General features: G+C 37.2%; 3 protein-coding genes across 5 annotated transcripts; 1 reads left to right on the top strand and 2 right to left on the bottom strand.

Annotated features, from left to right (window-relative positions):
• Nucleotides 1–52,412: 52,412 nt before the first annotated feature.
• Wwc2 (WW and C2 domain containing 2) lies at nucleotides 52,413–265,915 on the top strand. 3 transcript variants are annotated; one of them, XM_046419052.2, is made up of 23 exons: nucleotides 52,413–52,894; nucleotides 143,694–143,803; nucleotides 163,197–163,400; nucleotides 164,203–164,279; nucleotides 179,735–179,814; nucleotides 184,553–184,682; nucleotides 188,052–188,198; nucleotides 189,233–189,306; nucleotides 192,728–192,970; nucleotides 198,995–199,084; nucleotides 200,120–200,739; nucleotides 204,172–204,301; nucleotides 205,273–205,353; nucleotides 205,453–205,539; nucleotides 208,694–208,886; nucleotides 210,490–210,654; nucleotides 224,999–225,117; nucleotides 229,433–229,631; nucleotides 230,893–231,057; nucleotides 232,186–232,278; nucleotides 235,579–235,821; nucleotides 258,324–258,451; nucleotides 260,868–265,915. In XM_046419052.2, exons 1-23 carry the CDS (start codon nucleotides 52,764–52,766, stop codon nucleotides 260,932–260,934), a joined length of 3,576 nt encoding a protein of 1,191 aa, XP_046275008.1. In that variant the 5' UTR covers nucleotides 52,413–52,763; the 3' UTR covers nucleotides 260,935–265,915. The 3 variants fall into 3 exon arrangements, with proteins under 3 accessions (XP_046275008.1, XP_058427174.1, XP_058427175.1); XM_058571191.1 differs by lacking the exon at nucleotides 143,694–143,803 and having other exon boundaries at nucleotides 52,754–52,894; XM_058571192.1 differs by lacking the exons at nucleotides 52,413–52,894; nucleotides 143,694–143,803 and adding an exon at nucleotides 163,511–163,539 and having other exon boundaries at nucleotides 163,285–163,400.
• Nucleotides 263,420–265,342, bottom strand: LOC124075560 (claudin-22). The gene has a single exon (XM_046419053.2). It carries the CDS (start codon nucleotides 265,340–265,342, stop codon nucleotides 264,677–264,679), a length of 666 nt encoding a protein of 221 aa, XP_046275009.1. The 3' UTR covers nucleotides 263,420–264,676.
• An 861-nt stretch (nucleotides 265,916–266,776) lies between the features above and the next one.
• Cldn24 (claudin 24) lies at nucleotides 266,777–267,625 on the bottom strand. Its single transcript, XM_046419054.2, has one exon. It carries the CDS (start codon nucleotides 267,458–267,460, stop codon nucleotides 266,798–266,800), a length of 663 nt encoding a protein of 220 aa, XP_046275010.1. The 5' UTR covers nucleotides 267,461–267,625; the 3' UTR covers nucleotides 266,777–266,797.
• Between the last annotated feature and the right edge of the window lie 20,733 nt (nucleotides 267,626–288,358).

The following is a 288,358-nucleotide window of genomic DNA, read 5'->3' as shown; positions in this document are numbered from 1 at the left end:
TATACTTTACATACTGCATATGCAGGGTCCTTCCTCCTGAGGACTAACCTCTTCTTTTTTTAAAATATTTTTTAGTCATAGTTGGACACAATGCCTTTATTTTATTTATTTTTATGTGATGCTGAGGATTGAACCCAGCACCTTAGACGTGTTAGACGAGTGCTGTACCCCAGCCACTCCTACCCCTGCCCCTGGACTAACCTCTGTTTTTTTTTTAATTTGTTTTAATTAGTTACACATGACAGTACAATGATCTTGACATATCTGTTTTAACCAATGAGTTCTGGATCCAAGATTTGACTTGGGTTTTGAAATTGGGCGAGAAGTTGCAACTTTCCACTGGGGATGATTGACTTTGGCCTTCTGATAATTTATTTATTTCTCTCTCTCTCTCTCTCTCTCTCTCTCTCTCTCTCTCTCTCTCTCTCTCTCTTACACCAGGGAGAGAACCCAGGGGCACTTAGCCATTAAGCCACATCCCCAGCCCTTTTTACTTTTTTATTTTGAGACAGGGTCTCACCCAGTTGCTGAGGCTGGCTTTGAACTTGTAATTCTCCGGCCTCGGCTTCCAGAACAACTGGGATTACAAATGTGCCACCGCGCCCAGTCATTCTTGGTCTTTTCTTAAAGTTTAAAACTGCCCTAAGATTTTCAGGATGCCCTGTAAGTAACACCCTTGCTGGTACCCATTGATCTTGCCTCCTGAAACACCATGCTCTATTATCTACCTCCTCAGATCTTCCCTGGATGTCATTCCAAACTTGCTGTCATTACAACAATTATGCCATCTACTTCTAACAACAAAGTGCTGCCATATGGCTCCTGCTGTTTTGTGATTCTACTACCCTTATTTCTCCCAGAGAGACCAGTTTCATCATCATCTCCTCTCAGCCCTGACCAACAGAAGACAGACCACAAAGTTTCTCAATGACACTGGCACCCGTGAGGTTATTACAGGTGTGTGTAACTGTGCCCGGTTAACCCTAAAAAATAGTAAACTAAAGGGCATTCTTATCTCCTTCATAAATCAAGTGTCCTCCCAAGGGACCTAGTCAACTGACATGCATATAGGAGATCTAGTCCAGTATGTCTGCCTTTTTTGATTCTTTTCTCCAAGATTGACTTTTGAAGTTCTGCTATCTTCATTTTATGTAGGTCAATACTTCTTCCAACTTTTAAAGTTATCCAAGCAGTGTATTAAACCTGCCTCCTGGGACCCTTGCTGGGGAGCCAAATCCTGAATGTAGCAAAATGTCCCCTTAATAACAAACTCTTTCTTACCCATCTTCACATTCCAACACTTTGATCCAGCACATCATGATTTGTTCCCAGGCATACCCACCAGTTGCTGCCAGCTCATGTTAGCCAGGTTCTGAGCTCCTTGGTATAGACTCCTCTCCTCCCTTAGCAGAATGTGCCTCTGTTGTGGTGACACTTGACCCTGATTATAGATTTTGTGACCAGGACCAGAGGTGCAGACAGATCCTGAGAAGAGCAAGCATCATGAAAGGTACTTACTCCATACTCTTCAAGAAATGGGATCCATTATTTCCTGACAAAGTGGTGTGGGTCACTTCCGCAGCCCAAAAGAATCCAGGGGAATATAGGAGTTAAAGTTTTCAAGTGCTTGTAGATGTTAGATATTCCCAACCTCAGCCTTAAAGTCCCACTCCTTCCCTATCACAGTCCCACATGTATCATACCAACAAATTAACTCTTCTCGGTTCCTTTCTTTCATGTCATAAAAATGCATTTGCTAAGGGCATTGAGCTGATGTTGGAACATAAAGAGATATGACTAGCATCTTCTTTATATAAGGCTTCAATGTATATTAGGAAGTAGAAATGTATATTAAAACATATAAATACTGGGCTAGGAGTGTAGCTCATTGGTAGAGTGCTTGCTTAGCAGGTTCACAGGCCTGGGTCTGATCTTCAGAACCAATAAATAAACAAATAGATACATAAATACAGAGGAATATTTAAGCCAGTACTTTGAAGTCACCGCCCCTGCTTCTGAAGTAGACAACAGAAACTTCCATGATTCATAATGCAGACCTTCCTTCATAAGGAGCATGACGTGAAATGAGGAGTTAGAGTATATTCTCCACTCTGTGTCATTCCAGAACTGTCGCTGCTCCCTTGCACAATCCTCCCTTCACATTTCTAAGCCACAGACTTTGCTGGTTATTCTTACGTTTCTGTCCTATTCTTACAACTCAGATCTGTTGCATTCAGCTCACTTACAATGGAACCACATTGGCTGCCTTAAGTAAGATCCCTGCTGCTCAGATCTGCCACCCTGGGGTTGTCCCAGATTAAATCTTGACCCCCCAGCTGCCAATTCAACAACTGAGCTGCATGGATCTATGAACTCAGGAACAGGCCAACATTGTGGAAAACCTAGCCACTAGTGAATCTGTTCTGTTTTTGCTCAGGACCCCTTGGTGTATGTTTGGCAAATAAGCCAGGAACTAGAGATCCTAGCTTATTTCAGGCACTCTAAATAGTAAGGATCTGGGAAGGCAAACGCCAGCTCCAGAAAGACAATGGTCACCACAGCCAATGAAACAAAGATGTGTGTTCCTGACAATGGATGAAGAAATCACCATTGAGTTAGATGTCTTGCTTGTAGCTGCCAAGACATCCTTCTTGGTGCTCCTGAGATCTCACTCTCCTAGCTTTCTACCCAGCACTGTACCTACGGATTTACTGTCTCTCTCTTTCATTACACTGTACATGCCTCGCAAAGAAAGCCATGTTTATGCACCCCGCCCCATGTTTACTTAACCCCCCTTGAGGCCTGGATGGGAAATGCCTTCCTTATGTGGAAAGGCAGGAAGCATTCCTGATGAGAAGTGTCCATGGCTCCAACATATGTGAATCCAGGATAAGCCAAGGAAACAGGCCAAACCACAAGAAGCTGAGAACTGGAATAATTTCTGCCAGAGCAGACAGACAGAGGAAGCAGCCAGGACAGTCAAGCACCAAGAGAACTGGGCAGGGGCCAGAAGCAGGGGCTTCAGAAAACCCTGGTCAGTGATTCACAGATCATAAAGCCCACTGGGACCTTAGGGGCCTATTCTATCATTGAGACTCTGAAAGATGAAGGAGGAAGCCTAAGTTCCCTGCCACCTTGAGGTTTGAACACATAGGATTTATTTATTTTTATTTTTTTAAAAAACTGGAATACTTGTAGAAAAAAAGATTCAGGAAATTTGAAACTAAAGAACTGGATACAAACAGGGTTGAAGGTAGACCTTGGTCATAAGATATAAAGCAAGAATTCAATTATTAGATGAAATAAAACTTCAACACAGCAAGGTCTTACCAAACACATTACCAGGCAAATGAAGACAAGAAGATACTAAATGGGTGGGTGAATTAATAAAAAGACTTATATAGACCACCAGGTTAGGATTCTTTGAATTCCCTTCTTCCAGGAATCAGATGTACTCCAGATTCTACAAAAATAACAGAGTTTCAAAGGACTATATGGCCCCCTCTGTATTTTACGGTTAAGGGATACATCAGAACATGGTGGAGCTTAGAGTTAAAGGAAACAGTATAGATGCCAACATGCATAGAAAATACCTGAAGGCTGGGTTGTCCCAGCTTTACCTTATGCTAAAAACATTGGTAGCTTGGTCTAACACTCACCCAACTGCCAACCAACACCAACTCATCAGCCAACTGCCAACCAACTGCCAACCAACACCAACTCATCAGCCATGTGAGTGCGTCATCTTGGAAGTGAATTTTCCAGGCCTAGTCAAGGAACCACAGCTCTTGTCAAGTAGAACAGAGATCAACTATTCCTCCAGGTTCTGCCTAAACTGCCAAAAAATAAAAATAAATCAATTTGTTGATTGCAGCCACAACATTCTAGGATGGTTTGATACACAGCAATAGATACCCCAGATCATCCTTCATTATTTCTCTGTTCCCTCCTCTGTGTCCCTGTTGCTGCTCACTTATTTCAGGCCCTCCTCATGTCTAACTGCAACAGATTAACTGGTTTTCTGCCTTTGCTTTGCTTCTTCCTCCTTCCCACGTCCACCTTCCCAAAGCTACATCCCTAATCTATTCTTCAGGGTGATTTTTCTAAAAGATAATTCTACTCAAAATCCTTCAGTGGCTTTCCTTTTCCTTCAGAATTAAACCCAATCTTCTTAATTGGCCGGGTAAGTCTTACATAATCTGGGTCCTGCTTATTTGTTCAGTTTTCAAAACTTCTCTCTCCCCCACCAATCTACGGTTACATGACCTTCTTGAGTGCCCCCAATGGGCCACATGTTTTCAGGTTTCTGTGCCATCTGAAGATGCTCCCTCAACTTTGAATGCCATCGTTCCTGCCTTGTCAGGTTAAAGTCTATGGATTATAAAACCCAGCTCCAGTCACCACTTCTTTTTAGAAATTTTTCTTTCTCTCTCTCCCCACCTCCATCTTTCTCCTTCTTCTCCTTCTCACTGCTACCCTATAAATGGTGACTTCTGAGTTCCCTGAGAGTCCTCTGCATGCTTCTTTATAGCTTCATGACACTATTATATTTGTATACTTATTTTCCTTCCTCCACTCTATGATAGGTTTTCTTGTGGTAGGAATGGTGCCATGTTTTATGTCTGAATCCCCAAAGCACAGCACAATGACCAAACAGCTCAAGTAGATAGAGCTTAGAATATTTTGCTGAGTAAATGAATACAAGCCATTGTAGAGGACACTTTAATTTAGTGTCCATGTTGTCTATGTTCTCTGATTCTGGAAACATTACTCCCAATGCCTGTTGGAAAACCACTTTTGTACCAGACTATTTATGATGTTTGCGTGGAACTGATCCCATGGTACTGAAGCCTATCACCACATCTCAACTCCCTGGCCCCATGACTGCTTCAGGGGTGAAGATTTAAACCAAGTAAAGCCAAGAAAACATGAAGACACTTGCTGAGTTTTATGGGAAAGAGGGTCTTGCACTCTTTTTTCTTTCTTTCTTTCTTCTTTGTTAATGTGCTAGAGTCTTTGCCCTCTTTATTGACTTTGGTGCTCCAAATATGTGAAGCTTGCAGTGGCCTTCCTTTTTAGTATCTTGCAACCAAAATGGGAAAGCCCAGAACTTCTGGGAATTGGGGCCAGGAGAGGCCACCATAAACACTTGAGAAAGTTGCCAAACTAGAGGAAGCACTATGAAGAGGAGAAAACTGTTGACATTATTTCTTCTCAGTCAGGCCAATAGGAAGCCATATCCAATTGGACATCTTGCATGTGTGAAGCAATAGCTTCTCATTTTTGGTTTAAGTGAGTCACAATATTCTGTCATGGTTCCCAAATTTATTACTGATGATATGGCTAAAATCTATCATAGTTAATAATAACTGGTTAGAGGTGTATATGGTTTCTCCACTTGGTACTACGTTGGAAGCAGGAACTAAAACTAGGTAAGTTATTAAACAAGTCCTGGCCATTTGGGTCAACTCTTAGATAAACTATTATTTGGCTTCCTGGGTTATTACTGGAGATAACAACCTGATCTTCTTTAAGTCTGACTTATAATAGGAAACCTGCTAGTTGCTACAGTGTGATCAGAGTTCTATTTTACATGTGGTCTGACAACTGTCTGTATGATCAGTCTCTCAATTGATTGACTCTCCTTTCCCAGTCTACATCAAGAAATAGACTTTTCAAACCGGGCATAGTGGAGCATGCCTGTAATCCCAGCAGTTTGGGAGGCTGAGGCAGGAAGATTTCGAGGTCAAAGCCAGCTTCAGCAATATATTGAGGCCCTAAGCTCTAAATAAAACATAAAAAAAAAGATAGGTCCAAAGTACATGTACGAAGATACAAATTGGTGTGAACATACTTTATATATAATCAGAGATATGAAAAACTGTGCTGTATATGTGCAATAAGAATTGTAATGCACTCCACTGTCATTAATTTTTTAAAAAAAAAAATCAATTAAAAAAAATTTTTTAAAAGAGCTAGGAATGGGAGATCTAACATGGCGGTGAGCGCAGAGAGATCAAGTCTCTGACCTCTTCAGCTGCACAGGCATAGGGAGTTGTAAACCGTCTAGATGCTGTTTGCTCAGGATCACTAGGAAATGCTGAGCTGACGTGGATCTGGGGCGAACAGTCTGGGCCTCTCAGAACACACATGGAGCCCGGATCGGCTGAATCCAAGCCACAGACATACCACTGTGACTCAGCATTAAACGATCCCGCTGAAACAACTGGTCGGCCCTTCTGAACCTGCGGAGGTTAATACCAACCGAGCCTTCATAGGCCGTGGCCACAGGATTGAGACGGGGCTTAGGAGAGCCAGTCAGGACCCACCCATTGCATTGGTCACCCGGCAAAGGGAACGAACTGTCACCATTTGCATGGGATACCACCATGTCAGAGAACTGACGTCACCAGAATGCGGCGGAGGAGATAACTTCATTGAAACCGGCGGTGACAGGTGTGTAACCACCTAGCCTTCCCTCTCCACACAGCGGGGAAACCTCAAGGGCCCCTCCCAGCTCTCCCATAAGGGCCCCTCCCAGCTCTCTCGAGAGCGCGATAGTCAGACCGAGGGAATCAGGAGTGGCGCAGGACCTGCGGCACAGAACCCCGGGCTACTGCTCCCACCAGTGCTGACAACTGAGGTCTCTTGCACCAGCTACCGGGGGCGTGGCTACCGGAGGGCAAGCAAAGTTCGCTGAGGGTTCTCAGCCCCAAGCTCCACAAACTTAGGGTCTGAGGGAATGGCAAATGGGGAGAGTGTGCCCAGTCGTTCAAGAAAATAGGGCTCCTGGGAGCAGCAGACCTGGCATGTAGCCAGTATTGTGGTGAGCGTCACCGGTGAGCAGGGCCTGGCTTGAGGAAAAGTGGGGAAGTGACTAGACACAAGAGAAGGCCCTAGGCACTCAGGATTGGAGACCCACCCAGTCTGGGAAGAGGAGCTGCTGCACAGTGATTGGTTCCCGCGTATTGAGAGGAGAAGCTTGGCCCGGTGGGCACAGCTACACCTACTGGAAGAGAAGTTAATCAAACTCTAAGACTGCATTTATTAAATTTTTATTTTATTTTATTTTATTTGTTTTTTTCATTTTCTTTTTTTATTTTTTAATTTTTTTTAATATTTTTTATTATTTTTTTAATTTTTATTTTAATATTTTTATTATTTTTTTAATTTTTTTTCTTTTTTTATTTTCTATGTTTTTCTTTTGTCTTTTCATTTCTTTTCAATTTCCTTATTCCCCCTTCATTGAATTCTACCTGCTTACTCTCATTCTCTTTAGTGACTTCTTCCCTTCCCTTCTAATACCTTTCCTCCCAAGCATCAAATAAATTTATAGGAGTAAACAGTAACTCAGCAGTCAAACAGAACAAGAAGTAACATGAGCAGCATGAAAAAGCAAGGAAGAAAAGGAGTACAAACATTGCAGGACAGCCTAAATATTCAGGAGGACCTAGAGGCATCAGAAAAATGGCCAAATAAAGAACTCAAGGAATACCTTAGACAGATGGAATGAATCTTAAAGAGGATATGAGATAGCAAATTCAAACAGTGAAAGAACACATTGAAAATGAATTACATAAACAGATAAAAGAAGCAAATAAGCATCTTTATCAGGAGATAGAGATTATAAAAAAAATCAAACAATAGTTCTAGAAATGAAGGAAACTATAAACCAAATTAAAAACTCAAATGAGAGTAAAAACTCAAACAGCGTGGAGCAAGTAGAAGCCAGAATGTCAGATAATGAAGACAAAATATATCATCTTGAAAAGAGTCTAGCCAACTCAGAAAGGCTGGTAAAAAATCACGAGAAAAACATCCAAGAGATATAGGATAACATAAAAAAACAAACTTAAGAGTCATCGGGATAGAGGAAGGTATAGAGGTTGAAACCAAGGGAATGAGCAACCTGCTGAATGAAATAATTATAGAAAACTTTCCAGAAATAAAAAAGGAAACGGATATACAAATTGTTGATGCATACAGGACACCGAGCATACAAAATCACAGTAGACCAACGCCAAGACACATTGTTATGAAGATATCCAATATACAGAACAAAGGGAAAATATTAAAAGCTACAAGAGAAAGGAGGCAGATTACATTCAGGGGTAAACCAATAAGGTTAACAACAGATTTTTCATCACAGATGCTGAAAGCGAGAAGATCCTGGAACAACATATTTCAAACACTGAAAGACAATGGATGCCAACCAAGAATTTTGTATCCAGCAAAATTAAGCTTCAGGTATGACAACGAAATAAAAATCTTTCATGATAAACAAAAGTTAAAAGAATTTGCAGCCATAAAACCAGCACTGCAAAGCATCTTGAGCAAAACACTACACGAGGAAGAAATGAAAAACAATAACCAAAACCAACAGTGGGAAGTACCTCAGTAAAGACAGAGGGCGGGGGGAAAGCTAATCATGGGGAAACAAACCAAATTAAAAAAAAAAAAGATAAATAATCAAACATGGCTAGAAGTACAAACCATATATCAATAGTAACTCTAAACATTAATGGCTTAAACTCTCCAATAAAGTGACATAGGCTGGTAACATGGATTAAAAAAAACAAATCCAACAATATGCTGCCTCCAGGAGACACATCTGATTGGAAAAGACATACACAGGCTGATGGTGAAAGGTTGGGAAAAAATATACCATGCACACGGTCCTCATAAGCAAGCAGGGGTGGCCATCCTCATATCGAATAAAATCGACTTCAAGACTAAGTTAATCAAAAGGAATAAGGAAGGACATTATATACTGTTAAAAGGAATCATTCACCAACAAGACATAACAATTATCAATATTTATGTACCAAATAAGGGTGCTGCGACGTTCATAAAACAAACTCTCCTCAAGTTCAAGAATCAAATAGACCACAACACAATAATTATGGGTGACTTCAACACACCTCTCTCACCATTGGACAGATCCTCCAAACAAAAGTTGAATAAAGAAACTATAGAACTCAATATCACAATCAATAACCTAGACTTAACTGACATATATAGAATATATCAACCATCATCAAGTGGATATACTTTTTTCTCAGTAGCACATGGATACTTCTCAAAAATAGACCATATATTATGCCATAGGGCAACCCTCAGTAAATATAAAGGGGTGGAGATAATACCATGCATTTTATCTGATCATAATGGAATGAAACTGGAAATCAATGATAAAAGAAGGAAGGAAAAATCCTACATCACATGGAAAATGAACAAGATGTTACTGAATGATCAATGGGTTACAGAAGACATAAAGGAGGAAATCAAAAAATTCTTAGAGATAAATGAAAATACAGACACAACATATCAGAATCTATGGGACACAATGAAAACAGTTTTAAGAGGGAAATTCATCGCCTGGAGGTCATTCCTCAAAAAAAGAAAAAACCAACAAATAAATGAGCTCACACTTCATCTCAAAGCCCTAGAAATGGAAGAGCAAAACAACAGCAAATGTAGCAGAAGGCAAGAAATAATTAAAATCAGAGTGGAAATCAACGAAATTGAAACAAAAGAAACTATTGAAAAAATTGACAAAACTAAAAGTTGGTTCTTCGAAAAAATAAATAAGATCAACAGACCCTTAGCCATGCTAACGAAGAGAAGAAGAGAGAGAACTCAAATTACTAACATACGGGATGAAAAAGGCAGTATCACAACAGATGCTACAGAAATACAGAAGACAATTAGAAATTATTTTGAAAACCTATATTCCAATAAAATAGAAGATAGTGAAGACATCGATAAATTTCTTAAGTCATATGATTTGCCCAGACTGAGTCAGGATACACACAATTTGAACAGACCAATATCAATGGATGAAATAGAAGAAGCAATCAAAAGACTGCCAACCAAGAAAAGCCCAGGACCGGATGGGTATACAGTGGAGTTTTACAAAATCTTTAAAGAAGAATTAATACCAATACTTTTCAAGTTATTTCAGGAAATAGAAAAAAAGGGAGCTCTTCCAAATTCATTATATGAGGCCAACATCACCCTGATTCCAAAACTAGACAAAGACACCTCAAAGAAAGAAAACTACAGACTAATATCTCTAATGAACCTAGATGCAAAAATCCTCAATAAAATTCTGGTGAATCGGATACAAAAACACATCAAAAAAATTGTGCACCATGATCAAGTAGGATTCATCCCTGGGATGCAAGGATGTTTCAATATACGGAAATCAATAAATGTTATTCACACATCAATAGACTCAAAGATAAGAACCATATGATCATCTCGATAGACGCAGAAAAAGCATTCGACAAAGTACAGCATCCCTTTATGTTCAAAACATTAGAAAAACTAGGGATAACAGGAACTTACCTCAACATTGTAAAAGCTATCTATGCTAAACCTCAGGCTAGCATCATTCTGAGTGGAGAAAAATTGAAGGCATTCCCTCTAAAATCTGGAACAAGACAGGGATGCCCTCTATCACCACTTCTATTCAATATAGTTCTCGAAACACTGGCCAGAGCAATTAGACAGACGAAAGAAATTAAAGGCATAAAAATAGGAAAAGAAGAACTTAAATTATCACTATTTGCAGTAGACATGATTCTATACCTAGAAGACCCAAAAGGGTCTACAAAGAAACTACTAGAACTAATAAATGAATTCAGCAAAGTGGCAGGATATAAAATCAACACACATAAATCAAAGGCATTTCTGTATATCAGCGACAAAACTTCTGAAACGGAAATGAGGAAAAACACCCCATTCACAATATCCTCAAAAAAAATAAAATACTTGGGAATCAACCTAACAAAAGAGGTGAAAGATTTATACAATGAAAACTACAGAACCCTAAAGAGAGAAATAGAAGAAGATCTTAGAAGATGGAAAAATATACCCTGTTCATGGATAGGCAGAACTAACATCATCAAAATGGTGATATTACAAAAGTTCTCTATAGGTTTAATGCAATGCCAATCAAAATCCCAATGGCATTTCTTGTAGAAATAGATAAAGCAATCATGAAATTCATATGGAAAAATAAAAGACCCAGAATAGCAAAAGCAACTCTAAGCAGGAAGTCTGAATCAGGCGGCATAGCGATACCAGATTTCAAACTATACTGCAAAGCAATAGTAACAAAAACAGCATGGTACTGGTACCAAAACAGGTGGGTGGACCAGTGGTACAGAATAGAGGACACAGAGACTAATCCACAAAGTTACAACTATCTTATATTTGATAAAGGGGCTAAAAGCATGCAATGGAGGAAGGATAGCATCTTCAACAAATGGTGCTGGGAAAACTGGAAATCTATATGCAACAAAATGAAACTGAGTCCCCTTCTCTCACCATGCACAAAAGTTAACTCAAAATGGATCAAGGAGCTTGATATCAAATCAGAGACTCTGCGTCTGATAGAAGAAAAAGTTGGCTCCGATCTACATATTGTGGGGTCGGGCTCCAAATTCCTTAATAGGACATCCATAGCACAAGAGTTAAGAACAAGAATCAACAAATGGGACTTACTTAAATTAAAAAGTTTTTTCTCAACAAGAGAAACATAAGAGAGGTAAATAGGGAGCCTACATTATGGGAACTAATTTTTACTCCTCACACTTCAGATAGAGCCCTAATATCCAGAGTATACAAAGAACTCAAAAAATTAAACAATAAGATAACAAATAACCCAATCAACAAATGGGCCAAGGACCTGAACAAACACTTCTCAGAGGAGAACATACAATCAATCAACAAGTACATGAAAAAATGCTCACCATCTCTAGCAGTCAGAGAAATGCAAATCAAAACCACCCTAAGATACCATCTCACTCCAGTAAGATTGGCAGCCATTCTGAAGTCAAACAACAACAAATGCTGGCGAGGATGTGGGGAAAAGGGTACACTTGTACATTGCTGGTGGGACTGCAAATTGGTGCAGCCAATTTGGAAAGCAGTATGGAGATTCCTGGGAAAGCTGGGAATGGAACCACCATTTGACCCAGCTATTCCCCTTCTTGGACTATTCCCTGAAGACCTTAAAAGAGCATACTACAGGGATACTGCTACATCGATGTTCATAGCAGCACAATTCACAATAGCTAGACTGTGGAACCAACCCAGATGCCCTTCAATAGATGAATGGATAAAAAAAATGTGGCATTTATACACAATGGAGTATTACTCTGCACTAAAAAATGACAAAATCATGGCATTTGCAGGGAAATGGATGGCATTAGAGCAGATTATGCTAAGTGAAGCTAGCCAATCCCTAAAAAACCAATGCCAAATATCATCTTTGATATAAGGAGAGCAACTAAGAACAGAATAGGGAGGAAGAACATGAGAAGAAGTTCACCATTAAACAGGGTCGAGAGGGGGGAGGGAAAGAGAGAGAGAAGGGAAATTGCATGGTAAAGGAAGGAGACCCTCATTGTTATACAAAATTACATATAAGAGGAAGTGAGGGGAAAGGGGGAAAAAAACAAGAGAGAGAAATGAATTACAGTAGATGGGGTAGAGAGAGAAGATGGGAGGGGAGGGAAGGGAGGGGAGGGGAGGGGGGATAGTAGAGGATAGGAAGGGCAGCAGAATACAACAGACACTAGTATGGCAGTATGTAAAAAAGTGGATGTGGAACCAATGTGAATCTGCAATATGTATACGGGGTAAAAATGGGAGTTCATAATCTGCTTGAATCAAATGTATGAAATATGATATGTCAAGAGCTTTGTAATGTTTTGAACAACTAATAATAAAAAAATAAAATACAGAAAAAATTTTTTAAAAAAATTAGAAAGCTTGGCAGATGTGGTGGGGCATACCTGTGATCCCACCCACTTGGTAAGACTGAGGCTGAGGCTGGAGGAACAGGAGTTTGAGCCTAGACTGGCAAGACCCAGGTCTAGAAAATGAATAAACTAATAGAAATAGAAGCTTATCAGCAAGAAAGATTCTTGATCACCATTTTGACAGTGTTACAGCTACATTTTCACAGTATATGTTCATAAACTTTAATTACTAGAATTAAAAGAGAGCTGCACATATGGTAAGACTATCTTAAAATGTAAAGTGACAGATGTCTATAAATATTAAAGTTGTGTAATTATCAGTATAGTTCATTAATTATCTGTCATTGGGCCTTAAAAATAGGAATGATATTTATTCACAAACATTCAGCCATTTAATGAATAGGAACTTGTATGAGGAAAATAAGATATAACAAACAGAGGCCTTTTGAGAGTATTATTTTATTTTTTAATAATCACACGATCAGAAGTATTGTGCTTTAATTATTTTTTAAATATTTATTTTTTAATTGCAGGTGAACACAATATCTTTATTGCATTTTTATGTGGTGCTGAGGTTTGAACCCAGTGCCTCACGTGTGCTAGGCAAGCACTCTACCACTGAGCCACAATCCCAGCCCCTTGTGTGTTTTAATACACTCTTTTTTTAAAATTTTTTTTTAGTTGTTGATTGACCTTTATTTATTTACTTATATGTGGTACTGGGAATCGAACCCAGTGCCTCACACATGCTAGGCAAGCGCTCTACCAACTTAGCCACACCCCCAGCCCCTTAATGCACTTTCATAGTGGTGAATATTGTAAACCAGAGCTTAATTTGTATTTAAGCATGCTTAATTTTCTTCTTTCTATAAATCAGTGCTACTAGAGTCAAATTGCCATTTTGATTCATTATGTTTTTCTTTTTTTTTTTTTTTTTGCCTTCTATTGTGATAATTTCTCTCTTTCTTATTTCTTGGGAGTTTCACCGCTTGTCTAGTTCCCAATTACTTGAACATTTTATTTATTTAATGTCCAACCATCTAAAATGTGATATCATCAATAGTCCTCTTTTTCCCTCTGATTTAATTTTTCAATTGACATTTGTTTTCTGTTCTTTCTTCAGGGTCTCATGCATTTTCTACAGCATCACTTCCTCTATTATTTCAATTATTTTCTTTTTCATTTAACATCCAGATAATTCAAAAACAAAATACAAAACCAGGTCCAGGGAATTATATTACAAACACCTGCCTGCCCATCGCTCTGCTTTTCTTGACATTTTGCCAAATGTGCTTCAGATTTTTACTTTCTTAGGAAATTGTTTTTTAAAAAAAATAGGTTAAGGAAGTTCTTTTCCTGTTTTGGTGAAAACAAAATGCTATCATGAAGTGACACTGAATGTTAGCAAGTGCTATTGCTGTCTTTTCCAGATTGTTCTCGTCTTTTCTCTTTTAATATGTTAATTTAACAAACAATGTGAACAGTTTTAAATTTTAAACTGTATTTGCACTCCAAAATAAATGCAATTTGTTCATAGTGTATTCTTTGATTCATATAATGCTGAGACTACAATTGCTAAAATTTATTTAGGATTTTTGTAACTATATGCATAAATGAGATTGATAGATAGATACATACATACCTACATACTTTATTTTTTTTTGGGGGGGGGGGTATTGGGGATTAAACCCAGGGATGCTCTACCATTGAGCTACCCATCCCCCAGCCCTTCATCCCCCAGCCCTTTCTATTTCTTAGTGACAAGGTCTCACTCAATTGCCCAGGCTGCCCCCAAACTTGCAATCCTCCTGCCTCAGCCTCCCAAATTGCAGGGATTATAGATGTGTGCCAATGCACCTAGCATTATGATTTTTAATTTTCATACTGTTCTAGTCAAGATGGTATTAGTTCATGAAATGGGAAACATTCCTTCTCTTTCTATTTAAAAGAGTTTTTAGATTATCCAGAAAAAAATCATTTGTTATACACTTAAACCTTGTAGAATTAAATTTTTTCATGAATTGATTTTTAACTACAGGTAAAATCCTTCTATAATTATTGATATACAGGTTTTCTGCTTCCTATCAAGCCCCTTTCGATAAGTTGTAATCATTTTAGTGAACTGTCCATTTTATCTTTTTTCTATTTATTATCATTAAGTTGTGAGTAGGATTCTTTTATGGTTTTCAAAACCTTTACTCCCTCTTTGGCAAGGACATATTTTAGTCCTAGAATTTATCTCATTTTAATGCTTTATCACATTCATTTTCCTGTTCCATCTTGCTTGCTAGCCTTACCATTTTATTGGTTTGTGCAGTGATTCATCTCTGGTCTATATTTTTTTTCTTTGTTTTCTGTTACTCCAACTTATGTTTCCTACTAATTCTTTATATCTACTATTTTGTGATTTACTGTGTTGATTTTTTATTTCATTAGTTTTCAATCTTTTCTTTTGGGGGAGGGTACTAGGGACGGAACCTAGGGGCACTTTACCACTGAGCTACATTTCCAGGTATTTTTACTTTTTTATTTTTTTATTTTTTGATTATTATTTTTTTTTTTAGTTTTCAGTGGACACACATCTTTATTTTTTTTTATTTTTATGTGGTGCTGAGGATCGAACCCAGCTCCTCACGCATGCCAGGTGAGCGCGCTACGGCTTGAGCCACCTCCCCAGCCCCTACTTTTTTATTTTGAGACAGGGTATTGCTAACTTGCCCACCCGGCCTCCAACTTTTGATCCTCTTGCCTCAGCCTCCAGAGTTTCTGGGATTACAGGTGTATGCCACCATGACCAGAAGTTTTCAATAATATATAAGTATCTCTGATTGTAAATTTCCCACTTACTCACTTTAAATGATCTCCACACATTTTTTTTTTTACTTTCTTTATTTTTATTTATTTATTTATTTTTTATTGGTTGTTCAAAATCTCCACACATTTTACAAGTATTGTATTCATGATAGTTCAGTTACACACTTGCTTTCTAAATGAAAACACATATTGGGGTTGTGATTTAAAAAAAAAAAAAAAGCTGTGATCTGCCTTCAGGATGAATTATTAAATCATTCAGAGTAGAGATGACGATAGTTCTTGACAGGTTATTGGGAGGATTAAATTGTTGTTGTTAGTTTCTAGAAGTATCTTTTAACTTTCAGAAATAAAAAACATCTGTTATTAATTTCATATCAATTACTGCAGTAAGAGAATATAACCAATACAATAAAAATGTTTTGATCCCTACCTAATTTTAATGTCAATTTTTACAGAAATAGAAAAAATACTTAAATATATATGGAACCACTAAAGACCCCAAATAATCTCTTTGCTCCCTGTTGCAATGTCCTGAGGTGCTTTCCTCCACCACAACTTTCTGCCATGATGTTCTGCCTTACTTGGAGCCCAGAGCTATGGAGTGGTCTGTATATGGACTGAGAACTCTGAAATCATGCTCAGTAGGAAGAGTAACATCCTTCAAGCAGGGCAGCAACACAGACTCTCCTTCAGGTGGTTCCAGGTGCTTATGTGGGTCTTGCTTGCTATGTCGCTCAGGGTGGCCTTGAACCCTTGGACTCAAGAGATCCTCCCACCTCAGGCTCTGGAGTAGTTGGGATTACTGGCACACACACAGTAGCTCCAGGTTAAAATTTACATACATTGAAATGCACCAATGTGAGCTGTACAATTTTGACAGAGGAATGCACCAATCCTCATGAAGGTAGGGACAATAAACTCCAAAAAAAAAAAAAAAAAGGACCCTAAATAGTCAAAGAAATCTTAAGTTAAAAAACAAAGATAGAGGCATCATATAACTTGACTTCAAATATATTATAAAGTAATTATAATCAAAACAGCAAAGTGCCAATGGAACAAGATTAGAAGCCCAGAAATAAACCCAGAGATTTGTTTTTTGTCTTTGTTTTTCATTCTTGTTGTAAAGGGGAGCTTTATAACTGAGCTACATCTCAGCCATTATTATTATTATTATTATTATTATTATTATTATTATTATTATTTCGAGACAGGGTGTCACTAAGTTGCTTTAGGGCCTTGCTAAATTGCTGAGGCTAGCCTCAAACCCACAATCCTTCTGCTTCAGCTTCCCAAATTGCTAGGATTACAGGTGCTTACCACCATGCCCGGTTCCAATCCAGGCATTTTTTTTTTTTTAAAGAGAGAGAGAGAGCGAGAGAGATAATTTTTTTTTTAATATTTATTTTTTAGTTTTCGGCGGACACAACATCTTTGTTTGTATGTGGTACTGAGGATCAAACCCGGGCCGCACACATGCCAGGCAAGTGCACTACCGCTTGAGCCACATCCCCAGCCCTCCAGGCATTTTTTGATCTATGTATTTTTGGCAAGGGTGGCAAGAATACATAATGAGAGAGAAGACAATCTCTTCATTAAATAGTGCTGGGAAAACTGGTTATCCACATGCAAAGAAGTGAAACTGGACCCTTATCTGTTGCCATATATAAAAATCAACTCGAAAAGGATTAAGGATTTAAATGTAAGACCTGAAACTTTAAAATTACTAGAAGAAAATATAAGAAGAAAACATAAGGTCCACAACACTAGTATGGATAAGGATTTTTTTTTTTTTTTAGCTATGACTCCAAACTGGGGATGTGGCTCAGTGGTAAAGCCCCCCTGGATTCAATCCCCAGTACCAAAAAATAAAAGGTAGAACTACTAACATGTTGGATTTATCCCCACTGTCTTAATTTTGTGCTACTTTCCATGCTTTTCTTTGCTGCTTATTCTCCTTTCCCATCTCATAGTAAATTAACCCTTTCCATCATCCCTCCCTTTTATTTTCAACTCACTTTAAAGTTGTTTTTTCACTTTTATTCTGTTAGAAATTACCCTTAAATTTTCAAGACAGACATTTGATACAAAACCAAAATTTCATTAATATTCTTACCTTCTTCCCAGACATCACCAGGATTTAAGAAGGTGTTTTTAAATTCTCATAACTTCTATAACTTTGTTATTCTTTCCAGTGTTTAGTTACAACATTGTTTTTAAACCCTCAAATCAGTCATTATTATTGTTTTTTGTTATTATTTGTCATAGTGTTTTGTAGTTTTAGCCAAACATTTATACATTTCCTTCCTTTCGATTTATTCTTGTAACTTGATCTTTCCTCCTGAGAGCAATTTTCTTCTCCCTAAAGAGTAAAATTAAATAGTTATTTCCGTAAGAGTCTGTTAAGGTAAACACATTCTCCAGGTATTTCCAAGCCAAGAAATTAACATAAATCAGTGTTCTTGGGCTGGGACCATGGTTTTTTCCTCATGTTTTTCACTGAGCCTAATGCCTTTCAAGGGTTTCAGATTTATGTGGGGCATCTCACTTCCTACCTCCTGTCAACCATAGGCCCCAAATCCTAACTCTTGGACCTGCATGAAATTTAAAACCCATTTCCCTGTACTCTGAGGGATACTTGGGGCTCCCGCTTCAGACCATGTGCACATAACTTCAGCTTTCAGTTCTAGAGAGTTCTCTGGGTAATGCTTTCTTGAACAGTCAGGTCTACATTTGAGAAAATATTTGATCTATTTTTACCAGCATTTGTACAAATGCTTTCAAGGAGGGTTTGCAATATATTAGGTCCACAGTGCTTCCAAGGCACGAGGTTTAGATCTACAAGTTCCCCTCGAAAATTTTACTTTCTGGATTAGATCATTTTTAGATCAAGGATCCCTCTGTGACATAACCATATATAATTTTTCTCTCTCCCGAAAGTCTTCAGTAAATACAAAAATACATTATGTTAAATAGAATCTTTTTTTTTAAAGAGAGAGAGAGGGAGAGAGTGAGAATTTTTTTTTTTAATATTTATTTTTAGTTTTTGGTGGACACAACATCTTTGTTTGTATGTGATGCTGAGGATCGAACCCGGGCCGCACACATGCCAGGCAAGCGCGCTACAGCTTGAGCCACATCCCCAGCCCATAATCTTTTAAATAACTATTAACACCAACTTTTACAGTGAGCCAGTATATGTCTAATTCTCTCAAAACTGGTCAAGCAGTTACTTTTTCATGGATGAGTTTCTATTGTATCTTTCCTTTTTTTTTTTTTTTATACACACAATTTCAGGACAAGTCTCTTCCTGCTAATGTGAACATTTAAAATATTTACTGATTCATAATAGATGTTTCTGCACTAGGCCATCGGTAGTTTACAAGTATAGGTTCTGGCAAGTTCCTTTCCCAAGAACCTTATAAACCAGGTATCCTCATGTGGAATTCTACTACAAACTCCTGAACACGTTAAGTGATAAATTGCTTTTCAAAAGATCTTAAGCAATAAGTTATATACAGCGGCAATCTCCAAAGGACTTAATTTTCTGTCAAACGTATACCCCGCCACCTTGCATACACACTCACACACACAAGTTGTTGTTGTTTGTAGTTTTTAATCAAAGTATCTATAAAAGTATACTGTTGGGCCCAATTCTCCCTTTATAGCCAAGGAGCAAAAGGGATTCAGAGAGAAAGTAAAAACCAAACAGACCCAGAAACGCTCCCCTGTTGATGTGCCCCTGCAGTGATCAAAATAAAGAGAAGAATTAAGTCAACAAACCCAGCATTCTCGAAATGTGGGGTAGCTCACAGAAAAGTTGCCTTACAAAACATAGGGGATCTCCCTTCTTTTTTCCCACACTAGATAAAGCAGCCATGTGCAGAGCAGCTCCTCTGTGCTTTTATTATTGCTCTGAACAATGTGATAGATTTAAACATAGAACTTGAAGAGCACAGAGGCAAAGGTTTGTAATCCCAGCTGCTCAGGAGGCTGAGACAGGAGGATCTCCAGACAACCTCAGCAATCACAAGGTGCTAAGCAACTCATTGAGGCCCTGTCTCTAAAATAGGGCTGGCCATGTGGTCAGTGGTTCAGTGCCCCTAAGTTCAATCCCCAGCACCCCCAAAAAAAATTTTAAAAATAAAACATAGAGTTTATCAATTACAAAGCAAACAGGTGTAACCATGACCCATGGTTCAAGAAATAGCATGGGACAGTTGTCACAGGGCAGCTCTCAGACAAGTGTCTTTTGGCACACCTCTTTCCTCTTTCCCCAAGAGGCCACTGATCTCCTGACTTTTGAGCAATCATTTCTTTGTTCTTTAGAATCATTTTGCCTATTTGTGAACCTTACATGGAGTTTTAAGTAAAATCACAATGTTTATATTCTTTTCAGACTTGTTTCCCCCTGGGCATTGATTCACCCTCATTGTTGTGTGTCACTATGATTCATTTATTAGCCCACTTATCCTATTATTGCTCTACCATATTTTATCACAATGTCCTCCTGCAAATCCTCTGTATTTACCATTGTGCTCTCCAGTCCCTGCACCCTATCGGGGAGCATCTGGCTCTTTAAACACTTCAGACATACTTTATGTTACTTTTGTCTTTGGCACTCAAGAGAATCTGAAGTTGTTTATTCTTTACTTGATATTCTAGGAATGCAAAGAGTTGCTTGGTTACTAATGAATAATATTTAAAAAGTCATTTTTCACCTGCGATCACAGCACTCTTCTCAGATAAGGTGCCAAGAAAGCAGTCTGCAAATTCTTGTGGGTGGTAATACTGATGGTGCCTGACCAGTCACCAGAAGCACTTCAGAGAAGAGTTTTGAGTTAGTTAGTTATATTTAAAGCATGTCTTTCTTTTCTGCATTGCACTAAATAATTAAGTTTAAAGAAATTCACTTGACCTTTTTTTATTGTGCTGAAATATGCAAAACAGAAAACTTATCATTTTAACAACTTTTAGGTATACAATTCAGTGCATTAAGTACATTCACACTTTTCTGCAACCATCACCACTATCCATTTCCAGAACCTTTTCATCATCCCTAACAGAAACTACACCATTAAACACTAACTGCCCATTTTCTCCTCCCCCAGATCCTGGAAACCAAGGCTCTGTTTCCTCCTGTCTCTGTGGATTTGACAATTCTAGGTGCCTCATCTACCTGGAATCATACAGTATTTGTCCTATTGAGTTGGGCTTTGTTTTGTTACTTGATGCTCTTTAACTATTAAGGAATTATGAATGAAGTGCCTCCAAGAGGCCTAAATAAAAAGCAAGCCCCCGTCCTCTCCAGAGACCAGTCTTGTTTGCAGTCTCCACCTCCTGGGTCAAGGTTGTGCACTGTTGTTGCTAGAGAGTGACCAATTCCAAAGTCACCAGGGAGACTGGAGAGAGAAATCCTAGCGTGTGTAGGTGGAAGACTCTGGGGTTTACAGCAAGCAAATGTCCCCAGTGGCTTTGCCATTTTGCTCTCCCATTAACAAGACATGAGCATTCCAATCTCTTCAAATCCTTGCCAACACTTATTATTATCTGTATTTTTTACAGCCACCATCCCAATGGGTATGAGGTGTACCTCACTGTGATTTTGATTCTCAATTTCTTAATGATTAGTTATGTCGAGCTTCATTTCATATGCTTACTGGCCATTTGTATGTCTTCTTTGGAGAAATGTCTAATCAAGACCTTTGCTCATTTTTAATTGGTTTGTTTGGCTTTTGTTGTTGTATTGTAGGAGTTCTTTGTATATTAGGAATATGGATATCTTATCAGATACATGAGTTGCAAATATTTATCTCATTCCCTAGGTCATTCTTTCACTTTGCCAATTGTGTCCTTTGAGGCACAAATGATTTATTGATTTATTTTTATTTTTTGGCCAGACTGGAGATTGAACCAAGAGCTCATACATCTTAGGCAAGTGCTCTATCACTGAACTACATCCCCAGCCTGGAAGTTTTAAATTTTGATTTCATCCCACTTATTTTTTTTCAATTGTCTGTGCTTTGAGTATCATATCCAAAAAAAATCATTGGCAAATCCAATGTCATGGAGACATCTCCTAGTTTTCTTCTAAGAGTTTTATACCCTGTCTTTGAGTTCAATTTTGTACATGGTGTGTGAATCTCCCATTTTACCAACACTATCTCTCTCTCTCTCTCCTTTCTTTCTTTCTTTCTTTTTCTTTTTCTGTTTTTTTTTTGTAAAGGGACACAATATCTTTATTTTATTTATTTATTTTTATATGGTTCTGAGGATTGAACCCAGTGCCTCATGCGTACAAGACAAGTTCAAATTCTCTACCACTGAGCTACAACCCCAGCCCCCAATACTATTTCTTGAGACAGTCTTTTCCCCATTAAATCTTGGCACCCTGTCAAAAATCATTTCACCATATATGTGAGGATTTATTTCTGGTCTCTCTATTCTAATCCATTGGTCTAGATATATGCCTTTATACTAATACTAGCCTATTTTGATTACTTCAGTCTTGTAGTAAATTGTTTTGTTTTGTTTTTGCAGCGGGGGTGGTTACTAGGGACTGAACTCAGGGACATTAGACCATTGAGCCCCATCCTTAGCCCTATTTTGTATTTTACTTAGAGACAGGGTCTCCCTGAGTTGCTTAGCGCCTCCCTTTTGCTGAGACTGGCTATGAACTCACAATCCTCCTGTTTCAGTCCCCTGAGCCTCTGGGATTACAGGCATGAGCCATTGTGCCCTGTTTAAATCAGGACTTTTCTAAGGGGAGGCAGGTACTGGGTGTTGAATCTTGGGACACTATACCACTGAACTATATCCCCATCCCTTTTTATTTTTATTTTGAGATAACGTTTCACTTAGTTGCCCAGACTGGCCTCCAACTTGTGATCCTCCTGCCTCAGCCTCCTAAGTAACTGGGGTTACAGGCATGTTCCACCACACATGTGTGCAATGTACAAGTAAATATCACTGCAACACAAGAAACCAAAAATGCCAATATAAAAGAAAAGGACTTATGGGTTGAGGACAGGAGCATTAGGAATCACATGAGGACACTGCAGTTGAGATCTACAACTTTGTTCTTCTTCACAATCGTTTTGGCTACTTGAGGTTTCTGGAGATTCCAAATGAAATTTCAGATATGACCTTTTGTTCAAACTTATGCTTATATTTTACCAGATTGCACGTAATGAAAGTTCATTTTCTTCCAGAACCATATTATCCAGTCTACTGTAGTTGGCCATTCGGTTCTTTTCCATTGGGTGTAAGAACAATGCTTCTGTAAACATTCTTACAGATATTTCTTTACCCTGCTGTGCACAGTTTCTCTAGGATGAATCCCTGGGATTGGAATTAGTATATTTATCTTGAACTTTATAATCTAATGCCCAACTATCTTCCAAATTGTTTACACCTAATTTTTTTTCATGTGGTGCTGGGGATGGGACCCAGAGCCTCTCACCTACTAGATAGGTGCTCTACCACTGAGCTAACTCAACCCAGCTTAATATCTATTTATGCTCCCACTAACTACATGTAAGAGATTCCATTGGTGCACATTTTCACCATGAATTAACCAAATTTTTATCATAGAAGAAACTTAAATAACTATCAGTGGACAATTAATTAAACAAATCATGACATAGATTTACAGGGGAATATTTTATAACCATTAAAAATTACAAGGATGACCTGGGCCTGGTGGCACACATCTATAATCCCAGCAACTCAGGAAGCTGAGGCAGAAGATTCACAAGTTCTAAGCCAGTCTGGGTATCTTAGCTCAAGAGATCCTGTCTCAAGATAAAAATAAATACGATGAGGGACAGGAGGTTTAATTCAGTGGTAGAGTGCCCCTGGGTTCAATCCCCAGTACATCAGGAGGAAGAGGAAGAGGGGTAGAAGGAGGAGAAGGGACAAGGACAGCTAACCTCTATTGAACTAGGTACCAGGCACTGCTCTAAGTGTTTTTTATAGATCATCTAGTTTGGTCATTACAATTACCTGGAGGCAAATTTTATTCTATCCATGTTTCAGGTGAAAAACAGAGACTCACAGATGTTAACTTGCTTGCTTAATTTCACATAGCTGATAAACAGAGGCAGGAGGATCACAAGTTCCAAGCTAACCTCAGCAATTTAGCAAGGCCCTGTCTCAAAATAAAGAATAAAAAGTGCTAGGGATGTAGCTCAGTGGTAAAGCACCCCTGGGTTCAATCCCCAGTACTCCTCCCCCAAATGTTAAAGAACTTTGCAAAATTCTAACATAGGCCAGAAGATGAAAATGAAAACAGTGGCAAAGAAACCATATTTGCATAGTCAAAAACTGAAGATGGGTTGTGACTTCACATTGAAAGTAAACCTTGAGCCAGGCATGGTGGCACACATCTGTCATCTCAGCTACTCTAGAGGCTGAGTCAAGAAGATTGCAAGTTCAAGACCAGCATGGGCCACTTAGTGAGACTCTGTCCTAAAATAAAATAAAAAGGTCCAGGATGTAGTTCAACCGTAGAGCACCCTGCATTCAATCTCCTGTACTAAGGGCGGGGGGGGGGGGGGGGGGGGAGAAAGGAGGGAGAGAGGGAAGGAAGGAAGGAAATTAAAAGGGTTGGGCATGTAGTGTGCTTGTCCAGAATGAGTGAGGCTCTGGATCTGATCCCTAGCAACACACACACACACACGAAAAAAAAAAAAAAAAAACTTTGAGTAACATCAAGATAAGGATAAGTTTTCACTGAGAAACAATGGTATGAAATTAAAGGACATGAAGATAATGAGAAAGTCTCAAAAGCTATCAAAGATGAAAGACAGGCTTATGTACAAAAGTTCAATAATTGGCAGCAAGAATAGATAGATGCCAGGGTAAAATAAGATAATATCTTTAAGTAGCTGAAGAAAAATAACTGTCAAGTTACAATGTTATGCCCAGCTTAACTTTCACTCAACTATGACAGCAAATTAAGTACACTTTCAAAAATGTGCTAAAAGAAATATTGAAAGGTGCACCTCAGCAGAAAAGACACTGGTGTTAGTGGAAAAGCATGAGTTACAAGACTCATAGTGAAGAGTGGAAAAATATGTCAATAAATGCCATTGATCATTAACTATGAGCAATTAATATTTTTGAGCTAAAAAAAACAGTAAAATGTGGTGTGCCTGGAGACATAAACACTCAGACCGTTTCTCCCACCCAGGACACCCATTGCCCGGTTGCTCGCGTCTAAAACACTCAGGGGTCACTTCAGGAGAACTGGGCTAACTGGGCCACACGAAATAACCACACAAGAGACAGAAATACTTTTTTCTTTGGGAGTGCTGTGATGACTCCTCTGACCTTAAGGGTTCGAAGAAGAGACAAAGAGCATGTGCTTACCCCTTTTATTGAGGAGAAGCCATTCAAATGAGGCAAGGGGTCAGGTTTCAGGGGGCTGAGGCCAGCTTATGATATCTGCTTCAGCAGGTTGACTGACAATCTAGGTAGGCCACACCCAAGGGTAGTGTAAGAGAATGTGCAAGGAATCTATTAGAGAAAATAAGTGTGAGGGGGAAAAAATGAGTATAAGCCAGGAGAGAGCCTTCAGACTGTGATGCAGGGTTAGCCTCTGTGAAAAACAAAGTGGGGGGGTGGGTGGGAGGAGTTGGATAGAACAGTGAGGATTGCAGGTGCAATTCTAAGAAAATTTCTGGGGGCCGATGAGATATTCTCAAGCCAGAGTTGCCCATCAGAAGCATTTTGTGTTTGCCAGAAATAGAGCAGCCTCAGTGTCCCTGCCCTACACGGTCATTAGCTGGAAGCAACAAGTGGAAGTGAGATAAATTTAAAGCACAGCAATCAAGGCCATCAGTAATTATTCTCCCTGTCACTGGCGATCTGAGAAAAGGATTCTTGAGCCTATCAACTCTCATACTGAACAGACCTACTTCTTCCCATGGCTTTAGGGAGCAGCTGCTCTTTGGTCCCCAGGAGCATTTATTCTTAAGAGGAAACTTAGAAGAAGGTCAGGTCCCTATCATTGCTCTTGGTTTCTCTGCTGCCACTTTCACTGTCTCCACAACTTCCTGGAGGCTTACCCAGTGATAAGGACCAATGCTTCATTCCTAGGGGATCAGAGCCCTTGATAATCATACTCTTCTCAGGATGGGCCTATTGCATGTGTCCACTCACAGTTCCAACAGGGCAAAAGGATTATCAGGATGTCCCTAAATGGACCATGAAGATTCCACACATATCCCACCAGTGCAAGAGCTTAGAAGGGGGCCCTTTGCATGATGCCATTGATGTGCCTAAGCTTAACCATAAACCACTTGTAACGGTCCCAGTTTCTCATGATCCCCTGTAGGGCATCAATATAATTTAGCAGTCGCCAGGCAATGCTGCTGACTTTGGAGACACTGTACCCCATTCTCCACTCCTAGCTTTTGAATGTCTGCCTCTCCACAGAGTCTTCCCTAGAACTTTTTTTTTTTTTTCAATTCACTATTAGTGAAAATTTTAGTAATTAAGTCTCTACCTAGTGCAGGGGGATTATTTGTGCCCCTCCTATCAACCAAGAGAGCCTCCCCATGGCTCACCTAAAGCACTCTCAAAACTCCAATTACCATCTGTTTTCTCAGATTATTCCTAGTATCATTTGTGTTAGTCCAGATTCCTAATCAAAACACGATTAGGGTTGACGAGCTCCATGGCACATGCCTGTAATTCCAGTGACTTGGGAAGCTGAGGCAGGAGGATTCCAAGTATGAGGCCAGCCTGGGTGACTTTGTGAGGTCCTGTCTCAAAACAAATAAGTGCTGGGGATGTGGCTTAGTGGTAGAGTGCTTGCCTAAAATACACAAGGTCCTGGGGTCAATCTCTAGTACCACCAAAAAATAAATAAATAAAATAAAAATTAAAAACAAAAAAGGCAGGGGATGTAGCTCAGTGATAAAGCACTCTTGGGTCCCAAGCCCAGTACTGAAAAAATATATATATTAAAAAGACAGGATTAGACATGCAAGAGTTCACTAGGGGAAATGCATGTCAGGGAAAATAAGGAGGCTGCCAATGGAGCCAGAAGGAGCCATCATAATACAATGCAGCTCTGTGCAGAAGAGAATTAAGGGAAGTTAGATGAAAGAGTCTTAAATTATGGGGAAACCTTGAACCAAAGACACCCATCAGAAAAGCCCCACATCTTTCAGAAACAGGCATCCCTCGGAATCCTTTCTGTGCTCAGCCTGGATAGGAGCAGCCTGAGGTCTGCACAGGTCTAGCATGCTCAGAGACCTGGGTTCCCATCTCCAACACAATTTCCACAGGAATGTGTAGTGAATATAGGAGCACAGCAGCAGGGGCCACGAGTCATTAGTGAGTGCTCCCTGGAGTCCAAAGATCTGAAAGGCACATTTTCATGGCTGCCAGACAGATACGGAATTCTCAGGCACATACTCTTTTTTTAAAAAAAATGAATTGCATGTATTAAAAAATAATACTAGCTTGAAAATATTTCTAGGAAACAAGGAATGTAAAATTACATTAACGAAATTAAAAACCAAGAACTTCTAAAAATGAAAAACTGTAACTGAAATTAATTACCCAAATACAGTTTAACAGCAAGCTAGAAAGAGCTGAAGAGAAAATTAGTGAGCTGGATATTGGTCAGAAGAAATTATCTATAATGTAGCACAGAGGTCGAAAATACAGAAATGAGGTTAAAAGACCTTTACAATGGAATAAGAAGGTCTACTATACATTAAGTCCAGCCTGGGCAACATAATGAGATCCTATCTCAAAAAACAGAAACAAAAAAGAGGGACAGGATGTATCTCAGTGGTAAAGCACAGTCTAGCATGCTCAAGACTCTGGATTCCATCTCCTGTATAAGCATATAAATTAATAAATAAACAAATAAATGAAAATTATCCCATATGGAGGGCCAGAGGAGAGGAAGGAATGAAGAACCCAGTTAGCTATAAATGTGTGGATAAATCTAGCAAATACTGATTGTACAAACCAATAATGATAATGTACTTGGGGTGCTGAGAGCCATAGCCAAGTAGGAATGACATGGCATTTTTGGTTGAAAGGTGACGCCAGCAAGCCATTGAGATGATAATGATTATGTTAAGATATGCATTCAATTGGAGATTAGACCCCTGCTGTCCACCTAGGCCTGCTACTTTGGAGCTCTCACAGGACTCCCGGAGAGTTCCCATTGGTTGGGGAAGTGCGGTAGGAGGGATTTCCGGAGGAGGGATTTCCTGTTGGAGGAGGGATTTCCTGTTGGAGGAGGGATTTCCTGTTGGTGTAGTGTGTCCCGAGAGAAGGCCGCGTGCATGGCATTCACGGGAGTTTTGGAAATAAAGTTTGTTCCTGCTTGAGTGGCCCGTGATTTTGTGCCCAGCCAGACTGCGGCATTGGGGTTAAAAAAATGAATAACAGAAGCCAAGCACAGGGACACACACCTGTAATCCCAGCTGTTCAGTAGTCCGAGACAAGAAGATTACAAGTTCAAGGCCAGTACCAGCAATTTAGTGAGACTCTGCCTCAAAATAAAATTTTAAAAAGGGCTCAGGATGTAGCTGTGGTCGGGCACTTGCCTATCATAGCAAGGCCCCAGGTTTGATCCCTTATATAATAAGTAAACAAACAAACAAACACTAGAAACGTAATTGATATAATCTCCACAGAGGGAAATTTGACATCATCTACCAAATTACAAATGTACATACCCTTTAATTAAACAATCCCACCAAGAATTCTAGGAATTTCTTTGACGGTTACTATGCCCTATTATATTAATCTTTACAGTTGTTTTGCTGCAAAGAAGGATATTTCAGATATATTCACATTTAGTGGAGCTAACAGAATTCTGGCCAGGGGCAGTTGCACAGGCCTGTAATCATACCAACTCAGGAGGCTAAGACAGGAGGATCTCAACTTCAAGGCCAGCCAGGGCAATTTAGCAAGACCCTGTCTCAAAATAAAAGGGGCTGGGAATATAGCTCAGTTGGCAGAGCACTCCTGTGTTCAATTCCTAGTACTACAATAAATAAATAACAGAATCTGAAGTTGTGAAATTTTTCCAAATTCTTTGAATTTTCCTCCGTTCTATGTATGTTTTTCTTCACTGGATTTATAACTACTTCTGCTTCTAAGTGTTTTACAAGTGAATCATAATTTAAATGCATTGAGAAGAATGTGTTATTTAGAGATTCTTTGATAAATCATTCTATGAAGTAACAAATCTCTTTCTATTATAAACAAAATGAGCTCTGATTTATCTCTTTTTCAATTGCAGAAAATTGTCATGTTGAAGTAGATTGCTTTTCAAAAGCTTTTAAGCTTACTTGTTTGAACTCAGAATGAATTTTCCCTAAAAAGTTTTATTACTAATGATTAGATTCACAAATAATCTTAAGAACATAGCGCACCATGAGTTGAAATGATCTCTATTTATGGAAAAAAAGTAAATAGTAAAAAGTCACATTTATTATTTTAGAAAATTGAAAATGAATAAGAAAAAAGAAAACTTTTTTTCAAGGTTAGGGCCTCAGAAAAAAAGTGGATAAAAGCCATGTAGGCAACACAATTAGATAAGAAGACAAAAAGGGGCTGTTGTAGAACTCTGGACCTTACAAAGCCTTTAGAAGTTGGGAGGGGGATCATAAAATTTGTGATTTTTCCTTTTGTCCTTGGAAAAATATTTAAAAGCATAACACTTTTGCTTTAAAGTCAGGATTAGCGTCATTGCTGGTACAAAAATGGAATTCTAGAAAGAAGAGAAACAGGGAGCTAAGCAAGAACTGAGAAAAGAAAGGTGGCCAGAGAGTTTTTTTAAAAGATTATGAGTCGGGCACCGTGGCGCATGCCTGTAATCCCAGCAGCTCCGGAGCCTGAGACAGGAGGATCACAAGTTCAAAGTCAGCCTCAGCAATGGTAAGGCTCTAAGCAACTCAGTGAGACCCTGTCTCTAAATAAAATACAAAATAGGACTGGAGATGTGGCTCAGTGGTTGAGTACCCCTGAGTTTAATCCCTGGTACCAAAAATAACAACAACAACAACAACAAAGAATATGAATTCCCAGAAAGCAATTGCGTGAGATTAAATAAACTAAGTTTGAAAAAGTCAAAACACAAGGAAAAACAAAGACAGGTGCATTCCTGGAGTAATTACCACAACACTTGTCCTTCAGGTAAGCTCAGTAAATGTTAATTGAATAGAGCAAACTGAACTGAACTCCATGTAGGAGGAGCCCCAGAGTAGTTTGGGGGTAGATGTTAGTTCCCCACAATGACCACCAGGTGGCAGCATTATCTCATGACCCCTTAGTTGTCCCAAGTAAAACCTGACCGGACTGGAGAAACCAGTCTACAAATAAAAGAGATTTGGGGGTATGGATGTTCTTTAATCAAGATGTTCATAATTTAGCAAGAATTGGTATGGCTTTTCTCAAATCAAGTGAAGTACAGCTGAAGTAATATTAATGGAATTTTAACTCCCCACATATTTTAAAGTCATTTATTCTTCAAAAATTACCCAAACTGTATTTCTACATCTCAGCCATTAATATAAAGTTAAAAAAAAATACACTGAGCTGTAGTTCAGTGGTAAGTGCGTGCCTAGCACGTGTGAGGCACTGGGTTAGATCCTTAGTACCACAAAATAATAAATAAATAAAATAAAGGTATTATGTCCATCTACAACTAAAAAAATTTTTAAGTACATCAAATGGTGACATAACAATAGTTTTGATGGCCAATATTCAGAAAGAACTATTGCTACAAGATGTTACCTTTTTTAATGGTAGCTGTGAATTGACCTATTTCCCCAAAATACAATTATTCCAAACTTTATTATTTCAGGCTTATTCATACATGAATATTCCTCTGGGTATTACTAAAATAAAAATCAAGTAAGACAGATTAAAAACTATATTTAGTTGTCCCCAAAGAAACCCTTTCTTAAAAAATCTCATCTCAGGCCTTGTTAAAGAATGATACCAACACAGCTTGAAAGTTTAGTGCAAGTAATTGGAACATAAAACAAAATATTTTTAGGATCCATGGACAAAGATCTGGGTAAGCTCTTAAGAAGAAAGGAAACTTAAATGAGAAGTATGTATGTATTTTTGTTTTTTGTGGTGCAGGTGCTCAAACCCAGGGCCTCACACATGCAAGATAAGTGCTCTACCACTAAGCTACATGCTTAACCTTGTTTGCTTTTTCCCTCTCACTTATCTCAGAACTGATTGCTGCAACACTTGTCCTGGGTGATCAGAGTCTCTCCTTGACTTCTCCTTTCCCTGTGTGCACACTGCAGATTCCAGACCTCCTCTTCTGCACTCTGAGCTGAGCCTAGTACTACATCCAACATCACAGTTTACTTTCTCTCCTGCAGGTGAAAATCTCCAAAACTATACGCCCCAAACAGATCTCCCTGTCTCTACCAACTTTCACCTCTGTTTACTGAACATCTGTAATGGTGAACCTGCAGATCTTGGGTTCCCCAAGGATAAGATTAAAGTGAGATTCCATTTCATTTTCATATGGGTAAGGATTTCACTTCAGAAAGTTAGCAACTTACGTACGGATCACTAACCTCACTGAAAATGCATTTGATTGCAGTGGACTGGGGTCTTGACATTTTCCAAGGAGTGGCACTGGGTATGGACCATTGAAAACAGTGAGTACAGGACCAGGGCATCTTGAAGTTTTAGATATACACTTAAGGTAGCCAGGTGGGGTGGTGTACACCTGTAATCCCAGCAGCTCAGAAGGCTAAGGCCGGAGCATCATGAATTCAAAACCAGCCTCAGCAACTTAGCAGGGCCTTAAGTAACTCAGTGAGACCTTGTCTCTAAATAAAATACAAGAAGGGCTGGGGGTGTGTCTCAGTGGTTAAGGGCCCTGGATTCAATCCTTGGTACCAAATAAATAAATAAATAATAAACCTAAAGTGAGTAAGGGATACATGCACTGAAATGATTATCCTCAGCTCTGTAAACTTACCTGGATAAGATGTGATGAGGTTCCATGGAGTTAAAAATAGCACAGGCGACCCACACCTGTAATACCAGCGACTTCAAAGGCTGAGGCAGGGCCAGCCTTAGCAATTTAATGATACACTGTCTCAAAATTTGAATACAATAAAATAAAGATAAGAAGCATTGGAAATGTAGCTTGTACTAGAGCACACATAAATTCAATCTCCACTACCTAGAAAAAAAAATAACATTTATGAAAACCATTAGAATTCTCCTTTGTTTTATTTGCCATATGGGATCTACTTTGAAGGGAAGTTTTATAATCTACACAAGACAAGGGCATGTTTGCAGAATATAAATGATTACTATCTGTGGGGTCAACAACCCACACTGATTCTCAAATAGTCTTATATGGCAGTAGTATAAAGTGACTGGATGATTTTGTAGATGCCAGAAATTTTTTTAAATATCCTCTAAACCTGAAAAGGAAAGATCATGGAACATTGTGAAGGCCAACAGAAGTAATTTGTTAAATTAGGCATCGAAGCACCACGAAGATATTTTGAGAGGAAAATAATATCTTTTGTGTTTTAAGGGGGGAAATTCTTGGAGGATAAAATCTGAAATCAAAGATAAGGAAAATAGAAATTATAAAATAACTGGGCAAGAAATGATGAGTTCTGGCATGGCATGGAGGTGTACTACGGTAATCCCAGCTACCTGGGAGGCTGAGGTAGGAAGATTGCAAGTTCAAAGCCAGCCTCAGCAACTTATCAATGCCCTAAGCAACTTATGGGATCTACTTTGAAGGGAAGTTTTATAATCTACACAAGATAAGGGCAACATGTTTGAAGAATATAAATGATTACTATCTTCGAGGTCAACAACTGATGGAACTAGAAAATGAATTATAGGTCTTGGGGACGAAGGACAATAAGGAGGAAAATCTATGATGATTGAATGATTTCACAGCTTGGGTCACTAAGAAGATAATAAAAAGTCAAACCAGGAGGGAAAAGTATGGATGAAAAGACAGTGAGTTTGATTAACAGGGCACAGTGTTAGGTTTTCATCACTGTAACAAAAATACCTTACAAGAACAAGTCAAAGGAGGAAAAGTTTATTTTAGCTCAAGGTTTCAGCTGGCCCATGGTGGGCCAACTCCACCTTCCTGTGCCCAAGATGAGACAGAACATTGTGACAGGAAAGCTGCTGCATTCACAGAAGCCAAGAAGCAGAGAGAGGGAAGGAGGAAGGGGTCACAGGGAAGATGTAACCTTCCAGGGCATGACCCTAGTGACCCACCTCCTCCAGCCACCACCACCTGCCTACAGTCACCACCCATTCCATTCAAACTAGAATGGAATAACTAGGTTACAGCTCTCAGGATCCAATCATTTCACTTCTGAACATTCCTGCATTAACCCACAAGTTGTTTGCTTGTTTGTTTCATTTTTTTCTTTCATTGTCTGTTTGGCACTGGGGATTGAACCCAGGGGTGCTTTATCATGATACTGTATCCCCCGGCCTTTTCATTTTTCATTTTGAGATACGGTCTTGCTTAATTGCTGAGGCCGGCCTTGGATTTGTAATCCTCCGCCTCAGCCTCCCAAGGGCTGGGGTTCTAGGCACGAGCTGCCACACCAGGAGCTTTTGGAGAGCACCTCATATCCAGACCATAATGGGGGGCTATCGTAGTAAGATACTGTGAGGATATCAACAGGCATGTGGAAAGTCAGTGTAAACCTCAGGTGAAGTAAAACCAGACCTAATAATCCCAGATTTGGAATTATTTGGCACAGGGTGGCAGCTGGAACCAGGAAAGTGAATAATGAGGAACGTAGGGAAAAAAAAAAAAAAGAGGAGAGTGCTGGGAAAGAACCTGGGGAACATTTACATCCCAAGGCAAAGAAAGTGGCAAAAAAGATCAGAGACCATATGAGGAGTACCTAGAGCCAGGAGCATCAGAAGGGTCAAGGTCAGGGAATGCAAGTACAAAGCTTTCGGTTAGGCAGTGTATTAATTTGGAAGGACTGTCATAACAAAGTGCCAAACGTTAGCATCACAGAATGGGAAGTTTAAAAAGCAGAAATGTACTTTCTCATAATTCTGGAGACTAGAAGAAGCCCAAGATGGAGGTGTCAACCTAGTTGGCTTCTTCTGCGGGCCTATCTTCTTGGCTTACAGATAGATGGCTACCTTCTCCCTATATCTTCACATGGTCTTCCTTCTACATGGTCAGTATCCTAATCTCTTTTTTTTTTAACATTTATTTTTTAGTTGTAATTGGACACAATACCTTTATTTTGTTTATTTATTTTTATGTGGTGCTAAGGATCGAACTCAGGGCCTCATACATGCTAGGCAAGTGCTCTACTGCTGAGCCACAACCCCAGCCCCCTTAATCTTTTTTTATAAGGACACCAATATATTGTATTAGAGCCTAACCACATGACTTCCTTTGATTTTTTTTCTTTCTTTCTATCTTTCTTTCTTTTTCTTTTTTTTTTTTTTTTTTTTTTTAGTGCTGGGGATTGAACCCAGGGCCTTGTACACACTAGGCAAGTACCCTATCACTGAGCCACATCCCTAGCCCTGACCTCATTTGATCTTAATGAACTCTTTAAAGACCCTAAATTCAGTCACATTCTGATGTCCTGGTAGTTGAGACTTCAACATGTGAATTTGCTGGGGACACAGTTTTACCCACAATAGGCAATAAGAAATTCTCATGGATGACTTAGGGATATGCATTCTAGTGGCAACAGTTAGCCTTTCCTGAGCACATATTATATATGGGGCCAGGCATACAGTATGGAAGTACTTCACATGCTTTGACTCATTTAAAACTCAAACAACCTTAGGGTTTAAGTATTGTTATAATCAACACCTCTTTTTCCAGAGGACACAGAAACACTGAGAAAAGTCAGTGTCTTGTCCAAAATGACCCAGCTAGTTAATGATAGAATCGGTAAATTCAGATTCTATACCAAGAATTTCAGCCAGTGTTGGGCTGGGGTTGTGGCTCAGTGGTAGAGCGCTGGCCTAGCACATTCGAGGCACTGGGGTTGATCTTCAGCACCACATAAAAATTAATAAATAAAATAAAGGTATTGTGTCCAACTACACCTGAAAAAAACTTAAAAACAAAAAGAATTTAAGCCAGTTTTTTTTTTCAGTCCACTATCAACAGAAGAAGTGGAAAGTTGCTGAATACTAAGGAGAACCGAAGCATACTCCTATCAGCTGCTGATTGAAGGTTTTCTCAGGGGTGTAAGGTGAATTCTGGCAGGTTAGTATGGTGCTTAAGAATAAAGGAAAAGAAACAATAACTAACAGATGGTTAAAATGCCTCATGTTGAAAAATGCAAAGAAAGCAATCCTATTAAGACTTCAAATACACACATTTATTTAAGTTGTGATTCTTACCTTTGGGGTTGTAGTCCCAAAAGGTACTATTAAATGCAGTGAGAAAATATTCAGCATTGCACTTGTACACTTGAATCTTCTTTCTTCTTTTCTTTTTTATTTTTATTTTGTGAACTCTTTTGACTGCAGGTCAGACTTTAACATAGAAGTTTAAGGAGTAAGAAACACTTATACACACATACAGAGATACATGCATGCGTGTGCATGAATGCACACACATGTATTCACATACACACACCTGCATTCACATATGTATACACAGAAAATTAAGAAGTGAGAGGAAAAGAAATAAAAACTTTGTCACTAAACTTGGAGTTCAAAGAGAACTGTCATGAGTAAGCTATGTCATTAATATAGACCAAACACTTTTGAGTCTTTCCACAATGTCACAATTTATTAAATAACAATAAATTCACAGGCTACACCACCAAATATGCAGGCCACCTGATAGTCATGAGCCAGGCAAACACAAGTTCTTTTATTCCAATATTAATTTCTCATATCTAGAACACTCAAATCACACGTCATACTTCACACAATGATATATGAATAGGTCACAGACTAAGAAAGACTTGAAGCAGATGCAGGGTTGCAGGATGCTGAGCCAAGAGCACAAGCAGAGAGAGAGAGACAGATGCCATCAAAGAGTCGTTGTAAGTGGTCAGATAAGGATTTTAACAAACCAGTTCCACAGAATGGTCAAAGCAGAGAGTCCAGAGTTTCAGAGTGTCAGCTCCAGGTATAAGCTTGGAGTTGGCTGGGCATGGTCATCAGGGGCAGGAGAAACCACACTCTGTTGAAACTCCACAAGGACAGGAAAACAAAAGTTCTTCACTGTGGTAATTTTCCTGAGCAAGGCTCAGTATGAGTGACCAGGCAATGGGTACAGGGTGCTGCCATGTTCTGTCTCAGGGAGCGCCTCTTTTCATGAGTCTCCAGTGAGGAGTTTGCATCTGGTGTTCCTGACATGATTCAGGATGTCCATGTGTCCAGGTACTCCTTGATTTAGTTTGATAAGTTGGCATATATGAGTTATTCATCAATTTGTGCCTTATGGTGGTTCCAGGCAGATGGTGGTTGTTTACTTGTATAAGCAAGGTGGGGAGTCATTCTGCCTTGGCAAATGTACTTAAAATGAAGTAGCTGATGTCAAACTACTGCTTTACAAAATGGAGTAACTCAGGTTTTAGCACAGCCTGAAAACTACTGTTCTATATAATATGAATAACTCAGCAAGGCAGAACCTGCTGTCCACAAGAACCCACCAGCGAGGTTTCACTAGAGAAGCTTGATAGCTTGTCACTTTTGTCTAGGAGAGAGGAACACCCAAGACAATGACACAAAAGCTGAGAAATGGTTCTAGAAAGATCTCAGATAAGCTTCACTTCTCAAATTCCTCCTCAAAGGAGCTTCCTGGAGCAAGAAGCCACATGAGCCTATTGAAAGTGTCTGAGGCTGAGGAGGGCTATTCTGCAAAGACAGAGGTGAGCAGCGCCCAGCACTTGGGCCTTTACCCTTGACTACCTTTGGCACCCTGACCTTCACAGTACTTTGAGATGGGTATCCCTGCTGCCTTCCTTCTCTCTGCTTCTTTGAAGCCTTCATCTCTTTGGCCCATCCCATTGGGAACATCTGATTGGCTGAATCCAGTTCAGTACCACATTGGATTTGCTGAGCCAATTCACATACCATCTGTATTCTCTTTGTTTTCTCTAGAAGGAGGCCTTCCTTGCCTTCCATGAAGGCTCTTTTTTTTTTTTAATTTTTTATTGTTGGCTGTTCAAAACAGCCATGAAGGCTCTTGTAAGAGACTATACTCAGGGGCTGGGGATGTGGCTCAGTGGTTAAGCACCCCTGAGTGCAATCCCCAGTTTCAAAAAATAAATGTTGCCTCTCTTATGGTGGTCAGGAAGCAGGTGTGGGGTGGTGGTGAGGAAGGGGCCAGGGATGGAATATACCCTTCAAGGGCACACTCCAGTGGCCTACTTCCTCCCACTAGTCCCAACGCCCTAAAATTTCCACCACCTCCCTGTTAAGCTATGAATCCATCGATGAGGTCAGAGCCCTGTGACCCAATCATCTCCCAAACTCATGCCCTGAACACTACTGTATTGGAGACCAAACCTTCAACGCATAAACTTTTGGAGGACATTCCAGATCCAAACCATAACACCACGGTGGCAAAGGCATTCACACCTTCAGAGCCTATGAATGGAGCCCAAAGCTGGACTTGGTCAACAGTGAGAGGCTGGCTTTTCCCTTTGCAGGAAGAGCCTTCCCACTTGCCCCTTGGACTTCTCCAAGAATGCTTTCTGCAAAAAGGAAAAGGTCTGGCTATATCGCTACAATCTCTTGTCAACACTTTTTTTCTTTTTTGCATTGAATAACTAGAGCAAAACACAGAAGAGCACTTTGTAGCTGTTTCACTCAAAAAACAAAGACCAGCCAGATTGTTTGGAAGCTCACAGTGATTGGATGACTGAGTTTTAAACTGTGTTTGTAAACACTCTTGCGTTGTGTCTTATATATGCAAGCTCATAAAATCATTTTGGTATGGATGACCTTTCTACAGTTCAGTGTAAATCAGTTCTAGTGCTGGGACACATTTATCTGCCTTCACTGAGTTAACCAGAAATCCACAGAGAAGTTTAGCTAATATGTGGCTGTAGTTTATTTATTTAAGTCAAGATTATCTCAATATGAGATTTCTCTGGGCACTGAACCCAAATTAGTTTTATGGTACTCAGTCTGTCAGACCTATTTTTAAATGGATGCTTTATAGATTATTATTCTATTATCTATGACGTAGACTTTGATGGGTCAATATACAAGAATGAAAAAGAATAAGGTTCTGCAAGTTACAACCACAATAGCAGAAGCATAGGTGGTTTTTTGTTTGTTTGTTTGTTTGTTTGTTTTTTAATGCCTGTTATAATCTAAGAGCCAAAATAGGAGAATTTTTTGGCCTTTATGGAAGGTCAGAGTCCATCTGTTTCATCTGTTATTTGTCTGTCTGAATAGTTGGACTTTATATTGTGCACAAATGTGTTGTTCTGCTTATTTAAATAGACATTTATTTGCACCTCATTTTTATATCTGAAATGATTCACTGAATTTGGCCTAAAATGATATTTGTTGAGCTTTTAACTCATGACTGACAAGTTCACTGAATATATTGCACAGTATCTTGCATGAACAAGCCACTCAAGAATATTGGATTTTTGATTGATGTTGTCAGTCCATGCAAACTGGGAAAGCATGCAAAATTATTTAGAATCAGTACTATTTAAAGGTTTTTGTCTGAATTAAGGTGTAGCTTAGTGGTAGAGCGTTTGCTTAGCATGCATGAGGCCCCAGCTCCAATCACCAGCATAGAAAAAAAAATGTATTTTTTAAAAAATTCTAATTACTCATGTTTATACCAAAAATGTTATTGCATTAAGTTTGATTGTAGAATACAATAAAGGTTATTGTTACATTCTAAATTTAAAATATTTCAAAATAGCCCATATGATATTTATTTCTTGGCATTAATAGATTACCAGCCAATTTTGCCCAAAATGAATTAAACTGAATTTCAATCAAGTTGGAATCTAGATCTGGAAGAAATTGCAAGATAACGAATGGTACGACTTTTTCACTGGTAGAAGACCAATCTGCCCGCTGTAAATAAAAATGATTGTCTTCTTTAGGCATCAAAAGATATTTCTATAAAGAGAAATTTCACAATATAATTTTATTCTTGTTCCAGTACTTGATTTTGTGGAAAAGAAGTTGTCTTAGTTCTCCCTATGTTATTTTTCTTTTAGTGAACTCTACTTTCGAACAATTTTAGATCTATACACACATTTATAGTATGAAACACTCTCATAATCCTTCCCCCAATCTCCCATAATGTTAAAATCTTACAAAACCATGGCACATTTGTCCAAATAAAAAATTAACATTGGTACATTACTAGTCACTCAGTTTCAGACTTTACACAGACTTCAACAATGTCCTTCTCTGTTCCGGAGAGCATGTAGTCACCGTATCTCCCTAGTCTACTCTGGCCTGTGACAATTCCTCAGTCCTTTCTTGTCTTTTATACCTTGATTCGTAGAAGTTTCCTCATTCTGGGGTTAGCTGATGTCAACTTTTGTGTTACTGTGACCTAAACACCTGACAAGAACAACTTAGAAGCAGATGTAGTGGCATACACCTGTTATCCTAGGAACTCAGGAGGCTGAGACAGGAGGATTACAAGTTTAAGGCCAGCTTCAGCAAGTTAGCAAGGCCCTAAGCAACTTAGCGAGACCCTGTCTCAAAATAAAAAATAAAAAAGGGTTAGGGATGTAGCTCCGTGGTAAAATTACACCTGGGCTAAATCCCCAGTATTGAAAAACAAACAAAACAAAAACCAAAACCTAGAGGAGGAAAAGTTTATTTGGGGCTTGTGATTTCAGTCCACAGTGGCCAATTCCATTGCTCTGGTAAAAGGACAAAAGGTGAGACAGCTCAAGTCCAAGTCCAGAAGCAGAGAGAGAGAGGGAGAGAGAGAGAGAGAAAGAGAGAGAGAGAGAGAGAGAGAGAGAGAGAGAGAGAGAGAGAGAGAGAGAAGTTTGAAGGGATCACAAGGAAGATGCACCCTTCCAGCCATGCCCCACCTCCCTACAGTATAGTTACCACCCAGTTCATTCAAACTAGGATGGGCTGAGTAGGTTACAGCTTTCATAACCCAGTCATTTTGCCTCTGAGTATTCCTGCATGAACAGGAACTTTTGGGGAACACCTCATATCTAAACCATAACAGCTGATATTTTCTCCTGATTTAGATTGGTGTTAGGGTTGGGGAGAAGCATACAACAGGATGTAATACACACATCACATCCTATTGGGGGTTCACAGATCCACGTAACTTATCTAGAAAGGTTAACCTGGATCACTTCATTAAGGAGGTGTTTTCTTACTCTAGTTTTCAAAACTGGTGTAATCCGAGCTACTCAGGGAGCTGAGGCCAGAGGATCACAAGTTCAAGGATAGCCTGGGCAACTTAGACTGTGTCTCAAAATAAAAAAAAAAATATATAGAGAACTGATGATGTATCTCAGTGACAGAGCCCCACTGGGTTCAATCCTCAGTACCACAAAAATGAGTCATAAAAATATAAAACCCTAATGGAACTGAAGACTATCATGCTAAATTAAATAAGCCAAACCCCCAAACCAAAGGCAAATGTTGTCTCTGATATACAGATGCTGACTCACAATAGGCAGGGGTTGGGGTGAGGGTTGGGGGAGTGGGAGGGAGTGGAGGTTCACTGGATTTGACCTGGGGAATTGAGGGGAAGGGAGGGGAATAGGAATGGGAAAGACAGTAGAATGAATCAGTCATAACTTTCCTATGTTCATATATGAATACACAACTAGTGTCATTCCACATCATGTACAACCATAAAAATGGGAAATTATATTCCATATATGTATGATATGTCAAAATACATTCTACTGTCATGTATAACTAAAAAGAACAATTTAAAAAATTTTAAAAATATATAACTCTAACCGGGCACCATGGCATACACCTGTAATCCCAGCAACTCGGGCTGAGGAAGGAAGATCTTGAGTTCAAAGCCAGCCTCAGCAGATTGGCAAGGCACTTGGCAACTCAATGAGACCCTGTCTCTAAATAAAATATTAAAAAAGGGCGGGGGATGTGGCTTAGTAGTTAAGTACCCCTGTTACCCCCCACACACACACACACCATATATATATATATATGGCTTATAGGAGGATCAGTTTATGCAAGTAGTGCCTGGCTCAGAGTAAATGTTCAGTAATTGACTTTTTAAATTGTTGTTCTTTTTAGTTATACATGACAGTAGAGTGTATGTTCTGGTAGATTATACATACATAGAGTATAACTTATTCTATTTAGGATCCCATTCTTGTGGTTGTAGATGATGTAAAGTAATTAACTTTTTTTTAAAAAAGTCTATACCAGAAGATTTATTTGACCAAAATATCAATAGCCAACAGGGAACTGATGACAAAATTTTAAGAGTGTTTGTAAATATGATTCCAAAATCAATGTACTACATGAAGAAAAGTCATTTCTGAATGGAAAATCTTCATCCGTTTAATATTTACTCTCTGTGAATCAATGCATTCCTTTGTGGCAAACCCTCAAACCACAACTTCTCCAAATTACACACCATTCCTTTAAGAGCATTATAGAATCTACTTTCAATTCCCTTTATCATTATTATTGTTTTCTACTGGATGTATTTCCTTTTGCTGAGAAGCTTGAATTTTTTATCTTTTACTTAAAGTCTGAGCCTTCCTTCAGGTCTAAAATTTTTATTTTATTATGTAGCATTCCATCATTTTAATATTCCCAGTGAGAAAGCAGCACAGGAGTTTTGGTATGCAACCTTGGCATTTTAGGAATATTTTAAATTTTTGCAGTGACAGTTTCTTTAAAACTGCAAAAAATCTGAAATATTTAGCCTTGACAAAGATACAAAAGATATGTTCTAAATCCATCATTCATACATGTCTTATTTGGACATTATAACTCCTCTGTATGCAGCCTGCACTAATTCCTTTAAACTTCATGGCTATTGGTCCATAATTAAATAAGATCTTTTAACAGTAGGCAGTCAAAATAGTATAGAACTAGAGAGAATATTGAAAGTCAATCAGGGCGATATTTATAAAACTCAATCAAAGAAATAACCTAGAATCTAAGAGAATCCCAGAGTTGTTGATAAACATGCAGATAGTTCCACTCCCTTCCCCTGGAGATTCTGATCTAATAAACCTGAGCCTGTGACTCAAAATTTTTAGCTAGAGTTCCAGGTGATACTTATCATCATGTAAATTTGGAAAAACTGATATAATCCCAAGATCCTGATTTAATATCAGGAAACTGAAGCCCAAATGGAGGATGATCCACCCATTCATTAAATATTCTCACTTATAGGACTCCATAGAAGTACCATGGGAATACATCAGAAGGTCTAGGAGGATTCGTTGCTATGCATTGCTGGTGGAATTACACACTGGTACAACTTTTCAGGCAGTGGGGCAACACATGTCACAGTACTAAGTGTACCATATCCTTTGATCAATGAATTCCAGATAAAAACAGTATTTCTCAAATTGTTACTCAGGCCATTTGCATCTGAAGCACCTGAAGTTGCTGCAAGGACATAGATCTCAATGTCCCATTTCAGAACAACTGAATCAGAATCTCAGGGAGTGGGACCTGGCAACTGCATTTTTACAAAGCTCACCATGAAACCCTAAGTTCACTGAGGTTTAAGAAATGCCATCCTAAGCTGGGCATGGTGGCACATGCCTGGCAGCTAGGGAGACTGAGACAGGAGGATAGAAAGTTCAAAGCCAGCCTCAGCAAAAGTGAGGCACTAAGCAACTCAGTGAGACCCTGTCTCTAAATAAAATACAAAATAGGGCAGGGGATGTGGCTCAGTGGTCGAGTGCTCCTGAGTTCAATTTCTGGTACACTCTCTCCCCCCATCAAAAAAAAAAGAAAAAAGAAAAAAGAAATGTCTTCCTAGGGTTGGTGCTGTACCTCAATGGCCCTGGTGTGATCATCAGCACTGCTGATAAAAGAAAAAAAATCCTAACAAGAAATGCTGCCCTCAGGTTGGAGGCATAACACAGTGGTAGAACACCTGCCTAACAGACTTGAGGTCCTAGGTTCCATCCTCAGCAACACCAGCATGCATGCACACACACACACACACACACACAGAGCAAAACAGTTATCAGGAAGTGGGGGAAGAGGGAGATGAAAAGTTAGTATTTATTGAATACAGAGTTCAGGTGGGGAAGATAAAAACTTCTGGGGATAGATGGTGATAATTCATTGTTCACAAAAAAGTGTCTCAATACCACAAAACTGTATACTCAAAAATAGTTTTAAAGGTAGGTTTTATGTTTTGCATATCTACCACAATGAAAAAATTCATGGTGATGGATTATAGCACACTGAACCAAAAATATAAGTCTCTGAGGCTTGCTATGGATTGAATTGTACCCCTACCCTGAAATCCATATGCCTTAACCACCTTCTGCCCCCAAAGAAGGTTAAATGAAATCATAAGGTGGGGGGGGGGGTGTCTAGCCTAATAGGATTAGTGTTCTTACCAGAAGAGATACCAGAGAACTCTTTTAATCTGCCATGTAAAAGACATAGTGAGAACGCTGCTGTCTACAAATCAGAAAGAAGCCCCATCAGGAACTGAATCTGCTGGCACCTTTATCTTGGATTTATCAGTCTGCAGAACTGTGAGAAAATAGATTTCTGTTGTTTAAGCCACCCAATCTGTGGCATTTTGTTAAGGCGGCCTGAGCTAAAGAAAGCCAATAATAATAATAATAATAATAATGAGGAGGAGGAGGAGGAGGAAGAGGAGGAGGAGAAGGCATATAAAAAGTTTTAAATAGATAAAAAAATCTGGCACATGAATGTATGGAAAAACTCCCTATCTTGGAGCCATCAATGTAATTATCAATTTAAGCATGGGTCTTAATTGGATGTCAAACCCAGTGAGTGAAAGATTTCATAAGGAAAAGGACACTCACACAGTCTCAAGGTATCATCCTGTAGATAGTTGCTAATTACAAAGGAGAAAATGGTATCAGATAAAGTTGTCAGGTACCACCTTGAGTGATCAAATTTAGCATCACCAATTGTGAGACAAAACTGACTAATTCAGCACCTTGGCTACTGTGAATAGTGTTGCAATAAACATGGGAGTGCAGATGTCTCCCTGACATACTGGTTTTGTTTCCTTTGGATACACCAGTAGTGGGACAGCTGGATTATATAGTAGTTCTATTTTTAATTTTTTGAGGAAACTCCATATTTTTGCTCATCGTGTCTGTACCAATTCACATTCTGACCAACAGTGTGTAAGAAGTCCCTTCTCTCCACATCCATGTCAGTGCTTATTATATTTTGTCTTTTTTTTTTTTTGTACTGGGGTTGAACCCAGGGGTGCCTTACAACCGAGCTATATCCCCAACCCTTTTTATTTATTTTTTATTTGAGACAGGGTCTCACTAAATTGCTGAAGCTGGACTCGAACTTAAGATCCTTTAGCCTCCTCAGCCTCTGAGTTGCTTGGATCACAGGTGTGCGCCACCATGTCCAGCATGTTTTGTCTTGTTGATAATTGTCATTCTTACTGGAATGAGGTGAAACGTCATTATCTCATTGGGATTTTGATTTGCATTTATCTAATGATTAGTGATGTTGAACAATTTTTTCAAATACTTGGTTGATGGCCTGATTTCTCCTTCCCTTCCTTCCCTCCTTCCTTCCTTCTTTCTCCTCGTCCTCCACCTCCTCCCCTCCCCCCCTTCCCCTCCTTCTTCTTCTTTTAAGATGAGGGTCTCTCTGTGTTACCTTAGCTGGTCTCAAACTCCTAGACTCAAGCGATCTTCCTAGCCAGGTGCAGTGACATTTACCTGTAATCTCAGTGACTTGGGAGGCTGAGACAAGAGGCAGCCTTGACAATTTAACAAGACAATGTTTCAAATTAAAAATTAAAAGGGAATGTGGTTTAGTGGTAGAGTTCCACTCCCCTGTCCCCCACCTCCATAGCTGGGTCTGTGGGAGCACACCTCTGTACTCTGCTACTGAGTATCTTCTTTTGAGAAATAGCTATTAAGGTCTTTTACCAATTTTTAAATTGTTTTTTTTTTTCACCTATTGAGTTGAGTTCCTCATATATTCTGAATATTAACCACTTGTCAAATGTTTAGTTTGAAAATATCCTCTCCCATTCTGAAGGTTGTTTCTTCACTCTGTGGATTGTTTTCTCATTTATCTGTTTTGGTTTTGTTGCTTGTGACTTCGGGGTCTTAGACAAAAATTCATTGCCTGTATCAAGTCCTGAAGTGCTCATCTTATATTTTCTCCTAGTAGCGTCACAGTTTCAGGTTTTGTATTAAGCCTTTAATCCATTCTGAGTCCCCCCACCCGTGGTGAGTGAAAGGGGTTAAGTTTCACTTTTCTGTACCATTTATTGAAAAAAATGTTCTTTCCCCAATCTAAGAAATGCTAAGAAATTTTATTGAAGATTTGTTGGCTACAAATATATGGATTTATTTCTGGGCTCTGTATTGTGTTCCAATTCATCTACGAGGCTGTTTTTATACCTGTACCATTCTGTTTTGGTTGTTACAGCTTTGCAGTATATTTTAAAGTCTGGTAGTGTGATGCTGTTAGCTTTTTGTTGTTGTTTTGTTGTTGTAGTTGTTGCTGCTCAAAATTTTCTTGGCTATTTGGGTTTTTTTCCAATTGGCATAAACTTTAGGGTGGGTTTTTTTTTTTTCCTATTTCTGCTAAGAGTGTCATTGCTATTTTAATAAAGATTGTGTTGAATCTTTGGATCATTTTTGGATAGTATGGAAGTTTCAGCAATAGGAATTCTTCTAATTGACAAACATGGGATGTCTTTCCAGACAAAAATTTTAACCAATATTTGATCATAAAGATATAATGTAAAACAAGACTGTGAGATATTTAGCCAAACTTATGGCCTAGACTTTATGTCATTGCCATGAAAAATTTTAAAAAATAATAGAAAGGCAGAATATTTAAGATAAGACATGACCACCAAGTGCACTGTAATATTCTAGGCTGAATCTTATTTTAAATAAATAAACAAACAACAAATAGCTTTATAGGACATTTTGAGGCAATTGAAGAAATTTGATTATAGGCTATGTATTATATAATATTATATATTTTAATTTCTTGGGTTGGATAATAATACTGCAGTTATATGGAAGAATGTCCTAATTTTTAGTATTTAGGAGTCAAAGTGCCATGATATCTGCTATTTACTTTTTTTTTTTTAACTGAGGACTGAACCCAGAGGCGTTTAATCACTGAGCCATAACCCCAGCCCTTTTTTTGTATTTTATTTAGACACAGGGTCGTGCTGAGTTGTATAGGGCCTCACTAAATTGCTGAGGCTGGCTTTGAATTTACAATCCTCCTGCCTCAGCCTCTGGAGCAGCTAAGATTACAGTCATGCACCACCATACCCGCATGCTATTTACTTTTAAGTGGTTGATAAGAAAAAAATATCTATGGGGCTAGGGATAGAGCTCAGTTGGTAGAGTGCTTGCCTCACATTCACAAGGCCCTGGGTTCAATCTCCAGGCCCCCCCCCCCAAAAAAAAAGAAAGAAAAAAAATCATATCCATAGACAGAAAATAAAAGCAATGTTCTTGCCAAATGCAGTGGTGCATGCCTTTAGTCCCAATTAGTCAGCATGTTGAGGCAGGAAGATCCCTTGAGTCCAGGAGTTGAGGCCAACTTATGAAACATAATGAGACCCTTATTTTCCCCAAAAAAGGTTTTAGAAAGGTTTGGAATGTACATCAGTGGTAGAGAATTTGTTTAAGCATGCTCAAAGCCCTGGATTCTATACCCAGTCCAAAAAACAAAAAAACAAACAAACAAAAAAGAGCAGTGTAGATCAATGTTAATATCTCCTGGTGAATCTGCAATGTAAGTACTTGTTTTGCTATTCTACAAACGTTTCTGTAGTTTTCACATCATTCTTTGCCTGGCCTAGTTTTAGTCTTACTCTCTTGAATGTTTCTCAATAAATAAATGATTCAGATTTTTTATTTTTAACATATCAGAACAATACTATCACACTAACAAAATTATAAACCTTTAAAATCATAAAAATGGCACAATGTATAGAAATACCCAAGTACTGAATCAGTATTACAATCTAGCAGAGATCTTGCTCTGATCTACCCTTTAGTCTCCAGAATGTTACTCATAATAAAAACTCAACAGGGCTGGGGTTGTGGCTCAGTGGCAGAGTGCTCACCTAGCACGTGTGAGGTGCTGGGTTTGATCCTCAGCAGCACATAAAAATAAATAAATAAAATAAAGCTATTGTGTCTAACTATACCTAAAAAAAAAAAAGACTCAATAAATATTGAATTAATGAATGAGGAATTTGTTCATATTTTGGGATATGATGGTTTGGGCAATTCCTAGAACAGATGATTTAGATGTTTTTGTAGGAATAGGTGACATGAGTTGAAGGGAAAGACTTAGAGAAACTAGTATGCACAGTGCAGCTCAGGGGAGCCTGATCCCCCACTTAGTCTGACTCATCATCCCTGTACTACCTTAGGATGCCAGGGGAACAGTATTTAGGATGTTTTTAAATGGAGCTTGTCAATAAATAGATAAATAATTCGCTGTGTAGAATTATTGTTGTGTAGAATTTGCTATGTTTTTAAAAGTACAGAATAACAACTTGAAGGATATAGCTTTGTTTTTTTCAGAATTATTATATGCAAATAAGATCCGTTTAATTATAAAGGGATCTTATTTGCATATATGTCCCCAAATTTGTAAATAATTAAACAAGGGAAATCTTGGAACTTTTGAAAGAATAACTTGTAGTGCAGCATCTGTACTTATATACTACACATGCTAATTATAAACACATTTTTCATTTGTTTATTAAAGCATCCCAGGTGCTGGGATAGGTGTTGGGTAGTGATCACACATCTGGATAATACTATAGACCTTGTACAGTGGCACACACCTGTAAATTCCAGCAACTTGAGAGGCTAAAGCAGGACCAGTCTCAGCAACTTAGAGAGGGAGGCCTTAAGCAACTTAGTGAGACCTTATCGCAAAACAAAAAATAATAAGGACTGGGGATGTAGCTCAGTGTTTAAGTGCCCCTGGGTTCAATCCCCAGTAACAAAACAAAACACGAAAAACAACAACAACAAAATAAATCTGCTTATTATTGAATTGGAAAGATTTTTTTTTTTTTTTTGCTTAATGTGTTAGTATAATCATTAACTGGAGGGAAAGTGTTTATGGTAATATAGGATTTTGGTTTAGGCTAGCACTGGGGATTTTTAAAGATCACATGCCTATTTTCTTAAGGGCTGTTTGGACAACAAAATTTAGAAATTGTGGATTAGGATAATCTATCCACAACAATTATAGATAGTACTTATTTTAATCAGTTTGGTTGCAGAAGAACTCATTTCCCCTTGCCCCCAAAAGTCACTAACTTGTTTGCTTCAGGAAAAAAAGGAATGTTCTTTTTATTTAGAATTTCTGGCTTATATAATCTCCAATCTCCTTGAGAAAACAAGGGATATTAAAATATTGAAAACCAGTTCATCTTGTCCTACACAGAGTTGATTCACTAGCAGAACAATAAGGGCTATAACAATAATTCATTCAAAGATGGTTTCCACGCTAGCAAATAATTCTTACACACATCACTGAAAACAGAGACCATAAAGAAATAAACAAAATCATATCACATTACTGAAGAGTTATGGGCCAAAAATAGGATTATAGATGAGTTACTTAATTCTCTTCTACTTGCATTAACATTACCTTCCTAAGATTCAGTTCTGAAGCCTCAGTCCTCTACCAACTTCCGATGATGACATCCAACATGTATTTGCAGTCCTGACCTGTTGTTTGAGTTTTAGTCCTGACCTTTAACTTTCTGCTGGGTATCTCTAATTTCTAAAACTAAACCCTATATCAGATCCCCCTTTGGACTTCCTCATTTTTTTCCAGTACTTTGAATCTGTTTCCACAGTCTAAAATCTTGGACTCATCCCAGATTCCTGCTTCTAGTCTATTCACTGCTCCCTTCTTAATCTAATCAGTCACAAATTCTTGCCAGATCATTCCTTTTCATCCTCATTGCTTTATTTCTAATCCCAGCCCTTATCTATCTCATACCTATACTATCACTACAACCTCCTTAACTAGATGGCTCCAGCCAGTCTTGTGTTCCTTCATGCCAGAATCATCTTTGAACTTTGTATGTCCTTTTCTTTCCATAAGCATGCCCTGCCTGGCCTGTTAATTTGGGATTATGTCTGTGTTCGCCTCTACCCCATCCCTTTTCCTTACTGATCATTTACTTCATGTAAACTTCTTTGATGGGACCTCCCTGATAGTTCCCATCCTCTATAAAAATTCCCTCCTTTACTGTGCTATTCCTTTGACACAAAGTAAGTGTATAGGAGACTGTCATCTTTACATTTTATGGTTGGCCTGACCTCCAGAATCGGATTGTAACTCTATACTAAAGTTAACTGGCAGTGAGCAGTGTCTATTTGCACCTTGCTTTTTTCACTTAATATATCCTGGACATCTTTCCTTATTTAATATATTTAATGCTTTTTAAATGCTTGCTGAGCATGGGTAATTTATACTTCATTTAATCAGCACTTTACTAATGGCCACTGGTGGTTTTTCCAGTTTTGATCTTATTAAACACACTGCAATGAACATCCTTTGAAGACACTGAGGAATTTTCATATCCAGAGGTAAAATCATTACATTGCTGGAGTAAAGGAATGTATATTTTAAATTTGGGTACAACTAGATGATCTTTTGAAATATTTTTCACTTTCTAATCCTAATTTTTATATTGCTAATTTTCTGGCCACCTAGGATTAGGATATTGACTGTAGAAGCTTTGTTTATAACATCTTATCACCACAGACTATTACCACTGGAGAGGCAGGAGAAAAGGAAAATTTGAGGGTAAAGGTAGGAGAAAAGGAAAATTTGAGGGTCAGAGAATAGATTTGTCATTGACCAGAACTTGATAATCTGACATCCTAAACAGTAGATGTGTCATACTTCTTTGCCAAGGATCATGGGGAGCCCAAATAAAATCTAAATGGGGATAATTTTTACATTTATTTATTTTTACAGATATGAATACTGATGAAATTTCATTATCCTAACCATTAGGAATTCTCTAAGGGGATGCTCCTGCATAGATTAGGTGAAATCAGAACAGCAGAGTTCAAAGGAGATCAAAACAAGAATGGCTGTAGAGCAGCAGCTCTCCTTTCTGCCTTTAACTGCTTTTGTATGATCAAATGTTTCCTGCGCCTATCAGTGGGAGAGAAGTGAGCTTGTCTCTTCCTTGCTTTAGAGTTTTGTCCACTTAGCATTTCTTTTTGAAGTCTGAAGATTTATGGAACAATAAATGCCATTTAATGTTGTGGGCTTTTTGGATTCTTCATTTGTTATAGAAATTAGGTAATAATATTTAGCTGAGAGTTTACCAAATTTGAAACTATGCTGGAAACTACTGTGCAGTAGTTCATCCCAGTGAAATGAGTTAAGTTATGGCAACTGCAAAGTGTATTACTCTAATGTGGTGGTGTTGTTTTTAAACGTAGGACGTTAATATTTTAGCATAATAAATGTCTTTAAACTGTTGGGGGGGGGGGAGAAAAGCCAGGAAGCAAGTTTTAAATAACAATGGCTTGGTTTGGTTGAGGATTAATGGTGTTAGTATACCACACAGCAAATTTTGGCCATGCAAGTGGACCCATTTAAAGCAATCCAAAACAAAACACATCCCCTCAGTATCGTGAGAGATTAATTTTAGACAAGCCCTGTTTGTTTTTTGTTTTTTCAGCATTCAAAAGTCCAACCTTAAGACTAACCACCAGGCTGTCTCATTCCACTGACTAGGACCTTGAGAGATCATTTCTTGATTAATGGAGCGGGGCAGAATACAGGTTATGAGGTGGGTGGGCGGGCGGTTCTCTTTACTAAGCGCAAAGCCTAGCTTCCAAAGGCCTTGGTGTAAAGGAAGATCTAAAAAGAAAAAGCGCCAAAGAGAGCGAATTCCTCTTCTATGCTAACCTTCACTACCTCTGGCTCACAGTCTGGTTGCTCCCTCCCAGGTCCTCCAAGCTTTTCAGAGTTTCTGGCGGTTTAAATTTCTGCTCCCCGCCTAGACTGCTCCAGGTACAGAAGAGATGGCCTTTTCCCCTTCAAGGAGAGAAGTCAAGCCCAGCGCCCTCTCCAAGTCTGAGCCTCCGCCCTTAGCCAGCACCCTCCTCCTGCACCTTCCAGTATCAATTCTCCTGTGCGGTATCAATTCGCTTCAACACTCGCGGGCCTGTGAATCCGGGAACAGAGGCAAACCCTATAATAGCCCCTGCCCAGCCCTGAGTCCTGCACAGGTGGGAAGTCATTATATATTAGCAGACAAAATTAAGCGAATGCACACCAAGAGGTGAATGATTGCGTTCCAGGGCCTGCTTTCCTCAAGGCTCCGTGTTTTAAAAGAATTTGCTTAGAAACCCGGAAGAATATGAATGGAGAACCGTGGTATAGACCAGGCAGGAAAGGAATTTTTGGGCTGGGGACACAGTGCTCGGAGTCCAGGCCCAGCAGTCCTGCTGCTCCCGGCGTGGTCCTATCCGGAGTCCGACGTCGGGCCCTTCCTCAGTGCAGATCAGCACGTAGTAGCTGCTGAATAAATAAATGCCTGCGAGAGAGGATCCGTGTCCCATCCCGGATGGATCTATGGCCAGGGAATATCTGGCCTCTGCCCCGCCGCCTTGGGCTCCCTCCAGCGCGGTCGCCCACTCCTTCTTGGCTTTGTCGCAGCTTGGGGTGGGGAACTTCCCGAGGCCGGTGGCTGGACGGAAGGGACTGGGTATTGGACGCGGCCAAGTCCTACTGCCCTAAATCCTGCAGGGGAGGCCAGGAGCAGAGGCCCTCCTGTGGCCCAGGGACCCCACGGGTGGGCTGCCTTGACGCGGCGGAGGGTGGCGGGTGACTCTGCACCCCAGGCCCACGGGCGGCGTCGTCAGCCGGAGTTGGCCCGGCCGCCTCTCAGGGTCAGGCCGGAGTTTCTACGCGGGCCATTGGGGCGGGTGTGTCGCGGCGCTTTCGGACCGCGGACCCGCCTTCGCTTTCCGCCGCGAGGCCCGCGGTCTCCGCTGAGGTCACCGAGGGCCAGGCGCCCTGCAGAGGCCCGGGGGGGGGGGGCGGCGAGGCCGCCCCGGACAAGCTACGGACACCCTTCCAGGGATTTCGGGGCTTTTCACACTTTTCCACTGCCACTCGGTCCCCTGGGTTCCGAAGGGCTGGGGCGGCGGCGTGAGGGAGCCTTTGTGTCCTCGTTGTTTGTTGGGACTTCTTCCGAGGACAGTTTTCCCCACCCCTTTCCTCTAGAAAGTCTTGTGGCTTCCCTAGAAGACGGAAAGTGGTTGAGAAGTTTGAGGAGACTTCTCTTTGGCGATCTTTCCCGTCTCGAAACTCCAAAAAACCAAGGGTTTGGCCATAGGGCGACATTTGGGGTCCCAGGGAAGGTGCGAACAGAGAATTCCTTTCGCTCTCTTCCCTCCCACCTGGTCCCTGGGCTCCCCTCCCCCGCCTCGGGCTCGAGTCGGGCGTCCCGGCTGGCGCAGCCGCACGCGGGAGCGGCAGGGTTAAGCCCAGGAATGTGGCGGCGAGGAATGTGCATGCAGATGAACCCGGCGCGGGGAGGGGCGGGGGGCGGGCGCATGCTAATAGCATGCAAATGAGGAGGCCCGCCGCCGCCGGGGCCGCTGCTCGGCGGAGCTTCCCGGATCCGAGCCCAGACGGCGTCGGCTTGGGCAGCCTGGGCGCCGCGACCCTCGGCGGCCACAGGGGGACTGGGAGGAGGAGGAGGAAGAGGCGGAGGCAGCAGCGGCGGCGGCGAGGAGGAGGAGGAGGGTTCGCTTGCCTGCTCCGACGCAGACATGGTGGACTGATCCCCAGCGGGGCCGAGAGCAGGGTTTCCTGAGGCGTCCCCCGCGCGTGGCCCCGCCGAGCAGCGCGCTCCGCAGCCCCTCGCCGGCGCCCGCGTCGGGTGCGGCGGCCAGGCCGGGCAGTAGTGTTCCCGCTGCGTTCCGCGCCGGGTCCCTATGGAGGCGCCGCTCGCCGGCGAGGCCGCTGACCATGCCTAGGAGAGCCGGGAGCGGGCAGCTGCCGCTACCCCGGGGCTGGGAGGAGGCCAGGGACTACGACGGCAAGGTCTTCTACATTGACCACAACACCAGGAGGACCAGCTGGATCGACCCCCGGGACAGGTGGGCGACCGGGCCGCGGGTGGGCGCGGGGACCCGCCTCGGAAGTGCGGCGGCGGCTGTTGTCTGGGAGACCTGGCCGGGCGGCGGCGCTGGGGGCGTGGGGCGTCGCCGGGCCCCGGTCCCCCGCGGGGTCCCGGGAAGGCGCGGAACCGTCCGCTTAGGCGGGGCTGCGTCAGCCGGCGAGTCTCCCCGCAGGGAACTGTAGAGCTGCCCCTTCCTGGGCCTCTTTACCCACAGCCTGCCCGACGCCCCTCTAGGACCTTTAGACAATTCCAAGGGATGGGCGGGATTGGTGCTCGGGGCTGGTACTCTTAGTCCACTTAACGGACCAAGAGGGGACACCTGAAAGCTGTTCCGAACTCGCTTCCACTTAAAGTTGGACAAATTAAGGCCGGAGGGCACCGTGGGCTTGGGCGAGACTGGAATGGGCTGGGGTTTCCAGGAGGCCATAAAGCATGGTGAGGAACCAGCCATTCAGGCCACCTGTGGCATCTCTCTGGCTGAACTTGGCTCCCAAGACTCATCTGCAGAATTTTTCCCTATGCGACCCCGTCAGTCCGGAGAGCCTGAGCATGGAAGAGGAAGAGGGATCTGGTTCCTGGCTGGGCCCTGGTAGTGGGTGTAACTGGCCTTGCCGCTCAGATGTTAGATAGAAACTCTTGTTTTGGAGTTTTACTTTGTAGTGTTTGCCCTCACCTGAAAACTTAGCCTGGCAGATTCTGTTTTGAAGAAGTGGTGAAAAGAACATTAGAATTGAACCTTGGGTATTGGGAACTCGACTTCAGCTTAGCCTGATTTTGTTTAGTTCTCGGTACACATGTTTTATTCGTGTTGGTAGATGAACAGCATAATCATTATCTAAGAAGTTTATTAATCCAAAGTTTAGCTGAGTGTTCACAAATGTTGTTCTATTCCTTCTTTCTTATTATCCTTAATAGGAAAATTTCTCAATTAGATTTATTATGACAATAAAAGTAGACATTTCTAATTGTAAATTTGTAAATTGTCCATTAAGGAGGTATTCCTAATTATAAATTTAAGTAATAGACTAGGAATAACTCCTTCATTTGGAGTTCTGTTATTTCTGAAAATTCTTCCCAGCTTCGTACAGAATGTGGATTTAGGGGTTTATAACCTTTTTGAGGTGCTAGCCCTATTAAGCAGTCCCCTTTTTCTTAATTTGAAGCTGAAAGTTTTCTTCTCTTCATTCTCACTTTTGTCATAAGACCATTGGTTTTGAAAGCAATTAAAAAGCAATTATAAGAAAGTCATAAATAACATTAAAAATTTATGGAACAATCCTTGTTAAATTATCCATGAAGGTATCAGTTTAAGTTTCCCTACTGAAATGAGAAAAGGCACCTGTGCCCAGGTCCCATCTTGTCACAGCTTGCCTGCCTTTTGCTGGTCTGATGAAAGTTGTGATAAGTATCACACCTTCACAGTCTCTCCAGATATATTAGTTGTTGTCATAAACTTCACACTTAAAGCCAGTTATTTGACTAATGTCATTGCACTTTGAAGCTACTTAACAGATAGTAAATGTCAGTGTTGATGGTGTGTACCCAACAGTGGCTTTTAAGGCACCTGTATAAATATTTGACTTTTACAGTTATGTGGTAATTCTTTTGGATACTTGGGAGTTTCAGATTATTGAAATTGCAGGAAATTTTTGAAATATTAAGGCATTTTGTGTTCTCTTCTGCTTCAGTTTATATGCTTTATTATATCATCTCATTTGTTTACAAAGAGGCTTACAAGAATGTCATGCCTGGGTAAAGCAAATAGAAAGTAAAGTGAAATTATATGACTTGGCTTATCCATATCACTACTTCTTCCACAAGTAAAGCATGCCCTTTATTTTAACTCTTAAGGATTAGCAATTATTATGAGCTCTGTTTTCAGGAAACTGGGTGACCAATTCATTTAATAGGGATAAATAGCTTTGACTAGGATGGTATGCTATTTTGGTTTTCCTTGAAGTTGTTGGAGTTGTAAATTTGAATAAATTTAACTATTTCTGGATCTCAGTGTGAGAGTTTAAAAAAATTCTGTGAGATCAGTCACCATGACATACTTAATATGAATTTGATTATTTTCTTTTAGGACACTTGTAAGTCATCTTAAATAGTATAAGAGTAGGTTGGAGAGAATATTTGGAGTAACTATTAACTCTTGTCAATTTTGTTACACTCTGGGCAAACATAGGGAAAGAGAGATGTTACACAGGCCAATTGGAGTGTATGGATTCTTCTGCAGGATCAAATTACGAATTCTGAAAGAAGAATGACTTGATATACTATGTGTCTGCAATACTTTTGAACTTTTAAAGCTATTTAATTAAAATGGCTGCAATGATTTACTCAGTGATTTTAAAAATGTATTTTTTTAGTTTTAGGTGGACACAATATCTTAATTTTACATTTATATGGTGCTGAGAATCCAACCCAGTGTCTTATGCATGATAGGGGAGCACTCTACCCCTGAGCCACAATCCCAGCCCCATACCCAGTCATTTTTCTTTTATTTTGTTAAGAAAAACAATTTTGTGTTTTTGATGGTTTATCAGAATTTGGCTGGTGTTCCTGGTTTTATAGGTGATTTGTACTGATTTAGTGGAAGGAGTCTGGGGATTTTTAGAAGAACATAACTTCTTTTAACAAATAATGATGCTAGAATATTGAAGTATTATTTAAAAATGCTTTTAAGCCTTTTGGAGGTAGGTGACATAATGCAGACTTTGCTGGGATGTGATCAGGGCTTTTATTGCTCTACCACTTATTAACTGGGTAAGTTTAGATGAGTTTTTGAATTCTTCTAAACTTTTATTTTTCAGCTCTAAAATGAGGATAATACTACTCCCGTATAGGGATGTTTAAAAGGGACCCAGCCAATTAGTAGTAGCTGTGTTGACATTTTAAATTTAGGAATGAACTGGTAGTTCAGGTAGCCCTTGAAAATAGTAGATACAGGTGTGCATATTTACTTAGTGTTTCTTGTGAGTGAGCTACTGTGCTAAGCTCTTTAACTGTGATCTCATTTTATTCTTTAGTCTTATAAGGTAGATGTTGTTCTTATCTTTTAGTTACAGAGGAAGAAGTGGAGTCAGAGAGAAGGTGCTGATGCTGTTAAGTATGGAGCCAGGATCTGAAGCCAGTCAGACCAGCTCGAGAGCCTGCATCCTTAACTCTTTCTGCCTGATATGTGGGCATGCTTGGGGGTTCTTGGGTGGAGTTCAAGGACATAGAACCTCTTTGCCCAGTGATGATTTTAAAAGCCAGTCGAGTCCAAGGGAGATCTTGTCTCTGATTCCTTGGCTCCCTAGTAGGTCCCACTCCCTAAGAGTGTTATTTTGCAGGCTTATTCTCTTAGTCACTTCATACTTTGCTTACAATTACACCCTTTGACCACACCAGTTGGTATTTATGGTGGGCCATAGATCATGGCCAAATGGGCTGGTGCTTTTAAAAATACTACGTTCAAATAGGGGAAAAAAGCAGAGTGGATTCATTGCCTCTTCAAGGAGTAGGGGGCTAAGGTAGGCAGGTCTCAGACAGCAGGAGTGGTTTTAGGAACTCTCAGTAGCATTTTTTTTTTTTTCCATTTCTATGCTTGGATTGAATGTTACCTAGAGATATAATAAGTCTATATGGTTAAACTTAAAAGATTTACCACCACACAAAGTGACTTTATGTTAAAATCTGATAGTCTCCAATCTGTGACTTAGGTCTAGGGTCAGATGTTGAGCACCTGTATTTTCTCATTGGGGGGGAAAATCTTGGCTGGTGAGGATGATAAAAGTAAGGCAGAAGGAGGAGTGCCTGCTAAGTGTGTCATTGATGTGAGTTAACTTTTGGCTCTCTATACCTACTTTGTATGTGGCACGTGATTACGATCTGAGGAACTATATTGTCTTTATTTCAAAGTCAAAGTAAGTTATTTTGTTCAACCTACTGCTAATGTGTAAACTCCTCAAGAGTCCTAATTGCTTATTATTGTTTCTGTATTCTTTGTATGTGCTAGATGTTAAACGATTGTTGGTTAGGTCAGTTAATAGAGCGTTTGTTAAATTAATTAAAGAGTGTTGAATTACTTTCTTATTTCCAGTTTATTATTGGGCTTTCAAAAAAGGACCCAAATCTACCAGTGGTCAGAGACAATCAGTTTTCCATTTGGTTTAAAAATAATGAGAGAATAGAGCTGTTGCATTTTGAACAATTTGTATACGAATTATTTATGAGAGCAAAGGAAACAAAATCAGCTCTGATAGCTTCACAACTGCCATGGTCATACATTGCAGGAAACCATTCTTTTCTAGCAGGCTCAGAATCTGGGTACCAGGTGGTTACTTTGAATTGTTGAGTGATTATGGTTTTTGAAGTATAGAAGGGTTGTTAAAAGACTTTTTAAAAGCACTCTAGGAAGTGCTAATTTAAACTAAACTATGTCTTCCAAAAATTCCCCAAGAAATATTTCTTGTCTTCAACACAGTTTGCTACCATGCTTGCTGAAGTGAACAGTAGTTGCTTAATATATTTGAATGACTTAAGATTTCTTCAGTAAATTTAATAGTCCATAGTTTGCAGTTTAATTTTGTTGTAAGGCTCAAGACAATAATCGGTTTTTCAAGAAAGACTATTATTTATAAATGTGTTATTTGTTTTGAGCTGCAAATTACTAAGTTGTCAGCTATAGTCAGTCATTGTGACATGTGGCGTGCAAACAAACCGGTATTTAAATTTAATGAGAGGAAGCCTTGGTGCACTAGGCAAAGTGTGGAAGCTGCCTGAAGGCTCTGCACTGCCTTATAAATGGCATTTCTTACTTGTTTTGAGTAAATTTCTGTAGGAAAATGAGGCTATCTCTATGGAGAGACAAGACCACCTTCATTTTGCTGATGTGGGAGTTGTTGGAAGTAGTAGGACACAGTGTTAGCCCTTGTACAGTGTAAATTCCTTGAGATAGGGCCTGAGTATGCTGGTCTTATGAACTTGATTGGAGTTAATTGAACTGACCTCTTAGAATTTTGGGCTATAGCTTTATTTATTTCTGAAATTCCTGTTATTGGGAAAATTACTACAGAAGTATGTGAGTCAGAAAAGAGATTTTTAAAGACACAATGTATTTGTAAGTTTTGAGCTAAAAATGATTTATAAGATACAGCTTCAGGATGTTTTCAGTGTCTTCAGTGTTTTTTTCTCAAGTATTTTTTGAGATAAAAAAAAAACACATAAGATTCCCAATTTTAACCATTTAACTGTACAATTCAATGGTTTTAGTATATTCACAATGTTTGTGCAACTATAAATTCTTCATAATTCCTGAATAGTTTCATCATCCCCTCCAAATAAGCCCCATACCTAATAAGAACTCACTTCCCATTTTCTCCCACCCCCTGAAGCCTTTATAATCACTAATCTGTGTCTGGATTTGCCTGTTCTGGGTGTTTCATATAAATGGAATAGCACAATATGTGTCCCTTTGTGTGTGTGATGTTTATCTACTTAGTATAATATTTTTCAGGATTCCTTCCTGCTTGTAGAGTTTGTCAGTATTTCATTCCTTTTAATGACTTAATAATATTCCATTGTGCTTATCTATTCATTAGCTGGTGGGCATTTGGTGATGTCCCCCTAGCCCCACTTTTGGGCTGTTGTGTGTAATCCTACTGTGAACATTTCTATACAGATTTTGTATAATACATATCCCTAAAAGTGAATTGCTGGGCCATTTTGACCTTTTGTCTTTTAACTACCAAACTATTTTTCATAGTGGCTGCACCATTTTATATTCTTACCAGCAAGCAGTGTTGAGTGTTCCAGCAACTCTATATCCTAATACTTTTTTCTTTTAAAGCTATTCTAGTGGGTGTTAGGTAGTTTCTTATTGTGGTTTTGATTTGCATTTTCCTCTTTGTAGTGTTTTGATAGCCTTTATTTGACCCAAGCCTTCCGTCTTTTTTTTTTTTTTGGTTATAGGTGAACACAATACTTTTATTTTATTTATTTTTTTAATTTTTATGTGGTGCTGAGGACTGAACCCAGTGCTTTACGTGTGCCAGGTGAGCGTTCTACCACTGAGCCACAACCCCAGCCCAGCCTTCTGTCTTTTAAAGCCAAAACCTCTCTTCCCACTTTTTTGTGTGCCTCCAACTATTACTTGACCAAGAAAAAGTTAAGAGAAATCAGGATGTCTTTTGGCCTGATGATATACCTTCCCTTTCCTTTATATCTGACTATTTTGAATGATTTTAACACTGATATTGTAGATATAAATTAATCAGTTTTTATTGTGGTTACCAGATAGGTAATCTGGAATCTAGGAGATAAAAAGATGGATACGATTTTGTCCCAGCCCAGAATGCTTACAATCATAATCACTGTTTAAAAAGGGAAGACAATTTGGTATCATCTGTGATATTTTCTCTGTATTCCTTTAATTCAGCCTAATGAGTATCATCTTCCTGAAGGCTCAGGGGAAAAAAGTCGAGAGGAAGCACAAGGAGAATACAGTAGCAAAATACACATTAATTTTTGTCTTCATCCCAGATGTAATGTATTTTATGAGGCATCTATATGAATTATATACATAATGAATCATACTGTGTTGTGTATGTATACATCAGCTTATTCAAAATGATTTAAGAGCTGTTCCTTTTAGATAGTTGTATTTGTTATGAATCAGACCCATTTTTGTTCATTTTTCAAAACAATTTTGTAGTATTCCCTAGTCCTTGTCTATGAAGGAACCTTGAACCCAGGTCCTTGCTCACGTTAGACCGGCACTGTAGAGCTACACCCACCAGTCCTTATTGTTTAAAAAAAAGAAAAGAAAAAAAAAGTGTGAGAAAAATCCAACATTGCCTTAACACCAGGCAAGTGATCAAGGCAGACATTAACAGTGATAAGTCATGTTGCTATGCACCTGACATGATGTGATGAAGATAACATTTCATCTTTATGGTTTTTCTTCCAAAAAAGCCACAATAACTCCAATTTAATCATGAGAAAATTTTTCAATAAATCCCGATATAAAGGTATTCTACAAAATGTCTGATCACTAGTCCTCAAAGCTGTCAAGGTTCTCAAAAACTAGGAAAGTCTGAGAAGCTGTCACAGCCAAGAGGAGCCCAAGGAAATGCAATTACTAAATGGAGTGTAGTAACTTAGAACAGGAAAAGGTAAAAACTAAGAAAATCTGAATTAAAAATGCACTTTAGTTAATGATAATAAATCAGTATTGGTTCATTAGTTTTAATGTACCACACTACTGGAAGGAACAGTGTGGAATTATATGGCAACTTTCTGTACTAACATTGTATTTTTCCTATGAATCTAAACCTTTAAAAATAGAAAGTTTTTTTTTATTATAAAAAACACAAAACAGTTGGAAGTAGTTTTCTTTAGTTAAAAGTGTGACCATTGCTTCCCTTTATGCACAAGGGTTCAATCCCCAGCTCCTCAAAAAACAAAAAAACAAACAAAAAAGTGTGACCATAGTATACAATTAGGATTTTTTTTTTCTCTTTGGTTGTTTAATTCAAAAGCAGGGGTGGGCAAACTGTGGCCTAAGGGCCAAATCCTGGCCTGAAGACCTCTTTTTGCATAGTTGTCCAGGTAAAATGGGTTTTATTTACATCATGAAACGGTTTGTAAACATATAAACAGAAACAAATGTGTGACAGAGACTGAATGTGGAGCCCACAAAGTTGAAAAATATTTACTTCTCTGTCCCTGAAAAAGTTTACCAAACTCTGATATAAAGTAAGAAGATAAAATCTTTAAAATGTTTTATGTAAATGTTTAAAAGAAATATTAACCTTTTATTATAAGATGACATGTTTCTTGATGATCTCTGATTACTCATTTATTACATAAATAATTTGAACTGTAAATACTGTATAGTATAAACATGAACAGACATGAACTCTGAGTTTAAAGAATCACAGTATTTTGTGTTATTTTTCTTCCAGTGAAACACAACATGTTAATTTTTTCCTAACCAGTTCTTTTTTTTTTTTTTTTTTTTCTGTTTGGTGGAGGCCCTTTCTATGCCTCTGATTTGGGATCCTCTTGCCTCAACCTCCTGAGTTGCTGAAATTACAGGTGTGTGCCACTGTGTCTGTCTAAACACATTTTTTGAAATTGCTGGGCCTTATAGTCTTTGGTCTGTTATCCTTAAAATTGAAGTGAGGTCATGGATATCAGGTGACAAGTAGCTGCCTGTGAATACTATATATCTCATATGTTGACAGGAAACCAAGGGACATCCTTGAGAACCTGCCTTTGTCATGGCAGGTGATGAAGTAGAAATTGTTTTTGTGGTGGAGCATGGTGGTGCATGCCTGTAATCCCAGTGGCTCCAAAGGCTGAGATAGGAGGATCACGAGATCAAAGCCAGCCTGAACAATTTTTTTTTTTTTTTTTTTTGTAGTTGTAGACGGATAGAATGCCTTTATTTTATTGTTTATTTTTATGAAGGCTGAGGATCGAACCCAGTACCTCATGCGTGCTAGTCAAGCGCTCTACCACTGAGCTACAGCCCCAGCCCAGCCTGAACAATTTAGTGAGGCTCTAAGCAATTTAGGGAGACCCTGTCTCTAAATAAAATATAAAAAGGGCTGGGGATGTGGCTCAGTGATTGAGTGCCCCTGGGTTCAATCCCCAGTAACCCCCCCACCACCCCCCCCCCGCCCTGCCCCCAAAAGTTGTTTTTGTGGTATGGAGACAGTTCAACCAATGTCTAGTCACTTAGTAAGGTTGCCAGATGCCAGGCACTGTTAGATGATCATTTTTTTTTTCAGTTGTTGGTGAACACAGTACCTTTATTTTATTTTTATGTGGTGCTGAGGATCGAACCCAGCACCTCACACATGCTAGGTGAGCGCTCTACCACTGAGCTACTACCCCAGCCTCTGTTAGATGATCTTTAAAACAACTTATACACAGAGACATGAGAAAAGCAGGCAAAAATTAGTTTTTGGAGGTATATAGTAGTTTGTTTACAGTTTACTATAGGAAGTATAAATATTATTATAGTATGTATTATGTTAAAAGCTTTTATGACTGGAGATACTGACTTCTTGTGGCATATTGATATGATTTATAAGATCGCAAAGTTGGTGGTGATGATCAAGCAGAAAATAATTTCATGTCTTATCCGTTACGTTTCAGAGGTGATACTTGTCACATTCAAGGGCATCCCAATGAATACTGCTTTTTTTTTTTTTTTCCTCTGTAAATAATTTATCCTATATTGTTAAGCCTGGTGTCAGTAAAGAAATCATGGCTGGAAAACAGAGCATAGGCCAGCAAAGGTATGCTTTGGAAATTGAATTAAAAGGAGCAGTCTTAGGACAGCAAAGATATGCTTTGGAAATTGAATTTCACTCTCAGAGTTTATGAAGATTTAACGATATTTCCAATAGATAATTTGAACAGAGTTGTACATTAATATACTTTGGTCTCAGTGGGGGTGGAGATAGGAAATTTTAATTTTAAAGAAATGTAGGTATTTAGATTTTGAAAACAGCGACTTTTAGCTAAGTACATGTCCCTGAGATTTTTGTGAAAAGTGTTGGGGTTTAGAAGGCAGAGAGGCTTCCGTTTGGTGCAGAATTTGCTCTTCTGCGCATGCAGTAGTTTTTCCTCATATGCCCTGGATTGTAGTGGTCTCCAATTCTGAATGTGAATAACAGTAATAAATGTTGACAGAGATTTGTGCTATAAATTCCTGATTAAAATTCTAACTTAGTAATAAGTCTATGGAATGTGTTATATATTTAATTAACATTTCTCAGGGCTGGGGTTGTGGCTCAGAGGTATAGCACTCGGCTATTATGTGTGGGGCACTGGGTTTGATCCTCGGTACCACATAAAAATAAAATGAATAGATTGTGTCCACCTATAACTGGGAAATAAATATTTTAAAAAAATTTCTCCATTTTATAAGAAGATAATTTTATTAAGTGGCAGTTATACTCAATAAAGTTGAAAATGTGGTAGAGTTTTTCCTGATCTTTTTCAAATTTGAAGAGCACATGTTTTCATTTAGTGTAAAACCTTTTGATCTTTGCTGTTTTCCTTAGCATTATGGTCTTTAATAAAGATAAGTTAAAAATTCCAGTTTTTTCCTTGAAATTGTGACAATGAATGAATGAGTGGAATTCATTATTGTATATGGTATCACTAGGTTATCAGTTTTGTTGCCTTATTGACCTAGGTGTGATTTTTGGCGGGCAATTCTGTTCATACTATGTGTTCTTTTCCTATGCTGATTAGTAGGATGTTTGAATATGGGAGAAACAGATCATTTACTTTCTTCCCTCTTTGCCTCCTCACTTTTTTTTTAACATAATATTGGGGATCAAACTTGGGGATGCTCTGCCATGCTTCCAAACCCTTTTTATTTTTTACTTTGGGACAGGGTCTGACTAAGTTGCCCAGGTTGGTCTCAAACTTGCCTTCTGCCTCAGCCTCCTGAGTGGCTGAGTTTAATGACATGTGTGCTACTGTGCCTGGCTTCCCTTCCCCTTTTCAGCTGAGTGACACAGCTAGTGATGTTTCTTATTGGACAGCATTACTATAAACTTGTGTGTAACTTGGCAAGACTGTTTAACATAACAATGCCCTGGTTTGTATTATAGATCCAAAGACTACAAAACTTGTCTGACACTCCTTTTAGTCCTGTTTTCTCCGTAAAGGTGTGCTTGTAGAATGTGTGTACATACATTCTTGAGAGATTTCCTAATGTCTCATATGTAAAGAACATCTGTGTGTCTGCATCACTAACGTTTTCATAAAATTGATTCTAAATCTGTTGAAGTGTGAGACCTGATTTGTCTGTGTACCACTCCTTTGTGCTTCTCTTTAGATTGCCTGCCCCCTTGGGGCATATACAAACACTATTCAGCCCTATACCTAATAAATGAATTATAAACACAGGAAGGAACTTTCTTCTAAGACTCTTTATAATTTATCCATAGCCTGCTTTTACTGACTTGACCCCTTAATCAATTTACTCATTCATTCAATCAACATTTAAGCATTTATTGAAAACAGTATATGTCAAGCACACATATCTTGGGACACAGCATTAAATGAAATAGGCAAAGATACATTTTCATGATCTAGTTTGGGAAAGACAAGTTGTAAAGATGCTAGTGAAGGTGCTTTGATAGAAAACAAAGTGAAGTGATAGTAGTTTGAGTGGGAGCTACTTTTGGTTGGGTGTCAAGAAAGATCTTTTTTGAGGAAGATCTGGGGGAGGAATAGTTCAAGCCTAAGAAAAGGCCAGGAGGAAATCCTGCACTTTTCTGTATGATAGTTTCTTGGCATATGTGGCTACTTAAATTGAAACTAATCAAAATTGAATTAAGTTAGCCAGTGTGGTGGCGCAAGCTGTAATCCCAGTGACTTAGGAGGCTAAGGCAGGAGGATTGCAAGTTTGAGCCCAGCTGGGCAACTTAATAATAAGACCCTGTCTTAAAATAAAATGGCATGGAGATATAGCTCAGTGGTAAAGTACTCCTGGGTTCAATCCCCAGCCCCCCCCCACCAGAAAAAAAATTCCCTCAGCGTCATTAGCCACATTTTAAGTGCTCTATAGCTACATGTGCAGATAGAAAACATTTACAGTGGTGCAGAAAGTTCTGTTCTGACTGGGCAAGGTGGCTCATGGCTGTAATCCCAGCAGTTTGGGAAGATGAGGCAGGAGGATCCTGAGTTCAAAGCCAGCCTCAGCAACTTAGTGAGGTACTAAGCAACTCAGACCCTGTCTCTAAATAAAATACAAACTAGGGCTGTGGATGTGGCTCAGTGGTTGAGTGTCCCTGAGTTCCATCCCTGGTACCCAAAAAAAGAAAGTTTGGTTGGGCTGTGCACTCCTAAGACACTAGGAATGTTCATTGAGCTGAAAGGTAGTCATCGTTACTGTGATGCTCAGACAGGGGAGGAAAGTCTTATGAGATGAGACAGGTAAAAGAGAGGACCACGTGTGCCTTACAGACATCAATTTTTTTTAATATTTATTTTTTGGCGTAGGTGGACACAACACAATGCCTTTATTTTTATGTGGTGCTGAGGATTGAACCCGGGTCCCGCCCATGCTAGGTGAGCACTCTATCGCTGAGCCACAATCCCAGCCCCAGACATCAAAATTTTAAGGGTGTTTAGAAGCCATTAAAGTGTTTAGTTGAATGGAAGTATTATGGGGCCTCTGTGTTTGTGTATGTAAAAAAAAATATTGTTTAAGAAATCACTTCTCTATGGAAAAGATGCTATTGCAGTGAGATAACCCAAATGAGAAATATTCAACTTGGACCAAAATGATGGCTTTGGCAATGGGGAGAAGTGAATAATGGATTTGGCGTTTTTTTTTTTTTTTTTAAAGTGAAAGAACTTTCTCAAAATTTGGATATGTGAAGTATGAAGAAAAGAGAGAATCAAAGATTTACTGGATTACTGATGGGGAAAAACCAAGAGAGGAATATGGTTGCTTGGTATCCTGTTGGGTTGATAATCTCTAGTTCTTTTCACATTTCTAGGTCTGAGATGCCTATTAAGACATTCAAATGGAGGTACCTAGTAGATACCCCGGTATTGAGTTTGGAGGTTAGGAAAGAGCTCATAGATGGAGATACTAAATTTTGGGTATACAAAGGTAGTATTCAATGTTATGAAATAGAGTGGATTACTGGAAATGAAGAAAACAAAGGATCCCTGGACTGATTCTTGAGGCATGTCAGTTTTTTTTGGTGAAGCCTTATTTCAGCTAAGCGGGCTTAATTGTTTTTCATTGGAACATATTTTTCCCACCACTGTGGTAAAATAATAATTACGATGATGATGATGAGTACCATTTGTTAAGCCTTTACACACTGTCTCAAGCTCCATGAGGGCATGTACTGTGCCTGTCAATGTCCTGGTCTGTGCATGCTTTTTTTTTTTGTGTGTGTTTTATTTAGAGACAAGATTTCACTGAGTTGCTTAGCGCCTCACTAACTTGCTGAGGCTGGCTTTGAACTGGCAATCCTCCTGCCTCAACCTCCCGAACTGCTGGGAGTACAGGTGTGCACCATCGTGCCTGGCTTCTGTGTACACTCTTAAACTTATTTATTGAACAGATGAATCCTTTGACAGATACCATTATTATCCCCCATTATTGTTTGAATGTGGTTTAAGTCTATCCTCAGAAAACTCATGTGTTGTCTTAGATGGTTTAGAGGCAGGGACTCAGAAGGGAATAACAAAGTTCTCTTCAGAGAGCTGTTATAAAGAATCAGCTTGGCTATTTCCCATCCTGTTTGGTTTCTTGTCTTGTGGTATGGTCTCTTACTCCTCCTGCACAAGCTCCCCCATTGTGGTGCCATCCACCATAGGGCCTTCATCAGAGCTGAGCAGAAGCTGGATGCCATACTCTTTTACCCCTAGAACTTTCTTTATAATAGTAGAGCATCCTCAGGCATTTCTTTACTATGAAGAAAAAGGAGCGACTATATCCCCATTGTAGGAAACTGAGGCTTTGAGATTTAGTGACTTGTCCAAGGGCACAAAGCTTAGGTGATGGCAGAACACAGCCATGTCTGTCTGACTTCAAAGCTGTGCATTTAACTACATTTTGCCTCTAATTACTCTTCAGAAGGGCCTTTGACCTTCTCTCTGGGGTTTGGGAGTTATAGCTACTCTTTAGGATTTAGATGAAGTTTCATCATTTGAACTTAGCTACACATAATCTGCCAGTGCTTTAATTCTTATACTTGGTTTTAGTATCTATATTAAAAAACTTAAAGTATACTATATAGTTTAACTCCTCAAATTAAACTACCGTTTTTTTCAGAGTTTATTTTTAATCTTCTAAAATGAGTTGGTATGGTCCATCTAGTTAAATCATGTACAATATTATTTATTTATGCCCCCTCACAGGACACATAGCATGGTGTTTTATGTGTACTAGTTGTGCAAATAAAGTCTAATTTGATTCTGTCACTTCTGCCTTATTCCAGTGCTTAATGTTCTTTCAGAGGCAGAAATCTAATATACTATAAATCCTCTTTATCCCTGTCCTCTGGTTCTAAAACCACTTTGACCTTGTACCATAACTTCTTCCTAATCCAGGCTTCCCTGGAACCGTCCCCTGCCCAGTGTATCACCTACAGCACTGTACCTTGCCTCCCATCCTCAGGACCACCCTCTTTTGAGGATGGATGAACTGATTATAAAGGATGAGAATTTCTGTGATAAAGCCGAGTCCCAGCTTTTCCTATGCTTTTCAGTGTTTTTTTTTTTTTTTCCATTGACTTTAATTCTCATGGGTGATCTGTTGGCTGAAAAAGTCTTGGTTTTTTACTACAGATGTGTAAATTATAGACCTTAATTGGGATTCTTTATTACTTAGACTCTTACAGAGCCTAAATCTTGAAAGATATCTCAGTAAGTTGCCCATTATAATTTTCCTTAAACTGATCAGATTTGGATTCAGAGTAAAAAGAGCCTTTATAAAGAAGTGATAGAAACTGAGTATGGTGTGTTTTTGTTTGATTTACTTAGGACACGAAGCTTACCTGGATATATATAAGCATCCACTTAAAAGGATGGTTGAAGAGGAATGATTTAATTTGTGCATCCCTTATTCCTGACAGAGGTTATTACACTTTTTTTTGTTTGTTTTTGTCGTAGCTGAATGATGTATTTTATCTGATTCTTTTTAGGCATCTGGTTTTCATACCTTTCTACTTTTGACTTTGAGATCCAAGTTTGTGAATTTTAATTAAATGCCTAGATTATGCATGTGAAAAATCTTTTGTTCCTGTGTTGCTATGAGCAACAGTTGTTAAAGTTTACCTTTTTTTTTTTTTAAATTAAAGGAAGTGTAGACAAATAAGTGCATTTTAACAGGTTAAAAAAGTCAACATTTAGTGTTGTGAGTGTTCTACCTATAACATAAATTGCTCCTTGACCATAATTATGGTGAAGGAAGAATGCAGTAGAAGTGAATAATCATTGGACACATTGACAAAACATTCCTTAAATACTATTCAAATGAGGAGACTTTGTAGGGCTGCAGTGGAGTAGCCAAGCGTTGAGTCCTTTTAGCCACTTGTCTGACTAGGTTTACTGTTGTGGCCAAAAAAGAAGCTTGTGCAGTGGTTTGCATAGAAAGGCCATGAGTTACTAGAAACTTTTTTCTTCAAAAAAGACCTTCTCTTTTTCTCACACAATCCTATTTCATTCTTAAAGACTTCTTTTGTCCTCCCGTTTTTTTTCTTTGCTCCCCCCTCACTGTAGTCTAAATTTTACTGACTGCTGGTGATTGCTTAGACTTGTTATTTGATTCTATTGTGTGATTTTTGATTATACTCCTTTGTGCTATTTAAACTAACAGTGTTTACCTAAATTAGTGGTGGTTGTGAAGGTCACAGGTTGGCCCATTTGAATGAAAATCAAGAGCATTGCCCTGGTTCTGAGGTTGAGCTCTGCTTTCCTGATATCCATGAATTCTCTCCCCAGAAGCCACTGGGAATTTGGCTGGACTATGGAAGCCAGCTCCTCAGTTGAAGTCATGGGTTCTGGGAATGGCAGGGTTCAGGGATTTATAGTGATAATGTAATTAATTCTCCCTCTGAGAATTCAGAACTCAGTGAAGAGATGCCCTTTGTCCTCTTCCTGCATTCTTGTCTCTTCCTCTGCTCACTATTGAGAACAAACCCTGAGGCACCAGTCTTTTACAGAGTTTACAAGAAGAAAATATAACTTTCCTTAAGATTCTGGAAGGGCCTGCTGAGCTTTCCACCTTCGGAAGAGGGGGTGTCAGACATTTCCTCACGTTTGCTTCTCTGCATAACCATGAACTTTGCCCACGCATATTGTAAAACCGTTATTTTTTTAAAAAAAGTCTTATTAATTTTGAAAATTTAGATTTACATTTTCATTACGATGTCACTTTTAAAAATACAGATATAATTTTAGGATGTCAATTCTGGTATGTGAATTGGAGACTTAATTAAGATGAGTATGTAGTATTTGTGATGGATATTCATTTAACCCCATTAAGGAAAAATTTCTAAGTGTAAATCATAGAAGGCCAAGTCTTTTATGTAGTTAATTCACTTACTTTCTGCTGTTTTTAATTCTTGTTCTAGGGTCAGTCTTTAATCTCTGAATTCTTTATTTCCGTATATACCTATCGTGATAATTACATGATTCTTTTTTTTATATCTTTATTTTATTTATTTGTTTTTGTGTGGGGTTGAGGATCAAACCTAGTGCCTCACACGTGCAAGGCAAACTCTTCTACCACCTAAGCTGCAACCTCAGCCCCTGCGTGATTCTTGAACAATCCATCGAATGAACTTAAATTTGTTTGTGGATGAGTTTTAAGGAAAGCCTCAGTGGGAACAAATTATTGAAACACCTGGTTTCATCAAAATATCAGAAGTGATGTCCTAGCTTGTAGAGATAAAAAGTTATCTTTACAAGTATAACAAGGATGTTTTTGGTAATTTGTGATCTGGTCACTAAATTAATCAATAATTTGGAGATTAAAAACAGGAAAGCTGGTTTTTCTTTCCTAGGCAAATGAGGAATCCATTAGTTGGAAAATAAGTTATTTGAGATTTCAGGGTCAGCTGCATGAAAACACACACACACACACACCACATTTTATTGGAAAACACTTATATTTATGTTAAATAAATAATTCATGGCACATAGAATGAAATAGTATGAATAGATACAAAGAAAGACAGGTATTGAGATACAAAGATCTGTATTATAGTTTTAATTGGGTTAAAATAAATGGTCAAACTCATATATTCTGATATTTGTGAACTACAACCATTGAACAAGGAATCTTTATTAGTGGTTACTTCTGGGGAGAGAAGGAATGCAGATTGGGAAAGACTTGAATTTTCTGTAATTCGTGGGCCACTTGAAATGATTATGTGCATAAATATACTGTTTAACAAATCATAATTTAAATAAATCCCCTTTACAGAGAAGAAAAAGTTCAAATAGTTCAAATTTGTAACTTATACTCATTCCCTAAATTTTCATTGATGTTTAATATTACCTTGTCTGCATTTTCTTGGAAATTCTCTTAATTCCTTTGGTAGGTGGATGTGAACATATAAAACACTTTATTTTGCCTGGTGGAGTCTCATGCATGCTAGGCTAACACTCTACTACTGAGCTACATTCCCAACCCCTAAAACACATTTTAAAAAGTAACATTGTGAAGCAAAAAAGAAAATTGTTGATAGGTGTAATATTGTAATATTTTGTGATGATTGTAGCTTTAATGTAGAGGTACATAGATGTCTATGATTTTTTAGTGTCAATGGAGAAAATATCTCTACTATCTATGTCTTTAGTTTCACCAGGTAAAATAATTATTAGCATTATGTGGCTGTTCAGTTAAAAATTAGTAAAGAACCTAAAACATTTTATGTAGTGATCATCATCTAAACTCAAAATATCTTGCTTCTTTCAGTGAGAACTATTTTCTAAGGCAGGTGCTGGCACACTACGGCCTGGGGCCACGTTCTCTCATGTTTGTTTTTATTATGGCCTGTGACCTAACCATGGCTTTTATATTTTTATTTAGTTGGAAAAAATCATATTTTGAGTTGTGAAAATTATATATGAAGTTCAAATTTTAGTGTTCACAAATGAAGTTTTATTGGAACATAGCCATGCCCATTCATTTATATGCTGTCTGTTTTCACATTATAATGGCAGAGTTGAGTAGAAAGAGAGTATATGTCCCGCAACAGCTAACATATTTAGCTTTTTAAAGGAAAACTTTGCCCTTTGTTTGAATAAGGTGATATTAAAAAAGAATTCATTGCTTTGTGGAAAACTGTCGTTTGCATTGAGCTTTTTTGACAAATTATTTAACCTAAAAACTTGGTCTGACTCTAGCCAGCATACAATATGTGTGAGAGTTGGCTTTCAGTTTTTTGAGTTTAACTACTTTAAATGCCTCATAAAAGTGGAATGATGCAATATTTGTCTTTTCTGGACTCATTTATGTCACTTAAGTAATGTCCAGTGTATATCCATGTTGTAGCATATGATAGTATTTCTTTCTTTTATAAGGAGAAATAGTATTCTGTGTGTATGTGTACCATATTTTGTTTATCCATTCAGCTGTCAATGGACACTTAGATTACTCTTACCTCTTGGATATTAATAGTGAATGAGCTTGAATATGTAAATATCTCTTCCAGGTGTTGGTTTTATTTTATTACTTTATATATTTTTTGGTACTGGGAATTGAATCCAGAGCCCTTAAACATTGAGCCACATCCCCAGCCCTTTTAAACATATTTTTCTAGAGACAGAGTCTAGCTGAGTTGTTTAGGGACTTGCTAAATTGCTGAGGCTGGCTTTGAACTCTTGATCCCCCTGCCTCAGCCTCCTGAGTTGCTGGGATTACAGGTGTGTGCCAATGCGCCCTTCTCTTGGTTTTATTTCTTTTGAATAAATACCCAGGAGTAGGATTGCTGGATCATATTTTTAATTTTTGAGGAACTGCTATTTTGCTTCCCGCGGTGGCCGCAGAATTATACATTTCTACTAACAGTGTACAAGGGTTCCAGTTTCTTCATATCCTCTCTGACACTTGTTATTTTTTGTTGATAGTGGCTATCCTAATGGGCAAAGTGATATTTCATTATAGTTTTGATTTGCATTACTTTGATTAGTGACTTCAAGGATCTTTTCTTTGTGCTTATTGGACATTTATATAACTTTGGAGAAATGTTTATTCAAGTCCTTTGCCCATTTTTGTTTTATTTTGAGGTGTGGGGGATTGAACTCAGGGCCTCACATGTGCTAGGTAAGTGCTCTACCACTGTTCTATATTACATCCCTAACCCTGTTTCTTTTTTTATTTTGAAACAGGGTCTCCCTACATTCAGACTGGTCTCTATAACTTGTGGTCCTCTTGCCTCAAGCTCCTGGGATTAACAGGTGTATGCCACCAGCCAGGCTTTTTGCCTTTTTTAAATTGGATTGTTTTTTTGTTTTCAAGTGGTAGGAGTTCTTTGTATACTCTGGATATTATTCCCTTAGCAGATATAAGTAAATACTTTTTCTCTTCTTTAAATTGCCTTTTCACTCTCTTGATTGTTTGCTTTAGCTGTGTAGTTTTTAAGTTTGATGTAGTGCCATTTGTCTTATTTGCTTTTGCTGCCTGTGTTTTTGGAGTCATATCCAAGAAATTATCACCAAATCCAATATCATAAAACTTTTCCTTGTTTTCTTCAAGGAGTCTTATATTTTCAGGTGTTGGATTTAGGTCTTTTTTTGAGTTAATTTTTGAATGTGGTATAAGGGAAGGGTTCATCTTCATTCTTTCAAGTATGGGTAACCAGTTTTCTCATTACCAGTTGTTAAAGAGACTGACTTTTGCCCATTGTGTAGCCTTGTCATCCTTATCAAAAATCATTTGACTCTCTGGGCTTATTTCTGGGTTCTTTTCTGTTCCATGGTCTATATGTCTGTTTTTATGTCAGAGCAGATTTGCAGGATAACATTATTTCTATAGATGAGAAAACTGAAGTTCAACTAGAAGGTAGAAGGCCAGAATTTGACTATAGACTTTCAATTTGTCCACAATGTTAAGTTAGTTTGTTACTTTTCAGAAATCAAAGGTCATTAATATTTCTCCAATATGAGATATATATACTTTTGTGAATGACTGTGTATATATGTAATTTTTCTGTCATTCCTGTTAAATTATAAATTCATTGAAAATTGGAATGAAATTATTTTGTGTGTTTCCCAGCACTGTCACCTGAGGGCTAACTAAGGGTTGGTATACATCTGTGTGATGATCTTTACATTATCTAATATTCATAATAATTTATAGAACTATACATAATTTATCTTATATAGTGTATACTACGAGCCAGGCACTCTTCTAGGCACTCATTTAATTCTTATTACAACATCTTGAGGTACATGTATTCGCTTTAGTTAGCCTCCTAATTTCGTTTGCATTTTTATTCATTTATATAAAAGGTTCTGTTCCCTGAACTGTTTTTGCTGTCTTTCCTGGACTTTGCAGCTCTACTTTTATCCAGGTCCTCAGTCTTTAAGGGCAAAATATAAGTTCTTTCTTCATCCTCCTGAGAGGTGGCAGATGTTTGATCATTCTCAACTAGCATTTTTTTCCCTTTAAAGGATTTTTAAATTTTTCTTATTTTTGAATAGGTAATACATGTACATGTTACGAAGTTCACATGAACAAAAAGATACTGTTATGATTTGATATGGTTTAAGTGTGTCTCCCAATGGTTCATATGTTGGAGCGTTGATCCCTAGTAAGGGCAATATTAAGGAGTGGTGGGACCTTTAAGAGATGGGTGTAGTGAGAGATCCTTAGGACATGTGTGTGCTGCCCTCAGAAGGGATTAGGATAGTTCTTGTGTGTACCCTTAGTTCTTACCAAAGCAAATTATAAATTCCTAAGCCTGGTCCCTGGATTGTTCTATGGCTTCCTGTCTGGCTTGTTATTTGTCTCTTGTGCAGGCTCCTGCTATTGTGATTCTCTCCCCCATGGAAACCTCATTAGAGCTGGAGGTGATGCCTTTGAACTTCTAGAACTGTGAGCTATATAAACCTTTTCTCCTTTATAAAGCTACCGGCCTCAGGTATTTCATCATATTAACAAAAATGGACTAATACAAATACTTAGTAAAAGTTGGTCTATGTTCCTTTCCCTTTAGTACCCCATTTGTCTTCCGAAAATCAGACATCTATACCTTTTTCTTGTATATTCTTCCAGAGATATTTTCTCCATATACAAACCTACAGATGCATATGGATGTTTCTACATACATCTTAGCTTTTTAGTTTTTGATACAGTTGTAATTCTGTTTTGCACCTTGACATTTTGTTCTTCTTAGTCTTAGAAATTAGTTGCATTGTTCATAGGTCGGCCTCTTAATAGTCTTTCTTTTCTAGTGTACTGAGTTTTTTAGAATACCATTTTCTCATTTTTGAACATTTAAGCACCTCCCACTTTTTACCTTTCTGTTACAAATGTTTTGCTGATACTAACATGCATGAGTCTCTTCAATGTAAATAAATTCCTAGAAGTGAAAAGACTGAACCAGAAGATGCATGTTTTAAATTTTGATATGTTGTTTCAAAGTGCTTTCCTTGTAAGTTGTACCTATTGATAATCATATGAATTAGTGCCTGTTTCCAACACCTTTGGCAAGCATTGTGTTTTGAAATATTTGATATTTATTACTAATAAAAGAAATACAAATGAATACTACCAAAATAGCATTTTCATCTATTATGAGAAATGAGGGGGGTTGAACATTTTTTCACTTGTTAAGAAGCCATTTTATTTTTCCTTTTGTGTGAAGCAGATTTCATATTTTTTTGTTCTTTATTTTTGTTGTTGGAAAATTGCCATTTTTCTTACTGATTCATAAATGGTATTTATAAGGCAAATTACAAAGTCAGTTGAGCAAGAATGGATTTTTACCAAATGGCCTTCTGTGTCAAAGATAAAATTCACACAAAAATCCATACATTGGTTAATGTGGGAAACAAATGTGGAAAAACAGTTTAAGCTATTATAAAATTTGTAGGTGAGTGGATATTTTTATAATACAGAGTAGGTACTAAAAAGTCCACACTGTTTAGGAAAAGATTGATACATTTGTGTATAATAAAGTTAAAACTCTGATATAACTAAAGATGTTGGTATTATAGTTTGGACTTAAAATGTTTCCCAGAGATCATGTGCTAAAAGGCTTGATGGCCAGCCTGTGGTGCTATTAGGAGGTGGTGCAGCCTTTTGGAGAGAGGGCCTGGTTGAAGGAAGTAGGTTACTCAGGGCAAGCCTTTGAAGGGTGTATTTTGTCTTCTGCCCCTTCCTCTCTCTTTCTCTTTCATTCTAACCACCATGAAGTGAGCAGCTATGTTTCATTATGTTCTTCTCTCCATGATGTTCAGCTTCACGTAGGCCCAAAGCAAGCAGGCCAAGTGACCATGGACTAAAAACCAGAAAATATGCCAAAATACATCTTTTCTCCTATTAAGTTGTTTTTCTCAGGTATTTTGTCACAGTGACAGAAAGCAGACTACATAGAAAATTGGTAGCAGGAGTGGGGCTATTTGTTGGGTGGTTCAGAAGCCTTTGGAATTGTTTTGTGGAAGGAGTTTGGAAAGATTTGGAGGTGTAGGCTAGAGAAGCCCTAAGATGTAAATATAGCTTGATGTACAATTCTGGTGGGAACTCCACAGACCAGAATGCTGATAGGAAGATGGACAATAAAGGTGTGTATGTGGTTTCAGATGAAAATGAGGACTATTGAGAACTGGATTATAGACCACTTGTTACATTCTGGCAAGGAACTTGTCTACATTTTGTCCAAGCCCTGAGACTTTGTGGGAGGCTAAGTTTAAAGGTGATGGAGTAATTAGTCTGGTGGAAGAAAATTCAAGGCAGCACAGCTTTCAGGCTGTGGCTTTGGTATTGCTGACTGCTTTTAGCCAGGTTTACAGTGAGAATCTTGGGCAAACAGCAGAGCAGATAGGTTTGGAAAATTTCCAGTTTGGCCAGAAAATAAGCCTGTGTAAAGTTGGGGAAGGTATACATGGTTGTTGAAAAGATTAGTGCCATTAAAAAAAAAAAAAAGGCTAAGTACTTGGTGCTAGGACAATAGGAAATTAACTGGACCCCATCCATCAAGGGTATAAAAGTATGAACTCATTTGAACGACTATTTTGAAAATGAGTACCTGGGTGCCCTGCTTCCACAGGACCACCTAGGAAATTGTTTCGCCAGGATTGGTTTCACCATGTGCAGCCATCCAGGTACTTGGGCTGTTATAGTCATGGTCCAAGTGGATCCAGATACTGCTCTAGCTGTTGGCAGAACTTGGCATCATCCATGTGATACTGTTTTGTCAGGAGTGCAGATTGTAAGAGTTGTGGAGTCACAGAGGCTTCCACCCAGATTTCAAAGGAAGGCCTAGGAGGCTAGGTAGCGTGTGGTAGGGTTGGAATTCCTGTGGATAGTTCCTGAGTGGGCACTGCATGAAGTTGTGATGGTGAAGCTGCATTGGAAACCCCAGGAAGCCAGAGATGTCAGGAATATGGGACACCTGTTGAGGGAAGACTTGGGCAAGAAGCAGGGCAGCCCAAGAGAGAGGCTGGGCTATAGTTGGCAAGGCTGTGGGATTGGAGCTGCCCAATACATTTGGGACCCACACCCTGTAGACTTGTGCCCTGGACCCCAGAGATAGAACTACAGAGTTTAAAGTTTACCCTGCTGGGTTTCCATCTTGCTTTGGTCTGATTCCTCCTTGCTATTTTCCTTTTTCTCCCTTTTGGAATGGGAATGTGTGCCCTGCTCCACCATTGTATCTTGGAAGATAAAATTTTCTTTTTGATTTTACAGGGGCTTACCTCTAGGAGTTTGCCTTGAGTTTCAAAGAAGACTTAGGACATGGACTTTTGAGCAATTCTGGAATTGTTGAGACTTTGAGGACTCTTGGAGATAAACTGATTGCATTTTGCATTATGAGATAGACATGTACTTTTGGGGGGCCAGGGGTGAAATGTTAATACGTTGGATCTAAAATGTCTCCCAAATGTTATGTGCTAAAGGCTTGGTTGCCAGCCTGTGGCATTATTAGGAGTTAGTGCAACATTTCGGAGCCTAGTTGGAGGAACTAGGTCATTGTGGACCTTTGAAGAGTATATTTTGTCCCTGGCCCCTTTTACCCTGTCTCTTCCTGGCCACACTGAGGTAAACAGCTCTATTTTACCATGTGCTCCTACCATGATGTTTAGTCTTTCTGGAGGCCTAAATGAACACGGATCAAACTCTCTGACACCTGAGCCAAAATAAGTCTTTTCTCCTTTTAAATTCATTTTCTCATTTATTTTGTCATAGAAATGGAAAGCTAACTGATTAAATGAATAAAATTAAAAGACAAAAAGGGAGGTAATGTTTGTATATAACTAATAAAAATTAGTATAGAGATTTGTATTTCAATAAGTAAATGAGAAGACAGAGGAAAATGACAGCCAGTTCTCTGAACAGGCTACAGTAATCATGAATATATAGAAAGATCTCAATTTTATAAGTAGTAAGGGAAATGCAAAGTAAAACTCCAGTGAAATGCAATTTCATGTCAATTAGATTTACTAAAATTTATAAGCCTGACAGTAATAAGAACTTTTATTACTGTAGATATAAGTATAAATAATAGTAGCACTAAGGAGAACCATTGGCATAATGTGTATCAGCTTAAATATTTGCATTATTGTATTCCCAGGATTCCACTTTTAAATCCTAGAGAAACTCTTGCATGTGTGTACAAGTAAGTTAATTGCAGCATAATTTGTAAAAGCAGAAAACTGGTAACAATCCAGTTTCCATCAATATGGGATTATCTCATCCAACTTTTACGATTTAGTTATATAATGGAGTGCTACTCTTTTAATCAACTTTTTATTTTGCTGCTGTGACTAAAAGACTCGACCAGACCAATTGTAAAGGAGGAAAAGTTTATTTGAGGGCTCATGGTTTTAGAGGTCTCAACTTGTAGACAGTAGGCTCCATTCTGAGGGGCTTGAGGTAAGGCAGAATATCATGGCAGAAGAGTGTGGCCAAGGGAAACAGCTCACATGATAGATAATCAGGAAGCAGAGAGAGAGAGACTCCACTCTCCAGATACAAAATGTATACCCTAAAGGCATGCCCCCAGTGACCTGTCTCCCCTAGCCATACCCTGCATGCCTTCAGTTATCACTCAATTAATCCCATCAAGGAATTAATTCATAACTCAATCTTTTATCCTCTGAACTTTTTTACATTGTCTCACACATGAGCTTTTGGGGGACACCTTACATCTAAACCACAACAGCTACATAGCAGATGAATGTGAATAAACTATATTATTATTATATATCTCAACATAAATAAATATTGATGATGTTGGTGAGACAAAGAAGTTTCAGAAGTATATGTACATAGAGTGTCTCATTTATGTAAATTTTTTAAAATTCCCATAATGCTAAGGTATATAGCATTTGTAGATATATGCACATCGATCAAAATTTTGAAACAGGAACGATTTGCTCTAACATCAGGTTAGTAATTATCCCTGTGGAAGAAAGGGTATAAGGAGGTCTATCCTGAAATATATCTATTCTGTATATTTTTAAATCTGAAGGCAAATATGGCAAAATATTATTTCCTAAATATTCTTATTAGAAATGTAGATGTACATTTATATCTGTATTTTGATAAATATTAAGTATACATTTTAAATATTTCTACATGCTTTCTCACTATGCAGAGATAGTTTGTGCTTTAAACTACTAACATAACAATACTAATAGGAAAATCTATTCAAAAGCAAAAACATTCACCTCATTTTTAGTATAACACTCAACAGTGAAGCCAAGACAGTCTGTCTATAAATACTTAATGAATACCTACCATATATGGAGTATGGCTCTAGGTGGTAGACATATAGTGTGGAATGTCACAAAGTCCTTGCCCTATGAAACTTACTGACTTACTGTTTTAAGAGAAGAAAGTTTATATATATATATATATATACACATACACATACACATATATACACATATACATGCATTTATAAGACATATATATGAACATGTATTCATACATAATCATATTCATATGTACATATATACACACTCATAAATATGCACACACACATCAATGTTTATTATTTGTTCTAAAGATTTCGCACAATAATACCCAATATTAGTCTAAGAAACTAACCATTACTGAAATTCATGGTTTGATATTTTCACAAACATATCTATACATTCTGTCATGTTTTTGGAATCTTTTTGATTTTACCCATCAATAATATTTGATTAAACTTTAATAAATGATAGTGATATTTTATGCTGTAACACTAACATAATCAGAGAACCAATACAGAGAATAAATTAACAAATCTATCATTCAACAATGGACAAGGAGAAATTCTTATTAAAAAAACTACTAATATGAGGACCTTTACTAACAGATTTCCTAATTTTGAGTTTTGGTATGAAGCTTATATGGTCAATTAAAAATGTATATTGCTTTGTTCTATTGGCTATATTTTATTTAGGATTTTTACATTAATATTTGTGAGGTAGCTTAGTCTCCCCGTTTCTTGTGATGCTGTTTATTGGAGTCTGGTTTATAACATTGCTGATTTTCTGTACAGAATTAGGAGCTTTCCATCTTTCCCATATTGAAGAACAGTTCAGGTATCAGTGGAATTGTATAGTCCTTGTGGTTTGGTAAAGTTCACATTTATAGCTTATTTGATGTTGTACTGTTTTGGGGTGGGTGGAAGAGATTGTTCTTGGATAACTATTTTTTCCCTTTTTACTATGTCTGGGGTTGTTTTCCTGTTCTCATTTATTACATAATGCCTTTGTGCTTTTTCCTCTTTCTTTCCTTCCTTTTTTTTTTCCTGCTTAGTTCAGATTACCTAATTGTTCATTATTTGAGTATTTTTTCTTAAAGTAACCAGCTCTTGGATTTACTGGTGGAAACTATTGTTTTTCTGAGTGTTTTTTGCATATTGTCTTTATTCCTTCTGCCTTCTCACTTTTTAAAAACTAACATCACCAAATTTGAGGTTTGCTTACTTTATTTTTATTATTACATATTAATATTATCATTTAAAGCTATAAATATCTTTTGATCACTGATGACTGCTTTAGTTGTATCAGAGTTTCTGATATGTTGATATCTTGGGATTATAGGTGTGCACCGCCCTGCCCAGCAGTTGCATCCTTTTCATATGGCTCATCCAGAGGCATGTCGTGTCATCTGCTCTCCCTTCATGAAGCTACTTTAAAATTTTTTTAATTTGTTGTTTTTATTTATACATGACAGTAGAATGTATTTTGACATATCCTACATACATGGAGTATAACTTTCCATTTTTTGTGGTTGTATATGACATGATGCTACTTTTAAATTGCTTAATGAAGGTGTTGTCTTATTTCTCTACTTATGCAGTTACTGTTTTTTAACCTTGCAATTAACAGACAATTTATGGGAGGACACTTTGAGAGCATATAAGAATCCAGTGCTTGGCATATGAGAAATTGTATTTACTGAATGTATTGGTGAATTAATGAGTAAATTTACTTCTGTCATTGTTCTCCAACTATTTTCAGGATATTTCCATATTGACTTCCATGGGTCACCTCAAAATAGCATATTCCAAAACAGTCTCATGCAGTAGACAAAGTGGACCTGAACAAAATACAACATTCTCAGAAGAACATTTCAAAATATGGATTAGCTAGGTATATTAGTAATTGAGTGACCTGTTGTTTTATAACAGGATTTCCTAGTGGAAATGCAAGGGAAAAAGACTTAACAGTTGAATTATGATTTGGACTTATAAATAATATCACCTGATCAATGCTAAGGTGAACTTCACTTATATGATCAGAAGAATAAATTCTGCTTTGTCCTCTGACACTCTACCTGCACTACTACATTTGTTTTAGGGATATCAGTTACTTGAAACTAATTCAGCCCTAAGGGCTTAGGGGATGGTGAAGAGACTGGTAATTATGTCAACAGGAAGAGTGGTTGGTGAAAAGGTGAATGCTCAACCTGATGAAGGTATGTGGTGGGGTTTCTCTTGAAATTAGATTATCATATATTTTATTGTCCAGGACTCTTTAAGGTTTAGAAGTAGGCAATAATATAAACTAAGATTCAAAAAGTGGAAACTTACTATTACTTACTTAAAGGAGTCTTCAAATATTTGTCTGTGAATGAAAGATTAGACTTTGTATGTGAGAGAGATAGGATCAGAGGACACAAATAAAACATGCATCTTTTTCCTTGTACTGAGCTTTGGTCTAATACTTTCAGTTGCTGAAGAATGGATCGGACTGCCTTACAAGGTGATATGTTTCTCATCACTACTGATGCTAAGGATTTGTATGTCTACTCTTTCTAAGGTTTGATAATGTTTACAAGTTGGATGAATTGATTTGCACCCATCTGTAAATGTTTGTGTACTTTTTTCAAGTACTGTGCATATGTCCATTTTCTCATTAAGTTTAGCGAAACCATTTGTACATCTGGCCTTTTATGTGAGAAGGTTGGAATTCATGTCTTTTGATGGCTTTTTAATGAAAGGTGTATCTCCGCAGTTGTTTGATCTCTTGTCCCAGCTGTAGAATATGTCCGTTTTGTTTTTATGCATAGCCTTTTCCTTCTTGTGCAGAATGCAGGGCTGTTATGTTGTTTTTGTTTTGCCCCTGGACTTTTTCTCCTTGTTCAGTATCTGTTCTCTTATCTGGAGACTTCAAGTACATGCTGCTGCATTTTATGTACTGTTGTCTTGTTGAATATAACACTTTTCTCTTCTTAATATCCTTTTATTTTTATTTCAGTGTGTCTTTTTATGCTAAACAGAGATGTTTTATTTTTCTTGGCAGAACAGTCTCTTGAAGGGATACAAACTTTAGGCCTGTTCAGTTCTAATTACAGTTGCTGTGGTCATTCCTTGGCTTCCACAGGGCACTAGGTATGTACTTGATTTTTTGGTACCTTGTTTAGTCCAAAAGGAAGATGTAACTATTTCCATTTTATAAAGAGTTTAAACCGGTTAAATAATCAGTCTGAGGTGACCCAGCCAGTAGTTGTCTAAGCTGGATCCAAGCCCAACTGTTTCCTTTGTCCATGTATTTATTCATTCAGCCAATGCCTGAGTGCCTGCATTGGGTCAGGTCCTCTCTACTTCTCCAGATTCACTACAAGTCACCTTACCCTTTCCTTGCAAATGCACATTCTGGTCATATTGGACATTTTTCTGTGCCTCCCTGATGCCAAATAAGATAGACCCAGCTACTGTCCTCATGGAGTGTGGAGTGTAGCTCAGTTAGGCACACATGGAACAGTAGTTTTTGTTTTAGGAGAAGCACAAGGTATAATGGCAGTGTATTGGGGGCCCCTGACTTTGGGAGGAAGGGAGACTTTCTTGGGGAGCTGAGGAAGTACCATTTAAGTGAAAACCCGAGGATAGTAGGAGTTACCTAGAAAAGAGCTGGGGGAGACCTTTTTTTGGGGGACAGGTGTGCTCGTGCGAAGTCTGTGAGCAGGGAGGAGAATCATGATGCCATGGAAGTTCAGAAAGAATCTCGTGTGCGCGCGTGCGTTTGTGTGTGTGTGTGTGTGTGTGTGTAGGTGGCGCAAAACAGGATTGAAGAGTTAGGCAAGGGTTAAATCAAGGACATGCTGGTTTATTCTTAGGGCAAGATGTATCCTTCCATTCTTTGAATTTTATTTATTTTTTGAATATGTAAAAATAATCACATAGTCGTTTTTCAAAGGTACTAAAGCCAGGCATGGTGGTGTACGCTTGTAATCCCAGCCGCTTGGGAGGCTGAGGCAGGACAATCATGAGTTCAGAGCCAGCCTCAGCAATTTATTGAAGCCCTAAGCAACTCAGCTCTAAATAAAATCCCCAAAGGGCTAGGGATGTGACTCAGTGCCCTTGAGTTTAATACCCAGTACCAAAGGTGGGGGGGGGGGTACTAAATGATGTAGCAGAGTCGTCTTCTTCCCACCTTTGTCTTCCCTTCACCAGTTTTTCCTGTAGACAACTATTAGTTCCACTTCTTAGGCATCCTTTCATAGATGTTCTGTGCATGTGTAGGCAGATACATAGCTACATATTTTTTCTCACCTTTTAAAAATACAAATAAAAATGTTATACAGACTGTTCCACGTACTTTTTTTCAGGTAACATATTTTGGATATCATTCCATGAAAGTATGTAAAGAACTATGTCATTCTTTCTTTATGGTTATATAAATTCTCTTGTAAGCATGTACTTTAACCCTTTCAGGGGAAGTGGAAAATGAATTGATGGGGAAAGGGTAATAGTACGAGAGAGATCATTAGTAAGCCATTTTAGTAGTTCAGGTAGGAGGTAATGTTGACTTGGATTCAGATGGTGGCAACGGAAATGGAGATTAAGTGGTTATATGTAAAACGAAGGGCAAGAGGGACTATTGACCGATGGGATATTAGAGGTGAAACTGAGTTTCTGATTTGAGGATTTGAGAGGATAGTGATGTCATTTGGTGGTTGTATAATATTAGAGGAAGGGCAAAATTCAGCTAAATTAAGGTCACTTTAATCAGTGACATGCTAAAATGTAAAAGTGGTGGAAGTGATCTAAAAAGTCTGCTTTTTTTTTTTTTTTTTTTTTTTTTGGTACCAGGGATTGAACTCAGGGGTACTCAGCCACTGAGTCACATCCTCAGCCCTATTTTGTATTTTATTTAGAGACAGGGTCTCACTGAGTTGCTTATTACCTCACTTTTGTGGAGGCTGGCTTTGAACTCATGATCCTCCTGCCTCAGCCTCCTGAGCTGCTGGGATTACAGGTGTGAGCAACTGCACCTGGCTCCCTTTTTATCTTTGAGAACATGACATACAGTTCTGTAGGGTTGTTAACAAAAGCCTTCTGAATGAGTTTGTAGAGGTTATTAAAATTTGTTATTTGATAATAAAAATTAGCACATTAGTGGTTTATTGAGGAATTTAGCTTGATATTCTACAAAGATGTTGGCTGCTACATAACTTCACAAACTTCTTTCTAGCAAACCTATAACAGATGGTTGCAGTTTTGCAATTTATTTCCAGTAATTAATTTATTAACTTAATGCATACTTATTGCTTACCGTATATAGGCTGTGTTAAGGAAGAATGTTCATGTTTTGTGTTGCTTTGAAGTCGTCTTTGTTTCCAGCTGCTTCTCTTGCTTTCAGATTATTAATTTCAGCTGAGTGTTATTTCTTCAACTTACCTCTCTGAGCTAATTTTTAACTTAGTGTTGTGATACATATTTGCAATAATGATATTTTTTTACCCATACTTTTTTAGTAACAAAACTTTAGATATATATGAATTGTTGTTAAAATAATTCATGTACATGTTGATTGCTGAAACAGATTGTATATATGTGTGAATAGTATATATGTATACACTCATCCATGTATACATATTTATGGTATATATGTATGTGTGTGTATGTTTCTCCCAGACTTTTCTTATATAGCTGTACTTTTCTGTTAATACGGATTTCTTTTTCTACAAAAGAGTAGAAATGGTGAGTGGAGGAGGACAGGTTGCCCATGAGGAATTCAGTCCCGTAAAGGTGACTTCAAGTCTGGTCTTCCTAGTATATTGGTAGTTAGTTCTCACCCAAACATTAACTTAAAAAAACAAAAACAGGTGTTGAGACGGTGGCTCAGTGGTAGAGTGCTTGCCTAGCATGTGTTCTCAGCACTGCATATAAATAAAATAGAGGTCTATTGGCAACTAAAAAATATTAAAACAAACAAGAAAAGTTTGCCCATATTCCAGAAAGATGGAATTAGAAAACTGTTGGAATTAAAAAATGTTGCATAACTACTTAGGAATCATGAATATTATAGTAAAGTATAGAAAGGTCTGGATTCATTCCCCAGCACCACAAAAACAAAAGCAAAAAATCCTGACTTATTTCTCACAATTCAATGATTACAAAAAATAAACAATAGCCCATAAAATCTGGGCAAAAGATTTGGGCAGATTCTCAACCATAGAAGATGTGCTGATGGAAGATAAATGGGTAAAAGATGCTTAGTGTCTATCATTAGTCATTAGATAACTATAGCTTAAAATTGTCAGAGGCCAGTGTACATCTGTTGGAAAGGCTGAATAGTAAACAAGCAAAAAAAAAAAAAAAAAAAAACTTAATAATACCAAATGTTCTTGAAGATGTGAAGCACCTGGAAATTTCCTATATTGTTGGTAGGAATGCAATGTGATATAGCCAGTTTGTTAAACAATTTAATATACATTTATCACTCAACCCAACAATTCCACTTCTGGGTTTTCTTTAAGAAAAATGAAAACATGTCGATCAATTACTGAATGGATAAAGAAATTGCCATTTCCATACCAAAATATACCCAAAGGGACAAAGTATTGATACATGTAACAATACAACAATATGGATGATCTTGCATGAAAATATGATAGTACAGTGATCTTATAGAGTACCCAGACCATATAGAGTACCCAGACCATTATAATATCTAAAACTTTTGCAACCTCTAAGAGTTAGTTTTTCACCTCCTTGGAAGCAATATCACCCTTTGTCCTCCAATTAAGAATGCATAGGCAAGCTGTGGCGCACATCTGTAATCCCAGAGGCTCAGGAGGCTGAGGCAGGAGGATTATGAGTTCAAAGCCAGCCTCAGCAAAAGTGAGTGCTAAGCAACAGTGTGATCTTGTCTCTAAATAAAATACAAAATAGGTCTGAGGATGTGGCTCAGTGGCCAAGGCCCCTGAGTTCAATCCCTGGTAGTCCCCCTGCCCCCCGAAAAAACAAGCATGGGCAAAGTGAAGGAAGCTAAATTCAATAGCTACATACTGCATGATTCAATTTATAGGATTTTTTTTTTTTTTTTAACAGTGCTGGGTATTGAACCCAGGTCCTTATGCATGTAAGGCAAGTGTTCTTCCACTATAGATGCCTCCCTGGCCCATATACAACATTCTTGAAAAGGAAAAACTATAAGATCAGAGAATAGATCTGTGGTTGCCATAGGGAGAGGGAGGGATTGACTACATAGGGTAACGTCAGAACTTTTGGAAGTGATGAAAATATTCCATATTGTGATTTTGGTGGTAGATGGACAACAGTATGCATTTGTCAGAATTAGTATAATTGTACTCTGTAAGGGTGAATTTTATAATATTTAGATACATCTAAGTAAGCCTGACTTTCCCATACATAGTGTCTTAGAAAATCTGAGTGGATGGTCATAGGAATTAAAACCACAATATGGACAGTGATCTTCACTCAAAATCTACTGATTTATATGTTGAAGGATTAGTGACTTAGCACAAACTGTTCTGTATGCTAAAAGATTCATATATAAAGTCACAAATAAAACCATAAAAATTTCCCTGGGCAACCCAAGGAGTTATGAAGGATAGTGGAAGTGGAGGTTGTCTGGGGAGTCCATCAAGGATTTGCCTCCTGAGGGCAGAGGCTAATCTAGGTTAATCAAGATAGGAAATCCTTGCTTTTCCTCGGGAATGAGTAAAACCAGGTTGAGATTTAATTTGCAAAAAGAAAAAGAAGAAAAGCTGCCTCTGTTTCTTGGTGGGAACTGACTGACTGACTGACCTTCTGACTCTTGGTCAAAGTTCCCCATCTCCTATTGCATCTAATAGGGGACAAACCTTTTTATGCTACATTTGCTTTTTTGTAGCTAAAATTGGGACTCCTTACTGTAGGCTTAACTGAAGTCCGATGTTGTCATTTACAATCATGAGGTGCCTGAAGAAGCAGGGATGATGGAAATATATGGGTTCTATTTTTGGAATACCTCTAACAAAGGAATTTCAATGTATAAGTGTTTCCAAAAAATAGACTTTCCTCTTCCTTTAAAGTTCTTTTGTGTAATTATGGTATGGCATCTGAATTCTGAGCCACAATATTTGTTTTTAATGCCTTGGTAACAAATTAGCTATTTTCCCTTGAAGATCCTTGTTGAATTGTCATGTATTTTGGGAATGTTCCTAAATTAGTGGCAAATAGAAACTTTAGATTTTTGTAATCTTTATATCATAGTAGTAGTTACAATTGTAGTGAAGGTTATTAACCAATGCGGCTGTTCCAAGGACACCACTTTATGGGCTGTTTCTATTGTATCTCAGAGACATTGAAAAAAATAGTAACTTCATCAAAATAGTTTTGTGAAAGATGCTGTTGAGAATGTGACTGAAAACATTTTCTTATGTTTTCATCCCCCCCTCCCCCACATCTTTTTTTTTTTTTTTTTTGCAATTCTAGGTGGATTTTTTGGTTGTTCATATTATTTGTTAGTCATTTGTTAGTATTTTATTGATTTTTAGAAGTTCTTTATATGCTTTAGAAACAAATATGGAGTTCTGTGTACTATACACATCTCTCAGCTTATGGCCGGCTGGCTATCTTTCCTTCTATATTTCTGGAGGTTTTGATGAAGAGCAGTTCTTCAGCTAATAAAGTCAGAGAGGTGTGTTAAACTTACCCAAGATTATTGTGTTGTAGTCACTTTGACTCTTGAATTTGAGAAGAATTTGTTTGATGAATATAGATGCTCCATTGTTTGGTGCATATATAATTATAATTGTTATCTCTTGTTGAGCAGTATGAAATGTCTTTCTTTATCCCTTTGATTAACTTTGGCTTGATGTCTATTTGATAGGAGGATGGAAACCCCTGCTTGCTTCCGCAGTCCATGTGAGTGGTATGATTTTTCCCAACCTTTCACTTTCAGTCTGTATATGTCTTTTCCTATCAGACAAGTCTCCTTGATGTAGCATGTTGTTGGGTCTTTTTAAAAAAATCCAATCTGCTAGCCTGTGTCTTTTGATTGGTGAGTTTAGGCTAATAATGTTCAGGGTTATTATTTGAGACATGGTTTGTATTCCCAGCCATATTTGTTTATTTTTGTTATTTAACATGACTTGTTTTCTTCTTTGATTAGTTTTTCCTTTAGGGTACTACCTCCTCCTGCTGATTTTCATTATTGTTTTTTGTTTCCTCTTCATGGAATATTTTGCCAAGGATGTTTTGTAGTGCCAGTTTTCTTGCTGTAAATTCTCTTAACTTTTGTTTATTGTGGAAGGTTTTTATTTTGTCATCAAATCTAAAACTTAATTTTGCTAGATATAAGATTCTTCGTTGGTATCCATTTTCCTTTCAGAGCTTGATATATTTATTCCAGGATCTTCTAGCTTTCAAGGTTTCTGTTGAAAAATCTGATGTTATCCTAATTGGTTTTCCCCTATGTGTAATCTCATTCCTTTCTCTTGTTGCTTTTAATATTCTCTTCTTATTCCATATGTTAGACATTTTCATTATGAATGTGCCTTGGTGTGGATCTGTTGTGATTTTGTACATTTGGCATCTTGTAGGCTTCTTGAATTTGGTTTTCCAACTCATTCTTCATGTTTGGAAAGTTTTCTGATATTATTTCTTTGAATAGATTTTTCATTCCTGTGATTTGGAACTCTATGTCTTCCTCTATCACAATAACTCTTAAATTTGGTCTTTTTATGCTATCCCATATTTCTTGTATGTTCCGCTCATGGTTTCTTGCCATTTGTGTGGTCTACATTCCTTTCAAGATTATATATTTTGTCTTTATTGTCTGATGTCCTATCTTCCAAGTGGTCTACTCTGTTGGTAATGCTTTCAATTGAACATTTTTGTGTGTGTGTGTGGTGCTGAGGATTGAACCCAGGGCCTTGTGCATGCAAGGCAAGCACTCTACCAACTGAGCTATGTTTCCACCCCTAGTTGAAATTTTAATTTGATTTATTATTTCTTTCATTTCAAGGATTTATGTTTGTTCTTATTTTTTTTTAGAACATCTGTCTCTGTGTTGAATTTGCTTCCTGTATTTGTTTATGTAGCTCCTTGTCGAAATGATCTTTTACTGCTTTTTTTGCTCTCTTATATCATCCTTCAATTCACAGAACATTTTAATCATGTACATCCTGAACTCCTTCTCTGTAATTTCTTCTGCTGTGGTTGCCATGGATTCTAATAATGTGGTATCTTGATTTGTTTGGGGCACTTTCTTCCCTTGTCTTTTCATGTTGCTTGCGTGTCTTCCCTTCTAGCTCCATGGGTTTAGGGTGTTACTGTTTTTACCCTATAGATTCGTAGTGCTCCTGTAGGGTTCCAATACCTCTTCTTTGTGGGGAAGGACAGTGTTAACAGATTCCAGTATCAACAATAAACCACCTATGAACAATTTGTTGCTATTAAAACGTTTACAGTTGGTCACAATGTACAGAAATGTTGAATTCCATTATTATCTATAATATAATCAGTAGGTTTTTAAAAGGGTTTACAGTTTCTGACCATGGACAGTGAACCGGCGGTGAGGCGAAGGATGATGTGCTGAGGAGGTAGGATGTGAGGATATAGAGTTAATATATCTTAGGAAGTGTAATAGAGAAATCTGATGAAGAGGGTTAGTAAGTAGCAAGAAAATAGATAGGAAGTAATTTTGAGTAGACAAGTACATGGGAAGACAATAAGTACATAAAACAAACACACATGAATTCAGAAAAATAAAGGATGTTAAAATAGTAAATATTGGAAGGGAAAAGAAAAATGAAAGAAAAAAAGAGAAAAAGGGGCATATACAACACACCTATAATATATTATTCACAGTACTCAGTATCCTAATTTATGCAAAGTTCTTGGATTCACATATGTTGGGGTTGTGAGGGCAGGAGGATGGTGGGGGGGAGAAGACAAAGAGAAAAAAAATTCTTGAAGGGAGAAACCAAGATTGTCGATAGTTTTAGAGATCAGTATCTTTCCTGCTTCCCTTCTCATGCAATGGGTGGGGTTGTCTGTTGTTAGCTTGTATCTCTGCTGTCTGGATGGTGAAGGTAACCAGGTTGGGAAAGCTAGTCCTGATGAAGGGTGCCTGGAAGTGAGTTGTTGCACCCGCCAGTCCCTGCAGGGAGACTGCACCACAAGGGCCTCTTTTGGGGTCTGCTTGTATGACTTGAGCGCCTGGTTCTCTCTCCTCTCTCCCTATCTTACCTGGAGATTTCCCAGTTCCTGGTCTCTCTGTTAGTCTCCAAACTTTGCACTGTTTTCCTCTCCCTTAGTAGTTCCCAATTGAGGGACCTCTGTCACCAGGGCTCCCGTCGGCGGCACCCTGGTCGCACTGAGCATCCCTCCCACTGACAGATGTTTTGTGTTGGACAGTTACTGTGCTGGGTTACCACTGCCAGGGGGAGGAGGGAGTTGGAAACTAGGTATCTGGCCAGCTGGAGTTCCAATCTCTGAGCTGCCTCCACCAAACATGGCGAGGAAGGTGAGCCAAGATGGAGGCCACCTACTTCCAGCGTGGGGTTGTCGAGAGGGGTGGGGGGAGATGGCCGATGGCGTTGTGCGAAGTGTTCAGAGATGTGGATGAGCTCTGTGACATTCAGTACTGTGGCTTTGGTGGCCTTCAGAGCCTGTGAGATGCCCCCAGGTGCAGACAGATTACCACCTACGAGACTATGGTAGGGACTATGGTAGTAGCTGCCGGGTCCAGTCGCAATATGGAGGTGACTCAGCCCCTCATTGGTAGGTGGGGGTCCACAGTGGAGTGGCAGCCGGAGTTCCTGTGGGTAGGTAGCAGCTGAGTGTCCTGTTCTGCATGGGAGTGGAGCAGCATCTGGGAGTTCTGCAGTGGTGCTGGTAGGTGATCCTGCTAAAGTGGTGAGCCTGTGTTGGGTAGATCTTGGGAGAGTTGGGTGTCGGGAGGCGAACACTGAAGCCTGGAGCCCTGCATGGGGTCACAGCACTGGTGATTTCTGAGCGAGAGCAGCTGTATAGGGTCCTCTATCACTCTCAGAGTTGAGGGTCACGGAGGGACACAGAATGCTGCCTCCCTTTGGCCCACCATCTTGGATTCTCCTGCTATTGTTATCTTTTCCACGCTTTAGAGATTTATCCTTCACATTTGAGTCTTCAACTCATTAGGACTTGGTTTTTGAGTATGGGATGCAGGACATGCATTCAACTCTTCATATTTCTATATAGCATATGCCCATCTTTGTGAGGGTTCATTTTTGTGTTGCCATTCAGTTCCTTTGATTTAGTTATTCAGTTCTTCTACTAATATCATATTGTCTTAAACATTACAGTTTTGTAATAAATCTTGATATTTGGTAGGGAAAGTCTCAGACTATTTATGTGAAGAAGATACCATTCATAAATAATGGTACTTTTGTTCTTTCTTGCTTATCCTTAATCCTTTATTTCTTTTTCTTGCCACACAGTACTAGCTTGCACTTGGAATACAGTGTTGAATTGAACTAGTAATAATAGGCATCTCTGTTTTGTTCTAAATCCCACAGGGAATGCTTTCAATGTAAATAGGTATTTCGCAGACATCCTTTATCAGGTTAAGGAAGTTCCTTTTCTTTCCTGGCAGGGTAAGAGTTTTTTTTTTTTTTTTTTTAATGAAGTAAATGGTTGTTGAATTTGATGGTTTTATGTTCCTGAGATAATTAAGGGATTGTATGTGTGTGAAAGGCATAGTAGTAGTAGATATATTAACTGATATTCCAGTGTTCATGAATTACTATTATTATTAATTGTACTTTGCTTGGTTTAGGCTGACCAATACTTTATCACCAAATTAAAAATACCATTGATGTAAGGTGCATCCCCATTTCAGAATTTTTATTTATTTATTTTTTTGGTTAATGATAATTATAAGGTGCCATAGATTGTTATGGTGCATTCCAGTTTCAGACATGTTAAAAGGTTTTAAAACATATGTCTTGATGCCAATTAAGAGTTCTCTTATTTTTTGTTTGATATCAGAATTCTTAAGTGAGCTTGATCTATAATTTTTCTTCCTCACTCCTGTCAAGTTTTCACATTAAGATTACTCATTATAAACCAAGACCAACTCCTTGAGCAAAATAAACAAACAAAAATCAACCAAACTGGGGGAAAAAAAAGATTACTCACTATAATAAAATGAGTTGAGAAATATGCCCACTTTTTCTTGAATTGTTGTAATATTGGCTTTGTTTCTTGACTATTTGAACAACCCTATAAAATGATAGGGGTGTGGCATTTTAGCTACTGATACAAATTATTTAATACTAATAAAACTATTAAGGCTTTTATTTTTTTTATCCTGGTTTTAATTTTTTTGAGTTTTATTTTTTAGGAATTTGTTTATTTCATACACGTGTTGAAAATTGTTAGCATAAAATGATTTATCACATATTTATCTATGTTTAATTTAAGTGGTACCTGCTATGTCTACATATGTCTCCTTATTTCTGCTGTTGTCTGTTTGAACTTCCATTCTTGTTTTCTTTATACATTTTTTAGAGGCTTATCACATTTTATTCTTTCAAAGAAATAAGTTTTGTTACTGACATATTTCATCCTTTATAGTGTTTGCTTTCTGTTTCGTTATTTTATATGCCTGTTATTTTTGAATATTTAAAAAGGGACGTTTAATTCAGCCATAAAGAATTAAATTATGTCATTTGCAGGAAAATGGATGGAACTGAAGGGCATCATGTTAAGTAAAATAAGCCAGGCACAGAAAGACAAGTATTGCATATTTTCTTTCATATGTAGAAACAAACAACTGGATGCTTAGCACAGTATTTTTGATCAGTCGATTTTGGTCTGTTTCTTTTAAAATGCCCTTCAACAGATGAATGGATAAAGAAAAGGTGGTACATATAGAATATTACTCAGCTTTAAGGAAGAATGAATTTATGGCATTTGCCAGGAATGGATGGAGAATATGCTAAGTGAAGCAAGCCAATCTGGAAAAACCAAAGGCTGAGTGTTTTCTCTAATAAGTGGCTGCTAATCCATAATGGGGGCGGAGGTTGAGAAGAATGAAGGAATTTTGGATTGTGAGGGGAGGGGCGGGAGTATGGGAATGAGAAAGATGGTAGAATGAGACGGACATTATTACCTATATACGTGTATGATTGTATTATGGGTGTGACTCTGCACCATGTTCAGTCAGAGGAAGGAGAAGTTGTGCTTCATTTGTGTACAGTGTGTTGAAATGCATTCTACTGTCATGTGTAACTAATTAGATAAATTTTAAAAAATTACACTTATTATACAGTAAGTCTAAAGTTGTTTTACTTTCTCTTGTCTACAACTGTTTTGAAGTATCATTCATAATTTCTAGATAATGATTTGTTGTTGATTTTTATTGCTAATGTAATTGAATTGGGGCCAAATTATGGTACCATAATTTTGATTTTTGTTTTATAGCCTATTCATATTGCCATTTTAGTGACTGTTCTCTGTTTGCTTGACAATAATATGTGTTCTGCGGGTGTGGACATGTGGTCTGTGTGTTTGTTTTAGATCACGCTTGTTATTATCCATCCCTCTTAATATATTAGGTTTATTGAATCTGTACATAGAAAATGAATTCTAGAAAAGCTTTACACAGTATCTCTTCACATATTGCCTCTATCCCAGTCTCTCTTTCTGTTTCCTGAATATGAAGTTAGAAAAGTGTTATACCTTCTTACTCTGCCTTCTCTATTAATGACTTTTTCATGTTTTTTATTTCTTTGTTTCTTTGGGCTTCATTTTGAATAGTTGCTTCAGTTTTGACTTTCAGTTCACAGCCTCTCTCTTTGGCTGTATCTAATCTGCTATGAAACTTGTTTGAATTTTTTATTTGGTATTGTCTCTTTTATTCTGAAGTGTCTCATTGGTTCATTTCAAAATCTGATCATTCTTTGTTCATTTAAAAACCTCTGTTCTTGAAACATAAAAATGTAGTACACATACTCATACTCATCTATGTTTGGTAATTCTTATACCAGATTTTCTTTTTTTGTGCGTGTGTGGTCTGATCATGCAGACACCCCCTGCCCCTGCCCCATTTTGCCCATGGTATCTTTGTTTGATTGTGTGTTTGTGTGTTTTAGTGATTTTTAGCTGTAAGTAACTTAAGTTTGGGGGGTTTTTTGGAGGTACTAGGTAATTGAACCCAGGGATACTCCACTACTGAGCTTCAACCTAGTCCTTTTTATTTTTTATTTTGAGACGGTATATTGCTGAGTTGTTCAGACTGGCCTCAAAGTTGCCATCCTCTTACCTCAGTCTTCTGGGTTGCTGAGATTACAGGCATGTGCCTCCATGCCTGGCATGGATGATTTAATTTTTTTTTAATATTTTATTTTTTAGGTGTAGATGGACACATTACCTTTATTTTATTTATTTTTATGTGGTGCAGAGGCTCTAACCCAGGATCTCACGTGTGCTAGGCAAGCGCTCTACCGCTGAGCTACAACCCTAGCCCCATGGACGATTTAACTTTAATGAAACTTTTGTGTTTATTAATTCTTTGAGCCTCCCCCCGAAAAAAGAAATTCTTTCAGAAAAGATATATTTTCTTTACCTAGCTGCTTACCATTCTGGAATCACTTTAATTCTTATCTCTGTTTTTTTTTTAGCCACCATATATAGTGTAAAATCAGACTGAAATTTCTGTTGATTTTATAATGTCTTGGTGGAGAAGTTAGGTCTGTTTATTCTCCCTACAACTTTGCACTAGAGTTTCAGATAGTATGTTTCTTTGCCTGAAGTTCTGGGGTGGGGGTGAGTATTATTATAATGAGGAACAAGTGTCTTTGACATCTGAACTTAGTGGTAGGATTTTCATGCCTTTGTCAAACTCTTGACTTAGAGATGGCATCCTAGCTTCTGATCTGGAAAATTCATGCTTTGCTTGGGGATTGGCAAATCAACTTCAGATTTGCAGATCAAATCTGGCTTAGTGCTTTCATTTTGGAAATTAAAAAAAATTTTTTTTTTAAAATATTTTTTTAGATGTTGATGGACCTTTATTTTATACATTTATTTATATGCCATGCTGGGAATTGAACCCAGTGCCTCACACATGCTAGGCAAGTGCTCTATCACTGAGCCACAACTCCAGCCCTGAAAATAAAATTTTAATCGAACATAGGAACACCCATTCTATTAGGTACTTACTATCTATGACTGCCTTTTTGCTTTAACTAGAGAGTTGAGTCTTTGTAGTGGAGACTGTATGGTCTGAAAAACTGAAAATATTTGTTGTGTGGTCTTTTATATAAAAAGTTTGTTGACTCCTGTTCTAACTCATGGATTTGATAGGCACCCTATCTAGTTTCTGAAAGCCTGCTTTGGGGCCTCACTTTTCTGCTGCCTGTTCTCTTTTAGTTTCTGGTCTAAACATTCTTTATTTTCTTATTCATGGACAAAGGCAAGGTTTAATAAAATAAGAAACATATTTAGTTGCCTTAAGCAGAAGAGTTGGTCTGGTCACCTAGTCCTTCATGTTGTCGGAAATGACCTCTACATGTGTATTTTTATAATGTGGCCACAGGTAGTGTCAGGTTTAGGATGCACTACAGGTAGCAATAGGATAGGTGGGTTTACAGAGAATGGTATCACATGTTCTTCTTGCCTTGCAATCTGGTCAAGTTTAGAGTAGATGTGAAAATTGGGAGAGTGGCAACTGACTGTGGTTGGGGTTCATATGAATAAATAAAGGAACTTTACTGATTCTTTCAGCAGCCAGGAGATTCAGGAGGGTCCAGTTGCATTGTGGTCTTAGACTTTGGGGTCAGAGTGGTAACTCTTCTGCTTGTTTCTTTAATCAAGTTTCACTTGAGACGCAGAGACTAGAAGTTAGAAATTCAGCAGTTTTTACCATTTGGGTTGGGTAAGCAGAATGAGGACAGTCCCTGTTTTGGTGCTCTTAGTCACAGGCTTAAATTCCACCTGTATCTCAAGCATCTTCAATTCACATTGCTGGTATAAACTCCAGACTCTAATGGCTTAACTTTGATGTTTTAGTAGGCCCCTCATTCATAACATGTCCAAAAATGAACTCCTGATCCTTATCCCACAATTGCCTATTTTTTTTTCCCCATTTCAGTAAATGACAATATTATTCCACCCCTAGGTTAGGCCAAAAACTTTAGAGTCATTCTTGACTTCTCTCTTTCCTGTTTCCATTGGCCAAAGTCCCTGACTGACCACAATGAACAAAGCCTTCAGTAGACAGGTGATGGGTATGTTAAAGTGAGTGAGAAATAAAACTTTGTTGTTTTAAGCCATTGAGATTTTTAAACTTGCTCACAGCCATAGAATAATCTAGCCTATTGTATGGACAGGCTTATTATGCCACATGTACATACACACATGCATTCACATATTTGTTTTGTGTGACTACTCCAAAGTATGTTAATTCTGACTTTGTTTACTGCTGTACCCCTAGTATTTATAGATAAAAAATGCATTTTAATGAATGAATGAATGTGTCCTGTATTGTATGGGTTGCTCCGGGGTATATAGGGGGAGAAAGATATTAAAAGATTTTTCTAAAACAGTGACTTTGCAAACTGTACCCTTGGGCCAACTTCTATCCCAATCATATAGGTTGCTGATTAAAAGCAAAGATTCTATACCTTGCTCAAGATCCACTAAATCAGGATTGTTAGATGAAAAAAAAAAAAAGAAAAAGAAAGAAAATCTACCTGAGAATCTTCTTTCTAAAGGAGTTATTGCAATGATGAATTTATAAACAAGACTTGATACCACAGCTTCAAGGAGAGAGTGGTTATGAGCTGCCAATACAGAGACAAAAGCAGATTTAGCTTGTGGGAAGTCACTGACTCTCTTGGGAGTAGTAAACGTTGTCTTGGTCTGATTCCTGTCGCTATAATAAAATACCCAAGGCTGGGTACTTTATAAAGAAAAGAAGTTTAGCAGTTCTGGAGGCTCAAGAGCATTGTGTCTGCTTCTACTTGGCTCTGGTCAGAGCCTTCTGTCTATATCATAACATGGCAGATGACGTTGTGAGTCTGAGAGGGAGATCCTGAGAGGGAGAGTACATGTGGTCAGACAGGAGGCCATAGAGGTTCATGGACCAGTTTTTTTTTCCTTTTTAAAATAACTTGCTTTCATGGAAATTAACCAAGGTCCTGCAAGAATCACATGAATCTCTTCCAAGGACAACACCCCCATCAATGCTCCAATCATCTTTCAAGATTTCCTTACCTTTAAATGTTCCACCACCTCAGCACCACTACACTGGGGTTCATGTTTCCAGCACGTGAATCATTGGGGGGCACTCTAAAATCATATCCAAAGCACAGTGAATATGAACTATTAAAACTTTTAGTTTCAAGACTATTGGAATTTTAAGACTAGAGCTATTTTTATTGTACATAAGCAGGGAAAGTTTTACTCCTACATAAAATTGAGAGATTGAGAGACCTTATAAGAATAACACAGGAAAAGAAGTTACTTTCTTGACGTGTGTCCACTTTACTTTCTTTACTAATATCATATTATGACTTTAGTAGTAAAAGCAACAACGTTTGCTGAGTTTTTATTGTAGATCAGATACTGAGCTAAGAGTATAGACCTTAGAATCAGGCTGCCTGATTTCAAATGCTGACTCCCCTACTGAATAACTGTGTGACTTCTGTTTGCCTCTGTTTCCTGAAATGAGGGTATTAATTGTACCTACTGCTAATGTTATTTTGGGGAGTAAAATTAGATTTTGTGCTCATAATGATAGTAGGTGATATTATATAGCATTTATGTCATGCACTACTATAAACATTTATCATAGACTAATTGAATCCTCACAACAACTCTGAGTTGTAGCCCCATTTTTAGATTTACTGTGGCTTGGGAAAATGTAGAGTAAAAACAAAACCTTCCCAGAAATGTTGACTTCTGTTGAATTGGGCAAATCTTAACTGGAGCAGATCCTCATTGAAGTGAGATAGATCTATGGGGAGTCAAATGGGCAGTATTGAACAGGAAGAAGAATGGACTTCTGAAAGACTGCAAGGCTCTTAGAGGTCATCTCATTTCCACCTCCCAAATAGTAAGTGGTCTGCTTAGGCTGCCATGACAAAATACCATAGACTGGGTGACTCAAACAAAGTAATTTCTTATAGTTCCAAAGGCCAGAAGTCCAAGATCAGGGTGTCAGCAGTGTAGATTCCATCTTCTTGCTTGTAGATGACAGCCTTCCCCCCTGTCCTCATGTGGCTGCTCCTCCCTGTGTGCACCCTCGGATTATGGGAGAGGGAGCTCTCTGTTGTCTTTCATAAGGACATAAATCCTGTCCGGATCAGGGCTGTCCTGTTGTGACTTCATTTAACCTTAGTTACCTCCTCAAAAAACTGTTTCCAAATGTAGTCACACTTAGGGTGTCAACAGTGAATTCTGTAGAATAAAGTCAGTCCATAGCAGCCTGCCATCACCCTGAGAGGCATCTAAACCTAATATAGCCTAAATGGGCTCTACAGTGTCTTCTAGTGAGGCTCAGTTTTTTGTTTTGTTTTTAAAGACATATCAACCAGTGGTTAGTTTCACATTTGTGTCACGCTTATTTCAAAGGTGATTCAGTGAGTGGTGTGGTGTGGTGTATAATGAGGTAGACTGTGGTCTTGCTGTAGAAGCTTTGGGCATATGTCTTTCTGTACTGGAAGCTCAGTACAGACGATTGGCTTTACTCTTCAGTACCTTGTATTGTTATGTAGTTGTACAATTCTGTTATCTTTGTGAATTATACATATTTTCCTATTATACATTTCTAGGAAATAGTTATTGTCTAGTCATCATTTCTTTACCATATATTTATTTATTCTTCTATATATGCCCAGCGCTGCTGGTAGGCTTGGATGCTATTAGTGAAAAGCTTATCAGAGCGCAAGGCCCTAACCTTCATGGGGTGTAGACTAAAGTAAGTGGGCAAATTCTTAATAGGTAAACAAAGAAATGTCTGTGTTCTGTGGAAAGAAAATACAGAAAGGTCAGGTGATTAAGGATGGCAGTCTTGATAGGAGGGGATGGGGTGCTGATTTAGAAAAGTGGTGGGAAAGCATGGGCATGTGGGAAAGTGGGGAGATATCTGAGGGGCACGTCTGGACAGAGGGGATGTAATACCAAGCACAGAGCCCCTCTATTTGGAATATTCTTGGCAAGTAATATAAGGGTAACACCCCTAAGTTTTGGTGTTATATTTCTTGGAGATGCTCAATAAATGTTCAGTTTTGCTATTATTCGTGTCAGTAGGGTTCAAATTTAACTTCAATAAACAAAATTTTTCTACCCCAAATGCACTTTTTTGTTGGAATCTAAGTTGTTAACAAGAATTAGCTGAAGACCCCAGACCCAGCCTTTTTTCTTTTCTTACAGTGCTGGGGATGGAACCCAGGGCCTCGTACATACTAGGCAAGCATTCTACACACGTCCCCAGCCCTTTTTATTTTGAGACAGGGTCTAGCAAAGTTATGATCCTCCTGCCTCAGCCTCCCAAGTAGCTGGAATTACAGGCATGTGCCCCCCTGCCTGGCCAACTGTTCTAGACTTTTAAAAATCAAGGTAACTAACATTTTCTGATTCAGTCCTCAATTTATGCGTATCAGTGGAGCAGTGCTGTGCTGCTCTGAGATTTTACCTTCACTTAAGTGCCCTCACATGAAGAACATTGGATTCTAAGGGCTCTGTGTGTGTGTGTGTGTCTGCCTGTCCAGATCCTTCCATGAAGGGAAGATTGTTCTAATGTCTTTCTTCTAATGATCATGCCAATTTTGTCTTCCTTTAATATATTTGTACCTATTTTAATATTGAAATAATGTTTAAATGGTGGTTTGAGGAACTGTGCCATGTCTGCTTTGTGGATTTGAATCCCTTGCCCCTGGGCACAGTCCCCTGCCTGCATCAGCATGAGAAGCCCTGGAATGTCGCCATGTGGTGTATGTTCTGGCTTATGTTCAGCAGCAAGCTAATGTTACCCAAGGGGATTCGGGTGTGGGCTGGGCGGTTTTACTGTTCAGTATCCTGTAAAGTGAAATACTGAAGTGTTCAGCTTCCTTCCATAAATTATATATAAAGTAAAAACCAAGAAAATGCAGTTTTCTTCCCACAATGAGCAGTATAAAGAGAAGCATAACAAAATTTAATTTCCTGTGAAGAATGAACAGTGAAATTTATCCTGTCACTATCAGAGAATTACCAGTTAGAAAGTGCGGCAACAGGCATTTCCCCCACATCACACTTTTTAAAAATTTGGCTTTGGAATTCATAATGTGAATTACACACTTTTGCAGCCTGATTTTCTTTTTAAATTATGCTTTACTGAATTAAAATTAACTTGCCGTCTCTGAATACTCATTAAATAGTGAGTACAGGTGACTGAGAATGGACGCTGGGGTCAGATGGAAGCCATCTTCACCAACATTTTGCCAGAAATGCTGCATCAGGGACAGTATAGCTTTGGCACTCATTCCCCTCCACTCCACTTGCATCCTTGCCGTGGCTGTGCTGCCTTGGAGTTCTCCAGGAAGTCGTTACTAATTCATGAGAGACACCTAGTTACGAAATGCAGTTGGTAACTTCACCTTGTTAAGTATAGATGAGCTTCATTTGGATAATTGGGAACTGACTATAATGTTTTGAATTCTGGGCTGGTAGAGCACTTGCCTAGAGTGTGAAGTTGTAGGTTCAGTTCCCAGCACCACTAAATAGAGAACTCTGATTATCATTTTTCTCTTTGACATATTTTTAAAACTGCACAATTCATACAAACTACACAATAATTATGTTGTTTTATTTTTAGAATATTAAATAAAATACATTTCAATTTTTTACCAAAATTGAAAAATTTATTTTGAGTAGTAATGATTTTGTATGGTTTGATGTTCTTCACATGAACTCTTTCTTAACAAAAAGTCAAAACTTAGTGAATACAAAATTAAGGGATACAGGAAAGTAAACTGTTCTCCAGCCATCTTCTTCAAGTGTTCATGTTTCAGAAACCTATTTATTTATTTATTTATTTAGGTACTAGGGATTGAACTCAGGGGAACTTGACAGCTGAGCCACATCGGCAGCCCTATTTTGTATTTTATTTAGAGGCAGGGTCTCACTGAGTTGCTCGGCTCCTTGCTGTTGCTGAGGCTGGCTTTGAACTTGTGATCTTCCTACCTCTGCCTCCCAAACTTCTGGGATTATAGGTGTGTACCACCATGCTCAGCTTCAGAAACCTATTTAACTTGGAATAGTTGATAGTTTGCTTGCACTTCTTTAGAATTTCTGAATAATCTTCTCTCCCACTTAATTACCTAGTGTCTTGTAGGAGATTAGTGAAAAGTGATCATTTGACTGGAATCAATAATAATTTCTTACTATGAAACCTTAGTGTTTAGTGTCCTGTTGTAGAATTTCAGTTGTAAATTGAAAGAAATTATGAATTTAGAGGGTATTTGTTAAGAGATTAATACTAAGATATATTGGGCTGAAGAAAACTATTTGGCACTAATTTCAGAATCTTGAAACATTGATAAATCATTCTTTTGAACATTATAATTAATATTTGAAAGTAATGATTAAATTCATGGCTGCCAGGACTAATTGAAATTTTTGTATGGAGAATATGTATGATTGCAGATGTCATTACTCATTCATGGTATGTCTTACTAATAAGAGGTTCTGGTTTCAGTTGTTTTCATACTAATTGTTTATAACAGGACAAGACTTGTTTAATAAAGTTCATCGTACATGGAATGTTATTCATTGTAAATACACATTGCATTATAATTAGAATATCCAAACAAACATTATTAACTATTGGAAAAAAGTATTGCTTCAGCATCATCTAAGGAATTCATGAAGTCAAGTGCACGTTTCTTTTATGTCTCAGTACAGTTTAGATTTACTTTTGCTTAGGTGACGAAATCTGCCTCAGATCACAATCCAAGGAAGTAGGCAATAGGCATGATACTGTGCTTATACAGTTTGCTGTTCTTCGTTAGAGTGGTTTGGTACCCTACTGATGGAGACAGAGTTTAACCAATTCAAAGCACTAGCTGAGTAATAGCATGGCCTGTTGTGGAGAGCCTCACTGGGCACTGTGGATTACTAACTGTGCGGCCTCTTTCCCTCGTGGAGTTGTTGTAGGGATTATAATGTATGCTATTTGTAAAACATTTAGAATCACAGATACCTTATAGTAAGTGAATATAAGTGGCCTTAGAAAGGAAAATTTGGGTAGTATTTATTTTCACATTTGAAAATATATGGGGTAAGGTTTTTTTTATTGTTGAAATAATAGGTCAGCAGCATGAGTTTAAAAGTAATTTTTCATATTATCAATATTTAAAAATAATGACATTTGTGTATTATTTATCTGCATGCATATTTTATATAATTGAAATTATATTATGTGTAGACTTCATTATGGGTTTCTAAATATGATTGGTCAGTATTGCTCACATGTTTGCTAGGGAGTGGGTCTGTCATAGTGGTCCCAATAACAGCCACTTGGGAGAGATCATGGCAGTCTTCCCTCTAAAAGAGAGTAGGGATGCTAAGTAGCTGAAGCAACAGCAATCCTCTCTAATGCACACTGGACTTTTTCATGATGTATGTGTGTTCTTTCTTATCCAGAAATAGTTATTAGATAGGTAGATTAACTGATAATGACAACCATTTACTCAGCATCATAGATGTCTGTTATTACCTGAGATAGAGACATGATAGAAAAAATATTAGACTTAAGGAAGGTGGATTCACAGTCATTTGGTTTAAGCTATGTGACTTTGAACAAATTTTCTAGACATTGGGGTTTCTCTATGAGTAGTTGATGTTGCCCTTAATCCTCTAAATTGTCCTGTCTACTATGAGGTTTTTAATATATTTTGCTTTGATGCAATGTTTATTTAATATTTATATTTTTAAAGCCTTATTACTATAGTTTTAAAGAGTGTTTGAACTAGAGTAAGTAAAAAGTGTAGGTTTATTCAAGATTGCCTTGCAGCAGTTTACAGGAATGAACTCTAAAAAGTATCTAAAAAATAAAAACATGAGGGGCTGGGGTTTTGGCTCAGCAGTAGAGTGCTTGCCTAGCAGGTGTGAGGCACTGGGTTTGATTCTCAGCAACACATAAAAATAGCTAAAGTTACAAAAAATAAAGTAAAATAAAATAAAACCATGAAAAATGTTTAACTTCTTTACAAAGTTAAATACCTAAGGAATAAAAACAATTTTCTCCCTTTGAAACTGATAAAGACAAAAGCATTACATTCAGTGCTAGAAATAGTGCAGGGAACAGTGCACTTTCACATAGCAGTAGTGACTGTAAGTTAATTGAGTATTTCTGGAGCTAATAGTTTGGAAACAACAATTTTCTTATCAGAATTTAGTCATAATCTCAGATTGGTGTTTTCCTTTGTCATTGTTCCGTCACAACCTAAACATCCTGTGTTGTTCAGGGGCATGCCTTTCTTTATCTCCTGTCCTTGAGTGGAGTACTCTGACTTTATGCATTACCTGTAGTGATCCAGAGTTTGAAGTTTGGTTTGACAAATGTGTGATTAAACTCCTCAGTTGTGTGTCTTGATGGTAGGGAGGAGGTCTTGGGACCAGCAATTATTTGTGTCTAATCCAGACTCTACTTGGTGTAAGTTGAAGTGACTCATCTTTTTGGACAGCTGGAAGAATTCATTGTCAGGATGGTGGTCTCAGTCTTTTGTTCCACTGAGTCTAGGGTATCACATTGAGAGAGGATTTCTGTGGCCCATGAATTATTACAGGCTGGTTCCTTGTAGCCAAACAAACTGGGCCATGGGTTTATTTGAATTGTCAGCCTTGCACTTTGAGAGGGTCCCATTCTAGATGATAAAAGGAAGTCATTTGGAATGTGGATTGCTAGGACCTGGAAATCAGTCACAGAATAGGTGATAGAAATGTCGTCCCTAACTGGCTGATGCTATCACTCTTAGTAATTCCTGTTTTGTATACTTCAGGCAAAAGCCCATCATAATTTTTATTTAGACTGTCACTCTCTTTATTTTGACTTTATCTTTTACCTTGACAGAATGATCTGAAAAGATATAAAGTATAATAAGCAGCCTCAGGAAGGCTGGCACTTTCTGTACCTGGGCAAGGAAGGGGATATAGGTGTGGACTCAGTTATGGTAAACAAATCAGCTTTTTCAAACCTTCCTTGGTTGACTTGTCATAAAAGTCTTAAAAATTAGATGTAGGAAATTTAGAGTTCTTGGGAGTTCTTCCATGCCTCAGGTACCATGGACTTGCAGAATGACTTTTTTCTTTCCCCTTGTGGTGGTATGCATTGAACCCAGGGCTTCATACATTCTAGGCAAGTGCTCTGTCATAAACTTCATTTTTCTGGGCAGAATGTGAAAGGATCATAGGATTTGAGATTGCATAGGATGGCCTGCTCATTAGGGCAGTGTATAGCCTGGGTGGATATGGGCCCTTGAGATGTCAGTGTTACAAGGTGGTGCTTGGGATAGAAAATGTGACAATTATCACATTGTCTCTGAGAGAAGAATCTTCCAGGAGGGTAGGAAGCAGTACAAAGTGAAATTTACATAGCTGCCCAGTTGAAGAAACTGGGGTAGAAATAGGGAAGGAGACAGAGATAAGCAAGGGATACTAAGTGGAAGAACTAATTATGAGAGGATACTGCATTGATCTGTTTTGTTTTTCTAGATCAGTGATTCTCAAACTTTAGTGTTCTGAAGAAACATTTGGGAAGCTTTTGCACCTTTTTCATGGATTCATCCTTAGAAAATCTCACTTATTAAGGTGACGGAGCTACCATGCCACGATTTTGCGTATTTAACAATCTAGGTGATGTCAATCCTATTGGTCCTGGAACCACACTTTAAGAATGTGATTCTGCAATCTGTATATGGGGTAAAAATGGGAGCTCATAACCCACTTGAATCAAATTGTGAAATATGATATATCAAGAACTATGTAATGTTTTGAACAGCCAACAATAAAAAAAATAATAAATTACAATGCTCTGTTTTCTAAAAAAAAAAAGAATCACAATCCTGAGCTGGGGACAATGGCACATGCCTGTAATCCCAGCAACTAGGGAAACTGAGGCAAGAGGATCACAAGTTTGAGGATAAGCCTTGGCAATTTAGCAAGATCCTGTATCAAAAAAGTGAAAAAGGATGTAGCACAGTGGTAACAGAGTGCTTTGAGTTCAGTCCTCAGTACTGCAAACACACACACACACACACACACACACATCATACACTTCTCCACTGCACTATCATTCTGGGTTTATATCGTATCACAGATAAAGTTTTCTTACCCCTGCAATTTCTAAATTTCTGAAGGTAAAGGAGAAGGAAAGAGGAACCTTTGAGTTTGTGGTCTCTTTTCGTTTCTCATTATGTATAGTATCTTTTACTTCTTAGAACTGTCATATGATGTCTATTTTCTGTAAGACTGTGGGATCAGAGAGGCTAAGTAATTTACCCAAAGCTTCGTAAGTAGTTTATTATGCCTGTTTTGGAGTTAATGTCATATTTGTATTGTAACTCTTTACATTATTTTCTCTACAAGATATTATACAACAGGGCAAAGCTTTAGGCAGTGCAGGGAACCTTCACATCAGTCTTAAGTAAGGAACACTCAGTGTCTTGTAGATTTTCACATTCACTAGGACTTAAGAATGTGTCACTTGTACCAAGTGAATGTCAGAGATTAGTAAGTGGTAAAAACCATTTAACTTTTAAAAGATATTATAAGGAGATGATAGTGAAAGATAATGAAATTAAAAAGGCTTAGGATGGTTGGGCACAGTGGCGGATACCTGTAATCCCGGCTAAGGGGGTGGGAGGCAGGAGATCACAGGTCCAAAGTAAGCCCCAGCAACTTAGTGAGACCCTGTCTCAAACTGAAAGGACTGGGGATGTGGCTTAGAGGTTAAATGCTCCTAGGTTCAATCCCTGGTATCCAAAATAAACAAATAAATGGTTTAGTATGAAATCGAACATGGTACAGAAAGTTTTGGCATGTTTTATGTAGGATTTTATTTTAAAATTTTATCATTAGAGATTTTGAGTATTAAAGGATTGACCACACGAAGTTCTGTGTTTTGAAACATTCTAAAGAACAAACGTAAAAGCATCTCAAGAATAATAAGGTGAAGTATGTTTTTCTGTAGTAAGGATATATTTGCACAAGATTATGTTTGTCATTGTTTCATTGGTCATTATGAATGGGAATAGCTTTTATAAAGTAAATACTTAGAGTGTTTGTACTGAATAATCCTTTTGTTTTGAGTAGTTAAAAATAAAAGTGGGTTGTAAGAAATATTAGGACTCTGTGAAATTATAGCTCTGCAGTTAAATGATCTTATTAAAACTACCTTTAAACTCTGATTTACCTCCCTGAGCACAAAAGATACATGCTGCATGTGAGATTATGGCTCTTGCGCAGTACTTTAGGTGTGCATATTTTCCACCTTTGTATAAAAATACCTATCTTGGAAAAACAGTGGGATCTTTGAGATATAAAGTACTAATAAAGACAGCTGTTAAAAAAATTATCCAAGGATTAACTGTGACATTATTCCATATTTATGTCACTACTAACGAATCTTGAGTTTTAATAAATGCTGACTAGGAAGTTTGTTTAACCTTATTTAAATTGTATCTGGATCTTAAATTAAGTGGGTGCACTTAAAATTATCACACTGCTCCTCTATCTTCCTATTTAATATTATTATTATAAATATATATATAACATTGAGCTCCATCTCTGATTTATTAAGCTACCTTAATGTTTATTGAACTCTGAGTGTTCTCCACTTTCCATCACCTTCTCCATTTTCCTGTGCACACTGACAGTGGTTCTCTTCCTCTCTGAAATTGGCAATGAATACCACAATATGAGATGTCTCTGGCTCTCAGAGAATGATCATATGACTTTGCTTCTTTATAGATATCTTTGCTGTAGCTCTTAGCTAATGAAGTAATGATCATGTTCATGAGCAATTTCTATTGCCAGGTATGAACTCCTTGAAACAAGGAATTTCTTATTCAACTAGGAATCCATAGAAGAAGCTTTTTTTCCCCAACCAAAGTGTCCTGAATGTATTAAGAGAAAAATATCTAAAAAGCACTTGAGCAATTAAGAATGGACCCACCAAACCACCTTTACAGCAAATGGTAGGACAGATGTAAATCTTTCAGAGCCTGAGAGACATTGTCAATGTGGTTGTGTGTCCCTCTAGCATAATTCAAAATGAAGAGTACTAAATCATAAAGGAACTGTAAGGACCTCCTTAATCATAATAACTTCTTCAGTCCCCTTTTCCCTTTTTTATTTTGGTATTGGGGTTGAACCCAGAGCCTTACACATGCTAGGCAAGTGCTGCACCACTGAGCTACATTTCTAGTGCTCAACCCCATTTTTTCTGGGGTGTGGCAGTAGGGGAGGCCTATGTCACTGCTCATCATGCCTCAGCTCACACAATCTGCTTAGTGGATAATCTGGAATTACCTTTAGAATTTCATTCTTTTCATTTTAAAACTCTTAATTTTTTTTTTTTTTTTTTTAGTTGTAGACGAACACAGTATCTTTATTTTATTTATTTATTTTTTTATGTCGTGCTCAAACCCAGTGCCTCGTGTGGGAGGCAAGCACTCAACCACTGAGCTACAACCCCAGCCCCTACAACTTTTTTTAATAGTAAAAACAAACACAAACCACGGCAAAAAACAAAAACAAAAACAAAAAAAAAACTGTGTAGAAATTCACATAAGACAAGAGTTGAGCTTAATGAATTGTCCTAAAGAGAATACCCCAGGATGCTGGGGCTTTGTTAGCTACCCCAAAAACCTTTCTAGTCCCTTCTAAAAAGAAATTATCCTGACCTTTGTGGCAGTAACTTCCTTGCTTTTCATTAGGGATAAATGCTGGGGTGATAAAACTACAAACACTATAGGTATTTTCTTTCTAAATGTCTTTAAGTATTTTAATGTACAGTTTCTCCCTTCATCCTGAAAAAAAAATTGTTTTGGTTGATAGCATCCCCATGTTTAATTCTACATTTTTTTTTTTTGTAAAATTGATAGTGGATTAGAGATCTAATCAAATTCAGGATAGGTTTAAATCAATGAACATTTTAAAAGTACATGATATTTGAAATGTTGGCAGTGTCCAGATTCATATATTAATTGGAGATTGTGAAAGAATTCAGATTTATCACAGAGGTAAGCTCATCCCTTTTTAGTCTCAAAAATCAAACAACGTTTTGCACATTGTGCACATTCAAATCATTATATTAGGTTTATTTTTAAAAAAGATTTTTAAAACAATGATTTTAAAAATTGAATTTTAGAATGTACAGTTTACTGTCAGATAAGTCTCTCTATATAAATTGGAGTCTAAAATTGGCATGTACTAATCCAGTTGTTTCCCCCAAAATTTCATGAACGAAGCAAGGGTGGAGAAGCATTACTTGTCTCTTGGACCCTGGAAATTATCAGAGTAGTTTGAACTTACTGAAGCACAGAGACAGAAACTATTATTGTTTCTCTTACAAGAAAGAAAAGGATTTAACATTTATTAAGTTCTTCCTTTGGATCTGGTGTTTTATGCACATGTTTTTATCTTCAGAATAACTTTAGGCAGTTGGTGTTGTTTGTACCAGCTCAGTGAGTGAGTGAACCAGAGTCAGAGAGGTTAAATATCTTACCTGAGGTCACAGAGCAGGAGAATGAAAGCACTGTGATTTGTATAGCACTTCAAAGCCTAGACTTAATGTTCTTTGCTTCACTGCTTCTCACATGAAGAGTGTGAAGAAAGAGACCTATGCCACATATCTTTTCACATAACCTGGCTAAATGTTCTATTAATTTGTGTATATTGCATTTTGTTTTTAAAATACTATTTCTTGTTTATAACTAAAACAGTTGGACATTTAAAATGTGTGCCTGTTTTAAAAACAATTTTGCTATTAGAAGAAACTATTTATAGTTTATTAATTTAATTTTAGTCTAATAATTGAAATGTAACTGTTTAGTAATTATTATTGCCTTACAAATAGTCATTATTAATGGGTTCACTGTCTTTACAGTGACTTATGTTAGCTTTAAATAATAGGGCTAGGGTTGTTGCTCAGTGGTAAAGCGCTTGCATCGCACATGTGAGGCACTGAGTTCAATCCTCAGCACCACATTAAAAATAAATAAATAAACAAAATAAAGATAAAAAAGCTAAATATTAATCCAAATAATTATTTAGTACTTTTAAATAGACTACCTTCTAAAAATTAATCCTAATATGTGTAACTAAAAGGTTATACTTTGTGATTAATTTTTAGAATGTACAATTTATTTGATTTTCTTGATACATTTCCATTTGTGTGATTATTGAAAGTGTGGACTCCACTGTTTATGTAAAATATCCATAGCAGAAGATCCAGCCACACCTCTTCTGTGGGGCCCAGGCGCATAGCAGGCCTGGTCCACCTCTTCCCAGTCAGGGCAGACACCCATAGAGCCTAGCCTCTAGTGCAGGACCACCCCTTCCTACCAGCAGACTACCACGGGAGGTCAAGCCCAGCGGCCCAGATCCACCCACTCCAATTTATGCAAGACCCAGATTCAGGATGCAGTAGCATTCATTGAGGGACATGAGCAGGGTCTGGCAGCCCAACATCAAGGTAAGGTGCAGACAATCTGCATGGGAACTATAAGAATATAGGGAGGAAACTGTAATATATCAGATCCACACTGCAAGAAAGGAAGACACATAGACAACATGAAAAAACAAGGGAGGAAAGTGCCCCAAACAAACCAGGACACTGTAATAACAGAACCCACGGACAGCAAAGTTGATGAAATGTCAGACAAGGAGTTCAGAAGGTTCATAATTTTAAAAATCTGTGAATTAAACAATGACCAAAATGAGCAAATACAAACAAAAATTGGTCACTCCAACAATGAGATAAGACAGCAAATACAGGTAGCAAAAGATTACTGCGAGAGAGAGAGACTGAAAAAAAATCAGTCAGAAATTCTTGAAATGAAGGATACAATAAATCAAATAAAAAACTCAATAGAAAGCATAACCAACAGACTAGATCACTTGCAAGAAAGAATGTAAGATAATGAAGACAAAGTATACAATCTGGAAAATAAAGTTGATCACACAGAGAAGAAAGTTTGAAACCATGAACAGAACATCCAAGAATTATGGGACAGCATCAAAAGACCAAATCTAAGAGTTATTGGAGTAGAGGAAGGCACAGAGTTTCAAACCAAAGGAATGCACAATCTCTTCAATGAGATAATATCAGAAAATTTCCCAAGCATGAACAGCAAATTGGAAAACCAAATACAAGAGGCTTATATTTGGTATTTAATGTGTTGACACCAAATGTACAAAATTACAACAGATCTACCCCAAGGCACATTATAATGAAAATGCCCAGCATACAGAATAAGGATAGAATCTTAAAAGCCGCAAGAGAGAGGAATCAGATCACATGTAGGGGGAGACCAATTCATATCTCAACAGATTTTTTCAACCCAGACCCTCAAAGCCAGGAGATCGTGTAATAACATATACCAAGTTCTGAAAGAAAATGGATGCCAACTAAGAATCTTATATCCAGCAAAACTAAGCTTTAGATTTGACGATGAAATAAAAACTTTCCATGATAAGCAAAAGTTAAAAGAATTTACAACTAGAAAGCCTGCATTACAGAACATCCTCAGCAAAATATTCCAAGAAGCGGAAATGAAAAACAATGATGAAAATCAGCAGAGGGAGGGATTCACTAAAGGAAAACCTAATCAGAGGAGAAGCCATGTCACATTAAATACCAAAAATAAACAAAAATGGTTGGGAATACAAATAATATCCCAATAATAACCCTGAATGTTAATGGCCCAAACTCACCAATCAAAAGACATAGACTAGCAGATTGGATTTAAAACGAAGACCCAACAATATGCTGCCTCCAAGAGACTCATTCACAGGATATTCACAGACTGAAGGTGAAGGGTTGGGAAAAATCATACCACTCACATGGACTGTGGAAACAAGCAGGGGTTTCCATCCTCATATCAAATAGATATCAAGCCAAAGTTAATCAAAAGGGATAAAGAAGGACATTTTATACTGTTCAAGGGAACCATACACCACAAGACTTAACAATTATAAATATATATGCCACAAACAATGGAGCAGCTATGTTCATCAAACAAACTCTTCACAAGTTCCAGAGTCAAATAGACCACAACACAGTAATTTTGGGTGACTTTTAACACACCTCTTTCAACACTAGATATATCTTCCAAACAAAAGCTGAACAAAGAAACTATAGAACTCAATAATACAATCAATAACTTAGACTTAACTGATGTATATAGAAGAATTTCATCCTTCAGTGAGAGAATATACTTTCTTCTCAGGAGCAAATGGATCCTTCTGTAAAATACACCATATACTATGCCACAAAGCAACTCTTAGCAAATATAAAAAAGTAGAGATACTACGCTGCATTCTGTCAGGTCATAATAGAATGAAATTAGGAATTAATGATAAAATAAGAAATAAAATCTACTTCAACACCTGGAGACTAAATAATATGGTACTGAATGAACAAATGGTTACAGAAGACATCAAGGAGGAGATTAAAAAACTTTTAGAGGTGAATGAGAATACAGATACAATATTGAAGTCTCTGGGATACTATGAAAGCAGTTCCAAGAGTTCATTGCATGGAGTTCATTCCTTAAAAGAAGAAAAAGTCAACAAATAAATGACTTAACACTATATCTCAAAGAAAAAGAAGAACGAATCAACACCAAAAGCAGCAGAAGACAGGAAATAATTAAAATCAGAGTTGAAATCAATGAAATTGAAACAAAAGAAACAATTGAAACAATTGACAGAACAAAAAGTTGGTTCTTTTTTTGAAAAAATAAATAAAATTGACAGACCTTTAGCCATGCTAACAAAGAGAAGGAGAGAGAAAACTAAAATCACTAACATACGTAGTGAAAAAGGAAATACCACAACAGACACTACAGAAATACAGAAGATAATTAGAAATTATTTGAAAACCTGTACTCCAATAAAATAGAAAATATTGAAGGCTTTGATAAATTTCTAGAGTCATATAATATGCCCAGATTGAATCAGGATGATATACACAATTTAAACAGATCAATTTCAAGTGACGAAATAACAAGACACCATAAAAAATGTACCAACCAAGAAAAACCCAGGACTGGACAGATACACAGCCGAGTTCTACAAGACCTTTAAAGAAGAACTAATACCAGTACTCTTCAATTTATTTCAGGAAATAGAAAAAGAGGCAGCACTTCCAAACTCATTCTATGAGGCCAGTATCACTCTGATTCCAAAATCAGGCAAAGATACATTAAAAAAAGAAAACTTCAGACCAATATCTCTAATGAACATTGATGCAAAAATTCTCAATAAAATTCTGGCAAATCGAATACAAAAACATATCAAAAAGATCGTGCACCATGATCAAGTGGGATTCATCCCAGAGATGCAAGGTTAGTTCAACATACGGGAATCAGTAAATGTAATTCATCACATCAATAGACTTAAAGGTAAGAATCATATGATCATCTCAATAGATGCAGAAAAAGCATTTGACAAAATACACACCCCTGTATGTTCAAAACACTGGAAAAACTAGGGATAACAGGAACATATCTCAACATCATAAAGGCTATCTATGCTAAGTTCCAGGCCAACATCATTCTAAATGGAGAAAAATTGAAGGCTTTCCCTCTAAAAACTAGAACAAGACAGGGATGCCTTCTTTCACCACTTCTATTTAACATAGTTCTTGAAACACTGGCCAGAGCAATTTGCCAGACCAAAGAAATCAAAGGGATACACATAGGAAAAGAACAACTCAAATTGGCACTATTTGCTGATATGATTCTATACCTTCAAGATGCTAAAAGTTCCACCAGAAAACTTCTAGAACTAGTAAATGAATTCAGCAAAGTAGCCAGATATAAAATTAACACTCATAAATTAAAGGCATTTCTGTATATCAGTGACAAATCCTCAGAAAGGAAAACTATCCCATTTTCAATAGCCTAAATAAAATAAAATACTTGGGAATCAATGAGAGAGGTGAAAGATCTATATAATGAAAATTTTACAGAACCCTTGTTAGGGTCCGTAAACAAGTCAAGATGGCGCCTGGCACTTTGCCAGAAGGAGTGCTTTGAGAAGTAACGCCAGCGAGCCATTAAGATGATAGAGATTTCTTAATGACTGACTGCTGTGTCTAGATTATGTCAATTAAGTTAAGCTGTGTATAATTAAGATGATGAGGATTCCTTAATGACTGATTGCTGTAACTGGATGATGCTAAATTGAAACAAGCTGTGTATTCAGTTATGTATATATACCCCTGCAGTCCTATAATAAACGGCCCCACCTCCTGCTGTATCAATCTTCACAAGTTGCTCGTCACCCCCCCCCCCCCCCCCCCCCCCCCCCGGTTATTTTGCTGCAGCCAGACTGCGGCAAACCCTAAAGAAAGAAATCAAGTCCTTAGAAAATGGAAAGATCTACCTTGCTCTTGGATAGATGGAATTAATATTATCAATGTGACCATACTTCCAAAAGCACTATACAGACTTAATGCAATTCTGATCAAAATTCCAATGACATTCATCTTAGAAACAGAAAAAACAACCATGAAATTTATCTGGAAAAATAGGAGACCCAGGATACCTAAAGCAATCCTTAGCAGGAAGAGTGAAGCAGATGGCATCACTATACGAGACCTTAAACTATACTACAGAGCAATAGTAACAAAACCAGCATGGTATTGGCACCAAAACACACTGGTAGACTAATGGTACAGAATAGAGGACACAGAGACTAACCCACAAAATTACAATTATCTTATATTGGACAAAGCTGCCAAGAACATGCATTGGAGAAAAGATAGCTTCTTCAACAAATGGTGCTAGGAAAACCAGAAATCCATATGCAACAAAATGAAATTAAACCCTTATCTGTCACCATGCACAAAACTTAACTCAAAATGGATCAAGGACTTTGGAATACAACGAGAGACCCTGTGTCTAATAGAAGAAAAAGTAGGCCCTAATCTCTATCATGTTGGATTAGGCCCCAATTTCCTTAATAAGACTCCTGTGGTGCAAGAATTAAAATCAAGAATCAATAACTGGGATGGACTCAAACTAAAAAGTTTATTCTCAGCAAAAGAAACAATCTATGAGGTGAATAGATAGCATATATTTTGGGAGCAAATCTTTACCCCTGACACATCAGATAGAGCACTAATCTCTAGAGTATATAAAGAACTCAAAAAGCTAAACACCAAAAAAACAAATAACCCAATCAATAAATGGGTCAAGGACCTGAAGAGACACTTCTCAGAACGGGATATACAGCCAATCAACAAATATATGAAAAAATGTTCATCATCGCTAGCAATTAGAGAAATGCAAATCAAAACCATTCTAAGATTTCATCTCATACCAGTCAGAATGGCAGCTACTATGCATACAAACAACAATAAGTGTTGGCGAGGATGTGGGGAAAAGGTACACTCATACATTGATGGTGGGACTGCAAATTGGTGCAGCCAATATGGAAAGCAGTATGGAGATTTCTTGGAAAATTGGGAATGGAACCACCATTTGATCTGTACCCAAACGACTTAAAAACAGCATACTACAGGGATAGAGCCACATCAATGTTTATAGCAGCACAATTCACAATAGCTAAACTGGAACCAACCTAGATGCCCTTCAATAGATGAAAGCATAAAAAAATGTGGCATATATATACAATGGAATATTACTTAGCAATAAAAGAGAATAAAATCATGGCATTTGCAGGTAAATGGATGGAGTTAGAGAAGATAATGCTAAGTGAAGTTAGCCAATCCTCAAAAAACCAAATGCCAAATGTTTTCTCTGATATAAGGAGGCTGATTCATAGTGGGGTAGGGAGTGGGAGCATGGGAGGAATAAATGAACTCTAGATAGGGCGGAGATGGAATGTGATAATCATTATTACCCAAAGTACAGGTAGAAAGACACGAATTGGTGTGAATATACTTTGTATACAACCAGGGATATGAAAAAATGTGCTCTATATGTGTAATAAGAATTGCAATGCATTCTGCTGTCTTATATAATTAAAACAAAATATCCACAACAGGCAAATTCATAGTCAGAAAGATGATCTGTCTTTGCATGGGGCTGTGGCTGTGGCTGTGGCTGTAGCTATAGCTGTAGCTGTAGCTGGCTGGGGAGGAGCTTTGAGCGTAAGGGTTAAAATGAGTTTGTAATGGGTACCAGATTTCTCTTTGGAATGTTGAAATGTTCTAAAATTCAAATGAGAATAGCTGCACAATTCTGTGAATATACTAAAAACCCCTGAACTTACATGTAAAGAGGATGAATTTTATGGTATGTGAAACATAAAAGCTGTGAAAAAGAAAGAAAAAAGTGTGGACTCCAAGGGAGACAAACTGCTTGCATTTGAGTACAAGTTCTGCTTTTTGGTGGCTCTGTGACTCTCGGCAAGTTAGTTAATCTCTTTGGACCTCAATTTCTTCATCTGCAAAGTAGGAGTTATAGAAATACCTTACTCAAAGGTTCATGGGGATTCAGTCATTCAATACCCGCTCAAGATATGTGTTGGCTGTTAGTCTTCACTATGTATTTGAGTTGTGTGCCATTTATGAAGATTATTGTCCCCAGGCAATATCTCGAAATGATTCTGACACTCTTGTCTTGAAAATAGTACAGGGAAAGGTCAGGTACAATCTTGAGATTTTCTGTGTGAGTTTTCTGTGCTCACCACCAAGATCTCCATTGCTATAACAAATTGGTTGCATCTTTCATAGAGAATCCACCTCTGTTGCTCTGTGTTTTGAAAATGTGGCAACATTTCGTTAGTTTAGATCTATCTAATTCTGATTTTTAACAATTTGATCTGGATTAGGATGAAGCTCACTCTTTGTGGTGGTATTATTTGGTAATCTTTCCCTATCTCTTGCCTGGCCCCGCAACCTCCCAGTTGTAGAGCCAACAATGACTATAGAATTATTGCCAATGGCAATATACTAGAAACACTGTTCCTACCAGGGGTGGTGGACTCAGAACTGCTCTGCTGCCTGATGTAGGCTCCGGCTTCCCTTTTCAGACCACAGTTAACAGTCTTTCCAGTGCTATTTTTGCTTTCATGTTTAAGAACATTGATTCCTTTGACATCTCTGTGCTTTCACAGCTACTTTATCCTCCTATATTGTTATAGGTTTGTCCTAATGCACCTGCCTAGGAGGAGCAACAAAAAGAATGAAAGGAGAGAGGGAAATTAATGGGCAGAAGGTAGATGACTGATACTCAAGAAGAAAGGGAAAAATTAGGACTTGGCAGGACTTCCATACCATGTATGTATGTGTGTAAGTCTGTATCTGGCTTTCTATTACAAGTTCTTCTAAGAAGAAAGAAGCTGTTGGGGTGGTGAGGACAGGCTTCATGGAGTTAATGGGCTCCACTGAGCTTTGAGGATCATTAAGGAATGTGCTAAGGGTTGGAGCAGATGTGGTGGTTAGCTTGAGCAGAGATTAGACAAAAAGTTTGAAAAAGGAGCTAAGGACCACATGTTAGGAGGCTTTGGATATTGAGGATAAGATATTTTAACTCAATTCTTCATGTTATAAATACCTTTTGAAGAGTTTTGGTAAAGGCATTGTGATGGAATGTAAGAAAGAAGACCATGGAAGACTGTTAGAAGAGAGAATGATTGGAGAGAAGACATTAGTTTGGACGATACTATAATGTTCTAGGGGTGATAATTGTGCCTGTGTATAGTGCTGGAATGAGATTATGTTTATGAATTACTCCATTATGCTTTCCTTTGTTAACAATTAGTTGGACCATATGCACTTGAAAGTAGTAAGATGCACTTCAAAAAAAGGTCCATATACCGTCCACTTTTCAATTAGCCCTTCTTTGTGAGTGCCTGATGCTAATACAGAGTCTACTCAGCATCATTGTCAAGAACACCCTGTGAGGAGAGGCTGAAAAAACTTTTCTCTGTTCTATGTGGTGAAATTGGTGGTTTAAATCAGGATTTTTCAGTTTTTATTATGGCACCTGCTTATAAGTTTATTATTAATTTCTGAGCTCAGATTTTAAGATGATGTGATAATGTTATTTATGAATTTATAATTCCTTGTGTTCTTTGTTACCCTGATTCTCTTGGAGACTTGAATGAAAATGTGACAATTTGTTTTATTACTAGCAAACACAACTTCATTAATCCTGTTAGTGAACCAAGGAGTTATTTCAGCTTTTAAAGCCTGTTATCTTAGATGGACTTCCATACAAGTTAGTAATGGTAAACTTGAAAATTGTGCAATTTTGCAGCTGAATGTTAGAAGAAATGGGACACAAAGCATGCATTAGGAAATAGTCAAGCATTATAACAAGAAGTAGCAGTAACCAGGTATACAGTGTGGCAGAAACTTTTACCCTGCTGTGCATATAACCTTGCAGGATTTGAATTGACCATAAATGGAAACATTAGAAGAAATAGTTGACTACGTGAATGTTGACATCACCAACATTTAAAAGACTCTAGATATGTAGCTATAGGAACTAGATGAAGACAATATATTCAGTTATAAATGAGTTAGGATGAACGTGTTCCAGAGGATGTGACTCTACTAAATATATTCATTCTAAACTGAACTCTTGGAGATAATTCATGACTTTGAAAACATAAATGATAAAATTATTAGCAGCTAATCCAAACGTAGGATTATTGCAATTTGCCAAGGTATAGAAAACATGCTTGCTCCCTGTCCTAAATCCTACACTGTGAGAAAGGCAATTTCAAACTATTTTTGGTAATTTTTGTTTTGTTTTGTTTATAAAGAAATACAAATTTTCAGTGCTTCTAATTTTTAAACTATTGTATGCAAAATATTAGTTTTACTGTAAAAAAAATTTACTTCCCTATACTTTTAGAGAGTTTTTAATGTTTTGATAAAAATTTCCAAAGGTTGTGAAACAACTGTAGCCTTTTTCTCATTAGTTATCAAGATAATTTGTAGTTTCAACTTGCACATTAATTTTTCTGGTGCAGCACTTACTGTACAAAGTGAGGATTGCCTTTACTTCCATTGCTGTCACTTCCATTCATCAGTCCGTATCAGCTATTTTATTGTATTTTATCTAGCTGTATTCTCTCAATGGTACTTACCCTCTATTAACAGTTTCATGCTACCCATCACACTAATATGACACCTTGTTTTCCAGCTGCCCCTTGACTGACATAGTCTCATTTTTCCCTGGACCTGTTTCTGGTCTGCAGACTTGATAGCCAGTTTTACTCTTGATGCATATTTAGGTTGCCTGATTCATAAGAAACCATATTAACAGTCTCACTCAACTGTTTTTCCCACCCTTCCCCTGCCTTGCACAGACCCCTCCTCCACTTCCAGAAGCATCAGGGTATTTTCCCCCTTATGGAGTTAAACCAACCAGTTTAATGGTTGTTTGGCTTCTAGAGCATATGCTTACGATCTCATCCACAATTCCAAGATCTAATCAAGGCTGTTGCCATTTCAAATGTATTCATTTTCTCTTGTGTTCCAAGAAACCTCAGAGTTTCCTGTGTTCAGTTTTTGTACTTTTTTAGAGTGCCTTGGTGAGATGAGATGACTTCAAGGGAAGGAGCCCATTCACTTGAGTGTCTAGCAGTAATAAGCCTTAATCACAGTGATTTGCATTAGGGGTAAAAAGAGGAAAGAGTAAAACTTAAGTTTCTGTAAAGGAGAAAAACTTAAGTTTCTGTAAAGGAGAAAAACTCTGGAATGCATGAAATAGTGTTAACAAGGAAGCTGGCAGAACCATCCATTAGGACACAAAGAAAACAGAAATTAAGTGTCTCAAAAGATGTGTAGTACTCAGAATGTGTAAAGGGTGATGCTGTTCAAGCCTCCTTACTGTAGTTCATAATCTACACTGCTAGCTCGCCCTTGCACTGAGCTGCAGGAATCACCATCCGTCAGTGGAGAGGAGCCCATGGATTTGTTTTCATCCCAGAGCCCAGAGCTGCAGGAAGTAGTAAGAATATAGTAACAAATGCTTCTTTTAGTTAAAACAAAATAAAACAAAACTTGTCTTATGATAGGGGTTATGTAGAAAACGTCATTTAGGTAAACTGTGAGACTTCTATGATCTGGTTTGAGGGCCTAATCAAATGAATAAGCTGAGCAAGAAGAGCTGACTTAAAAATTTGAGTTTTTGGAACATAACCCAGAGTAAATTAGAATTTCTCTCTATTCCTTTATTATTTTTTTGTTTTAATTGTTTGACTTAACCAAAGTTATAGGTCATTGCTAAATTACTTTGAAAGTACCCTTTGTCATGATTGTTATTATATATGGATGGTGCTCAAAATTATTAAAATTAATTTAGATATTTTCAATTTTGTAAAGAGATGGTATTTTCTAGGTCATAATGCAAAGGTGATTTGTGTTCTAGCTTTTGAGTGCTTTATAATTTTGTAACATGATTATTGATAGAATTGAATCATCAAATAATGTGGCAAGATTAGTGGGAGTGGCTTGCTGTAGTGTTTCAGGCTGTATTAATTTTAGATAAAATGAAATTAGTGTTTCTATGGACAACTGAGCCAGCTTCCCAAATTACTCAATTCAGTTGGGATTGACTCAATTTAACTTTTAGAGTTTTTGAGGATAATGAGAAAATGGAAGTGAAATTAAAATTCTCTCTTGCACTCTTGCAATTTGGATAAAATAATTTCTGTGAGCAGCAATCAAGAAGGCCCATATAAGAGATTCACTTTGTGCTCTAATTCTGTTTAGTTAGATTGCATGAGTTTAAGCTCTCGTTACTTCACGTGGAAAATATTATGGCTTAATGCAGGTCAATGTTCTTTGCATTATGTGATGTTACTTTTTTTTTTTTTTTTAAAGTAATGACATAGAAAGAAGAGATTGGGAGTTGGTCTTCCTCCCCAACCCTTTCTTTTTGGGAGATGGAGTTTTACTGTGTTGCCCAGACTGGTTTCAAAGTCCTGACCTCAAGTGATCCTTCTGCCTTAGCCTCCCAAGTAGCTGGGGTGGTGCATACCACTGTGTCTAGCTGCAGTTAGTCTTAAAAAAGGAGAAAAAATTAGAAGTTAAGGATTCCAACATTTCTTTTTTTCTTTAAACCAAGAATATCTTGGGAAATTCTTAAGCCAGTCTACACTTTGGAAGAAAAACTTTGTGATATGTCTGACTTTGGAACCAGCAGAGAAATAAATCCTTTCTTGTGATTATGGGTCCTGGAATGGGTTGAGTTTAGACCTGTTGACTCACCTATTATAAGAATGAATGCTTTTTGATGGAATTAGACCTTGTGGGTATTCCTGGACATTGATTGGCTTCTGGGGACATGAGCACTTGTTTTTAGGAGGCCAGGCAAATTAGAGTTGGTCCGCAAACCAATTCCATGTGATAGCCTTCAGTATGGTGATATTTACATCCTTCTTACTGTCTGAGTTTCATGACCAATAATATCCTGTAGATGAGGCATATTTGGGGCATTTAAAAAATCAATAATACTAAGAAGTGTTACCAGGTACTGTTATAGAGGTATTATAATAGCTAATAAATGTTAGGCTCGTTCCAATAATGTATTAAGTTTTTACCTTTAACATACTACAAAGATTCCTGGGGCTGTGCATTTTACATTCTGATTGTTTCGTTGTCTTACTGAGTAAATGCCCTTGGGAATTCAAACCATGGCTGGGCAAAGTTGAGGGTAAGTTAGGGAATGGGGGTTAGCAAGGGGGAAAGGGGTGAAAGGGCCTCTTTTGACGTTAAAGCCACGTTCTTGTCACATGTTGGGAAGGGCCTCTTGATTAGGTTTGGTATGTAGAGAATGGAAAGCTGAGTTGGTAAGCTTTCTTCTTCTCTTCCTAAATTCCAACTTGATAACAACAGAAAAGCATGTTTGACCTGCATGGCATTAAAATATTTGAGCATTAAGAGTCAGGTGCTAGGCTTGAGAAGCTGTTTAAAGCCAGGCTAAATGCAACTTTAGTAGTGATGTGATGTATAAACAAACTAAGGAATAGGTACACTATTTCTATTAGTAACCAATGTTTAATTTTTAAAGAACACAGCAGACCTTTTGAAGACAGTTTAAGGAATGGGTGTGGAAGGGGGTGTAGGGGAAGGAAATCTCAGCAGAATGCTTTTAGATATTTCCTGTTATATAAATGCTACATACTTCTCATGCCTTCAGACTTGTAGCAAATGGGAATGAAGCCCATAGAGGCTTAAATTTAATTACTATTACAAAGAATGTAGAAACTATATAGGTAGTGAAAGAACCGTAAAAACCGGCACAAAGTCTAACTTTAAAATTTTTCATACAAGTTCTGTATTGTCACATTTGAATATGGCATAATGAAATATGCTCAGGCAAAAAATTGTATTTGATTTTTTTAAAAAAGTGCTTTTGTTTAGTTCATAGCACTTCTGTTTTGGTAAAAGAGTCATACCCAGTTGAACATTCCAGATGATAAATTGCCTCATTATAGTGTCCTGAAAATAACTTGATATATTTATGTAGAATATTTCAATGTGTGTGTGATGAAGACTGCTTCATTGACATGTGACCCTTTTAATAACTGCATTTAATTTAGTAATTGGGATTTTGTGTTAGTAATGGGAAGTTTAGAGTAAAAGCTTTGTAGTCCTAATTTGCTAGTATGTTAAATTCTTTTATTCTCCCATTTGTAACCCCACCCATGTACAGCCAGATTTATCTATACTAGTGGCTGAAAGAAGGAGCTAATGTAGATTTTGCTGTTGTTTTATCTTTCCTTCCTTATTTTTAGTAAACCGATAGAACTGGGTAAAGCATTTGGGGCATTTATCATTGTAGCCTATACCATTTAGAGATAAGAATGTGAACTTGTGAAATATTTTCTTTATGTAAATGTTGTATCTCTAAAGCTTGTTGCAGTGTACTTGGGTGAACCAAGATAGTCCTGGTGAGCAGAATGTCTGGATTCAAAACTGGCTCTGCCATTTAACAGCTAATGTAGTATTTTATAAAATGGAGAATTGTTGTGTCTACCTTATAGGTTTTTTTTTTTTTTTTTGCACATTAAGGAATAGGAATACATGAATGAAGGAGGCCTAAGTCGGCATGTATTTGAAGCATGCTTCGTCAGGACTGGGGAATTCTTGTTTCAGTTGATACACAATCTCAAGTCATTTGCTTATTGATTTTTAAAATTAATTCAATGCCTAATCAATGAGTGTGTATATTTGTGTTATTCTGTGTAACCTGGAGCATACAAAGATCAATGATTGTAGATCTGGACCTCCAGATGTCTAGAATGAATAACTAGGAGGTAGTCGGTAACTTACAAATGGTATAGTTAAAATACTTTGGGATCCAAGTAGTCAAAACCTTGTTGGATAATAAATTATCACCTTACTAAGATCTAAAGCTTTTCTAAGGTGGAATAATCCTTTTCATGAAATACCTTCTTACAAATTGGAAACAAAGAATTGTATGGATCTGGTATCAGAGGTTAGACCTAGTTGTCAAGAAGGTATCAGGTAGTTGTATGGTATGGCTTCTGTCCCAGCCTATAATGACATCACATGTGAATTTGTCAGATGTATTGTGGAAGTATCACATCAGAACACACCATCAAATTTAGTGAACTTGGGTCATCTCTGAGGGAGATAGATCTTTAATATGGTCAAGGACTGTGGTTCTTCTCTGTGTGAACTTTGGTATTGATTTTCAAAAGGCATCTACTAATTTAAAATAACCAGTTTTTATATTCTGGAATTAGACATAGGAAATCATTCAATCATCAGATATTTATTGAGAATCTACTCTATGTTAGGTATTGTTGTGAATATAATATGGAATCATTGCATGACTCAGACTGGGTAGGGAGGTAAAGCTGTTTTTTTTTTTTTTTTTTTTAAATAAAGAGTGCAAATACATGGCAGAAATGACAAGTGAAAAGAAATACCTTAAAAGAGCGTACTATAGGGATACTGCTACATCGATGTTCATAGCAGCACAATTCACAATAGCTAGACTGTGGAACCAACCTAGATGCCCTTCAATAGATGAATGGATAAAAAAAAATGTGGCGTTTATACACAATGGAGTATTACTCTGCACTAAAAAATGACAAAATCATGGCATTTGCAGGGAAATGGATGGCACTAGAGCAGATTATGCTAAGTGAAGCTAGCCAATCCCTAAAAAACAAATGCCAAATGTCATCTTTGATATAAGGAGAGCAACTAAGAACAGAATAGGGAGGAAGAGCAAGAGAAGAAGATCACCATTAAACAGGGTCGAGAGGGGGGAGGGAAAGAGAGAGAGAAGGGAAATTGCATGGTAAAGGAAGGAGACCCTCATTGTTATACAAAATTACATGTAAGAGGAAGTGAGGGGAAAGGGGAAAAAAAGCGAGAGAGAAATGAATTACAGTAGAGGGGGTAGAGAGAGAAGATGGGAGGAGAGGGGAGGGATGGGGAGGGGGGATAGTAGAGGATAGGAAGGGCAGCAGAATACAACAGACACTAGTATGGCAGTATGTAAAAAAGTGGATGTGGAACCGATGTGAATCTGCAATATGTATATGGGGTAAAAATGGGAGTTCATAATCTGCTTGAATCAAATGTATGAAATATGATATGTCAAGAGCTTTGTATTGTTTTGAACAACTAATAATAAAAAAAATAATGGAAACACACACAAAAAAAGAACGCCAAAAAAAAAAAGAAAAGAAATACAAATTGAAAGTGAGAGGTTTAGGGGATGGAGAGATTATTTCTAGTACATATGTATTTGAGTTTTGTCACACTATCACATGCCCTACTCTGCTTGGGCAGCCCTGGGTTACTGCTGGTATCCTTGTATCCCATCTAGTAATCATTCCCTCTTAGGGTCAGAATTGTTCTAGTTCAAATGATTAATTGTATGGTCCCCCTAGCTTCAAGGATTAGTAGGACTTGACTCTGTGAAGATAGAGAAGAGTATTTAAAAAAAAAAAAAAAAGCCAATGGGAAGACTTTGGTGTGCTTAGGAAAAAATATGCTTTGTCTTCCTAGGGGGATAGGAAAGGGAATCAGTGGAAATGAAAGAAGGGGGAGTCGTGTGAAGGTTAGATTTTGAGTGTCTTCAACACCAAACCAGATGCTTGGATTTTATGTAGTTGGCCATAGAACGCTGTCCTTTTTTGTTTGTTTGTTTTAAAGATTTAATAAGATCCATGTATTTCCTACCAGATATACTAAAGGACTCTTTGAGGGCAAAGGAGTTTAAAACAAAATTGTTAGGGACAGTTTTTTTTTGGTCACAGAACCTAAAAAATCATCCTTTTAGAACAGGAGTTGACTTTAGATCTTTGAATCAAAACCCTGTTATTTTAGAGATGAAGAAAACTGTCAGAACTCTCCAGCAAGTTGTTGGCAGAGATGAGGTTAGGACCTAGATGCTCTGATTCCCCATGTAGTGCGTGTTTAACTTCATTGTCAAGTTGTATTCTGCTGACTCTGTCATTTATTTTTGTCTCTGTGTTTTGGCTTAGGTGTGATAAAGTAAGATATCTACTCTACTTCAAGGATGTTGAAGCTTATTTTTAAAAAAATGGCTGGTGCCTATAAATTCCATGAGGAAAGCAAACATTGAGAAGGGAGACTATTCTTCCTTCCCATGTACCCTTGTGTGCTAGAGTATGTGCTTGCTGTGGTAGAAATCATTAAGGATGAAAACGACAAACAGTCGGTAGATACTGTTCCCACATAATGAACCTTTTTGAAATAGGGTTTTAAAATTCTGGCATGTGTAAAACATAAAAGATTTTAAAAAAACAGTCTTTAGATATGAAATGTCATATTTTTGTGGCAAAAAGTATTTATAAAGGCTTATGTATTTAAAACATTTGGAAATAGTAAATTTAACAAAATTGATCAATTAGGTACTAGTTTACAAATCATTAGCATGTGATAACTTGGTTTTACTTTGATTATACTTTATCATTATTGATGCTTATTGAAATTATATTTGTTACTTGAAAGCTTTCAAAGTTTGAGGAAGGACCAACAAGTGTGGTATATATATTTTTTTACACTTTCATGGGAAGTTAATCTTTTTATCATATTTTTGGATGACCATCAGAGAAACCTTTTAAAACATGATTTTGGAATGACAATGGTATGCCCAAATAATGAAACAAATATCTTTTCATATAAATATGACCCTTGATTTTATTTTCTTTGGAAAATAGAATTTGATGTTATTTAGAGTATAGTAGCTTTGTTAGAATGAAAATAAAACTGCAGCATAAATAATGCTGGAAATATCAATGTTCAACATGCTAATTAACTTAAAAAGATGGGAAAGTTAGACTAATAGTTGCTATGCCCTATGACCTGAGAATGATTTCCATTCCATAAAATATTGGTCCTTCATGATCCATCATCTGCCTTTAAGCATTAGATTGAGAATATAGTCAGAGTGGGAGACCAGCTAGCTAGCCCAGCCTAACTTTGAAGGCTCAGCATTTTGAGAAATGAAGCACATAACAGCCTGCATGAGTGTGATCTTCAAACCTGTGACAGTTACAGGGCTTCACTGAGGAAATATTTCAGCTCCTACATCTGGAGTTAGAGCCATTTTTGAAGGGTGTGTGGGTAGTACATGGGAGTGAAGAGGAGAGCAGTTTTGAAGAGGGCAGGTTTGGGAACTTGTGGAGTATTGCAAAGGGGTGGGCTCGGAGAGTTACAATCCTGGGAGCCTGGGATGTTGATATACACTTTTTGTGACATGATTTACATTTCTATAGATTTGATACTAATTTTTGAAAGCATGGTAGAAGTAACAGGGCAGAGAAATAGTCATCATATAATGACGTTTTCAAAGACAGTTTCCTCAAATCAACCTCCCCCACCCTGCTTTGTAAAATTAAGAGGTAAATGAGGAAAATGTCTTGTCTTTTCAATTGTTCGGTAGCCTTTTTGAGAGCAGAGTTCAAGGATTCAAAAATAAATGATAATTAAAAGCATTTATGTTAGACTTTAACACTGTTTAGAATACTTTTCAGATATATTATTTGGTGTCTCTTAATGGTGTATTAATGTAAAAAGGTCCTCTAAATAAAAGGTAAAAGAACAAGGTATAATACTTGTATTTTCAATTTTATTGAAGATTCACTAGATCTTTGTTTGTATTAAACATCTGTACTGGTGGGGCTGGGATTGTAGCTCAGTAGTAGAGTGCTTGCCTTGCATGTTTTATAATCTCTAAGCAATTTTAACTTTAAAAGTTTATATGAAAATGTAGAGGGATAAATTCGAAATCACTAGGTAAAGCCAGTAGGACTGGCTTAAGAAGTTTTGTGACTTCTAACACTAAAATAAGAAAGTGAATAGAACTTTTTATAAATGAAAGATTTAAAACTTAAAATTATCTGTAAATGATGAACAAACACATAAATAGATTCCCAAGGCAAATACAGTAGTCCCTTGCCTTACTACTCTTCCCTACATCTGATTCCCTCTCCCCAGAGTGGACCACATTCATATATTTAGCTGTTTATTTTGGTATTTACCTTTGTGCTTTTAAATAATATATTTATATGGGTTGATTTTTGTTTTCAGTTCTGAGAACTGACTTCCCACTATGGGTGAGGTTTCAGCTCTTAAGCTTCCCCATGCATACTTGCCTGCCCCCATCCTCCCAGCACATTATATCACCTTGTAAAGAAATCAGTAGTTAGTGTTTACATTTTTATGACTGTAAATATTACTGTAAATATTATTCATGGATGACCAATCTAGTGTTCTATGATTTCCTTTTGTTTCATATGTAGTTAATAATTGTATCATGCCCCCCTCCCCATTGGCTTAATTTTCTATGTCCCAGTCACCAATTTGCTGTCAGAATCGTAAATCTTTCATTATATTATTTTGGTACATTCAAACACACCAGGACTTCTGTCAGTTTGAAACCTCCACCTCCTACGCCTTCTGTTCTTTGTCTCCAGTTTGGAGTGATCAGTCACTATAACTGTTGTATGCCGTCTTCCTAAAATCTCCATATTTACTGCTATCTTGCAGATTTCATTTGTCTTTTTCCTATATTGGATGCTTTGTGTTTTGGATCCTATGTCATCCAGTTTTCTTGGTTTATTCTTTTGGTAGAGTTGCATGAGGAAGGGAGTATAAGAGACATTTGTTGAAGATTTGTATCTCAGAAGATGCCATTTTTTTGCTCCATACCTGTTTGATATTTTGTCTAGAGATATAAATCCAGGCTGGAAATAATTTGCAATAAAAATTTGATCCTGTACTGCTGCTTATAGCTTCCAATGCTGTGTTTGAGAATCTTATGCTTCTGTTAATTAACTTTTTTTTCCTGCGAACTTATTCCTTTCTGAAGCTTTTAGATTGCTTCTACTTGCTTTTATATTCTAAAATTTTAGTGTTGGACTTTATTTTTTTAACCACTGTGCTTAGGTGGGTTATATGTAATCAGAAAACCATAGTCATTCAGTTCAAGTATGTTTTCTTGTACTATTTGATAACACCTTCCCTTTAATATTTACTTTGTTTTCTCTCTGTGGAATTCAAATGGTATTAGAACCCCAGGACTGCTTGTACAGTTTACCAGTCTTTCCCCTTTCTATTTATTGTACTCTTTGGGAAATTATCTTAACTTGATCTTGTATCCTTTCAATCATTGGATTTATTTCTGTCATCATATTGTTCATTTCCAGGAGTTTTAAAATTATTTTCTACAAATATTTCTGTTTTGTTAGTAACCTGCACTGTTACCTGTCTCTGAAGAAGGAAGTTGAAATTTTTATCAGTTCCTCTGAAAAAATTGAAGTTTTTTCCTGTTCATTGAATTGCCTCAGTTTCATGTTTTCAGTGTTTGTTTTACTTTCTGCTTTTATCTTAGGCATCTGCTGTTCTTTGCTTTTCCATTGGACATAACTGGTATCGGCGGTTCTGGCTTCTCACTCCTCCTGGGTAGATGTGAGGGTTAACCTCCCTGCTTCTGTATGACTTATTTTGGCTAGTAGATGGACAACAGAAATGATTGCATCTCTCTCCTGCCAGGTTGTTTGATGCTTGTGTTGTTGGAGGTGCCACAGCACTGGAGATGCAGTCTGGAATGCTGAGCCACGCTGTAGAGGCTAGCTGCCCGGGGAAACATCCAGCACCACTTTGGAGTTGGCTTGAGTGGGAAAAAAATTTTGGTTGTGGTTGTGTTTAGCTAGTGAGTCTGGTGAGGTTTTAACTGCAGTATTACCCAGCCTGTTCTGACCAACAATGTTGTCAATTGTATTTAAGAATGCGGCACAGTAAGTGTTTGGAAGCTCTGTCCTAGTGTCGGGGGCTTAGTTGTATGGTAGTGATCTGGCTCAGCTTCTCAACTGAGGCACTCCCAGATGTGAATGTCACAGAGCTTCCCCCTCAGACTGGTCAGTTTTCCCGGAACAACTCCACTATTTGCCTGCTTGGCAAATGTAATCCCAGTTTCTGGAGTTTTACAAGGCTGAGCGAAGGAAAGGGGGCTTGGGAATTTGCTCACTGCCTCTTAACGGACTTCTAAGGGTCCTTCACAGTGACACCCTACTGTCTGAAGTCCTTGATACTGAAATTCCTGAGCCATTTAGACTGTTGCAGTAGGAATGGATCTTCTTTTAGGTTTTCTCCAATGCTGATTTAGAGTTCCTATTTTTTAAGTCTCCTAAGTCACATACAACTCTTGTCATTTGCTTTCTGCCACCCCAGATTTTGTTGTGCTTATTTATCTGTTGACCTACTCTTTTTCCTTTTGTATTTATGCTTTTTAAGAAAACCCTTTTGACTGTTTTTTAGAGAGAGTGTAGGTAAGTACATGCACTAAATCAATACTGTTCCTTAATGATGGATTTTTTTTTCTTCCCAACTTTTTGAAAAAATGTCAAACATGAAAAAATGAAAACAGTAGAATGAATAGCTGTATATGTATTTCCACTTGGGTCTGACAGTTAACTTTTTGCCATGTTTGCTTTGTTTCTTCCCTTTTATCTGTTCATGTGTATGTGCAAAGGCATGTGCAATATTCTCCATATGTGCACATGCATGTGTAAAGTAAATGTATTTATGTTTACTGTTTGCTGTAACATTTGAAGGTATGTTACAAATATCATGGCTCTTCACTCCTAAATAATTTAGAATATATTTTCCAAGAATGAAAATACTAACCTGCGGGCTGGGATTGTGACTCAGAGGTAGAGCACTCACCTAGCACGCGCGAGGCCCTTTTGATCCTCAGCACCACATAAAAAAATAAAATAAAGATATGTGTCCACCTATAAGTAAAAAATAAATATTTTAAAAAAGAAAATACTATCCTAGAGAACCATTATCATACCTATGGACATATTAAAAATAGTTCTACAATATCATCTAATATCCAATGTATTTAAATTACAGAGTTGTTTCAAAAATTCTCTATACCTTTTTGTCCCCTTGAGAATTGGGACTCAGTTGAGATAAACATGCTGCAGTTGCATGTTATTTTTCTGTTGGGCTAGAACAATTAGCTTTTGATTTTCATATTTATGATTTTGCTCTAAGTTAATCTAGACCATTACTGGCACATACAGAACTTCATAACTAACTAACTAAAGATGTGGCCCTTATCTATAAGGAGATGTTAGTGACAGCATATGGAAACAGATTTTATTTTATAAAGAATTTTAATGGTTTGTTTTTCAAAGTCATGTGGTACTAATCTAAAACTTAAGCCATGCTTTGCACAATTTATTAACATTTAAAATAAAGAAGTAGTGTTTATCTTTACAGTGATGAAGAACTGTGTTCGGAGTTCTCCCAGCCCACCCTGTTTCACCTTGCAAACTTCTCCAGCATTCAGGCACATGACTTTTTGTTTCCTTCAAATTGAATTTGAGTCTAAGCTCAAAGGGCATGCATTTTTGTTTATGACTAAGGGCTGATCTCTGAAGTTATCAGACATTCCTCACATTCCATATGTCTAATTTTTACTGCTTGGAGGATCTGGTACTATGCCAGAGGAAAATAGAGGCTAGAGTGCACAAGGAAATACCACCAAAGAGTCTCCACATAAGTTAAAAAATTCAATCGGTTTAACTGGTAAAGCAAATGCTAGGTATGGAATTGATTTGTGGCATGTAAATGTTGTTCCTTGGGCTGCTTAGAAAGCATTTCTTAGTTTTCTGATTTTTAATTCTTGAAATTCCAACCCAGGCGGTTTAAAAAAAATTCGATTTGTTCAGTTTGTATGTTAATTGTACTTGGGGCCAGGACAAGTTGTTTTTGCAAAACAAATACTTGCAAAAGCCTGGTATCCTGGGAGTGACTTAGTGTGTGGTTGATGGGGTCATCAGGATGTGGAGGTCAACAGAAAATAGATTCATTGAACATGTGTTGAATGAGCACTGATCATTGTTCTCTCTGCTAGGGATTATAGTGGTGGTCATAGCAAACTGTGGGGAGGTTAGGGTGAAAGATAGTATCAGTAAGAAATAAACTGGGTGATAAGATAGATACTAACTATTTTAGATGAATTTGTATATTAGTCAACACTGCTGAGGTAATGAGCAAATTATAAATCTTGGTGAATTCTATAGCAGATAACTACTTCTTGCTCATATTATATCAAGTCAACTAAAGACTAAAATAAGTAAAATAATCACGTAAACCATAAATTACAGGGTTGATCATTAAAAATGTGTTTGGTCACTAAACGTTTAAAATAGTTCAGATTTGTCTTGGTCAAAAATTACATATACCATAAAAGAATCAAATTAGATTCTGATGTTAATAACTTAAAATGTAACTTTTGTAAGATTAATAGAAAGTAATTTAACACAAAGAATTTGAAAAAGCCCTTTGTTTCAGAAGCTTTAAATGTTTGTTATAGTCTTTTGGTGTTACTTAGATTCAAGATCAGCTAGGTAAAAAGAATGTTTCCTTTGTTAAATAAAACATATAAAATATGTGAGCAGACATTCTATAGAAACTGACTATAATCAAGACTTATTTCTAAGTTTAAAAAGCTTCAGTCACTGTTTCAAAAAAATCAGTTATATTTATGAATGCAGACATAAATTTTTGCATGTCTTTAAACATTTATCTTTGAATGAAATGCTGAAATGCTTTCTAGCATATGTTTTTTCTCCAGCATGAGAAGCTGCAGGTGCACGGAGATTGTCTGATTCATTTACCTTCCCAGAACTTTCTTTGGAAGCAGTCTGACATGGTTTAATTGTCTGGGAATCTGGTCAGATGCCTTCATAGTCTTTACATTCTGGAAAGCCTGTGCTTATCTGTGAATCTCTTTCCTACTTTGGGACCTTAGACAATCACTGATAGTCAAATGCTAAATAATTCCATTTGAGTCAATTATGTAAAGATCTCTTAGTAAAAGACCAGGCTGTGCTAAGTGCATCACTATGCCATCAGGAAGATAGTTCAGTTAAATCTGGCAGGCATGCAGTGTTCATGTGGTCAGACCAACAAGGTGTGTTTTTCCAGGCAAGATTGGCAGAATTGGGGATGTAACTCAGTTGGTAAGTGCTTGCCTATCATACACAAGTCCTTGGGTTCAATCCCCAGCACCACCAGATGTGAATATTGAAAGAATCATCAAGGCTTGCCAACGGAGAAAATGCCCCTTTATTGAGGCAGCTCTGCATATTTATAGAGCTGGGGGTGGTCTGACAGTTATGACAGTTTAATAGTTGAATGGTTTGACACTTGGCATGGGGTGCTTTCTGATTGGTGGATAAAGATCATGTGAGTCAGCAGGGCTAGTCTGATTGGTGGGTAAGGATCATGTGAGCCAGCAGGGCTCACCATTAGATGGCTCTTCTCGGGGGATTGGGAAGATAGTCTTTGGAGCCGGGGCGACTCCCAACAAACATTATGTGATTCATTATGAAATTCATTTGCTTTGTCTTTAAATGTTAATAATGGTTATGAGACTATAAAAAAGGTAAAAACCATAGGATGGAAGTAACCAGTAATCAAGACTTGGTTCTTACAACTCTCCTTTCTTACAATACCTGTGCCTTTAAATCAGGGAGGCTGATACATGGTAGGTAGAACTAAGCATGATGTAGCTGAACAATTTTCAGAAGCAGCAGGCTTCAGGGCTGCAGAACCAGCAGCCCCGCCGCTCCCACCCCCAAATCATGTAGGATGGCCATAACCACTTTCCTGCAGGAGCTGCTTGCCATCCTTTGTGTATATGTATAGCTATGCGACAGGTAGCACTTCTGAGGTTAACTTTGTAAACCTGCACCTGAGCAAAATACTTGTCAGTTTTTAAGGTTTATTCAGAGACATTCAGTTAAGTGTTGTTGGGGTACAATTAAAATGTTTATTAGTACCGACTGTATGGAAAGGGTAAAGAAACAGTGATCTAAATAAACTTAATAAAAAATAAGGTGGCAACATGAAACGTCATATTGTTGAATGAAAAATGCAGAAGAATACACAGTATTTACTTATGTTAAAAAGACAACAATATGTATTTTCTAGGCTGTATGTAGAGAAAAGTCTGGAAAGTCACACACTACTTGTGTAGAGGGTATTTTTAAAAGAGAGAAGTATGGGAATCTGAATGAGAGCTGTACATCAGATGGAGCTTGAGTGTTATTTATATTACTTTAATATTTTACAGGGATATGTTTTTATAATTTCCTAACTACAATTTTTCCCCCAAGTGGTAGGCATTGAACTCAGTGCCTTAAGCATGCCAGGCAAGCACTCTGCATCTGAGCCACATCCCTGGCCCTTACTACAATTTTATATAAAAAATATTTAAATTTTTTTCAAAGACCCAGTCAGCTGCTGTATGGAGAATGGATTGTAGAGGGACAAGAGTGGAAATGTAGCAACCAGTTAGGAAGTTTTGGTGGCAATCCAAAGAAGAGATGCTTCTGGCTTTAAGAGAAAAAGTTTGATTAGAGTGGAGAGAGAAAGTTGTGTGGATTGAGGCCATGTTCTGAAGGGTGAGCCTGCAGGACTTTGATGGGTGGAACATGAGGTTGATGGGGGAGGAAGGCATTAAGGATGACTGCATCCTGGGTTGTGGCTGAAGCATCAGTGTTAAGATCCCAAGATAGGTTTGTTTGAGAGGAAGAAGTAGTTACATAGGGGAAATCGAGTTACTTTTCATATGAGTCACATTGATGTGGCTATTAGACACCCCTATGGAATTATCAGGTAGATCTACCTCTAATTAATCTGAAATTCCACAGAAACATCAGCTGGAAATCACTCTCATTGTTTTCCATAAGAAACATCTGTTGAGCACCATGACCATGCTATGTGCTGGGAATGCAAAGTTGAAAAACCATTAGGAACTCAGTGAACTGAATAGTCAAGTAAACTAAAAAATGTAAACAGCATGAAATATTTGAATGGGAAAATGTTTCCAAAACCAAAGCTTTATGAAATGTCACTAAATAGTGACTGCCTAGGGAATAGGATGACTTCCAATGAGAAAGATGATGTTTTAATTAATTTTAAGGAAACTGAATTATAAAGGAAAACTGCGAGGGTAGAACTGAGAAAGGGGCAGGAGGTGGAAAATTGCAGGGAAGAGAAGATATTTCAGGTAGAGGGAACTGCATGTATAAAAGCCTGTGTTTGCTGCCTATGTAACAGGCTAACTGGTTTTCCCTTGACTTGCTATTGGTAGATTTTTTTCAGTAGTCCATATCATTGGAGTCTGCATTACAGATTTCCTGCTTCAGCTGTGAAATAGTTCTTTTCTCTGCTACCTTTTCTCATGATATCCTGGTGTTAATGAAGGTATCTTGTTGTAACTAACTATTTTTTCTTTCTTCTCTGATGTTTGGTATTTGTAGAACACTCTGTCAATAACTTGTGCCAACTGTGTCATGAAACCTGGCCCTTCCCACTAAGCTTGAAGTCTAATTGATTTTTCTCCTCTCCAAACTTAGGCTGGGATGCAAATGTTCACAGCAGCATTATTCATATCACAATAACTAGAAGTGAAAACAATCCAAATGTCCATTAACTTGTGAATAAGTAAACAAAACATGTATATCTGTACATTGGAGTAAATTCAGTCATAAAAAGATTGATATATGGAACAACATGTTATACCTCAAAAACACTATGGTACATGAAGGAAGACCAACAAAAGAAACCACAAATTTTGTGTTTCTGTGTCAGGGAAACTCGAATCTGAGAAGACGAATCTGTAAAGACAAAGTAAATTACTGGTTGCCTGAGGTGGAGGGTAGGGTTAGGAGTGACTGTAATAGATTCAAAAGATCTTTTGGGGTTGGCAGAACTGTGCTAAACTGGTGCTTTTTGCAGCATATATTTACTCAGAATTACTTTGTACACTTAAAAATGGGAATTGTTTATGGTCTGTAACTTAAATTTCCATAATACTACTTAAAAAAATAGAAGTTTAGAATTATTCAATTCCAGCATGACTGACAGTTGCCTAGATTAAGCTTCCCTGTGGTTGTAGTGATGTAGATGTAGATGTAGTGATGTAGAGTGCTTGCCTAGCATGCATGAGGCACTGGGTTTGATCCTCAGCACCACATAAATGTAAAATAAAGATATTGTGTTCACATAAAACTGAAAAATAAGTGTTTTTAAAAAATCAATGATTTTTGTCTTTAGACTTGACTCCTATCCCCAGGATATCTCATGTACATGCAGATATTTCTCCTCATCCCCTCCAAATAACACAAATCTAAAACACATTTGGTCTCAGATAGGGATAGTCAATTTGTAATAATTAGATTAGCCCAACCCCAGAGACAATATCTAGAGATGGTAGAATGTGCTTTCATTTCTGTTGTGGGGGAGAATGCAAATTGGTGAAGCCCACCTGGAGGAGAACATCTTATCAGAATTAAGTAATTTAAAAGTTAGCTAATAGGGCTTTGGAAACACTTCTCTAATGCATATTGACATTTTGTACCTTAAAAAATGTGAATATTCTTTGACCAACTACTAGAATTTATTCTAAGAAATAACTGTAAATATTTACAAGCATATTTATCTTACATTAATTTTTCTTGAAAACTAATGTCAATTGATGATTAGGTAATTAACAGGTTATAATCCTTTCAATGTATGCAGATATTAGAAGACTTAAGTAAACTTATGTATGCTCATTGAAAGATTCTAACTTATATTTCACTACTTTAAGTCTTAGAAAATACATATAATATGAGACTGTTTATGTGTTTTTTAAAAGGATATGAATTTATGGCCTGGAAAAGTATCAAAACATTGCAATAGTTATCACTCTGTAGGAAAGTGGAGGGACTTTAATAATAATAGCTTATCCTAACTATAGTATATGAATAGTTTGTTTAGCCTATTATCAATTTTATAAAATATGCACATTTTTATTATGTATATGAAGTATATATTTATTTAAAAAATATAGCCTGGAAGGAAATAGCATGTTGTTAACTGGGATGTCCCTTTATATTGTGGCTAAGGGAATTTTAAAAAATCTTCCTAGTTCTATAAGTTTTAGTAAAAGTAATATAGGTTAATTTTAATTATTGAATTAACCTCTTTAAAAGAGGGGTTGAGAATAATATGGAACTGTTCATTCAGAAGAGTTCTTCATTGCTGACTGGAGTACATTCTCCAGAGTGAATACTCAAGCTTCTTCAGTCTTTATTCTTGAACAATTATTACCTGTGGTGAAACTATGTGTTGTTGAACCACAGGTTGGGGAATGAGGTAGCTTTGGTGGGTTTTTGTTTGTTTGTTTGGACAATAATCCTTTAAGTCCTCTTCTCTTTCAAACAGTTGGTCTACCCCCTTGGCTGGCACAGCCACTTAAATTCTCAAACTATTTTCAAAACCACATAATCCAACAAGCAAACATTTCTTGGCTCTGAGGAGAGAAAAACGTTCAGGTTAAAGTGTTTACTTGACTGCTGTGTTTCTTCTATGGTGTAAAGCACTTTTTTTTTTAAACTTGCTGAATTACTGAAACATCTAAGATAAATTCTATTATATCCATTTTAACTAAGAATTTGGTTTTGGTTATGCTATTCATTATGATGCATAATGTAATTATAATAAATAAAAATAAGTCATAAAACCAAATGTTTCAATGCAGTACTAAAAGATTTTCTCCTACCTTGTCCCAGCTGTCAGATAATATATTTGTCAACTATCACCTTAGTATCAGTTTTCCTGTTAATATTTGAGTAAATACATTTACCATTGTATCTATATAAATATTATGTATACTTATTATTATCTTTTTTTTTTTTCTGTACTGGAGATTGAATTTACCACCAAGCTGCACCCCCATCCCTTTTTAAAATTGAGACAGGATTTCCCTAAAATGCTAATTAAGACTGGCCTTGTACTTTTGACCCTCCTGCCTCAGCTTCTCAAGTTACTGGGATTACAGGTGTGTACCATCATACCTGGCTGTAAATGTAAAATTTTAAAACACTATTTTACAGTTCTTCCATCATATCATTGTTCTTTATTTTTGCCTTTTTTCCTAATTAGCATCCATTCAATCAACATTTATTATGTGCCAACTTGGTATGAGGTAGGCATTGTGCTATAGAGACGGGAAAGAACAGGGCTGAGAGAGAGACAGTAGTGTAGTAAGATGCCCCAGCTGACAGCTTACTCTTGGTAGATGAATAGGTGGGACAGAGTTCATGAATACTACACAAATAGCATTTTTAGGCTAAATGGAATTAACTTTTAGATATTATTTTTTTTTGTTACTGGGGATTGAACCAGGATTGCTCTTCACTGAGTCACATCTCCATTCTTTTTTATTTTGAGACAGGGTTTTACTAAGTTGCCTTACTTACGTCTCTCTAGGTTGGCTTCGAACTTGCAATGCTCCTGCCTCAGTCTCCCAAATTGATGGATTACAGGATTGTGCCACTGGGCCCAGAAATATTTTAAATGTTTTTTCAAAATACTGCCAACTCCTTTCTTACAAAGATTGTTTTGAGTTGCAGAGTAACTAGCAATGAATGAAAACAACTGATTTTCTCACATCTTCACCAGAACTAGGTTTTTTTCACTAAGACAAAGGAAAACAAAACAAAAACTTGATACCTTATTAGACTTAAAATTAAGCCTGCCTGGTTCTTGTTTTATTTGGCATATCTTTTTATTATTAGCAATATTGAATATTTCCCCATGTTTTAATTATTTTATTACCTCTTGTGAAAATAGTTTATTCATTTGTAATCTTAACTTTGTTATATACCTGTTATTATTTTTTAAAATAATTTTTGAGGTGAAATTTACATAACATAAACATCCTTTTAAAGTGAGCAATTCACTGGCATTTAGTATAATCACAGTACTGTGAAGCCTCAACCTATATTTAGTTTCAAACCATTCCCATCACTCCATAGGACCTATTAGGCAGTTTGAATTAACCCCCTTACTTGAGAACTGGTTATTTCATATAATGGAATTTCATGATTTATAACCTTTTGTGCATTCCTAGGTTTTTTCACTTACCTAAAGTTTTGGAGATGCATCTATATTATAGCATATAATAAGTAGTATAGGGCTAAATGATACTGCATTGCATGTATATAAAACAAATTGTTCATCTGCTGATGGAAATTTGGGCTGCATTCATCCTTTTGGCTGTTGTGAATAATGCTGGTATGAACATACATGGACATGTACTTATTTGTGTACATATTTTTATTTCTTTCAGTAATAGACCCAGGAATGGTATTGTGTTCATATAATTTTATTTCTAAGTTTTCGAGGAAATACTAAGCCATTTCTGCAAAGGCTGCACCATTTTACATTCCCATCAAGAATACACAGGATTCCTATTTCTCCACATCTTTGTCAATGCTTGTTTATTTTCTGTTTTTAAAAAATAGCTCTTTTATTGGATATGAGCTAGTACTTTACTGTTGTTTTGATTCGCATTTTCTTAATGACTAATGATGTTGAGTATTTGGTGCTATTTTGTATATAAATGAGAAAACGGAGGAAACAGAAAACCTTGACATTGATGAACTTATTTTGAAATTAGCTGAATGTTCTTCAAAGAAATGTTTGCTTAAACTGAATGAGGTTGGGGTTGGCTGTATAGCTCAGTGGTAGAGCACTTGCCTTGCACGGGTGAGGCCCTGGGTTCGATCCTCAGCACCAAAAAAACAACAACAACAACAAAAAAACAACAACCCTAAACTGAATGAGTTGGATAGTTCCTAATCTGAGGATTACTAAGCCATTAATTCTGTTTAAATATTTCAGTCTCCGGATTCCACCTCTTGGGTCCCCTTCTTCCTCCGGGAGAAGTCTTTTCTGCTGTCCTTTACTAAACTTCTAATTTCTACTCTGGAAAAAAAAAATAAATATTTCAGTCTGTTATTTTCATAACAGATATTTCTGAAGGCAAGTCAGAAGCAATCCAAGTTTGTTTTTAAATTGAATTGTTTTTCATTTCTCTATCAACTGGTTGAATTATGGATGCAATATGTGCCTTTTCAACAGTGGTTCTTAAAGTGTGATCCAGGTGCCACCACCTAGAAATGCAAATTCTCAGGACCCATTACAGATGTAGCAAGTTGGAAACTTTGGTTTTTTTGAGAAGTACTCCTTTCAACCAACATTTTTAGGTTGATTCTAAGTTCATTAGCACCAACTTTTTTATCTCAAATAGGCAGATAATATACAGTTAAGTTGGTTTCATTTTATAACCTGTTTAAGAAATACATACATAAATTATATCATTTTACTTAGAAATTATTTTTTGGACCATGAATAACAACTGTAATGTAAAAAAGAGGTAAGTAATCTGTTTTAGTCAGCTTTTTTGCTGCTGTGACTAAGGACTCAACCAGAACAATTGTAGAGGAGGAAAGGTCTATTTAGGGTCTCATGGTTTTAGAGGTTAAAAGGCAAGTGATTCAACCAAGAGATTTTATTGGGGTGGAGGTGGAAGAAGGGAAGAGGAAGAGAGCAGCAGCCCAAAGGGGAAGAAAAGGAGAGGAAGAGAGCAGAGAGCATGAGCTTGCAAGCTTCAGCTTAAGAAGGGTTGCTTGGCGACTTGGCAGGTGCTGATTGGCAGGGTGACTCAGGAACCGGGCGAGCTGACACTGTGTCCCCTGGGGATTGGTGGAGAAAACTTTCGACTTTGGCGCCTTTCGGTTGGCGCTCTTCAGAGAGGAAAGGGAGGGGTAAAGGATTACATGATGTTCTTCTGGAGAGTCAGAAACTTAACTTCAGCGGGGAGAAACCCGATGGGGGAAATAAAACCAAAAGGCAAGGTCTCCCACACCCCCAACAGAGGTCTCAGTCCAAAAGTGGCTGGCTCTGTTCCTCAGGGCTCAAGGTGAGGCAGAACATCATGGCGGGCAAGTGTGGCAGGGGGAACCAGCTCACATGATGACCAGGAAACAAAGAGAGAGGTTTCCACTTGCCATATACAAATATATACTCCAAAGCCACACCCCTAATCCTTACCTCCTCCAGCCACATCCTACCACTTCAGTTACCACTCAGGGGATTAATTCACTGATTGAGTTAAGACTCTTACAACCCAATCATTTCTTCTGAACCTTCTTGCATTGTCTGACACATAAGCTTGAAACATCCAAACCATAACATAATCCCAGTAATTTGGGAGGCTGAGGCAGAAGGATTGCAAGTTCAAGGCCAGCCTCACTGAGATTTAGTGAGCCCTGTCTCAAAATAAAAAGAGCAGGGGTAATGTACCCATGGGTTCAGTCCACAGAGACCCTGCCCCCCAAAAAAGGTAATTTTTTTTTTTAAAGCTACCTTATCTCTTTGGTCAAATAGTGAAGGAATTTAAGAGTCATGTGCCTTTGATATGTGTTTTTCCTTTTATTTGTGATTAGACTTTGCTTTTTATTTCTTCAGAATGTCCATGCGAACCTTTGCAGTGTGAAGGCCCAGGCAGCAGATTATGCAACCACTACTGCCTTTAGTATAACTGTTGATTAGAGGAGAGGTATGTGTTGCCTAAACACATGAGTCTTTGATTACAGATAGGTTTTTATTTCTGCATAGACTATTCAAATGAAGATTATAATTATGTGTATTTTATAGAATTTTAGGATTTAACTCACACATTTACAAATATTAAAGCTTATGTAGTACATGATAAGCATTTGGTAAAAGTTTAATATTACTAGTATAATTATTATATGTAAAAATTGAGTCATTTTACATAGACTACTGTAAACATTGAAGCTTTTGTTATATATCTGGGTTCCCAAAACCACCAGCATGAGCTTTGTGTTCTTTCAAAGGTGAATATTGCTTTGTAAGAGTATATTCATGGTCAGGTGTGGTAGCACACATGCAGTTCCAGTTACTTGGGTGGTTGAGGTAAGAGGATCCAAGTTTGAGGCTAGCCTGGGCAACTTAGGGAGATGCTGTCTGAAAATCAAATTTATAAAGGGCTGGAGTACAGCTCATTGGTAGAATACTTGTCTAGCATGTGTGAGGCTTTGGGTTCAATCCTTCATACTACCAAAAGAAAAACATATATAATATAATATATTTATATGTGTGTATATATTTTATTCATGAAGTAACTGTGGATTTAGGTATTAGGTGGCAGAAAGGAAATTGTGGTAGGGAGGGCCTTCTGAAGTCCTCCAGATTTAAAATCTCCAGGTTAGGGTCAATGAATGATTAGGAAAAAAACGTCCAGGGAGTAGTCAAAAAGTTTGAGAAAAGGTTGTTTTTTTTTTTTTTTTTAGGATGGGGGACTGAATATATTTAAAGACTGAGGGAGAAATATTACCTAGGTATATCATAGTAATTATTTTCTTCTTATCAGGGTCACAGCATAAATGGGTCCTTGATTTTATATGTCCAGTTTCTGAGGATGTTATTCAATTTATATTTTGTAATTTGGGTAAGAATTCAATTGTAAATCTTTTAATATTTACAATTATATATTTAGTGGTTTTACTTATTAATGCAGAAAAGATATTTTGTAGATATATAAAGTATTAAACTGACTTTTTTATTAGTCTATATTAATTATACAGAATAAGTCCCCTTGTTTAAATTGACTTTTAAAGTTGCCAAGAAATTTTTACATTAAAAATTTTAAAAAATATTTATTTTTTAGAAGTAGTTGAAACAATACCTTTATTTTATTTATTTTTATGTGGTGCTGAGGATCGAACCCAGGGCCTCACACGTGATAGACAAGCGCTCTACCACTGAGCCACAACCCCAACCCCAACATTAAAATTTTTTGGAATGGAAACTTCTGAATTATTCACTGAGTTCATAATTATATCTATCCTTGCAGTTGTAATTTAGTTTTATAACAATGACAGTTCAGTGCTTTTTATTTGTTGACCAATTCCCAGAAAAAGCTGAGTTATTTCCAAGTGTAACCAAGGTACCATAACTTGTAATCACGACACACGTTCTGATCCTTTTATAACTTCTTTTAATTATAAGAATAATAAACATATTCATATAATATTCAGGCATGTAGATTTGATATCAGGTGTAAGATCTCTTTTTTGTCACTTAAACTTGCCATTTCTATATCTTCTCATTGTTCATTTCTTCAGACTGTGTATGCCTATGACAACATTAATAAAGGTGTTAGGGAAACAGGGTTCTCAAACAGAATCATGTGCAGGGCAAGCTGGCACAGGAGCAGAGTATTACTCTGGTCAGCTTTAGTGAGGTAGTCAAAGAGATGTTTTTATAGGCAGTGAAAGTAGATAGGCCACTATCTCTACCATGGAGATTTTTTTGATAGGATATTTAATTCCTTTATTAAAATTAGCATCAATTTTTCCTGGGAAACTTATGATATGAAATCTAATTTGAGCACAATTTTTTTGGACTCAAATTTACTTCATGATTACAAAACAAATATGGCAAGTTACCATTTTGAGGCAGGTTGCTTAACATCTTTTTAGATTGATTTCACTCATTTAACATTGAAGCTTATGAAAGAGAATAAAATCATGACATTTGCAGGTAAATGGATGGAGTTAGAGAAGATAATGCTAAGTGAAGTTAGCTAATCCCCAAAAAACAAATGCCTAATGTTTTCCCTGATATAAGGAGGCTGATTCCTAGTGGGGTAGGGAGCAGGGAGCATGGGAGGAATGGAGGAACTCTAGATAGGGCAGAGGGGTGGGAGGGGAAGGGAAGGGGAATGGGGTTAGAAATGATGGCGGAATGTGATGGACATTATTATCCAAAGTACATGTATAAAGACACGAATTGGTGTGAATATACTTTGTATACAACCAGAGATATGAAAAATGGTACTCTATATGTGTAATAAGAATTGTAATGCATTCTGCTGTCATATATAAAAATATTTAATTTAAAAAAAATTGAGGCTTACCATTTGCCAGGTGTTATATTGTCTAGTTCTTATTTAAACTTTACGATCTACCCTTTCCTCCTGACCTCTTAGAAAAAAATAAATCAGGGAACTGGGGCTTTTAAAGTTAATAACTTCTAAGCCAGTAGAATGACCTGGAGAGCATATATTGCTGGATCCTTGAGTTTCTGATTTTGTAGGTTTACCTTAGAGTTCAAGATTTTTTATTTTTATTTTTATTTTTGATGCTGCTGGTCCTGGGACTGTACTTTGAGAACTACTGTTTACATCTCACTTGGTTCCTCTTAGGAGTTGAGGGAGAATTCACATGTTGTGATTGTGTTGATAATCATTAATATTGACTGTTTACTGTGTGCTAGTTACTATTCCAAGTTAATTCCTTTTTATCCTCACATCAATCTTAGGAAGTAATTAAATTGCAGGGAGAGGATGTGTTATGTGGGAGGGGATGAAAATAAGAGGAGGAAACTGAGGTAGAGAAGTCCAGTTAAGATGTCTTATAGTGTGTTAGTTTAGAGGTGGTTACCCTCATTATTGCTTCTGTCAGCTGAGCTGTTTCAAAGACCAGTAGTCTTGGAGCCATCTCTAGATTTCATGCAATGGGGAGGTTGAAAGAAAAGGGAACCTTTCTTTTCATCCATTGGTCTTTTGTGTCTTTGGAGGACGGTTATAGACTAGGCCTGGGAATCCTTTTCATGTCACTCTCCCAGTAATCTGAAGGGTAGATAATGTACTTTGTTATTCTGATGAATGATGTGGTTCTGGAAGTGACCCATATTTCAGGTGAGCTATGAGACTTTTGATATTCATTAGCACAGATAAAAGAGGTTCCAGGATATTTCCTATATAAGATCCATGGCATTGATGCCAGTATATTAAATTAGAAAGTATGTGGAATGGTGGCAGCCACCCTGCAACAAGGTATTCACTAATCTATGATATTAAAAACCTGCCATCACTGCTCCAGTAGCCTGGGAAAATTCCAAAAGCAAAAACAAAGGGAATAAAAAAAAATAATCTGTAATTATGTCTGAAATCTGTATTTTGCTTAGGAAACCAGGTAGTTTCCTCATGGGTTTTAAAGAAAAAGTTTTAAAGAGTAATTAGTATTAAAGAGAAAGTATCTTAGAAAGTAGTTTTAGGAGAAAGTGTAAGGCGGTTTGAAAAGGTGAGATCAGATCATATTGGTATATTAATACTTTGTGTTTGGTTCTGTTAAAATTTTTTTGAGTGACTGATATATATGGAATACTTATAAAAGTAAGACATGTTTTCTTTCCTGTCAAGGAAAACTCATAGCAGACCTCACAGTTGAGTGTTTAGTTGATTTGTATAAGAGCATTCAAATTTGAAATTAGTATAGTTTGTTGCATATATTCTTATCTTAGAAGTAATGATATCATTTTAATGACACCAGTGCTTGAATCCTGGGGCAAAGTTTTGTTTTCAATGGGACAGCAATTTTGCCACAGAATTAGAGCTAGATCCCAAGCCTCCTCACTTTCAGCTTGGAGTTCCCTTTGCTTTGAGATGGCTTGAATTATTAATTGAAGAGATTTATTTCCCAACCTTAAGCTGTGAACTTTCAAAGGGGGATAACAATTTACTCTGCTTTTTTGGATATTCATGTCTGTATTTTATCCTATATAAGGATGTTTTCTCTTTCTTTAGTATTTCAAATGCAGTAGTACAAACTCTGGAACTAATCAAGAACAAAAAGGAAATGCAACCTAGATACTTAACTTGTGGTTAGGATATTGAATTTTGACATGTGGTCTGATGGAAAAAAAAATCACAGTGTATTTATTCTGGTTTGTTGTAGGTTAACGAAGCCCTTGTCATTTGCTGATTGTGTTGGGGATGAGCTGCCATGGGGATGGGAAGCAGGGTTTGACCCTCAGATTGGTGTCTACTACATCGATCACATCAACAGTAAGTTTTTCTTTTTGCTGAAAGCAAACATTTAGAAAAGAATCTCCAAAAATCTGTACTTACATAAAAGGGCATACATTTTACAAAGTGAATTTCCTTATTTTAAACCTCCATTTTCTTAATGATTGATACTTAACTGAAATGCCTGTTTTGGTATTTGGGGCATGTGTATGGATTTGCATTATGGGGAGGGACAGAGAGGGAGAAAGAATGTGTGGTCTGGCTGGCTGTTTGCACTACAGGGAATGAGTTTTTTTCTCTAGTGCAGGTCTAGGACTCTGTGAAGATTAAAACAAACAAACAAACAAAAAAAACTGTTGGGTGACTTGTTTACAACCTCTGCATCTGATAGGATGATTCCTTCTCCACTAGTGCTTGCCCAAAGAAGAGTTGGGCATGGGCATATGCTGTCTGTAGATGCAGCTGGTGTGGACTAGGTGACCTGAGGGAGGGACTGGCACTCACCAGCAACTCTGGAAGACAGAATACATGTGGGAGAGACTGGAGCGTTTTTCTTCTTCCTGTTTCTTGATTTCTTTGTGGCAGGAAGGAAAAGTCTCATTTTTAACAGCTTTTAGATCTGTCATGGAAAGGTAGGGCAGAGGACCACTGTGGCCATGAACACCTTTTTTTTTTTTTTATTTTTTTTTATTTTTTTTTTATTGTTGGTTGTTCAAAACATTACATAGTTCTTGATATATCATCTTTCACACTTTGCTTCAAGTGAGTTATGAACTCCCATTTTTAGCCCATATACAGATTGCAGAATCACATCAATTACACATCCATTGATTTACATATTGCCATACTTGTGACTGTCATGTTCTGCTACCTTTCCTATCCTCTACTATCCCCCCTCCCCTCCCCTCCCCACCCTTCTTCTCTCTCTACCCCCCCATTGACCTTCATTTCTCCCCCTTGTATTATTTTTCCCTTTCCCCTCATTTCCTCTTGTATGTTCTTTTGTATAACCCTGAGGGTCTCCTTCCATTTCCATGCAATTTCCCTTTTCTCTCCCTTTCCCTCCCACCTCTCGTCTCTGTTTAATGTTAATCTTCTTCTCATGCTCTTCGTCCCTACTCTGTTCTTAGTTACTCTCCTTATATCAAAGGAGACATTTGGCATTTGCTTTTTAGGGATTGGCTAGCTTCACTTAGCATAATCTGCTCTAGTGCCATCCATTTCCCTGCAAATTCTATGATTTTGTCATTTTTTAATGCAGAGTAATACTCCATTGTGTATAAATGCCACATTTTTTTAATCCATTCGTCTATTGAAGGGCATCTGGGTTGGTTCCAAAGTCTTGCTATTGTGAATTGAGCTGCTATGAACATCGATGTAGCAGTGTCCCTGTAGCATGCTCTTTTTAGGTCTTTAGGGAATAGACCAAGAAGGGGAATAGCTGGGTCAAATGGTGGTTCCATTCCCAGCTTTCCAAGGAATCTCCATACTGCTTTCCAAATTGGCTGCACCAATTTGCAGTCCCACCAGCAATGTACAAGTGTAGCCTTTTCCCCACATCCTTGCCAGCACTTGTTGTTGTTTGACTTCCTAATGGCTGCCAGTCTTACTGGAGTGAGATGGTATCTTAGGGTGGTTTTGATTTGCATTTCTCTGAGTGCTAGAGATGGTGAGCATTTTTTCATGTACTTGTTGATTGATTGTATGTCCTCCTCTGAGAAGTGTCTGTTCAGGTCCTTGGCCCATTTGTTGATTGGGTTGTTTGTTATCTTATTGTCTAATTTTTTGAGTTCTTTGTATACTCTGGATATTAGGGCTCTATCTGAAGTGTGAGGAGTAAAGATTTGTTCCCAGGATGTAGGCTCCCTATTTACCTCTCTTATTGTTTCTTTTGCTGAGAAAAAACTTTTTAGTTTGAGTAAGTCCCATTTGTTGATTCTAGTTATTAACTTTTGTGCTATGGGTGTCCTGTTGAGGAATTTGGAGCCTGACCCCACAGTATGTAGATTGTAGAGCAATTAGACAGACGAAAGAAATTAAAGGCATAAAAATAGGAAAAGAAGAACTTAAATTATCACTATTTGCAGATGACATGACTCTATACCCAGCAGACCCAAAAGGGTCTACAAAGAAACTATTAGAGCTAATAAATGAATTCAGCAAAGTGGCAGGATATAAAATCAACACGCATAAATCAAAGGCATTCCTGTATATCAGCGACAAATCCTCTGAAATGGAAATGAGGACAACCACTCCATTCACAATATCCTCAAAAAAAATAAAATACTTGGGAATCAACCTAACAAAAGAGGTGAAAGACTTATACAATGAAAACTACAGAACCCTAAAGAGAGAAATAGAAGATCTTAGAAGATGGAAAAATATACCCTGTTCATGGATAGGCAGAACTAACATCATCAAAATGGCGATATTACCAAAAGTTCTCTATAGGTTTAATGCAATGCCAATCAAAATCCCAACGGCATTTCTTGTAGAAATAGAGAAAGCAATCATGAAATTCATATGGAAAGACCCAGAATAGCAAAAACAATTCTAAACAGTAAGTGTGAATCAGGCGGTATAGCGATACCAGACTTCAAACTATACTACAGAGCAATAGTAACAAAAACAGCATGGTACTGGTACCAAAACAGGCGGGTTGACCAATGGTTCAGAATAGAGGACACAGAAACCAATCCACAAAACTACAACTATCTTATATTTGATCAAGGGGCTAAAAGCATGCAATGGAGGAAGGATAGCATCTTCAACAAATGGTGCTGAAAATCCATTTGCAACAAAATGAAACTGAATCCCTTTCTCTCGCCATGCACAAAAGTTAATTCAAAATGGATCAAGGAGCTTGATATCAAATTTAGTTGTTTAATATCCAAGTAAACATCTTAATTTGGTGGAAGTGAGACTATCTTCTGAAAATGTGATGGTTTATATATTGCATAAATTTGTGAAATTTAGGGATTTCTCAGGCATTATTTTCTTCCATGTGAATGCAGATTTTAGATAGATGATTGTGCCTTTCTTCTTGAATCTGTTATTTCCCTTTACTTCAGACTATTTCTTCTTTTTCTCTTCATTTCACTCATTTTTCTTTTAAATCATGTCTTTCCCCCGAGATATGAGCTTACCCTGTTCTTTTTAACATGCACTTAAAAAAAAAAAATCTATAATAGTGTTTTCCTTTGCAATTACTATGCAGACTCTTCATCTACATTTTAACCTCAGATAATCTTTAATTTTTTTTCTTTATTTTAGCCAGTGCGGTGGCATATGCCTGTAATCCCAGAGGCTGAGGCAGGAGGATAGCAAGTTAGAGTCAGCCTCAGCAACCTTGAGGCGCTAAGTAACTCAGTAAGATTCTGTCTCTAAATAAAATACAGAAAATAGGGATGCGGATGTGGCTCAGTGGTTGAGTTCTCCTGAGTTCAATCCCTAGGGACCGCCTGCCCTCTCAAATTTCTTTATTAGAGCTTCATAGTTATACATAGTAGTTGGGTTCATCCTGACAAACTCATAAATGCATGGAAATTGATTTTAGTTTAAACATCCCCTTCTTTTTTCCCTCCCCCTATCCCTTCTGTTCTCCCTCCTGTCTCCCATTTTCTTTCCCCTATTGTCTTGACTTACTTTCACCCATCTATTAATTTATATTTGACTGGTTCTTTATATTATCCTATCCTTTTTTTCTCCCTTTTCTTTATTTTACTCTAGTTTCTGCATATGAGACAAAACATTGGACCTTTGAGTTTCTAAGTTTGGCTTATTTCACTTAGCAAGATATTCTCCATTTCCATTCATTTACTGGCAAATGCCATAATTTCATTCTTTTTTATGGCTTAACAGAACTCCATTGGGGTGTGTGTGTGTGTTTGTGTGTATCACAATTTCCTAATCTGTTCATTTATTGATGGGCCCCTGGGTTGTTTCCATAATTTAGCAATTGTGAATTATGCTGCTATAAACATTGAGGTGGCTGTATTGCTGTAGTATGTGGATATAAGCTCTTTTGGGGGAAATACCAAGGAGTGGGATATCTGGGTTATATGGTGTTCCATCCCTAGGTTTTTGAGGAATCTCCATATTGTTTTCCAGAGTGGTTGTACTAGTCCTATAGTCCCACCAACAATTTACAAGTGTACTTCCCCCTCCCAACATTGCCAGCATTTATTGTTGTTCATATTCTTTTTTTAAATATATATATATATGTTTTAGTTGTAGTCGGACACAACACCTTTATTTCACTTGTTTATTTTTGTATGTGGTGCTGAGGATCGAACCCAGGGTCTTGCATGTGCGAGGCGAGCGCTTTACCACTGAGCCACAACCCCAGCCCTTGTTCATATTCTTGATCATCACCATTCTGACTGGAGTGAGGTGAAATCTAAGTACAGTTTTGATTTGCATTTTCCAGGTTGCTAGAGATGTTGAACATTTTTTCATATATTTGCGGCCATTTGTGTTTCTTCTTTTTGGGAAGTTTCTGTTTAGATCTTTTGTCCATTTGTTGATCAGGTTATTCGTTTTTTTGGTGCTAAATTTTTTGTATATTCTGGATATGAATTCACCATAAAAGGAGAAGCTGGCCAAGATTTTCTCCCATTCTGTTGGCCTTCTCTTCATGCTCTTAATCATTTTCTTTGCTGTGCAGAAACGTTTTAGTTTGATGGCAACCTACTTATTGATTCTTGGTTTTATTTCTTACACTTTGGTGTTCTTGTTAAGGAATTCAGTGCTAGCATGTATGTGGTGGAGTGTGGTCTCTATGTTTTCTAGCAGTTGCAAAATTTCTGATCTAGTTCCTAAGTGTTGGATCCATTTTGATTTACATTTTGTGCTGGGTAAGAGAGAGGAATCTTAATTTCATTTTTCTACATATAGCTATGTAGTTTTCCTAGCATCATTTGTTAAAAAAGAGTGTCTTTTCTCCAAGATATGTTTTTGGCACCTTTGTCAAATATCAGATGGCTGTAGGTATGTGCATTGGTCTCTGTTTTCAATCCTGTTCCATTGGTCTTCATGTCTATTTTGCTGGTTTTGTTATTACAGCTCTGTAGTGTAATTTCAGACCAGGCATTGTGATGCCTTCTGCTTTACTTTTCTTGCTTAGTATATATTTGGCTTTTCTGGATCTCTTATTCTTTCAAATGAATTTTAAGTCTGTGAAGAATGTCATTGGTTATTTTGATAGGGATTGCATTGAATCTGTATATTGTTTTTGGTAGTTTGACCATTTTGACAATATTGATTCTGCCTATTTAAGAACATGGGATGTCTTTTCTATCTTCTAAAATTTTCTTCAGTTTCTTCCTTCAGTGTTCCTTAATTTTCACTGTAGACCTTTTTTACCTCCTTGGTTAGATTAAGTCCCAAGTATTTAATTTTGGGGAGGGGGGTGCTCATTGTAAATTGAATCGTTTCCCTGAATTATTCCTTGGCTGATTCACTGTTGGAGTATAGGAAAGCTATTTATTTATGGGTGTTGGTCTTGTATCCTGTTACTTTGCTAAACTCATTTATAAACTTCAGAAGTCTTATGGTGGAGTTTTATTTATTTATTTATTTTTCTTTTTTCTGGTGGAGTTTTTTAAGCCTTTTAGATATAGGATAATATTGTCATCAAATAAATAGTTTGACTTTTTTTTCCCTATTTGTTATCCTTTGATTTCCTTTTCTTGCCTGATTGCTCTGGCTAATGTTTCAAGGACTATGTTGAATAAGAATAGTGAGAGTGGATGGATGGCCTTGTCTTGTTCCTGATTTAGTGGAAATGCTTTTTTTTTTTTCCATTTCTATCATTCCATTTAGTATGATGTTGGTTTTGATTTGTCATAAATGGTTTATACAACATTGAGGTAAGTTTCTTTGATCCCTAGCTTTTCCAGTGTTCATAACATGAATGGGCGTTGGATTTTATTAAAGGCTTTTCTGCATCTGTTGAGATAATTATGATTTTTGCCCTTAATTTTGTTTAAGTGATGAATTGCATTTGTTGATTTGCATATGATGAGCAAATCTTGCATTCCTGGAATGAAACCCACTTGATTGTGGTGTATTATTTTTTGATGTGATTTTGAATGCAGTTTGCTAATATTTTATTAAGAATTTTTACATCTGTGTTCACAGGAATATTTTTCTTTCCTTGATGTGTCTTTGTCTAGTTTTGGTATCAGGATTATACTGGTTTCATTAAATGTATTTGGGAGTGTTCTTTCTCTCTTGATTTCATGGAATACTTTGAGAAAGAATGGTATTAATTCTTATGTAAAGGTCTGATAGAAAAGCCATTAGTTCCTCGACATTTCTTTTTCTTGGAAGACTTTTAATTGCTGTTTCAATTTTATTATATAATTTTGGTCTGTTTAGGTTTGCTGTATCTTCCTGATTCAATTTGGGCAGATCAAATGTGTCTAGAAATTTGTCAGTGTCTTCCATATTTTCTACTTTATTGGAGTATAAATTTTCAAAATAGGTTCTGATAATTTCGTGTATTTCAGGAGGATCTATGGTGATATTTTGTTGATTTACTTCTTCTTACTCTTTGTTTAGTTTGGTACAGGGTTTTTAATCTTATTTACCAATTCTTGGTTGCATTGATCCTATGTATTGTTTTCTTAATTTCATTGAATTTGGCTGTGATCTTAATTATTTCCTGTCTTCTACTGGTTTTTGGGTTAGTTTATTCTTTTCCTAAGGCCTTGAGGTAGAGCATAGGGAATCTAATTTTTTAATGTAGGCCCTCAGTGCTGAAAATTTTCTTCTTAGAAATGCTTTCATACTGTCCCAGAGATTTTGATACGTTGTATCTCTGTTCTCATTTGTTTCTAAGAATTTTTTAAATTTCTATCCTCATTTCTTTTTTAATACTTTTTTCATTTAAGAGATCATTGATCTATCTCCATGTGTTCACATGGTTTCTATTATATTTTTGCTGTTGATTTCTAGATTTAGTTCATGATGACTTGAATAGGATACATGGGATTCTGTTGATTTTATACAGGCACACACACAGACACAGACATATGTGTGTGTGTGTGTGTGTAATTTTGGGGGGGGGGTATTTGCTAAGATTTACTTTGTGGCCTAGAATGTGATCTATTTTGGAAAAAGTTCCATGTGCAGCTGAGAAGGTAAATTCAGATGTTTTGGGGTGGAATATTCTGTAGATGTCTATTAGGTCCATTTGATTTATAATGTTGTTTAGAATGGAGATGTCTTTATTGATTTTATGTTTTAATGACTTTTCTGGCGATAAGGATGGTGAAATCACCCAATATTATTATGGGATTTAACATGATGGAGTATTTTTTCTGTGTAACTGGGTATGTTGATATTTGTGGCATAAATGTTTATTATTGTTATAACTTCTTGTTGGTTTTTCCCTTTACTAGGATGTAGTGGCCTTCTTTAGCTTTTCTGGTTAATTTTTGCTTGAAATCTGCTTTGTCAAATATGAGAAACAAGCAGCTACTCCTGCTTGTTTTCTTGGACTTTATGCATGGGAAATTTTTTGCCATCCTTTTACCTTCATCCTGCGGATGTCTTTGTTTATAAAATGAGTCTCTTGTAAACAGCATATTTTTTTGCATTATGCATTTTTTATTCCATTCTGCTAATCTGTGTCTTTAAATTAGGGAGTTGAAACTGTTGGGCTGTGGATGTGGCTCAAGCGGTAGCGCACTCACCTGGTATGCGTGCTGCCCGGGTTCGATCCTCAGCACCACATACAAACAAAGATGTTGTGTCCGCCGAAAACTGAAAAATAAATATTAAAAAAAAAAAATTCTCTCTCATTCTCTCTCTCTCTCTCTCTCTAAAAAAAAAAAAGGGAAACTGTTAACATTCAGTGTTACTATGGATATGTGTTTATGTTTTCTTGCCATTTTAGTTTTTTTGCTGTATTTTATCCTGTCTTGATTCTCATTTAGTGGATTATTTTTCCATTGAATTTCCTCTGTTGGGAACTTTGGGAATCGCTTTTTAGTTTCTCTGAGTGCAGTTTATCTTTGTGTGTTCTTTGTAGTGCTGACTTGGTACTCATGAATTCTTTTAGTTTATTCTTATCATGGAAAGTTTTTATTTCTCCTGGGAATTTGAAAGTGAGTTTTGATGAGTATAGTAATCTGGACTGGCAGTATTTTCTTTTAGGACTTTAAGGCAAAACCCTCCTTGATTTTAGAGTCTAAGGTGAAAAATCAGAAGTGAGCCATATTGGTTTGCCTCTAAATGTGACCTGGAATTTTTCATTTGTAGCCTTTAATATTCTTTCCTAATTTTCTGTGTTAGGCATTTTGATTACGTCTTGGCAAGCTTCTTATTTGACTAGGAATATTTGGGGTGATATAAGCCTCCTGGATATATATGCCTGTCTTTTTTTCTGATATGGGATCCTGTTTTCTGTAAGTATCTCATTGAAAGTGTTCTTTATGCCTTTACTTGGTGCCTCCATTTTCTCTTCTACTCCAGTGAGTTTCAGATTTGGTCTTTTATAGTCATCCCAGAGTTCTTGTATATTCTGGTCATTTTCTATAATTGTTTTCCGTTCACTGTCTTCTGTGTACTCAAGATCATATAGCCTGTCCTCAGTGCCTGAAGTTTTGTTTTCAAGGGCTGAGGTTCTGATTTTTATGAAATCTAATCTGTTAGTGATACTTCCAAAGGAGTTTTTAATTTGATTGATTGTGTCTTTCATTTCTAAGAGTTCTGCTTGGTTTCTTCTATTTCTTTATTAAAATGGTCTTCCCTTTGGCCTTCCAACTCAAATCCCCCCTGGGTGCAGTCTATTCTGTGCCTGTTTCACTCATATTCTGTCAGGCCCAGCCTAGGTTCCTCAGTGGGCCATGCCAGTATATTGTAGCAATGGTGTGGTTTTGGTTTTGTTTTTTTAAATAAAATCTCTGGGATCGTGCAGTTGTTGCAGTGGCGCCCTCACCCAAAGATGGCTCCTGCTTCAGCTCCCACAGCCAGTTGAGATACACAGCATGCTTTTCAAGCACCAGCATGCAGTGCAGCTTCTGTATCATCTATGATTAAGCAACATTTTTTTACCTCAGGTTTTTCGGAACCAAGACTATGGTTCCCCTCCCTGTTTGTGGTGAATCCACATTGACTGGGTCAGCTCTAATGTATTCTTTCTTCTTTGTTTATTGTACAAGATTTCTGAGTCCCTAAGCTGCTTTGAGTGGCCAATATTAAATTTTAGTGAAATCCCTTTCACCCACCCTACTGAGAAGATATGCACCTGCTACTTTGGTCCCATGCCACAGTGCAGCTTAGGATATAGCTTCCAGTGCTCCACCAGCTTCATCAACCTCAGATTATCTTAATCTTTTGTCAAACATTCCCAATGATGAGACAAATTTTAATATAGTTTTGCCTTCAGTAGTAAACAAATGAATAAATACTAAATAGGATTCCACAGCTTTCGCTTCTAATTTGTTATTTTGTAAAAACATTATAGTCTTTATGGGTACTAATTAGAAAAAATTAGGAATTATCCTGTTAAGTCTCCTTTTAAAAAATATTTTTAGTTGTAGATGGACACAATGTCTTTATTTTACTTATTTATTTTTTTGTGTTGCTAAGGATTGAACCCAGTGCTTCACACATGCTAGGCAAGTGCTACAACCCCAGCTCCCATCCTGTTAATTCTTATTGATTTTTTTCTCTTTAAAATAAGTCAGATTTTCTTTCTTAAACTTTTCCACTACCATTTTTTACTTGAGACCCTAATTACCATTCTTTTTTTCCTTTATCTATTTTATAAATGTCAAGTACTTAAAAGTAGAAAATGTAGATAAAAGGAAAAAATTTACCTATATTTACATGACCCAGAGTCAACTAAATATTTGAATCTTTTAATGTGTGTCCTTCTAGTCTTTTTAATATTGTTGTACACACGGTTTTTAATGTATACTGTACTTCAAGTGGGATTTATTGTACATCGTATTTTATAAATTGCTTTTTTTCACTTGATGTATAACTTTTATCACAAGAGAATTCTGCGCCTTCATATCAGCTCTTTTCATACTAGAACCTCACATTTTTGTCAGATGTGTTTTCTGAGATGTAATTAAGGTCCTTATGTGTCCTTGTTTAGATCCCTTCTGTGGCATACTGTTACTTACACAATGACTTTCATATTTATTAACCTGAGGAGCACATGAGAATATACAGTACAGTATGGAAGGGATCATCATTACACTGGTAGAACAAAGGAGAACAAGTAGAAACACCCAGCCATTCCTAAGAGTGTGGCCATAGCAACATAAAGAAAGGACTTTCAGTTGGTACTCAAAGGACTGCTGAGTTAACCAAGCTTGGAGAAAGCAGGTATGTGGCAGGATTTGAGGGCTGGAGATGAAAAATCTTCCTGAAAGGTACTCTAGGTAAAGTCAGAAACCTCCAGAGGCTAGAGAAAGCAGGACTTGATTAAAGAAATTTGTGACTGTGGGAAATGGTGAATGATGGCTGGAGAAGTGAAAAGGAACTAGGTCCTCTTGTCTGGAATCTGGAAGCCCCATTTAATTACTGCCTGTTACATGGGATCTTACTTTTTCAACCAGAAGAAACCCATTGGTCTCTAAATTGTTGTGGCACTTAATCATTCTCCTCTCAAGGCACTTATCTCACTCTAAATCTAATCTTCTTTTTTAATTCATGCATCACAATGTCTTATAAATTTGTAAGTTCCTTTGAAGGAGGGATTGTGCCTGAACATTAGCTTGTTTCTATTGCTTATAGCAGGTGGTTAATGATTGTACAAGCAACGGACAGACGATAAGCAAATTTAGCAGATACTTTGTGAAAAGAAAGATAAGGAATGTTGTCCAGGTTTACTTCATTCACTCTTCCTGACCTCAGGAGGAAAAACAGAAATACGCATCATTTTCAGAAATAATATTCCTTTGAAAAGTCTAATGTTATCTTCCATGATAAGCTCTTGTGTTAGGTATAAAGTTCCACATCTGTAAAAGTGATAGAATGTGAATTCCCTTGAGATATGTGATGTTTTAATAGTATGAAATATATTACTTCTTTAATGTAGTAGACAACATGCACATTACATTGTATTATGATTTAGTAATCTCTCAAGGCTAGTCAGTCTTAATAAAAAATACCACTTTTGTATAATATAAGTTCTTTGAGTTTTTACATTTAATAAATATTCTTTCAAATCTATTCAGCAAATATAATGGATGGAGAATTAAGCACAATTTTGCTTTATGAATCCTTCTTTGAAGGTGCCTTTGGGAACCCTCTTTTGTAGTTTTGTATTTGAATCATGCAACATTTCAGAAATATAAACATTTCCTGCTGAATCTCTTATGCCAGATAGTTAAACTGGAATGTTTCTGCTGCCTATTCAAAACAAGTCCTGATAATTTATTTTAATTCCATAAAATGCTGATGGCTTATCATCATCATCATCATCATCATCAATAGTGTTATTGTACTTTATTCATTTAAGTACAGTCAGCATTGCTGTCAATGCTTTGTGGACTTTTAGCTGTTGACAAATATTATGTTGGTATTATATCAGTTCCCCAACATGTAAAGAAATGTGATTAGTTGAAACCTCCAAATAGACTAAGAATTGAGAATATATACTTGTTACAACTATTATAACTTAAAAACTTATTTCAAGTTTTTTATATACACTTTCAATTTGTATTGCATCATTATTAGTTATATATCTTATCATAATAAATTATCCCAAAACTCAGTGGCTAAAAATAATATCTATTATTTTATTATTTATGTGGCTATGAATACAGGCAAGACTTAACTAGAAATTCTGACTCAAAGTCTCTCACAAGCCTGTAATCAGGGGGTCAGCCAAACTGCAGTCAACTCCAGCCTTGACTGGAGAAGGATCTGCTTTCCAAGCTCACTCACATAGTTGTTGGCAAGATTTAGTTCTTTGCCGGCTGCTGGCCAGCAGCCTCCCTCCTCATTCCATGCCATGAGAGCTTCTCCATAGGGTAGCATACAACATGGCTGTTGGCTTCATTAGACCTAAAAAGCAAGGAAGAGAGAAAGAAAGAAAACACAAACAACACAGCCTTTTGTAACCTAATTTCAGAAGTGATATCCCGTCACTTACAGTGTAGAAGAAGCAAGCCACTAGAAACCAGGTGCAGTGGTGCATATCTATAATTCCAGGCACCTGGGAAGTTAAGACTGGAGAATCCTAAGTTCCATGCTAGTCTTAGCCAATTAATAAGGCCCTCAACATTTTAGTGAGACCCTGTCTCAAAATAAAAACTAAAAAAAGCTAGAGATGTAGCTCAATGGTAAAGTGCCCCTGGGTTAAATCCCTAGTTAAAAATAAATAAATAAATGATCCACTAGATTCAGCACATACTAGAGAGGCATGAATATTGGGAGGTGTAGATTATTGGGGGCCATCTACAGTTAAGAAGACATTTTAAGACCACGCATTTCTATTTATTTTATGATGAGATTATACTCTGAGTCAGTTTGCATTCATGTATATGTAAGTATTAAACATTTAGGATAACCAGAGACCTACATTATAGTGAATACATGAAATGAGAAGTTTAGGCTCTTACAGGATGATCTCTTCCTATCTTTATTCCTGAGATGATTAGGCTGCCCTTCCTCAACCCTTGAAGATTCTTTGACTGGAGGGTCTGTCCTTTCAAGACTCTCCCCTTCTATATCACTTGTTTAAACAATGGTTTCAGCTTACATGCCTTCCTCGAATCACATAGATATGTATTTTTGTACATTTAGATTTTACATCTTTAAAATTAGTATTCACAGTTCAACTTCAGAGAAGTCTTAGCTTTTATCAGCTAGTTAATTTGAAGCAAGAGCTGTAGGTCTTATGCAGTGGTTACAGTATTCCCCACTGACCTAGCCACTTTGTTAATGACCCAGGGCTCTCAACTCCAAGCAGAACCAAGCTTCACAGCCTGAATCACTTCAATTTAGTATCATAGATCCATAGAGGCCAGATTAAACATCCCGAGAACCATTCTGGTCTCTAGAGATGTCACAGGCCAAGTCAGATCTCCTCATTTCATTCTCTGTGTTTGATTCACTTGAGTTCTTAGGACTAAACAGAAATACTTAGTTGGACTGCATTAAGATTTAGATTCATTGGGGCTGGGGTTGTGGCTCAGTAGTAGAGCACTTGCCTACCATGTGTGAGGCACTGGGTTTGATTCTCAGCACCACATATAAATAAATTAATAAATAAAATAAAGGTCACCACATATAAATAAATTAATAAATAAAGTGAAGGTCTGTCAACAATTAAAAAAATATTTAAAAAGATTCAGATTCACATGCAAAGCATTTGGAATATCGTACATGGCATTAGACATTTCAGCAGAATGATTAACTTTTCTATTCCAATTTATCAGGAACAGGTTCTTTTTAAAAAAACCTTTTTATTCTAGTTAGTTATACATGACAATAGAATGTACTTTGTAGAGGATAATTTCTCAATCTTCTGATTGTACATGATATAGAATCCTTCTGGTCGTATAGTTATATATGTATATATATATAGGGTAATAATGTCTGATTCATTCCACTATCCTTCCTACCTCCTTACCCCCTCCCCTCCCTTCTTCACCTCTATCTAACTACAGGTTCTTATATTCAAACAGTGGCCAGTTCTTATTGTGATCCATGTTGTTTTGATTGTGCTTGGGATTTAATTTATAGAAGTGACTAATAATAGGAAGAGGTAGATACTATTGAAAAAAGTTTCAGTACTTAGAGTTCTCAAGAGAAAGGTTCACACTGTAACATTCAGGGCTATGTAGGGAAGTATCCTGGTCAGTCAGAAGGCAGAAGAAGTGAAGGAAAAATCATGACTCAGATCTTTTGTTGTGCTTTCCTTGGGAAGGAATGAGCTGAGCTTAGTGAGGCAGGAGGACAGGTTTAGGATTGGTGGAGTTAAGTAATTTTGTTGGGCTCTGAGTGATAGAGGTGATCTCAGTCCTTGACCCTGAGGTGATTTAAGACAGGGGGCATATCTGCTTAGGGTGTGAGAGTGAGTTAAAGAGGCTGGGAACTGGGGTTTGGATGGGCTGGTTTGCATATGAAAGGTGGACTGACAGGGCCATTTGCTCGCCATGGCTGTTAGTAATTTTTAATTACTAACTCTGGGAGCAGCAGTCTGTCCTCAGCCAGCAGGGCTTCTATGCATATCAAAGCTTGATAAATATATAGAAGTTAAAAAATGATTAATATATTCTGTACTAACAAGTGGAAAATACAACATTGTGTTTCAGAACATCCCTCCATTATGATAAGTTTTTCAAAATGCAGGTACCTTCAGCCTTCCTGACATGCAAGTGGTAAAGTCACTGTATAGTTTTCCTTTTCCCCTGTATCTCAACAGTTTCTCATCCCTTTCCAGTTATAAGTACTGAGGTGCTGGTTAGAACGCTCCTTCTGTATGACCCATTACCTGCCCCCCATCATCTCTACCTTTCAATTTGAGAGTGGCACTTGGACTGACTAATATACTCTCTCTACCCCTGAAAAAGCAGCTCAAAATGGGCTGTGGTGGTATTTTCAAGTATGATATGATATCAGATGCTTAAAATCTAAGGAGCGATGTTGTTATGGAATACAGAAATAATTTTATTGAAGTAATTAGGCTGTGTCTTAATCTAACCGATTTTGTGTTTTTCAATAACCAGGGCAGTTTACTTATTCAGTTCTCCATTGGTATCCTAAAAAACATTGCTAGAACTGACTATTGAGTTTCTCTGTTAATGACGAAATACCCCCTTTTTTGAATTTTCTTTTTTTAAAAATATTTATTCTTAATTTTTAGGTGGACACAATATCTTTATTTTACATTTATGTGGTGCTGAGGATCGAACTGAGCCACAACCCCAGCCCCCTCTTTTGTATTTTCAAGAGTGATTCATCCTCTTTCTCTCTTCCATTCCTTCTTTCCCCCACTGTTACTGTCACATGAAGGATATGAGAATTACCACCCAGGATCAAACTTGATTCACTTAATTTGCATAGATTATAAAAGGTTATACATGGTTGGGCTCTTCTGGAAGCAGGCCCTAAGCCAAGAATTTAAGTGAAAGTGATTTATGAAGGAAATCACAGGATAAACCAGTAAGGAAATGAGGAAAAGGAGGATAGTGAGGGGAAAATACAGACATAGGTCATGTTTCTCTAAAGTCCTAGACTCCACATGATTGGGATCGGATCTGGAGTGTAATCTACATCTCAGAATTTGCTGTACATGGAGATTTTTTCCTTTCTGTTTCACTGGTTAATCTTTAGCTGTAGGGAAGGTTTCTTGAGTGCCCAAGAGCTATCTTCTGGAGTCCTTTAAGAATGAACAATATATTAACAAGGAAGAATGGCTAAATTCAGGGACCAGGTGCACAGATCTGGGAAAAGAGATCTAAGAATATTTAGATAGGACCTCAGCAGTGTTCACCACAAAGGTTAAAAGTGGTCAGAGTCAGAATATCAGAATATTAATCCAACATGTTCCCTTCCTTTTACATTTGAGAGGCTTGATATAAAGGTAAAATGATTTGCCCCAATTTCTACAGTTGCCTAATAACAGAACAGGATTAGAACCCACATGACCTTACTCCCTAACCAATGAATGCTCTTTTGCAGCAGCTGATATGACAAAGGATGTTGGCTGAAATAATGTTTTAATTGTTACCATTACACCTCAGTTCTCTTTAATATTGTAATTATTCATCCAAACTTTTAAAAACACATTTTGAATCAACTTTATTAGATTATATTATATAATAAATTGATCTATAAAATATATATATGTATTTTTTATTGTAGATGGACACAGTACCTTTATTTTATTTATTTATGTGTGTTGCTGAGGATCAAACTCAGTGCCTCACACATGCCAGGCAAGCAGTCTATCACTGAGCTACAATCCCAGCCCAAATTGCATCTATTTTCAGTATATAATTCATGAGTTTGGGCAAATGTGTACCATGTAACCATTGCAATAATCAACGTTCCTTTCATTACCTCAAAAAGAACATTTGTGTTCCATTGTAACAAGTACTTCCCAGCACTGCTGAGTCCAGACAACCACTGATCTGCTTCCTGTCATTGGATTCAGTTTACTTTTGTCTGGGATTTCATATAAATGGAAACAAGCATCGTGTACTCTTTTGTGTCTGCCATCTTTCCCTCATCATGTGTTTGAGATTCATACATGTTGTATGTTAGTATTATGCTTTCTTTTATTGCTGAGTGGTATTTCATTGTGTGATTATACAAAAATTTACTTATGACTTGTAATGGACAGTTTTGTCTATTATAAGTAAAGCTGTTAATGAAAATTTGTATACAGGTCTTTTTTGTGGATATGTATTTTCATATCTCTTGGGCAGATAACAAGTTATTGAGTTACTGGGCTGTATGGTAATGGCTAAGTTATACCTCCCACACCCAAATTATGGTATTTTACATTTCTAGTATCCATGAATGAGAGTTCAGTTGTTCCACGTCCCATCACTTGACGTTACTGTTTTTAAATTTTAGTCATTTTAGTTATGGTGTGGTGGTATCACTTCATAGTTTTAACTTGCATTTCCCTGATGATTAATGATGTTGAGCCTCTTTTTACCTGCGTCCTAGCCATTAGGATGGAGTGTGTGTGTGTGTGTGTGTGTGTTTATTTCAGGACTGTGATAGCTGTTTTATCCAGATTATGCTTATTCTATCATCTTTACATTTTCAAGTTTCTTTCTACTAATTGATTATTCTCCTGGCTGTGAGCCATATATTTGTTTTGTTTTATCCTATCTAATAACTTTCTACTGGATGCTGAAAAGTAGTTACGTATTTTTGTTTGTTTGTTTGTTTGGTTATTCCTGGGTGCTAGTTTTTTTTATCCTTTAAAAAGAGTTTTCTTCTTATCCCACCACCACCACCCACCCAATAGAGTACTTAAGTTACTTGATTCTTTAGATATTTGTTTTAGAGTTTTATAGGTCATATTCAAAGTAGCTTTTGCTCTGTGTCTTACTTAGCACCAAGACTAGAGTATAACTCCATAGTTGTTGCCACTGAATTTCCCAGATGTTTACTGTAGCCACTTGCCTCTGGCTAGCCACAATTTGAACCTGGCATAGCCCTGCATGTGCTTGAGAATTTCTACTTACAGAGCTCCAATTATTGTTTGCCTGGCCTTATGTGTTGCCCCCATTTGTGCATCTTAGTATTTACCCAGAAACTTAATACAGCTCCTCTACAAATTTCTGGATCTTCTATAACTCCATTCTACAAATTCCGTCTCTCAGGGCCCTCTTGAAATCTGTGCTCCCTCCGCAATTTAGCAGGACCTCCTTTCTCTGCTCAGATTATCCCTTTTGCACTGCTGTCCAAAAATATTTTCAGGCAGAAATGTGGAGATAATCTTAGAGTTCATTTTCCTTCTTTTAGAGATCATAGTCCTGTATTACCTGTTGTCTAATATTCTGAGAATCATTGTTTCATAAATGCTTTTCAGTTTTCTAGTTAGTGGCCCTGTATCATGGTCTTCAATATGCTTTTTTTAAAAAATTAAATCTCCATTTCATGTAATCTGTGAGTATCAAACCTCATGTATTTTCTATATTAAAGGCAACCTCCTTTTTTTCCCAGATTATCTGCAGGTTGTATTTGGTGTTATTGGGGTACACCCAGGCAAAATATTCTGGGAGAGTCAAAATCTTAAGTCATAATACCCTGACTTTTAAAATATTTATATTTATGAAATATAACATGGAAAGTACACAGTTGAAAATACATAGGTTGAACAAATAATTTTGTAATATAATTGTGACAAGTGAAAGAAACAATATTGCTAGCACCCAATAAGCCTCTCTTATGTAATCTTCCCAGTCATAACCCTTCATCTGCCTGGAGACAGCTACTAACCTGTCTCACAGTGGAGAGGTGTAGTACATATCTGTAGACATAGGTGAGATTCCTTAGCCAACCTGCACTAGCCTTCTTGTGAATTAACAACCACTGCCCAGTCCCTTGAAAGCACCATGATATCCCAGTGCCAGACACCAGTGTACCCCAACTTCTTGGCTCAACATGTCACAAAAACATTTGTCTATTATAAAATTTTAAAAAAATTTAGGATGGTCTATATCTTTTTGTTTACATATTTATTTATGCCTTGTGGCTTCTACTACAGTCTTACCAAATAGTGAAGAATTAATTTCAAGTTTAAAAAAGAAGCATAAATTGCTATGGAGGACCCCAGATGAAGAGTTGCTGGCAGTTGAGGGGTTGGCAGGGGGGCTTCATATAAGAGATAGCATATGAGCTTCATTGTAAAGCAGTGGTTCTCAGACTTGGACGTTCATTTGGGTCCTCTGAAGAGCTTTTAAACTACCAGAACACTGGGCTTGTGGCTCAGTGGTAGAGCACTTGCCTAGCATGTGTTAGGTCTGGGTTCAATCCCCAGTATCAAACAAATAGCTCACAAACTACATTTAAAAAATAAATAAAAGTAAGCCTATCAGAGGCTGTATTCGACCTGAAAAGGTTTTATTGGTCTAGAAATTTTTACAGAGTTTCTAGGTGATTCAAGTATGCAGAATCAGGTACCTTAGAATAGAGCATTCTCCTTAAGCCAGGAACTGGGGGTTTGTTTGTTTTTTAATTTATACAGTACATGTACTGACTGATATTTTGATAAAATATAATAAAGATGAATTACTAGAAAAATCAAAAACAAAATAATGCAAACCCCAATATTATTAGATTCTACAGATATACAATAACTGAATAAAATTGATATGAAGATTTCAAAATGTTGACTCTTGATTTCCTACTTATTGTCATGGACAGGAAACTGAACTCATGGATTGTTAGTAGTCTGTGAACCAGATTTGGAGTGGCATTGTTGTAGAGGGCAGACCCTTAGGAGTCCTATATTAATGGAATCATGGGCCAAGCAAAGTCAGTTGAGTACAGAGTGTACAGGGCCTCAAATGCTGTAATGAATAGCTTGCCTTTTATTCTGTTGGTGTTGGGGAGCCAGAGAATTCTCAAGAGAATGATCTGGTTGCCATCCCACTTCACCTACTCTTGCTGGGCATTCAACCTAGGGGCTCACACTTGCTAGGCAAGCATTCTATTACTGAGTTCCATCCCCTCTCCTGAATGGCAACTTTTGTATGATGGATTTATAGTAAGAAGGTATTATTGGCAAGAACCTGAAAATGAAGGGGTAGGGGTTGGAGATTTGGCAAAATAAAAAACAAAAACTCTTGAATTTTTGGAGAAATCACTCTAGAAATGCTAATAAACTCTTTAGAGGATACGAGAATTTAAACTAGGTAGTCCCTTGAGCTTAAATCCTCTAAACACGGTTAAATTGTAAAACAAAGCAAACCTCACCTTGTTATATTTTCAGAAACCACGCAGATAGAAGATCCAAGAAAACAATGGCGAGGGGAACAGGAGAAAATGCTCAAGGACTATCTCTCAGTGGCTCAGGATGCACTCAGGACACAGAAGGAGCTGTACCACGTGAAGGAACAAAGACTGGCTTTGGCCCTAGATGAATATGTACGATTAAATGATGCCTATAAGGAAAAGTCAAGTTCTCACACAAGCCGTAAGTACAGTGTGGCTGTTCAGACTTTAGAAATGGAGACGGGGTTGTAGATAATAGAAGGCCAGTTGCACTTCTGTGAAGTTTAATTTTGAGCCCTTTTCCTTTCCTAGGCAAGAAGAAGTCCTCTAAGCCATGAGAGGTGAGGGAAACTTACAGATTTCTCAGTAAAATATCTCAGACCCGTTCCAGATAAAAGTTTCCCCATTTGGGAATTATGCATACCTTCTGTTTTTACTCTTGCCTCTTATAATGCTTTTTATTCATTGATGAGTTAATTTGTACTTTTTCAGAACAAGGCAAGTCATTTGGCCCCATTTGCTACTCTTGTACAATATTTTTAGTGATGAGAAACTGGAACTATTAGTTAGAACAAAGTTTCTGCACACTGCCCCCCCCCACCCCATTTACTTCTCCTTTATCTTATATATGGATAATCTGGAGCTGATCCTTTTAAAAGAAGCAGTTTTGATGGGCTTGGAAGTTCTACTTAAATTATAAGTACATGCAAAATGTAAATCCCTGATTAGCTGCATCTGCAATATAGTCCTCTAAGGACATAGTATATATACAATCTAGAATAAATTAATTTATGGTATTCCTCTTTCATGAGTTTTAAAAAAATTATAGAGGTTTGAAGATTACTTTTATATTTAGGTGTCTGAATGACAAAGAAATTGCAAAAAGAAAGTAAGTATCCACTGAAGAATATAAATCTTCTTTTTAGAGTCAGTAAATTCTAAAGTGAGAGAACTAGTTAGGCAACTTGAAAATAATTATTCTTTCTTTTTTTCTCTTTCAAAAGTATTCTCAGGATCTTCATCCAGTACTAAATATGATCCTGATATTTTAAAAGCTGAGATCTCCACTACACGATTAAGGGTAAGATTTTTTTTATTTTGGTTGGATGCATAGATACTAAAGGTCATGGAAGGGAGGTTAGTGAGTGATCTTCTATCTCCATTTGGTATAGCAGACTTTTCCGCTTTTCCTTGCTGGGTGGTCTTTTTCCCTTTGTTTAAACAAGTTCGGTATCTGTGATTGAGACAATCTTCGTTCCATTATTGGGATTTATTATTAGCAGAATTTAAATCTTGATAACTTACTTTCTTTCATTGTGCTACATTTTGTCTTTTAGAGCTAAATCAAGTTGTTCTTTCATGAAACAACCCAGTATTTAAAGATGACTGCAACTTAGGTCATAATGTCATTCCTTTTTGAAGTCAGACTTTATTAGTTCCCCACAATTCTTCACACAGGAGTGTTTCCTGATATTTGCCTGAAATCTTTTTGATCAAATAGCTGTTAAGACCAGAACTTGTTTTTCCTTGATTGGGGGGGTGTCTTAACGGCTGTTCACTAAGCAAATTAATAAATGTAACCAATACCAAGATCATAAAATAGATTTTTTACTATAACCACAGAAGTTTCCATTGTGTCCCCTCATTGTCATTACTTTTCATTATTACCCCCTAAAAACAATACTTGTTAACATTGCAGGTTAATTTTTTGTCTTCTTTGTAATTTGTAAAACTGTAATGCTACCATCTGTAGTATTTGATGGCTTCTTTTGTTCAATAGCATTTCAAGATTCATCCAATCTGCTTTTATTGCTAGACAACATTCTACTTTGGTGTACACACCGTAAATTCTTTATATCCCTTTTACCATTGTTATATATGTAGTCAGCTTTTCATTATTGTGACCAAAATACCTGACAAGAACAACATAGAGGAGGAAAAGTGTATTTTGGCTCACAGGTTCAGTACATGGTCACTTGACTCCATTGCTATGAATCTGAAGTGGGACAGAACATCATGGTGGAAAGGCATTATGGAGGAAAACTTCTCAGCTCTTGGCAGCCAGGAAGCAGAGAAAGAGTACAGGGAGCCAGGGACAAAATATATAATCCTCAAGGCATCCCCCAGTGACCTACTTCTTCCAGCCATGTGCTCACCTGCCTATAGTCAGTTACTACCCAGAGCATTAATCTATTCAGAGCATTAATCCATAATTATTAATCCTCTGACTAAGTGATAGCTGTCATAATCTAATCATTTCATCTTTTGCATTAACGCAGGAGCTTTTGGAGGACACATCACATCCAACCTATAACAATATACATTACAGTTTATTGCCAATTTCTTACTGTTAGAGTTACATGTTAATGTACACATCTTTTATGTATATCTTTTGGTGCACATTTTTATTTTTTTTTTTGTGCAGGAGTTGAATTGCTGTGTCAAAAAATACACATTTTAGGGCTGGTAATATAGCTCAGTAGTAGAATGGTTACCTAGAATATGTGAGGCCCTAGGTTTGGTACCTAGCACCTGAAAAATATAAAAGAAAAAACACACTTTAGTGGGTACTATCAGGTAGTCAGCCCTTCTTACTTCCTAATATCTGTACTTAAGGGTCTAAGTTAATTTATATACATGAATTTTGCTTACATTACAGAAGTTTTGAATTTTTGAATTTTTGTATTTTTTTATAATTCAGTTCCCAAATATTTTATTTCTTTATGATTTCTCATAAAAATTTATTCTTTAATTTTCACATAATTGGAAATTTTCTTTTATTACTGATGTCAGCTTAATTCTGATATTTTTTTTTTTCAGTGTACTAATTTGTTTGATTATTCCTGGTTTCTAGTTACTTGCACATTGGCATGAAAAAAATTTTGACCAAAATAATCTCAATATTTTAAATTTTTATGTCTTGATTAATACAATACGAATATCCCCTATATGTTGAATTCTTGGTCTGGTCTGGTTTTTTTTTTTTTTTCCTGTTGGTTTTTGGTTAATGCTTGACTCTTACAGTTGCTTACTTTTTTTTTTTTATTAAGAGACACACAACATATAGAAAAGTCTTAACTTGAGGCTTTGGATGATCTTACCATCCCTCAGAGAGTATTTAGCTTTGTTTCTTACAGGCAGTTGTGTCAGGGTCAGATAATTTTAATCTAGTCAATGTTAGCAATGATTAAAATCTGGGCTTCGGTCCTATTCTAAGATTACATCTGTTTGTAGTTTACCTTTTCTGTTCAAAATCCCAACTGAACTCTTTGAGGATGCTTTATCAGGGCACCTTCTGCTTGATTGAGGCTAAACTGCCAAACTCTCCCTTCCTGCTTCTCAGCTCTGTGAGACTGCCAATAGCTCTCTATATCTCAGTCCTCAGTCATTGCATTCTCCCACCTTTCAGTTTATTTTATAGGTAAGTATCTCAGAAGGAAGAACAGTACAGTATTTGGAGCATGATTCTAAACTTCCATTATTTTTTGGATCTTTAACATAAGTTCTTGCAGTCTTAGTAGTTCTCTAGTGCTTTCAAATAATGTTTACTGTTTAGTTAGTTTAGTTTTCCTCACAGTTTTTCTAATTGTTCTCAGAGAAAGAGCATGGAAAAAGTTTATGTAGGGGCTGGGTGTATAGCTCAAAGGTAGAGGGTGTGCTTAGTATGAGCAAGGCCCTGGTTTCATACCCAGCACCCAAACAAACGAGCAAAATACAAACAAGAATATGTATAGTTACTGGAAGTAAAACCTCTCTTCTGTTTGGATTTCTTAATTTAATTTATGAAGCCATTTATGGAGATCTGTGTCATTCTATAATAAATGACCTTATGGTACCAATTAATTAATATTTCTATGAACATTTCTCAAGACTGTTATGTTTATGTATTGGTTTGTTAAGTGCTTTGGTACTGTATTTCTGTACTGTGTATATTTCTGTGATCTGTTAGGCTAAATAAAAAAAAAAGAGAGATTGTTAGTCTGTCCATTTAAATCCCTTGTAGGAAATGTACAAACTGAGGGAGGGATTTAAAATTAAAAACATACTACAGTATCTCATGCAAATAACCAGAAATTTCTATGCCTTGTTTAACTTCATCCTAAATCTTTTTTTTTTTTTTTTTTTTCGCTATCAGAGATTGAATTCTGGGTTGTTAAACTGCTGATCTCCATCCCCAGCCCTTTTTATTTTCTATTTTGAGACAGGGTCTCAATAAGTTGCTTAGGACCTCACTAAGTTGCTGAGGCTGGCTTTGATCTTGCAATCCTTCCTTGGCCTCCTGAGCCACTGGGATTACAGGCATGTGCTACTGCGTCCAGCTTGTTTAAAATTAGTGAGCAGGGAAAAGGTCTTTTTAGAAATGCTTCTGCAGCTATATGGCCATTATGGCTTATACATGGCTTATACTGTTGTGATGTTTGGAGCTGTGTCATGGTTTGGATACTCTGGTTCTCTTCAGTATTTGTGCATATTTTGGCCAGGTAGCACTGTCATAAGTAGATGGATAATGTGACAGAGTTTTTGAGATTTTGATAATCTGGCCTTTCTTGGCTGGCCTGTCTACCTTACTGATCCAGCCAAGAAAATGCCTGTGTATATAAATCCCTTTCACAATTAATGTCACAGGAATAGTAATGCAAGAATAAACTAACTTTTCCTTGCTTATGTCTCCATGTATTTGCCTGCATTTTGGTCACAGTAACAATTTTTCAGGAATAGCCAAACATTAGTTTCATACTTCATTATTTTGATGCAACAGTATTAGTATTGTACCTTATTTGTTTTACTCAATCAGAGGTGGCCATTCAGGTCTTTGGGAACCCTGTATTTAGGAACATCTGTCTGAAATCTCTTTTCGCATTCTTTAATATTGTGGTCATAGGTATTGATGATCATTGGACTTTAGTGTCCTTCTGGGTCTAATGGAGTAACAATATTTCCTGATACCATCATTGTATTTGTTGAAATGGTGAAATAAATAAGTTAATGCTCCTTATTAAGCTATTCATAACTTTTTAAAATGTTGTATTTAATTGCTTGAAAAAAAACTTTTATGATGAATAATGTAAAATTTTTTACTATTATTTATTCTTATAGCTATTTAGACCTTAATATTCTTGAGGTAAGGAATAAGATATACAAACTAAACTTCAACTTCAATTAAAAAAAAAAAATCTGTGTTTAAGATTGCAAATAGGTGAGATGTGGTGAAAATTTAGTGGAGAATTTTTTGATGAATTTTAATTATTAAGTTTTTATGGTTGTTTATTAATCTAAAATAGAATGTTGAAAGTGTGAAAGAAAATCTTCAGAAAGACAGAAGCATTTGAAAAATTTATTAAGCCCCACAACATACACAACTTATAATTTTGTAAGATAAAGTAAATTAAGGCCCCTTTGATTAATTTTTTTTGTACTCCTAACACACAACTGATAAATGGACAGTGTTATTAATTAACAGTGTACTATCTTTTTTTTCTCGATATCTACTTATACATTGTTTAAATGGAATCACTTTGAATTATTTTTTTATTAAAGAGATATTTAGTTTCTCCTCTCTTGTTTAAACCACCATATCAATCTTTCTAAGCATTTTTCTAACACCTTCATATCCAGCATATTCACAGCATTTAACAAAATTAAATGCAGTTAACTTCTCCTAAGAGGGAATATACTATCTGAGTAGGCAAGATTGACTAAATGATAAATAAATCTAATTGACTAAATAAATGATCAATTTTAAAGAATTTTATAAAGCCTGGAAAAATGTATAAGCAGGGATAGGGAAAATTAAAAAATAAAAGTAAACTAGGAGCAATTAGCTTAAGAATACCTTATTGTGGAAAATATCAAACACTACACATGAATAGTCAGAATGGTCTTTCACATTTCCATCACATGCCTCAAAAGTTTTGTTCTTTTACCTCACACCCCACTGAATTATTTTGATGATGATTAGAGACCATATATCTTAAAAAGCACTACTACTGTTCTTGTCATTATTACTTTTAAAATGTTAAGAATTCTTTATAGTATCCAAATTCTTTGTCATTTTTGGTTTTTCCTATTTGTGTCATAATCTTTTGTTGTTGTTGTTGTAGGTTTATTTGAGTCAGGACCCAAACATGGTCTATAGATTGTGGTTGATAAATATATTTCTGACTTCTATTTTAGTCACCATCTTTTCTTTGTAACTATTCAAAATAATCAGGTCATTTTAGAGGTCCTTCCTGTCTAATTTTTGTATCTTATTTTTCTATTGTGTACATGAACAAATTTATTTGGTTGCCCTCTGTGTTTTCTTTAAAATGAAAATTAAAGGTAGAGGATTGTGACATCAAGGTATTTTGGGGAAGTTGAGAAAATTTGTTATGGAAAGTGTTGTGTATGTCCATTAGGAAGCAGGTGTCTTGTTTTTCCGTTTTCTAAATTTTAACAGTCATTCTCAATCATCATCTAGATTCTTTATTTCACTGAGGATTACAAATTATGTGCTCACAAATTGAAACATAATTGATATTTTTAGATTTGTAATTATAATGCTCTTTGATCCTCAAATTGTCCTATCATATACTTTTAGGAGCCTCTTTACATTGACTCCTTTTATTCTAGTATTCTGATAGTTTTCTTTTACTCTGGTCTTAAAAATGTCCTTGACCTTTTCCACTAGACCTGAAATCAAACATTTCTCTAAGAAACTCTGAGTGTATTGCAGTTGGATTAGCAGTAGTGTGTAATGTGTAAGTCTTTAAAATATACAGTTCTATAGTAGTTACAACAGTGTGATAGTGAAACAAAAATAGAAATATGAGTGGATAGATTTGAAGGCAAAATGCTTAACTAGAAAAAGAAGAGAGCCATGAAGCTGAAGTGCTTCCTTAAAATGTGGGCCCAAAATATATAAAGCATAAACTATCAGAAAATCAAATGAAAAATAACAAACACATCATGGAAGATTCTGGTATAACTCATTAATGGGTCAAGCAGATAAAAAAAATTAGTAACAGTATAGAATAGATGAATAACATGGTTGATAAATTTAATCTAATTAACATGTATTGCAGTCTGCCAAAAGTGGGGAGTACTTATTTTAAAGTACACTTAGAACGTTCATGAAAGCTGACTATATATTGAGCCATTGGATTAGTTTGAATAAATTTCAAATAATTAGACTACTTTCTCTGATCATAATGGACTTTTAAGAAATGCATTAAAAATAAAAATTTAAAAAAAAACCCTGATTATTTCCACACATTTCAAAAGAGCCAAAGTAAAAAGTATTAGCAATACAAAGGATTGTCAGGGATGTGGAGTAACAGAAACTCTTTGTTGCTGATGGGAATAAAGTGGCACAATAACTTTGGAAAACTGTCCTTTTCTAGTCAAGTTGAATCCCATGCACATCTAATGCCAATGAGTAGAATGTTCATGGTAATACCTAAAACTTGAAATGTCTTGTCAGTAGCAGAATGGGTGAATACATTTTGCATGGCCATTTAGTAGAACTTCATATAGCAGTAAAAATAAGTAAACACATTTGCATGCCAACAACAAATGCTGAGTGACTGTTGCTAGCCACCAGGAGATACACATGAATAGAAACTGAATGTGAATTCATTTATATGAAGTTCAAAAAAGATAAAACTACACCTAGGGTTAAAATTTATAATAATGGTTACCTTTTAGTTAAAAGGAAAGGTAATTTAGAGGGCACAAGAATGGCCTACTGGGATTTTGATAATGTATTATTTCTTCAACTCTTTACCATTACATGCTTAACTTTGGGGTCATTCATTGAATGGTATACTTAAGGTGTTTTATTTTCAGTGTGTTTGTTATAAGTTTAGTAACTACTTAATTTGGAAGTCCACAAACACAATTCTAAATAATAATGGGTCAAAGAAACATGAATGTCATTTGCTAAAATTGCTAAGTAAATTTTGAAAAACAGAATATTTCCATAGCCTCAAAGTATACCTCCTCAAACATGTGCTATTAAACTCCAGTGATTTTTAACGTGTTCATTAATTTTTTGATTTCTTTCTGGGCTGGACTCAGTGGTTATTTGCTGATGGAAAGAGTTTAGAAAGGAAAAAAACAGTATAACTACAGAGAAGAAACCTGGCTATTCCTACTATAACCACATCACCAGCAATATGTTGACAGCATGCATTCTAATATCATTTAATGAAGGGGGCACAACACCTTTGTTCTATTCTTTCCCCAAATCCATAATCTCAGTCTAATTATGACACAGTATCAAGAAAACCCAAATTGAGGCACTGTTTATAAATATCCAAGCAATGCTTTTCAAAAATGAATGTCATTAAAGACAAGGAAAGATTCAGAAATTGTCAGAGATTGGAAGAACCTAAGAGGTTTGACAGCTGAATACAATCTGATAGGCTGCAGGAAAAAAGACCAAAGTGAAAAAACTGGAGAAGTCCAAAAAGTCTGTAGTTAGTGAATAGTGCTAATAGTGTAGAAAGTTACAGAAAAACCTTGAAGCTTTAAACACATAAACTAGAAAATAAGTCTTAATAAGCAATGCATTTAGCATATAAACAACAGAATAAATCCAGATCCAAAGAATATAAGAAGGGAAGTCACGTGAAGAGTAGAAAATATTGAAAGACAAAACATCTCTGTAATACACAGGGTCAACATAGCAAAAGTTGGTTCTTTGAAAGAACAATAAAATTGATAGATGTCTGTCAGGTTGACTCAAAAATAAGAGAAAAAGAACTAATAAAGTACAAAAACTGAAAAGAGAGACTAAACTACAGATGCTTAGAGAGCATTATGAAAAATTTATGCCAGAAGGGCTTGGGAATGTGGCTCAGTAGGTACAATACTTGCCTGGCAAGCATAAACCCTGGGTTCGATTTCCAGTACCCCCCCCCAACACACAAAACACACACACACACAAAAAAAAAACAAACAAACAAACAAACAAACAAACAAACAAAAACTATTTTATTTGAATTTCCAGATGAAATGAAAAAAATCCAAATAAAATATCACTGGCCAAAAATGATTCAAGGTAAAGGAAAAAAGTCTGAATAACCCAATCAATGGAATTGCGGAGAAACTGTCAAGATTAAGCTAGCATAACAGAAACCAAATTCTGAAAAGATTTTTATGTGTATTAAAATACAAGAGCCAGCTACATAAGCAAAGATGTAAAAATCTTAAATAAGATATTGATAAACTAAATACAGAAACATTTACAAATAATATATTATGACTAAATTTGGTTTATCCTAAGAGTATAGTTTAGAATTAGAAAATAAATATTATAAAGATTAAATAATTAATAATTTCAGCAGATAGAAAGCATTTTAATAAAATCAGCTTCTATTCATGTTTTTAAAAAATTCAATCCAAATTGGAATAAGTGCTGTATAGTGGGGCATGTGGAACAAAGGAGACCTGGTCACAGTTTTGAATAGGATATCCTGAGTAAGCATCGCTGAGAAGGTGTAATCTACAAGAAGAATGGACAGAGGTGGTAAAAAAGTTAGATGGGAAAAAAATCAGTATTAGGTCTTGATGTGGGACAGGTATGGGTCTGGTCTTTCAGAAATAATATGAAGTCAAATTTGGCCACAGTAGAAGGGGAGGGAGGAGATGAGAAATTTAGGCAATGAAATGAAGATAACCTGCAGGCCTTGCCGAGCACCATTAACACCTTGGGTGTTTATCTGAAATGGAGGCCATTTGGCTAAGTTTTTTTGTCATTTGTATTTATTTTTTGCAAGTTTGATAAGTAATGATATATGGTTTTCAATTTTGTCTTTGTTGGGAGGTGATTAATTTATTTTTTGTGATGTTCTACTTTTTCCATTTCATTTGCTATTTTATTTTTAAATTTAACAGCTTTATTGAGAAATAATTCATTTTTTGTATAATTTGCCTATCTAAAATGTATAATATAATGGATATTAGTATATTCATGATTAGACATCCATCACACCATGCAATTTTTAAACATTTTTGCTGCCCTGAAGGGACCATGAACTCATTTAAGTTATTCTTCATTCCCTACACCTCCCTTTTCTACCCCTGGAACTCTAAGCAGCCACTCTTTTATTTCCTATCTCCCTAGATTTGCCTGTTCTGGATATTTATTTATATATATATATATATATATACACACACACACACACACATATACACACACACACACACACATACATACATGTACATACACACATGTACACACACACACATATATATGGCATGATACAAATAGTGAGTGGTCTCTTTTACTTAGCATAGTGTTTCCAAGGTTCATCTGTGCTGCAGCATACTTTTTAGCTGAATAGTATTCCAGCCTGCAGATATACTACTTTTATCCTTTCAATGGCTGGGTATTTGGATTGCTTCTACCTTTTGACTCTTATGAGTAATGCTATGAAGATCCATGTACATATGTTTGTGGAAATACATTTCATTTCTTTCGGTATTTGCCCAGAAATAGAATTGATGGGTCATATGGTAACTTGCTGGTTTATTTTATGTTTTTATAGAGATCTAGCATTGATGTTCTACATTTTTATTTATTGTTTGTGTTGTGAGATAGTGTTTTTCAGAAATGTTTCATATAGTTTTTCTCAGTGGCTCTTATTTTTGTTTAAGTTAAACAATTTTTTTTCTTATTGTCTTGTTTCTGATGACAGAATCCACTTATTAGTCATCATAAATGGTTCTAGCATTTTGAACAATCATGAATGGTTCTATTTTTCTCTGTTTTTTAGATAAGCTAGAAAGTATTTCATTCTTAATCCTGTGACTATCTGGAGTTGATTTCTCATTGCACTTAAAAGTGGCTTTAGTGGGAAAGCAGAATGGTGAGGATTTTAGAAGGGTGGAAGTTGTATTTGGAGAAAGATTTCCAGCAGGAGCAGGTTGACAGTTGCCCTTTATTGGCTTGCAAAAGGAGATCCCTGCAAGACAATGGAGTGATGGTGAAAAGATAAGGTAGTCATTAGTAAAATACCATTTTGCTCATTATGTCTTTAATGTTGCAAGTTTCCCTTTAAGGGCAAATTTATGAAACCTACCTGTCTATGATCTCTCTGAGGTCTACAGGTTTTAGAATTTACTTTTCTTTATTATTATCTTCTTCTTTTTCCTTCTTTTGAAATAAACTTATTATACTCAGATTGTACAAGATGTTAAGAAGCTCTGTGATTTCTAGTCATACTTACCACATTTAATCACAGCGTCTTCCTAGGTTTCAGAGATAACTTTGAAATCAATTTAAAATGTCAGTTTCTTTAACATAGTCAGTATAGAAAGCAGGATATGTGCAAAAGTCTTGGGTCTCTTGCCTCTAATTTAGTACTCTGGGTTGTGAGATTTGATTTCATAGAAATAGACCTAATTAAATGGTAGGCTACAGCTGCAGAAAGTTCAGTACAAAAGAGAAAACACAGGCTCTAGGACTTGTGGGCTGTTCTTGTCTTCAGTTCTGGTGGGTTATAGGAATAATGTAGCTAGCTTCTAAGGTAGAATAAAGGGTATAGATTTATATAAGTGATTTTGCTACAGTTTTAGTTTGTCTTTCATATTATATGTATTGTCATGATATTAATAGCTAAAACATTTAAAGGAATTAAAAAATCTCCTGGGTTCTAGACTGGTCTTTACTGCTTAGTAACAGGCAACCTTTAGCAGGTTACCTACTTTTTCTCTTCAGGTCCCTGATTTCTCACATATAAAATAAGAATTAAAATTATGTTTAACAGAGTAGTTGTGAGGATTGAACAGAAGTTATTTGTATTTAGCACAATGCCTGAAATACATAAAACTGTTCATGAATTTCTTCTCATTTTTGGTTCCTAATAGAGCCTGTGTTGTGTTAAGTTTGCAAGGCACTATTAGTTTAGTTTAATCAGTTCTGTAGCTGTGATCTAAGGACATTTGTTTTTAACATTCTGTGTCCTACATGAGGGTGGATCTGAAAATGGAAGAGTAGAAGCATTGATCCCCCAATAGCTAATGATATCACATGGTTCCAGAGAAAAAAACGTGGTTGGACTACTATTTAATACCTCTCAAAACCAAACCAATTAGAAATAATGGTTAGTTGGAAATAATACGTTTACACTTGTTAGTATAATGGAAATTATTTATTTATTTATTTATTTTACTTTATTTATTCTAATTCATTATATATGACAGAAGAATGCAATTAAATTCATATTATATAAATAGAGCACCTAGGAATTATAAACCAGAGACCCTGCACATAATAGAAGAAAAAGTAGGCCCAAATCTCCAGCATGTTGGATTAGGCCCCAATTTCCTTAATAAGACACCTGAAGCACAAGAATTAAAATCTAGAATCAATAAATGGGATGAATTCAAACTGAAAAGCTTCTTCTCAGCAAAAGAAACAATGAGTGAAGTGAATAGAGAGTCTACACAATGGGAGCAAATTTTTACCACACGCACATCAGATAGAGCACTAATCTCTAGGGTATATAAAGAACTCAGAAATCTTAACACCAAAAAACTGAATAACTCAATCAATAAATGGGCCAAGCAACTGAACAGACACTTCTCAGAAGATGATACACAATCAATCAACAATATATGAAAAAAAATGTTCAACATCTCTAGCAATTAGGGAATGATTTTTTTTATAGTTAACAAAATTTAAATGCAACATAAATATTTGAGAGCTAAGAACCATTCAGGAAAAACACTAACATGTCCCGAAATAAAAATGGTAGCTTACAGCCAACTTTAGGTAAATTAAATAATGTCAAAAAAAAGAAAGCACAGTTTAGTTTTCTGTCATTGTCACCCAACGGAGAAGAGTTTAAGTTTTTCAAAAGTTAACTTTAGATCGTTAAAAAATTTTAATTCTTATTTTATTATGGTAAGAACACTTAAAAAGATTCACTTTCTTAACAGATTTATAAGTGTACAACACAACATTGTTATTATAGGCACAATATTGCTCAGAAGATCTTTAGAACTTATTCATCTTACATAAGTGAAACTTGTTGCAGATTCAGCAGCAGTTCCTCACTGCCCCACCTTCCAGCCCCTGGCAAACCGGTCTACATTCTGTTTCTGTCATTGTGACTATTTTAGGTATTTTATATAAGTGGAAGCATGCAGTATCTGTCCTTCTGTGACTAGCTTATTTCACTTAATATAATGTCCTCAGGTCCCATATTACAGTGTTTCCTCCTCTTCCTTTTTTTTTTCCTTTTTAAAATAAAGGCTAAATAATATTTCATTGTGGTTATATTTTCATTATTCATCTGTCAGTGGTCATTTAGGTTATTTTTACATCTTGGCTATTGCAGATCATGCAGCTGTGAACATGGGAGTATTCTATGTCTCTTCAAGATATAGAATGTTTTAAATAATTTTTTTTAAAGATCTAAATTGAGGCTGGGGATATAGCTCAGTTGATAGAGTGCTTCCCTCACATGCATAGGCCCTGGGTTTAAATAAATCTAAAATTGCTTTGTTATCACAATCCAAATTATTTTAAGTAGAATGCTCCTTTATGTCAATGAGATATACTAATTGTAATTTGTTTTTTCTAAGTGGTCCCAATATCACCATTGTTTTTATCAATTATGTTTTCAGAGGCACAGACAGTTTTCAGCCCAGCTATTAGAGTTGCTATTGATTGTTGGATTTTAACTTTTATTTTTAAGTTAAAAATATTATAGTCTTTAACAAAAAGCACTTGAGAATGCCATCAGAAATAGAAGTACATATGGAATGAGCTATTGATTGCCGATGGCTCTTTTGACATGATAATAATCTAAAGTTATAAGTTGAAATATTTTTATGATATACTATGAATGAGCTCATTGCTCTTCATCAGTATTATAATCATAACATCTTCAAAGTCTAGTTCAGATACCTCCTTCTCCATGAGGTCAGCCTTCATCCTCAAAGCCATAAGTAACCCCTTCCTCCTCTGAATTCCAATAGCATTGTGTATGCTTCTCTTTGTATTTTTAAGTTGAACCTTGGAATAAAATTATTTCTTTTATTTTCCCAAATAAATTTATAAATGCCTTAGGGCACAAACTGTTAAACATTTAGATAAACACAGCAGATTGTTGTTAATATTTAGTTATTGAAATCTACTTTATCCAAAGTACTGTGCCTTACAATATGCAAACATAAGTATTACACAGCTCTTGTCCTTCTCATTTTATTCCTCATGGTGCCTAGTCTCCTTTTCCCTTATGTTCTGTGATGCCCCTTTATTTTCTTCCTACTTCTCTTGCCACTGCTTCACAGGTTGTCTCTTCTGACAGACTTCTGAATAATGAAAGTGTTTGGGCTTGTTTCTAAGCTCTCTTCTTTTATAGTATATACTCTGTCTAGATGATCTCATTTATTCTCATGCTTCTGAAATACCATCTCAATGCCAGTGAATCTTGATTTTATGTCTTTAGTTCAGGTGTTTCTTCTGAACATCAAGTCTTACACATTCCACCGCCCCCCATTTTGGATGGGGGATACTAGGGACTGAACCTAGGGGCACTTAACCACTGACCCATATTCTCAGTCCTATTTTCTTTTCCTTTTTTTTTTTTAAATTTTGAGACAGGGTCCTTGCTAAATCACTGAGGCTGACTTAGAACTTGCAATCTTTCTACCTTAGCCTCCTAAGTTGCTCGATTACAGGCATGGGCCACTGTGCCCAGTTCTAATTGCCTTTGAAGTCTCTTCAGATTTGGTTCCACTCCAGGAAAGCACCTTTCATCCACTCAGTCGCCAAGCCAGAATCTTTTTTTTTTTTTTTAATATTTTATTTATTTTTTTATTTCTCGGCGGACACAACATCTTTGTTTGTATGTGGTGCTGAGGATCGAACCCGGGCCGCACGCATGCCAGGCGAGCGCGCTACCGCTTGAGCCACATCCCCAGCCCCAAGCCAGAATCTTGAACATGATCTTTGATAATTCTTTTTCTGTCACCTGCCACCACAAGTCCATTACCAAGTCCTATTGATTTCTGCCTCCTCTGGATTTGTCTTTCTGTGGTTCTACCCCACACACCAACCCATAGTGCAGGTATCGTGGCCCCTTTTGGCCCCTAGTCCAATCTCCACAGATGACATTTTAAAATACAGTGATCATTTAAAAATCATTAAGCAGACCATGCTTTAAAATCCCTCATTGTTCTTAGGATAAGATTTTGAAATATTCAACATGCTTCAAGTTATATATAATGAGGCCTTCTACAGTCCCATCTCATGCTACCCCTTCCTTCTATAATCCAGCAACTATAACATTCTTTAAATTCCAGAGATTTGCTGAGTCCTCTTCTCCACCAAGTGAACCCTGTTAACCTTCCCTCTCAACTTAAACATCATTTCCAGAACAGGCTTTATCCAATCCCATGGATTTAGGTTCATTTCTTATGTATCTTGATGTATCTGAACTTTTCCAGCATAGCATCTCTAGTAATTTGTAATATTTATTTTGTTGTGCAATTATTTGCTTACTATCTGGCTCGTCCATGGTTCTATAAGGTCCCTGAGGGCAGGGACCATGTCTGCTTTGTTCATATGCCAAGCCCAGGACCTGATACATAGTGGAGAGTCAATAAATTTATGTATTGAGTGAAATAAATTGAAAATAAAAGTTCAAAACACATTAGAATACTTTGCAATAGAATGTGTTTACAACTTACAGCTATAAGTTAATATATGGTAATGAGTTTCTGACCCTTGTATGAAGACTTTTGTTCATGACTAAACTGGGCGTGTGCTATTTTTCTAATTCATCAAATTTTAGTATTGTTATTGCCAAAGAATATATTTGACAACAGGAACTTTTTTTTTGTCAGTGTGACAGCAGTATTTATTGATCCCCTACTGTTTGCCTGGTGCTATTTTAAACGCTTAAGATATAGCTGGTGTGATCCAGCTTACTTTCCCATGAAGGACAAAAACCAAATAAGTACACAGAAAATTTTAGCTATTGAAAAATACTCTGAAATAAATAAGAGTGATGGCATGTCTACGATGGTTATTGAAATCCTAATGAAAAGGTAGTGTTTGAACTAAATTTGATGTGGCAAGATGGAGTCAGCCATTAGAAGCCTGAGGCAGAGCCTTCTAGGCAGAGAGGATGGCACCCACAGGAGCACTGCTGGGGACGTTTGAGAAGCAGAGTGGCCAGTGGTTCCCAAGTATAGGGAATGAAGGAAATGAAGGGAAGGGAATGCTAAAAGTTGGAGATCTTGTTGCTTAAAGTTCTGAGTCTGTCACTTATTGGCTCTGTACCACAAATCAAAGACCATTATAATGCCTAGCGCATTGGAATGTTGCTTATTGATAATGACAGTGAAGCAGTAATTCTATACATCATTGACAATTCCTTCCATAGAATTTATGTGCAGGAAAAACTGGGAAAGTGAATGTTACTTAAAATAATGACCCTGTGTTTAATAGTTTACTAATTTATTATCTTTAAAAATAAATGTGCTATGTTGCTAATTATTTGTGAACATGAATATTTACATGGATTTCTCACAAAGGTAAAAAAGCTGAAGAGAGAACTCTCACAAATGAAGCAAGAACTGCTCTATAAAGAACAAGGCTTTGAAACATTGCAACAGTGAGTATAAAAAATACTGAAATTGACTTTACAATAATTCAAACTCCCTAACTAATACAAAGAAAATAGAAGTAGAGATTACTTAAAGAGATTTCTCAAGGAAACAAAGTAAAATGCTCAGAGCTCTGTACCAGAAATACAAAAAAACCGATCAACTAACAACAAAAAACTTGGGAAAAATCTATACACTTTGAAAACGTCTGAAGTTTTTATTAATCATTGGAAATACAAAAAACCAAAGTGAAACTTAACTTTGTCTCCTGGACCCCTGCCAGCCTCCAAGATAAGAAAATAAGCACGGAAAGTACCTTTTAATATTCTGTACTAGAGACTAAACTGGGTGGGCCCTACTTGATTCCCTCTGAGCCTGCAGCTGCCCTGACTGCTCTTGGAGGCATCTCCATTCCTCTCTGTCAGTCCCACAGATGACCTAGAGTCTAACCCTAATTGGTAGCAAGGGAGCAAGAACAAGTTAGGTTTCTTCAAAGAGCTCAAAGTTGCTCATTTCCTGCTTCCTTCTGTCCTTTCCATTTCAATTCTGAAATCTGATGGGCCTTCAGAACAGTTTTAGAATGGGTCAGATTAAAAGAAAATGTTGATAGGAAGGATAGCAAGTTCTAGAAATCCCCACCCCATTACCAGGCACGCCTGAGGTGGTCTGTCTTCCCTCTGCCCCATCCCAGCAGTCTCTCATGAAAGGAAAAATACCTGAAAGACATTGAGCTACTTTCCATGTCTCCCCTGCATGGCACAGGTTTGATGCCACCAGTTGTGGTACCATAGTTCTAGGTATTTTCCTGGTCAAGCTCATGTTCCAGCAGGTTTCATGTTCTTCCAGACATCTCCTTCAGCAGAACCTTGGGAATGCAAAGCTGCTGTCAGGAGCCATCTCTGTGGAAAGTACTCACCTCTGTTCCTTTTGACTGAATTCCTATTCTGCTTTCTGCTTTTAGGAAATTTGGGACAGTCCAGGACAGCAAGGCATTACCCTCATCAAAGATCACATGTGTTACTAGCCAGACAAACACACGCTGATTGTTCTATATGTTTGGCGAGTTGTATCTTGGGATGCCCCATCACTACTCTTGGTCACCAGCTGGGCACATGACTTTAGTTTGAGAATTAGGTTTTATGGCTTTTGTTGCCCACTTGCCTCATAAAGTCATGATACTGGTATTCATTCAGATGCTTCTGTTCTAGTGTTTCTCAGACCTGATTGCATATTAGAATAATTTGGGGAGCTCTTAAGAAATACTTGTTTTTACCTCCACCCCAGGAATACTTTGTGAGATCTCAAAATATGAGTGGTTCTCTAGGATAGCCATGTTCTAGGGACCTCTGTTGGCTGCAGAGCTCCCCTAAAAACCCAGAAGATCTAGAATGACATAAATGTGTTATCTAGTAGTTGTGTATCAACATAAAGCAGGACTTTGTGGTACAGTGAGAAAACAAACTTTGAAGAATGCCACAAAATGTTTAGGTATATGTTAAACATTTTTAGGACATGAAATTATAACTCACATCACCACTCAGGATTAAAGGTTAGCCAAACTTGCTGTTTTTGTTATATTGATGTGACAATGCTGTATTGTTTCAAAGCAGTTTGCTTGCAAGCAATTTTTATAGGAATCTAAGGCATGTTTAAGAATCTGTCAATAACATTCCACAAGAAAACAATAGACATTTGTTGTAGAAAATCAGGCATTCTTTGGAATGATTCTAATCCCTTGAACCAAGAGCAGAAAGATATGATATCTAACATCAGAGACCTCTTCTGTTGATGTTAACTATAGACATAATAAAGCTGTTTTCATTCAAATATTAACCATTATACTACTAAAACATTGAATGATAATTGTTTGAACTGAGGCTTAACTTTTTAAGAAACCACATTCCTGATTCTTAGAAAGGGACTTTTTTTGTGTGACTGTGACAGAAGATACATTTCAGGAAAAGATTTTCATTTTAGGCTTTTGTAATTTTTCACTTATTCACAATAAATGGAATATTTTTGCTAAATTTGGAATTAGAATGTAAACTTGAGCTTTCATTTTATTTGTAACAATAGTTTTATGCTGGGTGAATAAGTATTTGTTTTATTCTGCATGTTACTTATTCATTTTGTAGCCTCAAATTTGACTTAGGCAATGTAGCTTATGTGTAGAAAGATACCAGGAAGATGCATATATTTTGCTATCTACAGTGTGCATTCAGAATTCAAAAATGGGAAGTGATGAAGCACTCAGCAAGCAAAAAGCATATATAGATTCTATAACAATTTGCCTCTGAGAGTATATTCATTTTCCAGAAAAGGCTTGGAAAGGAAACTCTCTTCTGTCGCAGAAAAGACTCAGATATAGAGTAAAAATTAGTTTTACATACAAACCAATGCTTAAAAAAAAAAAGGTTCTTCTCAAATTAAGAACAAAAGAGCATAGCATTTTGTGTTAAGATCCAGCAAAGGGCTAGGGGTGTAGCTTAGTGGTAGAGTACTTGCCTAACTTGTATAAGATCATGGATTTAGCCCCCAGCACTGCAAAAGGAAAGGAAGAGGGGAAAAATAAAAAGGCCAACAAGCCATGCTCATATTTATTTTACTTTATAGTCAGGTCAAAGAAAGAAAAGGTGGAAAATGAAAAGTAGAGGAGAAAAAAAAGAAAAGCATGGAAATAAAGGGACATTTGAAGTAAAATAGAGAGGTTCAAAGGAGACAAAAGAAAGGGAGAGGAAGACCAACGGCTCCATTGGGGATGCCAAATGAAATAGCTTATTCTTCACGTTTACCAATCTGGAGCAGTTAGACAACCAAGAAATTTTCATCTTTTTAAGTATCTCAGAAATTTAAATTAGCACTCTGAACTAGTTCTGCTTTTATTCCTAAACTATAGTTTATTTCTACAAACAGCTAACCTGCTTTTATTTTCAAATGATGAAATTTATTTCTCAAATATATTACCATTATATTTGAATGATTTATATAAGTAGGAAGAAATTACTTGGGCTTTGGAAATTCACCTTGATAGTTTCAGATAACGTATTTCTAGCTTTTTCATGAAATCTCAAAAGTTTCTGGGTTTTGTTTATTTTTAGTTTAAAAAGTACTATGCTTGAAATTTTATTTTATTTAATATCTTTTGCCTCATCTAAGTTGATGGACATTATTATACTTAGAGGAGCCAAAAATTTCACTGATACACCCCAACCCGAGTAAATGGAATTAACTAATATTTAAAATACTTTACCGTTCTCATAAATATTCTAGATGTAATAATCATAAGAGCCTCAAGCTAGTGTTTGTCCTTTCAGGATAGCTGCCCTACAAGCTAAGTGTTTATTCAGTTTAGGGGCTAATTTACACAAATTTTCTGGTTTCAGTTTCTTCATTTGGTATGTGTGACAAGGGTATTTCTAGGGTCCCTTCCCATCCTAAACACCTTGTGTGAATTTGTGTGTTAAATTCTGTAACTTCATTTATTGTATTTTATTATGAAATGACTTCATGATCAAGTTTATTTTATTAGATTTTTAAAGACTTCAATTGCTTGTTCAGTATCATAAAATATTTACTAAAATAGGAGTTAGAGAAATATGCTATCTATAAACTGCTTTTGTTTGAATAAACTTTGTTTGGCAGAGTAATTAAGATGAGGTTTTTTTTTTTTTCAGATTATACCGTTCACATTGAAAGTACATATTAATGATGAAATATTCTAAACCAAATGAGCCCAGAATCCATTTTCTCTGATTTAGTAGGTGCTGTTTTTCTGGAGAGTCCATGAGTAAATCCAAGAGCATGTTTTTGAGAACATGTATAGTAGACCTGATGGCTGATGGGGTAAAGGCATAGACCCACAAATAAAACTCAAGTTGTATTTTTAACAAATCCAGGACGGCATTGTAGCTGGGGCAGAACCAGAAGGATGGTCATAAAGAGAATGTTCAACTATTCTTGATGAGAACTGGGTACTTTGGTTGTGCCCTTCAAACACAAAAAAATTAGGTTACATGAAATCCTCTAGCCCAGGATGATGATCATGTAGGCTGTAAGACACTTGGTGGTAAGCAGATCTGCAGGCATAACAAATTAGCTCATTAAAGAGCTGTTTATTCAATATGAGTTGACAAATGAACATATCTACCCTTCTGTCTTATTCCTAAATTTGAATTCATTCAGCAAAGCAAACAGTTTTTGGTAAAAATAGAATAGATACTTTTTATGTAAATCCAAATATTGTAGGATACTCACTAGTATAAATAAGTATTTATTAAAGGCCTTCCACACTGCTGACACTGTGCTAGGTTTCATATAGATATTATGGTATGTAATTTAGGTGGCTATTTATTGGTGTTTCTTTCTTCTGCTGTGACGCATACCTCTGTCCTTTACCCTCAGGGTGGAGATCAGGATCAGTGTTTGATGAGGATAGGGTTTAGCTAGCAGTTGGATCATCCAAACAGACTGCAAATAAAAACACATGCATTGTTTGAGCCCCCAAATACTTAGAAATGGACTAGATATGAGGTGGGGGATGGGAGAAATCTTAATTGAACACGATTAAAAGGAATGGAAGAGACACAATCAACTTGAAAAGATGGTTCTATTGTATCAGAGTCCTGAAGTAAAATTGCTAGCCAACCAAGATCATCCAAAACTGGCTCCTACTGTTCATTTAACATGTACCATGTCATTTGAATTTTTTCTTTTCTTTGTATTCCTTTTCCCCCTCCCTTTTAACAGAATCGATAAAAAAATGTCTGGAGGCCAAAGTGGGTATGAACTTAGTGAAGCCAAAGCCATTCTAACTGAACTGAAATCTATCAGAAAGGCAATTAGCTCAGGAGAAAAAGAAAAACAAGATCTGATGCAGGTATGTTATACCAATTTAAGTCAATCTGTACCTTCTGAGTAATTCAGCAAGGCAGAGTCTGGATGACCATCCATCACCTCCATCCCATTTGTACTGAATGGGGGCCCTGTGGGAGGTTTTGCAGATCTGAGGCAGCCTAGTTGCTGTGGAGGAAAACAGGTTGTTTCTAAACTACTTATATGCTTAATTGAAGTCAGGTCCTGAATATCCTTTGAGACAGTGGGTAGTGGAACCCAGAGCTCATTTAAGAAAATTAGCACCCTGAAACAAAATTTCATGTGAGACCCAAATGAGCAAAATTCTCTGAACCAATGATCCTTAGTCGGGATACATAGGGTATGTCACCTGTCATGCCTTTTGAGGTGGGGCTGTGTGAGTAGCTTAGAATAACTTCTTTTCAACCCAGGATTTGGTGGGGGATATTGTCCCATCTAGGGGATACCAATATAGTTACCCTAGGAAAGCTGCTATTAGTAGAAAATCCTCTTGTTGTTTCTGTATAGTTGAAAACTCATTGTGTAGAAAAAAGAAAACAGTCATTCAGTGATCAATATTCTAAGTGCTTACTAGGTATGGTCAAGTTTTTCTCTAAGGATTTCTCTCTTCCTCCTCTTCTTTTCCCTCCATCCCATAATTATCACAAACACTAAGAACTTTTGGAGTTCTTCACCTAGCCAAGAAAGAATTTAGTCTGTGTCTTTCGAAAAATGTTAAGAGTCAGTGGTGGTACTTGCATTCTTTACAGAGCCTCTCTATTTAAATACTACAGTCTACATCATTTTGGTTTTTAAAGTGTTAGTGGAATATATATAAATATTCTTGGATCCCTATGATTTTGCATTTCAGGAATTTTGAAATAACTTGCAAGAGATCTAATAAAAAAGATAATGGTGATAATGACAAATACTTAAAAATACTGTATATTTTATATATATATATATATATATATATATATATATATATATATATATATATATATATCCTGTATACCCTTCTAATTGCCTTGCGTGTAAATAATTCACTTAATCTTTACAACAACTCCTGAAGATATTATTATCCTCAGCTTATAGACAAGGAAATTGGAGCACAGAAAAATGAAATAAGTTATTTAAAGTCATATAACTGGTAAGTAGCAGGACTGGAGTTCTGAGCAGTATTGCCCAGAATATGTGATTTCAAAACACATATAATATACAAGACTTGACTTGTTTATATTTTGTTTTTGTTCCATAATTATGCTACTGATTAAATCAGTAGCTTTGGAAATATGTACCGTGGTTCCTTTTTTAAAAAGAAGTTAATGGAGCTTGAAGAAATTTACATTGGAACCTTATAACTGAACAATTTTAGGTCATCTTTGAATTTTTTTTCTGTCAACTTTGGATTCATAGACCAGATTAAATAAAAGAATTAAATTCTTTCAATTGCTAAAGAATATAAAATAATTCATTAGTAGATACAGAGATCAACAATAGAGCTGAAAAGGATATTAGATATCTTCTGTGACTTTCAAATTCTGTGAGTACAGTAAGAAATATGTTTTACATCAAAACCTAATGACATACAAGGGAGTGTACCTATCGCTACAGACATGTTCACACTTAAGACAAATTTCACAGAAATATGCCTGCTCTTAGTACTGGTGATGTACTCTGACTTTATTTTCTATTATCTTTTGTTTTGACTAAAAAACATTAGTCACACCCTAGTGATTGTGACTATGTTGATTGAGTGTATTGTTATTACAGATAAGATTGAAAAACACTAATGTTTTCAGTTTACAGATGGAAAAATAGGAAAGATTTGCCCAAGATGGACAGTTTCTTTGTTCTTTTCTCTAATGTATTATTTGATGGGTCCATGTAAGTTCTATTCCTCTTAAATATATGTTTTATATAAATATCCCTTGGAAAGCAAATTGAAAAAGTTAAGAACCAGATCTCCAATATTTCTGTCCTTATGAAAATTTTTATATCAGGATTAAATGCTGGCTCTTAAAGTTGATAATAGTGGTTTTAACCATTTTTATTAGTATTGCTGTAGGTTTTTAGAAAAGCAGATTAAATAATATTTTTCTTTTTAGTACTTTTACTTGTATATATCCTCCCTCTAAAGTAAACCCAGTATGTTAGAACTGAATGAGCACCAATAGCAGGCACATTCACTTTTGGTTATTCACTTTAGTAAACCAACCTTTACCACCATGGACAGTGTCATGAGTGGACACATAGATGGACTCAGCTTAGGGCTGGGCCACTCCTTAGCAACTTTGAGGCCTCAGTTTTCTAATTTCTAACATTAATGTAAGCTGAATAATCTCTTGAGTCCTTTCCAGATGTAAAATGACATAATTGTAGAAGTCTTCTAAGACAGAAGTTATCTTAATATATCTAAAATGAAAGATTGTATTGTAAATATTTTGTTTCCATGATTTCTGTTACTTAGAGTGAGTGATTCTGTATAAGTTTGTTTACTATTGCTGTAAGCAACTGGGTACTTTATAAGGAAAAAAGACTTATTTAGCTCACAGTTTCGAGCTGAAAATCCAAGATTATATGGCCCCATCAGGTAAAGGCCTCATTGCAGGAGGACCTCATGTCAGGAAGAAGAGATCATCTGACAAGATCAGGAATCAGATTCAGGGAGCAGACATTATCCTTTTACAATCCATCCTTTTGGGGACTAACAAGGGTACCTCAAGAACTATATTAATCTCTTATGATGGGGCTGGGGTTGTGGCTTAGCAATAGAGCACTTGCCTAGCCAAATGCAAGGTGCTGGGTTTGATTCTCAGTATCACATAAAATAAAGGTATTATGTCCAACTACAACTAAAAAACAACAACAACAAACATTTAAATAAATAGATGATACTCCCAGTGACTAAATACTTTGCACTGGCCCCACCTCTTAAAGGTTTCTCTGCTTCTGAACATTGTCCCACTGAGGCCCAAGCTTCTAGTATATGAGCTTTTGCGGGGCACACTGAAACCATATCCAAATGATAGCAAGTTCCTATTGAAATTAAGACTTCTAAATAAAGTTTAAGCATAGAAATGCATTTGTTAGATGTAGAGATACTATTATTCACAGGAAAATGCTGTCATAGGAAAAGTAAGACAATCTGTTTGGTATCTGTTCACATATTTCCAAAGTGGTGTGTGTGTGTGTGTGTGTGTGTGTGTGTGTGTACACAAAATTATATTTTAATCTTATTTTTAAAATAATAAAAAGCGGTTAAAGGACCGAAAATAAAGTAATTTTTTTTCTTTCCACTGACATTAGCTCTCTCCATTTAATTTTACCTGGTAAGAAAGGGTTGCCTTCTTACATGTTAAGCTTTATGAAATACTTTGTGTTTCTTGGACAGAGTCTTGCTAAGCTGCAGGAGCGGTTTCATTTGGATCAGAACATTGGCAGATCTGAGCCAGATTTGAGATCAAGTCCTATGAATTCTCATTTATCTCTCTCCAGACAGACCCTTGATGCCGGGTCACAAACAAGCATTTCTGGAGATGTAAGTTATCCGTGTCGTTGGTTGTCCCAGTATCATTCTTGATGGACCTTAATAACAAGTATAGATGGTGAATTGGAGCAGGAGCTAGACATGTGGTTTACATTCCAACTGAGTACATTCAGCATTTCATTCTTCTAAGATTGGTTTTAAAAATTGCTGTCTTTTCTCTCAAGGTGTCAAGCATATCAAGATTTGCTCATATGAGTAGCTTTGTTCAAACTTTTTCAGACTATATTTCTTTAGTGACACTGTTGAAAGCCTAGAGATACATGAAAATTGAACTTTTTCCTAGTAAATTTGGAGACTTGAAAATTTAGGTCATTTCAAATGAACATTAAGGTCAATGAAAAATAGAACTATATACCTTGAAAACTTGTTTTTATAAATTGGAAGTTGATTACCTTAAAGTATTTAATATATGATTTATAGCTGACTTTGGAAATGTTTAATGTGGCTTGAATATTATTATATTATTAACTACTTTGCATTTTCACTTTTAGAATGCCATTAATAGGTATTTACTTTTCTATAAATTGCCAGTTATTTTTGTATTCCCTTATACTTCTTTAAAGTATGTGCTATGAAAGTTAAATAAGTAGATATCAACAGCAGGACTTAACCCGTTTAAAAATTAATTTTTGAGGTTATTTAGTTTGTATTTTTTATAGTTGAAAGCTAAATGATGGAAATTTTGGCTCATAAAGGAAAAGAAATCAGTTCCAGTTCATAAATTTTATTGACTCATATACTTTCATAAACTCTTAAGATACCAGACACATTTACCTGACATTTTTGTCTTGAATTTAATGTGTGGAGAAAGTGAATGTGAAAGTCTTTGAAAAACAAACAGGCTTGAATTGAAAGAAATGTTTGCCCCTACTGAGAATATAAAGTAAGTACCTTTTTAAACTGGTGCTTTCCCATTTTGGTACCATTTTCTGGAGCTTTTCAATTATTTGTACTTCCTAAGAACAAAAGCAGTTTTCTTCATTCATTAGCAGAGTTAATTGACTTTTTTCTTTTTGTTTTACTAGATTGGAGTGAGAAGTAGATCGAATTTAGCTGAAAAGGTCAGGCTAAGCCTACAGTATGAAGAAGCCAAAAGAAGGTAAGGACGGGGAGCAAATTTTTTTTATGGTTGATGGGCCCAAACATCATTTTCTTTTCCAGAATTAACCTTTAATCTTTACTCCTATGGTGACATCTGCTGGGTACTCCCCACATACTCTTGCCAGGGTTATATCCTTAGTTATTAGCGTCTTAAGGGTTGCTTTCCCTCTCCTCTCTCTCCTCCCTTTCCCCCTTCCCTCATAGGTGAAGAATAAGGAGAATTAATGAAAAGTGTGGGAGTAAAATTGTCCCCTTCTCTTCTGGAAAAAGAAGCTTTGAACTTCTTTAAGACTTTGGATTGAAAGTGAAAGTTTGGCTCCTGGGTTGGAAACATGATACAGTGGCTTAGGCACAATATTTGACAGATGCTGAGGAGATCTGAGGTGGACACCTTTGAGCATGGTCCTCTGCTTTGAAGGGAAACCTTACTGCTAATGTCATTGAAGGTGCTGAGGTGTTTGTTCCAGCTGATTTATGTCAGAGAGAAGGAGGAGATACTCTTATTTCTCTCCTCTACCTTATAAACTCTTAATAACTCCTGTGCTTTCTTTTTCTTACTTTTGTGACTCTTCTGGGGTGAGATGCAGAGGAGACCTCACTGTCCTTATCTAGTAGAGAGTCAAATGTTTAAAAAATATAGCATACCTTATTTGTTTGGAGGGAGATCATACTGAGTTGATTTCATATTTTCCTTTTAAGAGCTTAAAAATGCTATTGGCTTATTATTTAGGAGACATTGGGAAAAGCTGCATTGTTACCATGCAGGAGACAAAGTAATTCATCATGTTCCTTCCATGAGCATGAAAAACTCCACTGAGAACCTGCTAGGGTATCATGGTTTCCTACCATGAGGAAAACCCATCTGATATTGAAGTATGCCCACAATTACTGATGATGATGAAAATTTTAAAGTAATTAACCATAGTTCTTACAGGTTATCTGGATTTAAATAGGTAAAATAAGTGCAACATTTAGTTTACTGCCTGTAACCTGTGTTTCTGATATCACTTGGTTTGTCAGTTTCCTGAAAAGAAACCTAAGCTTCATTCTCCAATTATTAACCATGGGAGCTTGAGCAAATCACCAAGTCCTTCTGAATAGCAGTTTACTTAGCTAACGTTAATGCCTTTAAATTTTCCTCAGTAAAGTTTAAATGTCTTGAAGGTAAGAAAAAATGTTATACTTTATTACCTCCTTCTCAGGGTCTAGACTAGGGCCTTGGCATCAGTAAGCATTCGGAAAAGCTGATTTGCAGTTGGGGCCTATGGTGGATGCTGCCATGATCCTCTTGCTGTGTGTAGGTCAGCCCTTTAGCCAGCAGAACTCTTTGGTTCTGATGTGAACAAAGCCCAGAAAGTGTGTCTGGTTTTCTGAAGGAGAATGGCTATAACTCAAAACTAATCTTGGAGAACAAGTCCTTATCTCCCCGTGGGTTCTTACAGGCTTGACTCTGCTTCCTTTGGATCAGCTTGGGCTATTTTTTTTTACTGTGACTGCTAATAGTTAATTCCATCTGGAGCTTACACAGCACTTCTCTTCCTAGGTGCTCCTGGAAGTCTTCTTCATATTCCATTCCCCAGATTTGGTACATACTTTCTAAAATAAAATGGGAGATCTCCCTAATGTCTGATCACGTTATAAATAGGAACCTTTCTTTACTCCCTCACATTGTTGCTCCCAGCTCAATTGGTTAATTCAGTCACACCAAACCTTAAGACATTGGTTCTTTACCATTTGGTTGCATTGCTGTACTATTTGGGGGTTTGTTTTAAAGTTACTAGTGGTGTTGATGAGAATGTATCTCTCAAGCGTTTATGCATATGTTGAAAATGCATTTTCCTCCTCAATTCTGAATAAGTAAAGAGATGGGTTATTTTTTCTCTGAAACCTGTTTTTCTCCTGCAGCCTTTGTTTTATGTGCTTAATGAAGCTAATAACATCATGCTTATTTAGCATTTTGATGGTTAATTTTCTAGTACGTTGAGACAGTTTATGGTTTTGTGATTAAAGCTGAAGAATAGCTGATGGTACATCTATCATAAGTGCAGACGGTGGGTGAAATCAGAAGTACACTACTTCTGCAGTGGCAGTCTCAGAATGCAATTTTATTTCTAACTAAAACAAGAAACTTATGGCACAAAGATGTGGATTTATTTTCATCTTTGTTCTTGATTATGTTTTTTTGTTATTTTTTTTTTCATTCCTTTTACAATTTTTTGCATTGAAAAAGGAAAAAATCTCCCTTTTCTGTTTTCCATATTCTGGTGTGAATGTCTGAAGCAATCATCCAACCTTTTTTTTTTTTTTAATAGTCACAGATTCCTTGTGCAAACCTCAGTTGTATTCATAGTTTACCTGGATCTTAGGCTTTGGGGGCAGAAGAGCCATGTTGCTATTCATCTTGTAAAAAGTCCTGATTGTCTTCACAGTGCTGCAGAGCAAATATTCAATTCAGGTTGTCAAGACATTCATATTGAAAATGAATTGTTAACTTCATCATTAATTGGGGAGCTCTGGGCACAGTGAACTTTGAAATTACTCAGTTTGTTTTTGGTGCTTTTTGTTCTCTCCCCGCATTCCTGTTTCCCTCACTTCAGCACCTTTTGACACTCCAGTGGTGCCACACCAGCTTCCTGTGCTGGTGACGGTCCACTGTGTACTCCTGAACAGCCAAATAAATGTACAGAGGAACTTAAATCCAATGCAGTAGTGGATATAAGGTGCTGGTGCAGTGCTTGCTCAATAAGTGGTACATACACCAGTCAGAGCCCTACGGAGAGGAGACTTCACAGCAGGAAGCTTAAGGAGAATGTGGGCCTACTCCCTTAACCTTGGGGGGAGACTTGATGGAACTGACTTTGTTCTAAAATGAGTCGGCCAAACTACTGTTCTCTTTTCTCCACACTTTCCCTGACCTCCTTATACCCTAGTCTTCGCCAACCTGTTCTGGAGATTACCATTTTACTGGAAAAGATGCTATAGACAGTATTGCTACCCAGAGGAGCAAAAGTCTACAAAAATGGCATTTGGGGCATCATTGCAGTGCCAACCTCAGTTTTGTTTTGTTTTTAAAGAGAAGCCTCCAGGTTCCTCTCCTGTCACACCACACACACACACAAATATCAGGGCAGCCTGCCCTTGGCCCCCAGAGTACTTTCCTTTTGAAGTGTCTGTGTACTTGTCTTTCATGCTGTTGTCAGATAGGGAGATGTGCTCACTCACATTATAAAGATGGGGGATGAAGCAGAGGACAGCTGAGTGTGAAGTCAGGCCTAAGCCTGGAGTACAGAACTGCTGCCTGCTTTCTGGTAAGCTCCAGTTGGGAAGGTCTGGATGGCAGTTCCACCCCAGACTTAGCTGGTTGTGTTTGCCTTTCTCAGGAGTCCTAAACATGTGCATGTTTCTTCTCTTTATTTTAGTATGGCCAACTTAAAAATTGAACTGTCAAAGTTGGACAGTGAGGCTTGGCCAGGGATGCTAGATATTGAGAAGGAGAAGTTGATGCTGATTAATGAAAAAGAAGAACTTTTGAAGGAACTGCAGTTCGTCACTCCGCAAAAACGCACACAAGATGAATTGGAACATCTGGAAGCTGAAAGGCAGAGACTAGAGGAAGAGCTGCTGTCCGTGCGGGGTGCACCGAGCCGGGCTCTGGCTGAGAGGTGTGTTTTCCTACTGAGAAGAGAGCAACTACAACGTGGCTGAATCTTAACTGATGACATTTTCCCTGGGTTTGGAAATCTCAGTTTTATCTGTTCTTATTGGACAGAGAATGGTACAATAGAACTTTCTTTCTGTAGAGCGATAAAGCACACCAACCTAATGCCCCTCAGCATCCATTACTCTACATCTGTTAGGACTGAAAATGCCTGTGACTGATGTTGAATAACTAAGGAATGTTGACATAAAACCATGAATATAGTCCATCACTGACTGAGTCTGATAATGGTAGCTGTAAACTATTGCACTCTGATAAGAAAGATGATCTAGATTGTTACAGTGACTGAAGCTTCCTATTCTAGGTTTTATTACTTGTAAGAATGCAAAATTTTATTGCCTTTAATTTCACAAGGAAAAGAAGAGACAATTTACTCCCTTTGGTATCCTAATAGTTTACAAAATGTTGCTTGGATTTTGCTTGTAAGTTGAAACCCTCCTCTGAAACAGCTGAAATATAAAGGAAAATATTCTAAGAAGTTTTCTAATATTTCTATGGGAAAGTGTGAGTTGATTATTTAATCTAAAAACTCAGTTCTATTAATAGTAGTAAGTGAGAGAACCTATGTGTATCAGTTTGATATGAACACATCTGTGTCAGAGCCCTATGTCTGGCCTTGCTGGCTGCTGTGGTGGGACCCCTGTTTCAGAATAGACTGTGTAACCTTTCAAAACCACTGTATATGCATCCTTTAGGCCACCAAGTAAGGAGCAGTGCCTCACAATGACAGGAATGACATTCACATTGGTATTATCTCAAGTTATCTGCATATAAGTTTAAAATACACAGCCATAATCCAATTTCTTTTCTTTTTCTCCACATCCATACTGGGAATTGAACCCATGGTACTCTACCACTCAGCTACATATCCAGCCCTTTTTATTTTGTATTTTGAGACAAGGTCTCGCTAAGTTGCCCAGGCTGTCCCCGAACTTGTGATCCTCCTGCCTCAGCCTCCTGAGTTGCTGGGATTACAGATATGCACCACTGCACCTGGTGGCAGCAGCAGCTCTTCTTCTCCCCCCCCCCCCCCGTCCTCTGTCTCCTCCTCCTCCCTCCTTCTTCCTCTGCCAGTCCAAGTTTAACTGTTCAGGAGATTTGACTTTTGTGGATTAAAATGTTGATCAAGGTAATATGTGGCTATAGCATTTTAGCTTTAGGGTTCATGGACAAGTATCAAGAGGAAAAACTAATGCAGACTGTATTCTTTTACTCACTTAAATAATTCTCCTTATTGCCCCCATTTCCCTTCTTTTCTTCCTTGCTTGCTCTGACTTGTATCTTGTGGGGCTGACTGACAGTGAGATCAGTCTAAGGTAGGTATTGAGGAAGGCTGGCTAGATTAGGATCAATCTGACAAAGACCAACAGAAACAAAGAGTAATGATGAGAAGGCAAGGCTGAATTAAATTGTTTTTACTGAATTACCCTTGTCTATATATTAGTATACCTTAAATTTCCAATATAAAAGTTTAATAGTCTTCAGTAAATACAATGAAATTAGTAGCTTTTGTGTGGTCCTTGTGAAAGCACCAGTGATATTTGGTGTATTATGCAATACTTAATAAATGTTGTCTACAATCATTCCTCCCTATCCATGGAGGATTAGTTTCAGGTGTCCTTCCCCCATGCCAAAATGTGTGCTTACTCAAGTCCCTCATAGAAAATGGTATAGTATTTGCTTATCATCTATGCACATCTGCCCATATACTTTGAATCATTTCTAGGTTACTTATAGTACGTAATACAACACAAACGCTATGTAAATAGTTGTTATACCATATTGTTTTAGGAATAAAATAGACAAAAATAATCTGTACCTGTTTAGTACAAATGCAGGTTTTTTTTCCCCCCTCTGAATACTTTTGGTCAGCTATTGGTTGAATCTGAATATGGAACTTAGGGACATGGAGAGCTGAATCTTACAGGGCTAATGTGCAGTGTCCATCCTGGCTGTTTGTAGTAGATGAATCTGGGAAGGTTCTACAGGTTTGTACTAAAAGGAAGAGAAACACATGTGCTTATTTGTTTTAATCAGTATTTACAGGTGTGGTATCTGGCTTGTCTTTTTTATTAGGGAGAGACAAAAATGGTTAGTGAAGTAACATTGAAGATATGTTTTTTCCCTTGGTACCAAAACTTTTACTTTCATACTTGTGTTTGCACACACATAATGACTATCCAAATTCCAGTAGCAGCAATGGCTAGAATTAGAATTCATCAAGTGGAGAATGTATAAAATACTTCTATAAAATAATAATCTATTTAGTCTTATCCAGCCTTGGGCTTTTGTCTAATGGGGCATAAGCAGTATGTATAGTCCTACCAATCTATGATACCTACATAGACTTGTCTCCCATGTTTGCTTGTTAGCGGGAAAGAAAATGGATACATTTCACATTGGTAATATGTTGACTTTTTGAGTCATTTGTAAGTCAAGTAGTTCAGTATTCCAAATAAGTGAATACTAATTTCCTTTCTAGTGTCTGTGGCCAAAGGCAAATACCATAATTATGTTTCAGTAAAAGGTTGAGGGACTCTTTCTTGCTTATTTGATCAACTTAAAATTTTCTCACAGCCACTGTTGGTTGTTCAAGGCTCAGTGTTGCACATGTACCAAAAAACAGGATGTTGCAGTGAGCTCTGAGTCCTTTATTTCTCAAATAGACACAGTATAGTAGGGGTCTTGGGTCTTCTTCTTCTTGTTCATTGTTTTACTTTATTCCTTCATACTCTGCCACTTTTTCTTATACTTTACCCTTTTTTTTATTTGCTTCTTCCTACCACATGTATTTATTTCTTCTCTGCTTTTTGCCGCTGTTGAACCGAAAACTGGGACCTAATAAGGCAAAAGAATACCTTTGCAAGCAGTGTATTTCTTCAGATACTAATGGGAAATAAAATTCTATTTTACTCTGTAAAATTTAGTTTCATCATAGAACAAATTATGCTCCTCCAGTACTAAATCACTGAATTTCTTCTTGGTACCTTCACAACTACCAATGAAAGCTACTTGCTGCAATGACCCAAATTTTCCTATTTTCTATTTATGTTGTGGGTCCTTCATTATTTCAGCAGTGACCTCAGGCAAGATTCTGAGTCATTAATGGGTTGTAGACTATGAAGGAGCTAAACTCACATGAATTTTCAGACATTGTGACCTTAGGGTTTCCTATGGCCTGTTCTTGCCCCTACTCTACAGCAGTGTCACCTACTCAATCTTTCAACAGTGACTGAGCTCTCCACCTAGTGGTGGTAATTTCATTAGGAAAAGTGAGAGCTGCTCTTTTGAGAAGTTGCTTTCAAAAGAAAGAACGAGGTCTTTCTGTACATGGCTTTCTATTTTCACAATACAGTTATTGACATTATTTAAACTCTGATTTTCTATAGTTAATAAGAAAAGTCCTAACATTGCTCCTTATTTTCTCACAAATTTTGGGGGCTTCGCCTTATAATTGCCAAGATGTCTTAATCATTTCCTAATTATTTGAATGTTTTTATCAATGCTTCTGAAAAATTTTTAAAGCAAGTAAAGGGCATGGGTACCACTTATTTTCAATGGAAAAGGAACTGCTTTTTTTTCTGTGGAAATGAAATGTTCCCTACGTGGAAAGTTCTGAGTTTAGGAGAGACCTGGTGGAGTCTCTGTCTCAAGGCACTAAGACAGAAGGAGGGTGTGAAGACCCTGTACTTTGCAAAGGTCAGTGGAAAGGAGAGTGTGGAACTGCAGGGCCAAGGGGAAAATCTCTTAGGGGCCAGGGTAAAAAGACCCTTTCTCACGTAGGAAAAGGCAGATTTGGAGAAAAATTTGGGGACATGGATATTCTCTTTAGAAGGCAGTTGCCAGCTATTCAGAGGAAGTTAAGGAAGTCATCTCCTATGAAAGACACCTGAAATCTGAGGAAGACTTCTGGCTGCCATCAGGAGAGTCTTTTGGTATTTATATCAGAGGCAGAGACAGCTGCCCCACTAGAAGGTTTCTCTGACTCTTGTCAGTGCCTTCATTATGCTAATGCCAGTAAAGAGCCTAGGTAGGAAAGAGAGAAAGAGCTCTGTCTGCCTTTTAGGAAGTTAGTATTATATTAGGGAACATTCAAATATGAACACAGAAGGTGTGTATCAGTAATTCAGAGTCAAACTAAAAGACCTAGGAGAGCAGTTCCTAGATATGACCTAGAAGAGGGCAGAGGACGGGCCATCTCTGGTGAATAGGAAAGAAAAAGCTTTGTATTTTAAACTTTAGGATGAATCAGACATTTCAGGATTAAATTCTAATGTGATGCTGACGTGTTCCTTAAAATAGGAAAAGCCTCATTTTGATAAAAGTAATAGTTTTAAAACTTCAAAGTTTCTCTTACTTCTGAAGACATGGAGTTTAGAAATGTTTGGGGCTTTCTCCAGATCTTTGTGTACCTTCTAATTCAGTTAATCTTCTTGGTGTTAATTTTTTTTCCTTGTTGAGCTATTATTTATATTTGTGAGATTAAAAAAATAAAGACTATCTTATTTTTTAAAATGAACTTATGAAAGCTGTGAATTAAGAATTTATCACGCCTTGAAGTATTAAATAAAATGGCAAGAATTACTTTTTTATTTTAACATGTAATGAAATTGTGTTATTGGCACATCAAAGGGATAGATACCTATAAATAAAATATGAATATATTTTCTTACTATCCAAGACATACATAATATTTCAAAGAGGCTGGAAATGAGGGAAATTTTCTTTTTCTCCAAACAAAAATAGCTAATTTTTATATCACCACCTTGCAGGGCATGCTGAGGCTTTGAACAAGTCTGATTTGTTTTTATCATCTGTAGAACACTTTGACATACATTACTACATTTGATCCCTTTAACTGCCTTATCAGGTAGACACAGGAGGATTATAATCACCATTTTACAGATGAGAAAGGTGAGACCCTTGATTCAATGACTAGCCAAAGGATCCAACCCTAGTAAGCAGCAAATCCAGGCTGGGAACCACAGTGTGTGTTTTTCTGATTCTCATTTTGTAGCTCACTTGTCTGCACTGAACTGGTTTATTTCTAAGACGATATCTAAAAACCCTCAGATAACACAGACTTTACTTGTGCAGTTCTCAGTTGCATAAGACCCAGGGTACTTAATATGTCTTTAAAAAGTGAGTTATTTTTCAAGATACAATTCTGTAATATTCTAATTAAAAAAAATACTTTTGCAGTTGGATGTGAACAATATTTTGTGATAATATGGTACAGATGATGAGATATGATGTCACTAGGAAAGGAAGTCACTTTGAGGTCTTCTTGCTTTTAAGCAGCCCAAATTAGTCCACACAGCAAAAGAGACTAATTTCTTTCTTAATTGTTAAACAATTCTCATCAAATTAAGACTAGAATTTTCATCATCAAATATAATTTTGGAACAATCCTTGCTAAAATCAGTATTTAGGATGGCTTTTTATAATTCTCTATTATTTTTACTGACAAATGTGTTAGTAATGTGAAGCCAAATTATAGACTTGTGTAAGGATTTTGTAGCATATCTATGTATATGTGTATATATAATTATTTTCCTCCTCACTGTTCTTCCCCAACTCATAGGGCTATATTATTTACCCACTTAAGAAAATTTTACACTTTTTTCTCAGTAGCATTGGCAATTGGGCATAAATCTCCCCTGTCCTCAGCAACTTAGCAAGGCTGTAAGCAATTTAGCAAGACAGTATCTCAAAATAAAAATTAAAAAGGCCTGGGGATGTGCTCAGTGGTTAAGCACCCTAGGTTCAATCCCCAGTACAAAGAAAAGAAAAAAATGTCCCCCATCATCTAGTGTGGCTGTGCACAGCATCCTTTTTTTTCTCTGTCAAGTTCATTCAGATTTCCCCCTCTTGATAGGTAATATTTGTGTAATAAGAAACTTTGTTTTTTTTTTCACATTCATCATAATCATTTGAAGATCAATTAATTTTTATAATTTTTTTCTAGATTGAAATTGGAAGAGAGAAGAAAAGAACTGCTACAGAAACTTGAAGAAACTACTAAATTAACTACTTACTTGCATTCACAACTTAAAAGGTAAGCCCATTAGATCCTCAAAGGGAAATTTTTTCCCTATCTTTCAGACACATTCTGGTTCATCTTTGGTTAGTTTATACTTTATTTTAAGCTATTTAAAAGTAAGTAGGTACATGAGTAAAATTAATGTGTGAGTGACCAAATTTAAAGTTATAGATTTTTTTTTCATGACTCCCAAGGTCATATTTGGCATACATTTGAAATATGTTGTAGGAAGAAGATTTTAGCCCTCAATGAAAACTTCGGAAAATGGAACATTTCTCCTATTATCTCATCTTTTAAAAAATGAGGGTAGGAGAGATTTACCTTAAAATTGCCATAGATTTTCTTATATTGGTTAGAAAAATACTCACTTTTATATTCACCCACAGAAAATGGGAAAGGCAAATGAACCCAGGGGCTTGCTTTTTTTTTAAACCACTAAGCATCATCACTAGCCCTTTTTATTTTTTATTTTGTGAAATGGTCTTACTACATTGTGTAGGACCTCACTGTGTTGCTGGGGCTTGCTTCAAACTTGTGATCCTCCTGCCTCAGTCTCCCAAAACCATTGGGATTACAGGAGTGTGCCACCAAGCCTAGCCCAGAGACCTTATGTGTAAGCACTCAAGTTTTATAAGCTTGCCTTTTTTTCTCTAAAAATAAGGTTTAAAAAACCTAACAACATAGCCATATTAATACTTTGTCCTGGTCATCCCTGCACCCCCCTTATATTTTAATTATAGGATTGCTTCTGTATAGCTATGCAAGGAGAATTCCAAGAAACTCTTTGGCATATTTTTTAACTTTTATAAAATGAGGATAATTTTTTCTAAGATAGAATTGTTGCTTAAAGAGTATTTGGAGAGCAAGTTAGAAATTATTAGTGAATAATCAGGGAAATGCTATGATGGCATATCCCTTGGCCCTGGTCATATATTCCATTCTTTGGCACCACCTGTTTCCTTCCAGTTTGGGATCTGAAGTCACCAGTAGGGGTTATGATTGGTTTTTCCACATAGTGACAGATTTTACAGTGTGCTTTTCTTCTTTTAGCCTCTCTGCCAGCACGTTGTCCATGTCATCTGGGAGCAGCCTGGGTTCCTTGGCATCCAGTCGGGGCTCGCTGAACACCTCCAGCAGAGGGTCTCTCAACTCCCTCAGTTCCAGTGAGCTCTACTTCAGCAGTCAGGGTGATCAGATAGATGTGGATTATCAGTATAAACTGGACTTCCTTCTCCAAGAGAAGAGTGGTTACATTCCTTCCGGACCTATCACTACCATCCATGAAAATGAGGTGGCCAAGTCCCCCAGTCAGCCTGGCCCAAGTGGACTCTGTGGGGTGGCAGCTGCAGCAGCTGGCCACACTCCCACCCTGACTGAGGCCCCCAAGTCTGTGACATCCCTATCTTCAAGGTCCTCCCTTTCTTCCTTGTCGCCTCCTGGCTCTCCTTTGGTCTTGGAAGGCACTTTTCCCATGTCTTCTCATGACTCCTCTCTTCATCAGTTCACTGCTGACTTTGAAGACTGTGAATTGAGTAGCCATTTTGAAGACATTAGCCTTGGTGAAAATCCCATACTGCTCGATTCAGATTCAGTAGGAGCATCCCAGTCTCTTTTAGAGGACAAAGACCTTAATGACTGTGCTGGGGAGCCATTATATGAAGGAACTACAGGTAAATGGAAACCTTTGTTTTTTATGCATTCCCTCTAAAGGATTTTAAGGGCATTGGGTTGGAAGGTTACTTTTTCCACATAGACAAATGGTATAGTCTCCCCTTTTTTCTCCTAAATATTTATTTCAGCTTTATTTAGGAAGGAACCTTTATTTATATACCCAGACATTTTCTTTGTCAAACTGTCTTCTCTATTTAATAGATTTAATCATTAAGTACTTGTTTTGTGGTCCAGAGACCCTCTATGTGTGGTACCTGGCTAGACCTTATTTTGTAAACATACTTTATGCTTCTAAACAGATGCCAGTTCTAAAATACTAAGGCAAAGAAGAGGGCTTTCTTCTAAATTTTGGCGTAAAACAGATTAAAATCAAGTCAATTAGCATACAAGCTAATTAGTACAAAGGTTCACTGTTTAGATTGCTCAGGGAATTCTATATAAATACAATTTTATTTTATGCCAGACTCTCCCTTTCTGCCAAAAGTTAATTTGAAGAAGTAGTCTCCAGTATATGGTATTACCCTGCCATCTTCTGGCTGCTGTGACAGTTGCAGCCCGAGGAAGAGGCTGTAAGAAGTAGACTCCTGCCTGTGTGTTCAAAGAGACCAACGAGAAGAATCTCATTTTATTGATTGTTTTGCTCTATGTGACAGAAATATTTAATATGTTAGGTACAGTTAGTGCCATTGTTGGCACATGATCTCTAGTGTGATCCAAAAAGGATAATCTGTTCTAGAGCCAGCTTGAGGCAAAATGGGAAATCAAAGCTCTGGTCCTTCTCTATGGGCATCCTGGTCAGACTGACCTGAGTTGCTGTGCCCCACCACACAGAAGAGGACAGGCCTCTAAACCAACTGCTTTCGTGCTGTTTTGAGAAGCATTTTTATTTATGTATATGGTCCTGGGAGTTCTGAGTACTAATTGATTGGATAGTTCACATGTTTAAAGACTAGATTGAAATGCTGTGTCCTGCCAGCAGCCTGGGCAGAGGTGGAACATTCTTGTGGTTTGTGTGCCTCCTCTTAGAGAAACATCAGACAAGTAACATTATAGAAATAATCAGCCACAAAGGAAAACAAGCACAGGCGTGATGTGTACATAGTGGCTCCACAAAAGCAGAAAGCCACCATGGGCCTCGCCCTGCCTCTGTGAAGGTGTACAGTGGATGGCGGGTTGCGTTCTGTCCCATGCCTTTACTCACACTTTGAATTTATTTCCGTGAGCATGTTACCTTGTCTCTCAGGTCTGTTTCTCGTCTGCAAAGTCGGGATGATACGGTTATACTTGTAGCACTGAAGAAGATTAATGCCATGATGTGTGGAAAACATCCTAGCACGTCTTATAATTGTGTGATAGTGATAAGTAACAGTGCCCACCAAACCAGTTCCTACCACGTGTCATTGCAAGTTAAGGGAGGAAGAAAGAATGGGGAAAGAGTAGAGAGCCAGCATTCTGTACCATTCTTCTTGCTTTAGACTTTCAGGATCTTACATGTCTTGAGCATCTCAAGCTTCTTTGTCCTTCATGTATTTGGAGTATTCTCTAGTGACCACTTATCATCATCTCATCAAGTGGAAGGCCCTGTATGTGGAGTTGAATGCTGGAAAAGAGGAAGGCTTGGGAAAAATTCCCCAAAGATTGTTACCCACCTAGTGATCTCAAGGTCCCAGGCACCAGTCCTGGAAGCATCTGCTTGGCTGGTGTCTTGCTCTTGGCCCTTATGTCTGCAACTGTGACTATCAGTGGGCTTGTGGCTGGCAATGGGTGTCTGTGATAATTTTTAAATTTTTTAAATGTTGAAAAATGTTGTTAAAAAGTCATCATAGGGCCGGGTACAGTGGCTCATGCCTGTAATCCCAGTGGCTTGGGAGGCTGAATCAGGAGGATCGCAATTAAAAGCCAGCCTCAGAAAAGTGAGGTGCTAAGCAATTTAGTGAGACCCTACCTGTAAATGAAATACAAAAATAGGCCTGGGGATGTGACTTAGTGGTCAAGTGCCCCTGAGTTCAATCCCTGGTACCACCCCTGCCCACTCCCACCCCCCTGCCCAAAGTCACCATAGGGTAAGGATATAGCTCAGTGGCAGAGTGCTTGCCAGCATGTGCAAGGCCCTAGTTTTGATCCCCAGAACCATTAAAAAAAAAAGTCACCCTGAAAAAAACTACACCCAGGACCTTTGCAGATAACATTCAGTTTCATGTCTGAAAACAACTAAAAGAATATGTATAAGTGTAAAGACTAATTCTCTTGAGGTCATCAGTGCTTGGTCTATTCAGAGGACATCTACTCTTCCCTTGAGGGAGGGTGACTCCTTGAAAGGGACACTGATTATTTCCTATGCTCTGGAGTTTTATGCAGGTGAAGTCAAGTCCCTTTTATGTAAACTTTGCTCCCCAGCACCAATCCCTGCTGGATGACAGAAACCAAGTTGGAATAACTATGAAGTCTTTCCACAGTCAGTCTCTGTCATTGTCAAAGTCAATTTCAGGCTGCTGTGGTTATTCCTGGGGGTAATCAATAAATCATGTCATCACCTTCACCCCTCACAAAGGGGGGTGGGCGGAGAGAAGGCACTTCATCATCAAGGAAAGAGCATTCCCACTGCCAGAAATAAAAGGGGAAATGCAGCAATCAATCCTGTAATCTGAAGCCTTAAAACTTAAACATCTTAACAAGATGTAAAGTCACGACTCAGAAGGGGGCCGAAATGCATACCAATACAGATCCACTGGCTTGCTCACTCGAGGATGAAAGAACTCTGCAGGCTTGCAGCTTATTACAGTACAGAACACAGCTTTAAATGAATGTTCCTTGCTCACTGCAGGACGCTGCTGTATGAATATGAGTTAGAGATAAAAGTTAAGTGGTAGTTGGTGCTGAAGATTCAGTAGCACAAAAAGTTTTTTAGTGGTATTAGCTGGTGAGGAATTCCTATAAGTCAAAGATGTCTTCTCCTTAATTTCTGTTAGAATAGTACCATAGGAGACAGAGAATATGGCATGTGTAGAGGAGAGAGCAAAGAGGTAGAAACGTTTCTTTCCACTGAGTAGTCAGAAGCTCTCTAAATAGAAATATCTCCCAATACTTGAGGGAGGCACAGAGCTTTTTATCCTAAGCATATTATAATTGTGAATGCTTGAAGAAAGAGGTTGGAGAGTCAGAATATGTGCATCCCTTGCCTTAAAATATTTTAGGAAAACAAAAGACCATATTCATTTCCAAATAACAACTGAAGGAACTGGTATTGCAGAAATCTTACGAGTCACAGTGCTTTGACTTGTCCACATCTGTTGATTTGAAGAGTAACATCCTTGACTCTCAGAAGGATATTGTATGTTGGCTTTATCATGCTCAAACTTCGTGTGTATTTTATATTTGATTTTTCCTAATAAGAAATCCTAATTTTCTAATAAGAAATTTCCCCTCCTTAGATGTGGAAAAATCATTACCAAAAAGAAGAGTAATTCACTTGCCTGGGGAGAAAACTGCTTGTGTGTCGGCTGCCGTGTCTGATGAGTCTGTGGCTGGAGACAGTGGGGTCTACGAAGCCTCCATGAAACAGTAAGGACCCCGCAGGCGTGTTTTCTGGCTTCTCCACGTCTCCTCTGTAGCAGAGCCTGTGTTTTCCAAAGTGCAAATATGCTGCCACTATTAGTGCACCCTTCAGAGTAGTAAAGAAATAGTGTGCCGGCCAGGCCTGGTGGCGCATACCTGTAATCCCTGTGGCTCAGGAGGCTGAGGCAGGAGGATTACAAGTTTGAGACCAACCCTAGCAACTTAACAAGGCCCTAAGGACTTAGTAAGACCCTGTCTCAAAATAAAACATAAAAAGGAGACTGGGGTTGTTTCTCAGTGGTAAAAGAAATAGTGTACCTGAAAATTCCCAATGTATCAGAAATATCCCTTCAGCCTCGGAAATGATAAGCAGATTAGTGTACTTATACGTACTTGACCTTCTATAAGACCTAAAAAGTTTATTTTAGTAGGAATGTTAGAGTAATTCACATGTCAAATGCCTGTTTGACATGTGAAGCTTGTGTGAATTTCTGGAAACCTGGGATTTTTATGGGGGGTATGGTGTAGCTAGTAGGGCTCAGAAAAGTGAGATGTCAGCACATCTGTTCCCTAAGTTCCCAGGCAGACTCTTCTTGAAGAGGCCAAGAAAGCTTGGGGCTGGGGATGTGGCTCAAGCGGTAGCGCGCTTGCCTAGCATGCGTGCGGCCCGGGTTCGATCCTCAGCACCACATACCAACAAAAATGTTGTGTCCACTGAGAACTAAAATAATAAATATTTAAAAAAATTCTCTCTCTCTCTCTCTCTCAAAAAAAAAAAATTTTTTTTAAAAAAACCATGCTAGAGCATGTAAAAAAAAAAAAAAAAAAAAGAAAGAAAGCTTCTGAAACAGTAAGCTGGGATCAGTTCTCCTGGGGAGTTATCACTGTTTGGTTTTCATTCAAAATAATTGAGTGGCAAACAGCAACCATAACAATCGACCTCCTCCAATAATTGACTGCTCACCTCCCATCCTTAGGCCTAGTGAAATCGAAGATGTTCCATTCAGTGAAGAGGATGTTGCCACTGTGGAGACAGCCCAGGTGCAGATAGGACTCAGGTAAAACTGTGTACACAGGGGAAGGGCAGTTCTAGAAGTCTATGCAAGGACTGGTGGTCTGCGGTTACTCTTTATTTCATTCAGCTTCTCTTTCGACAGATATGATGCAAAAAGTTCAAGTTTCATGGTGATTATAGCACAACTACGAAATCTTCATGCCTTCTTGATACCTCATACTTCGAAGGTGTAAGTAAAGTCAGTGAAAAACAAACTGAGAAGCTTAAGAATTTCTACATTTTGATCATTTTACATTGTAATCAATCAGTTCATCAAAATGAAGATATGGAAAAGACATAGCAAGACTGGTCATGTCTAAATCAACAGTAGACAAATGTGAAGAGAAAAGGAAAATGTGAGAAAAGCAAATGGAGTTTTAGTCTTTATTCAACCAATTCCTCATTGAGAATAGAAATCAATATATTTTCTTTTTTGAGCAGAAATCCTGTGTTATTTGTGTTGGGGCATGTTGTTTGAAATATAATTAAAAATTTTATTATTGTCTAATAGTTATTACTGTTGGTTTGAAGGAATTTTCTGATCTTTTACGTGAAAATTTAGTGATTAAATTTTATTATCCTAGTACAACATTGCCCCTCACATATTTATCAAGCTGTATCATCCAACATTCACTTCATTTTTATTTCACATTCTTTTTTTTCAAATATATATTTCTTTAGTTGTAGTTGCACATAATACCTTTATTTATATGTGGTTCTGAGGATCGAACTCGGGGCCTCACACGTGCTAGGCGAGTGTTCTACCACTGAGCCCCAGCCCTTCACATTTCGTTTTTTTATCATCCAACATTCACTTCCCTCTGACCAACAATTTCTTAAAGTTATTTCATCAAACTAAGAATCTTAACAAAGTGATGGCATAATGTTGTCTAGCCCACTACTTTGGGACTGTTTTCTAACAGGTTTTTCTGGCAGTCTCTACCACCATTCACACTTTTATAGAGTCATAGTCTCAGTGACTCTCTTAAGGGCTCTCTGATTTAGAATACAGAGCATGTATGTCCACCTTACCTTTAAACTTCTTGTAGGAGGTGACTCTTAGTATCCAACAAGGCAGTACAAGGGCTTGGACAAAACAAAAAAGGCTATTGGAGAAAATTTTTAAAAAGATTATACCCAGCCAATGAATGTTTTCCTTAATAATAGCATATATTCCTTAATGAGCAGGATTTTTAACAGAGTAAGAGTTCTGGATGTTTTCCCTACAGGTTTCGTTTTAAGCTCACATCCTCATATTTAAGAATTGCTAAAGAAAACAAATTGTATGCAAGAAAAAAAAAAAGAGCTAGGTTGAGGTTATTTAGTAGACAACAAAAAATAGAATGAGAGGTTATGTTTACAATCATCAAAGCTGCATAGGATTCAGGAGGGGAGGCTCAGGACTTCCTGAAATCAAGGAATAGGGGACCAACATCATTAACAAGATCAACCAAGAGAGACAGCATAATCTAGCACTGGTGACATAGATTACCACGTGGGCCTGTTTCCCAGGCCTGAGGTTAAAAGTATCAGTTGGCTATTTTCAGTGAAGACTGGCTTGATAATTTTGGCTTCTCCCTTCTAATATATGTGTTTCATATCTTGGGGTGTGCTATTGGTGGCCTTTAGGCAGATCAGGGAGAAGACAGTTCTACCAGAGTTGGGCTTCAAACAGCACCAATTCACAAATACAGAAGAAAAGTACAGAATGTCCAAGAATATGTACTGTCTTTAAACTTACATCATTTACATCTACCCAAATGTTCTAGCTCTTCTAGACCAATCACAGTCATTCTCACCTTGGAGGATAGTCAAAAAGTGCTTTCTGGATGTATGATGACCCAGAGCCAGTCACTGAGGGCATTAGTAGTATTCATCCAACTGGTGAGAGTATAGAAGGTACCTTTGTCTTATTGGTGTGAGCTTTCCTCAGATACATAGCAGCATTATCTTAAACCCATATATAAAAAGCTTGGCCTAAATAACGACACTGCTAAAAATGACAGTTAGTTTGAAATATTCTTAAATGTTCTTTTTCTCCTAACTTCAGAGCTTAATTTTTTATTATTAATTATGACAAGAGTTTTTGCTTCGGTGTGTTGCCCCAGTGTTTCCATGAGTCAGTCATGATTTGCCAGGCTGTGGTTTGGCAAGACCTTCCCTACAGCAGAGCTGGGGGAAAAGCACCTCTGCCTGCTTTCTCCATGCCTTAATGTCCAAACTACATAAAATCATTCTTGTTTGATGTGAAAACATTTTGAGATGAGTTAAGTGGTTAGGCCATTGACAGAAAACTTGAAGACTGGAGAAACAGAAAAATCCCTTCCCTCCATTCTGACTATTTAATATACTGGCTTCTTATTGTTTTTCCATGAAGGCAGAGAAAAAATATTGTTTCTGCTGAAACTCCAACCTTCCAAGAAGGATGAGTTGTGTCTTAGGCCTTAAATCAACAGCAGTGGCCCAAGACTCACAAGGTGTTTAATGCTGAATCTTCATAATAAATGTTGGTATAAAATAAAAAATAATATGGCACTCTTCAGTTCTGCATTTGAATTTACAATTTTTTTAATTAGAGAAAGGCATGTTTTAGAATATGCATTAGATACGACTAGAAATGGGGACAGGAGAAGATTTAGTAGATATTCTCTTTCTGGGATTAAAAGGAAAATATCTCTTGCTATTTCCAATAATGGTGAACCCTGTGCTCAGAAAATTCACTCTAAAGTAGCATTAGAAACTACTGTTTTTCTGTAACTCTTCCTTTGAATCTGAAGCTTTGGAGATGCTAGACATTGGTATTTTTGAACTGCTGTTTCATCTGTTTTAAATTTTATTAACAGTATGCTACTTTGCCTCTCTTTTTGTCTAGTAGGATAATGTATTCCATTCATGGGAAGTCATCATCAGCATCTCTTTTTTAACACTCAGGATGAGGATTCTTTGGGATAAAGTCACCAGTATCTACTTAGGGTATTCCCACCTTCCAAGACATAGAAATAACTTATTTTGGAATTGGCTGTACCTGGGGCAGATGGGATGTTAAATTCATCTGCACTCTAAGGCTTTCTTCCTCTTCGCTTTCCTATCATGTGCCTTTGTTGCAGTCCTGCGGTGAGTGGCAGGCTGGCCCTTTGCGTGCTCAGGGGTACAGTTAGCAAATAGGTTAAGAATAGAGTGTCTTTGCAGCTGAGCACAGACCCATTATGGCAGCAGCACTTTTGGTTGATAATGAACTCCATATTCCCTCAATTTCTCTGTTTTGCAGATAATTGCAAATGATAGCTGTGAATCCACTGTAATCGAAGTACCTATGAATTTCATTTTATTCTTGTTCTTTGCAGGTATTTTAGGGTTGCTCTTCTTCCCTCCTCAACTGATGTCAGCTGTCTATTTCGAACAAAAGTCCATCCACCCACAGAATCTGTGCTGTTCAATGATGTGTTCAGAGTAGCCATTTCCCAAACAGCTTTGCAGCAGAAGACGTTAAGAGTTGATCTTTGCTCTGTCAGTAAACACCACAGGGAAGAATGCTTGGTAGGATTCTTAATAATTACCATTATCAACTAACACAACCAGATATTCTTAGAATATGCTTTCTAGTTGCTGTTCTGCCAGCAACTAGACTAAATGACTGTAGACCTGTCTAACACCTTGGGACACGTCCAGTGGCTGTTTCTTTTCTTTTTTTTTTTCCCCTGAAATATTGATTTTTGTTCTTACCTTTATTTTAGACCTTTAAAATCTGTTTATCAGTTATGATTTTCGGTAAAGCTCTACTTTCCATTTCTGCTTTGACTAAACAAAAACTTTTACCTCTATTATGACCAGAACTTACTGTGTATGCTTTTAGTCCCATTGCCAAGACCTGTGCTGAATACCGTGTGTTATCTCCTTTAATCCCTATGACAGTCTTAGGAAAGATGGATTATGGAAGGTGTGATCATCTCCTATTTTCAGATAAAGAGCTGCTTAGAGAGGGTTTCACACCTAGTGAATGATGGAACCAGATATCAAAGAGACAGCCCACACATAATTCACTGTTACAAATTCAATAAGCAAGACACTGAAAATATATTCAGCTCAGTTTCCCCTGCCATGATATTAGAGCTTCTAAAGAAAAAGTGTAACTGTTTAGAACAAAATGTTTAAATGCTATAGCAAAAGATTCCATACTTAACTAATAGTACGTTTAATATATTGCTGTGCACAAAACCTGTAAAACCATCACTTACTGGTAAGGCTGGTGTTTAGAGGTGGGCCTGTGTGGTCAAAAACTATGAAAATGTCCAGCTGAGCTTTTCTCTGTGGTATAATAGGAAGCACACACATTTCATGATGAACAAAGCTAATTGTGATAATCTTAATTTTTACTTGAAAAAAAAATGTTTGATACTATTTTCTGGCAATAAAGCAAAGATGGATGTATTAGGCTATCAGAAAGGCTTTGGTATAATGTCATATTTATATATGTCAGAAGCTCTATTAAGTTAATAATGGGGATAGCCTTTTAAAAAATAATATAGTTGGATTTAGATTATGGCTATTTGTGATTTGGTAGAATATGAAAACCTTTAACCTTTACTGTTTTGGGGTTTTTTTTGTTTTGTTTTGCTTTGTTTTTTGACATTCTGCCAACTTATATATCCAAAGAAATTTTTTTTACTGATTTCTCATTAAAGAACCAACATGGAACTTTTGCTTGTTTTCAGACTTTTCAGTGGATAATTTTATTGTGAGTAATAATGAATTCACTCTTATAGTGTATTATAAGAAGTACCATGGTTTAGACTTATTTATTTATTTATAACTTTTCACTTGCACATAATTCCATATTTACAAAAATTACATACTTAGTCATTAGGTGTTAGCAAAATCATGTCTCAAAAAATAATCCTAGGATTGGCTTTTTAGATTAGAGATTATTATCATAAATCATTTCCAGGTTTTTTCAAAACCCAACACTTTATGAGTATTGCTTTAAAAAAAAAACAAAAAAGAAGACAAGCTCACCCAATGATCTTTATCATATTAGAGAAAACATATACTAATTTAGCATTCTCTCTCTCTCTCTCTCTCTCTCTCTCTCTCTCTCTCTCTCTCTCTCTCTCTTTTCTTTGTTTTCTTTCATTTCCCATAGGCTGGAACTCAGATCAGCCTGGCAGACTTACCATTTTCTAATGAGATTTTCACTCTGTGGTATAATTTGCTTCCTTCCAAGCAAATGCCTTGCAAAAAGAATGAAGAAGAAAATGAGGACTCTGTATTTCAATCAAACCAGCCATTAGTAGATTCAATAGACTTGGTAAGTCAAAATTAGAGAAAAGTCATTAAATGTAATAAAGTAATGTGAAATATGCAAGGAGACCAACAGGTTTTTATCCACTCTCATGGTCCTTCCTTTTAGGATTCTTTTATCCCAACTTCCTAAAAAGAAAGAAAAATGATCACATCTCCTTCCATAAAAATAAACTGATGTGGAGGCTTTATTGTTTTAAATGATTGTGGAAAACCTTTGGATTTAAGTTTATGCTTTTGTATATAGTGTTCACATACTTGGTTCCACTGTCAGCTTATACATTTGACACTCACATATTTTGCAAATTTTAAATTATTAATCTAAAACAATATGTTAATTTTCCATTTATAATATCAATATCCCTAAGTATTTTTCTATCAAAAGGTTTATTGAAACTAATAGTCATATCTTACTGCTTCAAAAATTTATGAAGGGGTACTTTTTGAGGCCATTCATCAATTATCTGGCATTTGTGCATATTGCTACTGAGTTCAAGTTTATTTTAGGTTACCTTCAAAGAAAGAATTCACTAAGTAAAAATCAAATAAGCAAGTATTTATTGATCATCTATTATGTGTGAGAAACTAGTGGACATTGTGGTAGGTGGTAAAAGAGAAACAAACATGGTGTAGATTTTATATTACATGCCCAGGTATGTAGTATACACTAAGTAAGGCATATGAAATGATTTTTATCTTCTTTCTGTAAGTTTTTAAAAACAGAATAAGGTGTAATTCATATACTATACGATTCACCCAATTAACATGTACAATTCACCCACTTAAAGCACAAGGCTTAATGTATTTTTCACTATATTCACAGAGTTGTACAACCATATGTACAATCTAATATTACTACATTGTCATCATCTCAAACAGAAGTTCCATACCCATGAGCAGTCACTCCCAGTTCTCCTGAACACCTTTCTCCCAAATAACCATGAATATTCTTTCTCTATAAATTTTCGTATTCATTTATTATTATACATGAAATAATACCTTATTTGTTGTTATAACTGACTTCTTTTATTTAGCATATTTTCAAAGTACATATGTTAATATTTCATTCCTTTTCATCCCCAAATAATATTCTGTTGCAAATGTACCATGATTTGTATACCATTCATTGGCTGATGTGCATTTGGGTTGTTTACACTTTTTGACTATTATGAACGATGCTGCTAGGAACATTCATACACAAGTGTTTGTGTGGACATATGTTTTCCTTTCTCTTGGGCATACATGTGGAAATGGAATTGCCTTCTTGGATATTATACAATATGTTTTAACATTTTGGGTGACTGCAAGCTGTTTTCTTGGTAGAATGACTTATTTATCTTTTTAGGATTGAATTATATAAGTTCTGTACATATTCTTTCGTCCTTTCCTTTCCTTTCCTTTCTTTCCTTCCCTCTCCCTCTCCCTCTCCCTCTCCCTCAAACTCAGGATTTCAGGCAGTTGCTTCATCTTATGTATTTTTGACTTGACACTCGACACAAGTCATTTATCAGATAAATGATTTACAGACATTTCCTTTTATTCTGTGCATTGTCTTTTCATTCTCTTGATGATTTCATTACTAGCACAAACGTTTTTAATTTTGATTAAAATGTATGCCGTTGGAGCATATGTTTATTCCATTGCTTGTCTTATTGTATAATATCCAAGAAGGCTTTGCCTAATCTGATATCATAAAGATTTCTCCAGTGTCGTCTTCTAAGAGTTTTAAAGACTTTTACGTAGGTTTTGGTTTACTTCTACTTGTTTATATGTGATATTAGGAGAGGGTTCTATTTCATCCTTTTATATGTGGATACACAGTCATCCCAGCACCATTTATTGATTAAAAACTATTCTTTCTCCATTGAATTATCTTGATACCCTTGTGAGAAATCAGTTGATCATAATTATAGGGACCTACATATCTAGAAGCTCAATTCTGTTCCAGTAATCTACATATAAGGCAGTACCACACTTCCTTAATTACTGTAGCATTGCAGTCATTTTGAGAATAGGAATTGTGAGTCTTCCAATATTTTTTTTTTCTTTTTCAATATTGTTTTGAAAAAAATTAACATAAAAAAGATTGTTTGGGTTATTCAGGGTCCCTTGCATTTCCATATGAAATCTAGTATTGGCTTATCAATTTCTGAAAATAAAACAAAACAAAAAGACAGGATTTTGATAAAGCAAGCATTAACTATGTAAGTCAAGTTAGGGAGTATTGTCATCTTAAATTTTAAGATCCTTGCATATGGATTGTCTTTACATTTATTTAAATCTTAACCTAGTTTCTTTCAACAATGTTTTTTAACTTTTGAGTCCAAGTTTTAAAATTTCTCTTGTTAAATTTATTTCTAAGTGTTTTTATTCTTGTAGATGCTATTGTAAATGGAACTCTTAATTGAATTTTCAGAGTGCTCATTGCACAACTGATCTTTATCTTTCATTCTACAACCTTGCTGAATTCATGTATTAGTTCTAATAGTTTTGTGGTGAGTTTCTTAGAATTTTTTATATGTGTGATCATATATTCTGCAACTAGAAATGATTTTAGTGCTTCCTTTCCAATTACGTGCATTTTATTTCTTTTTCTTGCCTATCTGCCTCAGCTAGAATTTCCACCATGGTAATGAAAGAAGTGATGATTGTCTTGTCCCTGATTTAGAAGGGAGGCTTTCATCTTAAGTATGATCTTTTTGCTGTAGGTTTTTCATTGATGCCCTTGACCAGACTGAGAAAGACTTCTTTCCCTAGTTTGTTGAGTGTTTTTAACATTAAAGTCTATTGGATTTATCAAATGCTTTTTCTACATCTGTTAAGATGGTCACGTGTGGTTCTTGTCCTTCATTCATTTTACTTGATTTCTGAAGTGTTAAATTAATCTTGCATTGCTAGGATAAATCCCACTAGGTTGTTGTGTCAATCCTTTTTATGTTATCGGATTCCATTCGCTAGTATTTTGTTGAGGATTTTTTGTCTGTATTCATAGATTTCTTATGATGTCTGTGTGGTTTTGATATCAGGGTGATTCTGGCATCATGGAATGGATTAAGAAGTGTTCCCTCCTTTTCTACTTTTGGAGGTGTTTGAGAAGAATTGGTATTTAAGTGTTTAATAGAATTTACTAGTGAAGCTATCTGGGCTGGGACTTTTCCTTTGTGGGAAGTTTTTGTTCTTGTTGAAATTCTCTCTTTTCTAAGTCTCTCATACTTTGGTTCTTGAGTCAAGTTTTAGTACTTGGGTCTTTAAAGGAATTTGTCTATTTCAGCTAGATTATTTAATTTTTTTCGTATATAATTGTTCATAATATTTTCTCATAATATCTTTCAGTTTGAATTTACATAATTTAAACATTTTTCTCTGTTTATCTTGGTCAGTCAGCTAATGGTTTACTAATTTTTTTTCAATGAACCAGCTTTGGTTTTATTTTCTCTAATTTTGTTCTCAATTTAATGAATGTCCACTTTAATCTTTATTAGTTCCTTTCTTCTGATTGCTTTAGATTTATATTGCCCTTCAAATTTACATTTTCTTAAGGTGAAAAGTTAGTGATTTGATGACTTTCTTCCTTTTTAATATAGGTTCTTAGAGGTATAAATTTACCTTTAAGCACTGCATTAGCAGTATTCCATAAGTTTTGGTGTGATATATTTCAGTTTTCATTCATCTTAAGATGTTTTCTAATTTTGTTTGTTATTTATTCTTTCATCCTTTGGTAGTTTAGGAATGTGTTAGTTTCCACACATTTATTAAGCTAAATGATTTTTGATTTTTTAAAAATTCTTAATTTCACTTCAGTATAGCCAAAAAGCTTAATTGGTATGATTTAAGTCCTTTTAAACTTATTAAACCTAGTTTTATGGCCTAGTATATTCCAGGGAAGGTTTCATACATACTTGAGAGAAGTATTTGTTCCGCTGTTGTTAAGTGGAGTGTTCTATAGATGTTTTGTTAGGTTTAGTTGATTTATAGGGCTGTAATATAAATACATTTTATTGCACTTTTTATTCTAATTCCACTCTCTGATGTGTTTCTTTTTGTGAAAAGAGGTAATGAAGAGGTTCATAACAAGGTGCATAAATCTTATATGAATCTAATGAATTTTCATAAAGCAAACAATGTCTATGTAGTTACTATCCCAAACAATTATAGTATATTGACAGCACTCCAGAATTCTTCCTTGTATTCCATCCTAGGCATTTCCACCTTCCCCTAAAGGTAATTTCTAGTCTGAATTATCACACCAGATATTAGTTTTGTCTGTTGTTGTCATCCAATGTATATATTTTTTTTATCTGGTATCTTGTACTTAACAGTATGTTTCTGAGAGTCATCTATGTTTTTCTGTATAATTACCATTCATTTATGCCCATTCTTAGTTGATAATTTATAATATAATTATATCAATGTATTTATCCCTTCTACTACTGATGGACATTTGAGTTGTTAATAATTTAGGGGTTATTTTTAATAATGCTATAGCATTCTTTTATATATATATATATCTTTTGGTAAAAATACTCTTATTTTAGTTATTTTGGTAGGTGTATCTTGTATATCTAATTTGAATTCTCTGATTATAATATGCTTAATTGCTAAATGAATATCATCTTTTGTGAAGTATCTGTTCAGAATTTTATCCATTTTTTAATTGTATTGTCTTATGGTTGGAAGGAGTTCTTGGAATTTTCAGTATATGAGTATTTTAAAATTAATTGATCACGAATATCTTGAATTCTGTGGCTTGCCTTTTCATTTTCTTAGTGGTGTCCCTTGGTGAATGGAAATATTGTTTCAAAGAAGTCTTATTTATCCATTTCCCTGCTATTTAAGAACAATTTGCCTCTACCTGGGTCACAGAGATGTTTTCCTATATTGTCGTATAAAAGCTTTATTATTTTTCTTTCACATTTAGACCTGTAGTCCATCTGAAATTATTTTTTGCATAAAATATGAGGTAAGGGTCAAAGTTCCTTTTTGTCCATATGGTTAATAGAGCATCATTATTGAAAAGACCATCTTTCCCATCTGTATTGCATTGTCACCTTTGTCATAATTCAGGTGACCTCTATGTGTGTGTCTGTTCCTGAATTTTCTGTCCTGTTTCATTTTCTTTTTTTTCTTTTTTTCTTTTTTTTTTCTGTTTCATTTTCTATCTTTGTGACAATACTGTACTCTTTTAAAGTGAAGGCTTTCACTAATTCATCATTTAAAATGATTGGGGAGGATGGTCACAGATAATCATTATCTGATTAAGGAAGTTTCCTTTCTAATTTGCTGGAGTTCTTTTTTTATTATTTTTTAATTTTTTTTCACTGTAGATGGATACAATACGTTTATTTTGTTTATTTATTTTTATGTGGTGCTGAGAATCAAACCCAGTGCCTCACACTTGGGAGGCAAATGCTCTACTGTTGAGCCACAACCCCAGCCCCTGGAGTTTTTATTATATCCAAATATTGAATTTTATCAAACATTGTTACTGTATCTTTTAAGATGATTATATTTTTGGTCTTTCTTTTTTACACATTAATATTCAAACGTTAAACTGCCCTTGGAGTCTTGGGATAAAACAGACTTCATTTGTTGTATTACAGTTTTTACATATGTTTTTGGATTTGGTTGATGTTTTGCTTGTTTTTTTCATTTATATTCATAAGAGATATTAATCTTTACTTCTGATGTCATTGTGTCATTGTGACTTTTTGGCATCAAAGTTTTGTTATCTTCATAATGTGTTAGTAAGTATTTCTTCCTTTTTACTATTATCAAAAGTTTTTTTATGAGTATCTTAATTAATTAATTAACTTATTTATTTATTGTGACAGTGCTGGGGATCAAACCCAGGACCTCACATATGTTAGGCAAGTGTTCTACTCCTGAGCTACACCTGCAGTCCTGTCAATTTAATCTAAATTATTAAAATTTGTCATAAAGTTATCCATTCTCTTATTTTTCATGTATGTTAGAACTTTGCTGTATTCCATTGCATTCCTGATATTGGTGACTTCTGCCTATTTTCCCCCCAGTTTTATCAGGGACATGTTAAACTTTTAAATTTCTTTTGAAGAACTAACTTTGTCTTTGTTGATTTTTCTCTATTGTTTATTTGTTTACTGTTGTATTAATTTATTTTCCTTTATGTGTGTATATATATATGTATGTATATGTATGTAATAAACATATATATATATACACACACACACACATACACACACACACACACACACACTTTTTAAAAATTTTTTAATTTTTTTGCTACCAGGGATTGAACCCAGGAGCACATAACTACTGAGCCACATCCCCCACCCTTTTTTATATTTCATTTAGAGACAGGGTCTTTCTGAGTTGCTTAGGGACTTGCTAAGTTGCTAAGGCTGGCTTTGAACTTGTGATCCTCTTGCCTCAGACTCCTGAGCCACTGTGCCACCTCACCCAACTTTATTGATTATAATTTACATTAATTGTACAAATTAATGGATTTCAATATGGCATTTGCATACATGCTTATATTCTGCATTGACCATATCCATGCCCACACTTACTTCTACCTTCATATTCTCTCCCCTCTTGTTCCTCCTCCTCTCTCCTTCTCTCCCTCCTCATCCCTAATAGTCCCTCTTCAAGTCCTTTTTTTTAAGTTTCCACAGCTTTATTTGTCTTTCTACATCTGATTTATTTTACTCAACATGATGTCCCTCAGTTTCATCCACTTTCCTGCAAATGACAGAATTTCATTATTCTTTATGGCCAAATAATTCTCTGGAGTGGGGGGTAAGTGGGGGAGACAGGGAGATCTGTGTGTATGCCTGGGTGTGTGTGCACATATTTTCTTTATGTATTCATCTGTTGATAGGCACATAGGCTGTTTATATAATTTGGCTATAAACATGGGTGTGTAGGTATGTAGGTGTCTCTTGTATGCTGAATTTATTCCCTTCAGGTATATTCCCAGGGGTGGTGGGAAGCTGGATCATATGGTAGTTGTATTTTTAGTATTCTGAAGAACCTCTGCATTCTCTTCCATGGTGCCTGTACTAATTTATATTCCCACCAAGTGTTTAAGGGGATCCTTTTTCTCCATGTTCTCACCAGTGTTTGTAATTTGGGGGTTTTGTTTTTCATTATTGTTTTTTGTAATAACCATTCTGAGTTCAGTGTTATAGAATTACAATTAAGTTTTGATTTGCATTCCCCTGACAGCTAAAGATGTTAAGCACTTTTCATATATTTGTTGGCCAATTGTACTTCTTTTGAGAAGTGTCTGTTTAAATCATTTGCCCATTTTGATTGGATTATCTTGTTGTTAAATTTTTTACTTCTTTATATATTCTCTGTATTAATCCTCTGTCAGGTGAATAGCTGACAAAGATTTTCTACCATATGAGTAGTTTATCTCTTCATTCTGGTGTTTCTTTTGCTGTGCCAAAGGTTTTCAATTCAATGTAATCCCATTTTAATTCTTGATTTTGTTTTCTAAGCTATTGCATATCTAATCAGGAAATTGTTGCCTGTGCCAATATTTTGAAGTATTCTCCCTGTGTTGTCTTCTAGCAATTTCAAAGTTTTTGGTCTTTGATCCATTTTGAGATGATTTTTGTACAGGGTGAAAGACTGATGTAGTTTCAGTCTTCTTCGTATGGATATCCAGTTTGCCCAGCACCTTTTGTTGTAGAGGCTGTCCCTTTTCCAATATAAGCTTTTGGCACATTTGTGGAGAATCAGTTGATTGAAAATGTGTGGATTTATTTTTAAATCCTCTATTTTGTTCCATTGTTCTGTGTGCCTTTTAATGTGAATACCATGCTATTTTTGTTACTGTGGATGAATAGTATGTTTTGAGATCAGGTATTGTGATACTTCCAACATTGCTTTTTTTTCCATTGATTTCTTTAGCTATTCAGAATCTTTCATGCTTCCTTGTGAATTTTAGAATTATTTTTCTAGTTACTTGAAGTATTTCGACAGAGGTTGCATTGATTCTGTGGAGCACTTTGAATAGTGTGGCCAATTTAACTATTAATTCTCCCAAGTCATGAACATGGGAGATCTTTCCACTTTCTAGTGACTTCTTTATAATTTTCATTTTAAAGATTTTTCACATCTTTACTTAGATTTATCCCTAGATATTTATATGTGTGTGTATGTAAATGAGATTATTTTCCTTGTTTCTTTCTCACTGAGTTCATTATTGTATATAGAAAAGCTCCTGGTTTTTGTATGTTGATTTTGTATATTGCTAACTTTACTAAATTTATCATTTCTAAAAGTCTTTAAGTAGAATCTTTAGGATTTTTTACATAGATTCATATCATCTGTAAACAGGGATAATTAGACTTCTTTCCTATTAGTATATCTTTAATTTCTTTCTCTTGCCTAATTGCTCTGAGTAAAATTTCTAATATTATATTGAGTAAGAATGATGAGAGGACACCCCTGTCTTATTCCTGATCTTAGAGGAAATGCTTTCAGTTTTCCCCTATTCAGTATGGTGTTGGCTATGGGTTTGTCATGTATAGCCCTTATTATATTGAGGTATTATCCTTTTATACCTAATTTATTTGAGACTTTTTCATGAAGGGATGCTGAATTTTATCAAAGACTTTCCCTGCATTTATTAAGATAATCATGCGATTTTTATCCTTCATTCTATTTATATACTGTATTGTTTTATTTGGGTATGTTGAACAATCCTTGCATCCCTGGAATGAAACCAACTTGATTAGAGTGTATGATGAATTTTATTTACTCATATTTCATTGAGGATTTTGCATCTGTGTTCATCAAGAGTATTGGTGTATAAGTTTCTTTTGTGTATGTGTATTTGTCAGTTATGGTAACATGGTAAGAGTGTATTGTTCAGTACTATCTTTATACAATGAGTTTGGAAGAGTTCCTTCCCGCCGCCTCCTCCTCCTCCTCCTCCTCCTCCTCTTTTTTTTTTTTCCTTTTTTATCTTTTTGTATTGGGGATTGAACTCAGGGGCACTCAATCACTGAGCCATATCCCCAGCCCTATTTTTTGTATTTTATTTAGAGACAGGGTCTCGCTGAGTTGCTAAGCACCTTGCCTTTGCTGAGGCTGGCTTTGAACTCATGATCCTCCTGACTCAGCCTTCCAAGCCCCTGAGATTATAGTTGTGCACCACCGCTCCCAGCTCTTCCTATTTTATCCACCAGTTTGAGTAACATTGGTATTAGTTCTTTTTTAAAAAAAATTGATAAAATTCAGCAATTGATGCATCGTGTCTTGGCTTTTCTTGGTTGGGGGATACTTCATTACTGCTTCGATTGTCTACTTAGATTTTTTATGTCCTCTTGATTCAATTTTGTAGGTCATAGGAATCTAGAAATTTGTCCATTTCTTCTAGATTTTTGCAGTTATCTGTTGTAATGACTCCTCTTTTAGTTCTAATTTTATTTATTTCGGTCTTCTCTTTCTTTTGGTTAATTTAGCTACAGGCTTGTCAATTTTTTTTTTTTTCAAAGAACCAACTCTTTGCTCCATTGATTTCTATTAATTTCTTTCTATTCTGATTTTGTATTTTTTTCCTTCTACTAATTTGGGGCTTTTTCTTCCCCTTCAGACCTTTATTATTTATTTGAGATCTCTATTTTTTTTATTGAAGGCACTCATTGCTATAAAACTTTCTACTTTGTACTATTTTTGGTGTATTCCAGAGTTCTTTGCTCTGTTGTGTTTCCATATGATTCAAGAAATTTTTAAATTTCCCGTCTGATTTCTTCAGTGACTCACTGTTCATTCAAGAGTGTACTGTTCAATTTCCATGTGTTTGTATAATTTCTAGTTTCTTTGCTGTTCATTTATGGTGTCATTCCATTGTGATCAGATAAGATGCAAGAAATTTTTTTTTTAACTTAGTAAGGCTTGCTTTGTGGCCTAATGTATTGTGTATTTTGAGATAGTTTCATGTGCTGATAAAAAGGATGTATACTGTCAAATTATTCATTTTCTTAGAGAACTCTTCTTCTTCTTCTTCTTTTTTTTTTTTCCTATTATACATTTGTCTCTCCCATATCCCACGCAGGCAGTGGAAGCTGGATTCCCCTGTGTGGAGTGGACTGGCTGAGAAATACGGTGAAAAATCACATGACACAGAAAATAGTTTTAAAGAACAGGGGCCGGATGGCTCTTCAATCTTAAGGGTCCAGCTTCTACCCTGGAAAGAGAGCTTGAGAGCCCTCTTTATTTGTATGGGGGAACTTCAAAGGCTTTCTACAGAATGTTCTTCACCAATTAATGTAGGAGGTAGGCTGTCCAGTTCCCACTGGGTCACGCCCAATTCTGAAGCTTCAAGATCAGTTTTCCTAGCCAACTGAAAACAGAGGTGATGTGTATTGTGCAATTCGTTGAGTGGGAGGAGCCACAAAAATAGCTTGCAATGCCAAACCAAAATCTCCTTGGCTCCAAGGCCCTGTGAAGATGCTCAGATAGTTCAGGGGTGGCTCCCCACACATTGGTTTACTATTTTGCTAATTTCTGCTCTTATCTTTATTATTTCTTTGCTTCTACTTTCTTTGAGTTTAACTTGATATTCTTTTTCTACATCTTGAAATGGATGCTTACATAATTGTTTTATAATCTTCTTTTCCAATATATGCTTTGAGGGCTAAATAATTCTCTTTGAGTACACCTTTGGCTGCTTTTCACAAATATGATGCAACATCATGAAATAATCTTTGAATTAAAAACATTTTATTATTTCCATTGTGATTTTTTAAGTCCATAATATTTTTAGTACGTTTACTTAATTATCAAACACAGTTCTCTGTTGTAGATTTCTAGTTTTAGTTCACTGTTTTCAGAGAATACATATTATCCAATCATGTATTGAGACTTGCTTTATGACTTAGAATGTGGTAGGTTTTTGGTAAATCTTCCATAACTTTTGAAAAGAATGTATATTCTGTTAGTCAGGTTTGCAATTTTGTTTCTAAAATTTTCTGCATCTCCAACTTTTTCAGTTTGCTAGTGTTATCAATTATTGAAAGGTAATTTAAAATATAACTAATTATGACTGCAACATAAGTTTGTTTCTTTTTTTTAGTTCTGGTAGTACTTGCTTTTTGAATCTGTTTTAGGTGAATATAAATTCAGCATTGTATCTTTCTGTTCAACATAACTTTATTGTTATGAAGTACCTCTCTTTATCTCTAGTAATGCCTCTCGTTTTAAAATATATTTTGTCTGGTATTGGTAAAGCTATATAAGCCTTTTTTACTATTAATAGTTTCTTCATGGTTTAGATTTTTTTCCATTCTTTTTACTTTCTGACTCCACAAGTTCTTAAAGTGTACCACTTTTAAATAATATATATATAGTATACAATATAATCTTAAAAGATACTATATAATCTTAAAATCTTCATCTTTTAATTGAAATACTTAGTTCATTAACATTTAATTCTATTGATATACTTGGGTTTGGACCTATCATCTTACTGTTTATTTTCTTTTAGTCACATCTTTGTTACATTTTTTTCTCATTTTGGATTAATTACATTTTTTAAAATTCCCTTTTCTTCTATAAATTATCAGTAACGTTTGCACCCTCTCCCTTGCCCCACTACCCCACAGGGGATGCATTCTAAGACTCCCCAGTGAGTGCCTGAAATTGCAAGTATTACTAAGCCTGTTATGTTTTGAACATGAAGTGTCCCTCAAAACCTCCTCTGTTAATGCAGGAATATTCAGAAGTAAAATGTTTGTATCATGAGAATTATAACCTAATCAATCCACCCTAGTTTGAGTGGGCTAACTGGGTAGTAACTGTAGGTAGGTGGGGCATGGCTAAAGGAAACAGGTCATTGATGGTATGCCCTGGAAGGATGCATCTTCCCTGCAACTTTTTCCCACCCTGCCCCTCTGCTTCCCAGTTTTTAATCTGAGTATCTTTTTTCCTCTGCATCCTTAGCCATGATGTTCCACCTCAGCTTGGGCATAAAACAATGGAACCAGCTGACTGTGCTCTAAACTCTGAAACCAGTTGCCAAAATAAAATTTTTCTCCTCTAAATTGTTCTTGCTCAATATTTTGGTCACAGCAACAAAAAGCTAACTAACACAGAGCCCCTACATATACTAAATTTCTTCTTATCCATACACAGATTTACTATCTTTTCCATCTTAACTAAACACATATAAGGTATTGTATAATTTTTGCAGTTAGCTTGGATTTCTTTTTTTCTTCAAAATTTCACAGGATGTTCATTCTTCTCATACATCTAAGCAACTGCATATCTTTTTCTTTTCTTCCCTTATTAAATAGTCAAGAACTTTCACCTTTTCACTTAAAAGAAGTATTTAAAGATTCTCTTTGACATGTACATATTGCCAGCATCATTACTCTTCTACTTCATGGCCATTATTAAATAAAACAAGGGTATTCTTGAATACAGGCACAGTGGTGCCATGACCATCAATCTGCTAACTGAGATGGCAAAGCAACTTTTGAGAAGGTAGCATAATACAACATTGAAACACTAGACAAGAAGATTCCCTTCCCAGGCAAGACAGGATGGAGACAGCTAAACATTTCATAATGCTACTCAGAATAGCATGCATTGTAAACCTTATAAGTTGTTTATTTCTGGATTTTCCATTTAATATTTTTGGACAGCAGTTGGCCATGGGTAACTGAAATCATGAAATGCAAAACCACAGATAAGGGGAGGAATGCTATAGTTTTTTATTTTCCTGTTGTTTCCCCGGTGAGTACAACATGTATCCTTAACTTACTGGAAACTACCTTCAATTAATACCTTTTCTTTTTCTCAGACATTTCAATGGTTTTAAAAGAATTTAATTCCATTTTCTCTTTTCTTCCTTCTGTATGATTATTCTTATGTGTTTTATTTACCTATAGTGCATATCCCTCTAGACATTATTATTATTATTGTTTTTTTTAATTGTCAATCTAAATATTCAGTTAGATTTCCTTAAATCTTTACCATTTCTGGTGTATTTTAATTTCTTTTTATATTAGTTCTATTTGGATCATTTTCCTCCTAAAGAATTCTTTTGATATTTAGTATGTCTCTTAGTACAGGTCTCTTGGTGTATATTTCAACTGCATTTGTGAAGGACAGTTTTTGGTCACATATTCAGAATTCTAGTTGGTTAGTTGTTTCTTTTAATATGTTACAGGTATCACTTTTTGTCATCTTGTTCCATTGATTCTATTGAGTTGCTAGAGAATAGTCCAACTTTTGATTCCTAAAAAGTAATGCATCCTGGTTTTTTTGGTTTTAAATATCTTCACTTTGATATGCTAATGTGGTTTTTCTTTTTGAAATTTATTTTATTATTTTATCGGGTTTTTTTTTTGAAATGATTTGTAAAAATGTAAATTCCTTCTCTAATTACCTGCAGTGTGTGAATTGGTCTGCCTCTTTTGTTTGTTGTTGCTTTTTTTTTTTTTTTTTTAGCTTTTGGTTGCTAGGGTTTTTTTTTTTTTTTTGATGGGAGGGGGTTGTTTGTGGTCACTGTTGTTGTTGCTCTGGGGATTGAACCCCATGGGCCACCATGCCTAGCTGGTCATTAGGTCTTGATGGAATTCTGGCCACTGTGTGTGAGGGTTTGTGGAGTCTGTGGCTGACATATTCTTTTAGGGAGGATTTAGTGTGCTTCTGGAAGGCAAATTACCATATGAGAATATCTGAATCATTTGGGGAACTTGAATTCCAGGTTTTTCCTCCCTAGGACTCTATGAGACAACTGAAATATCCGCTTGCTGTTTCAGCCTGCTAGCACTGATTCTCTGCCTTGCTTCTCAGCGTCTTGCTCTGTACATATGCAGCTCGCATATGGCACATGCTGTAACAGGAATAATAATATTGAGCCCACCACACATTTCATTTTCTCTGACCCCTGTGTGCTGACTGTCTTGGTAGTCCTGCGCTCAGTGGTAATCCTCCCATCCTCCTAACTCCACAGCCACAGTCTCAGCCAGTCAAGTCTGCCTATCCTACTTGTCTGCACCTAGAACTGTCAAACACTCTCAAGGGGAGAGAGTGGCAATGATGGTTGCGTCACCTTCTTGTATTTCTCTTTTCCCTGGGATCTTGGCCCTCTAATCCTGATAGCCTTTGGTACTCTTCATTGCTTTAAAACATCTGGGAGTTCTATTATTTTGTTGTTGTGGTTTGTTTTGAGGTTTTTTTTTCCCTTTCTTCATTTTATTCAGCTTTCATCTTTGTTCTCAGTGAGAGAGTTGAGTTTGATATAAGCTGCTTCTCCACAGCTGGAAGTATAAATCTGCATCTGATTAATTTTTAAATCATTTCTTGATGTATATGATATTAATTGCCATATGTTTTACATTCTCCAGGATGCAGTATCAGCCTTACTTGCAAGAACCTCAGCTGAACTATTGGCTGTGGAACAAGAATTAGCACAAGAAGAAGAAGAAACAGGGCCAGAAGAACAGAGGGGTCCAGAAGGAGATTGGTAAACAGTAGTCATTTCCTTTTGCAGTAGTAACTTGCTGGGAAGATGTTTAATTTCTCATAAGAAACTTCCAGTGAAACCTTTGTAAGTTTATATCTTCTGGAATTACAGAAAACAGTGTAGCTTCAGGAAGCTAAGGATAAAGAGTCTCTTCTTGGCCATTAGAGAGTTAAAGGAGGTAACAGAAAAATTGTGGGCAAAGTCAACACATTAGCCGGATTTTTAAATTCTTCAAATAATTTTGGCATTAATTTCTAAGTTTTCTTTTTTTTTTTGGTGGGGGTTGGGGTTAGGCTGCAGTACCAGGGTTGCTCTACAACTGAGCTACATCCCCAGCCCTTTTTATTTTTTATTTTGAGATAGGGCCTCCCTAAGTTGGCTTAGGACCTCACTAAGTTTCTGGGATCTTGAACTTGACATCTTCCTGACTGAGCTTCCTGAACTGGGATTATAGGCATGTGTCACCATGCCCAGCTAAGCTGCTTTTTTTTTTTTTTTTTTTTTGTCTAGAAACTATCCATTTTGAAAGATATTTTAGGTTATTGTAGAGCCAGATAAATTGAAAACCGATCCACCTTTTCTTTAAACTACTAGGAGTGCCATTTAGGCTGTGGTAAAACAAAGCAGGGAGTTAGCAAAAAAACTTCTGAGTAACTATTTCTCTGTTATCATGTTTATCTTCTTTTTCTATTTCCTTCTTTGTTTCTGCACCTCATCCTTTAGAAAGGGATGTCCAGATTCATATATCTGTTTATCTGCAAATAGCTACCTTTCTTGTTTGTATTGTTTAAAAACAAATTTTAGTGAATGCTTCAGTATGTGTATATACTATATACATGTTTATTTGGATTAATTTTTATATAGTTGCTTATACTGTTATATTTGAACTACTGTTATCTCATATATATATGCTTATACATACATATATATGTATTTGTGTGAATGTATGTATATACATATATATTAAACTTTTTAGAAACTTACAGGAGCCTGACCCCACAATATGTAGATTGGAACCAACTTTTTCTTCTATCAGACGCAGAGTCTCTGATTTGATATCAAGCTCCTTGATCCATTTTGAATTAACTTTTGTGCATGGCAAGAGAAAGGGATTCAGTTTCATTTTGTTGCATATGGATTTCCAATTTTCCCAGCACCATTTGTTGAAGATGCTATCCTTCCTCCATTGCATGCTTTTAGCACCTTTATCAAATATAAGATAATTGTAATTTTGTGGATTGGTCTCTGTGTCCTCTATTCTGTACCATTGGTCCACCCGCCTGTTTTGGTACTAGTACCATGCTGTTTTTGTTACTATTGCTCTGTAGTATAGTTTGAAGTCTGGTATCGCTATACCGCCTGATTCACACTTACTGTTTAGAATTGTTTTTGCTATTCTGGGTCTTTTATTTTTCCATATGAATTTCATGATTGCTTTCTCTATTTCTACAAGAAATGCCGTTGGGATTTTGATTGGCATTGCATTAAACCTATAGAGAACTTTTGGTAACATCGCCATTTTGATGATGTTAGTTCTGCCTATCCATGAACAGAGTATATTTTTCCATCTTCTAAGATCTTCTTCTATTTCTCTCTTTAGGGTTCTGTAGTTTTCATTGTATAAGTCTTTCACCTCTTTTGTTAGGTTGATTCCTTAATAGGACACCCATAGCACAAGAGTTAATAACAAGAATCAACAAATGGGATTTACTCAAACTAAAAAGTTTTTTCTCAGCAAGAGAAACAATAAGAGAGGTAAATAGGGAGCCTACATACTGGGAACAAATTTTTACTCCTCACACTTCAGATAGAGCCCTAATATCCAGAGTATACAAAGAACTCAAAAAATTAGACAGTAAGATAACAAATAACCCAATCAACAAATGGGCCAAGGACCTGAACAGACACTTCTCAGAGGAGGACATACAATCAATCAATAAGTACATGAAAAAATGCTCACCATCTCTAGCAGTCAGAGAAATGCAAATCAAAACCACCCTAAGATAGCATCTCACTCCAGTAAGATTGGCAGCCATTATGAAGTCAAAACAACAACAAGTGCTGGGGAGGATGTGGGGAAAAGGGTACACTTGTACATTGCTGGTGGGACTGCAAATTGGTGCAGCCAATTTGGAAAGCAGTATGGAGATTCCTGGGAAAGCTGGAATGGAACCACCATTTGACCCAGCTATTCCTCTTCTTGGACTATTCCCTAAAGACTTTAAAAGAGCGTACTATAGGGATACTGCTACATCGATGTTCATAGCAGCACAATTCACAATAGCTAGACTGCGGAACCAACCTAGATGCCCTTCAATAGATGAATAGATTTAAAAAAAAAATGTGGCATTTATACACTCAGCACTAAAAAATGACAAAATCATGGAATTTTTAGGGAAATGGATGGCATTAGAGCAGATTATGCTAAGTGAAGCTAGCCAATCCCTAAAAAACAAATGCCAAATGTCTTCTTTGATATAAGGAGAACAACTAAGAACAGAGCAGGAAGGAAGAGCATGAGAAGAAGATTAACATTAAACAGGTACGAGAGGTGGGAGGGAAAGGGAGAGAGAAGGGAAATTGCATGGAAATGGAAGGAGACCCTCATTGTTATACAAAATTACATATAAGAGGAAGTGAGGGGAAAGGGAAAAAAAATAAGGGGGAGAAATGAATTACAATAGATGGGGTAGAGAGAAGATGGGAGGGTAGGGGAGGGGAGGGGGGATACTAGAGGATAGGAAAGGCAACAGAATACAACAGACACTAGTATGGTAATATGTAAAACAGTGGATGTGTAACCGATGTGATTCTGTAATCTGTATACGGGGTAAAAATGGGAGTTCATCACCCACTTGAATCAAATGTATGAAATATGATATGTCAAGAGCATTGTAATGTTTTGAACAACCAATAATAAAAATTTAAAAAAGATTAACCATCAAAAAAAAAAAGAAGAAAAGAAACTTACAGGATAAGTTTTAAATAATAGTCATAGACCACTTGTAAGGAAGGGTTTTGACAGTGATATAAAAAGGTAGAGATACTTTGTGCTTACCAAAATTCCTTAATAGTGAATAAAAATCAAAGCCCTGCAGGACAAATAAATATGAGAGTGAGGGGCTGGGGATGTGGCTCAAGCGGTAGCGCCCTCGCCTGGCATGCGTGCGGCCCGGGTTCGATCCTCAGCACCACATACAAACAAAGAGGTTGTGTCCGCCGAAAACTAAAAAATAAATATTAAAAAAAAAATTCTCTCTCTCTCTTTAAAAAAAAAATATGAGAGTGAGCATAAGGTTTATTTTAGTATCTTTAAATACCAAGCTTTTCTCATGTTCACATCACACATATTTTTAAAAATTCACTTAGTATGTAAATAAAGGAATTTATAACTCATAGCCATCATTGCTGGTCCTCCCTTGTGTTCATTTCATGGCTACACCTTTAATAACTAGTTTGTGCCAATTTGTCAGCATGTCACCAGTTGCAGTTAAAGCTCAGTGTTTAAGAACATGACACTCAACAAAAGCATGATATGTTCTAAACCATCCCAATACTCCTCCTTTATATATTCTGTATAAACTGACTTCATGTTGTAGAGTACCCCTTGTAATGCCACCCAAGTCAGTGATATGGCTTTTGGTAAATGTGAGCACAAACGGCACTAAGAGGCTTCTGTTGATTTAATAGTAAATCTTCCTTAACATGGGGTTTTCTCTACTAGACTGTGAGCAGTCAGTAATGGATTTTTTTAAAAAATATTTTTTAATTTTAATGGACCTTTCTTTTATTTATTTGTATGTGGTGCTGAGAATCGAACCCAGTGCCTCACACGTGCTTGGAAAGCGCTCCACCACTGAGCTACAACCTCAGACCAGTAATGGATGTTTTTATTCTCTCTTAGCTGAAAGTATCCCATTTCCTCCTATGATTAATGGTATAATAATGAATAACTAATATCACATTGCTTCAGTTTGAATGTCAACATTTTAAAATTCTGGGATTACAATTTATATATGATTTTAGAATATTTCTACTTTAGTATCTGGAAGTTAGGTCAAATTTCATAAATTTAACTTTGTAGTACTACACTATGGAGATTTTGCAGTATATTGTTAAATAATGAGTGAGAATTTTATTTTTTATGGACTATTTAATTAAAAGTTCCAGCCAGACAATGGCTTGAATCATTTTGTTTAAGTCTGTTGTTCATTTCCCAAATAACAGGTTAACGTGCCTAAGTTGCACAATTTATACAGCATACCCACTTGACTTAAAGTATGTCTTGTCTTCATTTTGTTTCATTTCACCATAGGTTAACAATGCTAAGAGAGGCCTCTGATGAAATTGTGGCTGAAAAAGAAGCTGAGGTTAAATTGGCAAAGCACAATAGCTGTATGAAAGACTTAAGTTCATGCACTAATGTGCCGAAGATGGATGAAGGCGAGTGGAGGAAAGAAAATGAGGTTGCCAAAGACTGTAGACATCAGCCACCCGCTGGAGTACCCACCCTGGTGAATATTCAGCTGTGTTCTACTAAAACAGATGCCTCACAGGCACCATGTAGACACCGGAGATGCTTATTTATCTCTTCAGGTGTAATTCCATGTTAAGATTTTAATCCGAAAGCTGATCATGAAAGGCATATAAAAGATACATTGTAAATCTTTATAATTTTTAGATGGGCCAAAATATTAATTCTTCATTAAATTTGATATAAGAAGAGGAATAGTACTACTTTCAGTCTCTATAAAGTATTCTGTGAATATTTATTAGAAGTATTTTCTGAATTCCTTGGATAGCAGCAGGGTGACTACTTAATTGTGTCAAATTCAAAGTTTATTTCTATTTCAAACATGAAGCAAACATTTGAACTTCATTTAGTTAGATGGTGTTCTTATTGAAAGCTTTCTGTCTAGAAAGGTGACAGAAAACTAGGTTTACGCATAGATGCCAACCAAGTTAAGCAGGCAGCTTTGGTAGGTAAGTGAGAAATGTGTTGAGACCACTGTCCCCAAATGGGGAAGTCTTTTTTAAGGCTCAAGGATGCCTGCTGCACACTTCAAATATTGGTAATGGAGTTTAGAACATTTGAATTCCTTATTTCTGAGAAAATAGTATTGTACCCTGACCAAGGACTTCCTGTCACAAGGAAGCAAATTTTCATTAAGAGGCAGGTCTGTAATCAAGTTATTCCTGTAAGATAAAAGACATCTACCTGTGCCTACAAGTTTATATTTCGAGACAGTTCCATTTTAACTTAAATTTTATTTTTGTTACATTTCCAAATATCCAGTAAAAAAATCCAAATTTGGCTTCATAACAGTTATTATATTTATATATTTAATTGCATTTTCCATTTAAATCTATAACTTTGTGGCATATTTTCATTTTCTTGTATTTATTACTATTTTGAAAAATAATCAGAAATTAAATAATGTTTAATGATGATATATTTCAAAATAGAATTCTTCATACTATCTCTTTAAATAAAAACCATGAAGGTTTTAATTCTAACCTGTTAAAGGTGGCACTTCTATTCATGGCTAACCTTTTTGGACAGATCCTACCCATTGTGGTAGCTTCCTAAGAACCTGGAAGTTACCAGGTACCTACTTTCCCTTCAGAAGAACTGTGTTGTAATAGAAGCGTTCCTCTTAGGAGTGTCCCAAGTGCTACATGAATCTGTTTGGCGTTTGGTATTTCTTTTTTTCTTAGAAAAATGGAAAATAAATGATTAGTTGATTAGTTCCTAACAAATTACTTATCTTGTAGGTTGACAAAGAGACAAATACTGATGACGCAGTTAATGACAGTATGGCAGTTCGCCCCAAAGACCGCAGCAGTCTGAGCTCTCAACAGCATCCGTTTGTGAGGAGCAGCATGATAGTGCGCTCACAGACCTTTTCTCCAGGCGAGCGAAGCCAGTACATTTGCAGGGTAAGGTGACCATGTGTGTGATGAGACACCAGGGACTGTGGCTTGCCCTTCTACCAGTGAGTGCATTTCCCATTAATGACAAGAAACTGCACATTCTGACTACAAATACTAAAAGATTTTTTTAAATTAGTTTTCCCACAAATTTAAGGTCTCACTGGTTCTAATGTGATGCAAGTAAATGAATTTTAAAGATCTAGATGCTAAGAATTTTTTGACTTCCATCTGTGTTTAGAAACATAAGTGACTTTTAAGATATATATTTTATATATTTCCACTGTATAACATACTTGCTTCAGCCCATGTTAATCTTGCTGGACTGAAAACTGTGAATTGGATTTTAGAACAAAAAGCATCTCTGACTAATGCCTCTGGACACTGAATCAAATGTATAACTCTGTGAAGAAAATTTTGAGATTTCCATCAATTTACCAAATTGTACTTCTAGAAGTATTTATAATGTATATAAAGTAGATTTAATATTTTATAATGGGTTAGAAACACTTCTAAAATTCTAACTTTATTCATTCAAGTTAAAAAGAAATACTTTTATTAAGCACTTTCCTAGATAGTTGAGATTTATCCAGAAGCAAAAGAGACCTAGGCCATAAACAATAATTATACGTGTATAAGCTGAGAAGTGCCTTGTGGGGCAGGGGTAGGGGGTGGTGGTAGGGTGGGTAGCAGAGGATTGGTGCTATGGGAAGCAGGGTACAGAGTAGGCTTGATTGATAGGTTACATTCTGCAGAGACCTAAAGCAGGTAAGTGGGTTGGCATGAGCTACTTGGGCCAGGAGCATTCTAGAATATGTCTTAACTCTGACCTTGAGCTCTGTACTTCATAGAAATATTTCTTTAAAGAAATAAACATCACATGTTAGCTAAAAGGATTGCTTTATTTCAAAAGATGTATAATTATCTTAACGTATGACTTGACAGTTATTTAAATTATTTAAGAAAATTAAGCTAATAAAACCATGGAACAAGGAAGAATCTGGGGAAAGTTTTCTTAAAGAAATTTGCTAGTCATATTGTCACTACCTACTTTATTTAGTAAACTTCTCAGTTCTAATTTCCACTAACTCTGTTTGTTATATAGTGATTTTTTTTTTTTTAATCTTTTGTCACCAGTTAAATCGGAGTGACAGTGACAGTTCAACCTTGGCTAAAAAATCACTGTTTGTGAGAAACTCCAGTGAACGGTGCAGTTTGCGGGTCAAAAGGGTATGTATTCCTTCAGTCATGTCGCACTGCCCTAGACCAGTCCAGATTCATGAATTGCAAAGCATGAATCCCAAAACTATTGAGTGTCAGTGCTTCATGCTCCCAGGCTGTTGAATGAAGCCACAGTGATCACACAGAGATGCAGGTGTTATGTCAGTTAGAGAACCAGAGAAGATATGCTTGAAAGCATTCTTTCGTCACTGGTTTGGAACCTCTGGTAATTAAGGCTGGAAATTGGTTTGCAATATCTCCGGAGAAGGAGCTTGCTGGGCCCCCAAGTGCATCAATGGGTTGAGCAAATGTCCAGTGATGGCTGACAGGTCTGCATACCATCCCTTGAGCATTTGTGGGAGGAATATAAACCTGGGACCTCCTCTGAAGGAGCAGACATTTCTGCATAGGAGTAGCACACAGGTTTTTGGGGTGTTTCTATTTTTGTTTACTGTTTAATCACATGATTTTGAACTTGCTTAAACAGTTCTTTTTAGAAGTTTAAAATTCATCTGAGTGGGACTACTCAGGTTGTTTTCCTAGATGCCATAGATCTCTGGATGAGAATATTTAAGTCAATTAGAGGGTTGGACTATACAAGTGGATCAAAAATTCCTGTTTACTTTCTATTATAATTTCAGTTTACAATGTGCTATTTAGTAAGCACAGAGCATGGTGTGTGCTATCAGTGGTGAGTTTGCCATCTTTAGAGAAAATTCGCAGAATCACACATGGGACATTAGAAGTGTGCTGGAGAAGAGGGAATGAACTCCTCTGCACTAGAGTCTAAAAGAGGCTTCCTGGAGCAGGTCTGTGGCTTCAAGGCTTAAATAAAATTTCAAAGGAAATGGTAGAGATGGGGCATGTAAGGTGAGGGGTGATGGAAGAATGATGCATACGAGGTGCTCTCAGTAGATGACATGAAGTGACATAAAACATAGGGGTTGAGTTTTAGCTGAGTTCAGCCAGAGCCTCAGGGCTGTGGACCGGAATTAGGGGCTGGGGGACTTGCATGGTGAGTTAAGAGTCCTCATCGTTATCAGTGCCACTCTGGTTTCGTAGCACTATGTGCAAAGTACTAGATATGTGAATAAGTAACTTTTGATTCCCTTGGTTCAACTTTCTAGTTACTCAATGGAAAAAAGAACATGTTTCTTTTGTCTAAAAACTGATATGCCCACTTTTATTTAGCATTCAACATTTTTTAGGAAATTTTGAGGTGTAGATATTTTACACTACCAAATAATCTTGAAAGAAAATTTGTTTCATCTCATTTGCAGGTCACTTTGCTTTCTCAAACAGAATGTGTTTTTAGAGTATAGTAGCACACTTCAGAGAAATTTTTATCAAAAGTGTGTCTGAGTTGAGTTGAGCTCAAAAACAGTTAGATTGCTCATAAACTTAGTTAGTAGATCTGCTTGAACCAGACAGAGGTTAATCCTAAAACATGTGTAAGAGATGATTTTTACAGTGATTTTTAGGGAAGCAGATATGGTTTAAGAGAAATGAGTAGAGAATGGTGTTCTGACTTAGGAATTCCGCCATGAAAACTATGGAGAGGTGTAAGAGAGCAAAGCATCTGCAAACACCAGCAAAAGATTTACCCAACTGGAAAAGAAAAGTGACAAGCATATGAGTCATGAGGTCAGAGATTTAGTGGTATGTTAGAGCCTCTTCATATTAGCTCAGAGGAGCCAACTGTGCGTGTCTCTACATCACATGGACACCTTAAAAAGTTACTGTGGTAGTAGTTATACCACAGAGATCAGCAAGCCTACAAATCAATGTTTCCTTCTCCATGCAGAGAACCGAGTGTTAGTAAACATTTACCTGCACACCAGTACACACTGGAATCCTTAGATTCCATGTTCATGAGAACTAAGAAAGATTTCTGATTGTGAAAAACAAGTAATACAGTCAATGCAAATATGGATCTAGGTGATTCTTACCATGCCATTATTTTTTGGAGAGAGGAGAGGTTGAATAAAGGAAACATTTTTTTTTAATGTACTACAGAAGCCTAGCACCTCAGTATTTAGTGAACATTTAACATGTGTTGGACAGAGGAGAAAGAATAGGAGGAGACAACCAAAGTTACCCCAATGTGGACTAAGACCCTGAGATAAGAAGAGGTGCAGATGGGCCCTTTCCATTCCATCTGTTATGAGCACCACCATTGTTCCAGACCTTCAAACTAGAATACCCGTGTCAAGTTTGAAGCCCTCCTCTCTGGTATCATATAGCACCAATTCTTATTAGGAATATCTTGTGTTCCATTCCTGCTGCCAGCAATCTAGGCAAGAAATGCACTCCTTGTTCTTGTAATTTCTACTTATACCATCGTACATGGCCTAGTTTAAGTTTCTTTCTGCAAATGAGTCTGACCCAGCCCAGAATGATCTGTCCCTTGTTTGACTTTCTGTGGAACTTAAGATCTAATTCACAGCTTACTATTGCTTATTGCCACATACTGTTCTCCATTCAAAGTCCTCAGAGTCAGAGATTATGTCATCTCTTCCTAATGTCCTGCCTACCATCCTCCAGCTGAAATTTATTCATACACAGACAGTCATTATTCCTTAATAAATGGGTAAGGGGCTGGGGATATACCTCAGTTGGTAGAGTGCTTGCCTTGCATGCACAAGACCCTGGTTCAATCCCCAGCACCGTCAAAAAAATAAAAAAGTAAAAATAAATAAATGGGTAAGATTGGCCCTAGGAAAAACAATTGTGATTCAATGGGGAGAATGGATAGTGCATAATATGGAAAATAGAGAAAGAACCAGTCCCATGAACCACTTGCATTCTGAACCACACTCAGAGGTGATAGATAGATATCAAGGGAGTGAACTACAGAGATGGTTTTGCCTCCTGAAATGGAACAACTGTCTGTCTGTTCTAACATTTGTTTTTCCATTGGGGCAGGGTAAGCTTGGCCACACTATAACAACTTTGAAAATCTCTGTGGTTTAAAATAATAAAGGTTTACTTCTTTCTTAGCTACTAGTTCTTTGAAGATTGGCCGGAGGACCTGCCTGTGTTCTTACTGAAGACCCAAGCTAATGGAGCCTCTGTCTCTGGGTCTTTGTAATTCCTCTAGCAGGAGACAGAAAAATGCAGATTTCACACTGGCTTTAACAGACTTCTGCCTGGAAGTGGTACACATCTCTCCCACTCACTTTTCTTTGGCCAAAGCAAGTTGCTTGTTCAGTTATATTTTCACTTCCAAGGAGCAAGGAAGTAGGACAAGCAGAAAAATGACTACCCATATAATAGGGTGTTTTATTGTTGTGTTTTCTAACTCTCCAGACGGTTTGCCAGCCAGTCCTCAGAAGGACAGCCCAGGAATGCCCAGTACGCACATCTCTAGACCTAGAACTGGATCTTCAGGCCTCTCTTACCCGACAGAGTCGCCTCAATGATGAGCTACAGGCTCTGAGGGGCCTTCGGCAAAAGCTGGAAGAACTGAAAGCTCAGGGAGAGACTGATCTTCCACCAGGTGTGCTGGAGGATGAGCGATTCCAGAAGCTCCTGAAACAAGCTGAGAAGCAGGTACAAATCCAAGTGTCACTCATCCCACAAAGGGGCCAACACAGGTTCATTCTTGTTAAAGTCTGGGTAGGAGGCTCCCAACTTATACCTCCATTTGGCTCAGAGTCTTCAGATTCTTTTGCTATGAATGAAACATATCTTTCCCTACTGTTATAGGATGTTTTCTGTCCAGAATATTGCTAAAATAGTAGTATTGCCACCCCAAAAGCTGCAGATAAGAGGCCCCCTTCCTCTCCACGTATTTGCAGCTTGGGTAGTCACCTGATAGGAAGGGAGGATGACAACAGGGGAATTTCTTATCAACATTTTCTCTGTATCAACAGATGATAATGAATAGCTATTTAAGATTCATTAACCACATTGTTGTAATACATTGCTTAATTTTAATGCTTCTAATTTCCATTCTTTCCTATATTCAAAAGAAATTACATTTCACTTGCATTCTTCTTTGCCTTTCACCCTACAAAATCTATGCAAAATAAGGTAGAATCACTGATTAAAAAGTAGAATGTCTTAAAAGGATTGTTTTTGTCATTCTGCCACATAAATATTACTGAAATTTTTAAGGATTTGCATGATTATGATATTGATTTGTTTTCTCATTATTAGAATTTATTAGAATTTATATTTTGACAGAGCAGGGTGTATTCATTCACATCTATACATAATCTGCAAATAGAATTTTTCATGTAGCTAAAATATTAAGAATGCAAAAACATTATTTTCTTCTATCCCCTTTGGGTAGGAATCTGAAATACACTTCCTTGAATTAATAAAAAGTACTGTCCATGATATAATTTTTTCTTTTGGGCCCAAAGTCGTTTTTTAATCTCGTAGTTGTGGTACTATAGGAAATGTTTAAATTGTTTAGCTGATTAGTGCTACTAATTCTAAATGGAACTCAGAAACTTAATGAATGAATTTCAAGAATCAAACTGATACCAATAATTTTTAAAGAAAGTGTAAGCAACAAAATGTATTATCTACTTCTGTTCTACTCCACCTCATAGGGAGAAACCTTCATACATAATAAGACCTCAGGAAATGGTTTGTCCTGCCTAGAGTTGAATTGTAGGCCTTTTGTTTGACATGGCCATGAATATTATACAGGACAATTAGACACTGGTGACAAAGGAGACGTCCAGGGTCCACAAGAAAGATCTCTTTCTAGGGTCCAAGAGAGGTTTCATAGAGGAAGAAGCACCTAAACTGGGTTTGAGAGCAGATAGTAGAACTTCATCCCTTGAAGCCAGTGAGGCCCACCAGGCTGGGGATGTGCTAATAAAGCTCTAGCTAAATACCTGACAGGAGAGCAAGTGCCACAGTAGCTTTCACTTTACCAAATGGATGACTGAGTTAAAAGTTAAAGTGACCCACTCTCATGTTTGTACCTCAGTAATAATAGCCAGGATTTTACCCTCCCAGGTCTTTTAATTCAGCACCAGCAATAACTTCAAATTCTTGATTGACTCTGACCAACTTTGATATCACAGAGAAATCTCATAGTCTTTTGAACCTCTGGGGTCAAAGACATTCAAAATGGATTTGGAATTTTGCTACTACACATATAAACAGAACTTAGACTCTTTGGGAGTTTTGTTGCTTGTTTCTGATTTGTTATGATATGAAATTCTTGATCCTTAGATATCAGTCATTATAAAAACCTTGGGACTTACTTTTTCACTTAATAACATCATGCTAAGATTCTTCCACAAATTACTTGTTATTGCAGTTTATTTTTTTTTTGATTGCTAACTAATCTCCATTGTGTAGAGAAAAGCTCAATAAAGCAAAAGTTAGAGCTCTTTGAAAAAAAATAGATAAATCTCTGGCAAGATTGAGAAAGAGAAGATAAAAGCAAAGGATTTTTTTTTTAAAGAGAGAGAGAGAGAGAATTTTAATATTTATTTTTCAGTTTTCGGCGGACACAACATCTTTGTTTGTATGTGGTGCTGAGGATCGAACCCAGGCTGCATGCATGCCAGGCAAGCACACTACCGCTTGAGCCACATCCCCAGCCCAGCAAAGGATATTATAAAAATAAAGAGGAGGGCTGGGGATGTGACAGAGTGCTTGCCTAGCGTGTGTGAGGCACTGGATTCGATTCTTAGCACCGCATAAAAAACTAAACAAATAAAGGCATGTTGTCCCTCTACAACTATAAAAAATAAATTAAAAAAAGAAAAGAGGAACAGAACTATGAATCATTTGAGATTTAAAAGATAATGGAATGTAATCAACATATGTACCCATAGTTTAGACAAATATCTAGGAAAATGTACAAGAACTGATGAAAGAAGGCAGAAAAAGGTTAAAATCATGTAACTCAGAGAATTTGCAGCAGTGATTAATATCTATCCACAAAGAAAACATGAGGTCTACATTTCATAGACATGTCCCCGAAACTTTACAAAGAACAAATTATCTCAATTAAGTAATTTGTAATCCCATCTGTAATCCCAGCTACCTGGAAGGCTGAGGCAGGAGGATTGAAAGTTTAAGGCCAGCCTTGGCAACTTAGATTCTGTCTCAAAAATGGCTGGGAATGTAGCTCAGTGGTAGAGTACCACTGGGTTTAACCCCTAGTGCTGGGGCAGGGTGGCAGATATCTCAGTTTTAAAAGCTTGAAAAAGAGAGAACACACATTTCTGTGTGGCCAATATCCCTGATTCTAAAAGTAAACAAAGATATTATCAAAAAGGAAAACCAATAGCCAGTTTCATTTATGAATGTAGATATAAAAATCCTAACTAAAATATTAGTGAATATAATCCAACAGTATATTTTTTCAAAGTACATTTTGAGGGCTGGAGTTAGTGCTCAGTGGTAGAGTTCTTGCCTTGCACGTGTGAGGCACTAGGTTTGATCCTCAGCACCATATAAAAATAAATAAAGATATTAAAAATATATATATTTTAAAAAGTACATTTTGACCATGTTTGAACTGTAGGAAGATTTTTTTAATATTAGAAAACTCTATTAATATAATTGACTACTTAAATAGAATAAGGAAAAAAAAACTATTTGATAAACTCAATGGATGCAAGAAAATAATGATTAGAGTCAATACTCATATTTATTTATGTTTAAAAGTCTCAATATGTTAGGAGAAATTCCTTAACCTGATGAAAAATAACCTAAAGCAAATGTGATCCTGTATAGATGAACATTGAAACTGTTCCTTTAAGATGAGACAGACATTTAACACTGTTCAACATTGTGCTAGGAGTTCTAATCAGTGCTGTGAGGCAATCAAGAAAAGTAGAAGCAGAATGGAAAGAAGGAAATAAAGCTGTCATTATTGGCAGATAATGTGGTGCCTACACTAAAAAAATCTATGTCATTTCAAATAATAAGACTTTAGCAAGATGGATAAATAATAGAATGATACATAAAACTACTGTATTTTTTTCTGTATGCTAACCAGAAACAGAGAATTTACTTATTAATATTTACAGTAGTATCAAAGAGTATCCAAGGATCAAATAATGAATTTGATGTGAAGTATAGGGAAAATTACAAAACTTTATAAGGAGAAATGTAAAAACACCTAATTTTATGAAATGTACTAAATTCATATAGAGCAGGGGTCAGCATACTAAATACTCTGGGCTTTTGGATCCACACAGTCTCAATCTCCGCTACTCAACCCAGCCATTGTATCCCAAAAGCAACTGTAAAGATATAAATAAATAGTTTAGGCTTTGTGCAAATAAAACTTTATTTAAAAAAAAAAACAGATGAAAGTTCATAATTTACCAATCCCTGATATAGAGAAAGAATTAATATTATGGAGATGGGCAGTTTTCCCTAAAACTCCACCATACAATCCAATTCCAAGAAAAATGTCAATATGATTTTTCGTGGATATTCATACAATTAGTAGAAAAATAAAAGACAAAGAATAGTGTAGATAATTCTGGAGAAAAAAAAGCAAGGAGGAAGACTTGCCCTATAAGAAACCAGGACTTTTTTAAACTGCTAAAGTGGTTATATGGTATAGAATTAGTAGGAATCAAGAGAATAATCAAGGTGTGAAAAACTGAGCCCAGAAACAGAAGCACCTATTTGCAGCATTGTTGTCTAATGTGGGTGATGCAAGAGGCCATGGGCAAAGGAGGAGCCATTAAATAAAGAAAGCTGGAATGAGCTGGAGTTCAGCTAAGTGGTGGGCCTCTTACCTGGAATGCATGAGGCCTTAGGTTCAATCCCTAGCACCAAAAAAAAAAAAAAGAGAGAGAAGAAAAGGAAGAAGTTGATAATGATTGTTCATATGGAAAACAGTAGTATTGAATCCCTGCCTAATATACAAAAACAATCTCCAGGTAGATTGTGGACTTTCATAGTATAAAATGCAGAATCTTTCTTTCCAAATTTTTATTTTTCTGTCCATAGTGCTCATTCTGTGTCCTACCTAGTTGGAGGTAAGATAGATTGGGGCAAAATTATTAAGAGCCCTGAATCCCTTGTAATGGGGAGTCACTGAGTCACATTTTCTAGAGATGTGCTCTTTGGAGGGGTAGTGTGTCAGTGATGTGCATGATAGATGACCAAAGTGGAAGGCTCCTTCCAAGTCCTTGGGGTTACACGTTTTCCCATGAAATCAAGTTAGAGGGGCTTCAGCAGACTCAAGCAGTATGTCGAATACTGGTTGAAATATAAGATTAAGACATTTTTTCAAAAGTCAAAGTATCATAAATTCACTATTTTCCTGTGTTTTTAAGTTGCATTTTATTGTAGGATTCTGCTAGGATTTTTGCTGTTGTTGATGTGGGACTCAAGAATTAGGATTTATTACTGTGATTTTTGTTTTTCTTCTACACTAAAGAAACTCTTAGATTTGCCCTTGGTACAAATATATGGGAAGTAAAAGGAATATAAAACTCAGCAAATTTAAAAAAAAAAAAAAAAAAAAAAAAAAACCTCTTGATGCAAGCCCTCCTGTGGGCTGCTGGTGTCAGTTTCCAGGGTAATGACAAGGCCTCCTCTGCATTTTTACAGCGCTTTGTAGTAGATGTGCCATCCAACCCTGGCAGAAAACTTGGATTGGGGCTGGGGTGGTAGCTCAGTGGCACAACGCTTGCCTAGAAAACTTCTTGGATTCACTAAAGCTGCTAATCTTATTTATTAGCCATGATTTTATTCCATTTTCATTTAGTTTGCCCCCTGCCCACCTCTAGACTAAAGAATTTCACCTTGACTTACTGGTGAATAGCTAAATACAACATATAGAACAATGAGAAGCTGACTGGTGGCCCCAGAATACCTCAATCACCTAGGTAAGACCATAATGTGGGCACCCTTGATCCAGCCTATGGCTCCGGAACAAATTCCAGGAGTATTAGGTAAATCAGCTAGTCTTTCATAGGACTTTGTATAAGATTCACTTCTGTACTTGAACCTTGACTCTTTTAACAGACTTCTGAAATAAGGATTTTATGCTGCTGTTACCAACATTTCACAGGATGCTAATAGTAGTAATCTGGAAAAATAATGGTAATGTTAGGACGAAAGTGGCCAATTCACTCTTCCAAAGTGCCAGGATTCCAGAGGCCCCAAGTTTGTTTTATTCATGCTCACCTTTCCACCTGTCAAGAACTATGGATATTCAAGGACCAAGATCTCCTTTTGCTGTTCTTAACCCATTTTGTCTTGTCATCCCAGAGGAGGAACACCCATAAAAACATATAGTATATAATATATAATTATAAGAATAAAATTATAATAATGTTAATATTATAATATTGATAAGCTATAGATGATGATTTCTAACCTGTTCTAATGCACCTGTATCAATTTTGTAGAAATAATTACAGAATTGAAAACTTGGAATTTAGTGGATTAATGATAGAAACACTAACAACCATATCAGACAGACTTCCCAAACATAATAGGAAGTTGAACTATCCTTCAGAAGTGACCTCCTTGAAAACTGTCATCTCTGTCATTTGATACAACCTTTTGTGAGACATTGGTGGTGTTTTCCCCTTTCATCTCTTGAATGTCTACAGTGCAAGTTACTGTATCATAAATGGTTCTAAAATAGCTGATTGGTGCTGTCACCCCTGGTTCCTGCCTCAGAATCAGTTTCTCCATCAAGGTGGTGCCATGGTTATATAGGAGTTTGGTTCTTTAAAATCTCACAACCTAGCACACTTCTGTTCAAAGCCAATTTAGTTGGCTTTGCCAGTAAAATTATCTTAATGTCACACTGCATGTGTTTTGCTCACATAACCAATCACTCACATGGCTTTGCTCACTAATATAAGGAAAAAACTGGTTGCTAGAGCTCAGAACTGCCCAGAAATATTTTGAAGATCACAGGTCTTTTCAGTTTTGTTTAAGAACTATGGATATTCAAGGACCAAGATCTCCTTTTGTCTTGGCCAGTTCAGGATATAAAGAGTTCCCATCTCAGTTTCAGAAACTGTCATAGGAGTAACATTTTAGATTTTGCTTTTGTAAACACTAATTTTTTTTATTATAAAAGTTTTATAATGTGATTGATAGCTAATGAAAATTCTTTTTTTAGCTTTATTAATTTTATTTTTTTAAATACATAACAGCGGAATGCATTACAATTTTTATTACACATATAGAGTAATTTTTCATATCTTTGTATATAGAGTATATTCATACCAATTCATACCTTTATACATGTACTTTGTGGTTTTTTTGCATTACAATTCTTATTACACAAATATACCACAATTTTTCATATCTCTGTTTATATATAAAGTATGTTGACACCCAATTCAATTCTTCATACATGTACTTTGGATAATGATGTCCATCACATTCCACCGCCCTTGATAATCCCCTGCTCCCTCCCTTTCCCTTCCACCTCTCTTCCCTATCTGGAATTCATCTAATCCTCCCATGCTCCCCCCCCCCCAACCCCACTATGAGTCAGCCTCCTTATATCAGAGAAAACATTCGGCATTTGTTTTTTTGGCATTAGCTAACTTCACTTAGCATTATCTTCTCCAACACCATCCATTTACCTACAAATGCCATGATTTTATTCTCTTTTAATGCTGAGTAAAATTCCATTGTGTATATATGTCACATGTTTTTTTATCCATTCATCCACTGAAGGGCATCTAGGTTGGCTCCACAGTTTAGCTCTTGTGAATGTGCTGCTATAAACATTGATGTGGCTGTGTCCCTGTAGTATGCTATTTTTAAGCCTTTTGAGAATAGACCAAGGAGAGGGATAGCTGGGTCAAATTGTGGTTCCATTCCCAGATTTCCCATACTGCTTTCCATATTGGCTGCACCAATTTGCAGTCCCACCAGCAGTGTATGAGTGTACCTTTTTCCCCACATCCTCTCCAACACTTATTGTTGTCTTCATAATAGCTGCCATTCTGACTGGAATGAGATGATATTTTAGAGTAGTTTTGATTTGTATTTCTCTGGTTGCTAGAGATGATGAGCATTTTTTCATATATTTGTTGATTGATTGATTGTATATCCTCTTCTGAGAAGTGTCGGTCAGGTCCTTGGCCCATTTGTTGACTAAGTTATTGTTTTTTTGGTGCTTAGTTTTTTGAGTTCTTTATATACCCTAGAGATGCTCTATCTGTTGTGTGAGGGGTAAAACTTTGCTCCCAGGATGTGGACTTTCTGTTCACCTTACAGATTGTTTCTTTTGCTGAGAAGAAATTTTTAGTTTGATTCCACCCCCTTTATTGATTCTTGGTTTTAATTCTTAGCACAAGAATTATAGGAGTCTTATTAAGGAAGCTGGGGCCTAATCCCACATGATGAAGATTAGGGCCTACTTGTTCTTCTATTAGATGCATAGTCTGTGGTATAATTCCTAGGTCCTTGATCCATTTTGAGCTAAGTTTTGTACATGGTGAGAGATAGGGTTTTAATTTCATTTTGTTGTATATGGATTTCCAGTTTGCCCAGCTATCATTGAAGATGCTATCATTTCTCCAGTGCACGTTTTTGGCACCTTTGTCTAATATAAGATAATTGTAATTTTGTGGGTTAGTTCCTGTGTCCTCTATTCTGTATCATTGGTCTACCACCCTTTTTTGGTGCCAGTACCATGCTGTTTTTGTTTCTATTGCTCTGTAATACAGTTTAAGGTCTGGTATAGCGATACCACCTGCTTCATTCTTCCTGCTTAGGATTCCTTTAGCTGGGTCTCTTATTTTTCCAGATGAATTCCATGATGGCTTTTTCTATTTCTATGAAGAATGCCATTGGGATTTTGATTGGAATTGCATTCAATCTGGATAGTGCTTTTGGTAGTATGGTCATTTTGATAATATTAATTCTGCCTATCTAAGAGCAAGGTAGATCTTTCCATCTTCTAAGGTCTTCTTTGATTTCTCTCTTTAGGGTTCTGTAGTTTCATTGTATAGATCTTTCACCTCTTTTGTTAGTTCCCAAATATATATTTTTTTTGAGGATATTGTGGATGGAGTAGTTTTCCTCATTTCCTTCTCAGTGGATTTGTCACTGATATGCAGAAATGCCTTTGACTTATGGGTGTGGTTTTATATCCTGCTACTTTGCTGAATTCATTTACTAGTTCTAGAAGTTTTCTGGTGGAGTTTTTTGGGTCTTCTAGGTATAGAATCATATCATCAGCAAATAGAGCTAATTTAAGTTCTTCTTTTTCTATATATATTCCTTTAATTTCTTTCGTCTAATTGCTCTGGCCAGTGTTTCAAGAACTATGTTGAATAGAAGTGGTGAAAGAGGGCATTCCTGTCTTGTTCCAGATTTTAGAGGGAATGCCTTCAGTTTTTCTCCATTTAGAATGCTGTTGGCCTGAGGCTTAGCATAGATAGCCTTTACAATGTTGAGATATGTTCCTGTTATACCTAGTTTTTCTAGTGTTTTGAATATTAAGGGGTGCTGTATTTTGTCAAATGCTTTTTCTGTGTCTATCGAGATGATCATATGATTCCTATCTTTAAGTCTATTGATGTGATGAATTACATTTATTGATTTCCGTATGTTGAACCAACCTTGCATCCCTGGGATGAATCCCACTTGATCATGCACAATCTTTGTGATATGTGTTTGTATTTGATTCACCAGAATTTTATTGAGAATTTTTGTATCTATGTTCATTAGAGATATTGACCTGAAGTTTTCTTTCTTTAAAGTATCTTTGTCTGGTTTTGGAATCAGGGTATATTGGCCTCATAGAATGAGTTTGGAAGTACTCCCTCTTTTTCTATTTCCTGAAATAAATTGAAGAGTATTGGTAATAGTTCTTCTTTAAAGGTCTTGTAGAACTCGGCTGTATATCCATCTGGTCCTGGACTTTTCTTGGTTGGTAATCTTTTGATGGCTTCTTCTGTTTCCTCACTTGATATTGGTCTGTTTAAGTTGTGTATATCTTCCTGACTCAATCTGGGCAGGTCATATGACTTAAGAAATTTGTCGATGCCTTCAATGTCTTCTATTTTATTAGAGTGTAAGATTTCAAAATAATTTCTAATTGTCTTCTGTGTTTCTGTAGTGTCTCTTGTGATATTGCCTTTTTCATCATGTATGCTGGTAATTTGAGTTCTCTCTCTCTTTCTCTTCATTAGCATGGCTAAGGGTCTGTCAATTTTATTTATTTTTTCAAAGAACCAACTTTTAGTTTTGTCAGTTTTTTCAATTGTTTCTTTTGTCTCGATTTCATTGATTTCAGATCTAATTTTAATTATTTCTTGCCTTCTACTGCTTTTACTGCTGATTTGTTCTTCTTTTTCTAGAGCTTTGAGATGTAGTGTGAGGTCATTTATTTGTTGACTTTTTCTTCTTTTAAGGAATGAACTCCAAGCAATGAATTTTCCTGTAAGTACTGCTTTCATAGTGTCCCAGAGATATCAATATGTTGTGTCTGTGTTCTCATTTATCTTTAAGAATTTTTTATTCTCCTCCTTGATGTCTTCTGTAACCCATTGTTCATTCAGTAGCATATTGTTCAGTCTCCACGTGATGCAGAAATTTGTAGTTTTTATTTTGTCGTTGATTTCCAATTTCATTCCATTATGATCTGATAAAATGCATGGTATTATCTCTACTTTTTTGTATTTGCTAAGAGTTTCTTTGTGACATAGTGTATGGTCTGTTTTCGAGAAGGATCCATGTGCTGCTGAGAAGAAAGTGTATCCACTTGATGCCGGTTGAAATATTCTATATATGTCAGTTAAGTGTAAGTTATTTATTGTGTTATTGAGCTCTATAGTTTCTTTATTCAACTTTTGCTTGGAAAATCTATCCAGTGGTGAGAAAAGTGTGTTAAAGTCACCCAAGATTATTGTTTTGTGGTCAGTTTGACTCTTGAACTTGAGAAGAGTTTGTTTTATGAACATAGCTGCACCACTGTTTGGGGCATATATATTTATGATTGTTATGTCCTGTTGGTATATGGTTCCCTTGAGCAGTATGTAATGTACATCTTTATCCCTTTTGATTAACTTTGGCTTGAAGTCTACTTTATTTGATATGAGTATGGAAACCCCTGCTTGCTTCTGCAGTCCATGTGAGTGGTATGATTTTTCCCAACCTTTCACCTTCAGTCTGTGTATGTCTTTTCCTATGAAATGAGTTAAAAGACATAGGCTAGCAGATTGGATTAGCCTATGTCTTTTGATTGGTGAGTTTAAGCCATTAACATTTAGGGTTACTATTGAGACATGGTTTGTATTTCCAGCCTTTTTTGTTTATTTTTGTTATTTAACTTGAATTGGTTTTCCTCTTTGGATAGTTTTTCCTTTAGTGTACTACCTCTCTCTGCTGATTTTCATTGCTGTTTTTCATTTCCTCTTCATGAAATATTTTGCCAAGGATGTTTTGTGGTGCCGGTTTTCTAGCTATACGTTCTTTTAACTTTTGTTTATTGTGGAAGGTTTTTATTTCATCTTCAAATCTAAAGCTTAATTTTACTGGATACAAGATTCTTGGTTACCCATTATCTTTCAGAGCTTGATATATGTTGTTCCAGGATCTTCTAGCTTTCACGGTCTATGTTGAAAAATCTGCCCTTATACTAATTGGTTTTCCCCTATATGTAATCTGATTCCTTTCTCTTGTGGCTTTTAAAATTCTCTCCTTACTCTGTATGTTGGGCATTTCAATATAATGTGCCTTGGTAAGAATCTGTTGTGATTTTGTACGTTTGGCAACCTGTAGGCTACTTGAATTTGAATTTCCAATTCATTCTTCTTTTTGGAAAGTTTTCTGATATTATTTCATTGAATATATTGTTCATTCCTTTGGTTTGGACCTCTATGGCTTCCTCTATCCCAATAACTCTTAAATTTGTTCTTTTTATGCTATCCCATATTTCTTGAATGATCTGCTCGTGGTTTCTTATCATTTTTGCTGTGTCGTCTATGTTCTTTTCAAGATGATTTATTTTATCTTCATTGTCTGATGTCTTATCTTCTAAGTGGTCTACTCTGTTGGTGATGCTTTCATTTGAGTTTTTAATTTGGTTTATTATTTCTTTCATTTCAAGGATTTCTGTTTGGATTTTTTGTATAACCTCTATCTCCCTGTTGAGGTGATCTTTTGCTTCTTGGATTTGTTTATGTAGCTCATTGTTGAAGTGATCTTTCACTGCCTAAATTTGTTCTCTTGTGCCTTCTTTGAGATTCCAAAACATTTTAACCATGTATATCCTGAATCTTTGTCTGTCATTTTTTCTGCTGTAGCTGCCAATGCTTCTAATGATGTGTTGTCTTGATTTGTTTCTGGTACTTTCTTACCTTGTCTTTTCATGTTGCTCATGTGTATTCCTTTCCAGCTCTGTGGATCTGATGTGTTATTGTTTTTACCCTATAGATTTGTAGTGCACTTATAGGGTTCCAAGATCTCTCCTTTGTGGGGAAGGACAATGTTAACAGATCCCAATATCAACATTACATCACCTATGAACAAATTGTTGTTATTAAGACATTTACAGTTTAGTCTCAATGTTCAGAAATGTTGGATTCAGTTATTATTTAAAATATAATCAGTAGTTTCATAAAAAAGGTTTACAGTTTTTGGTGGTGGACAATGAACTGGGGGTCAGGCATAGGACGATATGCTGAGGGGAAAAGATGTGATGGTATAGAGTTAATATATCTTAGGAAATGTGAAGGAGAAATCTAACGAAGAGTGTTAGTAGCAGGGGAATAGACAGGAAGTAATTTAGGGTAGACAATTACGTGGGAAGATAGTAGATTACATGAAACAAACACACGTATGTATTTAGAAAAGTACAGGATGTAAAAATAGTAAAATTTGGAGGGTGAAAGAAGAAGAAAGAAAAAAGGGAGAGAAAGAAAGAAAGAAAATAGAAAAGAAAAGAAAAAAAGGGCTTATGCAACTCCTCTATATCATTCAGTGACTCAGTCCTCAAAGTCCTATTTCATGCAAAGTTCTTGGTTTTACATATGTTGGGGATGTGAGGGCCAGAGGATAGAAGGGTAGAAGAGAAAGAAGAAGGAAAAAAAAAAATCATACTCTTAGAGATCCGTTTCTTTCCTGCTTCTCTTCTCATCCAGTAGGTGGGGTTGTCTGTTTTAAGCTGGTGTTTCTGCCCTCAGGATGGTGTAGGTAACCAGGGTGAGAAGACCGGACCTGCTGTGGAGCATCTGGAAGCGGGGAGTGCTGCCCACCAGTCCCAGCAGGGAAATTGTGCCTCACAGGCCTTTTTTTGTGACCATTCGTCTGACTTGAGCCCCCAGTATCATCTCCCTCTCTTGCCTGGATATTTCCCAGATCCTGGTCTCTCTGTTATGCTCCAGACTTTAGTCCCCTCCCCTCTATTACTTATTAGGTCCCAACTGCAGGACCTCTCACCCCCAGTCTCATACCAGGTGGGCAGTGCCCTGTTCGCACTGCACTCCTGTCCAACTGAGAGCTGTTTTTGTGTTGGGTGGTCACTGTGCCGAGTTATCGTCGCTGGGGAGCAGGGAGGAGTTGGAAATCAGGTACCTGCTCAAATGGAAATCCGATCTGATAGCCATGCCCACCAAAAAATGGCGAGGAAGGTTTTCCAAGATGGAGTTAGTCTGTTTCCAGCGCTGGGGTGTCTGGTGAGGTGGGGGAAGCTGGGTGATGGTCTTGTGTTGTGGATAGGTAGCAGCCTAGTGACCTGTGTGGGAGTACAGTCTGGAGTTCTGCAGAGGTGCTGATAGGTGGTGTTTCTGCTGAGCCACCTGAGAGCCATGGGTGAGCTAGAACTGCGGGCTTTGGGTCCAGAGACTCACTGCAGCGCAGAGTCTCTGATTTCTGCACAGGTGGTCGCAGCGCTGGTGATTTCTGCAAAAATCCGCTGTATAGGGGTCTTCTCACACTCTTTGAGATGTTGTATTCCATCTAGGCGAGACCTTGTGGAGAAGCTACCTGTCTGCTTTCTTGGTTTCATGCCACAGAGCAATCAGAAACAGGACCTCCTCTATTCCACCATCTTGGATCTGCCCTCAATTTTTTTTAATTTAGTCACTAAATGATGCCTAGGCTGATTCTTATCTCATAGTAAGTTTCTAATGATTATTATAATAGTCCTCACATAGGATGCATTGATTAGAAATCTAGTTATATCTTAATAGAGGATTTCTGATGTTTGTTATCTGATGACCCAGTACTTGGTTGGTTTCGGAATCATTTTGTACACCAAGATAGGGAGGGAGGAGAGCCCAAGAGATTTCTCCTGTGATTATGGCAGAGCCTAAGGTAAAGACATCACCCCATGGCAGAGGATGAAGGGCAAAATAGGGCCCATTTTCCAAGCTCTAAAGCCCTAAAGCTACCCATGAGGCCAGTCACCTCCAAAAGGTACAACCTCTTAATATTGTTACAATGGCAATTAAATTGCAGTGTGAGCTTTGGAAGAGACAGACATTCAAACCATAGCAGATGCCAAGCCTGCTGCCCTCCATCTTTACTTTCTTCTGCTTCATGGCAGTTTTACATCAGACAACAGTGCTGCTTTTAAAAATTTTTATTTTTACCAGCTCTGTGAATGTTTGCACTATTTGTTTTGATACCACTAAAATTTGTAATAGCCAGCTCTGTGAAAGTAAAGATCATTTCAATTGTGTGCCTTTCATTATGGCTCAGGACGTTGGTAATGACCATTGACTTACCTCTCTTGCTTCCTTTTACTCCCACCTCCACTCCTTATGTACATACGGGCACATCACCATGCATACACACTCACACATTGCCCTTTCATTCCCACCGTTTCCCCATAGTGTTGAGGATTCGTGATATTTTTATCAAGATGATCATAAAGTGCCTAACGATGAGCAAAGAGCCTGCCAGTTGTCATAAAAAAATATGGCTCCCAGAAAAGCAGTGAATTGAAGCTAGTAGCAGAATCTGGGTCTCCTCTCTTGTCAAGGAAAGCTTTCAGGTCTCAGGGTCACACTCCATAACCTTCCTCCTTTGTGGTTGAAAGTCTTTTTTGTAGCTTGCAATAAAAACTAAATCTTAGGGTTCTCGTGTATTATACAAACCCCTTAGGAAGCAGGAAAAAAAAAGCGGAGGACTGTAAATTAAGACTGGATTCAGCTTCTTAACATGACTATAGGTAAATCACTGACCTTTGTACAAATCAGGCTTTCAGCATGTAAGCTAAAGTTTAAGCATTCCTTTCTGAAGTCTGGGGCATAAGAAGTAGATTTCAGTCCTCATGAACCAGGCAGCCTATCAAGACTTGGGGTGAGAGGGGGAGATGTTGTAGAGAGAGCACTGATACTCTTCCAAAGGAGCCTGTGTCAACTTACGAAGCAAAATGATTCCCCCTCTCCTCGGTGTTTTCCTGTCAAAATGCCAAAGTTCTGTGGTGCTAGACATTTTAAAAGCTTAAAGTAATATAGATGTTAGCGCTTTCAAAAGTTAGAATCTCCTAAAAAATTATGTCAAAATGATATTATACCTTAACAAAATAAATCTTAACAATTACAGTGAAGTATTCAACATTGAGATTTAACTGCCTGCAATATTGATTACTTTTGATTAATGGCTAATAAAAATTCTGAGATATATTTTGTCACCCAGAATATTGGAGGAAAATATAGATGTAGATACAGATATATAAGCACAGGGAGAGATACAGTCTTCTGTGAAGTGTGTTCTCCTTCAGTAGGGAATGAAATATCTTCATGTGTTCCATGATCAATCTTATTTTTGTATAAAATGCTTCCAAATTTCAAAGTAATTTTGTGGTCACCACAAAAAGTGCTGGTAGTTGGAAATGTCATCGGCCATTAGGCTACTTAGAGGAACAGTTGAAATGATGCTCTATGAGGGATAAAATAAACCTCAATTCCTTCATCTGGTAAGCAATAGAGGGCTATGAGCAGGATGCTGGCACCTATTGTATTTCTGATCTGATAAAGTACATTTCTAGAATTAAAAAAAGAGTCAAATGTTCTTACCTGAATATAATTCAGCATGTATGTTCCTTCTATGACTTTTCCTGATCTATTTAGTTTGAGTTAGTCATCAGATGACTATGTTAAGATTATTGTATTCTTGCAGTAATTTACCAAGAATTCAAATAGCAGTATTGCAGTATAATTACTAGTTTAGTGACTTAATATACCACCACGGGTAGAAATCATTTCTTTGTGTTCTAAGCCAATACTTCCTCACCTGGGACTTCATGAAGAATCACAGATATACAAAAGATAGGACTTCACACAGTAACTAAAGTACCATAGTTGAAATACCCTTCAAACTTGAATTACATAAATTCACCAGTAACTATTCTATCAATTGCAAAATAATCTAGAGAGAATTGTTACCTAAAAAATGTAGTTTTCTTTTATAGAAAAAGTTTTAAAAAGCGGAAAGAAAAGGAGGAGCAGTAAAACATGTCTGCAGGCTGTCCTATTAAGTGGCTGAAACTGACCTCAAACTTACGATCTTCCTGCCTCAGCCTCCCGAGCCACTGAGATTACAGGCGTGTGCCGCCACGCCAGCTTTGTCCTGTCTTTTAAGCCTGAGTACCTTGCTCCTTGACTTCCTGATTTTGAAGGTATCTGAAATAGTGGAAGGAAAACCCTTAATTCCTTTTTTGCCAGAACCAGTTTTACCTTCTTTTGAAGTTTATAGCTGCTTAAGTTATCACAGAAGCAGTTGATTTTTCAGACCCAGAAGGATCCCAATTGTGGGATTGTCCATCAATTTAGATTGCAACCACAGATTCCTGCCCTTGGCAGAGCTATTTTTTCTTCTATTTCTGTGCCGACAGCTAAGTTCTGACCTCTTATGAGAATTTGTGCTAAACTTCAAATTACAGCAAACAAACACCAACATTCTAAATATTCCTGACCACTTTCTCTAGAGCTCTAGCTGTCGTCACCATAGCCATTGGCCTCCACTCAACAATGCCACATGTCCCATTTTGTCATTGTGATCCAACATCTTCAAGGCCACAGTAATAGAGGCTGATCCCTACTGGAGGAGTCCTCAAAGATGAGCTAAGTCTCCCCAGCCTCTGACTCAAATAGTTAGAGTCCTCTTTCTGACACATGCCACATCTGGCTGAGAGGGCCACGACTGTGACTTGGAATGTCTCCTTTGGGGAGCAAAGAGCACCGTTATCTCACCTCTGTGGACAGCTATGGACTGGGACATGTGCCTTCAGTCCTGTAAGATGGTTAAACTTGCAAATAAGAAAGTTTCACTTTTTTTATTGTGAGAGTAAATGGCCTTTCATGTTTACATGTCGTTCATGTGTGTTTTATGATTTATCTAGTCATATCCTGTGCCCTTTTTTCTGTTATGTTGTCTTTTTTCCCTATTGAAATTTCTCTTTATGTACTTGTTGTTTGAGTTGCATTCTATCATCTGTCTTTTGAATGCCTGTTAAATTAAAAGCTTATCATCTAAAAACCTGGCTTTCCCACAGAGCTACCCATTCTTCTATCCAACATGTATTTATTGAGCACCAATTGTGTGCTACCTGCAGAGGCTCTGTGGAGGGGAGGCAGACAATGTACTAGTCCCCCAGACACTCTAATTCTGTGTGGAAAGGAGATAGTATGTAAGTTCTGTAAATGAAAGTACTATGCAGAAAAGCAAGGTAGGGTCAGGACTCCTTTAAAAAAAAAAAAAGTCTCTAGTTCCTGTGAAAATGTCTGATGCTCAGTATGTATGCTCGGTAAGTGTACAAAAGGATCTGAGAAGCAGATTTGAATTAGCTAAGTCACAGTCTACCTTACCAGGGATAAAAGTGACAGTGGTTTCTGTTGTGTAGAGGAGCAGAGTATCAGTTACATCATGTGGCAGCCTTCCAAAGCACTGCTTGGTTAAGTTTCCCCAGAGTCCCTGATAAAAATTGGGAAGAAAAGGGAAGGGAATGGAAGAGGGAAGTTACCTTGCAATTTTGCTTAGAATTTTTTTTCTCTCTCTCTTTTTTTTTTTTTTTTTTAAGAGAGAAGGGGGCGGGGGAGAGAGAGAGAATTTTTAATATTTATTTTTTAGTTTCCGGCGGACACAACATCTTTGTTTATATGTGGTGCTGAGGATCGAACCCGGGCTGCACGCATGCTGGGCAAGCGCACTACCGCTTGAGCCACATCCCTAGCCCTGAATTTTTTTTCTCTTAAAGCAGCTTTCCAAAAAGACCTTCCGAAAGCCAACTCATATACAGTAATCCCCTTTGTCCATAGTTCCATTTTCCATGTTTTCATTTACCGTGAAATTTACCGTCTACAGTTTGAAGCATTAAATAGAAAATTTCAGAAAAAAAATTTATTATTTCATGTTATTATTTATAAATTCATCTATTTTGTGTACAAGAAATACATGCAGACTAAAAGTAAATGGGTAGAAAAAAACTAAAAAAATGTAGCTTTATTAATTTCAGATGGAACTGACTTCAGAGCAAGAAAAGTTGTAAAGAATAAAGAAGGGCATGACATAATAATAAAGGGGTAAATTCTCCAAGAAGACATAACCATCCTTAATATATATGTGCCCAACAGTCAATATGAGAGGCAAAAACTGACAGAACTGCAAGGAAATAGATGAATCCACCCATTGCATTTGGAAACTTAGGCATGCCTCTGTCAGAGCTGGCAGATCCCAGCAGGCAGAAAACCAGTAGACATAGTTGAGCTCAACAGTTCTATCAATCAACAGGGTATAATTGACATCTGGAAACTGCTTTATCCAATAACAGCAGATTGCACATTTTTCTCAGGTTCACATGGAACTTTCACCAAGACGGTCACATCCCAGGCTCTAAACACACATTAACAAATAATACTGTATGTCTTTAGAGAATGCAGTAAAATTAAACATGGAAATCAGTAACAGAAATATAACTGAGAAATTCTAAAACATTTGGAGATTAAACAACACATTGCTAAATACCTGATCAAAGATAAAATCTCAAAAGATATTTTGAACTAAATAAAAATGAAAAATTACATATCAAAATTTCGGACAGAGTAAAAGCAATGTTTGAGGAAAAATGTGCAGCATTCAGTGCATATACTAGAAAAGAAGAAAAATCTGAAATCAATAATCTAAACTTCTACCTTAGGAAACCAGAAAAAGAAGAGAAAACTAAATTTGAAGTTATCATAAGAAATGAAATCATAAAAATCAGAGCAGAAATGCATTGAGTTGAAAATCGGAAATCAGTAGAGAAAATCAGTAAAACCAAAAGCTGGTTGTTTCAAAAGATCAATAAAATTGACAAACTACTAACCAGACTTGAGAAAAAAGGGAGAAGACAATTTGGATTAGTAATATTAGAAATGAAAGAAGGAATATCACTACAGATCCTGTGGACATTAGAAGGATAATGAATAGTATAAACAACTCTGCCCACATTGATAACCTAGATAAAATGGACCAATTTCTTGAAAGACACAATTGCCAAAAACTTATATAAGAAGAAATAGACAACCAGAATAGGTCTATATCTACTAAAGAAATTGAACTGGTAATTAAAAGCCTTCCAAAATAGAAAGCACCATTCCTAGATGGGTTTACTGGTGAATTCTACCAAACATTTTAAGGAAAGAACTATCTTCTCCACAGTGTTTTACAGAGGATAGAAACAGAGGAGATACCTGCTAACTTTTTCTAGGAGGTCAGCATCACCCTAGTACTGAAACCAATCAAAGACATTTCAAGAAAGTTACTGTCAGGCATGGTGGTGAGCACCTGTAGTCCCAGCTATTTTGGAGATGGATGTTAGCACAGAAGTTCAAGACCAGCCTGGGCAACATAGCAAGAGCTTGTAAGATTAATTTTGTCAAATCCCATTATGTCAAAAATAGATGTAAAAATCCTTAACAAGATATTAACAGATCCAATCTAGCAATGTATGAAAGGAATTACCATGACCACGGGAGGTTTATCCCAGGTATACAAGGCTGGTTCAACATTTGAAAGTCAATTAATATAATCTGTCACATGAATAAATTAGTAAAGAAAAAACACAATAAAATCAATACATGCTTTTTTTAAAAAAAGCATTTGACAGAATTTAATACCCATTCATCTTAAAAGTGCTAAGCGACCTCAGAATAGAGGAAAACTTAATGGTAAGAAACAAGAAGCTTTGTCTCTAAGATAGGAGCAGAAAGAGGATGTCCCACAGCACTCTTCCTTTTCTGTGTCACACTGGACGTCTTAGCTAATGCAATAACACAAGAAAAGAAAGGGTATACAGTATAGGAAGGAAATTTTAATGATTATAGAAAATCTGAAAGAATAGATCCGATCCCCCTCCAAAAAAACTTTCAGAACTAATAAATGATCATATCAAAGTTGCAGGATACAGGATTAATACACAAAAGTCAATTCCTTTCCCATACATCATCAAAGCACAAGTGGAATTTGAAATTAAAAACACAGTATCATTTACATTAGCATCCAAAAAATGAAAAAAATCTAAATTTCTGTACCACACATGACATGTCAAGAGAAAAAGAAGGCAAAAAGACATATCTGATAAATGACTGTTATCCAAAATGAGGAAAGAGCTCTTAAATTCAGGGCTATGAAACAACCAACCAATTAAAAAATTGGCAAAGAAGATATATAGATGGAAATTAAGCATATGAAAAGATATTCCATGTCATATGTCATTAGGAATTGTGGCTTAAAGTTACAAGAGACCACTGCATGACTGGGAGAGTAGCAAAATCCAGAACATAGACAACATCAAATGCTGGCAGGGATGTGGAGCAGCAGGAGTTCTTGTTTGTTGCTGGTGGGAATGCAAAATGGTGCAGCATTTGTGGCATCATGGCAGTTTCTTACAAAGTAAAACATATTCTTACATGAAATCCAGCAACTACAGTCCTTGATATTTATCCAAATGAGTTGAAAACTTAAGTCCATGTTAAGTAACAGCTTTATTCATAAATACTAAAACTTGGAAGCAATGGAGATGGCCTTCACTAGATGAATGGATAAACTGAAACATCAAAACAATGTGATATAATTCAACACTGTGAGCTATCAACCTACGGAAACACATGGAGGAAACTTAATGCACTAAGTAAAAGGAGCCAAACTGGAAAGACTACATATTACATCAATCCAACTCTGTGACAGTTTGGAAGAAACAAAGTTCTGGAAAGAGTAAAAAGATCAGTGGTTGCCAGAGCATGAGGCAGGGGGTGATAGGGAGGAAACAGAGCACAGGGGATTTTAGGGCAGTGAAACTCTTCCTTACATACTACATGATAAACACAGGTCATTGTACATTTGCCCAAACCAATAGGATTGCACCAAGAGTGAAGCCTGATGTAAACTATGGACTTCTGGTGATAATGATGTGTCACAATAGGCTCATCAACTGAAACAGATGTGCTGTTGTGGTGGAGGATGTTGGTAGTGGGAGAAGTTGATCATATGTGGGGCAGGAAATGTATGGAAATTCTACTTTCTGCTCCATTTGACTGGCAGCCTTAAAAGCTCTGTGTTTTAAAAACATTGTGGTGAGGAAGATCTGTTAACCTGCAAAAATATTAACATTAATGATTATGAAACAAGTTCTATTCTTTTTTATTTTTTTTCTCCCTCACTGGACTTGTGGGGGAAAACTCTGTTCCTACCTCCTGGTGCCTAGCCAATAGTAAAAATAACAGTAATAACTGAACATTAAAATAGTGGATTTAATTATGTGTTGGCTACTGCTCTAAATGCTTTACTTATACTCATTTAAATTTTGCAACAACCCTTTGAATTACATATTCCAAATTTACAAATGAAGAAACTGAGGCACAGAGAGGTCAAAACAGCTTGCACAAATGTACATAATTAGAAAGTGATAGAAACAGAATTTGGATTCAGACAGTTTGGCTCCAGAACTTGCACTCTTTGCCACTAATTTGCACCACCTTTGCTTAGAAGGCAGTCAACAAGTATTTGTTGGTTGGTGACTAAATGATGAATACATAAGTAATAAAATGAATGGAAAAGCAACTTATTATATTGGTATTTTTAGTTTTATTCCCCCTGTGCTGGAGAATCAAACCCAGGGCCTTGTGTACACTAGGCAAGCACTCTACCACTGAGCTATATATCTCCAGCTGATTTAAAAAATTTATTCATAGGAGAGAAGTGTTGGGGAGCCAAATTAGGCAAAATATGTTGTAATATTGTGTGCATGTACTAATATATAACAACAAATCCCACCATAATGTACAACTCTAATGCACCAATAAAAAAATGTTGGGAAAAAATTCATGTGAAATATCCAAGTGTCCTTCAGCAGTAACAGAGATAATAAATTGTGGTGAAGTTGCACTGTGGAATATTATGCAGCAGTGAGAAAGACAGGATGCAGCTTCATGTGATAGTATGTCTGATTCCTATAAGGGTAATGTTAAACAAAAAAAGTCAAACACTGAAGAGTACTGTTCACACAAAGGACACACAGACAGGAGTGTGTAGAGGATTCAAAAGGGCCAAAATTCTGCCCTTCCCAGTGACCTGGTAGCACTCAGGGTGATGACTGGAAGGAGGCTTCTGAGAACTGGGAATGTTCTTTCTGTTCCATCATCTTCCACAGGTTACATGGGTATGTTCCAGTTGTAAAGATCTTTGAGGTATACACTTCCATGTGTACTTGTTTGGAAGATAATTTCTACTTCAATGAACAGTTTCTCCAGTGGCTACCATGGGGAGTGCAGATTTGAAAAGATGAATAAGAGTTTGAAAGTGTATTCACCAAAATATTAGCAGTAGACATTTCTTGCAAACAGTGGTAGTTTTCAGTTTCTTTTTTGAGGCATTCCTTAGGCTTTCCAGGTATAAGAAAATTGTTTTGTATGTAATAAAATTTTTAAATGCAATTAAAATAAACTTGCCCCTGAATCAGTGCTTGCTTCCCTCAGCATGAGTAGAACATGGGATTCTCCCCTGATTGGTAAAAAGAGACACCACTGGCTGCTTGGCTTACCTGCCTGGCTTTAGCCCCCAGTCTCTCAAGCCTTGCAGCATGTAGCAGGGATTTATAATTAATATTCTGTGGGTTTCTTGTATTTTTATTTCTTTCCTAGGCTGAACAGTCAAAAGAAGAACAGAAACAAGATTTGAATGCAGAAAAATTGATGAGGCAAGTCTCCAAGGACGTGTGTCGACTTCGGGAACAGAGCCGGAAGGTGCCTAGGCAGGTGCAGTCCTTCAGGTGAGTGGCCCTGCCCAGGGATAGTTTTTGGATTATGCCAGTCATCTGATTCTGTAGGAATTCACTTCAGAGTGCAGTGAATGTTAATATTAGAAATTGAGGATTTTATGTGACCTATTTCAAATAAAGTAATTCAAGTATTTTAAAATACCCTGGTTTTTGATTGTACCTCGAGGTCTCCACCAACATCATGCCCACATTCTCTTGCCTTTTGAGATTCTTTTTTTATTTTTATTTTTTAGATTCTTATTCAACTGAACTAATCCAAAGGACACTATATCACAAAAACAACTCTCAACCCAGTCTCCTCAGTGTTTTTACTCTTCCTTTTCTTTTCTACCTTTCCTTAGTCTTTAGACAGAAAACATCCTCCCCAGTTCTTGTTTCTAGCCCCACTCTCCCTCTGCCATTGAGTCAGTCTGTTTCTCAAGTGGGGCCAGTGCTCCATCCTTTATGGCTACCAGCATGACCTTCCTGTGCCCCAGAACTGTGTTTAAGGAATACTATGTACCGTGTGAGGTTTTGTAAAAAGATAGATTGCTCTCACCTTTGATGACTAACTGTAAAATCCTAAAATCTTGTTCTTTCTGGTACTTTCCTAACTTGAAAACTGTCTGTCTGGTCCTTCTCAGCTTCTCCCTTGTGGGTTGCTTCTTCTTATCCCTGCTTTGGGATACAGGGCAGTTTTTCCCTCTAAGCTGATCAGGTTTCTCATCTCTCTCCATTTGTGTCATGGTATACTCACCCGGTTGTCCCTGCCTTAGTATCTTGCTAACTGAAAGAATTTCCCTGATATTATGGACTCTTCTGTGAGGTCACTGGGAAGGGCAGAATTTTGGCCCTTTTGAATCCTCTACTATCTTATTTAGAAACACCTAGATTTTTAAAAATGGTCTTATGTTGGAAATCCCCAAAGGAAATTGGCTGGGTCTATAGGTGTTTACCATAGCCAGAATTTTGGTTGTTTTTTTTTTTTTTTTTTCCTACCTTTAAAAAGCAGAGACTGTCTTGACTTTAAATGGAGTTCTGTCTGAGGAAAAAATCTCCCATCTGGGCTTGTGGGAACACTGCTAAGTTCTTAGAAGTATTTTAATGCAGGATTTTTTTTATGAGTACATTATAATTATACATAACAGTGGGATTTATTGTGCCTTATTTATACATGACCATAACATAATCTGGTCAGTCTCATTCCTTTACCTTCCCTCTTCTCTCCGTTCCACCATCCACCTGTTCTACTCTACTGATCTCCCTTGTATTATTATTTTAATTAGTGCATTTATATATAAAAGTGTGATTCATTGTGGGATATTCATACATGGACAGAGCATAATTTGGTAGATTTCATTCCCTAGTACTTCCCCATGCCCTCCTCAACTTCCTCCCTCTCAAATCCCTTCCTGTATCCTCTGTTGGTTTCCCTTCTATTTTTTGTGAGATCCCTTTTTCTTCTTCTGTTTTTTTATTTATTCTCACTAGCTTTCACATATGACAGAAAACTTCTACCCTTGACTTCCTGAGCCTGACTTATTTCACTTAGCATAATGTTCTCTAGTTCCATCCATTTACTAGCAAATGACCTAATTTCATTTTTTTATGGCTGAGTAAAATTCTGTTGTGAATTCATATCACATTTTCTTTATCCAATTTGTCTGTAAGTGGACACCTAAACTAGTTCTGGCACTTTCCTAACTTGAAAACTGTCTGGTCCTTCTCAGCTTCTCCCTTGTGGGTTGCTTCTTCTTATCTCTGCTTTGGGATACAGGGCAGTTTTGGCCACTGTGAATTGCACTGCTATAAACTTGTATTCTGGCTTTAGTTCTTTTGGATAAATAACAAGGAGTGGAGTATTTGGATTATAAGGTAATTCCATTCCTAGTCTTTTTAAATATTTTTTTTAGTTGTACATGGACACAATACCTTTATTTTACTTATTTACTTATTTTTTTTAGTTGTAGTTGGACACAATATCTTTATTTATTTTTTTATGTGGTGCAGAGGATCGAACCCAGGGCCTCGCACATGCTAGACGAGCCCTCTACCGCTGAGCCACAATCCCAGCCCCCTGTTTATTTTTTTATGTGATGCTGGGGATTGAACCCAGTGCCTCACACATGCTAGGCAAGTGCTCTTCCACTGAGCCACAACCCTGGCCCCCATTTATAGACTTATAAGAAATCTTCATACTGCTTTCCAGTATGCTCATTTGCAGTCCAACCAACAATGTAAAAATGTACTCCACCACCACATCCTCACTAGCAATTGTTGTTATTTACATTCTTGACGTTTGTCATTCTAACTAGAGTGAGATAAAATAAAATCTCAGTGTTCTTTTGATTTGTGTTTCCCTGGTTGCTAAGGATGTTGACCATTTTGAGCATCTAGCTAAAGTTGGTGTTCTCATCCCCACCTCTAGGGAGAAGATTGCCTACTTCACCCGAGCGAAGATAAGCATCCCGTCCCTGCCAGCTGATGATGTGTGACTTCATGGCTTAACAAATTGTTTCTCACCTGTTTACTTTCTTAGGGAGGGCAAAAGACTGAACAATTTGCTTTTTCTTTCTTTCTTTCTTTCTTTTTTTTTTGTAACATATAATTGTCAACTCTTGAAGAATTTTCATTTTATACCAGATTTTCAATATGTTAATTTGTAAAGTAACTTGAATGTAATCCTTATGTGTTTAAAGAAAGACAAAACATCTGATAACAAAAATGGGATAATCTGGCACACCAATGTGCAGCGCACGTGTGTCCCCAGTGGCTCCATCGCGTATGTGGACAAGAGGCAGTGAGTACCAGTGTCTACCCCTGAGCTGACTGCTGGGAAGCAGCTTGTGTCAGTGGCGTTCTGGGATTTTCTTTGTTTCCTTGTGAGGAGACTGTGAAGGTGGCAGTGGTGCCATGCAGTGTTTCTGAGCTAGAAAGCCGCTCTTCCTGTTGGCAGTGAGCACAGAGCTGAGTCCTGCACAGGTGCTGTGCTCATTCCCATCACCTGTGTCAGAACACTTAAGTTCCTTAAAACAGCTTCCTCTCTGTCCTTTTCATAATTGTCTTTAGACAACTATACTGAATGTAAGGATATCAAGAATGCCAAGGAGCAGTACTCCTTACTACCTTAAAGATCTTAGACATTGAGGGCAAGGTGGAAGAGAGAAGCACACCAGAAATCCTAAAATACACTACAGGAGCTCAAAAGAGGAGCAGCTGCTACTTCTGACTTCACCTGAATTTGCAAGTGATCCAGTTTCTAGTCTGCACCAATGCTCTGTCCTAGGCGTGAGAATGGTGCCAGCGAGAAGCTCATGGGGTCCTGGGTTCCAGGGCCAGACAGCACTGTGAGGTAGAGGGGACGCATTCTCACTCATTGGTGAAGCCAAGAACAGAGGAAATGGTGTGTCTGAATTGAATTGAAGTTGCCAAAATAAATAGTTTATCAAACAGATTTCTGACATTTACTAGAAATCACTTTGCAGCTCTCATTTTTAAGGGATTCTATCTATAATTTGTGGTAAGTAGTTGGGAAGCAAAGGAAAGAGTGCCTGGGAGGGAATTATTAATTTGGAGAATAAGGTAAATCATTTGTTTAACAAGAAGGAAAGAAAAAGAAACTATTTTGGATGAACAAGTTTGGCAATATAAACTGACTAAAGCGTCCTGTTTCCCACTGTAGTATTTTAGCTTACACAGCCCAGGCACTTCTTTAAAGAAATAAGTCCTCAGTATAGCTTTGCCACCAAAAGGCTTTTACAGTATATAGTCTATAGGCAATTTAAGCCATACTTATTATTCAGTCTGTTATACTGGAAGAAGCAGTTTTTGGTTAGCCGTCTTGTATAGCAAACTAAGTTCTTTTTTTTTTTAAGAAATGCAAAGTCATCTTAAAGAAGAAAAAGTTTTGTTCCTATGCTGGAATTCTCACTAGCAAAAAATTTTATTTTCTTGAAACTAATTATACATATTTTGGAAAATTTATTTTATCAGAATCAAAGCCCTTAAGCAGTTTCTGAGCCTAAAAGTTTCTTTTTTTTTTCTAAATATTCCATAACTCAAATGCAAATTTCTTGGAAGATATAACTGGATGTGACCCCTGCCTTGAACAAAACCCAGCCTATTGATGGACTGTACAGTCCTTCTAGGCTGCCCAATCTAGTGTTAAATGAATAAGGCAAATTAGAAAAAAATACCATTCATCCTTGTTAAGGTCAAATGTGAAAGAAGTTTATTTAATGTAGAGTTAAATGAAGGTCAGCTGTTTTCAGCTTCTTAGTTTGACCATGAAAATGTTTATAGAACTTGTGTAGTTGTGCCGTACGATTTTATTTTCTTCATTTATTTATTTACGGTCTTATTTATGTTCTGTTTAATATATAGTTTGGTTCTGGCCATTTTAAATGTTTGACATAGAAGAGGCTATATTGGAGTATTTTACAGCTTTATAAACTTCACCAGATTAACTGTTAACTTTTTGTAATACAAAAAGTTTCAGACAAGTATTAAAGAATAAAATCTGTCTCAGGCTGGTAGTTAACAGTGTGACCAAGAGACTTTTGGTTTTATTTTACAAAATTTGCTTATTCTAACATGAGAGGCAAACTTATTTTAATATAATCCTTTCCACGCTTTAAAAATCAGCAATAGTGTTATGTATTTATAGGCAGCTTTTAATACTCTTGTCATATTTGTACTAACCCAAAAGATTCACAATGACAAAACTTTTTACTAACTTTGATCACAAAACCATATGGACAAATATGAATTTTAATATAAATACTATTTTAAAAAGGTAGAATTTATTCTGCACAGGGTAAAAAGAATGTAATATTTAGATCTCAATTTTGAATTATCAGTATGTTATTACAATTTTGTATATCAGAATCTTAAGTGTTACAGGTACAAAAAGAATATTACTAGCCAAATGAACAAAGTTTAGCTGAATCTCTGTAGCATGCAAATCCAATAAAATTAAAGTTGTTTTTTTTTTTTTTTTTTTTTTTTTGCTATGGCTTTATATTGTATTAAATATCAAAAGCTCAGGATTGAACTAAATATTTAATCAGGTTAAATTCTGAATATGTTCCTGCTTTAATTTGTCCTGTTTGTCAAAGTTTGCAAATACATCACATAGATTAACTTTGGTTTCTGCACTTTCCATGTGTTTGCGGATGGGGGAAAAAAATTCAACTTTTTTTAAACAAAGATACATATTGCTTAATACTTTTCTGTTGCCTATTGTTCAGTTAATTTCCTTGATTGGCACAAACACAAGAGTTTACTTGAATCATGTATCAAGCAAATACAAAATGTTCCACAAAGAATTCCCCGAGCCAGAAGTTTGCTATGAGTAGCTCTTGTTTGGACTATATGTATTGCTGACTTTAAAGAGAAGAAAAATGGAGCATCTTCCTTGTGCAAGGGAAATGAAGGGCTCCCAAGTGCATGCTCTGGCATAGCACACCTAAGCTGGCACTATGCCTTCTGCCCACGCACGTCTGGACCTGCCATGCCCCCTGTGGCTGCTCAGAGCCAGGGGAGGATAGGAAGGTCGACCATGAAGTGAGCATAGGACACAGAAGCAGATACACATTTGTGTGGCAGATTCTACATGAATCTTCCAGAACACAAGATTGCCCTCCTCTGCTTGAGGACATGAATGAATGTAAAGGACTTCTGGAACAGGTACCATAGAGGTACTGAAGCCCCTGATTGAAAAGGATGATTCAAAACCTTTAAATAGCCAGCAATTTTTTAGTGTAATCAGGTGTCATGCGTTTAAGATAAATATGCAGAGAGATCTTAGTTTCATTATTATAGGTTATCCTAAAAACCTGAAGGAAGTAAATGATTAGCAGTAATGTTTCTAATTGCCAAAATTATTCATCTCCATATGAATAATACCTTCAAAGATATGTAACTACTAAAATGACATTTCATTTACCAGTTTTGTTCAATCACTGAGCCTGTTTTAAAATTGAGAGAACTCTTATACAGAAATGAATGTGATTACTATTAGGTCTTGATTGGTTTTGGTCCAAGTAGAAAATAAATGTTGTTTACCAGTCTTAGAAAGAAACTGTTTTTTAAAGAAACTAATAGTCACAAGGGGAAAAGTGCATTTTAGGTAATCAAAAGCATAATGAATGGGTGACTGTGCAGCATGAGATCCTACCGAATCCAGAGTTGAGCAAGCATCACCTTGAAGAGTAGATACCACTGATCCCTCCTGGCTTAGACTTTTGGGTTGGTGTTTTTCATCTCTACTTGTTGACAGTGATCTTGCATTTCTGCCACTGCATAGTGGCCAGAAGCTCCAGGGGCTGGGGTGGAACAGGCTGCACAGTAGAGCAGACACCCTCCTAGCAGAAGAGAAAAGCCAGCAGACCAGCCAGTAAAGAGGGCTTCCCCAAACTCCCACCTGGGAACAATCTCTGGGATGGTCTCATCCCAGAACTCCTGAACTGTCAGGTAGGCAACCCAGGAGACTGGAACGAGGGCTGTGACTCCCGAGGTCCAGAACAGAACTCCTCCCAGGATTAACAGTCGCTTCTTGAGATCTTGCTGTCTGTCTACAATTCTCAAACAGTCCAGGCCAAACCCCGAGACCAGCAGGCCCAGGAATCCCAGCCCGTTCGACAGAAACATTAAAATCCGGGAGATTCTGAGTTCAGCCGGCAAAGCCAGGAAGGAATCAAAGTCCTTGCACTGCCTCCCCACATCCTCCTGGATGACGCAGGTTTTCCAGAGTCCCATGGTCCAATTTTCCATTTCATTTAAGTCCAGGTTGAGGTTCTTCCAGTGCGGCAGATAGTTTGTAAGGCAGGCTAAAACCCATCCCAGCAAAGAAAATAAAAGTCCAATAGACTGCATTGCTATTCTAAAGACTAAAGCCATCATGAAATCCCGCCAGGCTTAGCCAACCCTACTCCTGCCCTCCGGTTGCTATGAAAAGAAGTGTGACACTTGAGTTATCTCTTGTGGAGTTCATAAATATTTTTTCATTGTGTATATAGGAGGATTCTTGCCAGAGTTGATACTGTTTGATTCCATGATGAAAAGGTCTCAGAAAAGGATAGGGAAATAATGCTGTAAACCAGTAATGCCAAGGTGTGGCCCAGATCATATTCATGTCCTATGGTCTGAATTCTGTAGAAAGCACTTTGTCAGTAAAATAAATTAAGTAGTACTAATCCTCCTTTCATTGTTAAGGTATAAATGGCTTTCTTGTTGTTCCTTTTCTAACAAATCAAAGAATTAAGAAGTCTAAATGCAAAAATGTTTAATTGAAGGTTTTGGTTCAGCTCCTCCTGCTTTCTATCATGCTAATTGCACCTGTCAGATTTTCTTCTGTTACAGTTCTCACATTTCAATGTGTATGTTATGATAATACTGAGAGTTTTCATTTTTAAAAAAATAGGTTCAAGAAAAGTATTTCTTAACCAAATAAATCAATCTTATCAGAAATCTCTAGACCTTAAGTCAGGCCTGTTTTTTAAAATCTCTTTGGCTACATTTAACACCTAGCATATGAAACAATACTGAATTAAATATCAGGTCTGCTTATCTACATGCCTTTCTCTTAAATTCACTCAAGTATGCATAAGCACTTACTGTTTTGTTTTGTTTTGTTTTTCCTTTGCTGAAATGTTTTCTGTGCTGTGGAAAAGTTAAGCAATAGAACTTTGTACATTAGGATCAACATCTCTAGTCAACACTAAATTTAATCTGTATTCCTGTGTTTGTAATTTTAGTTACGCACAGGAATATTTTAATTCCAGCAAATGAACTGATGATATTTAGATGTTAAAAAAATCTTTGGAATTGTTCTTTTCTAAATATGATGTTTTTTAAAAATCTGCCTCATAAAATTAAACAGGGTGCTGAGGAATTTCTAAACACAAACCATTTTTATTCAAAGAAGATCAGTTATTGTTATGGAAATGATAACTTTGGGATTGGCTTAGCATGTGGTTTTACTGATGGAGAATAGTTCAGATTGTTGTTATTTTCTTTAGGAGACAATATCATTTCCAAGTACTAACAAAACAAGCTTTCCAACACAAAATGAATACATTAAAGCTCCAGACTATGTTGGACAACCACCACCACGTATTTATTTAAGTAACCAGATCAATGACATTATTTTCCTTCATACCTATGTAATGCTTGCCATAACAATTTTCTTTTAGATAGAAGACTTCCCTTCATTCATCTCTACAGTTGGGAAGAAAGAGCTTAGTATAGAAAAGTAGTCATGGAGTGAGAAAATATGAGCAGCACAGATTTAGTTACTTAACAAAGACCTTTTTGTCATCATAGGTGGTACAGAAGATGACTGGCCTTGTCGGCATCCTACACTTTAGGGTCTGTAGTTCCATTTTCCAGATATAGGCGCCGAGTTTGCATTTCTGCCACTGCATAGTGGCCAGAAGCTCCAGGGGCTGGGGTGGAACAGGCTGCACAGTAGAGCAGACACCCTCCTAGCAAAAGAGAAAAGCCAGCAGACCAGCCAGTAAAGAGGGCTTCCCCAAACTCCCACCTGGGAACAATCTCTGGGATGGTCTCGTCCCAGAACTCCTGAACTGTCAGGTAGGCAACCCAGGAGACTGGAACGAGGGCTGTGACTCCCGAGGTCCAGAACAGAACTCCTCCCAGGATTAACAGTCGCTTCTTGAGATCTTGCTGTCTGTCTGCAATTCTCAAACAGTCCAGGCCAAACCCCGAGACCAGCAGGCCCAGGAATCCCAGCCCGTTCGACAGAAACATTAAAATCCGGGAGATTCTGAGTTCAGCCGGCAAAGCCAGGAAGGAATCAAAGTCCTTGCACTGCCTCCCCACTTCCTCCTGGATGACGCAGGTTTTCCAGAGTCCCATGGTCCAATTTTCCATTTCATTTAAGTCCAGGTTGAGGTTCTTCCAATGTGGCAAGTAAGTTGTAATAATGGATAAAACCCATCCCAGCAAAGATAATGAAAGCCCAACAGATTGTGTAGCTATTCTAAAAGCTAAAGCCATTGCAACAAATCTTGCAACTTTGCCACCCTATAGGATCTGCTGTCCTTTGTGGTTGACAGTAGTGTGACGATCTTGCTTCTATGCTGCCTGGAATATAAGCTTTGGTCATTAACTCTTTGGGCTCTCTGAAGTGTGTTTTTGTTCCTCTTGAATATAATGTTTCATGTAAAGGATGGAGGACTCTGTTAAAACTATGAGTTAGGCTTTCTGATAAGGATTTGATCTGTTACCTTCCAATTTGCTTGGTAAAATTATATCCTCAATGCTTGATGATTATAAGTCTAAGGATGAACAAAGAGGGCTCTATGACCCCTCACCCTAAAGTACAACAGAAATCTTTGTGCTTCAATATGGATTAATTAGATTTTAAGTGGTGATAAAAGGCCAGCTCTTTCTGCAACAGGACTTCATTGTAGTAGCTGAATCTGAGATTCCAGGGATGCAAAACAAGGCCTTGTAAAGAAAGGTAGACTGTTTCCCTATAATCTTCATTCTTCTCCAACTACCTTAACCTACACAAGAGCCTGGCCCATGTTCTTGAGTGTCACAGGGACTCAGCTGGAATTTGGCAGAAAGATTTCCCTTGGATTCCTTTGAAAGGTAGAGGCTGGTTCACTGGATTAATTAAAATGGAAAGACCTGAAGCTGGTGCCCAGAGGTGCTAAGTGGGGAAGGGAGAATCCTGGGAAATTCCAGTTTTCCCCTGCCACTTTCTCTGTCTTCATTAAGGGCTCCAGGTAAAGCAGGCAGTCTTGGTACCCAGGAAGGTGTGTTTGGTCCAGAGCCAAGTGCCCTCTTCGTTTCAGCTGCAAAGGCAGAGAAACTCCAGGCAGCAAGACTCCTGCCCCTTCCAAGACAGATAGCTCACCTTTGAGGCTGCTGCTTGTGTTTGGGGTTTAGACCACACCTTGAGAGCATACCTCTGCAGAGCATGACCCTCAAGAACCCAAGGCCTCTGGGCCAGGGTGAAGGGCCACATGCTCCAGATTCTCCAACTCTGGTATAGCCCAGCTCCTCCCCAAAGGCCCCACACTGAGAAGACAAGATCCGATGGGCTGAGAGAATGTGCACATTCTAAAGTGAAGCCCCTGCCCTGCAACATTCCAGCCATGTAGAGCAGAAGTTCTGCACATCGTGTTGCAACGGGTTGAGTTCAGTCCAAAGTCAGAGAAGATCTTTTATGATGTTGCTGAGTAGGAGATCAAAGGGACATATCCTAGATCCTGAAGTACCCAAACTAAGCATAAGAATTGGGTTAGAAAGGGGTGGTACTCAATCTTTTCCCTTCATCTTTTTTAAAAATAGATTCTAATTTTTTAATGTGTTTTTTTAGATATACGTGACAGTAGAGTGTATTTTGACATATTATACATGGAGTGTAACTTATTCTAATTAGGATCCTATTGTGGTTGTACATTATGTAGTTTCATTGGTGGTGTATTCATATATAAACATACAAAAGTATGTCGGATTCCTTCTGTCTTTCCTATTCCCATCCCTCCACCATTCCCTTTATTCCCCTTTGACTAATCCAATGAACTTCTATTCTTTGCTCCCTCCCCTTTGTTGTTTGTTAGCATCTGTATATCAGAGAACATTCAGCCTTTGGTTTTTTGGAATTGACTTATGTCATTTAGCATGATAATCTCCATATCTTTCCATTTACTGGCAAGTCATAACGTCACTCTTTTTTATGGCTGAGTAATATTCTATTGTGTATATGTGCCACATTTTCTTTATCCATTCATCTGTTGAAGGGCACCTACGTTGGTTCCATAGTTTAGTTCATGTGAATTGAGCTGCTATAAATATTGATGTGGCTGCATCTGATTTTAAGTTCATTGGGTATAAACTGAGGAGTGAGATAGCTGGGTCAAATGGTGGTTCCAAGTTTTCTGAGGAATTTCCTTACTGCTTTCCAGAGGGTTACACAAATTTGCAGTTCTACTAGCAAAGTATGAGTAAAGCTTTTCCCCACATCCTCGCCAACATGTATTGTTACTTGTTTTCTTGATAATTGTCATTCTGAATGGAGTGGGATAGAATATCAGTGTAGTTTTAATTTGCATTTCTCTAATTGCTAGAGAAGTTGTATATTTTTTTCATGTATTTGTTGACCAATCTTATTTCTTATTCTGTGAAGCACCTGTTCGGTTCCTTTGCCCATTTATTGATTGGGTTATTTGGGTTTGGGGGTTTTTTTTGTTTGTTTGTGTGTTTTTGTTGTTGTTTTTGTTTTTTTGGTGTTAAGATTTTTGAGTTCTTTACATATCCTGGAGATTAATGGTATGTCTGAGGTACAGGTGGCAAAGATTTTTCTTCCATTCTGTAGGCTCTCTCTTCATGTTCTTGATTGTTTCCTTTGCTGTGAAGAAGCTTTTTAGTTTGATGCCATCCCATTTATTGATCCTTGATTTTAGTTCTTGTGCTTTAGGAGTCTTATTGAGGAAGTTGGTTCCTAAGCCAACATGATGGAATGTTGGGCCTACATTATCTTCTAGTAGGTGCGGGGTCTCTGGTCTAATGCCTAGGTGCTTGTCCACTTGAATTGAGTTTTGTGCAGGCTGAGAAATAGGGGTTAAATTTCATTCTGCTACATGTGGGTTTCCTGTTTTCCTGGCATCTTTTGTTGAAGAGGCTATCCTCCAATGTATGTTTATGGGAGCTTTGTCTAGTATGAGATAACTATATTTATGTAGGTTTGTCTCAGTGTCCTCTATATTCTGTTCCATTGGTCTTCGTGCCTGTTTTGGTAGCACTACCATGCTGTTTTTGTTACGATAGTCTGCAAATATAATTTAAGGTCTGGTATTGTAATACCTCCTGACTTACTCTTCTCACTAAGGATTGCTTTGGCTATTCTGAGCCTCCTATTTTTCCAAATGAATTTCATGACTGCTTTTTCTATTTCTATGAAGAGCATCATTGGAATTTTAATAGGAATTGAACTAAATCTGTCTAGCGCTTTTGGTAGTATAGCTATTTTAACAATATTAATTCTGCCTATTGAAGAACATGGCAGATCTTTCCATCTTCTAAAGCCTTCTTCAATTTCTTTCTTTAGAGTTCTGTAGTTTTCATTTTAGAGGTCTTTTACCTCTCGTGTTAGATTAATTCCCATTTTTTTTTTGTTTGTTTTTTGAGGCTATTGTGAATGGGACAGTTTTCCTAATCTCTCTATCAGCTGATTCATCATTGATATATAGGAACACAATGGATTTATGGGTGTTAATTTTATATCCTGCTCCTTTGCTGAATGCATTAATGAGTTTTAGAAGTTTTCTGGTGGAGTTTTGGGGGTCTTCTAAATATAGGATTTTTTTTTTTTCAAATCAGCTAGTTTGAGCTCTTCTTTTTTATTGTATCCCTTTAATTTCTTTTATTTGCTTAATTGCTCAGGCTACAGTTTTAAGGATTATGTTGAATAGAAGTGTGGCATCCCTGTCTTTTTTCTAGTTTTTAGAGAGAATACTTTCAGTTTTTCTCCATTTATAATGATGTTGGCCTGGGTTTAACATTTATAACTTTTACAATGTTGAGGTACATTCCTACTATCCCTAGTTTTTCTACTGTTTTGAACATGAATCAGTGTAGTATTTTGTCAAATGCTTTTTCTGCATCTATTGAGATAATCATGTAATTCTTGTCTTTAAGTCTGTTGATGTGATGAATCTATGTTCATAACGGATATTGGTCTGAAGTTTTTTTTTTTCCTTTGATGTGTCTTTTTCTGGTTTTGGATCAGGGTGAAACTAGCTTTGTTGAATGAGTTTGGAAGGGTTTCCTACTTTTCTCTTTCATGGAATAATTTGAGGAGAACTGGTGTTAGTTCTTCTTTGAAAATCTGATAGAACTCAGCTTGAGAATCCATCTGGTCCTGGACTTTTCTTTGTTGGTATGCTTTTGATGGCGTCTTCAGTTTCATTTCTTGAAATGGATCTGTTTAAATTTTCTTTGTCTTTCTGATTCAATTTGGGTGGTGATTTAACTCTAAATATTTGTCAATATCTTCAATATTTTCTATTTTATTGGAGTATAATTTTTCAAAATAGTTTCTGATTATTGTCTGTATTTGAGTAGTGTCCATTGTGATATTTCCTGTTTCATCATAAATTTTAGTAATTTGAGATTTTTTTCCTCTTTCTCTTTGTTAGCTTGGCTAAGGGTTTATCAATTTTATTTATTTTTTCTAAGAAACAACTTTTTGTTTTGATTTTTTTCAAATTTTTTTGTTGTTGGTCTTTCAGTTTTATTGATTTTTGGCTCTGATTTTAATTATTTCCTGTCTTTTATTGCTTGGGGTGTTGATTTGTTCTTTTTCTAGGGTTTTGAGATATAATGTTAAGTTATTTATGTGGTAATTTTCTATCCTTATAATGAATGAGCTCAATGTAATTAAAGTTTCTCTTAAAACCATCTTCATAGTGTACCAGAGATTGTTATATGTTGTATTGCTGTTCTCATTTACCTCTAAATATTTTTTTTTATTCCACCCCTAATTTCTTCTGCTATCCATTGGTCAATTAATAGAATATTATTTAATCTCCAGGTGTTAGAGTAGTTTCTATTTTTTATTTTATCATTGATTTCTAATTTTATTTCATTATGATCTGATAGAATACAAGGTTTATTATCTCTATTTTTTTGTGTGTTGGCAAAGAGTTGCTTTGGGGCTAAGATATGGTCTATTTTAGAGAAGGATCATGTGCTGCTGAGAAGAAAGTGTATTCAATAATTGGTGGGTGAAATATTTTATATTTTTATCTATTATATGAAATATAAAATATATTTTATATATTTATCTATTAAGTCTAAATTATTGATTGTATTTTTTAGTTCTATAACTTCATTCATTTTTTTTTGGAGGATCTATCCAGTGGAAAGAGAGAGGTGTGTTAAAGTCATCCAGTATTATTGTCTTGTGGTCTATTTGATTCTTGAAATTAAGAAGGGTCTATTTGATATACATAGATGTCCCATTGTTTGGGGTGTAAATATTTATGATTGCTACGTCTTGTTGATCTATAATTCTCTTAAGCAGTATTAAATGTCCCTTTTTGTCCCTTCTGATTTGCTTTGGTTTGAAGTCCACTTTATCTGATAGGAGGACAGAAACCCCTGCTTATTTATGTTTTTCCCATCCTTTTACCTTCAGTCTGTGGATGTCTTTGCCTATGAGGTGAGTCTTTTGGAGACAGCTTATTGTTGGGTCTTGTATTTTAATGCAACTTGTAGTGTGTCTTTTGATTGATTAGTTTAGGCCATTTGTTTCCAATGTTGTTTTTGAGAAATGATTTTTCCATGTCATTTTTATTTATTTCTGGCTTTTAACTTGAAATAGTTTCTCCTTTGATTGACTCTTCTTCTAGTGTAGTTCCTTCCTTTGCTGGTTTTCAATTTTTTATTTATTTTTCATGAAATATTTTATTGAGTATGTTTTATACTACAAGCTTTCTAATTATGAATTCTTTTAACTTTTGTTTATCATGGAAGGATTTTGTTTCATTATCCATTCTGAAGCTTCATTTTGCTGGGTATAGTATTCTTGGCTGGGATCCATTTCTTTCAGAACTTGGTATATATTATTCCAAGACCTCCTAGCTTTGAAGGTCTGGGTAAGAAATCAGCTGAGATCCAGATTGGTTTCCCTCTAAATGTAACCTGTCATTTTTCTCTGCAGGCTTTAAAATTCTATCTTTATTCTATATGTTATTCATTTTCATAATAATGTACCTTGGTGTGGGTCTGCTGTAATTTTTATATTTGGGATCCTGTAAGCCTCCTGTATTTGATTTGCCATTTCATTCTTAATGTCTAAGAGATTTTCTGGTATTATTTCATTGAAAAATTGTGCATTCCTTCAGTTTATATCTCTGAACCTTCATCTATCCCAATAAATCTTAAATTTGGTCTTTTCAAATTATCCCATATTTCTCGGAAGTTCTGTTCATGGTCTCTTAAAATCTTTTCTCCATGGTCAGTTTTGTTTTCTAGATTATATATTTCATCTTCATTGCCTGAAACTGTCTTCCAAGTGATCTAGTCTGTTGGGATGCTTTCCATTGAATTTTTAATTTGGTTTATTGATTTGTTCATTCCAAGGATTTGTATCTGGATTCTATTTCTTTATGGAAGTGATCTTTCACTTCCTATATTTTCTCTATGATTTCATTCCTTATATTGTCCTTTACTTCACAGATCAGTTTAACTATGTACATTCTAAACTCCTCTGGCATTTCTTCCACTGTGGTGTCCACAGATTCTGTTATCTAAGTATTTGGTTTGTTTGGGACAGTTTGTTCTCTTGCTTTTTCATGTTGTTTGTGTGTCTACCCATCTAACAGTATGGATCTGAGGCAGTAGAGTTTCTACCCTATGGACTTATAGTGTCCCTGAAGGTTTCTAAGTACCTGACAGTTTAGGGGTAGACAAATAATAACAACCTATGCAAACAATATACAGCATTAAACTAAATATTTCCTGCTATGACATCTTCAGTGTTAGATAAACAGAAACAATATGATCAGTTATTACCCATAGTAAAAACAGTAAGTTTGCAAAAGTGTTTACAATTTCAAATTGTAAATTGTGGAAAGGAGAGAACAGAAGTGATGTAGGATGTGATGATTATGAAGGAGGAGGAAAGTACAAATAAAAAATTAAAGAATGAGTGAAAGAGAACAATAATGTTTGGCTGCTAACAGAATTAAAAAGAGAAGGGAAACAGACAAGTGAGAGAAAAAAAAATATATATATATATAAATTTTAAAAATGAAAGTAAAAAAATAAAAAATACTAATCCAATATCATAGTCCTCAAAACACTGGTCCATGAAAAATAACTACCTTCAAAAAATGCTAAAAAAAAGTGAAAAAAGAAATAAATACATATAAGTGTTCATGAATCATTCAGGTCACAATGAAACAGAAAAGAAAATAGAAAAAATAATCTCAATAGAAAGTTAAAGAATTGTTTCTGTTGAAGTTCAAAAAATTCTCAGCTTCCCTTCTCAGAAGTGTCAGGGTGGGATAGGATGGTGTGTGATATCTGCTCTATCCTCGTGGTGGCTGCTAGAGTATGAGAGGAAATCCTGGAGGCAGGGTTTAGGCTTAGGTAGTCTCAAGGTTCTTTGCTAAATGGTAATTGGTCTGAAGATTTTAAATGAGCATACCTTCAGGGTCCAGCAGTTGCTGGTCTACACTGGCAGACTCCACCCTAGGGATCTCCCTTGAGCTCCACTCATGCAGTGGAGGAGCCAATCTTTAGTTCCCTCCATCACCCACAGACCTTGTGTTTCCTGGTCTCTCAGATTCAGTCTCCAAACTCGATCACTCCCACCTGAGCCTTTCAAATTCCTGGCTGGGTGCGTCTTTCCCAGCGGATCCTGCAGGCCATTGGACTCAAGGAGTGTGGGAGCTGGATGGGTTTCCATAACCTTTATTCCCTTTTGATTTCCTCCTGGTCATGTGTCTTGTAGTGTAGGTTTCCCAGGCTTGTATTGCAGGCCCAGCTCAGATTTTCCGGGAATTGTGTCCCCCAGCTGCCGGCCTCCACGCTGTGGCTGCAAAACGGTTCCTTCCTCTGTCTTCTTGGGCAGCTGGGAGAGATGCAGCATCTTCCCCACGAGAATACTGTGCAGTGTAGTCCAGCAGTTTTTCTATGTTCTCTGATCTCTCTGTACCCAGACATGTCATAGGCCTCCTAAAAATGTGGGTTCATTTAATTCTCTTATCCCTACACTATGCTCTTGGGAGTGGGGGAGACACAGTGGCACTGGGGATTTCTTCCTTATTATATACAACCTCCTCAGCTGCCCAATCTTCTTTGAATGTCCAGTATTAATTCCCAGTAAAGGCCTTTTTGTCTTTTGGGGTTTTTCACCACTTTTCTGAGAAGCTTCCCATCTGCTTTCATGCCATAGAGCAGCCCAGAAAGTGACCCCTCTATTCTGCCATCATGAAAAACTTCATCTTATGTTTTAAAAAGCTTCCCAGGCTGGAAGTGCAACTCAGTTATAGTGTGTTTGTCTAGCATGCTCAAGGCCCAGGGTTCAATCTCTACCACCACAAAATAAGTTTGCCATAATTTTTACAATTTTCAGAATCACTTAAGATATATTGATATCCTCAGTGTGCAGGAATAAGACCATCAGTGCACATAAAGATATACAAGTCCAGGGGCTGGGGTTGGGGCTCAGTGGTAAAGTGCTTGCCTAGCACATGAGAGGCACTGGGTTCGATCCTCAGCACCACATAAAAATAAATAAAATAAAAGTATTGTGTCCTAGGAGAGAATGTAGTATGGCTCAGTGGAGGAACACTTGCCTAGTAGGCATGATGCCCCAGGTGTGATCCCTAGCATCACAAAAAATAAATATATTAAATCAACTTTTTTAAAAAAGATATATGGGTCCAAGAGTTCAGCATATTGATAGACTGAAGTTTACAAAATCAGAGAAAACAATCATTTCCATGTATTTTCACAAATATGCAGTTTGGGTAAGACTCAGTAGAGGCAATTTGTACTGCTCCAAGCAGTATCAGCTTAACTAATAGAGAACTAGAGGATCTACTCCCAAGAAGGTGGACTCACGGCTGGCTGTCGGTCAGGACTTGGCAGGGCAAGGATCGGTGGCCTGTTTCTTTCCAGGTGCTTCTTCACAACATGGTAAAGGACCAGCCTCCCAAGAAGGAAGCAATTGCTCTGTCCCCTTTCATGGCCTGCCCTCAAACACAACTCCTCTACCATACTCATCAAACAGGTGGTCACACAGGCTCTCTGGTCCGGGTGGAGGGAACATAAATGCCATCTTTTGATGGAGGAGCAGCAAGGTCCTGGAAGAGCTGGTGGGACTGGAAATATTTTGCACCATTACTGGAAAATAAATCTGTCATGAAAAGTAAATCAGACCAACCTGTTACTGAAGCCATTGACCAAATCTACATTCAAGAAGTTGCCTGGTAAGTCTCGCATGGAAAGGTGGCCTTATCGTCATAGTTTTAACTTTTTATGCTCAAGACTAAGTTTGTGGACACCACCAAACTGTTCAGCTGTGCAGACCTCAACAGGTTTGGCACAAATTCCTGCCACTACCCACCCTCAGCTTCCTATCCTGCCATTCCTGATAGTCCAGGGTTGATACAGAGAATGGAATCCCTGGCTGTTCCATTCCTCCAGCCTGACTTCTTCTGGTTTCTTTGCCACAAGTGACCATGCTAGAGCAAAGACTGCAAAGATGTATTCTCAAGTGAGACAGAACCAGATAAGAAGACTGTGTTCAATATTCCAATGAAGATGGTATTAAGGGAGGAGTGGCTATTTGGGTGGAGAGAGGCAGTGAAAGATATCTTGAAAGAAGAGTTTGCTCCAGAGAGATAGTAGGTGGGTGTGTTAGTTTTCTGTTATTGTAACAAAACACCTGAGATAATCAGCATAAGAAGAGGAAAGATTTGGGCTGGGACTATAACCCAGTGGTGGAGCGCTTGCTTGGCACATGTGAGACATTGGATTAGATAGATCCTCAGCACCACATAAAAATAAATAAATAAAATGAAGGTATCATGTCCATCTGCACTAAAAAATAAATAAAATTAAAGGTTTATTTTAGCTCACAGTTTTGTTCAGTTGGCCCATTACTTTTGTGCCAAAGCAGCACATCATGGTGGGAACACATGGCAAAGAAAGCCCCACCTCATGACTAGAAGAAAAAGTGACAGACTGGTCACCTGGCCAGTTGCTGGAGGAGACACCAGCAGTGCTCAGCTCATGGAAAGAGATATGTATTGGTTTCTGATGCTTCATGGATTTTGAAAGGGTCATGTGGACAATAGAGAATATGTGTCTTTCCACTGACCTTAGAATCTAAAGCTCCCCAAAGGCCTCTGCTGCTCCAGCCCCAGTGCCATTCAGTCTCTCTTCCTGTATACCTGTTCCTGCAGCAGGACCCAAGGCCAGGGTCCCACAGTGTCCTTCAAGGTCACACCCCGATGACCTGAGACCTCCCACTAGGCTCCAACTCTAAAGATCCCACCACTTCCCAATAGCTTTGAACCACAGGCCTTTGGGAACGTTCCAGATCCCAACTTTAGCAGTGGGAAACCGTTCCACTGCTGGAACATGGGGGGAGAGCAAGGGGACCCACAGAAAATGAGCCTGGAGGTGAGATATAATATTAATGCCCAAATGGTTTGGAATTAAAAATACAGATAAGAACCTTTGAAGGATTATAAGTAAGCGTGTGACATCATTTTTGCATTTTAGAAACCTGACTGGTGGGTCCAGTGATGACCTTCTTTTTGTCAACCAAGATCCAAACACCACACAGGCCACGTGCAGCCAAACCAGGGCTTGACTGCTGCTGAAAGTGGCAGGAGCCCTGCACAGACCCACACCTCCACAGCTGGCAAACGTGGCCCAGGGCCTTGGGTCATGCTGCAGGAGCAGGTGTACAGGAAGAGAGGGACTGAACAGCACTGGGGCTGGACCAACAGATGTCTTCGGGAACTTTAGATTCTAAGGTCAGTGGAAAAGCACACATTCTCTATTGTCCACATGACCCTTTCAAAATCCCTGAAGCATCAGAAACCAATACACATGTCTTTCCATGAGCTGAGCACTGCCGGTGTCTCCTCCAGCAACGGGCCAGGTGGCCAGTCTGTGTTCTCAGCACAAAATGAAGTCTTTGGCTTGATTTGGGATCTTGCAGGATGGATAGCCACTGAATTATAAGGCAGTAGAATCAGCTGTGAGAGGACACTGGGAACAACTTCCCCAGGAAAGAGCCACCTCTCCCGCCAACCCCTTAGGAGCACTCTGGGCATGTGCCACCAGCAGGATCCACCCTTTCTCCCAACAGGGCCCAGGTGTCCCTGTCACTTCGGCATATCAGTAAAGGCAAAGGGATTCTGCTGCCAAACGCAATTTTATTTGATTAAAAGAAAACTTATAGTTGAAGAGGCCAAGGCAAGAGGATTGCTTGAACCCGGGTGTTCAAGTTCTGCCTGGGCAACACAGTGAGATACTTACTGTCAGAAAGAAAGAGAGAGAGAGAGAGAGAGAGAGAGAGAGAGAGAGAAATAAGGGAAGGAGGGAAGGAGGGAGGGAGGGAGGGGGGAGGGGAGGGAGGGAGGAAGGGAGGGGAGGGGAGGGGAGGGAGGAAGGGAGGGGAGGGGAGGGGAGGGAGGGAGGAAGGGAGGGGAGGGAGGGAGGGAGGGAAGGAAGGAAGGAAGGAAAGAAAAGAAAGAAAGAGACTTACCATTTATTTGGTTTTTAAAATATTTCTTATCCTGCTAAAAAGTAATTCTCACTACTAATAATACTAAGTTTATTAATAAGGGCACAATACCTCATTACCTTTATAACCCCCAGGGCACAATGCCTTGCACCTTACATATGTTCAACAGATATTTGTATAGTAAATGGATCAGATGGATCCTTCTAAGTGATAATGAAAGTGAACTTAGAATGTAGCACTATAGATGCCGTGCCCCTGGCCAGTTGCCTTTCATAACGGTGATGACATTGACCATCCTTGTGTGTCTTCACACAGCTGGTGAACTCCTAGCAGAAGCCAAGTCAACCACTTACCTGTAGGTGGGTAGGAAATATCATGGAAGCTCTTGGGTCAGCAAACAAGAGCATTCTATTCCTCAAGGGGGTCAATGTCGACATCTTTGGGGTTTCAGGATAACACTGGAAATCAAGGAGCACAGCAAAGTGTTCACAGCGGGGTAGGGATGGGTGATGTTTCTTTTCTTCATTCTGATTGTAATTTCTAATTTTTTACTACAAAGAGTGTAGGATTCACTTAAGAAGCAAAAATAGAAAAGAGCAAATGTGCTGGACTAAATCTTCTTTTGTCAGATCACGGTAGGTAACAGTGACCCAGTGCCTCCTACGGACCGGGCAGTTCTGAGGCCTTTCTTGTGGATCAGCCTTCTGGCGCTAGGCGCCGTGGCATCCCCATTTTATAGGTAGGACTGCAGCACAGAGGACGAAGTACTTGCACCAGGTTGCAGAAGCATTTGCTGACCTTCAGAGTCTCAGCCTACCCTCCTGGAGCACAGAGCTACCTGCCCCAGCCCCTGACTCTGCTTTTAGCTGAATTGTCCTAAGAACAGCCTCTGGGTTGGGTCCACCGAAGGAGCTTATTCTAGCTTGTCTTTGGGGCTCTGCCTCCTGTGGTGAGCCAGCAAATGTTTAGCAGAAGTTCTGAGGTTGTGAGAGCCCTAAATCATTGTCAGCCATCATTATGATCTGACAAAACGGCCTTTGCCAGTTTCCACGGTGTAGACGCCCCACCACAGCCAACTTCAGACCACCAGTGGGAAGCGCCTGAAGGTGGAGTTAGGATAAGGTGTGCAGTAGTCCACCATGACACAGTACTTTTGTCATATAGATATGATGTGAATAATTTCCCAAGCCTCAATCATGAAGTAAAATGAAGCAAAATAATTAGGAAGTGATAGGTTTTGAGTATTAATAAGTACATTGGTTCTTAATATAATTTAATGATAAGTTTATATAATTTAATATTTAATGATAGCTGTCTTAAGTAACTGACCCTCAAGATTTCCCAGGCCATCTGAGACAGCTCTAGCAGAGGACTGTGACAACCCCAGGCGCTCTGACTCATCATCTCTCCAGGGAGCTGGGGGCAGATTGATAAGCTTCTCCAGTAATTCTCAAACACACCAAAGTTGGACCTTGGCAAACCAGACCTTTGGCTTCCCTGCCTGCAGCCCAGATCTAAACCCGTCAGCTCCTTTAGCCAACCTAGCAGCCAACACTGAAGCCCATACTGTGGAGGTGGAGGACTGCTGGTCTGGATTTTGCCAACTCCTGCCAACCTCTTGATGTTTGCTGTTTTGCTTTAAACTCTCCAAAGCACAGATGCAGATGTGGTCCCTTATGGGTTTCTGTTCCAGTCCTACTGATACTACCAGCTTGCCTTAAAAGCTTAGGACATTGACGGTAAAGGGGAAAACACACACACACACACACACACACACACACACACACGAGTTTTACAATTCATAGCATTTACCAATTACTTGAATTGATTAGTTTGATTTTTGTATTTGCCAGTCTATTAGTTAAGTATCCCTGGAGCTTTCATCAAAGTGTTTTGGAGAAAGAAAAATTAGAGAGAAAAGGAAAAGACCCAGTTTTTGCCTATTGAAGAAGAAAAAAATAAGCTGGGTCTAGTGGCACTTGCCTGTAATCCCAGTGGCTTGGGAAGCTGAGGAAGGAGGATTACAAATTTGAGGCCAGCCTCAGCAACTGAAATAAGTTTCTGTCTCAAAATAAGAAAATAAAAAAAATAGGACTGGAGATGAAAGCATCTCTGAGTTCCATCTCCAGTACCAAAATAGTAGTAGTAATAATAATAAAATAAAATATAAAAATACAACATGCACGATCGAGAAACTGTAAGAAAAATATATGACCTAATATTGCTCTTCAGACTTTCACCCACAGGTCTGAGCCTTCAATTTTGCAGCCAGTGGCTTCCTACAGCAGAAGCTTCGGATAGCCCCACCAGGGGGTTGCTCCAGCTAGTCTGACATGTTTTGCTCAGGACATCCCAGGGACAAACAGAGAGCAGGAATGACAGGAGGGGTGCAGCCCAGCAGAGCTTCTGGGAGGAGTGTGTGGGCCTTTCTGGAAGGCTTCACTGTTTCTGTCTTTCAGCTCCCTGCACAGAGGGTGGGTATCTGGGAACCCCAGGATGTGTTGCCCACACAGTTACTCCGCTATGAGTGACTCCAGGGGTGCCAGTCCAATTCAGGAGGAAGGTGAGCCCTAGTCAATGTGACTGTGTCCTCCTTGTGTGAGACCATGGATGTACAGCAGCAGGTAGGAAAGCCCTTTCTCTTGGCTGGGTGTGTGGGCGTGGGTGTTCCCAGCAATGGAGGTATCTGTCTCCTGAGGCCTCAGCTAAGATCTACTCCAAACTTTGAAAGGACAAATGCTTAAGGAATAATGTGAGACTGCAGCTTCAGATAGTGAAGGGAACATCGTGTTGCATCTACCTGTAGGATGGAGAGTCGGAACAAAGCAGAATAATTAAGAGCCAATATTAATTGAGCACTTAGTGCTGGCTGAGCCTTGGGTTAAGAGCTTTAGGTGTGTTATCTTATCTATCCTCACAAGAGCCCTATCATGTAGGCACTATCATTACCTCCATTGAACAGATAAGGAATCTGAGGCTAAATAAGCCAATTAGCTTCCCAAAGGATAGAGCAGAGAATCAAGCCCAGGCCTATTACATACTAAAGCCTGGACCTTCATCTTTTATGTTCTAAAAAGCGATTGCCTCTCTTGTTTTTTCTTAAAAATTTACTTGCTGCCCCTTGGCATTCACTCATTGCAGTGACTCCCCTTTGGACAGAGTCAGAACCCTCAATGCGTCCTTCACTGGTGGCTAGAGGGAAGCCTGTGCTGGATCTGCGGTTAAGTTAGAAGCTGCAGCAGCGAAAGGGCTTTGTGGGGAGTGTTATGGGAACTGGCTAAGCTAGGGACACAGTCTCCACCCACTACATAAATAGAAATGCAAAGCCCTCTCTCTCAGGATTAGCTAGGTTCTTTTCTTTGCAAATCCTTTCTAAATATTAATCTAATCTCCCAACACTCTGGCTAAGTTAATTTACAGTTAGCAGATGGGAAAATCATCACAAACAAGGCTGTAGTGACAGCGTTTGGCATGCACTCTTGCAGAGGTGAGTGTCTAAAGACCGCTGGGATCCCAGGAGCAATGGACACTGCAGACATCCCAGTGGCTTTGTTCTCTAGGAGGCTGAGGCCTTGACCGGTGTTGAGGCTGAGCCCCAGCTGAAGGATTCAGAGTCCAGGGCTCTTTGCACTCTTTCACGATGCTGGGTTTTGGCAGGCATCCATAGCCCCAGCCACCAGCAGACTTGTCTTTTGCCCCAAGAGGGAGATTAAACCCTAAGCAAACGTCAGCCAAGCACCTGCCACATTCCAGAAACTATGCTGGCACCTGGGGAAAAGGGACAAGGTGAGGTAGGAGCACGTGACCACAGGTGGCAAGGATAGGAGCAAAGGCAGGGCCATCCAATCTAGGACCACTGCAGGAAAACCCTAGATTCCTTCCCAAGGAGAGGTCTGCTCTTACTTTCCAGAATGTATGAAAGAAAACATTGGCCTAAGGTCTTGGATCGTGCCAGTGTCTACCAGTTGAGAACTGAAGATTTTCTGGAAACTAAAAGTAAATTTGGAATTTGCACCATTGCCCATGTTAGGTTGGCACTAGGCTGTTGGATCCATCACTAGATTCTCTAGGGAGCACCACTTCCATAGATTGCAATGGAAATGCTACCACCTAGAACTGAGCAGCCCCAAGACCAATGCAGCCCCAAGTCAATGTTATTCTTCCTCTTTAAACAGAAAGACCAACTGCAGAAAATCTAACTGAAATCATTCACTCATTCAACAAGTGTTTCTTGAGCATCTACTGCCAGCCACAGGGTAAGGTGCTATGCATACAGCAGTGAACAAAGCAGTCATAGTCCCTGCCTTGGTGGAGCAAGGAGTCTGATAGATTTTGGATGGAAATACATCTTCAATGCCCAAAGGAAACCATCTATGGGAAAGAAAGAAAGTGAGTATCTATAAGCATCCATGTCCATCCTGGGGTTCTGGGTGCCTGTACTCCCAGCCTGGGGGGTCACTACATTCAGACATTGTCGGGAGTCCCCTGGAGGCAGAGGAGGGAACTCCTGAGCCAGAGTAGTGGGAGCTCTGCTTCCTTCACACCTGACCCCACAAAGGGCATGGAACAATTCCTGAGACTTTCTGGGCACCCATATAAGCACACATTATGTCCCAGAGGTTTGAGAGCCAGCCCGGGGCTCAGGAGGATGTGGAGTTCCCCACAAGGCAGCGCTCAGCTGGAGGTCAGGTGGCTAAAGGGTCAGTTTAGGGAGGGAGCAGGGCCTGGGTCTCCCTACTATAGAGCACCAGCTGCTGCCAGGTGCCCCTGTGTCTGTGAACACAAGGGCTCTTTGTTCTCTCAACAGGTTGTTCCATTCCTGAAAACTGTGTGCCAAGGAGGTCTGAGGGAGGCTTTCCTCCTACAGTCCCCTGCAAAGGAGATTGTGGGACCAGTGGTGCTTTTTGTCATGGCCTTCTCTTTCACAAACCTCTTGTCATCTGTAACACAGCTGCTTCCAGCTCAGAGGCTGTTACCCAGAGCCACAGACCTCCTGACTACAGGACAAAGTGGGAGCAGCAAGCCCACCCAGCCGAGTCCTGCCCACAGGACAAAGTTGTCCAAAGGGGACACTAATCCACCCACTTAATGTAGAACTTTTGAAAAACCCCATTAATATCATAAAATGGTCTTATTTCAGATGAATACATGGCTCTTCCACACCCAAGAGGATAAGACTTTTCCTGAATCAAAAATTGATTAAAGGGACAGGAATAAGATTGGGCTCTAGGATCAAAAAGACCTGGGTTCAAATCCTTGCTCTGCTACTTAACAGCTATGTGACCTTCAGCAACTTAACTTCCTACCTTCTGGTCTATAAAAGAGAGGTGATAAAAATGCATCAGCATTCACAAGCTGACTGAGAAGACTGGGGATAATACACAGAAGTCTCACAGCACACAGCACACTCTCAATAAATAGGTGCCTATTTTTATTTTGCATTTTGTCATTGAAATCCAGCTTCAGAGGATGATGCAAAACTGCCTTGCTCCTAGATTTTTGTTCTTGTGCCTGGCTGAATTAGACATCCCTTTCCAAAGTCTTGTAACCCTGGATTCTTCTAAAATTAAAATTGGGGTTTGTGCCATTGGAAGGGATTGGCAGACAGGCTTGGCTCTGCTGTCTGCAGGTGAAACCCGTCCTCTCTCCTCAGACACGAGTGAATGACTCACCCCCACCCCAACCCCAGGCCACCCCTCCCTCGCTCTGTGTCATCCATGGCAGTTTTGTGTTGCCATGTCACTGGCCTTCAGACGAAAAGGATCAGATACCCTGGTCATCCACTGTGGTTCCTGTGGCCACCAGCACACCTGTTCAACCTGGGATTGTGCTTAGAGGCTGGAACCAGAATCAGCGCTTCTTGCCAAGTTTCCTTCAGATCCTGCTGTGAGAGAAGGGCTGTCGATATTATCAGGACAGAGCTTCACGTCAGCCTTCACCAGAAGGAAAATTACATTTTTAAGAGGAGAAAAGTCCATTAAAGAGATTGCAAACGTGAAATGCTTTGCACCTGCTGCTGAATCTTCACCCATCCATGCTCCCCTCCACCCATCTGTCCATCCAGCCCTTCCTGCATTAAGGCGTCCCTGTGTGGAGCACCTGTACAAGCATCCCTAATCCAAAAATCTGAAATGCGAAATGCTCCAAAACCTGACCTCGTATGACAAGTCACAGTCAAAATGAAGGTGCAATAAAAATGTTGTATACAATTACCTTCAAGCTGGGTATAAATAAAACATAAGAGAATTTCATGTTTAGACCTGGGTCCCATGCCCATGCTCTGCACAGCAAATATTCCCAAATCCAAAGAAATTCAAAATGCACAACACTTCTGGTCCCAAGCATTTGGATAAGGATACTCCTGTAATATGTATGTCAGACACACATGGCACAGTGATTAGAGAAGGAGAAGAGAGGTCCTCACTGTCAAGTAACTCACAGACCACTCAGGGAGCTGAGCACAGAGGCAATCACAATGCAGTGTGATGGTGCGTGTGTTGGTGGGGGAGACGCCACACCAGCCAAGAGCAGGTGTCCCAGGCAGCACAGCCAGTGAGGCTTCATGGGTGGTGGTGGTTCATGTCTCTGTAAAGCACAGAGAGGAGGAGATAAGCAGGCCAGGCAAAAGGAACAGCACATGTGCCTCAACACCAGACGTCCCAGCAGATTCCCAGGCTGAGGCTGGCAGCAGCCACAGGGGAGGTCTGGGCTTAGAGCCTCTTCACATTTTGTGATCCATTGACCTCTTGTGCAACTGTGTGAGGTTTATGGATCCTTTTTTCAGAATAATGTTTTTTAAATGCATAAGACAAAATACACAGGAGGAAAACGGTTATACTGAAATATTGTTATCAAAATATTTTTAAAACAGTAATGAATCTTTCCCCCGCCCTCCACCCCAGTACTGGGGATTGCACCCAGGGGCATGCTACTCCTGAGCTACATCCCTAACCCTTCTTATTTTTTATTTTGAGACAGGGTCTTGCTAAATTGCCCAGGCTGGCCTCAAACTTGAGATCCTCTTGCTTCAGCCTCCCAAGTAGCTGGTATTACAGGTGCGTGATACCGTACCAGGATAATGTCTTCTTTACTAACACTTAAATGACAAGATGGAGCTGAGTCTCCAAGACTGTAGTTTCTTAGTGGTAATAAGTGTAAATATTTTAAGATATATGCAACAACCCCCATTTAATATGAAAATATTTGTAGTGTCCATTGTTGCCAAAATACCCATACTACTACACCACATGGCTCACTGCTCACATACATAATTAAAGGAATTCTAAATTTCAATTCAAAATTAGTAGAAAGTGTAAGTGTTTCCCCATTTCCCATTTCCCAAACCCCTTTCTTGGAGTTCCTAAATAAACGTCTAGCCCTTGCCGGCTTGGGTCCCCCTGCCCTGCCTCCTCCAGTCTCTCTCTCCCTCTCCCCACAACCCAAAACCAGATCAGTGAGGGTCATTGACCTTCTCTAATAAAATGTGAGCTCCCTGTGGTTGGGATTGTGTCTCTCCTTTCACCTCATCTCCAGAGCCTCCAAAATAAATCTCAGCACCTTTGGTGCTCTGTAAATGTTTGTTGACTGAATGAGTCTTACTACACTAAGGATTTTAGGCTTTGGAAAGGGGTTTGGAGGTGGGAAGTTGGAGAGATTTCAGAGTTTGTGTGATAACGTTATGGTTCCTTTTATCCATTCATTCAGTCTATCATTACCAAGAACTTACTAGATGAAAGGCATTGCAGAGGATCTCACAAAGATGGACAGATATGGGGCTGGGGTTGTGGCTCGGTGGTAGAGCACTTGCCTAGCACATTTGAGGCACTGGGTTCAATCCTTAGCACCACATATAAATAAATAAAGTTATTATGTCTATCTACTGCTAAAATCATATATACATAAAGATGGACAGGTATGGACAGATATGATCTCCTTGAGTTTGGTGTACAGCCCACAAGTTACACTTCTAATTAATTTAATATATGTGTAATAAGAGCTGTGAATATTCTAGACAGTGGGATGTGACCTTCTTTTTAAAGACAGTAAAACAATCTTATATGGAAAGACAAGACATCCACTTAATACCTAATACACACAATGGCATTATTACTGAAGATGGTGGATGGCTTAGGCCAGGGCAGATTAGAGGAGACACATCAAAGGGAAGAGAAGCCAGCTACGGAAAAGGAAGAAATAGATTGACTTGGAGAGAGAGAAGAAATCTCATAAAGCAAGTAGCATTTGGGTTCAGCCCAGGAAGTTGGCAGGATTTGAATAAAATTATTTTTGAATGGTTTATGTCTTGCCAATAGAGAATGATCCCAGTTGAGAATTCTTTGCCTTACCCTTTGATTTTTCCTTGTTAAAGGTCCAGCTCAAACTGTCCGGCACTGTGTGTAAGTCTTCCTTACCTGAATTTAATCTCACACGTCTTCAGTGTTTGATTAGACTGGGAAAGCAATTGTGGCCCATTGCATAATTCTAAATTTAGTTTTGCAAGGGTGGCAATGTGAACCTTTCAAACACTTCCATCATCCTTGTAATAAAGAAAAGGTAAATATATTTTATTTCATTTGTGGAACTCATGCAACAACTAATTGAATCCTTGATAACAATGGAGAAAACTAGAGTTTTCTATAGGAGGAGGAAGAAGAGGAGAAGAAAAATTTCTTGGCACATTTTAATGCTTGCTGTAGAAAAAATAAAAGTGCTTTCAAAGAAATAAGTAAAAGATATTTAGGAACCAGGAACTTAATTTAAGGTCAAGGTGATATTACCAAAATGAGATAAAGGGTTAATGTGTCAGTAATTTGAAGGTCAAAAGAACCAGAGAAGAATGGACTTTGAATTACAAGGGTATGTATTAGAGAAGTGTTTCTTAAACAGGAACTTACAGGGAAATAATTTTTTTAATCCTTTCAGAATATGCTGGGAATCCCAGTGTGAGAAAACACTGACTCAAGAAATTTAAAGTTTTGGGCCAGGGTTGTGGCGCAGTGGTAGAGCTACTTGCCTAGCATGCATGAGGCACTGGATTCAATCCCTTGCACCACATAAAAATAAAAACAAATAAAATAAAGGTATTATGTCCACCAACAACTAAAAAAATTTAAAAAAAAGAAATTTAAAATTTTTAATGAAAATATCAAGTGTAAATTACCACTGTAACTTCTTTTTACAATTGCTACTTTAAAAAGTATTATTGCTAAGATAAAAATATAAAATTAAAACCTTGCAGATGTCTAGACATCTCTGATTCTCAGTATGAGGAGCTTCATGTTTTAGAAAAATGAAAATTAAAAAGGATTTCTAGTTGCCTGAGAAATAGTAGTTGCTGTCATCCGTAATTATGTGACATATTGAAAAAAATATTTTAATTATATGCGGCTAAACCTTATGGTAGAGAAAAATAATAAAGTATTCTATTTTTACTTTTAATTTATTGTTTATATCTCACTTAACCTACTCCTCGAAGGAATCTGAAGTTGGCCAAGACAATTATAAACTCTGCAAAACATTGTTGCAAGAATTTTTTGGTTTGATGGATTTATCTGTTCTCACTGATTTAAATTTCCTTTCTTAGAACAAAGTTCTGACAGATCGTTTTTACTTCTAGGTTCAGTTGCATAAAGGGATCCTGAGGTCACTGGAACAAAAGACTATAA

Source organism: Marmota monax, unplaced genomic scaffold, assembly GCF_021218885.2.
Source record: "Marmota monax isolate L192 unplaced genomic scaffold, Marmota_monax_Labrador192_F-V1.1 WCK01_AAM20220418_F8-fsc00113, whole genome shotgun sequence".
NCBI lineage: Eukaryota > Metazoa > Chordata > Mammalia > Rodentia > Sciuridae > Marmota > Marmota monax.
The sequence above is the reverse complement of the archived record's forward strand: the minus strand, read 5'-3'. Positions and strand labels throughout refer to the sequence as shown.

Bases quoted from the DNA above. Each gene is read 5' to 3' on its own strand.
- LOC124075560 (XM_046419053.2), bottom strand. From the start codon at position 265,342: ATGATGGCTTTAGTCTTTAGAATAGCAATGCAGTCTATTGGACTTTTA.
- Wwc2 (XM_046419052.2), top strand. From the start codon at position 52,764: ATGCCTAGGAGAGCCGGGAGCGGGCAGCTGCCGCTACCCCGGGGCTGG. The intron at 52,895-143,693 runs GTGGGCGACCGG...GGTTTGTTGTAG, and splicing joins TGGATCGACCCCCGGGACAG to GTTAACGAAGCCCTTGTCAT. The intron at 204,302-205,272 runs GTAAGGACCCCG...TCCCATCCTTAG, and splicing joins TACGAAGCCTCCATGAAACA to GCCTAGTGAAATCGAAGATG.
- Cldn24 (XM_046419054.2), bottom strand. From the start codon at position 267,460: ATGGCTTTAGCTTTTAGAATAGCTACACAATCTGTTGGGCTTTCATTA.